The sequence below is a fragment of the Platichthys flesus genome, chromosome 1 (genome assembly GCF_949316205.1).
Source record: "Platichthys flesus chromosome 1, fPlaFle2.1, whole genome shotgun sequence".
Lineage (NCBI taxonomy): Eukaryota > Metazoa > Chordata > Actinopteri > Pleuronectiformes > Pleuronectidae > Platichthys > Platichthys flesus.
In genome coordinates, this window is record NC_084945.1 from 29,908,730 (window position 1) to 30,152,310 (window position 243,581).

General features: G+C 41.5%; 6 protein-coding genes and 1 long non-coding RNA gene across 10 annotated transcripts; 5 read left to right on the plus strand and 2 right to left on the minus strand.

Moving 5' to 3' along the window:
* Positions 1-100,612: 100,612 nt before the first annotated feature.
* On the plus strand, positions 100,613-116,091 carry hdgfl3 (HDGF like 3). 2 transcript variants are annotated; one of them, XM_062390912.1, is made up of 6 exons: positions 100,613-100,796; positions 107,632-107,708; positions 108,318-108,456; positions 108,728-108,889; positions 110,979-111,113; positions 111,557-116,091. In XM_062390912.1, exons 1-6 carry the CDS (start codon positions 100,713-100,715, stop codon positions 111,581-111,583), a joined length of 624 nt encoding a protein of 207 aa, XP_062246896.1. In that variant the 5' UTR covers positions 100,613-100,712; the 3' UTR covers positions 111,584-116,091. The 2 variants fall into 2 exon arrangements, with proteins under 2 accessions (XP_062246896.1, XP_062246894.1); XM_062390910.1 differs by having other exon boundaries at positions 110,979-111,108.
* Positions 116,092-124,590: 8,499 nt separating this feature from the next.
* LOC133956028 (histone-binding protein RBBP7) lies at positions 124,591-140,739 on the plus strand. Of its 2 annotated transcripts, none has more exons than XM_062390913.1 (12): positions 124,591-124,730; positions 125,947-126,091; positions 127,511-127,656; positions 136,054-136,230; positions 136,333-136,448; positions 136,759-136,919; positions 137,910-138,036; positions 138,134-138,211; positions 138,717-138,793; positions 138,936-138,993; positions 139,294-139,404; positions 139,842-140,739. In XM_062390913.1, exons 1-12 carry the CDS (start codon positions 124,715-124,717, stop codon positions 139,911-139,913), a joined length of 1,284 nt encoding a protein of 427 aa, XP_062246897.1. In that variant the 5' UTR covers positions 124,591-124,714; the 3' UTR covers positions 139,914-140,739. The 2 variants fall into 2 exon arrangements, with proteins under 2 accessions (XP_062246897.1, XP_062246898.1); XM_062390914.1 differs by having other exon boundaries at positions 136,057-136,230.
* On the minus strand, positions 140,628-161,400 carry txlng (taxilin gamma). The gene is given in 11 exon segments (XM_062390915.1): positions 140,628-143,102; positions 143,932-144,027; positions 144,112-144,204; positions 144,650-144,724; positions 147,838-147,944; positions 148,236-148,446; positions 149,348-149,518; positions 152,684-152,775; positions 153,675-153,822; positions 159,726-159,834; positions 161,334-161,400. Coding segments are annotated over 10 exon segments (1,443 nt in total). The 5' UTR covers positions 159,819-159,834; positions 161,334-161,400; the 3' UTR covers positions 140,628-142,745.
* Positions 161,401-166,096: 4,696 nt separating this feature from the next.
* Positions 166,097-227,298, plus strand: ccdc102a (coiled-coil domain containing 102A). 2 transcript variants are annotated; one of them, XM_062390917.1, is made up of 10 exons: positions 166,097-166,217; positions 191,241-191,699; positions 192,946-193,335; positions 200,458-200,714; positions 202,129-202,237; positions 205,452-205,568; positions 207,206-207,415; positions 213,528-213,698; positions 214,074-214,177; positions 223,243-227,298. In XM_062390917.1, exons 2-10 carry the CDS (start codon positions 191,337-191,339, stop codon positions 223,370-223,372), a joined length of 1,851 nt encoding a protein of 616 aa, XP_062246901.1. In that variant the 5' UTR covers positions 166,097-166,217; positions 191,241-191,336; the 3' UTR covers positions 223,373-227,298. The 2 variants fall into 2 exon arrangements, with proteins under 2 accessions (XP_062246901.1, XP_062246909.1); XM_062390925.1 differs by lacking the exon at positions 166,097-166,217 and adding an exon at positions 169,179-169,284.
* LOC133956100 (zinc finger protein 862-like) lies at positions 169,274-175,609 on the plus strand. The gene is made up of 10 exons (XM_062390938.1): positions 169,274-172,721; positions 172,842-173,017; positions 173,126-173,301; positions 173,393-173,562; positions 173,660-173,898; positions 173,987-174,244; positions 174,351-174,539; positions 174,624-174,854; positions 174,937-175,089; positions 175,172-175,609. Exons 1-7 carry the CDS (start codon positions 172,553-172,555, stop codon positions 174,495-174,497), a joined length of 1,335 nt encoding a protein of 444 aa, XP_062246922.1. The 5' UTR covers positions 169,274-172,552; the 3' UTR covers positions 174,498-174,539; positions 174,624-174,854; positions 174,937-175,089; positions 175,172-175,609.
* On the minus strand, positions 188,309-190,013 carry LOC133956070 (uncharacterized). The gene is made up of 2 exons (XM_062390916.1): positions 189,012-190,013; positions 188,309-188,899 (listed from the first exon to the last, which is right to left on the minus strand). Exons 1-2 carry the CDS (start codon positions 189,862-189,864, stop codon positions 188,745-188,747), a joined length of 1,008 nt encoding a protein of 335 aa, XP_062246900.1. The 5' UTR covers positions 189,865-190,013; the 3' UTR covers positions 188,309-188,744.
* On the plus strand, positions 214,185-216,506 carry LOC133956110 (uncharacterized). The gene is made up of 3 exons (XR_009921096.1): positions 214,185-215,154; positions 215,543-215,630; positions 216,216-216,506. It is a non-coding gene; the product is annotated as an uncharacterized LOC133956110 (long non-coding RNA).
* Positions 227,299-243,581: the final 16,283 nt, after the last annotated feature.

Consider the following 243,581-nt stretch of genomic DNA (forward strand, 5'->3'; position numbering starts at 1 on the left):
GGTTGTGTTGGGACTTGTAGCAGTAGAGTATTGACACTGAGCCCAGCAGCACCCAAGGGCCCCTAAGCATGCTACGGTGGCCTGCGTCAGGGCTGACGCGATGAGATGACAGCGCCATTCATCACTTTGGTTGCATGGACTGAGAGTGACACTTGTTCTAAGGGCTTGTAAAAGATAGTTTGGTACAAAGGACACCACTGAGATACAAATGTAGGTGGTAAAAAAACAGATTCTGACAACCACTATTGAGATAGATATTTCTACCTCCACCCTGAGACATAGGAGTTGAGTCAAGCTGTGTTTGCAATACTCATAGTTTTCGTGGTGAATATTTCTTTCTTATTATAATATTATCGATCAAATTCACATTTTTGGCTGCAAGAATTTCAGTAATAGATTTGTCAAAACCTGGATAAAAACAACAGATAGGTCAACATAGTTACCTAGAAATGTCCCCACACTATGTTGATGGTTTGGTTTGGTCTTTTCATTTGATTTAATATTAAAAATGAACAACAACCATGTTGACAGAAGATAATAGATGACAAACAAACAGCAGTCTATTGTGTGTTAATGTCATGTTTTAACCCATCCATCCAGACGAATACGTCACTGTTCAGATCAAAACTACATATTCATACAAATATAAAAAAAAAAAAATTATGCTGTAGTCAGAATGCGCAGGAAGAAGCACAAGGGTTCACAGCATTGGTTCACAGGTGATTGCTTTTCTTCCAAAACAAGCTTGGATTGTGGAGGCTGTTTTAATAGTCTGGACTGATCGATGCTCACATGGCGCACTCATATAAAATCTTCTTTGAGGCATCATTTCAACAGAAGAGACAAGAGGTGCCTCATTAGGAGGGATGCCATTGCAGAACTAAAGACATCACATAAACTGATCAGTAAACAAGACCCATTTCAGGGGGTTAACGTAGGACTTAACACAGCCAATTTTGACTTTGTTTCAAATGTCAGGGCAAATGTGTTTCAGGCCCTCTTCATGAACAGACAAAGAGGTAATCCCAGGAGTGTGGGCTGGATGTTTACTACACTGCCATTCTCTCTACTTGACACTGACACTCAAAGGGTCCAGAAAGCAGGTCTGTACAGCACACACACACACACACACACACAAACACACACATACACCAGTCTCACCCCAGTATGCAACACTCTAATTGATTGTTCTTAAAAACATTCATTAGCACATGGACTACAGCATTTAAAATAGTAAAACAATGGTAAAATACCACATATAATAACACATACATTCACATGACTACACATGCATCAACCTCATGGACTAATATGAGTCCCACTTGATCTTTTTTCCCTTTTTCCTCAATTTCAATGTTGCTCACTTTCTCCATCTTTTTTGCTTCTTTTGTGAAATGTGACACTCCAGCATGCAGCATTCCTCTCTAAATATCCTAGGAGAGAGAGAAAGGGGGAGAGAGAGAGAGACAGAGAGAGAGAGGGGACTGTACATTTTCACTTATCCATTCTAGATCTCCAATTAGACACCTAGAAAACAGAAAGAATAAATGGTTGCCCACTTGATTAGCCTACAGTCTGACACTCATGCTTTGCAGCTGCAGCATGGCTCACCAGTTTCTAAACAGGAACACATTTATGTTAAACCTAAATCTGAACACACATATGTGTGGCCTCAGTGTGGTGTGTCAGCGGCATAGCTGACAAGTCCGCCGGGACTTCTGCCGTTAATCAGAGCAAGATGTTTATTTTCATCTCTTTAATGATCACGATAGACCCATTCCACACGGACACCAACATGTTTTCCACCAACATACATCTGTTTGTGTCATGATCAATCCACTCTGCCACATGCAACTCCCATCAGTCGACCCCCTCTCCTCCTCAGGCCAACACACACACACACACACACACACACACACACACACACACACACACACACACAGCTGGGCCTCCCTAACAGCCATTAGGCTAAGGGACATAATTACCCAGACTGCTTGTGACATTCCTGTTTAAGGGTTAGGGGGGTCCCTTCCACCCCTTATTCCCTCCTCTTTGCACACATGCATGTGCATGTGCACACACACATTCATGGCTACCTGAAACATGATTCCCATTCTCATACAGATTATCTTTGAAAGACATAAGGACTGCAATGTAAAAGTCTGACTTAACAGTAGGTTTTGTTTGGGTTTCTTGCCATCTTTAACAAATTTTTATTTAAGTTGCCATTCTCCCAGATCTCAGCAATCAATATATTGATCACTGTGTTCTTATTTCTTTCCTTAATACTCCACAAAATAAATTACAATTCATAATTTGACCTGCAATCCTGTCTGTACATATCTTCAGGGGTGTTGTCAATTTCGGTCATCTGTCTTTCTAAACCATGTCACCCGGAGTGCAGAGGTGGGGGTGATTGAGGCACAGCAGGGGTCAGTGAGTGGTCGGGGGCCGCAGAGGTGGTGGTGGGGGTGATGAAATTGGAAAAGCATGTGGAGATAGATGTGACTAGGAGACAGATTCAGACACTTCCAGATGCCCAGGCGCTGAGGGACTAAGGACCGCAGCAGAGCCACTCTCCCGGGGGATGTGACTCACCTGGAAGGAGGGCCAAGCGCTGCCAGATGTGGAGGAAGCTGCTTGAGTCCCTCACGCCAAGCCTGTCTAACACTGTCTCGATTGTGCTACAGCATATGCTTCCAGTCAAGAGTGAAAAATGCAGGCACCAGCACATGCCAGAAGTCTTTCAAGCATAGCCCAGCAGTCAGCCTTCAGCCTTACACCCACACTGATCCCCACAAGCATATGCATAGACACAGAGACACACACATCGTGTCTCTATTAGTTCAGAGGACATTACATTGACTTAACATATTAACATATGCCTAACCCTGTCCAAACATTAAAAGACATTTAAAATGTAATAATTCATGTCATGGGGCTTGCTTTTTGTCCCCAAAAGGAACATAAGTGCCCATAATGTGGCTGTGTTAACAGATTTAGGTCCCCACAACATGAGTAATACCTGGACCACACACACACACACACACACACACAAACATACACAAGGAGCAGATCCTCCCTGTCATCCCATCAGTGTAGTGCAGACATGTCACCACACAGCAAGTCAAGGCTGGTTAAACTGTAAAGCAGCTTCAAGGGACACAGTCCAGACACCCAACCCTGGAGATAGCACTAGACACCACTCAGACCAACACACACACACACACAAACACACACACACACAGAGCATATTCCACCTCATATTACCTCTAGAAATAAGTAGTAAGTAAGCACGTGCTATGTCTCATTATGTTAATACTAGGAAGCTGAAGAGTCAACCAGGAAGCAAACAAACACAGATGCCACTGAATGAGCTGCCTGAGTCAGACCAGATGACTTCATCACCGTAGTAACATCAATAATGTACTAATGGACCCCAGGGTCCAGCAGAACCAGCGAAGCCTTGACTGTATCTGAAACAAGAGTGACAAGGTCGGAGAAAACCCAGCCTGCCCCACTTAACCTGATGCCCACTCTCACACACACAAGACGCTGATTTTGCAACTCTGGAGAATCGTCAATGGGCCCATCTGTGTCTTTCTCTTGCTGTGTGTGTGTCTGAGCCTTGGAGGTGTTTCTGAGAGTGTGTAGGGACACGCATCTGGTGAGCACATCCCTTTCATAGAGCAAATCTCCTCCAAATCCCCCTCACCTGCAGCAACACACACACACACACACTTTTACACACCCACTCTCTCACACACACAGATGGCTACCTCCCGCCTGTAAAAGTCCGAGGGCCCTGTGCTGGAATGTGTGTGTTTCACAATGACCTCATTGTGCTGTGATATGGCTTGTCTGAGCCGTGCTCTGTGGCAGAGTCACACCTGTTCCACCTATGCCAAAGGGCTGACAAAGCCAGAGATACATCAATCAGCATTTAGGGCACATAGACACACACGTACACACACAGATGAGAGACGCAGGCACACACATGCAGAGACAAGCGCAGTGCTGATGTGGCAGTGTCTACGTCTGAAGTAGGGTGGCTCCCCAGGAGCATTATATTGAATGAGCTGGGATTTGATATAAGGCTTTAACATGTTTCTAAAGGCTTCATTTGCTTTGACTTGTTGGCTTTTTAAATAAGATCACGATGGACAACACAGCGGGCATGTCAGTCTAGTAATTTCCTTCTTAAAATGAACTTCCACGTTCAAATAACCATAGTTTGTTTTTTGCGGCAGTATCCAGGTTTCACTTTAGCTCAGAGTATGTGACAAAGGTTGGCATTTAAAACTTCTGCTATTGTGATTTTTCACTATTTCACAACTCAATTAGTTAATGACAATCAGATGAACCTATAATGACACAGAAAAGAAGCCACAACAACTAATAGAGGAAATGCAGTCCAGACACACCACAGCAGCTCGCAGCGCGCTAGCAGTACACATTGTTACATGTGCACTGCAGCAGCTGGGAACAGTTACCTGGGATGTTTTAGTCATACACAACATGTTTGAATAATTGAGTAACCCCTGTCATGTCATGCTACCCAACAATACCCAGTGACAACACTAAATACAACTACCTTGGCTCTTAGGAATTATATTTATCGATCATGTATATATTTAAAAACAAAATTCCCAACTACATGATGTTGACAAATGTTAGCGCTGGTTGGAATATGTTCACGGGCTACATATTAAGGGATATAGAAAAGGCGACATTAGATGCACCAGAGGGGTTTGAGGGGATTTTCACCAGTACATACTCCAGAGAGACACATATTAAGCAATAGCACTGAGGTTATGGTCAGTGAAAGATTTGGTTTGGGTTGGATGTATTTGAGGTCAGCAAATCTTTTTTTTTATTTAACTAGTCCACAATGTTTCACATATCACAACCAAGGGCTGTGAGAGTCATCCTACATCTTACCGACTGTAGGTCATCAGAGGTTTTGAGAGCGCTCAGAGCCCAATATGCAATAGCTACAGTTATGCTCATAAACAGAAAAAAAGAAAGCTTACTGTTATGCTTAAGGTGAGACTTAAGTGCAAGTCATTGCACAGCTTGTGTATGCACCTGCATTCATTAGAATAGGAGCTGTTCCATCAGGCAAGAGTGATACGGACCACAGAAAGAAATTGAAATGCCATCACTTTAGACAAGTCTCTCTGAAAGCTCATTGAAGCTTTGGTCAGACTTGACACGAAAAGCGTAAATGAAGCTTGAGAGCCTAAGAGTTTTAACCCTGTCTTTTATTATACTTTGAGACACCTTGTCAATTACTGCATAAAGTTACCATGCTTGTTCCAGAAAGTTATAAAAACAAAATCTCTTCTTGACAGTTCCACTGTTGAAAAGATACATTTTTTAGATTAGAAAACAATGTATTTGAAGCATAACAAGGCCCTTAAGTGGCTCTCAGGCTAGCTGAGCCATTTGGTCAGACTTGATTCACGATCTCTGATTCACGATCCACCATCATGAACCACGATGTAGCCACAACTGGATCAAATTCTATTCTAGAATTAACCGTAAGCCAGTGTGGTCTCTTTTCTTGGCCCTTGTCAGGACACGTGCTGCAGCATTTTGGACAAGCTGCAGAGCTTTTACGACTTACTTTTGGAGACTGATAATAATGAATTACAATAATCAAGTCTGGATGTAACAAAGGCGTGAACTAGTTTTTTCTGAATCTTTTTTAGATCGGATAGGTCTGATTTTTGAGATGTTACCCAAGTGAAAGAATGCGACCCTAGAAATTAGTTTTAAGTGAGAATTTAGCGGACAAATCAGGATCGAAGATCACTCCCAAATTTCTGATGGTTTCACTGGAAGCAAGGGCTCTGTCGTCTGGGTATATTATTAGATAATGCATCTCTGAGGTGTTTAAGGCCAAGTATTAGAAACTCTGTTTATCTGAGTTTTATAAGAGAAAATTGCTGCTCATCTGTAATACAATGTGATGGTCAATTGTGTTGAATGCTGTACTAAGATCTAACAGAACAAGGACAGAAATAAAACCCTTGATCTGAAGGTATCAAGGTATTAGAATGTCATTAGTGACTTTTGCCAAGGCTGTCTCTGTGCTGTGATTAGTTCTAAACACCTACTGAAAGTCTTCATATACATTACCTTCCTCGATAAACTCACACAGCTGATTGGCTACAACCCTCTCAGCGATTTTAGAGGGGAGTTTAGATATCGTCCTGTAGTTGGCTAAAGCCAGTGGGTCTAGGGTGTTTTTTTTGAGAAGGGGTTTGATTACAGATAGTTTCAATGACTGTGGTAAATATCCTGGTGATAATTATAAAAAAGGAGTAATTTTTAATCGCATTTAGTCTGACAATGAGAGGTTATGAAATTGGGTCTGATAGAAGGATTATGTGGAAGTACTATTATGTTCAATTATGACACCAAATGATCTAATGTCGAAATAAATGTGATACTAATGCTGTCATTTTTATTGTCAACATGAACATATGCAACAATACACCACAAAAGGCAGAAAAGAGGACTTCTTGCATGCAAACATGAAACAATGTAGCTTTTAAGTTTGTGTTTTCACAATGTAGACCGTTGTGCAAACACAAACTCAAGGAACCGGTGCATTTAGAATGTGGCGGAATCCACTTTTGTTAGTTTAACAGCATGAACAAATAGTTTGCTGCTCCAGTAGCATTGTTAAAAAAGGGTTGTGTATATAGTGTCTTGATAAATCATGGGTGTGATTGAATAAAACATGCAATTTACCAATCCTAATGTCATCTCCAATTCCCTCCCAGATGAGTTTACACCTAGGTGGATATATATAATATTATGTCAATATTTTATATTTTTTATAATATTGATATCAATATGATGGACTTGTTGTGTCTCTACAGTATTATTATTTGTGGCAGAATAGTGTATTTATATAAGGAGGTCTGTATAGTTTTGCTCCCTTGATTACTCAGCCATCATTAGCCAATCACGTTATGTAGTCACTCTATAAAATCTGGTGGTTGTCTTCTTAGCTCCCCCTTGGCACACCCTGTTTCCAGTCCATCTGATTACCAGAATTGTTACAAAGCTTGCTAACGTTGATCCCCCTCCGCGAAAGTGAACCCTTTCGCGGACCACTGTGGGTGATAGTAGCGAGCTGGGCACCATCAGCTCTCTCCTCCTCCCTCCCCTGAGCTATCAGACGCTGACTGATCTGGACTGTGGGCCTGAGATGTCTAACTGGTGTTTGGCAGCTTCACTGGGGTTGTTCTTTTATTTATTTCTCCATTCTTTTAACATTGAGCCTCTAGTAAATCTAATTGGTTATCAGGTGTTGGCCCCTCCCACCTGGTGCTGCTGTGTGTGGCGTTATTTCATTCATAAATTTGTTTATTGACACCCATGTGGCAACCCAGTTTGTTTGGTTTATCTTATTTTGTGTATATTGTTTAAATTGGCTTTCTATGTGGCTTTCTACTTCATGTACAGAAAATAATATAGTTTCTGTACCTATATTTTGTGTACTTTGCGTATGTCTGGTATATGGTCATCTACCGTATGTAAATAATATTGTTTTGTGTATATTAGTTAGTTTGTTTAAAAATTTAATTCTAAGATAAATTTTATAGTTTATTTTGTTTTTGGTTTCTAATTTCTAAATTAGTACCCTAACATCAAATACAAAATGATTCAGTTTTAGTTTTCTTTAGACCTATCAGAAAGTGTCCTCCTTGCCTTTCAGAAGCTGAGAGCCTAAAGTGGTGGCGGTATCTCCTTCCTATGTGTTGTCAGTGTGCATCTCTGAGATACCTCCTCTACTCTGTTAGCCTTCCTCTACGCTGGTAAGCCTCAGCTCTGAATAATTCCCCCTGTGCATGTCTTTTTGGTAATATTGTTAAATGAAGAATTATTTTTGGATGGAGCCATGACTTGTCCTCATAATTATAATGAACCTGAATGCCTTTCGTATTACTAGTACTGGCCTTTGATAAACATTGCTCCCTGGGTTAGACCCTGCAGGGTGGCATTGTTAGATTGTCATAACTTATACTGATTTATGCCCACCAAACCAAACACCACAACTTTGCCACATATTATATATATTACTACAATGAATATGTCTACTTAAAGTTTCTCCATCTCCTTCCACCGCCTAATGATAGCAATGCACCAACACAAAGCCTGACCGCAGTTCTTTCTAAGACCAACATGTCCAGGGGTCGGATTTATAAAGGATTGCGTAGGATTCCTACTAAAAGTGTGTGTACGCACAAAATCCGGAAATGGCATTGGCCAAAGCTAATTCCGATTTATAAAACCGTCTGACGCACACCTGAACGCAATGTTCACAGTCCACTTGGAAACATTCGTACTTGGATCTGCCTCCAAATCCGCCCTCCACACGCCCACCGTCAACCATGAATGGTCAATGCAAAGAATATGAACGTAATTTGCTGTAAGTTGTTTTATATATTTTTTAATTAAAAGGCTCGGGTGGAGCAGATATGTCGCGCGAGCAAAACTAAGATGTTGGTTTTAATGTAAATGATGAATTGGATAGATAATCTGGCTTCAGTTCACCACCTCATGTCTGCATCACCACTTTCCCGTCTCCAAAACGTTCGTACGCATGGGTCAGAGTTTGATTAGAAATACGTACATTTTCCCATCAATTTCTTTTTTATAAATCCCAACTTTGGCGTGAGCAGTGGCGTACGCACTTTTCACACCAAAGTTGGGATTTATAAAAACGAAATGACGGGAAAATGTGCGTATATCCCAGCGGCCCGTTTTGTGCGTACGCAACGGTTATAAATCCGACCCCAGGGATGTTCAGAAATAATCTTCTATTTAGACAGGAGGCTCTGTGAGCAAATGTTGTTGGTCTGAAACTAGCAGAGACATCATAGTTGATCATCTCTTTCTGTGGAACTGAAGGCCGAAAACAATCTAATGTGAATCTCAGTCTTCTGTACTGCTTGTTTCCTCTCTTTCTAATCCCTGACCATGCCACAGAGTCATTAAGGCAGTTGCCACAGTGTCATTTGATCCACTGGCTCAATGGTCTGACAGGTCCCCAGTGCCGGAAGAGAGCTTCCAGGAAGCCTCTGATACGCTTTGTGATAAAGGCTTCAGTAGTGGACCAAAGTGATGTTTCAGTGGAAATGACTGCTGTTTGTCACATTATCACCACCACTCTGAGAATAATCAATCAATACCCATCTTGTAAAGGTCCATCTGGGAGAGTTGCTGCTTCTGCTGATGATATTGATGATGCACACTAAAGCAGATGAGAGCACTCACTCATCCCACCTTCAAAATGAACACATTAAATAAGAGTAAAGATCAAATAATTTGAATAATAAGTACCTGACAACTAGGCAGTGACTCTTTTTATAATTCAACCAGTTGTTTGTTTCCATATTTATTAATCATTTTTATCGGAAAAGCTATAACAGATCCCGGAAGTGCTGAAACTGTTCACCTCATCACCAACACCTGACAAATGTGATTAGTCAACAACTGTTTCAACACTACAATTAACTAAATCTCTGAGAAATAAATAAGCTCCTTTGCATCACTGAAGCCTCCATTGCCCAACTTCCCCACATGAAGGGAATATTCACTCCTGCCCCGACTCTGAAAGATGCCAAGGGGGTATACACTGTGCTCTAACAACTCATTCAATAGTATTAAATACTGTGCTGACCAGTTTTCACGCACACACACTCACACACACACACTAACACACACACTGGTGGTTGGTCTCTCAGTCCAGTCATCATAATATTTTAATTTATTAGAAGACCCTCACTAAGCAGCCTGAACTCTTGACATTAAGGACAGTGAATTTTACAGTATTGGATGTTTTGCAGAAGCAAAATCGCAAAACTGATGATTTTTTCAAATGAAAATGTTCATTGATTTAAGAAGTAGAAACGGAATACCCTGTTTTCCCTTCTTTGTGCTGCAATGGGAGCAGAAAGCTTAGAGACAGAAAAATAAAACCCAAACTATCTGCATGCCAAGATACCACTAGGGGGAAATGAGAAAATATAACCGACCCTTTAATTACATTGGTGAGTCTTTGTGGACAGAGGTACTGTCACTGATTAATTGGATCTGGCAACCACGATATTTCAATATGGTGTAACTGTAAAACAACACACATGTCTAGGCTCCCTTCCACCAAAGTGCAGGACAGTTGAGTGAGCTGGAGCCTTATTGTAGACGCTGACAGCGGCCAGATTCTGAAACAGTGATCTGGGTGGGTATGAGAGCACAGTGGGTTAGCACTGGTGCTGTGGAGGCTGCAGCTGAGAGCTTAGAACTGTGGGATTGTGGGATTGTGTCAGGCTGAAAGGGGATCCAGCACAGGCCAGAGAAACACAGCAGCTCCTCCTCACTGCTGGAGCACTCGGTTGTCACACTGCCAAGTTCTCAGGGCTACAAACACACACAGACACACACACACACACACACACACACGCACACACCCAGTGCAAAAGTGCACTCACAACTGTAAAAAGTATATAGTCATGCAGTCACATGGCAGTCAGACATTCACAATATTTCACACACATCCATGGTCTTATACATTTGCATAGAAAAATGCATTAAAATATAGTATCCTCAAATACAGACAGATGCCTCCTCACACCCACATGAGAACAACTATAAACAAAAAAGAACAGACTCACACTTCAAACTGCAGCTTTGCTGAGTTACAAAAAGCACAAATAATATCCTTTATTACTACAGAGCGATGGGGAGGAAACATCACCACCTAAATGGATTTCCTTTGTTTCTGATCATCACCATACTGCATCACATGTTGCATCATGGTATTACTTCAGTATACTAACGAATTCTGATTTGAAAAGTAGTAGCAATTTTTATAAATATTAAAGAAACACAAATTGGTTTAACCAAGTTTCTTATGAGCTATGCCGATTTGAGGTTAGTCAAGATATTATATTGTGGGCAGCAATTGAATATATTTTGTAATAGGAAGTGTACTATTGAGCCCCATGGTGGAAGGAGACATGACTCAAAATCTTCACCTGGTGCTTTAATTGTATTGTTAGTACCAGTCAGATAAGCAAGAGTGCAGAGTTGAAACATGTTTTTGGGGGAAATACTAAGTAGATAAACCTGTCAAAGAAATATCACAATGCTATATTATGAGCACTTAAATGAGCATTTCTGTCATTGCTGTTAAACACCTCTCTGGTATGGCTTTCTTAAGGTACACTCCAGATTAGTAAAACTGTGTTTCAAAGTTTATTTCCAACTATTGGTTGTGGACTCTGTGTAAGTACAGTTTAGTAAGATTAAATGGTTTATGTGAGTTTATGTTAGTGGTAGCTTAACATGCTACCATGCTGGCTAATCCTACAGCCATGCTAATGCTACTGAGCTTCTGCAACCAATGTTGTATGTCCCTCGTTTGTGTATGTTAAGTGTTTGCCACCTTATATCTTACCTGGTATGGGGTAACCCCTGACAGGAAGTATACTTTCTCTTCCGAGCTCATAATAAGACTAGACAATCAGTAAACCCCACTACTCACTTCCATACAACAATAAATGCATCAACATTTCAGTTGTAAAACCCTCTATAAGTAATAATGCAGAAGTATTGTCAGCAGGTTTTTATCCTACGGGGTCAGACCCCTCCAAAATCTAAAACCTGACTTCCTCCTTTGCTCCCATCCTAATCATTATCGTCACTAGGTCACCTAACATTAAAACGTAACTCCAGGTCGGGTAAGCTGCTCGGCAAGAAAGTCTTTATTAAACCTTCATTGTTTTTTTTTACGTTTTCCTTTTGCATCTGACAGTTACATTTCAACTGAACTCCTTCAGAAGTAATTTATGTTCATTAACTCCAGTATACTCTATGAATGTCAGTAGTTAATGACCTCAGTCAGTTGAAAGGCATGACAGATTCAGTAAATATGAGCTTTTATGGCTTTGTTTGGACAAATTCAAGCACTTGGCTAAGTTAAGGAATTATCATGTTTTTTTTGGTGCATTTTTAATACAATTAAAGAGAGACATCAATCGTGCGGTCCACAGGGATGCCTGGTGTGCAGTGTTGTGATGGCCTACTCAGAAGGAGTGGGGGAGATTGATAGACAGACAGACAGAACACGCCTTTTGGTATGGTTCATTAGCCTTCTTGCTTTATATGGTTCTAAGAAGAACTTTCAGGGCTAATTCCAATTTTATCCTATGTACCTGATCCTAGGCAAATGGGGGCGATTGTGAAGAAGTGAAGAGTCAACGAGATTTTGAGGGAGCTGCAAGCCATAAACAGCTGTTTCTGCTGATTTTGAGTGAATAATATGAACGCTCTGATTATTAAATCAAATTAATAATTAGTGTAGATTTGTTTAGTTTTTAGTTATTGTCCAATGTCCTCCAGTCCCTGAATTCTTGAATTCTTTATTTCTCCCCTGACCTGCCAGAGCGACAACCTATGTGTTCCAAAACCACCAGATCTGCTGACAGACAAGACACAAATTCCACAGAGAGAGATGTTTGAGTGTATGTCAAGTTTTTAACTCAGGAGAAAACCACAGTTGCTCCTGAACCCTAACCACGTGTATATTCCTGTAACCTTGATGACAAAAGCCCCAAATCTTAATCTTAGAACTATTTTCAGGTCAAGCCATCTGTCCTTTCCTAACCGATGTGGGTTTGTGCCTAAACCATTCACTAATCATTTGTGGTAATCTTAATAATGAATCAACCATCGACCCCAACCTCTTACATTTACGTTTCCTGCATTAGAAATAACTATCCCAGTAAATTCTTTCCATACAATTACATTTCCTCCGACATCTATAAGGCAAACATATTTATGACATACACTAAATATTGTTTTCTCGGCACAAGTAGGGGTATAATTTTATTCTCATTATATATGCTTCCACTAGGAAACATTATCAGGACACACTCGGTAAATTTCCACTGCTATGCGGATGACACCCAGTTATATTTGTCAATAAAACCTGAACAAAGTAATCAATTAACTAAACTTCGAACATGTCTCAAGGACATAAAAACCTGGATGACCCACAATTTTCTCTTATTAAACTCAGACAAAACAGAGGTTATAATACTTGGCCCCAAACACCTTAGAGATGCATTATCTAATGATATAGCTGCGCTAGAGGACATTGCCCTTGCTTCCAATGAAACAGTCAGGAACTTGGGAGTGATCTTCGATCCTGATTTATCCTTTAATAGTCACTTAAAACAAATTTCTAGGACCGCTTTTTTCCACTTGCGTAATATTTCAAAAATTAGACATGTCCTTTCACAAAAAGATGCAGAAAAACTAGTCCACGCCTTTGTTACATCGAGACTGGACTATTGTAATTCATTATTATCAGGCTCCAGCAGGAAGTCGTTAAAGACTCTACAGCTTGTCCAAAATGCCGCAGCACGTGTCCTGACGAGAACAAAGAGAAGAGAGCACATTTCTCCAATATTAGCATCGCTACACTGGCTTCCAGTTAAATCTAGAATAGAATTTAAAATTCTCCTCCTCACCTTCAAGGCCCTTAATAATATAGTGCCTTTATACCTTAAAGAGCTGTTAATACCTTATAAACCCACTAGAGCACTCCGCTCCCAGAATTCAAGCCTACTTGTCGTCCCTAAATTCTCTAAGTAGAGTAGGAGCCAGAGCTTTTAGCCATCAAGCCCCTCGGCTGTGGAATAATCTACCACTTTCAGTTCGGGAGGCAGTCACCATCTGTTCGTTTAAAAGTAGGCTCAAAACCTTCCTTTTTGATAAAGCTTATAGTTAGAGCTAATTAGTGCGCCAGAACGTTACTTGTTCTATTTTATGACACATGACACACGGAGCTTCTCTTTCCAGCTTCTCCTTCCTCTTCTCCATCCCTATCCCCCTTCCCCGGAATCCCTTTGCTTTATCACCCACAGATCAAGGGCCTCTCTGGCCGCACCATGGATTACGGTTTGTGGATCGCGCACCGGGGGTTGCGGTGTTGGATCCAGTGTGGCGGATTCTGAGTCATGTGGGCTGATCGTGGTGCTGGTGGCGGACCCTGTGTCGCGTTGGCTTTGGGCACGGGCGGTGGACCAGGACCGCGGTGGTGGCTTGTGATGGGTCCTCCTGGTGGGTGGCGGTGGACGGTGACTGAGGACTGGAGTGGCGTCTGGTCTGGATGGTGGATCGTGGTCTAGATGGTTGCTGAGCATGGACTGTGCTTCATCAATGCTGCTAGAGACTTTGATTATTGATGATGTTCTCCTGCACGTGGCATCTATTGCACTTTTGTCCGTCCTGGGAGAGGGATCCCTCACATGTGGCTCTCTCTGAGGTTTCTACATATTTTTACCCTGTTAAAAGGTTTTTTGTAGTTTTTCCTTACTCTTGCTGAGGGTTAAGGACAGAGGATGTTAAACCCTGACAACTAGAGGATGTTAAACACCCTGTTAAAGCCCTATGAGATGAATTGTAATATGGGCTATACAAATAAAATTTGATTGATTGATTGAAGTAGGAACTCTTGGATGTGGATTTTAAATACACAAATGGCTAAATCTTCACAAGACTGAATTTGTTCAAAGATGAGAGGAGAAAAAATGTAGTGGGTTGGGTTTGAGTGTGACCTGTACGGGTGAACCATCGGTCGTCCAGTCAGTCCAGTTCACGTGATGAGTTCCAGACTGGGTTTTGCTCTTGTAAAGCCCCCCAACCACCCCCCAAAAAAAGCCTGCATCTCTGGAATGGACTTCTTCCCTCTCTTTACTGACTTGTGTCCCATCGCCGCACATCATCAATACCACTCAACTTCTCTGTCACACACACACACACACACACACACACACACACACACACACACACACACACACACACACACACACACACACACACAGGGACACACACACATGTCACCCCTTCAGCACCCCTCTGTAAACCCCTCACTTCAAAAGCCTGCCAGCTTAACATTGCATTGATTACAGCTGGAAGGGTCTGCAGTCTGGGGGTAGGGGGGCTTTTCTCCAAGCTATTTATCACTACTGGGTAATCACAGACACCATCAGACAATCAAAAAAGCACTCAGGTTTCAAACACATATCTATTATGGCCGGACTGTCTTCTCCAGTGTACAACATTCACAACATCCCACTTTTATTAAATTATCAGTCCCAGAAACAGATAGAATGCAAACACTGATAAAAGCTAAATTTGCAGTAAGTCATCACATTGTGCTGAGCATCATCTATCATTGGATAGTTTTTCAAGTGTAACTGGAAATGGTTGCTCCCCTCTGCCCATGTGTTGGTGTTAGTAGTGGGGTGGCTGAGGGAGTTTAAAGGGAGGAGGTTGTCGTGGTGAGTAACACCCTGGGGTGGTCCGCTAAACGTTAGTACACCTGCATACATATAGTCACGGTCATGGACAAAGGTATGCTCACACACACACACACACACACGCACACACATACACACACAAACACATGTGCCAAGTCACCCAGGGCTCCTGCTCCTCTTCTTTTAAGGCACATCTGGAAACTCCATTAACACAGCATAGGAGAGAGTTACTCCCTCTGTCTCTGCCAAATCTGTGCTTGCCCTCTCCATCTAGTCCACACTACCTCAACGAAGGGGATAATTGGCCAAATGAGATGTTTGCGAACAGCCCACAGTGTATGTCAACAACCTATTTAACAGCGATTATGCCTTGTTTTAGCACAGGTTTTCCCTCGCTGCACTCTTCTCTACCGCACTCTCTGTCATACACAGACACAGTCTCTTGGTTCTGTTTAGGCTCTGGATCAGTTTAGCTGTGTTCTAGAATACACATCAAGGAATGGAGGCTGTTGCTCCCAATCTCTGCTTTTTTAGACATGTAGATCTGTCTGTGGAGTGTGTATCATGTTCATCAGGCAAAGTATAAGCTACTTGAATGCGCCTACACACAGTCTGTTTATCATAAAACACTAGCAACCAGAAAAGTCCACAACACTTCCACTGAGTTATCTGTTTCAATCATTGTCACAATCCCATCTGTGAAGCTCAAACTGAATTTAAATCCAGGCGGCTCGTCTTGTAACAGTCTATTCTATGCTAGGCAAGAGGTGTTAAGTGAAAATATTTTCCCACAAACTGTTTGATCCTGATGACATTTAAAGTATGCTGACACGGTCTGTTTTGGTAAAATTTTCCATTTTTCTTTTCTTAAATAAGTAGTGCTAAAGGAAACACGGTCAAGACCTGGGCCGGTTGAGAGAACCAAAGGCAGAGTTGGTAACTCCTAATTGATTTAATCTCGGTAAGTACAGTCAAAATAAAAAGAGGATATTTTGAACCGCAGAAATATTAGTCTTCAAAAATACCCAAAACACTAAGCACAGAGTGATTTACGTTGCCAAAAGTACTGATTTCCTTCCCATAGTATAGTTAAAACTGATTTTAAGTTGTATCAAAGTCTGCTCATAGCAATGATATAATACATTAAAGCAGAAATCATATTTATCGAATCAACTAGCATCTACATTAGAGCCTACAGGTCCTGATCTTAAAGGTTCAGTGTGTAGAATTTAGTTACATCTAGTGGTGAAGTTGCATGTGGCAGCTAAATATCCCTTATCTCACCCTCCCCTTCCAAACATGAAAGAGAACATTTGGCAGCCTTCAGTTGTCATACAAACCCAAAAGGTGTTGAGTTTGTCTAGTTTGGGCTACAGTAAAAAACATTGGCGGCCTCCATAGAGAAGAACCCCTCCATATGTAGATATAAAGTTTTTTTACAATTTAGACAATTACAGACTAATGAAAACATCACTCAGGGTATTTTATGTTCAAGATTCCACATTCAAGATTCAAGATTTTATTGTCAAATGCACAACAATAACATTAAGCAGTCGCTGGCAGTGAAATGCTTGAGTCTCAGTTTCCTTTTAACCTTAATCTTACACACTGAACCTTTAAAGGTAGAATTTCTCGTGCATAAAGAAAATCTATTACTGACATTCCAGCCTTGAGGTTGTGAATGTAAAAAATGTAGCATAACCTCTACCTTTAGTTTTTATTATTGCCCAAAAATAAAATTTCCAACAGACATTTATACGTTACATATATTAATTGCTTTTGCTGTAATTTCTTCAGCAAACACCTGTCTATTTACACATCTGGCAGACTAATATTCACAGTCAGATAGCTCCATTTTGGTTTTCACCACCGTGTCTGTCTGCAACTGGATGCCTTAAATCCAAGGCATGTTACATAGTTTTATCATAGATTTTCCACTGAAACAGCTTCCTGGTTCTGGTAAAGCTGTGTGCAGTTAATTAAAAACAATGGGCTAAAATGGCAGTAAAGCGCCATACGTTAAAGGACCTGCAAAGTTGTTGATTCTCTCTGGGTCCATCAGTATGAAAGATTTCTGTCACATAACATGAGCGTTAAATCCATTGTTTATTAGAAAATATTGACCATTGCAATGTTAAGATTTCAAATTGTGATGGTCTACACTTTTTAAAAGCTGAAATTACTTGTAACTACATTACAAAAACTGTGATGTCAAAGGTTCACTATGCATGCATCGAAAATGGGTGCTATTTTAGGAAACACTCCTTTTGATTGGGAAAAATGATCTATATTGCTATTCCAGTCTGAAAACTTATTGTTTTAAACAACCCAACTTTTTATTTTTTCAAATTCCAATTTTTTTTTACTATTCTGATGACTTTTACATAAACCTGGCCAAAGCAATTTATGCTCAGTAAAGCTGTTGAGCCTGTAGTTACTTCTTAGTAAAGTTCCTCAGGATTCTAGTTTACATTCACAATGCACCTTATTTGCCAAGGAACTCCAGCCAAGTTCCCCTAAGAGCAGTGTGGAGCTAGAGGAGCGTATGGATAGAGCATGTCTCTGGGCTAAGCCATCAGAGATGTTCATCACTCCCTTCAGTGAAAGCGCTCCAGGTCAGTGAAACCAAAGGGGAGAGAGAGAGTCAAGCTGACCAGACCCTGAGCGACTTTCATCTCTGATTACACAGCTTCTCTCTCTGGAGTGTACACTTTTCCACCCCGGCATACTGATCAGCTCGATTCAGCCCTCCAAGATCACTGCAGCTCATAGACTGACTGACAAGTGAGGCCCCCACCCCCTCCCATCTCTATCATTCTTCCTCCAGCCCTCTCCTACAACACCTAGGGTTCTCGTCAGAAGTCTATAGCCCCTGCGAAGTCTCAGTAGAAATCAGCCAGCCTGGATCAGTGAGAGGGCCCGGGCCAGAGAAGGCCTAGGAGGGGAGAAGAGGTGCTCTGGCTCTTCAGAGACTCCCCTCCCGGCTTTTTGAAGGGGGAGGGCGAACGGAAGGAAAATCAATAGGCAAGGATCAGGAGGCCTGTGATGGGATGGCTAATCGGGTTTCTGCATTAATGTTTCAGATGCTTCGAAAACGCGTTGCCCGGCTTGCTGTACTCTGGGCCTCTGAGCCTTACACAATAAGCAGAAAACACATGCACAGAAAAGACAGCTGTGTAGCCTGTAGGGTCACACACATTCACTCAATAATGGTAAAGAAAAGGACGTAACAACAAGTACCCCCGCTTTGTGTTTCCTATAATATTTTTGACAGCAAGTACCTACAACTTTTCGCTGAATGCTGACTTTGAACCACTCCCATGAACCATGTCACAAAACACATAATTTGGGCGTTGTGACATCAGTTGGGTTTTGCATGATTCATGTAACATTTCACACAAAAAGCAGAACAACATGCTAGAGATCTGTAACCATTACCTGAACCAGACAGAAAGAGGCAAGAGAATAGTAAAAAAATATGCAAACTGTAGGTCCTCCCAGACACAAAATGATAATCTCTAAACTCTGCTGGTATTCAGTGTTTATGCCACAGTTTCCACATTGCTTTCCTCTGACATTAGCCGTGTATAAAACAGCCTGCGACAGCTCCCTTCTGGAGGCTGGTACGGAAAGGGGAGCTGCCACAGGCAACTTAAACAATGATCTTTCACAAATTAAACTAGTTTGGGTTCAATGTTGTGGCAGATTAGTGTACATTGATTTAGTCCAACATGGGGAGATTTATGGCCAACCTGCTATTAACAAGGTTGACTTGACTATGATACGGTCAAACGTGCTTAGGACTCCTCAAAAAAAGTTTGACTTAAAGGGGACATATTATGAAAAATCCACTTTTGTAGTGCTTCTACACGTTGTTGTAGAAACACTGTGGGTATCTGGCATGTCAACTGTCCCAAAAACTCTGGAAAAAAACAACTCCCGCGATTTGTTGTGGTTCCTCTATATAGCGTCCGTTTTCCTATAAAAGGCCGCTAAGAGGCTTAAGTGGGCTCCAGGCTTCTACGCGTCGTACAATGAATCCAAGTCCGTTGATGAATATAGTTTGAGAATTTTATTGCTGTAGACCGAATGACAATTGATGAATGCAAACATGGTTGTTTGACGATGACAACGACGACGACGACGACGGTAAACAGAAAATATAATCAGGTGCGCCACTAACCCCCTTTCTCCCCCTCCGCTGATCTGACTGCCCCGGTATATAGATTAAGCCACACCCATGTGTCAATAAAACGGAAGTGACATGATCCAAAACAGTGTGACTAACCTTTCAAAATAAACAATAAACAAACAGACCAAATATGCATTTTGGCCCCTACAATTCCGGCCCCTAATTATTATGTTTCAAATAATAATTACAAATTTGACATAACAATCAACATAGTATGTAAATATATTTTCTTTCTTCATTATTTGTAATCCGATATACGTTGTCCAAGGAAAGAGTGATTAATCAAAGTAAGTGTTCAGGAACAATGTCAAGGGGTCAAAAGTCAGTTTGCGTCAGTCAATGATCCGCTGCCTCCAGTAGTAGGCAGACTTTGGTGATGGGCCTGGTCAGAAATCCGGTCTTTGACTTGATCCGAAGCTGACGTACAAGTCCCTTTTTGTCCATAATGGTCTCCACAATCCTTCCAGTCAACCAGGAGTTGCGAGGCGCTGAATCATCCACAATGATGACGATGTCTCCTGGTGTGAAGTTGCGTCTTATGTTGGACCATTTCTGTCATTCCTGCAGTTGGGGAAGATACTCCTTAATCCACATTTTCCAAAATAAGTCAGACATATATTGAACTTGCCTCCACCTGCGGCGAGCATATAGGTCTTCCTTCTGAAACTGTCCTGGTGGCAGGGATGGCGTGCTTTTGAGAAGCAGAAGGTGATTTGGTGTGAGTGCTTCAAGGTCGTTGGGATCTGTAGAAGCCTTTGTGATTGGACGACTGTTGAGAATAGCTTCGGCTTCACATAAGACTGTGTGGAGTCCCTCCTCATCCAGACTTTGCACATTTAGTGTTGAGTTGAGAACCTTCCGCACTGATCTGATTAATCTTTCCCACACACCTCCATGGTGTGAGCCAGCAGGGGGATTGAATATCCAGTTTATTCCCTTTTGAAGCAGTATGTCATGGATCTGACCTTGATTCCCTCCTTCAATAGCTTCCTTCAACTCGCGCTGTGCTCCCACAAAATTGGTTCCATTGTCTGATCGTATTTCCTTTACTTGGCCTCGTCTGGCTATGAAGCGCCGAAGGGCATGGATGAAAGAGTCTGTGTCAAGCGATGAGGCCATTTCAAGGTGAATTGCTCTTGTAGCCAAACAGGTGAAAATAACACCATATCGCTTCACGACACTTCTGCCACGCTTCACTCCAAAGGGTCCAAAGTAATCGACTCCAACGTTTGTGAATGGTGGTTCATCTGGAAAGACTCTATCCAGGGGTAGATCAGCCATCTGCTGTTGTCCAGGAATAGCATTTATACGCCGACAGACAACACATTTAGACAGGATTTTCCTGATCAATACTGTGGCGCCAGGAATCCAATATTTCTGACGCAGTCTAGATAGCATATGGTTGCGACCACCATGTCCCGCCTCCCCATGAATATGTCGTAAAAGGAGGTCAGCAATGTGAAAGTCTTTGGCCAGAATGACAGGATGTTTCATTTCTTCTGTCATTGCTGCTCTGCTTAGGCGACCACCAACTCTTAACACATCTTTGTCCAGAATGGGGTTGAGTTTATGAATGTGGCTTGTCCTTTTAACATTCATTCCCTTTTTCAGATTTGAGATTTCATCTCCAAATCTCTTCTTTTGGCAGAAGCGGATTATCTCCATCTCTGCACTCTCCAATTCGCCGATTGTGAGACGGATTTCCTGAGTGTCAAGATTTCCTTGCAAAGAGAGAACACCGCTTGCTGTTTTCCTCTTCCTGATTCGTTACAGAAGCACTCCTTTGATTCTGAGCATCCATGCTACTGCCCTTTTCAACTGATTCCAGGATGAGAAGTAATGGATAAAGTTGGTTGTTGGATCCACTGCCTCAGGTCTTATTTGAGCAGCATTTACGGTTATGCTCTTGACTTCAGAGTCCTTCGGTGAAATTGCATCCAATCCATCAGGGTTCTGAGGCCACTCTTCCTGAGGACCATGAAGAAACGGAGGTCCGTACACCCACATTTTCTTCTTTAGGAAAGCTTTGACTTTCAGACCTCTGGAAGCCATGTCTGCTGGATTGTCATTTGTGTTGACGTACCTCCACTGATGTTCATCTGAGGCTTTGGCAATTTCAGTCACTCTGTTAGCCACGAATGTTCGAAATCGTGTGGTCCTGTTCTTTATGTACTTGAGCACAGAGGTGCTATCAGTCCAAAATGTAGATTCTGCTAGTTCCATCTGCAGCTCTTTCCTCAATATTGTGTCCATTCTGCTCGCCATGGTAGCAGCAGTCAACTCCATGCGAGGGATAGTGACTGGCTTCAAAGGAGCCACTCTGGCCTTTCCCATCACAAATGCACAATGCGTTTGGCCATGGTTGTTATGCATTAACAAATAACTCACAGTTCCATAACCATCCTGACATGCATCAGCAAAATGGTGTAGCTGGGCAGATGTTACCGCTCCGAAGTTTGTAGGTTTGAAGCATCTGTTGACTTTGAAGTCTTCCAGGTTATGGAGTTCCTGAATCCAGCTCATCCATTCTTTCACAATAGAGTCTGGTATCACATCATCCCAACCAGTCTTTTCCCGACACAATTCCTGTAGGATCCTTTTTGCAGTCAGGACTACTGGTGCCAACATTCCAAGGGGATCATATACAGAACTGACAGTCGACAAAATCCCCCGTCTTGTGAGTGGTCTGTCTTTGAGGATGATTTTGAACTTGAAGACGTCAGACTGAACACACCATTGTACACCTAACATCCTCTCAACAGGTAGTTTGTCATGGTCCAAATCCAGATCCTTCATTTCTTTTGCTCTTTCCGTTTCAGGTATGGCAGCCAATACATGACGACTATTGCTTATCCACTTGGTGAGTACAAAGCCTCCCTTGAAGCAAATGGCTCTTAACTCGTGATAAAGAGCTATTGCGTCCTCTTCTGAAGCTGCTGAAGCGAGCCAGTCATCCACATAAAAGTTGTTCAAGATGGTGTTGATAGCTTGTGGGCTGAACTGGCCAGTGTTGTCTTCAGCACATTTTCTCAGGGCAAAATTTGCACAACTTGGAGATGATGTTGCTCCAAATAAATGCACCGTCATTCTGTATTCCACCATGTTCTGACTGTAATCTCCATCAGGCCACCAGACGAACCGTAGCAGGTCCCGATCTTCATTTGGTACTTGTACTTGGAGGAACATTGCTTCGATATCCGCAGCGATGACAACAGGTTCTTTACTGAATCTAGCTATGACTCCAATCAAGGTGCTGGTGAGGTCTGGTCCCTGTAAGAGCTGAGAGTTCAGTGAAACTCCCTGATATGTTGCTCCACAGTCGAACACCACTCTAAGTTTTTTCTTTTGTGGATGCAAAACTCCATGGTGTGGTAGATACCATTTTCTGCCATCCCTACGTTCCAAGATTCCTTCTGGTACTTCCTCTGCATAGCCCTTGGATATCATGTCAGACATGAAGTTGGTGTACTCCAAGTGATAGCATGGATCTCTCTGGAAACGCCCTTTTAAGTTTAGTGTCCTCTGTTCAGCGCAGTTCTTATTGTCAGGCAAGCAGATTTCCCTGTCCTTCAATGGTAAACCAAAGCAGTAATGTCCATTAACTAGCTTTGCAGATGTTGATACCAAATCCAAGAACTGCTGATCTTCTTTTGAAGGTTCTTGGTCATCTTTGACACACTCAGGAAAGTCAATCTTGAACTGCTGCTCCCATTGCTCATCAAGTGTAACAACTGATATCCTGTTAACACTGATTTCTGACTGCTCCTGAGCATAATCACTTTTTCCTCCCAGAGGTCCGTTAACTGTCCAGCCGAGCATTGTTTTGACGGCATATGGTCCATCTCCCACACTCCTGATGATTTGAAGTGGTTCCAGAGCCTTTGGTACATCGGCGCCAATCAGCAACTCAATCTCACAGTCAAGTTCAGGTACGTGAATATTCTTTAAATGATGCCACTGATTGCTGTCATTTTGATGTGGGATGTTCCCTTTGTGCACAGGCATAGTCTTCTGAGTGTACACACATGGGAGATCACAGAAATCAGTGCCATGAAGTCCTGTAACCTCTAGGCCTGAAACAATGCTGGTTTCAACGACCTTCCTTTGACCCATTGTTCTAAGAAGAATATTTGATTTTCTTCCCTGGAGATTGAGCTTATTCATTAGCCCCAATGTGCAAAATGACGCAGTGCTTCCCGGGTCAAGGAATGCATATGTATGCACTGTTGTATTCCCCTTCTTGGCCTTTACTTTCACAGGCACTATGGAGAGTTTGCAATTGTCTTCACCGGCCCCAGTAAGACCACTTGTCTGTACCGAGGCTATGGCTCTGATGTCAGCTTCTTCCTTTGTTTGAGCTTGATGTTTGTCCATTTCAAATCTTCTTTGGTGGATATGCAGCATCTGAGGATGCTTCAAATTGCATATGTTGCAGCTGAGTCGCTTCCTGCAGTCCTTGCTCATGTGTCCTTTCTGCAGACAACCAAAGCAGGCTCCATTTTCTTTAAGGAAAGCGATTTTCTCATGATGTGCTTTCTTTTCCAATAGGAAACACACCTCCAAAGCATGTCCACCTCCACAGAACAAACACCTTTTTACAGCCGGCCAACTCTCCATTTTCCTAGGTCCATTTCCATTTTTCTCATGTGCAACTGTCACAGTGGTTGCAAATGTACTTCCTTTGATTTTTGGATGAGGTGGTTTTGACATAAAACCTCTTCCATCCTTGCTTGGTGTGGGAGTGTCTCTGATGTCTCCAAATACTGGATCAGTTGCAATCCTCACCTGTTTTTCAAGGTAATTTACCAGATCCCTGAAGGTAGCTCTTTGGTTGTACCTTTCCTGAAAATCACATGCCACAGATCTCCATTTATCCCTCAGTCGATATGGCAGCTTCTTAATTATAATTAGCAGGTTAGCAGACATGTTGAGCTCTTGCATGTTGTTGACATCTTCCATGGCATTGCAACATCCTCTTAGAAACAGAGTGTATGCTTGTAGTGTTTTTGTGTCATCTGGTTTAATTGACGACCATGAAAGAGCCTTCTCCATGTAGGCTGTAGCAATTTTATGCTCGTTGCCAAAGTGCTCCTGCAGTAAGGATTTTGCCTTCCTGAATCCTCTATCTGCGGCCATATGAAGGCAGCTCCTCACCATTTCTCTTGGTTGTGCTTCGGTATATTGTTCCAGATAATAAAGACAATCTGTGGGGTTTGGGTTCTTGCTTTCGATGTTGTGTTCAAAGGATTTTATGAATGTTTGAAATTGAAGTGGGTCACCATCAAAACGACGAATCTCCTTCTTGGGCATTAAAGAGAGAGACTGTTGTTGAACCATTAATGCAGTGATGTAATTTTGCTTTTCCATGATGTTAAGCATGTTGCTCTGTTCACCATTGCTTGGAGCAGGCAATGTTGTTGGTATTGTAACATGTGCATCCATAGTTAATGTATTTGACTGAATTGTCACTGGCACTGTGGGGAGAGATTGGGTTTGATTAATGTCTCCGTCAGCAGTGGCAATCATTTGTGTTTTCTTTTCACGTTGTTTTTTCTCCATATACGAGTTCATACCATCTGACACTCTTGATCTGTGGCTACGCACACCAGATCTACTTGAGGCTCCAAGAATCTTCATTTTTGCCATTGTAGCAGCAAGATTTCCATCCAGCTCCAGTTGCTCTTTTTTCCTCCTTAGCTCCTCCTCTTGTGCTTCTATGGCATGTTTATCTTTTAGCATTTGTTGTATTACAATAAGAGCAGCCATTTCAGCCTCAGCCTTGATGCATGCAGATGAGGTGGTGGAAAATCTTGAGCATGAAGAATGTGATTTGTGACTCCTGTTGGTAATATTTGACACACTGTCACTTGGCTTTATTTCATCCTGCATGTCAGATATTGCTTTATTCTGTTGGGAAGGAATGGCAGCTGGAACATCAGAGTGTGGTATATTTTCCTTTAATTCAACAGGTGCAACAGGTGCTCCCTCTTCAGGTGGAATGGGAGAGATGACTGATTGTGCAGCAAACACATCTTCAGTCACCTTTCTTGCTTGTTGAAAGTGTCTTTCAATCTCAGAGAGCCATGTCTTTACATCATCACTGAAGTCTGTGTTGTGTTTTATTATGCGTCCAAACCACTCCTTTTGTGTTACCTTTTCCTCTTTGGGAAGTAAAACAATCACTGACTCATGTGCTGCATTTGCATTTTCATACAGTTGTTTGAGTTCATTCAGTTTGAATTGCACTTTCTTTGCATTTTCATCATTTTTCATGAGCCCTTTAATTTCACGTGAGAGCTCTTTCATTTTTTTCACATTAAATTGACATTGCTTTTGAAGAGTTTCCATTTTGCAAGCCAGCGCTTTGGCTGTAAGCTTGACCGTTCTCTTCTCCATAATTTCCATTTCATTTGAGTCACTCATTATGTGAACTTTCAACGTGCACAATTCACCAAAGCACAGAGCAACACACACAATGCAATCCGCAATGACATTGATTCAGTCACAATGCGATTTTCAACACAACAGCACAGCACAGCAAACGGCGGCCACTGCTCATCACGCAGTCCTCCAATCAGCCCAAACAATTGCCGATCGCGACAAACCAAGCACGCGCAACACAAGCCCAAACAAACAGTCCCCAATGGAAAACTGCAGCCTTTCCAAACTGTGTTCAACTTCAAACAACTACACAGAAGGATTAACAAACATACCGATTCAGATGGCTGTGATGCGCTGCTGTCACTTCCGCGTTACACCGCTGCTGCAGTCAATTATGTGTCTCTGATCCCAGGCGTCCGCAGAAGAGTCCCCTGTTGCATAGTTCGTTCCGTCCAAAACATCGAGATCCAAACGATAAGAGCAACGTTGAATCCCGTGGTGTTTTGGGATTATTTCTGTTTACTAAATATAGCGTCCGTTTTCCTATAAAAGGCCGCTAAGAGGCTTAAGTGGGCTCCAGGCTGCTACGCGTCGTACAATGAATCCAAGTCCGTTGATGAATATAGTTTGAGAATTTTATTGCTGTAGACCGAATGACAATTGATGAATGCAAACATGGTTGTTTGACGATGACAACGACGACGACGACGACGGTAAACAGAAAATATAATCAGGTGCGCCACTAACCCCCTTTCTCCCCCTCCGCTGATCTGACTGCCCCGGTATATAGATTAAGCCACACCCATGTGTCAATCAAACGGAAGTGACATGATCCAAAACAGTGTGACTAACCTTTCAAAATAAACAATAAACAAACAGACCAAATATGCATTTTGGCCCCTACACTCTATGTAAGAAACTATACGATAGAGTGCGACGAATGGGAATACGACCAGAATTGACGTCATAGTCGATTCTGGTCATCCTGGAGGCGGAGATCTGGTGGAGGAGGAGACCGGGCTGTGTTACGAGCCATATCACGGGTGTTACCTGGAAAGCTAGCCGAGGGGGGATGCTAACCAGCCAGTGAGCAGGTTGAGAGGCGGAGATCTGGGCGAGAAGCATAGCCTGCGGTCGGGGTAAACCACGAGCCCAAGCCCCCTCACCCCGGGCTCGCTATGTGATGTCGGGTTACTGGCTCCATGTCAGCAGCTCGCTTCTGGTGGACCTGTCAGTGTTTGTTTACGGTTAGCAGCAGGGAGCTAACGCTAGCTTGTTGTTAGTTTGTGTTTATAGTTGCAGCACTATCTGGAATGGCTGCTTGTGCACGTTTTTACAGCAGTATTGCATGTGGCAGCCCACCCGGGAAGCAGCGGAGATCTGGCCGAGAAGCAGAGCCTGCGGTCGGGGTAAGTCACATGCCCAAGCCCCCTCAGCCCGGGCTCGCTATGTGATGTTGGGGGTTGCTGGCTCCATGTCGGCAGCTCGCTTCTGGTGGACCTGTCGGTGTTTGTTTACGGTTAGCAGCAGCCGCCTGACTGATCTCCCATCGGACAGGGGAGCGTTGACTGTGCGTGTCTCGTGTCTCAGTGAGTGTCTTCAACTAGAAAAGCTGTTGTTTTGTTTCGGTAGTTGACGGTGACATGTAAGCTAGCTGGCGTTAGCCTCATAGCAATCAGTGCCCGGCTTGCCTGCCAGCTTCAGCGGCAGCGGCAGCCGGCTGCTCGGTGGCGGGTTGGATCCTGGCTGTGCCCGGGCGGCTCACTGCGAGGCTGGCAATGCTCCCGCTGACTTCACACACCTGAGAGCCGGACACGTCTCACCAGCTCAGGGTCCCCCACGTCTGCAGGGTATGTCTCATTTTCATCATTGATCATTATCGCTAGCTTGCTGTTAGTTTGTGTTTTAAAGTTGCTCTTTCTGGAATGGCTGTTTGTGAACGTATTTACAGCAGTATTGCATGTGGAACCCCGGCTGGGAAGCATCGGACTGGGAGGTGGGGGGAGAGATCTGTTGCTTCTGTGTGTGTGTGTTTTTCGGCCCGGTAGACGCAGCACCTATTAATAGAAAACAATGCACTCGGAGGCTAACCCGAGTCGTTGCTTCTGTGTGTGTCGCCCGGTTGAAAAAGCAGGTATAACTTAAAACAGCTGTTTGTGGAGCTTTGTTAGAAAATAGCACCAGAACGTGTTTTTTTGCACGTCTACTTGTGGCTCTACGGTAAAACAGCATGGTTGGGTGAAACAGCTTTACCGCTTTAACGTATGAGGCACTAGTAGACGCGCAACAAAAACCCGAGTGGCGGCTGGCTTCCCAGATGACGGCTGACTTTACTGCGGTCCCGGTCTCCGGCTGCATTGTAGCCGTGCTTTGGCGCTCGCTCAGCGGACAACCTCTTCTGTGATGCCCGGGCGGCGAAGCAGAGGAGGAGGAGGGGGGGAGAGAGCCGAGCCTTATAACTTTTGTGGCCCGCACAGATTTGCTCCACTCACCCCGGGCTGCACGCACCGGTGCCGGTCACCATTAGCTCGTTGCCACCTCCGTTTCTCAATAAACTCATACCCGGGGTTTTAAGTGCATTTCTCCGCAAAAGTTGCAGCAATGTTAGCCTCCAGAGCTGTAGCCCCTCCACGATCCCTGTGTGTGTGTGTGTGTGCGCTCAGAATATATGCCCTCTATGAAGAAGTATCCACATACAATTATATAGTGTATACACACATATCTAATGCATGTATTTAAATAATGCACATCTTTATCAGAAGGTGTAGTAGTTTGAAAATTGTAGCTTCAATGAAGAAACACAACAAACAGATACAGAAATATATGTGTAGGACAGTGACTTAAAATCATTTTAACCACCTTAAATATGCTAAGGGTAGATTTAAGACGTGAAAATGGATGTGTTTGCGTGTGTGTGTGTGGGTGCGCTCAGAATATATGCCCTGTATGAAGAAATATACACATACAATTATAGTGTATACACACATATCTAATGCATGTATTTAAATAATGTACATCTTTATCAGAAGGTGTAGTATTTAGAAAATTGTAGCCTCAATGAAGAAACACAACAAACACATACAGAAATATATGTGTAGGACAGTGACTTAAAATGATTTTAACAACCTTAAATATGCTAAGGGGAGATTCAAGATGTGTGTGTGAGTGTGTGTTGGGGGCGGGACAGTGAGAAGGGGGATGGGTTGTTGGTGAGAGCGGGGGCGGGGGCGGTGGGGCACTCAAAACAGGTCAATCTGAGGAAGGCTGTTTTAGACAGGGTAAAAAGGGTGCTGTTTTAAATGATCCTTGTGTTTTTTTGACCAACATTTTTTACATACATTTCATTTAGACCCCAGGGAGCCATATCAACTGTGGTGAAATGGGCATAATATGTCCCCTTTAAACCACTTTCACAGGCTAAAGTATCTACGGCACCTCACTCCTTAAAATTAAATGCGTGTTAAAGATATAAAGAGAAACATGACATACATAACCCACAAAGTTTTTGCAGGGGGTAGCTCGGGTATTACGCAACTGCAGCTCAGGTGCTTGTATCCGTCGCTGGACAGATACAAGCTTTCTACTATCTTCGAAAATACTGTTCCAATGTAAACATATGACAACATTGTTGTTTAAAAATACATAACTGCTTAAAAAATGATGATCTTAGCAACTTAGCATTTATAGCATAATATCTATTATTATGCTTCATTAATTTTTCTGGCCTTCTTTTTTATCTCTTTTATCCTGAACACTGTATCCACCAAATAGTCTTTTATAAATTCATTTTTTTTTCTCTAGCTATGCCAGCAGCACTTGAAAGTCCACCACACTGATTCACATGAAATACACTATTCAACTTCTGAATGTACTGCTGTGAACACAGTTATTTTTTTGTTCCTATAATAGTAGTTTACCGTGTGGTATGTTGTTGTCCAGATGGGCAGTAAATGGGAGGTACAGACTATTAATTTAACAATTTTAATTTAAACCCTCTGCAACCAATGTTGAATTAGCATAATAAATGTACACCAATCAGCATTAAAAACACTGTTAGGTGAAGTCAGTCACAGTGATTACCTCATTAAGTGGCCTGTACCAAGGAGTGGGTTGGTATAGGTAGCAAGTTAACATTTGATTCTTGAAGTTATTGTGTTGGAAAAATGGCAAATGTTCAAGAGAAAAGATCTGAGTGACTTTGACTAGAGCCAAATTATGATGCTTATATGGTTAGAGCATCTCCAAAACGGAAGGTTAGTACCCCCTTGTGGGGCTTCAGTGCTGATGGTCCGGGGCTCAGAGACAAGCTTGCCCAGCCTCACGCGCTGCTTCCTGTCGGTCAGGAAGTTAGTGATCCACCTGCAGGTGGGCTCAGGCCCGCTCAGCTGTGTCAGCTTGTCCCGGAGAAGAGCTGGGGAGATGGTGTTGAATGCGGAGCTGAAGTCCACAAACAGGATCCTGGCGTAGGTGCTGGGGAAGTCAAGGTGCTGCAGGATGAAGTCGAGTCCCATGTTGACTGCGTCGTCTACGTCGGTTGTGGCCTTGAGGTGGGTCAGCACGAGGCGCTCAAAGGTCTTCATATCTCCACAGGTCAGGGCGACTGGTCTCTAGTCACTAAGGCCTGTGATCCTCTGCATCTTGGGAACGGGGATGATGGTGGATGTTTTGAGGCAGGTGGGTACAACACATTCAGCCAGTGAGGTGTTGAAGATGTCCGTGAACATTGGAGAAAGCTGATCTGCACAGTGCCTCAGTGTGGAGGGGGAGACAGCGTCTGGTCCAGCTACCTTGTGGGGGTTCAGTTTCTTCAGGAGCTTGTTGACATCTCTCTCCTGAATTGAGAAAGGTGTGATGGGGGGGATGGGGCTATTTTGTCCAGGCTGGAAAGAAGAGGTGAGATAGATGTGTGTGTGTGTGTACTGTCATTTGGCCTCCTTAATCTCCTTGCCAAACGAGTATTTAATCAGTCTGAAACTATTGCAGCAGGACTGCTTGACATATAGTATTGAAGTTATCTTTCAAACTGTTACCCTTATCATTGCTGCTAAAACCTTTATCCTGATGATGTTTTCCAATTGCACTTCTGCAGTCCTGGGAGAGGGATCCCTCACATGTGGCTCTCTCTGAGGTTTCTACGTATTTTTACCCTGTTAAAAGTTATTTTTTTTATAGTTTTTCCTTATTCTTGTTGAGGGTTAAGACAGAGAATGTCACACCATGTTAAAGCCCTATGAGACAAATTGTGATTTGTGAATATGGGCTATACAAATAAAATTTGGTTGATTGATTGATAGACTTTCTGCTGTGCTGATGTCATTGGGGAGCGGTGTTGTAGTAATGTTCGCAGTAAGGGATAGTCAACTGTCGAGTGTCACACCAAGGTTCCTAGCATTCTTGGTGGGGGCTAAAACAGTTGTCAAAAGTAATAATCAAGTCGTGGCTGGGAAAGCCTTTCCCTTGGAAGGAAAAGTAGTTCAGTCTTGTCAAGGTACATTTTCAGGTGGTGGGCAGACCTCCAGTGAGAGTTATCAGTCAGATATGCAGAGATTCGTGCTGCTAATACAGTTCGGGGAAAGAGAAGAATAGTTGGGTGTCATCGGCATAGCTATGGTAGAAAAAGCCATGTGAGTGAATGACAGAGCCGAGAGAGTTGGTGTACAGAGAGAAGAGGAGGGGACCCAAGACGATACCTTGGGGGACCCCAGTAGTGAGAGGACAAGGTTCAGACACAGATCCTCTCCAAGTAACCCGATAAGTGCAGTGAGGTAGGATGAGAGCAGGGCGAGATTGGAGCCTGGGACACCCAGGTCCTGAAGGGAGGAAATAAGGATTTGGGGGTTCACTGTGTCAAATGCAGCAGAAAGGTCTAGAAAGATAAGGACAGAGGAGAGAGAGGCTGCTCTAGCAGTGTGAAGTTGCTCAGATACATCAAGAAGGGCCGTCTCAATTGAGTGGCCTGACTGTAAACAGACTGGTTAGGGTCAAGAAGGTTATTATGGTGGAGATAGGAGGAGAGTTGATTAAATATAGTTTTGGAAAGAAAGGGAAGAAGAGAGATAGGTCTGTAGTTGTTTACTTCAGATGGGTTGATGGTTGGTTTCTTCAGGAGAGGATTTACTCTTGACTCCTTCAGAGAGTTAGGGAAACAGCCAGGTGACAGGGAAGTGTTGATAAGATGGGTGAGTAAAGGAAGAAGGTCAGGAGCGATATACTGGAGAATGTGAGATGGGATGGGGTCAAGGGGGCAGATGGTCGGGCGGACGGAGGTTACCAAGGTAAGAACTTGATTGGGAGATGGGGGGTGAAAGAGGAAAGTGAAGGGGATGAATATGAAGTTGAAGGAAAGGTAGCTATAGAAGGAAGATTAGAAAATGAGGAGCATATGTAATCGATATTCTTTGTAAAGTAGTTGACAAAGTGGCTTGGTAGAAATTACTAATCATGTTAATGACTCCACCACATATAAGCACGCACGCGCAGGGCAATAGACAAGTGAGCAGCCCTTGCAGATGTATTTGTTACCCCCACGGCACACCGTGTGAGTTTTACAGTCCTTTTCCTGGAGCATATCTGACACCTTTTACTCGCCACTATCAACCTCTGCATGCCATGTGCTCAGGAGCACCACGCTCCTGTTTTTCTTTTGAGTGTAGGACACAAGAGCGGTGGGCGTGAATGTGAGCTTGGATGAGAACACCTCTCTTCCCTTGACTGCGAGCAGCCTGGTCGGGAACTCGGGTTTGTTCTTTTGAACAGTGCCAACCTCGGTGATCTTAATTGTCGCATGTGACGTTGCGACTGTGCAGTACCACATCGAGCAGAACGCCTGGTTCCATTCTGGGCATCCGCTGCTCGGCTTTCTGGTGTAAACTTGCATCTTCCAAACGAGCTGGATTTTGAATTGCAGGCCACCCACGACTTGATCCCGTATTTCACCGGCTTGTTGGGCATGTACTGTCACCGGCCTAGGGAGAAGAAGAGTAGGAGAAGAGATGATAGGAGAAGTGTCAGATGAGTGTAATTATTCTAATTGTCAGATAGAGAACTAGGGGTGTTTCGAAATCTGACTAAGTGTTTAATATAGTCCCAGGGGCTTAAGGTTAGAAGGGAAAATATGACTGAGTGTTGAAGTAACAAAAAACAAGTTATCGAGAGGGTCGAGATAATAGTCATGCTGATTATTGCGATGTCCAGGTTTCACCTCCCTTGACACAAAACATTCCACACGATTTCAGAAACCTAGTTTGCTGCGAAACGGGAATGGGTGATTGTGAAACTGTAGTGTAAAGCGCTTTGAGTGGTCATAAAATATTGAGAAACGCTATATGAATACAAATACAAATCCATTTTGTTAGGCTTTCACAGAGCAAGGACCCAATCGCAGACCAGGATGCAAAAATACTTCTTTATTTCAAAAGCCAAGGATCCAAAAAAGGCAAAAACTTACAAGAGCAATAAACAGAAAATCCAATTCAATAATTTGGCAAAACAGAGTTCCAAAAAGGGAAAAACAAAGAGGCTCCAAAACCAGAGAGTAAAAAATCATACAGATAATAAAGCTTCAAAAGTTGCAGTATCCTTTGCATAGATTCTTCGCAGTGAAAAAATGATACAATCCGACAGGGGACAACAGAAAGACTGGGCTTAAATAGAAGGGCTAACAAAGACAAGACACAGGTGAACAAATCAGGCAAACACTCAGGGTGATGATAGGGAACAGGTGAGGGAGAAAAAGAGCGGGAAGCAGTAGAGGGTGGAGTCTCAGGACAATAACAAAACACACATGGCCTGACAACATAAACACAACAAGCACATGACATAAATAACACAAGCAGGAAGCACAAGGGGAAATGTCTTAAATCACGGGGTCTTAACACATTTACCATTTATCCAAGTGACTCGGCCGCTGTGGGTGGTGAGAGGGGCCCCCACTGGGGAGGGAGAGATCTTAAAATCCCACAAGGGTAGACAGAAGCTCCTGCTGGGGTCAAGAATCAAGAAAAGTCCATACAGAGAACCAAGAGGTGGTCCGGAGGGGGTCCTGGAGCTCACTGACTTAGGCAGTGGAGGTGTGCACTGGTCCTGGAGCTCACTGACTCAGGCCCGGGCTATAGGGCCTGAGTCAGTGTTATTGTGTTATGAGCTATAGCTACATAACACAATAACATAACATAATAATAATATTTAAAAAGAAACGAGAAAAAGAATAACCTCTGAACAGAACCAGTTACTCGTCCATGGTCATTTCGGGCCCCGGGTTGTAGAGCCGTGGCAGCCGCGCCAACCAAGCATCCCAGAACTCTCACACGGCCCCAAAACGGCTCAACTCACGCGTCTCATCTCACGTTCATCGAAGTGCAGCAGTCTGGAGTACGTGTGAAAGACTTTAAGGTGCATGGTGGCACGAAATATTGCCCGGCTGCTCCCAGCGTCCCACATGCTGGCGGGGCCTCGCTCCGGGACCTAAACACGCCCGCTAAAATCAGCAGCTCTACATAGGTGCGCATGTCGGTCTCGTCCATCCCTTTCCAGCCATCGCAGTATTTTCGATGACCCCCTTCCGATTCGTCATCTCCAGGATGATGTTCCCTACCGTCGGCGTAACGAACAGGTGGAATTTGAGGCCACCGGTGCGGGACGTTGCGTGCATCATGGGCCCCCCCCCCAATCATTTACTCAGAAAGACAATAACAACAAATGTCACAAAAAGTTGTTTGAAAAAGGCTTTTTATTTGCACATCAGAAATTCCTGAAAGCAATGTGAATTTAATGTTCATGTGTATTTTATGTTTATACACATGTTAAACTTGGCCCATTTGGAATAATTTTGTTGGAGCAGGGGAGCGGTTGGGGCAATAAAAATGTTCTAGCTCCAAAGTGGGGCATGACAGATCAAGTTGGAGAACCACTGGTCTAACGAATGGACCTGCAGTTTTTCAAGCCTTGGTCGCTTTCATGGTTACACTCACACTTACCCTCCCTAATGTGTTTCATCTGTGTTTAATTTAGCTGATGTCTGTCGGTAAAAGGACTGTGTCTTCCCCTTGTCTAGTGCTAGTGCGTCTCGTATTGCACGCAGCGTTCTAGCGATTTCACCTAGTCTCGTCTTGTGTTTTCTCGACCATGTTTTCCTGGATATTTTCACCTCGTTTTTGCCTTTGCTGTGGTGATTTTGACCCCCTGTGTACCGAACCCTGCCTGGTAATAAAGACACTTCTTTTTGAAAACTGTACTCTGTGTGCGAGTTTTACTATTGGGTCCAGTTCTAGTATGAAACCTTACACAAACGCTCCTGTGTCATATAAATTAGAGTTTGATGAAAACCAGTATAATTTGGTCTTAAATTGTGCCTGACTGATCAGGATACATAAATAGCATCATGAAATGTTTTACTTACAGCTATCGTCATCACTGTATAATTAACTTTGTGTCTGCTGATTTGTGGTAGTTTCTTTCATAAGAATTACTTCTAATCAAAAGCACAATCACATCGGTGAGATACTCAAGCAAATAAATTGATTTTGTGATGAGAGTTGACTCCTGTAGTAGAGTTTGCTGATGTTACCCTGGAAAGCTATTTTCAAACAATAAGTCTGGATAATATCCAGCTTTTGTCTTTCAACTATAAAGAAACACATCAACACATGAAAACATTTCTTACAATGTAGCATAAGAATGATCACATTTTGTGTGAAACTCCTGTGATGCATTATATAAAAAATGATTAAGATACATTTATTTGTCCCAAACAAAGGCACACTCATGCAATTGTAGGGAAATTGAACCTCTGCTTTTAACCCATCTGGTGCAGGACACACAGAGCATTGAGCAGCCATGTACGGCGCACAGGGAGCAGATGTTGGGGGAGTAAGGTGCCTTGCTCAGGGGCACTAGACAGGGTAGGGAAAATCCTCTTGGATTTTTGGACAGATCAATCCAGGTTCATCTTTTTGTTGTTTCTCCGTGGAGTCAAATCAGAGACCTTTTCTGCCCATAGTCCAAGTTTCTACCACTGGTCCACCGCCTCTCCCCGTTTAACTTACAAATAAAAAGATTAGCTGTAGAAATGGACCGGATACAGCATTTGGAGACAATGTTTTTTGCAGTAATGATTTGATAGTGGAGCCAGGGTATCTGAGTCCCGCTAATATACCTGACGACCAATTATGAGTCAGTCTCAGCTGGGAATCACATTGTCCCACCCTTGAAACACAAAATAAACTATGTAAAAACAAACTACCAACAATTTACAAATTATGGGAACTGTCATATTGTCCATCTTAATAACATTCCAACTACTAAATTGCCCTGAAATTATTGTATCCTCTTGAAAAAACTTGACCACTAAAGATGGTGAATTAGCTGTGGGTAATCATCATTTGGTGGTCCTCTTTAGTTGAGCCGAAGCCAAGGTCTTGATTGTTTATGGTAATTAGATTTAACAATAATAAATATAAATTAAATTGAATATATAGCCAGTAAAATATAAACACAGGCCTCTGACAAACAATTTTGAAGTTTAGAGCTCTGCCACAATTACATGAGCATTATGAACAGCACTTTCTTCCCTGTTAGAAAGCAAGGTAAGGTCCACGCTAAGCTTCAGGACCATTGTTCATGTATCAGTGTGTGCTGTAATATAGGTAGTTTTTTTGTCCCTCAGTCACTTCACAGACTTGAAAAAGCATATAGTGCATGTATGCACATGTTCATGCTTGAATATAAAATGCACATGAAACTCTGTCATACCATATGCAAACACTGGAGAGAATCCTTTCTCCAAGGGTGTTTTAGATCTTAGATAGAAAGATAGATAGATAGATAGATTACTTTATTCATCCCCGAAGGGAAATTAAGTCGTCATAGCAGCCGGTACATTTGAATACAATAAAATAGAATAGAATAGAATAGAATAGAATAAAACAAAATAAAATAAAATAAAATAAAATAAAATAAAATAAAATAAAATAAAATATAAAATATAAAATATTGTGGTAGAAACAATAAAAACAGAAACACAAGATAAATGGGTAGATAAGGTGCAGTAGCAGATGATGGTAAGTACTGATGATATGATAATATGCTAATGTTGTTGTTAGACATTATATAAAAATAGTACAGTATATATAGTATATAATATATATTTATATATGAAGGTAATTATACCAATATAATAATAGCAGTATATAGTACTAATAGCAGCAACAGTATATATAATAATAATAATAGTAAAATATAATAATAATAACAACAACATGTACACATGTATAAATATGTGTATATAGACTTATCTATACAAAGAATATATAAAGAGTATGATATAATATATGATATATAGTACAGGTATAAATATAAGTATTTGGCGATACAATAGATAATATAATATACTATGAGTGTAAGAATATGTAAACAGAGTGTGCAAAAGACAATATTATTGTATAAAGGGATGAATTGAGACAGGTATAGTTAGTGCAGTTCTGTGATGGTGGCTCTGACAGAGGTAGATGTGTTGTACAGTCTTATTGCGGTTGGGAGGAACGACTTCCTGTATCGTTCCTTAGAGCAGCGGGGTTGAATGAGTCTGTGGCTGAAGCTGCTCCTTAGCTTGTCCAGTGTTTTGTGGAGGGGGTGAGACGGATTGTCCATGATTGCCAGCAGTTTTGCCAGCATCCTGTCCTCCACCACCTCCTCCAGGGTGACAAGCTTAGAGCCAACCACAGACTCTGCCTTCCTAATCAGTTTTTTCAGTTTGTTGGCGTCCTTAGCCTTGATGCCCGCAACCCAGGACACCACAGCAAAGAAGATGTGGTGTCCATCGATGCAGACGGGCAGGGGAGGGCAGGGGCTTGTTCCTCCTGAAATCCACCACCATCTCCCTCGTCTTCGCCACGTTGAGCTGCAGGCGGTTCTCCCCACACCACTTCACAAAGCTGTCAACCAGGTCCCTGTACTCAGCCTCCCCTCCGCCCTCAACACACCCCACAATGGCCGTGTCATCAGAGAACTTCTGCAGATGACACGTCTCTGTGCAGTGCTTAAAGTCAGCAGTGTATGTTGTGAAGAGGAAGGGGGACAGCACAGTTCCCTGGGGGGCCCCAATGTTACTGATCAGACGATCAGACACACAGTTCTGTAATCTCACAAACTGCGGTCTGCCCGTCAGATAGTCATCGACCCAAGCGATGAGGGGAGCACTCACCTGCGTGCCCTCCAGTTTGGCCTTCAGCAGTCTGGGCTGGATGGTGTTGAAGGCACTGGAGAAGTCGAAAAACATGATCCGAACTGAGATGATTGCATCATCAACCCCAACATGGGGCTGATATGCAAACTGCAGGGGGTCTTGTGATGGGCACACCAGCGGTCTGAGGTGGATGTGAGAGGTCAGTGCCACCGGCCTGTAGTCCTCCAGTGCAGCAGGATGTCCTTTTTTGGGCACTGGGACCAGCTAGGATGTTTTCCAGAGCACTGGCACTCTCTGAAGGTGTAGGCTCAGGTTGAAAAGATGCTGGAGAACTCCACAGAGCTGGCTGGAACATGCCTTCAGCACACAAGGGCTGATGCGGTCCGGCCCCGCAGCTTTCCTCGGTTTGAGCCTCTCCAGCTCTCTCCTCACCTGGCTGGCTGTGATGTGGAGTCCAGACTGGGGGATGGGGGATGTCAGTGGTGGGTTTGAGGGTGGTGCAGAGATGTGTGTGCTGCAGGAGGTGGTGGGGGGCTGTGGGGGATGTGAGGATGTCCTAGGGGTGGGAGGTGTGAAAAGGTCTGTGGTAAAGGCCAGCGGGGGGGTGGGGGTAGATGGTGACGGGGGTGGAGGGGGGCAGGGGGTGATGGGGGAGGTGGGGGGTTGTTGCTCAGAGATGCAGTAGAGGCAGTCGTAGAGTCAGTGGAGACAGTGGAGGGTCCGCTGGGGGTGGGGGGGTTGGAGTTGAACCTATTGAAGAACGTGTTCAGCTCGTTCGCACGTCGTTCATCCCCAGTTGCTCCCCCATCTCTCCTCTTGAAACCAGTTATCTCCTTCATACCACTCCAGACATCCCTGGTGTTGTTTTCCTCCAGTTTGTGCTCCAGTTTTCGTCTGAAGTTGTCCTTGCTCTCCCTGATGCTGCGCTTGAGCTCCCTTTGAACCCGTTTGAGTTCTGCTCTGTCCCGTGATCTAAAGGCCCTCTTCTTCTCGTTGATAAGGGGCCTTCAGGTCGCTTGTAACCCACGGCTTGTTATTTGGGTAACAGCGGACCTCTTTAGTGGGGATGGTGTTATCGACGCAGAACCCAATGTACTCAGAGACACAGTCAGTCAGGCCATCAATGTCCTCACCATGTGGCTCATACAGAGCATCCCAGTCTGTGGCCTCCAGCGCCCCACGCAGAGTTTCCATGGCCTCATGAGACCATTTCCTCACTGTCCTCACTGTGACTGGGTGCTGCTGAATCACAGGCTTGTATGATGGTGAGAGCAGAACTAGGTTGTGGTCTGACCTGCCCAGTGGTGGCAGGGCAGTGGAGCTGTATGCATCCTTAACATTTGCATACAGCACGTCCAAAGTCTTATTTTCCCGGGTGGCATATTTGACAAACTGGAAGAAGGTTGGGAGTGTAGATGAGAGGGAAGCATGATTAAAGTCACCTGTGATGATGATGAAGGCCCCGGGGTGTTGTGTCTGTAATCCTGCAGTCACAGTGTGGATGACGTCACACGCTGCTTCTGCATTCCCAGATGGAGGAATGTAAACATTGATGGCGAAAAAACTGGTAAACTCCCTCTGCAAATAATTATGACGAAGTCCGACGGCGACAAGCTCGATGTCCGGGCTGCAGACACGCTGTTTAACGGTGACGTGCCCGGGGTGACACCACCTGTTGTTCACGAGCACGGCGAGTCCCCCTCCTTTCTTCTTGCCGGTCGCGATGGTGTCTCTGTCGGCTCGAACCGTCTGGAAGCCGGGAATGGTGACGTTGGAGTCCGGTATCTGCTCGTGCAGCCACGTTTCCGTGAGACACACAATACTGGACTCCCTGTACTCCCTCTGTGTGCTGATGAGCGCTTCCAGTTCGTCCACTTTATTTACCAGCGACCTCACGTTTCCAGTGATGACTGCAGGAATGAAGGGCTTAAACTTCCTCTTCTCCATTCTCCATTTAAGCCCCGCTCTGCAGCCCCGCCGTCTCCTCTTTAGTTCCTCCGGGATGGTGGGTCTCTCTCCGGCCAATAGGGTAGTGTGCCTCAGGGCGATCAGCTGGTCGCGGGTGTAAACAATGCCGGCGTGTGTTGCAGGCATTCTCCCAGTGATCCGAAGAGACCGAAGTGCGGTTAAAAGTTATAAAAAGTGTCCAATAAATTTCAAAAGCATCTTGTCATTGTGCAGAACGAAGATGCACAGAGCAATAAATATAAAAAACAAATAGCAAACGTTATAAAAACACAAAAAAACGACAGTAGTACCAGGAGCTGCTACGACAGGCACCCGTTAGTACGGCGCCATTAAAGCCATTAAAGCGGTACCATTTTTCAGTGACAGTATTGATGTTTCAGCTACAGGTACTCATTCCTTGTCGGCTTCTACTCCCAAAGCGGTCATTGTGGGAACTTGAGTCCCTTCAAATCCAGTCTTTGTACCTGTGCTGTACTCTGCTGGTTGCGTTCCTCTGGGGTCATGCCTTGAACAGAGGTGCACGTTATATCCATGTTCCTTATTCACATTGCTTCAATGTAGTCTTGCTCTGCAGCTCCATACAACAACTAGACCCCAGGCAGGAAAAGGTTGTCCTCACATACATAAAAGAGACTGTGGTATGGAGAATAGTAAATATTGACTAAAAATAGATATAAATTAGCTGTTCCTAATATCCTATTTTCTATGTCCATATCTTCCTTCAATATACATGTCTGATACCAATGGGAAGCTGCTTTGAATTGGGGTTTTGTGCAAAGTACAAAACTGACATCAGTGCATGAAGTTTGTGTTGCTAATGTGTGAGGAAATATTTAGAAATTCATGTCCAGAAGACGAGTAACAACAGTGGCATTTATGAAAAATATCAGATGTTTGAGAAACTTACCTCTGCCAAGAAGGTAATGTTTTCACCTCTGTCTAATTTTGGGTTTATTTGTTAGACCAATTATGCAAGCTGGTCTCATCACAATTTCGTAGGAAATGCTACTAAAAGTAATGCATTAGAATTCGTATAAATTCCACTAAATTGTGAGTCAGGAGGCTGGGGACACGTGACCTATGCACTTCTCTCTCTTCGTGAAAACAAAAAACTTGGCGGACATTCATCTAACCCTAACCCTAATATGAAAAATAAATATGAAGTCTCCACCACGGTGATTCAGCAGAGTGACAGCTGAAGGAATAAGCTATTCCTGAACCTGCTGGTATTGGAATGGAGGACCCTGTAGCGCCTCCCAGAGGGGAGGAGGGGAAACAGTCTCAGACTGGGTTGTGAGAAATTGGGTTGTTAATGAACAAAGATGTCTCTAACTTGGTCCAAAGTGAAACACATGGTTGTGTATAAAGCAAACATACATATTTTGACCATATCTGGCCATTAAATACCACTTAAAACAGATTTAACAGATTTGATCCAGCTTGGACCTCAATAGGGCCTGAGAAAGTAAACCCCAGTGTTTGGAGCAAGATGAAATGTAAACTTTGTCGCAGAACAAAAGCAAAGACATCATTGTAAAGGTCTTGACCTCGGGAGTAACATTATGTCAGTGGGAAAATTGTGGATGGCTCCTGCTCCTCAGGGATGACCTTTGAACCTTGCACTCGAGTCAGTTTTGATGGATTACAGGATGGAAACTAAATATGCAACAAACATGGTATGAACTGTTTTGGAAAGGTCTTGAACTCCACTACCATAGCCCAATGCAAAACTATGGGGGGCGCCACTGAGTAGGGCCAAAACCTTGAAAAAACTAGATTTTACCATTTTATTAGTAAGAAGAACTAAATCTGACTAAACAGGTTTAGTCAGATTTCTCACAACAAAAAAACATACAGAAGCATGCAAGGTTCCCGGTCGCAATCTCACATAATAATGAAAACACATTAGAACTACAAAAGATAGGAACAACACACACACACACAGGTACAGGAACGCCATTCAATTTGTAGTTCTCTGTATGGTTCTTCCTGGTTTAGATTAGGGTTGTGAAAATAGGGTTTAGAAAACATATTAGCGGTTTGTTTTTTTAACCATGAATATTAAAATATTGAATATTGAAACTGACTCACACATATCTCGACATAGATATCATCAAAACACATTTTTATTCAGAAACATTGGTAAAATATAGCGTTTTCCACAAGGAATACAAGAATCCCCACCATCTTGCTTTATCAGAGCGCTGCGGAGGTCTGCGCAGGCGCATTTCGTAGGATTATGTACGAAAATTTAGTGCTAAAAATTTGTGTGACTCTTTACGAATATTTGGACATAACTTTTAGCACGATATCTTAGGAACCGTTTCATTAGACCAAGTTGGATTATGTTAACACTACTCTACCAATTTTTGACAGACTTGCTGGAGCGATGGGGCCTGTGAGGTACTCTTCATATTTTAGTGTGATGTGAATTAAGAGGTAGATGCAAGTTTTTTTTTTCTTATATATTTCTACTGTAGAACTTGGTGGAGGTCTGTGCTCTGCTGAGCGTGTCATGCTGTGATCGTTAATATTTTGTATTAATGGCAATTTACAACACAGACAATATCTTTGTACAACATGAAAATATCTTATAATATTTTGCATATAATTCTCACTTCGTTGTTGATAAGTTATTATAAGGGGATTTAGAACAAAATTCTGATTGAAGCCAGAGAAAAAATAAAGTGTGCATTAGAACAAAATGGAGAGAGACACATTTCACAATGCATAGCTGAAGCCCAACAGCAAGAAATCGACAGACTAATATCTGTCTGCTGAAGCACAACTAGCCCATGACCTAGAATGGGCATATCTTCAGACAGGATAAAGTACACGCTGATGCCTAGTGTGAGTGTGGGCTAAATACGACTGCCTGTCTACTCTTAAAAGTGTGCTGTTTGAAAAATATGCTAATTGTATGTCTGAAGCTGTATCAGTATTTAATTAAACTCTTAAATAGTATTCCATGAATGTTGCAGTTCTTTAAAGGGGATGAGATGTTACTAAGATGTCTAGTAAAAATGAAATAAATCCAGTCTAAGGAGGACAGACTATGGGTCCAATCGCAAGAGAGCCTACAACAGAATGCCTATATGCTAAACAATAAATGCTTGAAAAAGTGTCTGTGATATATGTACTTTTGCTCATAAATCGAATAAGTTGTAAAAGTAGCTTCAAAAGGTTTAAGTGTTGTCGTTTTTGGTTTCATTTTAGCTTCATTCATTTAAGGATTTCTTCATGGCTAAGACACACAACTTTCACCTGAATGTTGCTGAGCAGAGTGTGACCTTATGCTGCTTGTTACAGGGTCATTGTCGGGGCGTAGCTCTAGCCCATCCCCATCCAGAGGCGGGGTGTGTTAATCCTCAGGCCCAGGAATGCCACCACTGGCCGTACCGTGGTTTTGCAGCCGGCAGCGGGGCCTCCGATGCTAATTGGAGGCTCTGAAGCATTGGGAGGCATGCAAATATCTCCGGCTTTACTCCGATACCCTTCTGTTCCACTTCCAGTCCTTCCGATCCCCTCATTCCACCTGACTGGAGGAGAGGAGAGGAGGGAGAGGAGGTGAGCAGCTGCTGGTTTCTTGCCTCCTTCCTGTGGGCACTGGCTGTGGAGAGGCAAGGGGGAGGGTGGGGGGTGTAGGACTGCAGCTGCTGTTGCCTTGATTAGGGGCTTCCAGGCCAATGTCATATACTGTACATCAGAGGAGATCAGCAAGCCAGCCTGAAAGTCAGATGACACCAAGCACATGCACAGCACTCCTTATCCCCCCCCCTCCTGCCCTCCGTCCCTCATCCCTTTATCCCTCACCTCCCCCATTATCTCTTACTATCATTTCTGCTCACTCTGCAGCCCCCTCCTCTTCTCTATACCCTGTCCACCCTCACTCCTAGTTCCATCTCACCCGTCTCTCTTACCCACTGGAACAGATCAGTAAAGGCAACCTTAAGCATGCTGGTAGTGATTAAGAGAGGATGAGAAAGAGAAAATCGTGAAAAAAGATTCACTTTGCTTTGGTGGGGGCTGTCTGGGTAAGGGACCAGAACACACCAGGCACGAGGAAGATGTTTAGACTTGGGCAGAGAGCTTGTCAAGACCATCAGGCTTTACTCTTTGATGAAGACCTTTTGGTTCAGGACTTGAGAGTCACTTGACATTCAGAGGGTGTTAGTAGAATGATTGTTAAGAATCTCTCTTCATTATTTATCTGCAGAAGTACATTCAGTCACAATTTTTTCACTGCCTCTCCTTTGATTGAAAGAGGTCTTCATTTGTATTTTCCACTCCTAGACTCAACCATTTGACCTCTTTCTTCGAACTGCCATGTGCTCCTTGGTCTGCCACCTTCACTCTAGCTGGACCAACTGTCCGGTGCATTAAATATGATTACATTTTACCATAATTAATTATATGGCATTGACAAAGCTTCAATGCAACTTGATGAATCCAGTCCATACTCCACATCAAGACTAAAGCAGTAACTTTGCACATTTGTAAAGAAAAACTAGACTGCAGTAACTTTTTATATTATTAGTATTTGGCTCTATTTTCCCACTAAGCAGATTTTGGTTTTTAGCATTCACAGTGTTTTAGGTCCCAAACCACATCTAAATGTGGTCTGAGTGATCGGCTGTTGGTAAATCTTTGGTGGGTAAATGCATCTATGTGTATTTTTTCGTCATTTAAGAAGAAAATATATATATATATATATATATATATATAATTGGACCTTAAATATAATAGTGTCAACAGCTATGATTGAAGTATGGATTTACAGGATTTCATTAAAGAACTGATTTTGAAATTACTGTTTAGATTTGATTGCATTTAATTAAAATTAGAGTTGAAATGTCTCAGGATTCTGTCATATTTTGACTTCATTTAAATACTGTTCTATATAATTCATGGTATTCGTGTAATGTGTGGTGTGGCTTGATTTATTGATATGTTGGGGCAGTCATGACATCCTCCTCTCATGCTCCTCCAAAAGGATCAATAGAAGCGAATCCTGACACAATCATGTACAAAACAAGTTAATGTCTTTGGACAGATAGTCTGTTTGCTCGCCTCTCTCAGTAAATTCAGTCAGATATATCAATGTACCACCTGTAGACAGCCCAGTCAATGCATGGAACTGACACAACCAACCTCTTTTCACTCCAGTGGCCAGTTTGCAATCATTATTGTGCTACAGGTGGTTTGGATTTTAAAGCTCATAAGGGTGAAGGGCACCCAAAATATATATATATTACAAGACTAAACAGAATATTTCTTCCTAGTGTTAAGCATACCCTAAAAATATTTATCTGTATAATAATATAACAATATCTGGGATGTACTGATGAAGCACAGATTAGTGAATCTGATTATCTTATTATTATATATTATCAATATTTAACGAAAACATACATTATTCGATTTATGAATAGTAAAGAGGGAGGAAAAACACTGGTCATGTACATTTTATCAACAATAGAAACTGTAACATATCTTGAATAAAGTGCAAGTGATATTCTTGTTTCACTTGAGGCAACACTTACTATCGACTATTTACCTTCTCCTTTGCTCCTAAAACAATTACAATGGTGACTAGAGGGTCTTTTCACTCGAACCTTTGAATTTGTCGTTTTCCCGTAACGACTAATTTCATTTTTAAAGGAAGAGAGTTTTGTAATGGCCTTTTGCAGGTTCATGAATAAAGTTTTGCAAAAACAAGTTTGTCTACATCAAAAACAGAAGGACCTGAGCACCAAAGTAACTCATTTTGGAGCCAAAAATCAAAATAATTGTAAAAAAAAAAATAAAAATGTCAGCATAGATCATTTCTATGAAGTGTCCAGAACAACATACTAAAAGTCCTAAGAAATCCGAGATGTGGGCCAATAAGGCCAGGCAACAATACACCCCATTGGGCTATTTTTGCCTTTACTCCTATCAAAATGAAACTTAACACAATGAAAGTACCCATGAAAAGTTTCTTTGAAAATTTTGCCATCAAAATTTGCCATCACCCATTGGCAGTAGGATGATTGGATGGAGATTGGGCCTATGTATTTGTCATACATATGAATGGTGCTTCTGCCTATACAAATTAGGACATAGTCAATAAATGTGGAACTCATGTGCATTTTCAAATGAATTTGAAAAGAAACTTGTCATATAGAAAAAGTTACTTTTCATGTATACTTTTACCATGTAAAGTTTTATTGTGGTAGGAGTAAAGGAAAAAATTGCCCCATTGGGGTGTATTGTTGCCTGGCCTTATTGGCACACATTGATGAGAATTAAACATATTTCCTCATCTAGCATTTCTAAGGACTTTTAGTATGTTGTTCTGGACACCTCATAGAAATGATATATGCTGAAAAAAATTATTTTACAATTAGTCGGACATAAAGCAATACTTTGCCTGGACAAGTGGGGAGGGGTATGTTTTAAGATGTTTTAACTAATTTGAACTAAATGGACATACAACTCTATAAAATCCCCTGTGGATAATCTTTTGGTGCAGCATATTGTAAGATGTCGGCAGATATGGGGTAAGAGCAGTAGTTACTCTGGTGATTCTCCGAATTTAGTGCCACATTTGATAAAGTGGATTATGGCATCCTCAACTCTCAGCTAGAGAATTGTGGCATAAAGGAACTGCACAATTGAAACATTTTCTATTCAGGTGTCAGCCAGTCTTAGGTTGAGATTTATATTTTTGTGGGTTTTATTATATAGCTTGTTTTTAAAGTTATTTTGTTGTCTTCATGGCTGTTTGTTGTTACTTTTTATCTATCTACCCTATTTACGCTGTACAACACGTCAATGTCTGTTCTTTCTAAACATGTGTTACCAATAAATTGATTTGAGCAATTAGACAAAAAGACGGCAACACCAGCTAGTTCATGAAAGGATTTGACAAACAACCTGGATGTGACTTAAATTGACTACATACGTAAAAATGCACTCAGGCAAGAAGAGATGTGTAGCTTCATAAACTGCGGTAGAAATTTGTTCCTCAATTTGCAGACTGCACAAAAAAGGAGTCTACTGTCGGATTCTGTAACATGAAGTAATCTGGTGAGCCTGAAGCTGCCAAGTGGTCTTTTTGGTATTCATTGGTAAATAGGCTGCAGTACAACTCGTACAGCAAGTGTTGAGCACAGCGAGTCTGTTCACGCAGCAGCCAAGTCGAGTTTAAAGGTCCTCAGTGGTGAACCAACTCAGCAGCATGAATAAACAACTACATTAAGCCCCAAAGGGAAAACAAGATTCAATTCAGCCTATACTGCGTAAAGCAAGCTACACTTCGTCACACATTAGTAACACTTTTGAAGATGGTATGATGTCAAGATTCAAGATTCAAGATTCAAGATTTTTATTTGTCAAATGCACAACAATAACATTAAGCAGTCGCTGGCAGTGAAATGCTTGAGTCTCAGGCTCTCTTCTAACAATGCTCAAGTAATTACACACTATACAATAAAATAAGAGAAATAGTATAAAATGGAATATCAAATAGGAAATAATGTATGTATATCTAAATATATAATATATATATAACAGCTGAGGAGAAAATAAAACAACAGAAGTGCAAATATGCAAATATGTCAGGGTGCTAGTTTGATGGAGTTATTGCAATTCAGAGGAGTTTAAAAGTCTTATGGCCTGGGGGATGAAACTGTCTCTGAGCCTGGTGGTGCAGGCCCGGATGCTGCGGTACCGTCGGCCAGATGGCAGCAGGCAAAAATGTTTATGGCTGGGGTGAAAGGGGTCTTTAATAATCCGGCTGCTCTTCTTCCTGCACTGCTGGGCATAGAGGTCCTCTATGGATGGTAGCGCTGTCCTGTTGATGTGCTGGGCAGACTTCACCACCCTCTGAAAAGCCTTATGATTCAGGGCAGTGCAGTTGCCATACTAGGCGGTGATGCAGCCAGTCAGGATGCTCTCTATGGTGCATCTGTAGAAGTTGCGTGCATCTGTAGAAGTATGTCGTTTATGTACCTGGCAGTTGGTTTGGTAAAACACAAAAGGCAGGTGAAAAAGTTTGTCAGCATCCAAAACAAACATCAACAGCAACAACTAAGAGGTTACAGCAGACTGTTGATTGTCTGCGTTTCCACCTTGGCCTGAAGGGGAAATTAGGAAATTTAACCGGCTGACATATGTACAAGTGAGAGCTAGAACAAGCCAACATTCTCCAGTCCACCTCAGGGTGGTAATGCAGAAGACTATACAGTAACAATAATATACAGTATATTTCGAGGAAACATGGATGTCATTAATTAGCTTGTCTCTGAAAAGGAGATCTGCAGTATACATTAAGCATTTTAAAACAACTGGCAGCCATTGTTGATTAAATCTTCAGTGCAATTTTGACAAATTCAGAGCCAGGGAGTGGATAGCCCTGAGCTGTTGTAAGTGTTGCGCTTACATAGAGGGGCACTAAAAGCCACAGAGCTCCACTGTACCCACGTTTGTTCTGTCAGAGCAGACTGAGTGTCCAAGGTCACTTTCTCCAGGCGTAGGAAGGAAAGACAGTTAAGAATCAGAGGAGTGAATCAGGAGGAGGAGGGATGGGCTGAAAAGGAGGAGAGCTGGAGGAAGGAAGAGGAGATAGGAGTGAAAATTAAAACAAAGGGGCTTGTCTGCTGTGGTAACCGGCGATAATGGCTGGGCCCTTTTTCATGTTTCAATGTTGAGAGTGGGAGCCTAGAGATTTACTTGGACATGGCCTGACAGGATGACCCCTGACCTCTCCTCTTGCTAGAGCTGCTTGGGGTCTCATGAAATACCGAAAGGGCCCCAAGCCTAGCCAGTGTGTGTCAGATCCCTCAGTGTTGTCAGATAGCTTAAGGTCCTTTTTAAATGTATTTTTCAAAAGGGGGAAATCAATAAGTTGGGTCAGAGAGAGGCGGCAGCAGAAACATGAGTCTGTGATATTTACTTTGCTGTAAGGCACGGCTTGTTCAGAGCACTTGTCAAGATGGGCCTCCAAGTGCATATTTAGTTGTAAGACAAAAATAAGTTGATGAATGGACATGAAATGGAACGCACTCTTTAAGTCATCATTATACAATAAACTGTATCATGCATTAAGAATAGTTAAAGAGTGCGATCATTTTACCTTATGAAATTCATACAGTGAGGAAATCCCTATATAGCCCCCAACCCTAGTGTTTTTTCAACAAATTAAATCTCCCCACTTATAGTCACATTGAAGATAGAAAAGCATTTAGAGTGGCTTGTGAAATTTCATCGACAGCCCTGTTATTCCTTCTCATCCACTGTTTCACCACCATGCATTTTGGATTGCACTCTGTCCCGAGACAAAGCGGGTAATTGGATTCACATTGTGTCTGTGAAGGGAGGACGAGAAGAAACTCCACCTCTCCGCAGTCTGGCCCATGGCGGCCAGTGTGATGGTGATATTGTACTGACCCTGCCTATCAGGGGTCACGATGGGGAATTACAGTGTCGGCTGTCAAGCTGAGACCCATATTCTGCCCAGAGGAAAGGCACACTGACAGCTTCGGAGGATGCAACCAGGCTCTCTGACACACACAGACAAACAGTAACACACACACACCTTATCTCTCTTTTTTGAGCGCTCACTGCACTACGCTGCTCTCATTGGGTTATGGGCCTATTGTTGCCCTCCAGGGGCAAGAGGGGGGAGAGAAATTAACAGCTACAGCAGAGCTTAGCAACTGAGTCAGAGTGACACACACTGAGGGCTGATGTTTGCTGGTTCATCAGTTCATATTCCATCAAATAAACACAACACAAAAAGGTAAAAAATGCACTAATTGGCATTTTGTCCAGACCACCATAACACAGTTACACATTATTGGTTTTGAGTTCTATATTTAAAAACGCTGTCACCTTTAACGAATTATTCCAAACTCCTTGACTAAGCTAAGTACAGATAGGCTGCTTTCAGACATGCACTCAACAATGTGAGTGAGAGCCTCCTTATATTTTCCAGAGTTTCTTTTGCCGCTTAGTAAAAACTCAGTAGAATGTCAAAATGAGCCAATGTGGGCACACAGCAGGAGTTCCTCCAATGGATTCACCACAAGCAAGTGGGTGTGTTAAAGAGTCTTCTAACATTGACAGGTGCAAAATGAAAAAAAAAAGGATCACAAACATCTCAGGTTGAGATGGTGGAACTTTACATGTAGAAGAAACCAACAATCTGCCTGCTGCTCCACCCCTCACCTGAACACTGTTTCTGTACTGCGGGTAAAGTGTCTGAGTGGAAAATCTCCTGCTGCATTTTTTATGTGTGACAGGAAAACTCTGGAGGTCATGTCTGAAAACAGCTTTATTGTGTTACATCATTATATATATATATTTTTTTTATATATACATATATATATTCTACTGATCAAAGAGATGATTAAACAGTGCAGCTTTAGCATGAGTACAAATTAGTTAATGTCATCAAACATAGCTGAATATCATAAATACAATAAGTATCTTAATATTACCTTGTACTACAGTAAGATTTAAGGCCCAATCCCATTTCCCTTAAGGTCGATATATGCTACTCCGTTTTGACGGACACGGACACATGGGAATGGCTTCACGGCGTGGATAGTTAGAACATTTTCTAACTATCCGTTGGCATTTCGGAGATTCTAGGGATAGCCCTTGGCTGTGATCGGTCCACTAACGACATCATTTCCGCACAACTTCATTTTCCAGAATCTCACATTTTCGGACCGAACACTTCCTGTTGCATTCCCTCCGTCTTCTGTTGTTGTTCTCGTCTCATAAAATATGTTCCAAGCAAGTCCTCTTCCCTGTCAAGCAACTCCAGCTCCACGTAAATAATCAATCGTGGACTTCTTCTACATACGTCAAGAGGTAGAATTCTCTAAGCTCTTCTTCCGTTGCACCACCTTCTGCTCTGGCGATGAATCGTTGTCAGCACCCACAGCCTTCGGAGAAGCATAAATGAAAAAGAGACCGTCGGATCCGTCCGTCCACCAGTCTGTAACGGATTCGGAGTAGCATACATCTGCTTTTAGCCCTTACCCTTCATATTGCGCATTCAAGTGTAGAGGTAGGCTTTTTCAGACCCTCACTTCGAACGGAGGGGTACCCAGAATGCCTTGTGAATCACCGGCAAGTCCTACAATATAATATTTTCTCCATTAATTAGGAATAAAAAATTACACCCTATGCTGGCGATCTTTTTGCATGATAATCCAGTATTTTTGGGGGTTTTCGCGATGACTACTGAAGATTTAACAGCTTCTTGAAGGGCTGTCCCAATTGGTAGGGGGAGATTTCCACCACTACTCCTTGTTACTCCGTTTCAAAGGGCAAGGTAACCCTCGAAAACAAAGGGAAGGGGGAGGGCCAAGGGGTGGAATTGGGATTGGGCTCTGTATTTTTTTCTTATAACTTTTGAATTACATTTACGATTTGTAAATAATTCAATTTTTTCATTAGAAATATATTAAACTTGATTTAAGTCATCCTCAAGGTTTTGTTTTCAGTTTGTGTGTTTATTGTTACAGAAATTACACCGATCCTCAGAGCAGCTGTTATTTAGACCTTTATGTACATTCTGTAGATTCTCTCCTTAGTGCATTGAAAAACATGCATATTCCCTGCTCTCTCCCCCTTCCTCTCTCTCAAACACACACACACATACTGCTGTGAATGGTTGACCTCTCCTAGCAGCCAGCCATGTGCTTAAGAAGAACCTGTCTCCTGTCCAGTTTTTCTATCAGCTCTCCCATCACATGCTGACACCACAGCAGCACTTCAAAGAGGCCCTCTTTTGATGCTAACCATCAATATGCATTTCATCCTGCACTGCTTTCTCCCCAGCATTCCTCCTCTGTGTCTTCTCTCTGCAGTAATTGCCTTCAAAGCCAGTTAGCACAAGTTATTTGCGACCATGCTGGTGGTAAAAACCCAGGGTTTGTCGGTGGAGGTGTCCTGGAGGTCAGATGTATTAGCTCAGTGGCTCTGTAAGCTCTTTCCGGTGTCTACTTGTACAAATATGCTATCAAGCATAACCCGTGTCAACCTCCCTACATTAATCTCCCAATGTCTTGCAGGGGGGGTTCTGTAAATGCATTATTAGAAGAGCAGCAGCTCACAGGCTCACAAGGCATGTTGCCCTAAACATGTGAGACTGGTAAAAATGTTTAGTTAATTTGTCGGGTTGCGTGTTGGCAGTTTGCATCCACAGCTTAAGTCTATGTTTAGCTAATACTGCCAAAGCCATTTCACTGTAGCGCCTGCCTGTATTCCCCCTCGGAAAATACATGTTTTACTCTGTGAGCCAGATCAAAGCAGAGACGCTGGGATCAAAGACCAGCATCATGCCGCTTTGGTCACATCTGTGTTGTTTACATGAACGCTAAAGGCACTTATATCAAATATTACCAACTTTGAAAGATATGTGTGTTGAATCAAAGTATTTTGATGTCACTTTTGAAGTACATCGGTGCATTTGGGGATAATTTTGAAAATCTCCCCACAATTTCACAACAATTTTGTAAGCCTTAAACAAGATGGGAGGACTGGGCCTGTAGAGTATGCATCTGTTTGCATCTCCCCCTACATTTACAAATTCCACCACATCCTCACTATCAACAGCAAGGGCCCCTGTAGGTATGTTTCTTAAGAGCTTAGCTGAGCTCTCAGTGAATACAATGGACTTAACTTAACGGGATCCAACACTTCCCATCGGTCCTTTGCCATATAAGATATACATATAATGAAAAAGAGAGGGGGTAGAGATGGACTGTACATCTTTCAGGCTGTTGTTTATCTGTTGACCTCAGATATTCTCTCCTCAGTAATCTCCCCCGACAGGAGGCTGAAGAGGAGGAAGTGAGGTAGCTGAGGGGGGAGTGGTGGGTGGAGGTGTGTGCGTGCATGTGTGTGTGTCTGTGTGTGTGTGTGTGTGGGGGGGGGGTATAAGGAACAAGGAGCAAGATGGAAGAGGAGAGGGGGGTTCAATGACCTGTGAGCCAGCCTGCTGTTGGGCTGGGGGCTAAACCCCTCCCCAGCCCCTTTACCTCTAACTGGATTGTAAACCTTGCTATTCCCTTCGCAGAGAAGCAGACCAGATCTGACACCCAACCAACACACACACACACAAAAACAAACACACACACACACATTAAGTCTTCATCTCTTAAACAACACTTACCCTTCTACTTTTGGAGTTTTCTTAAGTTTTTCTCTTAGCTCTCCTCTGTCCTCTCCAGGAAGGTGAGGAGGGAACCGGAGTAAAAAGGGACACAACACACCTACTCCCTTCAAACATAAAATCACAAAAAAATCCTTCTCCACATTTCAGGATTCATGTTGTTGTTGCTGTTAATCTTAAAGGTTCAGTGTTTAGTGATATCTAGTGGTGAAGTTGCATGTTGCAACTATACCCCTCACCTTCCCCTTCCAAACATGAGACAGAAAATGTGGTAGCCTTCAGTTGTCGTATGTATCCTTGTGTTTGTTTCATTTCCAATGTCTAAAATTTGAAAAGCCTATACATGTATCATCAGTGCATGAAACATCTTGGTCAACTTGGCTTGCCTGGAAGATAGAAAGGAATAGATCAATTCTGTACTATTTTGATTTCATCTTCTATTTTCAGACTTGGCACATAACATTGTTTGTTGCCTCCCACTGGTTAAATACAACATGATATTTGGATCTCTCAAAATTATTTATGCATGTATTTGCAAATAGAGTTGGAAACTGAGATCCCATCACAACTGGCCATTTGATATGCATTCTAATACCAGATGTGAATTGATGCAAGAGCTGTCCACTCGTGATCAGATCACCCAAGACACATGTTAATACCAGGTACGAACAGGGTCATATACTCTTCCTCTCAATCCCAGTGCAGGAGAGGTTTGAAGCGCAGCTCAGTTCAGCAAGCAGGTCAGCGCTTCAAGGTCCTACACTGGCTGACTGACAGTTTGCTCTCACAGGGCTCAGTGGCCTGAGCATTTCATGTGTAAACCAGTGCTAGTCTGGCTAGTTTCAGATTTCATGAAAAGGAGCTGGCAGGGAGAGAGCAGCCCCAGCAGATGCAGTCCGACACTCCCAATCCCCGGAGCAAATGCACCAACACAAATGCCTGCTCAGGCAAGCGGAAGAGGTGACAAAACACATCAGGTAACCTATGCCTACACGTCAGACATTAATGTTCATTGATAGTGACAGGAACCTTTCCGAGGTAGGACATGTGCATTGGAGGTGTTTAACTGGTTGTTAACTAGTGCGGCAGATGCCAACTGGTATCTACCAGCCAGAAAAAAAACAGAGCCATAAATATTACAACAAGACTCCCGTCATTATCAGAGGTCATTAAAGCAATTAAGTGCTCATGTGTAGAATGGACAGATGTCGGGAGAAAAACAGAGCATATTTAAGAAGGCAAAGCTCATTAGTGGCCCTGTTGATGCTAATATGACAACAGTTTAGGGTTTCTATTCTTTTCAACTGCATGTATTGAGCTGCAAGGTAATTAAACAGCACCAATGCCTGTTATCAGGGGATGCCAAGAGGATTTCAAATGTTCTCCTGTACTTTGTAGTTTGTTTTCTGGTTGTTTTGTGTGTGCGTGCGTGTGTCCAAGTAGCATTCCATACGTTTATTTTTGTGCTCATCATTAGTCTAACAATTGTATGGGTTCCAATGCTTAAATCAGTGGACTACTATAAATTCAGAGTCATTAACATCGTTAAAATTATCAATTGTTTAAATGTTTAGATAGATAGATAGTTAGATACATCATTTTGATAATTATTTATATTTTTCACCTTACGAGACTGACACAGATTCACAGCTCATGCGCTGATCTCTGTCACAACAACGTTTGTAGAACCCCTTTTATATTTGAATAGTCTAGTAAGCTGTGAAGGGGGGCCGACAGAGAGTGGGGGAAGACATGCAGCAAAGGGCCACGACCTGGGCCGCTACGGGTGATGTCTAGCCTCACTAACAGAGATTAACATCTTTCACTACTAGGTTATTCATGATTTTCTTAAATTTAGTTTAATACATTATATTTACTACAGCAGAATACAAGAGATCTTTATTTTCCAAACTGGAATTCCTGGCTGAAGAATCAAATCCCCTGAACAACAGTGAGAAAATAACGAAATGGAGAATATTAGGTGATGATTAGCAGCAGTTTTGATCTCTGAGTTTTATACAGGAGGTTCACATGCTGCATCAGGGTGGGGAGGTGCAGGGTAGCACACCAAGTCCACACATTAATTCTGTAAAATTCTCCAAATTTCATATCACAGCCTAGGCTGGGGCCATCAGAAAACCCCCTCCCCTGCTGCAATTGGTGACATTACATTGAAATATTAAACACCTCTGGCGCATCATGCTTTTTATGCACTGATGCATATTTTGTGTCGTGGTTTAGAATATTAAAGCATAATTTATATTTCAGCAATTTGACACCTTGACATTTTGACACCTCTGTTTTGAATTTCAGCATGCGGTTTGACATGTTTGTGTTAATAACATTGTGATCTCGGAGGGCCATGGCCGCAGGCTACTTGAACAAGACTACTAAAGAAAGGGATTTCAAAAGGAATTGTAGAGCAGCCTAGGGACTCGTCAAAATCAGCCCTGATACTGTTGCCCTGATAAAAATCCATTACCCGCAAACGTGAGGGGGGATGGTGGCTACAGTTGTGGGGGTGTGTATGTGTGTGTGGGTGTGTGTGTGTGTGTTTGTGTGAATGAGTTATACTGAATGAGAGAGAGAGAGAGAGAGAGAGAGAGAGAGAGAGAGAGAGAGAGAGAGAGAGAGAGAGAGAGAGAGAGAGAGAGAGAGAGAGAGACCGAGAGACCGAGAGACCATGTAATACAGTCAGTTCAAGGCAGGGATTTTGTCCCTTTATTCCACCTCGCTGTTAAAAAGGGACAAACATAAAATAGGAGGGGCACAGATGTTCTGCCTTTATGGTGACAGTGTAGACTAAAACATCAGGTACACATCAAACGTTTGTCTCAGATGGTTTCTGTCATTTTAGGCAGTTCCTAAGGCACAATTATTTTGCAAATACTTTTCCGATATATTTGGCATTCATTAGTTTTGATGCAATAAAAATTGGGTGAAATGTTATAATTGATAGCTGAGACCGATTTGACTGACAAGCATAGATGGTAGATTTTTGTATCAAGGATATTTTGATTTCATTTCTGGACAATGGGGGAAACAAGAGATGTGTTGTCAATCTATATAGTCAAGGAGAGGCGGTGGACTAGTGGCAGAAACTTGGACTATGGGCAGAGAAGGTCTCTGGTTCGTCTCCACGGAGAAACAACAAAAAGTTTAACCTGAATTGATCTGTCCAAAAATCCCTGAGGCACCTTACTCCCCCAACATCTGCTCCCCGGGCGCCATGCGTGGTTGCTCACTGCTCTGTGTGTCCTGCACCAGATGGGTCAAAAGCAGAGGTTAAATTTCCTACCTGCATGAATGTTCCTGTGCATGTGTTTGGGACAAATAAATGCATCTTAATCTTAATTGATACCTGCTGATGGCTTTGCTGATAGTGTATGAATGGCGCGTGATTGAAAAATCCCTACGTACAAAGTTAATGGTTAATTTGTGTTAATGGTTGAATGTCACAGTTTCATGAGCATTTTCTGATCTCCCAGTGCAAACATTTATATATTCATTTATTTTCACTCTAAAGTTGGGTTACCTAAAATGTAAGTAGCACAGACAAGTTAATCGCTTATTTTCTATCTCTTGGAAATACTAAGTTGTCTTTTTGTTGCGTTGTGAATATTTGTTTTGAATTATGATTGTGCTGAATACTCGTATGAAACAAGAAACATTCACTTATTATCTACTCACTATGCTGATGGAGGGGTGGGTGAAGTGTTTGAGTCCACAAAAAAATTTAGGATTCTCAGGGATAATCAGTGTAAATAGCGTGTGATTTGAACAAGGCTCCAGAGGAGGATCTCAGAGGACATTTAGGCTTAAATTATCCAGTTTTGAGTCGAATTTGAATGTCAGGTTCTAAGGATACTTAAGTGACACCACACAAGCAGTGTGGAGGAATGTTGTGTTTTTTTTCTGTTGTTTTATTAGGTCTTCTGCTTTATCCACTTACTGGCAGTGGGTAAACAGCACGGCTCCTGTATAGTGATTCAATCTGAAAGTTGAAAACTAGGAGTTAATATGCAGTTAGTACTTGACTAGTGTAACACAACACATGGGAGCAGAGGGGAGTTCCAGTCAAACTTTATTGAGTTATCGCCCTGTAGTTGTAGAGACATGCACTCTATTCGTCGAGTAAACATGATCAAGTAAACCTCTGTCAGACACCGCTGATTGACATTTATAACCAGAACATGTTATACTTAGTCCAATATTACACAGCTGTGTGTATGCAGTGTGATTGAATATAACTCACAGACTTTAAATCCTTATATATCGATTAATACTGCATAACATACAACATTAAAATGAGCTAATGTATGACTAACTAATCCACAAAACTGTGCATCTTGATATATATGATAAAAAGCGGTGTGAGTGCTTTACTAACAGCCAATATAAACGGAGTGGTAATTAATAAATCAATTATATTACCAAAAATAACTAGCCGATATGTTTAGTAAGTATTTAGTGTCATCATGATATATCTCCTTCCACTCTGTGTGGGTCGAGATTTTTTTGTAATAATTGTGTGTAGCCTGCTGACTACCGGCATGCCACCACTATATATTCAATGGTAGCCCACATCTAGCCTCTGTGATCTTCTCTTGACTAGCCTGGCGTACTTCACAGGTTAAATGCTCAGTAGATTCTTGTTTCTGTTCTGTATTGTTTTACAGATCCAGGGTCATCAGTGTTTGTCATCCTGCCTGTGACTTTATTGATATTTGAGTGCAATCTGTTGTCCTCTGTTGTCCTGTGGTTGCAGGGCCGGCCCTGGCAATGTTGGTGCCCTAGGCGAGATTTCAGTTTGGCGCCCCCAAACATACACACACAAATTGTCATTTATCCCCAAAACCCGAGAACGTCGGGGAGAACCTGAGGTGGAAGCGCCAATTCTTGTGCGAGCAGCCGCCTGACTGTTCACAGAGGAAGCGCATTTCTCCGCGCCGGTTCGGGGGTAAATGATGGTCGTTACAGGTTACTGATCTATACAAGCCTATAGCCGCCACCTCCCCACAAGCGAATGTAAGCTTGTGTGTGTCTGTTACTGACAAATGTGTGGATTGAGTACATAATTAAGATGGGGAAATTTCATCATGTGGTGGCAAAATCAGGGAAATTGAAACTCCAGGAGAACAGAGGGGAAACGAAATTATGGGATGCATATTTAATTATTTATATAGTATATAATATATCACTTATATCATTTAAAATTGATTGTCAGTGTGTTTTCCAGCCTGAGGTTTGTGAGCAACTTTGTCTTGTGCTGGCTCGCTCACCGGCTGTGTTAGCTGATTCCTCCAAATTCTGAATGCCCTAGTCACAAGCAGTGGTCTATCTACATCTACAAGCTTCTTCTTGCCTGGAAATGGAGACTTTGAGAGCTGAAATTCAACAGTTTAAAGCATTGGTGCAGGCACCACCTACCGACCTTCCCTTTAAGGGGTTGCCTGGGATTCAGTTGACAACAATACAATATCATTAAGGGCATCAAACTCGCCGTTTGAGGTTGGGGAAGGTGCGCTTAGCACCAGGTAGGATCCCTACCCTGAACTGGCAAACTTCTTAAGGGCAGATCTGTAAGCATGGAATCTAAGGATAGCTCGAAGACTTCCCATAGGACCTTTTGTAGAACAGAGCACAGAGGCGGTTGCAAGCAATGCTGCATGCAGCCCTGCCTAAGATCTTGCTAGATACCTGGCTTCTGACCTTGATGTCAATCCATTCTTTTGACAGACTCATTTGGACCCACCCTTTGAAGTCCCAACCTAACCTGGTGTTGTGTAGGAGCTGAAGCGCTGCTAGGTAGATCCAAGGTCATTTGCAGACAATAGAGGGATGCGTGGACCCTGGCCTTCATGTGCAACACAGGATAACATGGCTTTGTAGACCAATGTAGTGCCTCACTTCTGCTTTCATCAGATGAGGCACCGAAACACAAAGCCGAGGCCACAGTGCAAGGCACTTCTCTCGAGGGCCTACGAAGCCACTGGCCGAATGGCCCATATTGGTAACTCCCTTTCTGTGCTCCTCCTCGCACAGTCTCGCTTAACCCGCCTCATGTCCAACCTTGTTGTTACAAGCCATCAGGTGTGGCTCGAACAAGTACCAAGTATATGCCAAATGGTTGCAGAAAAACACTGTGAAAGCCTCCTCTTGTGCCAAGCCAGTTGTTCTGGCCAGAGGCGGAAAACGTGTTGGAGCACAGGGAGCAGTCAAGCCACGGTGCAGAGGCCTGGGGCACCAGGGTAGAGAAGTGGGACCTCCGTTTCAGCACTCCAGTCGGTTTCAGCTCAGGAAGGAGTTGCCTCTATTTTGCCACCCCCTTCTTGTACTGGGGCACAAACAATACCTCCAATATGTATTGTATGAATGGGTTTGTGAATTGGTAAATGGGTAAATAAGTGTGGTTTGTTTGTTCAGCAAGACTAGAAAAGCACAATATAAATACAGAAATTACCATTTAGTACATCCATAAACAATGAACATTATCTTTTAATCAACATATTTCAGAATAACAAAGAAAACTCTTTCAGGCCTTTTCTAAACCTAATGCTAAACAAAAGGCTGCTGACAGTCAATGTCCTACAGACAGTCTCCCAATGCCTCACCTCATGTTTGGGGGCAGTGTAGCATAAGAGGTCAGACCAAGGAGTTTGGAGTCCTGAGACATCCTAGAACTCTGGACTATTTACTTGTTCCTGAAGCCCTTCTTGTACTTTCTCAAGGGCAAGTATCTGCTTATTTGGACAGACAAGACTTCATCTGTGTTTCATGTCAACCATCAAGGGGGGACCAGTTCAAGGAGACACATCCACTTAGTTAACTGCCACTGGCAGTCATCCAGGCACTCACAGAACCATAGTTACCTTTGTAACTTCAATTATTAGGAACCTGAGGCTTTTAGAAACGATATGTTCCTTTGCCCTGATCTGTTTTTTTGCAGAGGCCTGGGTTTCAGTAAATTGTTTAAATGTATTATTTTTAGTATTTTAATACCATATTTTCACTTTATCATTTTTAGTTAATTAAATGTAGATAAAGTTGGAGTTTCACTGCTTTAAAATGTTATCTATATCACATTGAAGTTAACAAAGATTAAAAGAGTCCAGAAACAAGCGTCAAGAAAACTAGAAAGGAATTGGCGCTGCAACAACTGTTGAAAATCACCTGGCCTAGAAAGATAGTGCTCAACTTTATAAGAAGGCTCTCCACAAGAGCCTACCTACTACTCCACATTAATAGAAGAAAATAAAAACAACCCCAGGTTTCTCTTCAGAACTGTAGCCAGACTGACAGAAAATCACAAACTGGGCTCTATCGAACCCAGTTTGAAAAGTATTGCATCCCAGATTAACAATATATTCATGAAGTTCTTTAAAGGTAAAATTCTAACTATGAGAAATAAAATCAACCATCTCCGGCCCTTAGTTTGCACTAATACCCTATCAAGAACAGAAATCTCAGGAACAGTTGAGAATATACCAATTATTTAGACAGCTTCTCTCTGATCACCCTTGTAGCAATCTCATCTTCTAAACCAGGGGTCTTCAACATTTTCAGGCCAAGGACCCCCAAACTGCTGGAGCGATGGAGCAAGGACCCCATACTATATATATTCTATTAAATTGTGTTTTATATTAAACTGGGCCTAGTGCCATGTATAAACATAGCTATCCTGTTATTGTGCATTCAATACTAAACTATTCAAATATAACACGGGTTCATATGTTCATGTTTTTAATTAAAACATGTGCAAGGTACAGGGTGGCCATGCCACTGCCATTGATAAACATACATCTTGCATACAACACTGAGCTATTAAAGTAATTCACAGATTCATGTTTTTATTTTAAACATGTAGAAGAGACAGTGAATCCTCAAGCCATCTGTGGACGGCACACATGCTCCCACATTAGTGAGATGTCGGACCCTGATGGGTAGCACACAACTTATCTAACCTTGGACGGATAGAGGTTGTCAGGCATAGGGTCATATCAGCCTCATAATATGTTGGATGCGATTTAAAGTCATTTAAATTTGTGGTGAAAAAATTGGTTGGAAAAATTATAAAAAATATAAAAATTGTGTCAACCAAAAATGTCGCGACCCCCCTGCAGTAACTCCGCGGACCCCCTAGGGGTCCCGGACCCCCTGTTGAAGACCTCTGTTCTAAACGATCATTTAAACTAGCTGAAATTATGATGATGAGTCATCTGTGAGCACCAAAGAAAACCAAGGTGTTCCACAGGGCTCTGTGTTCAGCCCAATTTTATTCCCATAATATATATGCTTCCACTAGGAAACATTATCAGGACACACTCTGTGAATTTCCACTGCTATGCGGATGACACCCAGTTATACCTGTCAATAAAACCTGAACAATGTAATAATTAACCAAACTCCAAGCATGTCACAAGGACATAAAAACATGGATGACCAGCAATTGTTGGACTCAGATAAAACAGAGGTTATAATACTTGGCCCTAAACACCTTAGAGATACATTATCTAATGATATAGCTGCGCTAGACGACATTGCCCTTGCTTCCAATGACACAGTCAGGAACTTGGGAGTGATCTTCGATCTCGATTTGTGCTTTAATTCTCACTTAAAACGAATTCCTAGGACCGCCTTCTTCCACTTGCGTAATATCATATATTACGCAATATAGTAAAATCAGACGTTCTTCTCAAAAAGTTGGAGAAAAACTAGTTCATGCCTTTGTTACATACAGACTGGATTACTGTAATTTCTTATTATCAGGTTCCATGAAGTAAGCCATTAAAGACTCTGCAGCTTGTCCAAAATGCCGCAGCACGTGTACTGACAAGAACCAAGAAAAGAGAGCACATTTCTCCTTTATTAGCTTCACTACACTGGCTTCCGGTTAAATCTAGAATAGAAATTAAAATTCTCCTCCTCACCTTTAAGGCCCTTAATAATATGGCACCATTTTACCTTTAAGAGTTGTGGAATAATCTCTCACTTAAAGTTTGGGAGGCAGACACCATCTGTACGTTTAACAGTAGGCTTTAAACCTTCCTTTATGATAAAGCTCATAGTAAGAGCTGTTTCAGATTTGTCTTGGACCGGCTCTTAGTTATGCTGCTATAGGTCTAGAAGGTCGGGGGACACATGACACACAGAGCTTCTCTTTCCAGCTTCTCCTTCCTTTTCTCAATCCTTATTACATCAAAGAAATTCCTATCTCATCAATACATCTTTCTGACGGAGTCCCTTTGCCTTATTGTACGCAGATCCAGGGCAGCAGCTAAGGCCACATCATGGATAATGATGGTGGATTGCGAATCAGAGATCCTGTATCTTTATGGCTGATTGTGATAATAATTGCGGATCCTGTATCTTGTTGGCATCTGATAATGAGCGTGGATTATGATTGAAGTGGCAGCTGATGGTGGATCATGATTTTGGACTATGGTGGCATCCGATCACAATAGTAGACCCTGATCGTGCTGGCTGCTGATCATTGACTATGATTACAACAAGACTGCTTGATATAAAATATGTCTACTCAGATACTCGACCATCACTGACAACAATCCATCAATTAATTTATCTTCCATTATGCTACAAAGTGTTTATTCTAATCAATGCTGCAAATACTCTTATCTTTCTGATGTTCTCCATTACACGTGGCATCTATTGCACTTCTGTCCATCCTGGGAGAGGGATCCCTCACATGTGGCTCTCTCTGAGGTTTCTACATTCTTTATACCCTGTTAAAAGTTTTGTTTTTGTTTTTTAGTTACTCCTTACTATTGTTAAGGGTTAAGGGCAGAGGATGTCACACCTTTTTAAAGCCCTATGAGACAACCTGTGATTTGTGAATATCGGCTATACAAATCAAATTGATTGATTGATTGATACTTTCTAATGCCACTAGATGTCCCTCCTCTTGAACCTGTTTAGTTAATTAGTGAATGAAACCCATTTTGGGCCATGGGTAAAGAAACATGCAGATCAGCTTCATCCGTTTAACTTGGTCAGCCTTGTTTTGATGTCTGCTTCAATTGTAGGTCAGTAACCCTGTATCAAATAACTCTCTCAATCTTAACCTTCACCAAAGTACAAGCAGTGTGCACCATGTAATGTTCCTAATCTATACATAAACTGTAATGTAATGTTAGTGTTCATTCTGTAATGCTAACTGCATCAATAAACCTGAAAACAACTAATCTTGTCCAATAAATCTAATTTTACACTATCTTTTTAACTATTCTAACTGGTGTTCTGTTGGAGCACAAGGAATTAAACCTACCTCAATCACATTGGATGAACATTTTTATCTTGAATGCCTTGAGATGTCTTCCGTTTGCCTGCTGAAAAACCTCTGAATGTGAAAGCACCGCGGCCTCAAACACAACCATCTGCATTGTTCTCCATGGCTGCACACAGCGGCTAGCTCCACCTGAGTATCTTGTGGTTAACTCACACTCATCATTGCACAGACTGGTTGATGCTTTACAAATCTGCGTCATGAGAAAATGAATGGTTTGACTTTTTTAATATGTATTAACTGACTCCTGAATGGAATGTACCCTTCATTTCATTTCAAACATACAGCACTTACTCTAAAACCAAGTTTAAAAAAAAAGATGAACTTCCTCCTTTTCTGAGGTAACACCTTTTAGCCACATTTGAGCTATTGAGCCTTCTATAAAAGTAGAAATCTAGCCTTAAAGTCTGGACACAGGCGCTGGATATTGAGAACATAGACTGCTTTAATTGAATTTCCAGTATCCTCCATTCCAAGTTACCAGAGTAGAAATAATTCCCTTATCCACATCAATGCAGGCCCTCTGCTGGGCTCAGTGAAAAGGGCTGTGGACCTGCTGTTTGCTGGCAGGATCTGCCACAATCAATTACACAAGCCTTGTTAAATACCCCTGTGATTTCCTGACTCACCCCACACTGACACTGAACTAAGTTAAAGGAACCAAACAACAGCCGCTGAGACAAATAGCCCCAGATCACCTCACCTCAGTGCATTTTGGTGTCTTTAGATGTCTTAAGCTGGCTGAAGTAATACTACAAGATGATAGACTTGTGCTGCCTGATAGAGGCGGTCCTCGGTCTGGTGAGGAGGGCTGGTCATTGCCCCCATGGTGACCACTACATAGTTGTGTTGCCTCACCAACTGGGGAGTTCCTTTCATCCTGCTCACTCACCCAAGTGTCCATTCTGGGCCCAAGCTGACACCAAAACACATGCCCACAAAAAGACAAGCTTATATGTCCAAAACTGGATGTGTTGGGATAAAACCAATTCAACATTTCCTACCTTTGCTTTCTCTCTTACATGCAGTAACCTCTCCAGTGGGCACACTTATGCCAATGAATCACAAATGCAAAAAACACATACAGTTTGGCAGACACAAACAATACAATTGTTCAGTTTAAAGTGTTGAGCGTGTTGTTTTATCCTAAATATTAGAAGAGCCAGACTGATCCAATTCAAGTATTTATTGAGATGCAATGAACAACATGATCATGGACAATTATCACAGCCTAGGCTAAATAAGTTAGCAATAGGTAATTAATAATGGCCCCGAACAAAAGGGGTTTGATATAGTTATAACAGTAGATTTAATATGATTGGTTATGAAAGATTGAAGGGGAGTCACCGCAAATCAATTTGGTTCTCCCTTATTGGTCCACAGCTGTAGTTCCCCGCCTCTTGTCAAGGAATCCAGGAAGTGACAAGAATCCGCTCTCCGTGACGCTACTACTACTCTGATAGTTGCTAAGCAAAATGTTCTCTTCATGAAAGGCCTTGACACAGCTGATGCCATGTAGGCCATTGGCGAAAGGAATATGATGTTCCTGCTATATTCAAACAATGTCCACTTGGCGTAAACATTAGGATCCTTGAAACCAAAACAACGCGACAAAACAATGTCAACAAAGTCACCATGTCCGACCTCCCGAACTTTATCAGACAGGTGCTTGAAATAAATGTGATGTGAATGAGTCTAAGGGAATAATGGTTTAATACCAAAAGTTAGAATTCAGAACAATTATAAGATTCATTATTAACAATATGCAGCAAGGGTTATTTATAAATCATTTGTATAAAGGCCTTATATATGGCCCAACATGCGCAATGCCCCCCCCCCCCCGCCTTTATTGCAAATAGTACAGTCAGACCCACCCAGCTAGAATTTAAATTCCTAACAAAAGCTGGCAAACAAGTATTAATAAGGCATTGGTACTATTCCGTAGGGAGGATTAATAAATGTTTCATTTTGATATGCTATCCCATGAGAGCGAAATTAACACAGCTAAGCCAAAAAGCAAAACAAATGGAAAAAAGAAAAGCTGTAAAACAATATCTTTGACAACATCTCCAACTGATGGAAATACAATGATAATGTATGATAAATAATTCAATTTCAGCTTATGTTGTTTAAGTGGAGAGAGGATTTGTTTATTTCTTAAGTATTTGTCCAAAAACTCAAAATAGTTGTCTGAAAGGTTTATATCTTTTCTTCTTGTATTTCTACAGGGCCCATCTTCATTATTATAAAGGAAGATGTAAGATGTTTTAATTTGGACACTTAAATGGACTTTTGTTCAGTGGGATAGCATGAAACAATACTCATTAGTGAGATCAATTGTTTGTTCATGTCTTTTCAGTGGATTTGATTATAACAAATATAATGATAGGCTTTCCCACATTAAAAAATATATATTTTGAAAAAATATATTTTAGTCATTTCCATTTCTATTTACTCAGGAAATCTTCAATAACTTGATTGAAAATACATGTTCCCCTTGAAAGAAATTTGAATTCGTTGGTATTTATTTTATAAGTCAGCTAGTAGTTTTCTAAGCATTCATTCAATCTGTCTTTGCTTTTAACTTGTCTATAGACCTTTCGGAGTAAAACCAACACAACAAAAAGAAATGTCTGTAATCAAATTCTTTGAGCTGTGGCTGTCTGAAATTATATATGAAAGTTTTTAAAGTTTTCTAAGAGTTCACTGTTGAAAGCCCAGCTAAGGGTGGTTATTTTACTGTATGACAAAGTTCTTTCATGTAGACAAATGGATGCTCTTTGTGTGTCCCGCATTTTAACAAAGTTTCTATGAAGCAGTGTCTCTCATTGGATATACTATGGTCTGTGATGTGTAAGATGATTTTTCTCTTTTGTTGACTGCTGTATAGAGACAGGTTTAAGTGCCTTGGTGGAACTCATATTCACCTCCATGTTCAGCACTCTCCCATGGCCTTGTCTCCATTTCCAGCACCCAGAAAAAAACATGTCATTGTGAACCCTGACCCCACCCTGATCCGCATCCACTCTCCATCAGGAAGCCAAGCACATGCCTGAACAATTAACTCCTGCACTGCCATCAATTTAGCCCAGAGGGAAGAAAAGATTGAGTCACTCAGGTTCAGGCACAAAAAATGGGTAAAAACATATGGATAAAAGGGTTTTCTTGAGAAAGAGAGAGAAAAACATGTTTTTCAGTTCCTGCAAAGTAACTGTCACTGGAGTGACAAGGAGACGCTATTGAGAGCCTCCGTTCATTCAGCCGGTTTGTCTGAACTGTTCAACAAACAATTACAGGGAGTCATGAGGGTTATGTTTATCTTGAGACCAGGCCTGTGAGGAGCTGCCTTAAAAGCCATGGTGAGTTTAAGTGGCAAGTACATCTGCTTCATAAACTTGTGATGTTAGGTCTCAGTATTGATTCCTGTTCAATGTAGCAGCTGATGGTGAGCAGGAAACTGATGGCAGTGTGACCCACTGTCTGTTCAAGTTACTCTGAAGCAGCTCCAGCTCTTTATTGGGGTTTAACTCATACATTCAGCCCTTGCATTGAAAGATAAAACACAAGCAAGTCAGAAGTACTCATTTGGTGCAAACAATGTACATAATAATTCATTTGTTTTTTAATGTGGGGCTGGAGTAATTCAACACCATAGAAAGCACAGGAGGTGTATCTCCAAGTGTCAACCATACAATATGAAGGTGCCCAGACAAACCAGCAGGAGTCACCAGTGAACCAAGGAGGATGAGACCCTCATTAGGAATGAACCACATACTTTTGGCTGTGGAGGAAGAGCGGGTTCTCCACATCAGCAGTCCTTTCCCTGTTTCCTCTGTTGAACCCCAATTTTCCCCTTGACGGCTGTTTGTGAGGGATGTATGATAGAGAAAGTGCTTCACATTGATGCACTGTATGAATGGGTGTGTGAAAGGATGAATGGCCAAACTGTACTGCAAGGCGCTTTGAGTGCTCCTCTGGGCTGATGAATGCGACTGGCTAGCTCGTGTGATAAGCCTGCCAGCTATTATAGTGTACAAAACTGTACTGCAAGGGTTGGTCATTAATACTAGAAAAGTACTTATTAAAACAAACCATGTATCATTAAAATAATGATTCATGACCTCAATTTGAAAACAGATACAGGCAGATGGTCCTGGAGATCCCCCTGAACCTGGTTCTGCATTACAACCAATTATACATCTGTAATAACCTTGAGCATTGTTAGAAATATTGATACCACTGACTGAGATTGGTGTAATTTATGGTTCTCTCGAAAGGCAGGCTTTGCTCTCCACATACACATAGAATAGAAAACACAGCCAGGACTACAGAGTAGGGAATGAACCAAGATGAAGTTTAAGATTTTGATAATGAAGATATTTTTCAAATAACCTTAAAGGGCGCAATTGTATAAAATATTTTCTGGGCTTTTACTCTCCGTAATGACTTGAAGGGGGTCAGTAGGGACCCTCAAAGTATGAAAACAGTCACTCTGCTGACTTTCACTCAGTCCATACTAAGAAATATGTTATCGAAACGTCTTGTTTCGTACTTCCTCCTCCGTATGAGTCATATGGGTCCCTCTCGTCTCTCAGCCCCACCCAGCCGGCACAAGTCCAGCATCCAAACCTACCGTCACCTGCCACCCCTCCACACTGAATGCGACACCAAGCTAAGGTAGCAGCTTGTTAGATACCACAGGCTAACCTAGGGGTGACCAAACTACGGCCTGCGGGCCAACTGCGGCCCGCCATCAATTTTTAATTGGCCTGCATCAAAATCTAAAAATATAATTAAAAAAAAAAGAAATTTAAATTCTTTTTGAAGAAATTGTACTTTCTTGATTCTCATTTTTCTGGGTTTATACCCTCGGGGTTGAATGCACTTATCTTAAATCGCTTTGGATAAAAGCTACAAATTAAATGTGGTGTGGCATAGGGGGTAGAGTGGGCATTCTCCAACATGAAGGTTGCCGGTTCAATCCCCACTCTTCCTCATCTGCATGCCGAAGTGCCCTTGGCAAGATAGAGAGTTCCAAAGCTGCTTCCCCAAACTTTTTGTTGTTCATGTTTGAGATATCTAGAAATCCCTGCGGCAGTAGATCAATCAATCAATCAATCAAATGTTATTTGTATAGCCCATATTCACAATCGTCTCATAGGGATTTAACATGGTGTGACATCCTCTGTCTTTAAACCTCAGCAAGAGTAAGGAAAAACTACTAAAAACCCTTTTAACAGGGTAAAAATACGTAGAAACCTCAGAGAGAGCCACATGTGAGGTATCCCTCTCCCAGGACGGACAGAAGTGCAATAGATGTCAAGTGTAGGAAAACATCATCAAGATTAAAGTTTTTAGCAGCATTGATGAGGGTAAACGTTTTGAAGGATAACTTCAATACTATATGTCAAGCAGTCCTGCTGCAATCATAGTCTAGGGTCAGCAGCCAGCAAGATCATGATCCATCATCCAGATCGGATGCCACTATAGTCCACAGTCATTGTCCACTGCCCGTCAGCAGGGTTTTTTGCCTTGTAATCAAAATCTGATCTGAGTGAAAGGTTATACACATATTCAGATAAACAATCAGAATTATAAGAGGGTGCTGTACCATCAGGTAACTTAATGATCCTAACCACATTGCTTGTGTTGAATGTTACACTCCTCGACTTCTGCACCTTGTCTGTCTCTCTTTCAAATCTTCCTCTTTTTCTTTTGCTACCCCTCTAACTCCCCACCCTCTTTTGTCCCTTGACCCCTTCCCCCACAACCTGCCAATTAATGCCAATCAGACCAGCGGTGGGCTGATGTGGTGGGAGGGTGTGGGACTGGGACCACCTGGCTTTAACTCACAGCTGTCCTCTCCTCTCCACCTGTCAGGACCAGGCTTCTCACAACACCCTGCGTTCAGTACTTGGAGCTGGAAGACTGAAATGTCAATCCTGCGTTGACCGTTGTTTATTAATGACACACTCTTTACTTATTGTGTCTGATTTCGTTCTTCAATCCAACACTTTGAATGACTGGGAGGTAATTTGTGAAAAGAGGCAGATCATCTGCTCTAATTCTGATTACAATCAGGATTAGTTGTACATCAAGGAATTTCAGAAAATATACCACCATTGACGCAAACCAACTTGCAATCCAATCCATTTTATTGAGTTGCTTTTGACAATGCAGAACTCAACTTTCTGTTGTATTAATGATTTAATAGTTTATTCGACAAACTTCTCTCTGCATTGAAACAAAAAAACAGAATTGAAAATTATTTAACTATGAACTATTTACTGACCCATAATATGTGTTTGGCCTGCGGTTTGCAAAGAGTCATATTTATACTTGTTCCCTTTGCATAAATTAACACATGCTGCTTTTGAGTGCACTTTTATTGATAATAGTAAATATAAACCAATTAGTTCAGTTCTAAAGGTATAATTTGATCACATTTACTGTAGCCGTGTTGTTGCAGCTGTTAGGTCATATACCATAAATAACTATAAGCCGTCCAGTACCGACTTTCACAACAGTTTAAGTGAAGTCTGATTTTACTTTCTTTCTTTCTTTCTTTTCCCAGTGGAAACACAGTTTTGCTTTTAAGGGTAAACCTCGTGAAATATATGTTTCACATTTCCAACTACTCCCATGAAAGTCCAAACCTGTCCACTGGGCAAAAATACTTAAATTACATCAAGGAAACGCACTCCTGCACTCGGAGGTATAACCATGAATACACACACACACTCACACACACACTGTATTATATTTTGAGTCAATGCCTTATACACAGCAATGTAGATCAACTGTTTGTTGATCTACATTTAGCCTAGTATAGTGTCCCTTTTAGTCGCTCAATAAATAACATTTTATTTGTATAACCCATATTCACAAATAGCTTTTTGTCTCATAGGGCTTAACAAGGTGTGAAATCCTTTGTCCTTAATCCTCAACAAGAGTAAGGAAATAAAATCAGAACCACATGTGAGGGATCCCTCTTCCAGGACTGACAGAGTTCAAATGGATGCCGCATGTAACTGAGAACATCAGAGTATTTTCAAAATTGATAAGAATAAACTGTTGTTGCATAATGGGAAGTAAATGAATTGAGGAGTTATTGTCAGTACTTTAGTACTGATTGGACTTACATTTTAACGTAATTTTTGTGATCAAAATCAAATTGTCTGTATGTTTGCCTTGTACAAGCAACAGGCATCAGTCACCATCAACGTGCTACTGTCTATGTAAAGTGTAGAGGTTGACCAATGAACTGCAAATGTTGATCTAAGCTTTGGATCAATAGTATGACTTTAATTTATTGATCTGCATCATTCAATGGATTCCTTGAAAAGTAAAAGAACTAAATGTGTGTAAAGGGATTAAAAACGAAAAGGTGTATGTGTATGCACAGTAGTAAGGAGGTAGTCTTACTTTTATATACATTTTTTCTGGTGTGTGGCTCAGTCCAATCTATGGAACCACACTGCTCGCAGATAAACAAGGGTCAGCTCTCTCGTATGAATGCTTAGTAGACTCCCTGGAGCACGAGCAATAGAATGATAGTTCATTTAAACAAAAAGCAATGCAGAGATTACAACCTATGTGTAATGTTTTCTGTCACTGACACTAAGGCCGCTATTTTTCAACTAAAGGCGAGACAGGTTTGATAGTTTTAGACTGAAACTAGCACCCATGTTGTTTTATTGTCAAATGCACTTGCACTCAGCACCAATAAAAAAAAATTCTTATACTGACCTGTGGTCGGGTGCACTGTTATATCTATACACTCTCAACCTAATATACTCATATATATATATATATATATAAATATATATGGACGCATCTTAAATGCACTTGCTCCATGAGCTTTAGAACTGGAGATATTTAATATAAATGAAATAAGAAAAGAGATTATCAATTAGCATGGAACAATGGGAGTTGTTGTCTCTGCCATCATTGCTGTCAGCCTTTCCTGGTCAGGATTCCTGTTTACTAGGAATTGGATTCTCCCTGGATGTCTCCTCTCCGCCAAAACAAACTGACCAGCTGATAAAGTGCAGTACCAAACACTGCATCAAGCAGCTTCATGTTAAAAATCTCAGGGTTGGGTGAATGTTTTTAGAAGGAGAGACGGATGATGTCTCCATGTGTGTGTGGTTGTGTGTGTTTGTCGGATTAAGAAAGTAACTGAAGTCATCCTATCATAGCGCCTCAAATCTGCCTCACTATTACCCGACAGTCTTTACTGTCCATTTTAAAATTAAAGATCCTTCTAGAAATTGAGCCTGATCTCTGTGTTAAATAATTCAACAGCATTGTTTTTGTTATGTAAAAAAGCTGGCTTTTAGTAGCATTCGTGGGACAGTAATGCCACCTGACAATTGTTCCCCACAGTCTTGACTGTGGCCTGCAGGAGAAGAGTCAGACTCCTTGTGATTGACAAGGACAAAAAGAGGAGTAGTCCCACTTCTGTTTTTGAATTGTCAACCACAGCCATGGGATTTGAGAATGAAGGATGAAACCATGACTTTGACTACAAGAAATAAAGGACTTAAGCATGACAAGTGTGATTACATTATCCAGGAAAGTCATTTAGGGCATCAAGGTAAGAGGGAGTCTCAACAGGACACTCAAATATTTATAACACTGGAGAGAGCGGGGACTTTCAAGGCCAAAGAGCTCACTTCAAGGAGTGTGTATTTCAGATACTTTAGCAGCACCACACATTACAGTTCCAATAGAGCAGTTTGAAATGAATGGTATGCAACCCAACTTCACTCGATCAAACCACAGTTATCCGAAGTCAGCCTGACACTGACATGGACAGACCACAGATTGTCCTAAGGCTTTTCTCATAGAGGTAAGTAATCAGCTCTGCAGTCCTGATATGAGACCTGTGGAATCTGATCTATAGCAGGGAGAAAGTGTAAATAAATCTTCCAACACTGACCTTCCTAATGACATCACGTTATGTCATACTCTCTACGTGTAGACTAAGTCTTGTGGGATGATTACAGACTTAAAAGTACTCCACTTTTACTATATCACGACTGAAAGGTTTCAATTTATGCTAATTTAAATGTCTACTCCAGTTCATTTCAGATGGAAACACTGTACGTTATCTCCACCTGATTCAAAACCCACTTACTTAAATTTTATACTCAAAGTATCACTGAAATTTACACTGCAGTGGTTTAAACCTATTAAAGTTACAGTTCTGGCTCAAAAACTGCTAATTAACAGTTAAAAAAAAATATTGTCATTCAGGTAACAATTATTAATTAGAACATTTGTCGTGGAACTTCATGTTCATGGTGACATTAATAAATGATGTAAATCTAACAGAGTATTAAATGTCAACAACAACGATTGTGAGTAGAAAAATGTGTAAGCCCAACATGTTGTTGAGCCAACAATCCTCAATTGTCTGTGGGTGTTGTTACCTCACCTGACTTCCTCTTTGCTCCTGTCATAATTCCTGCATTCACTAGTTGGCTCTAGTTTATCTCTTCTACAAATACATATGTCATTGAGAGGCCACTTGCTGAGCTAATCTCATCTTTCTTCGGAGCACAGTTTTACAACGTTGATATTAAAGGTGCATAGCTGTCCAGATGTTTTCAGTTATTGTGTCTCCCTCAGGTTGGGGTAGGAGCAGTGCAAAGCTTTGCTGCGATTTACATTTGGCCTCTTTACTTGGTGTCATAACTAGAACTAAGGCTACGTTGTAGCACTGGCGGGCCTGAGCACCCACACGTTGAAGCCTGTTGCGGTCGGTGGAGAGAGCGATCGATGACTAAGCGCATGTCTCCGCGTTGCATCCATTTTGCGCTCTGCGGCAGTAGGTTTGCCAGTAGGTGGCGCCATCACTATTATTACGCACAGACATATATATCTGTTCATGTAGGCGCTCTGATGTAGCGTGAGAAATTTTGTGTCAATTGGACAATGTTAACACAACTTAATTTTCACACTGATCAGTAGGTGGCGCTATGACCCTGAACTAATATTCATATATGGAGCTGTTCTATTCAGGATTGTGATCATAGGTCAGTAGTTTGGAGCCGGTTGGATAATGCAGAGTGGATTAACAAAGTACTTCCTGTTTCCTGGCGAATCAGTAGGTGGCGCTATGACACTGAGGAAATATTGACACATAGAGCTGTTCAGGCTTGGACTCTGACCATGTGACAGAAGTTTTGTAGTGATAGGACAATGCACAGTGGAGTTATGATAACATCGTGTCCTTTGGCTATAATAATAATAATAATTTGCCGCACATCAATGTTTACACGGTTTGAGGAAACGTCACAATTCTGACCATGATCTAATGACTTGACTGATCTGATTTGAGCTGTATATTGTAAATCAGCCAGGAGCAGTTCATCAAAGTATAAAACATGTCACTTCCTGTAGCCACCAGGGGGCGCTGTAATTTCAAGTCATAATTTCTGTGTAGATGTCATCAGGATGGCACCCTTGTCTTACATGTCTAGTTTGGACTCGATTGGACAATGTATGTCCGAGATACAGAACCTTGTGTTTTGATGGCGTTTAATCAAACTCAAGACGCCACGCCACGGTCACACGGTGTGACGAAAGGTCAATCTCTTAATCACTTTTTATCTCCATCTTGTTGTGATGGCACTGATCTTAATTTGAAGTTAATCTGATGAAAGCCCTGGGACAAGTGCATCAAGTAAAAATGTGGAATATGGAAAAAAAATGGCCACTTAATCCAAAATGGCGGCCTCCCTGTTTGGTCAAGCATACCTATCCAAGATAATTTTTTGTTTGTTATGAAACGACACATGTCCCGATAGATTTGTATAAATGTCGGCCATCGTAGTGCCGGGGTTGCCCTATAGGGGGCGCTGGTCAGTTTTTTTGCCACGCCCATTTCTTAAAACCATATGAATATCTTCAGGGGGGGGCTGTTGTTACACACATGTAGTTTGAGAGAGATAGAATCATGAACACTGAAGTTACAGCAATTTCGTGTTTCACGGCGAGTTGATGAACTTTAATGCCACGCCATTCATATGGCGTTTGACGAAAAGTCACGGTAATCTTATGTCTTCATTGTCAATGTCTTGGGACCCATTTGATACAGTTTGACATGGTTGAGGTCAGTGGATGAGGAGAAATTCATCCAAGTGTAAGACAAGCAAAAAACAAGACATTTCCTGTTGCCACCAGGGGGCGCTGCGGTTTTAAGTCATCATTTATGCATAGATGTCATCAGGCGGGGACTATTGTCTTACATGTCTAGTTTGGACTTGATTGGAACATGTATGTCCGAGATACAGATGCCCGTGTTTTGATGGCGTGTAACCAATTTTTAACGCCATGCCACGGTCACACGGTGTGATAAAAAAAAAATCCCTCAATCATTTTTTATCTCCATCTTGTTGTGATGACACTCATCTGAATTTGAAGTTGATCTGATGAAAGCCCTGGGACAAGTACGTAAAAGTAAAAATGTGGGATATTGCCAAAATGGCCACTAAAAGCAAAATGGCGGACTTCCTGTTGCGTTTTTCATAATGCTCCATGAGACTTTTTTTCATGACTGGTCACGATACACCTATATCCAGATTTTGATGAAAATCCGTTATGTGGAAACCTAGGGGCTGGTTCCAGGGGGCGCTGTAGAGCCATTTTGCCACGCCCAATTCCAATTACTCCAGAATACTAAAATATCCGCAGACCTTGAATTTCCTGCAAAGTTTCATAACTTTTTGAGCATGTCTAGACCCTGAAAAAGCCCCCCAAAGGGAAATAATAATAACTAGGGCTACGTTGTAGCACTTGCGGGCCCGAGCACCCGCACGTTGAAGCCTGTTGCGGTCGGTGGAGAGAGCGATCGATGACCAAGCGCACATCATCGATCGAGCATGCACTTCTCCACGTTGCATGCGTTTTGCGCTCTGCGGCAGTAGGTTTGCCAGTAGGTGGCGCCATCACTATTATTACGCACAGACATATAGATCTGTTCAAGTAGGCGCTCTGATGTAGCGTGAGAAATTTTGTGTCAATTGGACAATGTTTCCGCAACTTAATTTTCACACTGATCAATAGGTGGCGCTATGATCCTGAACTAATATTCATATATGGAGCTGTTCTATTCAGGATTGTGATCATAGGTCAGTAGTTTGGAGCCGGTTGGATAATGCAGAGTGGATTAACAAAGCACTTCCTGTTTCCTGGCGAATCAGTAGGTGGCGCTATGACACTGAGGAAATATTGACACATAGAGCTGTTCAGGATTGGACTTTGACCATGTGACAGAAGTTTTGTAGTGATAGGACAATGCACAGTGGAGTTATGATAACATCGTGTCCTTTGGCGAAGGATGATCCTTCGCCAAACATCAATGTTTACATGGTTTGAGGAAATGTCACAATTCTGACCTTGATTCAATGACTTGACTGAGTTCATTTGAGCTGTATATCTTAAAGCAGCCAGGAGCAGTTCATCAAAGTATAAAACATGTCACTTCCTGTAGCCACCAGGGGGCGCTGTAATTTCAAGTCATAATTTCTGTGTAGATGTCATCAGGATGGCACCCTTGTCGTACATGTCTAGTTTGGACTCGATTGGACAATGTATGTCCGAGATACAGAACCTCGTGTTTTGATGGCGTTTAATCAAACTCAAGACGCCACGCCACGGTCACACGGTGTGACGAAAGGTCAATCTCTTAATCACTTTTTATCTCCATCTTGTTGTGATGGCACTGATCTTAATTTGAAGTTAATCTGATGAAAGCCCTGGGACAAGTGCATCAAGTAAAAATGTGGAATATGGAAAAAAAATGGCCACTTAATCCAAAATGGCGGCCTCCCTGTTTGGTCAAGCATACCTATCCAAGATATTTTTTTGTTTGTTATGAAACGACACATGTCCCGATAGATTTGTATAAATGGCGGCCATCGTAGTGCCGGGGTTGCCCTATAGGGGGCGCTGGTCAGTTTTTTTGCCACGCCCATTTCTTAAAACCATATGAATATCTTCAGGGGGGGGCTGTTGTTACACACATGTAGTTTGAGAGAGATAGAATCATGAACACTGAAGTTACAGCAATTTCGTGTTTCACGGCGAGTTGATGAACTTTAATGCCACGCCATTCATATGGCGTTTGACAAAAAGTCACGGTAATCTTATGTCTTCATTGTCAATGTCTTGGGACCCATTTGATACAGTTTGACATGGTTGAGGTCAGTGGATGAGGAGAAATTCATCCAAGTGTAAGACAAGCAAAAAACAAGACATTTCCTGTTGCCACCAGGGGGCGCTGCGGTTTTAAGTCATCATTTATGCATAGATGTCATCAGGCAGGGACTATTGTCTTACATATCTAGTTTGGACTTGATTGGAACATGTATGTCCGAGATACAGATGCCCGTGTTTAGATGGCGTGTAACCAATTTTTAACGCCATGCCACGGTCACACGGTGTGATAAAAAAAAAATCCCTCAATCATTTTTTATCTCCATCTTGTTGTGATGACACTCATCTGAATTTGAAGTTGATCTGATGAAAGCCCTGGGACAAGTACGTAAAAGTAAAAATGTGGGATATTGCCAAAATGGCCACTAAAAGCAAAATGGCGGACTTCCTGTTGCGTTTTTCATAATGCTCCATGAGACTTTTTTTCATGACTGGTCACGATACACCTATATCCAGATTTTGATGAAAATCCGTTATGTGGAAACCTAGGGGCTGGTTCCAGGGGGCGCTGTAGAGCCATTTTGCCACGCCCAATTCCAATTACTCCAGAATACTAAAATATCCGCAGACCTTGAATTTCCTGCAAAGTTTCATAACTTTTTGAGCATGTCTAGACCCTGAAAAAGCCCCCCAAAGGGAAATAATAATAATAATAATAATAATAATAATAATAATAATAAAAATCCTTACAGATTCAATAGGGCCTCTCACCGATTTCGGTGCTCGGGCCCTAATAACTAGGGCTACGTTGTAGCACTTGCGGGCCCGAGCACCCGCACGTTGAAGCCTGTTGCGGTCGGTGGAGAGAGCGATCGATGACCAAGCGCACATCATCGATCGAGCATGCACTTCTCCACGTTGCATGCGTTTTGCGCTCTGCGGCAGTAGGTTTGCCAGTAGGTGGTGCCATCACTATTATTACGCACAGACATATAGATCTGTTCATGTAGGCGCTCTGATGTAGCGTGAGCAATTTTGTGTCAATTGGACAATGTTAACACAACTTAATTTTCACACTGATCAGTAGGTGGCGCTATGACCCTGAACTAATATTCATATGTGGAGCTGTTCAGATCAGTATTGTGATCATAGGTCAGTAGTTTGGAGCCGGTTGGATAATGCAGAGTGGATTAACAAAGTACTTCCTGTTTCCTGGCGAATCAGTAGGTGGCGCTATGACACTGAGGAAATATTGACACATAGAGCTGTTCAGGCTTGGACTCTGACCATGTGACAGAAGTTTTGTAGTGATAGGACAATGCACAGTGGAGTTATGATAACATCGTGTCCTTTGGCGAAGGAAAATCCTTCGCCGCACATCAATGTTTACACGGTTTGAGGAAACGTCACAATTCTGACCATGATCTAATGACTTGACTGATCTGATTTGAGCTGTATATTGTAAATCAGCCAGGAGCAGTTCATCAAAGTATAAAACATGTCACTTCCTGTAGCCACCAGGGGGCGCTGTAATTTCAAGTCATAATTTCTGTGTAGATGTCATCAGGATGGCACCCTTGTCTTACATGTCTAGTTTGGACTCGATTGGACAATGTATGTCCGAGATACAGAACCTCGTGTTTTGATGGCGTTTAATCAAACTCAAGACGCCACGCCACGGTCACACGGTGTGACGAAAGGTCAATCTCTTAATCACTTTTTATCTCCATCTTGTTGTGATGGCACTGATCTTAATTTGAAGTTAATCTGATGAAAGCCCTGGGACAAGTGCATCAAGTAAAAATGTGGAATATGGAAAAAAAATGGCCACTTAATCCAAAATGGCGGCCTCCCTGTTTGGTCAAGCATACCTATCCAAGATATTTTTTTGTTTGTTATGAAACGACACATGTCCCGATAGATTTGTATAAATGTCGGCCATCGTAGTGCCGGGGTTGCCCTATAGGGGGCGCTGGTCAGTTTTTTTGCCACGCCCATTTCTTAAAACCATATGAATATCTTCAGGGGGGGGCTGTTGTTACACACATGTAGTTTGAGAGAGATAGAATCATGAACACTGAAGTTACAGCAATTTCGTGTTTCACGGCGAGTTGATGAACTTTAATGCCACGCCATTCATATGGCGTTTGACGAAAAGTCACGGTAATCTTATGTCTTCATTGTCAATGTCTTGGGACCCATTTGATACAGTTTGACATGGTTGAGGTCAGTGGATGAGGAGAAATTCATCCAAGTGTAAGACAAGCAAAAAACAAGACATTTCCTGTTGCCACCAGGGGGCGCTGCGGTTTTAAGTCATCATTTATGCATAGATGTCATCAGGCGGGGACTATTGTCTTACATGTCTAGTTTGGACTTGATTGGAACATGTATGTCCGAGATACAGATGCCCGTGTTTTGATGGCGTGTAACCAATTTTTAACGCCATGCCACGGTCACACGGTGTGATAAAAAAAAAATCCCTCAATCATTTTTTATCTCCATCTTGTTGTGATGACACTCATCTGAATTTGAAGTTGATCTGATGAAAGCCCTGGGACAAGTACGTAAAAGTAAAAATGTGGGATATTGCCAAAATGGCCACTAAAAGCAAAATGGCGGACTTCCTGTTGCGTTTTTCATAATGCTCCATGAGACTTTTTTTCATGACTGGTCACGATACACCTATATCCAGATTTTGATGAAAATCCGTTATGTGGAAACCTAGGGGCTGGTTCCAGGGGGCGCTGTAGAGCCATTTTGCCACGCCCAATTCCAATTACTCCAGAATACTAAAATATCCGCAGACCTTGAATTTCCTGCAAAGTTTCATAACTTTTTGAGCATGTCTAGACCCTGAAAAAGTCCCCCGAAGGGAAATAATAATAACTAGGGCTACGTTGTAGCACTTGCGGGCCCGAGCACCCGCACGTTGAAGCCTGTTGCGGTCGGTGGAGAGAGCGATCGATGACCAAGCGCACATCATCGATCGAGCATGCACTTCTCCACGTTGCATGCGTTTTGCGCTCTGCGGCAGTAGGTTTGCCAGTAGATGGCGCCATCACTAATATTACGCACAGACATATAGATCTGTTCAAGTAGGCGCTCTGATGTAGCGTGAGAAATTTTGTGTCAATTGGACAATGTTTCCGCAACTTAATTTTCACACTGATCAATAGGTGGCGCTATGATCCTGAACTAATATTCATATATGGAGCTGTTCTATTCAGGATTGTGATCATAGGTCAGTAGTTTGGAGCCGGTTGGATAATGCAGAGTGGATTAACAAAGTACTTCCTGTTTCCTGGCGAATCAGTAGGTGGCGATATGACACTGAGGAAATATTGACACATAGAGCTGTTCAGGCTTGTACTCTTATCATGTGACAGAAGTTTGGTAGTGATAGGACAATGCACAGTGTAATTATGAAAACATCGTGTCCTTTGGCGAAGGATGATCCTTCGCCAAACATCAATGTTTACACGGTTTGAGGAAACGTCACAATTCTGACCATGATCTAATGACTTGACTGATCTGATTTGAGCTGTATATTGTAAATCAGCCAGGAGCAGTTCATCAAAGTATAAAACATGTCACTTCCTGTAGCCACCAGGGGGCGCTGTAATTTCAAGTCATAATTTCTGTGTAGATGTCATCAGGATGGCACCCTTGTCTTACATGTCTAGTTTGGACTCGATTGGACAATGTATGTCCGAGATACAGAACCTCGTGTTTTGATGGCGTTTAATCAAACTCAAGACGCCACGCCACGGTCACACGGTGTGACGAAAGGTCAATCTCTTAATCACTTTTTATCTCCATCTTGTTGTGATGGCACTGATCTTAATTTGAAGTTAATCTGATGAAAGCCCTGGGACAAGTGCATCAAGTAAAAATGTGGAATATGGAAAAAAAATGGCCACTTAATCCAAAATGGCGGCCTCCCTGTTTGGTCAAGCATACCTATCCAAGATATTTTTTTGTTTGTTATGAAACGACACATGTCCCGATAGATTTGTATAAATGTCGGCCATCGTAGTGCCGGGGTTGCCCTATAGGGGGCGCTGGTCAGTTTTTTTGCCACGCCCATTTCTTAAAACCATATGAATATCTTCAGGGGGGGGCTGTTGTTACACACATGTAGTTTGAGAGAGATAGAATCATGAACACTGAAGTTACAGCAATGTCGTGTTTCACGGCGAGTTGATGAACTTTAATGCCACGCCATTCATATGGCGTTTGACGAAAAGTCACGGTAATCTTATGTCTTCATTGTCAATGTCTTGGGACCCATTTGATACAGTTTGACATGGTTGAGGTCAGTGGATGAGGAGAAATTCATCCAAGTGTAAGACAAGCAAAAAACAAGACATTTCCTGTTGTCACCAGGGGGCACTGCGGTTTTAAGTCATCATTTATGCATAGAAGTTATCAGGCGGGGACTATTGTCTTACATGTCTAGTTTGGACTTGATTGGAACATGTATGTCCGAGATACAGATGCCCGTGTTTTGATGGCGTGTAACCAATTTTTAACTCCATGCCACGGTCACACGGTGTGATAAAAAAAAAATCCCTCAATCATTTTTTATCTCCATCTTGTTGTGATGACACTCATCTGAATTTGAAGTTGATCTGATGAAAGCCCTGGGACAAGTACGTAAAAGTAAAAATGTGGGATATTGCCAAAATGGCCACTAAAAGCAAAATGGCGGACTTCCTGTTGCGTTTTTCATAATGCTCCATGAGACTTTTTTTCATGACTGGTCACGATACACCTATATCCAGATTTTGATGAAAATCCGTTATGTGGAAACCTAGGGGCTGGTTCCAGGGGGCGCTGTAGAGCCATTTTGCCACGCCCAATTCCAATTACTCCAGAATACTAAAATATCCGCAGACCCTGAATTTCCTGCAAAGTTTCATAACTTTTTGAGCATGTCTAGACCCTGAAAAAGCCCCCCAAAGGGAAATAATAATAATAATAAAAATCCTTACAGATTCAATAGGGCCTCTCACCATTCGGTGCTCGGGCCCTAACTAGGGCTACGTTGTAGCACTTGCGGGCCCGAGCACCCGCACGTTGAAGCCTGTTGCGGTCGGTGGAGAGAGCGATCGATGACCAAGCGCACATCATCGATCGAGCATGCACTTCTCCACGTTGCATGCGTTTTGCGCTCTGCGGCAGTAGGTTTGCCAGTAGGTGGCGCCATCACTATTATTACGCACAGACATATATGTCTGTTCATGTAGGCGCTCTGATGTAGCGTGAGCAATTTTGTGTCAATTGGACAATGTTAACACAACTTAATTTTCACACTGATCAGTAGGTGGCGCTATGACCCTGAACTAATATTTATATGTGGAGCTGTTCAGATCAGTATTGTGATCATAGGTCAGTAGTTTGGAGCCGGTTGGATAATTCAGAGTGGATTAACAAAGTACTTCCTGTTTCCTGGTGAATCAGTAGGTGGCGCTATGACACTGAGGAAATATTGACACATAGAGCTGTTCAGGCTTGGACTCTGACCATGTGACAGAAGTTTTGTCGTGATAGGACAATGCACAGTGGAGTTATGATAACATCGTGTCCTTTGGCGAAGGAAAATCCTTCGCCGCACATCAATGTTTACACGGTTTGAGGAAACGTCACAATTCTGACCATGATCTAATGACTTGACTGATCTGATTTGAGCTGTATATTGTAAATCAGCCAGGAGCAGTTCATCAAAGTATAAAACATGTCACTTCCTGTAGCCACCAGGGGGCGCTGTAATTTCAAGTCATAATTTCTGTGTAGATGTCATCAGGATGGCACCCTTGTCTTACATGTCTAGTTTGGACTCGATTGGACAATGTATGTCCGAGATACAGAACCTCGTGTTTTGATGGCGTTTAATCAAACTCAAGACGCCACGCCACGGTCACACGGTGTGACGAAAGGTCAATCTCTTAATCACTTTTTATCTCCATCTTGTTGTGATGGCACTGATCTTAATTTGAAGTTAATCTGATGAAAGCCCTGGGACAAGTGCATCAAGTAAAAATGTGGAATATGGAAAAAAAATGGCCACTTAATCCAAAATGGCGGCCTCCCTGTTTGGTCAAGCATACCTATCCAAGATATTTTTTTGTTTGTTATGAAACGACACATGTCCCGATAGATTTGTATAAATGTCGGCCATCGTAGTGCCGGGGTTGCCCTATAGGGGGCGCTGGTCAGTTTTTTTGCCACGCCCATTTCTTAAAACCATATGAATATCTTCAGGGGGGGGCTGTTGTTACACACATGTAGTTTGAGAGAGATAGAATCATGAACACTGAAGTTACAGCAATTTCGTGTTTCACGGCGAGTTGATGAACTTTAATGCCACGCCATTCATATGGCGTTTGACGAAAAGTCACTGTAATCTTATGTCTTCATTGTCAATGTCTTGGGACCCATTTGATACAGTTTGACATGGTTGAGGTCAGTGGATGAGGAGAAATTCATCCAAGTGTAAGACAAGCAAAAAACAAGACATTTCCTGTTGCCACCAGGGGGCGCTGCGGTTTTAAGTCATCATTTATGCATAGATGTCATCAGGCGGGGACTATTTTCTTACATGTCTAGTTTGGACTTGATTGGAACATGTATGTCCGAGATACAGATGCCCGTGTTTTGATGGCGTGTAACCAATTTTTAACGCCATGCCACGGTCACACGGTGTGATAAAAAAAAAATCCCTCAATCATTTTTTATCTCCATCTTGTTGTGATGACACTCATCTGAATTTGAAGTTGATCTGATGAAAGCCCTGTGACAAGTACGTAAAAGTAAAAATGTGGGATATTGCCAAAATGGCCACTAAAAGCAAAATGGCGGACTTCCTGTTGCGTTTTTCATTATGCTCCATGAGACTTTTTTTCATGACTGGTCACGATACACCTATATCCAGATTTTGATGAAAATCCGTTATGTGGAAACCTAGGGGCTGGTTCCAGGGGGCGCTGTATAGCCATTTTGCCACGCCCAATTCCAATTACTCCAGAATACTAAAATATCCGCAGACCTTGAATTTCCTGCAAAGTTTCATAACTTTTTGAGCATGTCTAGACCCTGAAAAAGCCCCCCAAAGGGAAATAATAATAACTAGGGCTACGTTGTAGCACTTGCGGGCCCGAGCACCCGCACGTTGAAGCCTGTTGCGGTCGGTGGAGAGAGCGATCGATGACCAAGCGCACATCATCGATCGAGCATGCACTTCTCCACGTTGCATGCGTTTTGCGCTCTGCGGCAGTAGGTTTGCCAGTAGGTGGCGCCATCACTATTATTACGCACAGACATATATATCTGTTCATGTAGGCGCTCTGATGTAGCGTGAGCAATTTTGTGTCAATTGGACAATGTTAACAGAGTGAATGTGAGTGAGTTAATCTGATGAAAGCCCTGGGACAAGTGCATCAAGTAAAAATGTGGAATATGGGAAAAAAATGGCCACTTAATCCAAAATGGCGGCCTCCCTGTTTGGTCAAGCATACCTATCCAAGATATTTTTTTGTTTGTTATGAAACGACACATGTCCCGATAGATTTGTATAAATGTCGGCCATCGTAGTGCCGGGGTTGCCCTATAGGGGGCGCTGGTCAGTTTTTTTGCCACGCCCATTTCTTAAAACCATATGAATATCTTCAGGGGGGGGCTGTTGTTACACACATGTAGTTTGAGAGAGATAGAATCATGAACACTGAAGTTACAGCAATTTCGTGTTTCACGGCGAGTTGATGAACTTTAATGCCACGCCATTCATATGGCGTTTGACGAAAAGTCACGGTAATCTTATGTCTTCATTGTCAATGTCTTGGGACCCATTTGATACAGTTTGACATGGTTGAGGTCAGTGGACGAGGAGAAATTCATCCAAGTGTAAGACAAGCAAAAAACAAGACATTTCCTGTTGCCACCAGGGGGCGCTGCGGTTTTAAGTCATCATTTATGCATAGATGTCATCAGGCGGGGACTATTGTCTTACATGTCTAGTTTGGACTTGATTGGAACATGTATGTCCGAGATACAGATGCCCGTGTTTTGATGGCGTGTAACCAATTTTTAACGCCATGCCACGGTCACACGGTGTGATAAAAAAAAAATCCCTCAATCATTTTTTATCTCCATCTTGTTGTGATGACACTCATCTGAATTTGAAGTTGATCTGATGAAAGCCCTGGGACAAGTACGTAAAAGTAAAAATGTGGGATATTGCCAAAATGGCCACTAAAAGCAAAATGGCGGACTTCCTGTTGCGTTTTTCATAATGCTCCATGAGACTTTTTTTCATGACTGGTCACGATACACCTATATCCAGATTTTGATGAAAATCCGTTATGTGGAAACCTAGGGGCTGGTTCCAGGGGGCGCTGTAGAGCCATTTTGCCACGCCCAATTCCAATTACTCCAGAATACTAAAATATCCGCAGACCTTGAATTTCCTGCAAAGTTTCATAACTTTTTGAGCATGTCTAGACCCTGAAAAAGCCCCCCAAAGGGAAATAATAATAATAATAATAATAATAATAATAATAATAATAATAATAAAAATCCTTACAGATTCAATAGGGCCTCTCACCATTCGGTGCTCGGGCCCTAATAATAATAATAAAAATCCTTACAGATTCAATAGGGCCTCTCACCATTCGGTGCTCGGGCCCTAATAATAATAATAATAATAATAATAAAAATCCTTACAGATTCAATAGGGCCTCTCACCATTCGGTGCTCGGGCCCTAACTAGGGCTACGTTGTAGCACTTGCGGGCCCGAGCACCCGCACGTTGAAGCCTGTTGCGGTCGGTGGAGAGAGCGATCGATGACCAAGCGCACATCATCGATCGAGCATGCACTTCTCCACGTTGCATGCGTTTTGCGCTCTGCGGCAGTAGGTTTGCCAGTAGGTGGCGCCATCACTATTATTACGCACAGACATATAGATCTGTTCAAGTAGGCGCTCTGATGTAGCGTGAGAAATTTTGTGTCAATTGGACAATGTTTCCGCAACTTAATTTTCACACTGATCAATAGGTGGCGCTATGATCCTGAACTAATATTCATATATGGAGCTGTTCTATTCAGGATTGTGATCATAGGTCAGTAGTTTGGAGCCGGTTGGATAATGCAGAGTGGATTAACAAAGTACTTCCTGTTTCCTGGCGAATCAGTAGGTGGCGCTATGACACTGAGGAAATATTGACACATAGAGCTGTTCAGGCTTGGACTCTGACCATGTGACAGAAGTTTTATAGTGATAGGACAATGCACAGTTGAGTTATGATAACATCGTGTCCTTTGGCGAAGGAAAATCCTTCGCCGCACATCAATGTTTACACGGTTTGAGGAAACGTCACAATTCTGACCATGATCTAATGACTTGACTGATCTGATTTGAGCTGTATATTGTAAATCAGCCAGGAGCAGTTCATCAAAGTATAAAACATGTCACTTCCTGTAGCCACCAGGGGGCGCTGTAATTTCAAGTCATAATTTCTGTGTAGATGTCATCAGGATGGCACCCTTGTCTTACATGTCTAGTTTGGACTCGATTGGACAATGTATGTCCGAGATACAGAACCTCGTGTTTTGATGGCGTTTAATCAAACTCAAGACGCCACGCCACGGTCACACGGTGTGACGAAAGGTCAATCTCTTAATCACTTTTTATCTCCATCTTGTTGTGATGGCACTGATCTTAATTTGAAGTTAATCTGATGAAAGCCCTGGGACAAGTGCATCAAGTAAAAATGTGGAATATGGAAAAAAAATGGCCACTTAATCCAAAATGGCGGCCTCCCTGTTTGGTCAAGCATACCTATCCAAGATATTTTTTTGTTTGTTATGAAACGACACATGTCCCTATAGATTTGTATAAATGTCGGCCATCGTAGTGCCGGGGTTGCCCTATAGGGGGCGCTGGTCAGTTTTTTTGCCACGCCCATTTCTTAAAACCATATGAATATCTTCAGGGGGGGGCTGTTGTTACACACATGTAGTTTGAGAGAGATAGAATCATGAACACTGAAGTTACAGCAATTTCGTGTTTCACGGCGAGTTGATGAACTTTAATGCCACGCCATTCATATGGCGTTTGACGAAAAGTCACGGTAATCTTATGTCTTCATTGTCAATGTCTTGGGACCCATTTGATACAGTTTGACATGGTTGAGGTCAGTGGATGAGGAGAAATTCATCCAAGTGTAAGACAAGCAAAAAACAAGACATTTCCTGTTGCCACCAGGGGGCGCTGCGGTTTTAAGTCATCATTTATGCATAGATGTCATCAGGCGGGGACTATTGTCTTACATGTCTAGTTTGGACTTGATTGGAACATGTATGTCCGAGATACAGATGCCCGTGTTTTGATGGCGTGTAACCAATTTTTAACGCCATGCCACGGTCACACGGTGTGATAAAAAAAAAATCCCTCAATCATTTTTTATCTCCATCTTGTTGTGATGACACTCATCTGAATTTGAAGTTGATCTGATGAAAGCCCTGGGACAAGTACGTAAAAGTAAAAATGTGGGATATTGCCAAAATGGCCACTAAAAGCAAAATGGCGGACTTCCTGTTGCGTTTTTCATAATGCTCCATGAGACTTTTTTTCATGACTGGTCACGATACACCTATATCCAGATTTTGATGAAAATCCGTTATGTGGAAACCTAGGGGCTGGTTCCAGGGGGCGCTGTAGAGCCATTTTGCCACGCCCAATTCCAATTACTCCAGAATACTAAAATATCCGCAGACCTTGAATTTCCTGCAAAGTTTCATAACTTTTTGAGCATGTCTAGACCCTGAAAAAGCCCCCCAAAGGGAAATAATAATAACTAGGGCTACGTTGTAGCACTTGCGGGCCCGAGCACCCGCACGTTGAAGCCTGTTGCGGTCGGTGGAGAGAGCGATCGATGACCAAGCGCACATCATCGATCGAGCATGCACTTCTCCACGTTGCATGCATTTTGCGCTCTGCGGCAGTAGGTTTGCCAGTAGGTGGCGCCATCACTATTATTACGCACAGACATATATATCTGTTCATGTAGGCGCTCTGATGTAGCGTGAGAAATTTTGTGTCAATTGGACAATGTTTCCGCAACTTAATTTTCACACTGATCAATAGGTGGCGCTATGATCCTGAACTAATATTCATATATGGAGCTGTTCTATTCAGGATTGTGATCATAGGTCAGTAGTTTGGAGCCGGTTGGATAATGCAGAGTGGATTAACAAAGTACTTCCTGTTTCCTGGCGAATCAGTAGGTGGCGCTATGATACTGAGGAAATATTGACACATAGAGCTGTTCAGGCTTGGACTCTGACCATGTGACAGAAGTTTTGTAGTGATAGGACAATGCACAGTGGAGTTATGATAACATCGTGTCCTTTGGCGAAGGAAAATCCTTCGCCGCACATCAATGTTTACACGGTTTGAGGAAACGTCACAATTCTGACCATGATCTAATGACTTGACTGATCTGATTTGAGCTGTATATTGTAAATCAGCCAGGAGCAGTTCATCAAAGTATAAAACATGTCACTTCCTGTAGCCACCAGGGGGCGCTGTAATTTCAAGTCAAAATTTCTGTGTAGATGTCATCAGGATGGCACCCTTGTCTTACATGTCTAGTTTGGACTCGATTGGACAATGTATGTCCGAGATACAGAACGTCGTGTTTTGATGGCGTTTAATCAAACTCAAGACGCCACGCCACGGTCACACGGTGTGACGAAAGGTCAATCTCTTAATCACTTTTTATCTCCATCTTGTTGTGATGGCACTGATCTTAATTTGAAGTTAATCTGATGAAAGCCCTGGGACAAGTGCATCAAGTAAAAATGTGGAATATGGAAAAAAAATGGCCACTTAATCCAAAATGGCGGCCTCCCTGTTTGGTCAAGCATACCTATCCAAGATATTTTTTTGTTTGTTATGAAACGACACATGTCCCGATAGATTTGTATAAATGTCGGCCATCGTAGTGCCGGGGTTGCCCTATAGGGGGCGCTGGTCAGTTTTTTTGCCACGCCCATTTCTTAAAACCATATGAATATCTTCGGGGGGGGGCTGTTGTTACACACATGTAGTTTGAGAGAGATAGAATCATGAACACTGAAGTTACAGCAATTTCGTGTTTCACGGCGAGTTGATGAACTTTAATGCCACGCCATTCATATGGCGTTTGACGAAAAGTCACGGTAATCTTATGTCTTCATTGTCAATGTCTTGGGACCCATTTGATACAGTTTGACATGGTTGAGGTCAGTGGATGAGGAGAAATTCATCCAAGTGTAAGACAAGCAAAAAACAAGACATTTCCTGTTGCCACCAGGGGGCGCTGCGGTTTTAAGTCATCATTTATGCATAGATGTCATCAGGCGGGGACTATTGTCTTACATGTCTAGTTTGGACTTGATTGGAACATGTATGTCCGAGATACAGATGCCCGTGTTTTGATGGCGTGTAACCAATTTTTAACGCCATGCCACGGTCACACGGTGTGATAAAAAAAAAATCCCTCAATCATTTTTTATCTCCATCTTGTTGTGATGACACTCATCTGAATTTGAAGTTGATCTGATGAAAGCCCTGGGACAAGTACGTAAAAGTAAAAATGTGGGATATTGCCAAAATGGCCACTAAAAGCAAAATGGCGGACTTCCTGTTGCGTTTTTCATAATGCTCCATGAGACTTTTTTTCATGACTGGTCACGATACACCTATATCCAGATTTTGATGAAAATCCGTTATGTGGAAACCTAGGGGCTGGTTCCAGGGGGCGCTGTAGAGCCATTTTGCCACGCCCAATTCCAATTACTCCAGAATACTAAAATATCCGCAGACCTTGAATTTCCTGCAAAGTTTCATAACTTTTTGAGCATGTCTAGACCCTGAAAAAGCCCCCCAAAGGGAAATAATAATAATAATAATAATAATAATAATAATAATAATAATAATAATAAAAATCCTTACAGATTCAATAGGGCCTCTCACCATTCGGTGCTCGGGCCCTAATAATCATTTCAATTTCAATAGGGCCTCCCACCGATTTCGGTGCTCGGGCCCTAATAATAATAATAATAATAATAATAAAAATCCTTACAGATTCAATAGGGCCTCTCACCATTCGGTGCTCTGGCCCTAATAATAATAATAATAATAATAACTAGGGCTACGTTGTAGCACTTGCGGGCCCGAGCACCCGCACGTTGAAGCCTGTTGCGGTCGGTGGAGAGAGCGATCGATGACCAAGCGCACATCATCGATCGAGCATGCACTTCTCCACGTTGCATGCGTTTTGCGCTCTGCGGCAGTAGGTTTGCCAGTAGGTGGCGCCATCACTATTATTACGCACAGACATATAGATCTGTTCAAGTAGGCGCTCTGATGTAGCGTGAGAAATTTTGTGTCAATTGGACAATGTTTCCGCAACTTAATTTTCACACTGATCAATAGGTGGCGCTATGATCCTGAACTAATATTCATATATGGAGCTGTTCTATTCAGGATTGTGATCATAGGTCAGTAGTTTGGAGCCGGTTGGATAATGCAGAGTGGATTAACAAAGTACTTCCTGTTTCCTGGCGAATCAGTAGGTGGCGCTATGACACTGAGAAAATATTGACACATAGAGCTGTTCAGGCTTGGACTCTGACCATGTGACAGACGTTTTGTAGTGATAGGACAATGCACAGTGGAGTTATGATAACATCGTGTCCTTTGGCGAAGGAAAATCATTCGCCGCACATCAATGTTTACACGGTTTGAGGAAACGTCACAATTCTGACCATGATCTAATGACTTGACTGATCTGATTTGAGCTGTATATTGTAAATCAGCCAGGAGCAGTTCATCAAAGTATAAAACATGTCACTTCCTGTAGCCACCAGGGGGCGCTGTAATTTCAAGTCATAATTTCTGTGTAGATGTCATCAGGATGGCACCCTTGTCTTACATGTCTAGTTTGGACTCGATTGGACAATGTATGTCCGAGATACAGAACCTCGTGTTTTGATGGCGTTTAATCAAACTCAAGACGCCACGCCACGGTCACACGGTGTGACGAAAGGTCAATCTCTTAATCACTTTTTATCTCCATCTTGTTGTGATGGCACTGATCTTAATTTGAAGTAAATCTGATGAAAGCCCTGGGACAAGTGCATCAAGTAAAAATGTGGAATATGGAAAAAAAATGGCCACTTAATCCAAAATGGCGGCCTCCCTGTTTGGTCAAGCATACCTATCCAAGATATTTTTTTGTTTGTTATGAAACGACACATGTCCCGATAGATTTGTATAAATGTCGGCCATCGTAGTGCCGGGGTTGCCCTATAGGGGGCGCTGGTCAGTTTTTTTGCCACGCCCATTTCTTAAAACCATATGAATATCTTCAGGGGGGGGCTGTTGTTACACACATGTAGTTTGAGAGAGATAGAATCATGAACACTGAAGTTACAGCAATTTCGTGTTTCACGGCGAGTTGATGAACTTTAATGCCACGCCATTCATATGGCGTTTGACGAAAAGTCACGGTAATCTTATGTCTTCATTGTCAATGTCTTGGGACCCATTTGATACAGTTTGACATGGTTGAGGTCAGTGGATGAGGAGAAATTCATCCAAGTGTAAGACAAGCAAAAAACAAGACATTTCCTGTTGCCACCAGGGGGCGCTGCGGTTTTAAGTCATCATTTATGCATAGATGTCATCAGGCGGGGACTATTGTCTTACATGTCTAGTTTGGACTTGATTGGAACATGTATGTCCGAGATACAGATGCCCGTGTTTTGATGGCGTGTAACCAATTTTTAACGCCATGCCACGGTCACACGGTGTGATAAAAAAAAAATCCCTCAATCATTTTTTATCTCCATCTTGTTGTGATGACACTCATCTGAATTTGAAGTTGATCTGATGAAAGCCCTGGGACAAGTACGTAAAAGTAAAAATGTGGGATATTGCCAAAATGGCCACTAAAAGCAAAATGGCAGACTTCCTGTTGCGTTTTTCATAATGCTCCATGAGACTTTTTTTCATGACTGGTCACGATACACCTATATCCAGATTTTGATGAAAATCCGTTATGTGGAAACCTAGGGGCTGGTTCCAGGGGGCGCTGTAGAGCCATTTTGCCACGCCCAATTCCAATTACTCCAGAATACTAAAATATCCGCAGACCTTGAATTTCCTGCAAAGTTTCATAACTTTTTGAGCATGTCTAGACCCTGAAAAAGCCCCCCAAAGGGAAATAATAATAATAATAATAATAATAATAATAATAATAATAATAATAAAAATCCTTACAGATTCAATAGGGCCTCTCACCATTCGGTGCTCGGGCCCTAATAAAAATCCTTACAGATTCAATAGGGCCTCTCACCATTCGGTGCTCGGGCCCTAATAAAAATCCTTACAGATTCAATAGGGCCTCTCACCATTCGGTGCTCGGGCCCTAATAATAATAATAATAATAATAATAATAATAATAATAAAAATCCTTACAGATTCAATAGGGCCTCTCACCATTCGGTGCTCGGGCCCTAATAATAATAATAATCATTTCAATTTCAATAGGGCCTCCCACCGATTTCGGTGCTCGGGCCCTAATAATCATTTCAATTTCAATAGGGCCTCCCACCGATTTCGGTGCTCGGGCCCTTATAATCATTTCAATTTCAATAGGGCCTCCCACCGATTTCGGTGCTCGGGCCCTAATAATCATTTCAATTTCAATAGGGCCTCCCACCGATTTCGGTGCTCGGGCCCTAATAATAATCATTTCAATTTCAATAGGGCCTCCCACCGATTTCGGTGCTCGGGCCCTAATAATAATCATTTCAATTTCAATAGGGCCTCCCACCGATTTCGGTGCTCGGGCCCTAATAATAATCATTTCAATAGGGCCTCCCACCGATTTCGGTGCTCGGGCCCTAATAATAATCATTTCAATTTCAATAGGGCCTCCCAACGATTTCGGTGCTCGGGCCCTAATAATAATCATTTCAATTTCAATAGGGCCTCCCACCGATTTCGGTGCTCGGGCCCTAATAATAATCATTTCAATAGGGCCTCCCACCGATTTCGGTGCTCGGGCCCTAATAATAATAAAAATCCTTAAGAATTCAATAGGGCCTCACACCGATTTCGGTGTGAGGCCCTATTGAATTCTTAAGGATTTTTAAGTCCGAAAATAATACACTTTTATCTTCATTCACAAGATGCCCATGTAACCAATTTTAGGAGTGTAAAAGTGAATTACAGTATAATATAAGTTGGACTAACAATAAGACCAGGACCACAATCAGAAGAGACAAAATTCGAGAGGAGCCACTATACTGAGCAACAATGAGGCAGACACAAGTGTAACAGTTTAGTAGCCACTCTTATATTTTACAGTGAACAAAGTAATTTGTCTGGTTCGTACAAAATGCAAAATATTATACCAAACAGTAAGAAAAATAAAACAAGTAGTGTGCACACTTAAAACAAAAATGTCTGTTGGGGCCCTTAAAATAAGAGGAGTTGTTGAAAGTTCACCTGATTCCAAGGTTCCTTGTAGTGTAATGTGAGTGTATTATTTGTGTGAATGAGTGTGTACGTGAATATCTCCTCGGTGCTAATCTTCAATCAGGGTAGTTGGCTCGCCATCTTTCACAGCAGGAAGTTGTCCTGAACCTCAGACTCTCAGTCCTCTAAAAAAACCTGACCTGTAGACAGGGTCACACAATACATTCAACACTATCCATTCTCAGATGCATCATTAGGGATATCAAATGTCAAAAGATGCACACAATTACATCTTATTCTGACAAATCTTCATCTCTATTCAATTCTCAAATCTCTATCTTTGTTGTACAACGTTCAATCTTTAGTGTATCATTCATGAGAACTAAATATTAAAGTGCTCACACATTTACCTGTTCATGTGAACAGTTTAAATAATACTTATGGCAAGTAACCATTAACATACAAAACCATTAATTATAAACATCTGAACCATGTGCAAATAACAAACAGTACACATTTTGAGGTAGACTCAGAGGTATTAAAGAATTGTGCTTAGTTCACTCTTACACTATAGGCCTATTCATGTCCGAGATCTGCACCAAAAACTACCCTCTAATAACTTTAAACTCAGTTGGAATAACATAAATGTCTTCAATAAATTGCACAATACAAAATAAAATATTGTTTTATATTCATTACTTTCACAACATATCAAATTACTCTTTTTTCCCAAATATCACCACTGCTTTCTTTCAGCACATGGAAAACAACAGGAAAATAGCACCAGAGCAGCTAAAGAGCAAATTTCTCACCGTTGCTCTGTGTATCAAGGTGGAGCATGCCGATGCCGAACCTCGTAGCAGCTCTCCGGAGGACAGGCAAGCAGTTAGCCTGCTAAGCACAGAGCTAGCATTAGCATGGACACCGACGGTAAGCGTCAAGCTATCTTTTCATCGGATAATTAACGTCTTGTCCAACGTAACTCTCCTTCGTTCAGCCACTTGGCTCCAGACCTCCACTGGGGTAAGTGCTCCGACTCTTTTTTTCCTTTTTCACAGGTTTCACTCTGGGTTTTTTTCTCTAGTTTTCCTCTCCTTAACACACAGCTGCCCTCGCTTCCCGGGCCGAGATCCGAAAAAAACGGAAGAGCAACGCGACTGCACTTCCTCTCCGAGCCGACAGGCTGAGCGTGGCCTGCGTAGCTTCTGATTGGCGGCTGAGAACTAGGTACCCCACGTGGGACCATGCGAGTTGAGCGGTGCATTCAAAACAAATAAGATAATCAAAGCAAACAGTCTCTCTTCTTTTACGGTACTAAATTAAAAGTGTTTCTTACACCTGGATACACTCACAAATAATCTATCACGAGCCCACACAAAACACTGAAAGAAGCCCTTCTGATGATGAGGGCTTTCACTTGTATTTAAGTTTGTATTTAGTTAGCAGCGGAATACCTTCATCACAGTTTCTAAAACATCCACTCAAAATGAGAAGCAAACTATGACACCTTTTTCTAAATACCGAGTGGACAGAACAATGTTGACTGTTTGTCAGAAGCACAGGAGGAACTGTACAATGACAAAGACAAGAAAACAATTGGACACCTTTGTCCACATATGCTCTTCTATTAGATGTCACTGCTATTTTCTTCTAATCCTGACTAAACATTAACACAGATATTCATTTAACCTAAAACAAGGCTATCTCTGTAATTGGTGTGTCTGTTGGAGTTGTTTTTGGGGCTTTACAAGCCAAACCTTAACAGGCACTGCTTTGCTGCCCTCACTAGCTGAAAGAGTCAAGCCTGTTTCTATTGAATCTCCTCCTGGACCCCCGACAGGTGGGTGTGTTTAAAAAGTGCGTCCTTCCACCTCTAGCAATCTCACAATGATGTTCCTGTGTCCTGGAGTCTGCAAAAGTAAAAACATTGGAAGATTTTCAAGGGGTTTAACATTGCAACAAAATATTTTCTTGTTTTAGTGTAGTGATTTTTAACAGTTGTGGAAGGTGCCAATTATCAAGGTCATCCTGTTGATATCAATGTGTCATTCTGAAGCGCCAACTACAAACAATGCATGATTTCACTGAGCCTATGTTGGGTGATTTAGGGTACTATCGGGTATTTAGAAAATACATCATGAATCTTATCTAATTTATTTTGGCTGAGCTAATCGTACAATTAGTTACATGTCACATTAGCATACATTAGTATCGGTATTGACTCAAATGAAAGAAAGAAAGAGTATAAAACCATATACAGGGCATACAACATTCTCTGACCCAAGAAGACAATGCGACAAGATTCATTCATAGTACTGATGTGACTGCCAAAACATCCATGAGAAAGAATTTATTCTAATCTACATATTTTCAGATGAAGGTCCTAATGCAAATGTCAATCAATAAATGTTGAAGAAACGACAAGGAAATAAAATGTTGGGTAAGTGTCTCACACACAGTGACAGTGGGATGATTTACTTTCTTGCATTTTTGTCCTAACCACTTCCTTTTATTTGTACGAGAGATGTTTTGTGTAACTGCTGGATTTATGATAATGGGACCCCTCTGTCCCTCGCACGCATATACACATGAACGCACACACATAAGACATGCACACAAGCCATGCTCAGTGGGCTGCAAATGCAGTATGAGCGGATGTGAAAAGTATCACTGGCATAGTCACACACTTTTACTGCAAGCAGCATCGTGGACGGACACCCATACCAGATGCCGTATGTGCCCTGAGCACAGAGGCATCACTGCGAGGGGAAAAGCCAGTACGGGGAAATAAGCACCTGTCATGTGCCAACTGAAGTGTTAAGTGCACAAATTGTGGAGGCGAGGGTGATGTTTCCGCAGGGGTGACAGCTCTGGGTCTGGGTGCCATGTCAGGCCCTGGCATATCATGCAGGCCTCCCCCTCCCCCATCTTCCCTCTAGACCACCCTGGGCCCCGTCGCTTGCTGAGGGGCACAATGGCAACTATTATTTACTGGATGTCTGCCTCATTTCCTCATATTCATCCTGGCTGGCCATCACAGTGCCAGTGGGGGTGTTGCCCCCCCCGTGTCATCGCTGAGGGGCAGCAGTGGCAAAACAATCTCTGGCAAACATTTAGATCATTTATTCAGAGCGCCGGGTGTCAGCCACAAACCAAATTGCCCACATTTGTGGGGCAGTGTCTTCCCCTCGTGCCTCTCCCTTCAGGTTGGGCACGAACGCGAGCTGTAGAAGGTGCATCAGGCTGGGTGTCAGAGGGCCTCTTCACAAACTAACACTAATGCCACATGAAGGTCTTCCTGTGAACAGTGTGAAAGTGCAAAATGTATGATAAATTGAGCATGCCAGGGGGGTTTATGGCTGTGAAGCACTGTGGCTGGTCGCAGGCATTGTTATGACTATGGCTATTTAGGATCATGGGAGTTGACAGTGTACTACTGGCAGCCATATCAGACAGATTTATCTGAGCTTTGTGCACCAATGAACAGCTGAAACAGTGTGAGAGGGGGAAAAATTGTTTCAGAATACTTCTGAATTTAACAGAACTTCAAGGACATGATAAACACCAGTGACCTAGGCTAATGCTGTTAGGTAAAAAGCCTGATCCAAAAAGATGACAGCACCTTCGAAATATCTTCTTTTCATTTGACCACCTGTTGTCAAGGTGTTAGTAGCTGAGAGGGTTGAATAAAGCAATAAGTGCATGTATTCAGAGACAAATACCTGCAGGGAAGGCAGGTAATGGTTTTGTGATAATGGCTTCATGATGTAGAAATAGCGGTAAATGACACCGGCTCCAGCAGTCCACAAACATCTACAGAAAACAGATGAAAACCCCATGAGCCAGGGCAGGACAAGCAGTCTGGCTCTTGTTCAAGCCTTTGCTGCCACCCACTGAACACACTATATGGGCTTAGAGCTGCCAGAGCACACATGGGTTCAACTTGAAAAAGCCTGATTTCTATAAATATATTAAAGATACAATTGATTTTAGTTTTTTATTTAAAATAATTTTTGGGTAAAAATTAAACAATGTTGAAACATAGAATATATTTGTAGTTCACATTGTATATCTCAATTCAAACTAAGAAGGTTGTGTCTGTCTGCCATCTGCTGGAGGACTTTGTGAAAGACAGTCATTTATGAAAGGACTGCCTCAGTTTGTTTGATTTACTGACGTGAAAACCCCCTGTAAAGCAGATATAATGTGCAGTTGTGGATGCAGTACTGTATTTAATCTTAACATGTCCCCAAAGACTGAATTTTGTTTCATCTAAACAATCATCCAGGCACTTGCTCTTTTGTGTCATAAGGTCACAGCTCCAGTGTTTGATGTGCCAAGAAGAGATCAATAAGACCAAACCTCTTTTACCAAGCCACAGTCCTGTTGAAGAAGTTAGTAAAGGCTTTTCAAGGACTGGCACAGAATGAAAGGTTCCACACTAAAATAACAAGCAATGATCAGGACCATTTTGATTCTATCAGAACAGTGCCTGTTCAAAATGTGCTTGTTCAGTACTTGACACTGACAACACACGTGCATTTTCATTTAAGTGATGGAAGACTATGACTTGAAAACCCCGCTTCAATCATTGCCCCTTACGAAACAATTGGTTCTGCTGAGAAGGGACCTGGAGAGTGTTCTGGTTCTTCCCCCTGTTTTTCTATTAGAATACTAATGAAACACAAAATAGTATTTGCAAATAAACGTATGTAAGTTAAACTCAAAATAATCCACTTCACTTTTGGAGAGAACTTGTTCATTAAAGTTAAAGGTTGCTATGAATAGGATCACAGACTGCATGTCACAGATCCAGCCACTGAGGTCGTCATTGATCTTGATCTTCTGCATTGAGCAAACCACCTATCTATCCATCCCGACCGGGCCAGGAGACGCTCCAGGAGTATTGTCTGTCTCTCCGCCTGCCTCTGGAGAGCCGCCAGCTGCCATCTGGTACATGAGCACGTACTCCTCTGCTGCTCAAATCAGCACGGTCTCTGTCGGTTGGTCGGTCTCTCTGGGTGTGTTGGGCCCCACATTGGATGCCACTGTGGCAAAGGAGGTTGCCACCGGGGAACCAGTTGCTTTTTCAGGATGTTTATTTATATCACCAGGTAAAGTCTAAAAATAAACTTACAATTTACTGGCATACAGTATTTTCTTGTAGACCAACTTACATTGTTGGGATTGAATCAATTACGAAAGAATATTGGGGGGATCATCCCAAAAATTAAATGTGTTAAAAAAAATCTCGGAAATTCTCGATACAACACCATATTAAATAGATTGTCATAATCTAACATCTGTGTGGATTGATATTTAATGAAATTGTTTTGAATGTTATTATAAATTTTGGGAATCAAGAGAATCAACTTCCTGAAATGTCAAGGTTGTGTAACGTCAATTCAAAGATGCCACTTTGCTAATTTCTGCAAGAAAACCATGTGACAGGAAATTATTTCAGAGAAAAGGAGATTATAACTGCTGCATGCAAGTAACTCTTTAAAAATTACAAAATGTGATATTTTTAGGCTATGGTGAAACGGTATGACCCCATGAAACCATAAATAGTTCTTCATATTTGTAAAATAGGAATTTATATTAATATATGCTTATGCTCTTTTACACAAGGCCATTTGCTTGTTAACCAATTAAACCAGTTTACTCCTATAACGTTAATGACTGATTTCTCTCTCTCTCTCTTTATGAGATGTTTTCATTGTTTCCTAATCATCTTCTTTCGTATTCTTAAAAATATCAATAATCACTTATATGGGTTTCAAATTTCAAATTTGGAATAACTGGGTGCTACCGCCATCTAGTGGTATGAAGCAAGGCCATAGTCATAAAGTAACACTACAATAATACGTCTACCCTAAATAACCTGTTTGTCTACCATATTTTACTTTCTTTTTCTGCAAAAATAAATTTAACTAATTATTTCAATTCTTGTTTTTCTCAGGGGTGGAATTGTCCAGCCTCCAGAAGCATGTAAACACACTCGCAGTCGCCAAGTTGACTTAAGTTCAGCTCATGGGCAGATGTTTTCAAATATGCTGAGACAGAAATACTTAAATCCTGAGATTCATTGACAATAATCTACTATGATATAATCTAAGATACTGCAACTGCCTGTATTTAGATAAATGTCTCTGAAGACCTCAACAGTCTCAGTGCTTGTGAGATCGAAACCGAACTGGAAGTTTGAGAGGCCACAATAATGTATGTTCATTATCATTGTTTATTTTCAACTGCAAATCATTAATGAAAAGTCTCACTTAATAGATTTTTTTCAGTTTCCAGAGCTTTGCATCTTCCACCTTTGCCTTTGTGGGTGCCACGGCATAAACATTTCTTATTTAGGAATTTAAATTGAGATAGTTTCCTTAAATTAAAAATTAACAGAGAGAACAACCTTAGAAATGTTCAAACCTTTGGAGACGATTCAGTCTAGAGTGTATCCTTTATTGTGTGAGTGCGTCGTCACATGTTGAGTCTGTCTATATTTATTGAGGAACATAAGACATTTCTTCAGTGTCTCTGTACTGAGGATCAACATGGGTGATAAAATCACCAGCAGTCAAATCAATCAAAGTCAGGCAGTTCAGTAAAGTCAGCAGCTATTTTTCAGTATCAGTGCATTTCAGTGTGCAGGTGGATTGTGTATATATTAATGAAAATCTGGAAGAATTCAACCTGACAAATCCTTGTATTCAAAGGAAGAAATCTCAATAACTACTTGAAATCTCAATAACTTAGGTTATAAAAATGGTGGAAAGAAGGATCTGCGAGTTGTCTGCTACAACAGCTGATCAGTTTGCTGAAACGAGATGCTTCCACAAAGTGGGAGCCAGCTGTGATTTAACTGCAGGGAGAAGCAGACCTTAATACTTGAGTAGTCTGAAAGACGAATGTGTTGTTGAAAGAGATTTTGTATTACAGATGCTGTTCACATGTGTTTTAATGAAGACCAGTTAAAGATTCAGACCATTTGCACCATGTACTATTAACTCTATAAGGTTATGTTTTTCACACATTATCTCTTTTCCCGGGGTGTTTTTATTTAAACAGACAACACTTGCTCATATGTACATGGTTGAGTTAAAGAACACATTCATTCCATCTATTTTAAATGCAGACCAGATGCAGGGACTTTAGCGTTGCTTTTATTTCTTATTTCTAAGACCGGAAGTTTGAATGTTCCTCCTGTGACAGACTTTGCGCTTCTTACAGGTACTGGCCAACTGAGGCCATTCACGAACGTGTTTACACCTGAATTTGTGCGTAAGGGGATAGCCCTCACAGGCCCCGTTTTCCGCGTTTTTCTTTATTTATTTATTTCCGTGTAAACGGCAGTCTTGATATAAAAACATTGATGGTGGATAATTTAGCCCAGCGTTGAGAGTTCCGGGGAGAATAAAGGATTTTAAAGTCTTCTCGCACTTCAGTGTGAATCCAGAGGCATGGCTCGACCACGGCCGCGGGAATACAAGGCAGGAGATGTGGTTTTCGCTAAGATGAAGGGATACCCGCACTGGCCAGCGAGGGTGAGTCTGAGCTGCGGCCGGGCTGGGAGAGCAGGGAGGCGGGGTTGATACACTGCAGAGGTGCACTGTACAGCCGCACCTCTGCTGGGGGAACCGGAGGGATGCGACGGTGCCCGGAGCTCCACGTCTGCTCTGCGTGCTTCTCATGTCCCCGCTATATTGTTGTCCACCAAGCGGAGGGGAAATGTAGACATTTTTAAATTAAGGATACAAGTCATATTTATTCGGAGCGATTTCTTCAGAACGTACCCTGCCGCATTTATCTCGTTCTCGAGTTGTAACGTAATTCACCTTACACCTATTTGCTGTCAAGCAGCTCGACGTGTTTTTCTTTTCCACATGTTTGCTTTTCAGTTTCACGCGTGGAGTAAAGGAGCCAATAGTTTACCCTGAGTAACCCGCGTCTGTTTCAGCAGCACTATACACCAGCCCAGGGCCGGCCCAAGCCTTTCGGGGGCCCTAAGCAGAATTTGATATTGGGGCCCCCCCTCCCACCTAGCGGAGTCATTTGCGCTCGACGATTATTGACAAAAATGTCACACTACAATGATTTGACAATGAATTAATTGACATTATCAATTGTATTAATACTGAATTACGTAGATGTGATTTCCTGTATTTTTTATATGGCCAGCTGGAGAAGGGAAATACCTAAATTTATGCATATTCATAGCATTTTGCTTTTTGACTTATTGAGATGGTGACTTAGGCTTGGGCTTCAGTGCCCCTTGACCTCTTGGGCCTGGAAGGCTCATTCAGTTGCTCTCATGCCAATAATATTCTAGACTTTTGTCCCTTGATAGACCCCTGTATTATTATAGTCGTTATTTACACCAAAACAGTCACCTTTTAACCTTAGAGGGCACTTAGATCACAGATTTATTTTAAACTTTCATATTCAAAGTAAAGCATCAAGTGTGGTTTACTGAAGTTAAATTGTAAAATAATTAAATACAACAGCATTTGTATTTTTTTTAAAGTATTAGTTTAATAAACAGATCTTTCAACAGATTTGTAAATGTGCAATCTTAAACTGAAATCAAAATACACAAACATTAGTATTATCAAAAATAACATTAAAAAATAAAAAATAAATAATGATAGTGCCTCTGTATTCCAAACAAACGATCACAAACATATTAAATAAATAATTTGCAACTGTGCAAATGCGTATTAAGTTAGCAATTTCCAATTACAAAATAAAACCAAAATAGACAAGCATGAATATAATAAAAAATAGAACGTTACATAGATACATAGATTAAATAATGAAAGTCAATTAACCTTTTAAACCCCATTAACTAATTGTCTACACGTATAATGGTAATGAAAGCTTCGACCATTAGATTTTTTGGGGAAGGTGAAGGTGTCACTAATTTGCACTGGCCCTCTTCTTACCAGATCAGTCCTTTCTGAGTCAGACAGGAATGCTGACCATTCAGCTGGGTCAATTGGAGGAGCTGTTGATCCACCTTGATAGCTGGTGCTTGTTGAGGGAGTGGATGGGACATCCATAGCAGTTAATGCTGTAGAAGGACCTGTAGGGACATTAGATACAAAAATAGAATCATAACATAACACAAGATATTTCACAGTTAAGTAAGGCAACATAAAACAAAAACTGTTAGATTAACTGACCTGTTATGCCGGCAGAGGTTGAAGTCGGTGTATCAGTGACTGTCAATGCTGGTAACTGTTCTTCAATGGGTAAAAGTTCTTCCTCACTTTCAGGTGACTGTAAGTCTGCTGGGGGTGAACCTGCAAAGATAAAATAAATAAATCAACAAATAAAAAAAATGTAATTATTTTTTTTTAAATGTGTCATGTCATATTAAAAGACTATGTAGCCATTTGCCATCAAGAAAAACCTCACCTGCTGTATCATCAGCTGTGGAGGCACTGACACTTGATGACACATCGGGGGCAGGTACAGTTGGTTGTGCTCCAAAATACTTCAACAGTGTTCCTGAAAAAATAACATTGCAAAAGTGCATAGTTGATAGTGAGTTTATGAAAAATGAGTTTATTTTGACATCATTACTTACACTCATCAACAAACAATTCCACACCTAACCATTCCTATTCTAGTGAGGCAAAATAAGGCACAGCCTAATTGCAGTGTGGTGAACACTTCTCATCTCATCTCTCATTTTCATCCGCTTATCCGGGGTCGGGTCGCGGGGGGAGCAGCTCAAGCAGGGGGCCCCAGACTTCCCTTTCCCGGGCCACATTGACCAACTCTGACGGGGGGATCCCGAGGCGTTCCCAGGCCAGTGTTGAGATATAATCTCTCCACCTAGTCCTGGGTCTTCCCCGAGGTCTCCTCCCCACTGGACGTGCCTGAAACACCTCCCAAGGAAGGCGCCCAGTGGGCATCCTTACCAGATGCCCGAACCACCTCAGCTGACTCCTTTCTAAGTGAAGGAGCAGCGGCTCTAATTCGAGTTCCTCACGGATGGCTGAGCTTCTCACCCTATCCCTAAGGGAGACGCCAGCCACCCTTCTGAGAAAACTCATCTCGGCCGCTTGTACCCGTGATCTCGTCCTTTCGGTCATCACCCAGCCCTCATGACCATAGGTGAGGATAGGAACGAAGATCGACCGGTAGATCGAGAGCTTTGCCTTGCGGCTCAGCTCTCTTTTCGTTACAACGGTGCGGTAAAGCGAACGCAATACCGCCCCCGCTGCTCCGATTCTCCGGCCAATCTCACGCTCCATAGTACCCTCACTCGCGAACAAGACCCCAAGGTACTTGAACTCCTTCACTTGGGCTAAGGACTCATTTCCTACCCGGAGTAAGCAATCCATCGGTTTCCTGCTAAGAGTCATGGCCTCAGATTTAGAGGTGCTGATCCTCATCCCAGCCGCTTCACACTCGGCCACCAACCGATCCAGTGAGTGCTGAAGGTCACAGGCCGATGATCCAATGAGGACCACGTCATCTGCAAAAAGCAGTGACGAGATCCTCAGACCACCGAACTGCAACCCCTCCCCACCCCGACTACGCCTCGATATCCTGTCCATGTATATCACAAACAGGATTGGTGACAAGGCGCAGCCCTGGCGGAGACCAGCATCCACTGAGAACGAAACTGACTGGCTGCCGAGGACGCGAACACAGCTCTCGCTTTGGGAGTACAGGGATTGGATGGCCCTGAGGATAGACCCCCTTACCCCATACTCCCGCAGCACCTCCCACAGTTTCTCCCGGGGGACCCGGTCATACGCCTTCTCCAGATCCACAAAACACATGTAGACCGGATGGGCATACTCCCAGGCCCCCTCCAGGATCCTTGCGAGAGTGAAGAGCTGGTCTGTAGTTCCACGTCCGGGGCGAAAACCGCATTGTTCCTCTTCAATCTGAGGTTCGACGATCGGCCGAACCCTCCTTTCCAGCACCTTGGAGTAGACTTTACCAGGGAGGCTGAGAAGTGTGATGCCCCGGTAATTGGCACACACTCTCTGGTCCCCCTTTTTGAACAGGGGAACCACCACCCCAGTTTGCCACTCCTTTGGCACTGTACCCGACTCCCACGCGAAGTTGAATAGGCGTGTCAACCATGACAGCCCCTCAACACCCAGAGCCTTTAGCATTTCTGGCCGGATCTCATCAATCCCTGGGGCCTTGCCACTGCGGAGATGTTTGACCCCCTCAGTGACCTCCACCAGGGAAATTGACGATGAAACACCATCAACCTCGAGCTCTGCCTCCAACATAGAGGGCGTGTTATTCGGATTCAGGAGTTCCTCAAAGTGTTCCTTCCAACGTCCGACAACCTCCTCAGTTGAGGTCAACAGAGTCCCATCCTTACTGTACACAGCTTGGATGGTTCCCCGTTTCCCCCTCCTGAGGTGCCGGATAGTCTTCCAGAAACACTTTGGTGCCGACCGAAAGTCCTTCTCCATGACCTCTCCGAACTTCTCCCACACCCGCTGCTTAGCCTCCGACACGGCAGCAGCTGCAGCCATTCGGGCCTGTCGGTACCCTGCAACCGAGTCAGGAGTCCTCCAGGATATCATATCCCGGAAGGCCTCCTTCTTCAATCGGACGGCTTCCCTGACCACCGGTGTCCACCACGGTGTCCGAGGGTTACCGCCCCTTGAGGAGCCTAAGACCCTGAGGCCACAGCTAGCCGCCGCAGCTTCAGCAATGGAGGCTTTGAACACCGCCCACTCCGGCTCAATGCCCCCAACCTCCACAGGAATGCCAGAAAAACTCCGCCGGAGGTGTGAGTTGAAGATACCTAGGACGGGGGCCTCCTCCAGACGTTCCCAGTTCACCCGCACTACTCGTTTAAGCTTACCAGGTCTATCCGGAAATTTCCCCCACTCCCTGATCCAACTCACAACCAGATGGTGGTCGGTTGACAGTTACGCCCCTCTCTTTACCCGAGTGTCCAAAACATGCGGCCTCAGATCAGATGACACGATCACAAAATCGATCATTGATCTTCGGCCTAGGGTACTCTGGTACCAGGTACACTTATGAGCACCCTTATGTTCGAACATGGTGTTTGTTATGGACAATCCATGGCTAGCACAGAAGTCCAATAACAAACGACCGCTCGGGTTCAGATCAGGGAGGCCGTTCCTCCCCACCACGCCTCTCCAGGTGTCTCCATCGTTGCCCACGTGGGCGTTGAAGTCACCCAGCAGAACTACGGAGTCCCCTACTGGAGCCCCATACAGGACTCCATTCAGGGTCTCCAAGAAGGCCGAGTACTCTGAACTGCTGTTTGGTGCATACGCACAAACAACAGTCAGAGTTTTACCCCCTACAAGCCTTAGGCGCAGGGAGGCGACCCTCTCGTCTACCGGGGTAAACTCCAACACCGCGGCGCTCAGCCGGGGATTTATGAGTATCCCCACACCCGCCCGACGCCTCACGCCCTTGGCAACTCCGGAGAAGAATAAAGTCCAACCCTTATCCAGGAGTACGGTACCAGAGCTGAGACTGTGCGTGGAGGTAAGCCCCACCAGATCTAACTGATAGCGCTCCACCTCCCTCACAAGCTCCGGTTCCTTTCCCCACAGCGAGGTGACGTTCCACGTCCCCAGAGCCAGCTTCTGCCGCCCGGGTCTGGTCCGTCGAGACCCCCTACCTTCGCTGCCACCCATGTGGCTGCGCACCCGACCCCAACGGGTCTTCCCACAGGTGGTGGGCCCATGAGATGAAGAGAGGGGGGGTGCCACGTAGTTTGTTCGGGCTATGCCCGACCGGGCTCCGTGGCAAACCCGGCCACCAGACGCTCGCCATCGAGCCCTCCGTCTGGGCCTAGCTCCAGACGGGGGCCCCGGGCTTCCTCCGGGCTGGGTCCCATCTCCTCTTTTGTCGATATTCATTGAGGGTTTTGAACCATTCTTAGTCTGGCCCCTCACCTGAGACCACTCTGCCATGGGAGACCCTACCAGGAGCACAAGGCTCCCGACAACACAGCCCTCAGGTTCACGGGGACACGCAAACCTCTCCACCACGATAAGGTGACGGTTCAAGGAACACTTAACATCCTAAATATAATATTAATACAATATAAGTATATTTTTATCACAGACGTCTCCTCACTTCAACATGGTGTTTTCTCATAAAGACCAATAGGCCATCTCTCAACAAAGATCTTAGAGCAGAGCGCACATTGTGCTCCATCTTTGGCTGAGATGTCACTTTTACTAACGTTCACAGGCACAGCAATGCTAGCTTGCATCCCTTACACCTAGAAGGTTAAGTTCACCTTTGGCTGTTTCCTCCAATATAAACCGATATCTCACGGACTAAGACTCTGCACTTAGTCGCTGTCAGACTCACCACTATGTCACATTTATAAAACAGTACTGTTTTCATGTAGCTAGCTACTAGTGCTAATGTCCACCTCAGTCAGCGAGCTAACGTTAGATTAAGCCTGGCAAGAGCTAGCAGTACATGTTTGATTGAACATCCTAAACACTGCCAATATCGTTGACATATACACCTAGATAAATGTATATTAATGAGATACATACACTGTTGATGAATATAGCTCATGTGATGTCAAATATAAGATGACATTAACTCGCTAGCTAGCTAGCTAACTCCTATGATAGCTTGAGCTGCTCCTCCCTCAAATGAGTTCAAAACATATTTTAAATAATCATGCAATCATACCGTTATCTTGCTCTTTTTTCTCATCTTCTGTCCTTTCTTTTTCCGTTTTTGGGCACCAGAGAGATATGTCCTTTTAGATGACATGCTTATATATGTCCCTTCCAACTTAACCTTGAGTATTATGCAGTGTCTGTCTATGACCGCGAATTATCTGTCAGCAGATTGAGCACGCAGTTGATATGCATGACTTGAACGCTGGCAGATATATTGATCGTAAAATCAGAATTTTCTTGTATAGATGTATTTTTTATTTCATTCAATCAGGTCAGTTGTTTAAGTTATTTAATATTATTATTATTTTAAATTATTTTTAATTATAATTTTTTTTTTCCGATAGGGGGCCCCCTGGCGGTCAGGAGGCCCCAAGCGCCCGCTTGTATCGCTTATGCCTCGGGCCGGGCCTGCACCAGCCTCTCAGTATATCAATACCACTACCAGCAGACGGTATGAACTCAACCGGAGTCATTGGGCATGTCCACAGTGCAGTGGGCTTGTCGGGCTCCATTTGTGACCTCTCACAACTTCCTTACGCGTTGTTGTTTATGTGTGACTGGGCAGCATCCCATAGCAGCCTGTATCATTTAGGGTAATGGAGTAGAAATCAGCAGATGAGTGGCGATCTCAGAAAATCAAAGTGATCAGTGTAATGTGGAGGGAGTAGAATAAATATTAAATTTGTCTCCCCCTGTCCTTCAGATTGATGAGCTTCCAGAGGGAGCTGTCAAACCACCTGCCAACAAGTATCCCATCTTCTTCTTTGGGACCCATGAAACGTAGGCACCTATTGTTGTCCAGGATGTGATGTGCCATTTACTCTTACATTGTCTAACAGGGAAGCAGCTGCCATGCACTATTATAACTCAGCTCTGCTTATACACTTATATACTTAGCTATGAAAGTATATCCTTGCTTTGAACCGATACACACTGTGGACACTTAAACACACTGAAACATGTTTTTACCTCAAGGATTAAAGTTCAGTCTTCACCATGGAAATAGTTTGACAAAATATTTCAACTCAAGGTCCAGTATCATTTTCTGGAGCTTTCAACCATATCATTAACACTGTTTTCACATGACCTCAAATATGGAACTTTGTTCATGTGATCAGGATAACACACCAGCATCTTTCACCATGGAGCTTTTATCCATATTTTTTATTTTGTTATTTAATACAAGATAACAAACCATTTAAAGCACCAGGGTAACTTAAATGAGTAACTCTGCATTGATACAAGAGGCTAGTCCAGACTTAATAATAATTAATAAAACTCTAAATTTGAAAACTGTGTTGTCTAATCTTCCACTTTCTTTGTATCAGTATGTTGTATTCCAAACTGTTTGATTTACAGTTAAAGTAAATGTTTCTTATCCCTCTACAGTGCATTTTTAGGCACCAAGGATCTTCTGCCGTACAAGGAGTATAAGGACAAATTTGGCAAGTCCAACAAGAGGAAAGGCTTCAATGAGGGCCTGTGGGAGATCGAGAACAACCCCAGAGTCAAGTTCACAGGCTATCAGGTCAAAAGATATTATGTATGTGATTAAGAGAAAGAACAGCAGAAATGCCAAACAGGCTTGATGCTCAACAAAAGCTCATTGTTTCCTGGCCAAACCATAAGACACAAATAACTGTTATAAAAACAAAAGTGCTGGAATAAGAAAACTGGAGGAATGTGTCTTAACTTGCACTCTCACGCGTTTAAATCTGGGGTGTCAGACATTCTAGAATCAGCCATTTCTTCTTTAAGATTCAGCAAAGCTAATGGTGTATATCTTTTTCTATCCACAGGCCATCCAGCAACAGAATTCATCTGAGACAGAAGAGGGGGGGAACACTGCTGATGGCAGCAGTGAGGGCGAGGAGGGTGACTCTGTTGAGGAGGAAGATGACAAGGAAAAGCTGCAGGAAGATAAGACAGGATCCAAACAGAAAAAAACAGCCCCCTCCCAGGTACTTTACTTCAGCTGGGGAACATGCTAACACAGAAGTGAGCAGCACTGAAGGTAACATGACCATGACAAATTATTTCAGAGGATTTTATGACTCTAGAATTAGTCTTTGCTCACCTCTCATCTCATGTTTGTCTTTTTGAGATTTGGGCTGAACAATAGAGGTTAGGGCTCTGTATCATTTTTGGCACTGAAAAATCTGGTCTTTGGTTACTGTTGTTATCCATCTGTGAAGCTGAAGGCATACATGCAGTACTCTAGGATTTTTAATCTTATAATTTGCTCTGAAAAAGCCTGCATGAACTGGGTGCTTTGAAGTAAATGTTGCTGCGTGATCATGTACAAATGGTAGGTTGACAATGGTACCAGCAGTGTCACTCACACAGTGTGATGGTAAATGGACTGCATTTTATATAGTGCTTTTCTAGTCTTAAATGCACAGTTGTCTGGAGCAATTTGGGGGTTCAGTGTTTTGCCCTAGGACATTGGACAGATGACTTGCAGACTGAAGGAACTAGGCTTGGTGGTAAGTGGATCACCTGCTCTACCTGCAGAACCACAGCTGCCCATTTCAACATACTAGCTTGTACAACTTGACATTTTAATGCAAATCCTAAAAGTATCATATTCCTCTGTTGACACAGCCCTGCATTAAAAACACATGAGTGAGACACACTTGGGGCTACTGTGGCTGAGGGGTAGAGTGGTCGACAGTTCGATCCCCAGTCTGACCCATCTGCATGCCGAAGTGTCCTTGGGCAAGATGCTGAACCCTGAATGGTCCCCCATAGAATAACTAAAGTGCTGAGATTAGATGCACTGTATAAATGTGTGTGTGAATGTACAACTGTACTACTGTAAAGCGCTTTGAGTGGTCATCAAGACTAGAAAAGCACTTTATAAAACCATTTAACCATTTACCATTTACACACTGTTGTACTGTTCAATCATTACCAGGAACATACACACTGTAGTTGTTTATGACTTAATCCTCCAACATGTGTCTGCTGCAAGGAAATGGAAAACTTATGGGTCAGATACTTTGCTGTTTATGGACACAGTATTGGCTGTAAAGTGGTCTTCCACTACAAATATGCAATATAAAAAATATACAAATATTTTTTAATAGGCAAACCAGGCTGCTCTCCTTTATTAATAAAATCAGTCACATTATTATTCCCTGATCATCTGTATTCATTATGATGTTCAGCTTTTAGGGTTGAAGGGATGGAGTGCTGCAGAGCTGAGCACTGCCAGAGTGTGTTACTGTATTAGTGCTCATGCCATCGCTGCTGTAAATGGGTGCAGGTTGAAAAAGTCAAACGCATCCTGCTCATCACTTAGCAACCACTGTTGCTTGGCAACTGGGCTCCATTACGCACAGCACATGTGGTGCGTCCAGAGGAATGTGACGCTGCTGGGGGGTCTTGTGCTGGTGTATGTAAAAGGGATACACCGTAGAACTGGAATCTCCTCAGATAACAAAAGATGAAATGTGATCTGTAATCTGCAGTGTGTCTCGCACAGGTAGAAAAAATCACTCAAGTAAATTTAACATTAAGATTAGATTTCACTCATTGCAGCAAACCCATTTTAGGCCTCTCACCAGGCTGATGTGTGTGTGCTTCAGTAAGTGAGTGGGGATTGGAGGCTTCTTAGCTGGTATTGAACAATAGCCATATGTAAGACGTTTAAAGAATATTCTTATATTGTCTCTGCATGCACATTGCCCCATCACCCACCACCACAAGTCACGTCTCAACAGAGTTTGCTAATACAAATATATTCTATACATATTCTGTATATGTAATGATAGCTTAGGTTGAGGGTTTGGATTTGGTTTGAGTTTTATTTTTCTGTTGTAACATAGTTCCTGAGTTGCTTTTGAACTGCCAATCAGGAGACAGCAGTTCTTGGAGTGCAATGCTAAATCTGTGGAATCCTCTTAAGTATGTGTAACTGTTAACTAATTTTAAAATGGCAACAGGTTCTTATCATGTCTGTTAACAGTAATTGTCCTCTACTGTGTTTTGGTTTATTAGTTGCTAATGACACTGAGTAAGTGACACTGATCTGCACGTCTTTGGCAGAAGTCCTCCAAGCTGTCAAGGATCTCATCTGCAGAGGATGACCTGCAGAAGGACAGGAAAGATGAAGACCAGAAGAGCGGCTCAGAGGGAGAAGACCCTGACAACGACATCATCCAAAATACCACCGACAGTAAGGTGGGATTTATAAATGCTTTCATACTCATCACCCTAATTGTAAAAATAAACTGATTATTTCAGTCAAGATTTGATTTAGTTATTGGGTCTATTGTATTATATGGAGTTTTCACTGAATATTTTCCTGGAAGTCCTGCTCTTCTTTAGAATGGGAGAAGCTGACTTGACAAAAAACAAATCACTTTTGACTAAAGTGTAACTGCTGTTTGTGAGTGCAGTCTTTTTCTTTAAGTAGTTTGTTATAAACACCATACAAACACCATACCAATACTATATAAGCAACCTCAGTTTTCTAATAATAACACATTATTATTTGTCTATTTCTTTTATTATTTAGTATTATTTAAATATCTTTGCAAAGCTCGTTGATCAACATTTTACTTAACTTATAGTGTCTAATACTACTACCAATAACGCTTTCTCTTAATATTGTGTCTCCCCAGAATGTGCTGCTCATAGAAGAACATTAAGAAGGAAAGCATGAAAGGGAAATCATTCTTTGTAGCTGTAATGTTGGAAAGGTGAACCAACAACATGATTTCTCATCAGCACCATCTACTGACTGCCATTGCCACCTCCTCTTCTTTGTTGGATTTAGTATGTGTTTATATGAAAGATAATCCCTGATACTGGTACCAGTTGTCACACAGATACCAGTCAAACTGGGAAGTCATTGAAGTAACTGGGGACAACTTCTTCTAACGTAAAATTCAACAGAATAAAAACAGAAAATGCCTCCATACTGCTCCTGTGATGTCCATAGGCCCACATTCAAATTTTAATGTAGGTGGTTCACAAGGACTTGGACCACAGGAGCAGTATGGCAGCTTTTTCTGTTTTTGTTTTATGTTTGAAGAAGTAGTCAGTAGTTACTTCAATGGTATTGGAAATGGCTGCAACGCTGTTTACCACTGAAAATCCCAAAGTGTTTTGTGGACTTGAACACTTCACCCACCCCTCCATTCGCAAAGTGGTGAGAAGATAATGATTGAATTTTCATTTTTCGGTGAACGATCCCTTTTAGGGCCATTTACATTATCATAACATCCAATGCTAAACTATTTAGCTTTTTTGGTGAAACATTAAATAATTGTGATGATGATGATACACAGCATCAACAAGGCTCATTCACAATTTCTTCTTTTGTATAGGGTTTCAACTTCTAAGCGATTAGATCTCTCACCACAAAATATGCCTGTATAAGTGCTAGCTGCTTTTTCGTTATTAATTTTTCATTACATTACATTACATTACATGTCATTTAGCTGACGCTTTTATCCAAAGCGACTTACATTTTTTAGAACACTCATCATTTTATGAGGGGCCATCTAGGGGTTCAGTATCTTGCCAAGGACACTTAGGCATGCAGATGGGATAGAGTGGGATTCGAACCGGCAACCTTCTTGTTGCAGAGCACCCGCTCTATCCCTTAGGCCACGCTCTCCCCTTGAACACTTCATAACAGCATTATAGCTAAAATCATCCGGAAGTTGTTCATACAGTCATGATGCACCACCCTAAAGGACAGGTCAGTCTACTGTTTTATATAATTTTTTTTAATCACAGAAACAAATCATTCCTATAATTAAAAAATGTTTCCCACCCCTATGGCTCAGTGTGTATAATTTAGTGACATCTAGTGGTGAAGTTGCATGTTGCAGCTGAATACCCCTCACCTCACCCTCCCCTTCCAAACATGAGAAAGAACCTGTGGGAGCCTTCAAACTCAAAAGGCGTTTATTTAGTCTAATTTGGGCTACTGTAAAAAACATGGTGGCCTCCATAGAGAGGACCAATCCAATGTAAATATTAATAAGTTAAATATAAAGGGCCTATTCTAGTGTAAAGAGAACAAAAATTTGTACAATTTAGATTAAACAAACTAGTGAAAACAACACTAGGATTATTTATTTTCAATTTCTGCCAATGGATCCTTTTCAACAAAAACATACACACTGAACCTAGGATTACTTGAAATGTGTATTAGCAAAAATTGGATGGTATGCTAACCTATGTCAATAAATACTGACGGTTACACAGCTCTGATAGCTTAAGACTAATACAATGTTTGTTGATTTAGAAAAATCTCCTTATTAACCTTAATTTAAAATTATAACATTGTGGTAATGCAGTTATTTTTCTTGCTTAATTAAAGTCAATAAATCTCCAACATTCACTAACTAGATGTGAGCTATTTTAACCTAATTTCTTTCACAGCTCTGTCAGTCCTTACCTGATTTAGTTCTATGGAAACGGAAAAAAAGATAACTTGATTATTTATTACTGTGATTCATATAGAAAATTGACTTATATCTAAACAGAAGGTCAACTTGAAAGTAGTTTGTGAGGTCTGTGTCACAGAAAACAACACATTAATTGCGCATATTAATTCTGTATATGAGATATTATAATAGCATAATGAATCTGCATGTCATATGTAGGTCTGATATAAGGAGGTTGAGGTTGTTCATCTTCTTTCCATTACTCCATTAAATCACACAATGTAGATAGCCATCAGTCAATATTTATACTGGTGCATACCTGTCTGTATTGTATCCCTAATGGTCAGCTGTCACTGTCTACAAAAGCATTTGGTAAGACTTCCATATATAAATATATGGAAATATATGCATCTACTGTCTATGATATATGTTGGGAATTGCGGTTTACTGATCAATCTAGATGTAGCTGGAAATAGATTTTTTACATCAGTGTCATGGGATAGACTTCTGAAATAGTAAATAATGGTTAAACATTATCTATCACACTATGCTACTCTTTTATGTACCCAGGAAAATATGAATGGAAATACATGGATAGATGTATGAATTGTTGTGCACAACTGGGTTACACATTGTAACTCAATATTAACTATATATGTATATTTAACTTTTGTTGTAGAATATAGGCCCACTATTCTCCTGGGACTGCGCTTGGTAACAGCTCATCTTTTTAAGGAGAAGTGACACATCTGTTCTTCTGTGTATCTGTGGAATAGATTACTGTATATTTCAAAGCTTTTGTAGTGGCATGCTCTGCTGTTGTACTCCACATCATTCTTTTATGAACGTGTCTAAATCTGATATTTGTTAGTATGTGATCTGTTGCCTTGTCTCAGTTTTTAAAGCTGACAGCTGACAACTGAACCACAGTTGTGAAAATGATTTTTCTATCCCAAACATTGTGAACAACATGCTGTGTGATACTGCATTGTGTAGTTGCCAAGCCTCTTAGATTGATGACACCAGTCTACTTTGACTTTCACCCTGTGCCAGTGGCCTTTATTTTACTCCAACTATTTCGATGAGATATAGATTTATTTATTTTTGATGACTGTTGAATGAGAAAACTTCTGTATGTAAACTCATGTTTTTTATTCCCTTTAAACCTTTGTTATGCCTCTTTTTAGGAACATGTTTTACATTTTCAACGTTTGTAATTTGCAGTAAACTGGTTTGCTGTTTATGGAGGAGACTTTTTACAAAATAAACTAATTGGAATGCCAAGAAAGGCTGTAATGCTCATCACACACTATACAACTAAATTGTTGCATGGATTCAAATGGAAATATAATGCCACTTTGGCAACAAATGTACTAAGATTTCCCTATGGGTGGTGCCAAAGAGAAAAACTGTAGACCCTTAACATTACCATGCTAATTGCTACCATGTTCCCAATTAACATGGTAACATTAGCATGCTAGCTGATATCTTTCATGACAACCCACCACATTACATCACATGTCATTTAGCTGATGGTTTATCCAAAGCGACAAGTAGCATCCATTAGGGCCATTTTTGGGGGGGGTTCAGCATCTTGCCCAAGGACACTTTGGCATGGGCTGGGATTCAAGATGCCAACCTTCAGGTTGGAGAACAACCGCTCTACCCCCTCAGCCACAGCCTCCACATAACAGCACTATAGGTATTAACCCTCCTCATAACCATTACTATGGACTACAGCTTGTTTTTGAAGATGGATGGAATATGTCACATGTTGTATATCACATTTAGCACATTACTGATATTACACAATGTATATTAGTCAGGATAACATCATTCATAAAGTATGATATACTGTCCACTCACTATATTAAGAACACCATACTTGAAGTGGGTAGTTCCTCCCTTTACTTTGGAATTCACTGAGCGCTGGAAACTCGCCTCTGAGATTGTGCTCCATTTTGACATTGTTGTGTAACCCTCTGGGTAAACCAGTTGTTACCAAAACACTTATTTATAGTATTATTTATATTTCCTCCTTACTGAGAATTCCTTTCATTTAATTAACAATTCTGTTTCATTTCTTCTGTATTTAATTTATTATTATAAAGTAATTTCCTTTTTGCTCAGGAAGTGTTTTACCTGTCAAGAAACTTGACAACAAGTGAGCCTATTGGTTCAAAGTGAAATAACTGCATGTTATTGGTGAAAGACGGTCTAAGTCCCGCCTCCTCACTCGAGTCAGAGAGGTGCAGTCGAGTGTGGAGACAGACGGAGCCTGATGAGAAGTGGAGAAGTTGGAATAACGGAGCGATATTACTGCTACTGGTACTCGATATAATAGTTTGAGGGAATAGTTTGAGCCCATAAGAAGTTTATCAACTACTGAGAGGACCTGGAGAGCAGCTTAGAGCACCGTTTATTCTTTTCTTTTCCCGGCTGGGTTTTCTGGATACCCTTGAACTTTGAGTTGGATTGGAATCTCTCCCTGACGAGGGAGATGGCGAGCCACCCGTGTTGAGCACCTGGATTGAGGAGCGCTTCTAGCATTCATCTACCTTGCTGTCAGTGTGGTAGGACTGTGGGGAAGAACCTCAAAGGACAGTTGAATCTAGCAGAACATCCTATTTTTTGAGGATTACTTTTATTTTCTGGGTGCACCCATTTCAAAAGACATTTCTAATTTTACTAAACTGAATGCCGGCAATGTTGTAAATATTTTGTGTGTTAATACAATTGTTTTGATTTAAACTTAACTCTGTGTTATGGTTGCTCATTCTGGTGTCTGATTCCTGTTAATTACTCCTCCCTACGAATCTAGGTTATACTGGTCCAGTGTGCACCTACCCTCCATGTGGGTTACACAGTAAAACTTGGCGAGCCAGCCAGGAGGAGTATTGGTTTCTAGATAACCATTTATAAACAGATTAATCGGACACCTTTTGAGTAACTGGAGTGTATTTTGAATATAGGGGCCATTGAGATTTCATGTTTTGTATTGCTTTTTCTCACCCCTGATTGTGATAAGGAAAATGGATATCGTTGTAACAGAGAACGTGAAAATTCCAAATGCTGTTTTAGTTAGTGGGTTAACTAAAACTGAGGTAGACAATGACATTTTTGATTTCCTCAAGCAATATGGGTCAATTTCTAGGTTAATCAACATACCTACTACAGACTCTGAGCCTCAGGTTATTGTCGAGTTTGAATATGGTACCGCTGTGAAAGCACTTGAAACAGGTCTCTTACCTTTGCAAAGACCATGTACCGCCAATCCTTATGTTATTCACCACGTTCAGAGTCTTGCCAGTGTTTACACTGTGGATGCAGGCACCACTGCAACAAATACTTACCTTTCTGGGTTAAGAGATTTAGCTAAGCTAAGTGGCAGGCAATTTGAAGATATCCTCCATGAGGAGCTAGCTAGGATCAGTGAGTCTGTTGACTCTCAGACTTCACATGTCAGTGCTTCTGTTGAGGTGATTCAGACCTCTCACGAACCCAAGACTGGCATTGAAATCAGAGACTTTTCCTCTCCAAGGAAAGAGAGAACAAGTGTTTTCCACTTGTCCTCAGAGCAACTCAGCACTCCTGAAGTACAGCGTGTTGTAGTTGAGCACATTGTTAAGAGTGGTGAAATTGCTTCACAGATGCACTCTTTTTGCAAACTGAAATCATTCTCTGATCGATTTCCCCAGCCAAACTTCGAAGTCGATTATGACACGTGGCGCAACAGTGTCCAATTCTGCTTGAATGACCCATCCATCAGTGATTGCCAACTGGTGAAGAGAATTGTTGAAAGCCTTTCATCACCAGCTGCAAACATAGTCAAGTCATTAGGTCCTCAAGCCTCACCTAGTGAATACCTGAACTTACTTGATTCTGCTTATGCCACTGTTGAGGATGGGGATGAGCTTTTCGCTCGATTCCTGAACAACAATCAAAATGTTGGAGAAAGAGCCTCTGATTACTTGCAGCGACTACATACAGCATTAAGCTGCGTGGTCAGTAGAGGAGGAATTGTTGCCTGTGACTCTGACAAACAACTTCTCAAGCAATTCTGCCGTGGATGTTGGAACAGCACCCTGATTACCAGTCTTCAACTTGAACAGCGCAAGGATAAACCACCATCATTTGCAGAGCTTCTTCTTTCACTGCGAACTGAGGAAGATAAACAGGCTAACAAGGCCAACAGAATGAAGCAACACTTAGGGTTTGTAAAGCCAAAGGCAATGTCGAACATGCAAGCTGCATACATGCCCTATACTGAAGATATTGACATGGTGCAGAAAGCAGAAAAAGCTTTCTTAACTGTAACCAATGACATTAAGAAGCAAATTGCTGAACTCCAGGTTCAGGTAGCAAAACTCAGTGCATGCGGTTCAGAGAAGCCTGTGAAAAAGAAAGCAACAGAAAGTACAAAACAGAAGACCAAAACTGCTCAGTCAGAAATACAAATTCAACAAATCACTGCAACAGTGAGACCGAAGCCATGTAATTGCTTCAGATGTGGTGAGGATGGTCACATTGCATCCACCTGCAGTAACATGCCCAATCCCACCCTAGTGCAGGCCTAGAAAATGGAGCTCAGAGAGAAGCAGCGTGCTTGGGAGACCCAGAACAGCTCTTTCTGTACTCCTTTGAAATAGAACAGGCTTCTGTTGAGGGACAAATAGAAGCCAAGAAAACACCATGTTCCCCATCTACAGGCAGACAGAAAACTGTGATTCAAACCCACAGAGTCACACAAGAAAAAGAACTGCCAAAACGGTTGGTAGGTAGCAAGTGCACAGCCACTGTTAATGTGGGTGGGGTTGACTGCGGTTGTTTACTCGACACCGGATCACAGGTTACCACCATGGCCAAATCCTTCTATCAAACCCATTTATCTGAGCATTCTATTAAGCCAATCAGTGATATACTTGAAGTAGAAGGAGCAAATGGGTAACCTGTGCCTTACCTGGGTTATGTAGAGATCAACCTTAAGTTTCCTAAAGCCCTTCTTGAGTCCGGGCCTGAAATTGCAACTTTGGCTTTAATCGTTCCTGATCTCCGGTCAAACAGTGATGTCCCATTGTTAATCGGCATCAACACTTTGGACCCCCTATATGATCACTGCTGTGAAAGATCCTCACTTCCCCAAACATCATCTTGCTATGGCTACAAACAGATCCTTCACACACTCAAAATGAGGCAAAAACAGGCCACAAGTGGGAAACTTGGCTTTGTGAAGCTTAGAGGGAGGAAACAAGAAGTCCTTCCAGCAAAACAGAAAGTGTTGCTTGAAGGCTGTATGTGTGTCAACTCAGTTAACACAGAGGAATGTGCCCTAGTAGAGCAACCATCCACATCAAACTTGCCAGGTGGCGTGTTTGTGGACTGTTGCCTCATTTCCCTACCAAAGCATGGCTCTAACCAGCTGCCTATCTTCCTTAGGAACGAAACTGAACATGACATAATTCTGCCTACCAACTGTGTCATTGCAGAGCTAGTTGTTGCAGATGCTGTCATTGAGAACCATCATTCAGTTGATGGTCGTGGTCAGAAGACTGTTGTTGACTGCTCTAGTCACCGAACAAGGGAAAGGTATCCTGTTAAGAACTTTGACTTTGGCACTCATCTTCCTGAGGAGTGGAAAGAAAGAGTCACTCAGAAGCTTTGTACTTTTTCTGATGTCTTTGCTCAGCATGATCTTGACTTTGGTCATGCAACGAAAATCCAACACCACATCAAACTGAAAGATGAGACGCCATTCAAACAGAGAAGCCGCCCAATTCATCCTCATGATTATGAAGCAGTCAAAAAGCACCTCAAAACTCTTCTTGATGCAGGTATAATCCGAGAATCAGAGTCACCATTCTCATCACCAATAGTAGTAGTAAGAAAGAAAAATGGTGATATACGCTTATTTGTTGACTACAGAAAACTTAACTTGCAAACGATAAAAGATGCTTATGCATTGCCAAACCTGGAGGAGTCATTTTCTGCCCTCGCTGGATCCAAATGGTTTTCTGTGATGGATTTGAAGGCTGGATATTACCAAATTGAGATGAATGAAAGTGACAAGCCAAAAACTGCCTTCATGTGTCCCTTTGGATTTTGGGAATTCAATCGAATGCCCCAGGGAATCACTAATGCTCCGAGCACGTTTCAACGGCTCATGGAGAAGTGCATGAGTGACATCAATCTAAAGGAGGTCTTGGTTTTCCTTGACGATCTGATAGTGTTTTCGGACACTCTTGAAGAGCATGAGACTAGGCTCATTCATGTGCTCAACCGTCTTAGGGAATATGGCTTGAAGCTTTCACCCGATAAATGCAAGTTCTTCCAGACTTCAGTTCGCTACTTGGGACATATTGTGTCCACAGAAGGTGTGAAGACTGATCCTGAAAAGATCCAAGCCTTAAAAACCTGGCCGAGACCCCAGAATTTAAAGGAGCTCCAATCTTTCCTAGGCTTTTCCGGCTACTACCGAAGGTTTATAAAAGATTATTCAAAGACAGTTAAACCCTTGACCAACCTTACTGCTGGTTACCCACCTAGGCGTAAGGGAGTCAAAGTCACTTTTGGTGATGGTAAATACCTCCATCCAAAGGAACCCTTTGGTGAACGCTGGAGTGTCGAGTGTCAGAAAGCTTTTGTTGAGACGATACACAAATTGACATCGTCACCTGTTCTTGGTTATGCAGATACAAAACTTCCTTATGTGCTCCATACTGATGCCAGCACAACAGGATTAGGAGCTGCTTTGTATCAGGAACAAAACGGAGAAACCCGTGTAATTGCTTATGCAAGTAGAGGACTCTCCCGCAGTGAAGCGAGATACCCATAGCACAAACTTGAATTCTTAGCCCTTAAATGGGCAATCACAGAAAAGTTTCATGACTATTTGTATGGGAACTCCTTCACTGTTGTCACAGACAACAATCCCTTGACATACCTACTTACCACTGCCAAGCTCGACGCTGCGAGCTACCGTTGGCTAGCTGCGCTATCGACATTCACTTTTGACATCAAGTACCGAGCTGGTAAACAGAATATGGATGCGGATGGTCTGTCAAGGAGACCTCATGCTGCATTGGAAAATGATGCCATATCAGAAGAGGAGATCCAAAGAATTGCCCGGTTCACTTCCCACCTATTGGCATCTGAAAAGGAGGTTGAACTGGTGGGCCCAGATGTTGTCAAAGCTGCTTGTCAAACACATACTGTGAGGCAAGTTCAAGAACTCTCACCTTTCCATGGATATGTTGAATCACTTGCCATTCATGCAGATGCAATACCTGCTGAATTTGAGGAGGATGAGTCACAGGATGGAGCCTTAACTGTGCCTAAATACAGTGAGTCTGAACTCATAAAACTACAAAGAGAGGATCCTGCCATCAGCAAAGTTATCAGCTTGATGGAATGTGGCAGCGACTTACCTGCAGATCACTCAGCAGATTCTCCTGAAATACGATTAATCCTGAGGGAGTGGAAACGGCTTCAAATGAAGTCGGGCCTGGTATATCGAACAAGGGAGTGTGAGGGAGAAACCACATTTCAGTTATTACTTCCAGACATCCTGCGACCTATTGTACTCAGGAACCTCCATGATGACATGGGACATTTGGGGATCGAACGTACTCTTGAACTTATCCGATCACGATTCTACTGGCCGAAGATGGCTGCAGATGTAGAGAGAAAAGTGAAAACATGTGAGCGATGTGTTCGAAGGAAGACCCCGCCAGACAAAGCTGCCCCACTAGTGAACATCCAGACTACTAGGCCAATGGAGTTGGTCTGTATGGATTTCCTTTCACTAGAGCCAGACAGCCGGAACACCAAGGATGTTCTTGTCATTACGGATCATTTTACCAAATATGCCGTAGCTATTCCTACCAGAGACCAGAAGGCCAACACTGTTGCTAAAACCTTATGGGAACACTTCCTAGTCCACTATGGGTTCCCTGAGCGCCTTCATAGTGACCAGGGTAGAGACTTTGAGTCTAATACCATCAAAGAGCTATGTGCATTGGCAGGCATCCGTAAGGTGAGAACAAGCCCTTACCACCCCAGGGGTAACCCTGTTGAACGGTACAATCGAACACTCCTCAGCATGTTAGGCACTCTAAAACATAAAGAAAAGTCACAGTGGCGAGACCACGTCAAACCTCTTACTCATGCTTATAATTGCACGAGGAATGATGTTACTGGTTTCTCTCCGTACGAATTAATGTTTGGGAGACAACCAAGGTTACCCATAGACATAGCCTTTGGATTGCCAGTGAAAGGAAGAGAGTCCAGCTCACATTCTCAGTATGTGAGGAATCTGAAATCTCACTTGGAAGAAAGTTATCAGACTGCCATTGGAAACTCTCGCAAGGTTGGAGAAAAAAACAAAAAGCGATTTGACAGAGTTGTCAGAGAGTCTGTGCTAGATGTCGGGGATCGCGTACTGGTGCGTAACCTCCGTCTTCGGAACAAACATAAACTGGCAGATCGTTGGGAGTCCATGATTTATGTGGTTACCAAGCGCATGGGAGATTTGCCTGTTTATTCTGTGAAACCTGAAAAAGAGGATGGACCATCTCGGACATTACACAGAGACCTTTTACTTCCTTGTGGATTTCTTCCCACAGCTGACCGTGAGGAACAAAGGATGAAAAGTAGTCCAAAGAGACCTAGAACAAGGCAGCAAAGTGTCATCCAACAAGTTGAAGAACCCTTTGCTTCAGATGATGACAACTATGAAAGCTGGTATATAACTGCCACCTTACCAGATGTCACCGACAGTTTTGTCAGAGAGTATCATATACCAAAACAGACACCAGCACGTGTGCCGTGCAAGGATAATGAGAGCCCTGTTGATGTAGGTTTGGTTCCGGAAGTTTCAAGACCAAATGATATCCCTCAGCCTGAAAGAAAGATGGGCCTGGATGCTTATGACTCATCTGTAATAAAAGCTGGAGGGGATACCCTGTCTGATGCAACATCTGTTAGAAGAGCAGTTGAATCTGCTAAGACACTAACACCTTATGAAGCTGAAAACTCACCTAAAATGGAGTCTCAAAAGGTACCTGAAGTTGAGGTTGAAAACTCACCTGAAAGGGAGTCTAACAGGTTAACTGAAACAGAAAATCAGAACTTAACTGTAGACCTGCCGTATGCATCTCCAGTCTGTGCCAGTCCAGAGCCTGTAGAGAGAAATCTTATGGAACTGGAGGCTGGAGATTCATCCGTCAGCAAACAATTGATTGGTACAGAAAAGACAGCTGATCAAACCGAAACTGAGACAGTAAGACAAGCGAAAACAATAGTTCAAACAGAAGCAAACATTCCTGTCAGGAGGTCATTCAGACAACGTGAGCCATCTCGTCGGTTGCATTATCCTGAGTTAGGGAATCCTCTAGTTTCTGTCGTTACTTCCTTGTTTCAAGGTTTAAGTACCGCCCTTGCTAATTCTCTAAATGATTCTGACAGTAGAGACTGGCTATCAGACAGTCTCTTTGAAGTAACACAGCCAGTTATCCAGCAGCCCTTTAAGCATGCCACGGGACGGGCACACATTTAAGGGGGGAGGGTGTAACCCTCTGGGTAAACCAGTTGTTACCAAAACACTTATTTATAGTATTATTTATATTTCCTCCTTACTGAGAATTCCTTTCATTTAATTAACAATTCTGTTTCATTTCTTCTGTATTTAATTTATTATTATAAAGTAATTTCCTTTTTGCTCAGGAAGTGTTTTACCTGTCAAGAAACTTGACAACAAGTGAGCCTATTGGTTCAAAGTGAAATAACTGCATGTTATTGGTGAAAGACGGTCTAAGTCCCGCCTCCTCACTCGAGTCAGAGAGGTGCAGTCGAGTGTGGAGACAGACGGAGCCTGATGAGAAGTGGAGAAGTTGGAATAACGGAGCGATATTACTGCTACTGGTACTCGATATAATAGTTTGGGGGAATAGTTTGAGCCCATAAGAAGTTTATCAACTACTGAGAGGACCTGGAGAGCAGCTTAGAGCACCGTTTATTCTTTTCTTTTCCCGGCTGGTTTTCTGGATAGCCTTGAACTTTGAGTTGGATTGGAATCTCTCCCTGACGAGGGAGATGGCGAGCCACCCGTGTTGAGCACCTGGATTGAGGAGCGCTTCTAGCATTCATCTACCTTGCTGTCAGTGTGGTAGGACTGTGGGGAAGAACCTCAAAGGACAGTTGAATCTAGCAGAACATCCTATTTTTTGAGGATTACTTTTATTTTCTGGGTGCACCCATTTCAAAAGACATTTCTAATTTTACTAAACTGAATGCCGGCAATGTTGTAAATATTTTGTGTGTTAATACAATTGTTTTGATTTAAACTTAACTCTGTGTTATGGTTGCTCATTCTGGTGTCTGATTCCTGTTAATTACTCCTCCCTACGAATCTAGGTTATACTGGTCCAGTGTGCACCTACCCTCCATGTGGGTTACAGTTGCATCGCATCATTTCTGCAGATTTGACAGCTGCCAATCTCCTCTTCTAGCACAGCCTTAAGATTGCGCTGGGTTCAGATCTGGTGACTGTGGAGGTCAAGTAAGTTCACCAAACTCACTGTCATGTTCATGAAACCAGTCTGACAGTTTGTGACATGGAGCATTATCCATTAGAGGACGGGAAACTGTGGCTATACATGGTCAGCAACTCCAGTCAGATAAACTGTGAGGGCTACGAAAACGGCTAAGTGTTTTAGCCTTCAACTGTCCAGTGTTGGTGAGTCTGTGTCACTGCAGCCTCGATCTTCTGTTATTGGCTGAGAGGAGAGGAGCATGGTGTGGTCTCTGCTGCTGGAGAACCATCCACCTCCAGGTTCGACATGTTGTGAATTCTGGCATGCTTCTCCACCCGGCGCAGTTGTAAAGAGTATTTATATGTGAGAGTTACAGATGGGCTACGCTAACTTAGATAACCACTCGGACTCTTCTGACCTCTCATCAACCGTTGAGAGGACCGTTTGGTTTTAGGCTTTAATCTGAATAAAGACTGAAAACAGAAAAACTCACTGAGAGTGAGACCACACACAAACACACAAACACACACACGTACATATGTATGCAAACGTGTGTTTTCATAACAGTGGGTTTATGTGAAGGAGGTTGTATACGCGTAACAACGCACACGAAGAATATATTTATATATATTTGTGTGCGTGTGTGCGTATGCGTGTAGTTGGTTTGTACGCGCGCAGCATTGTCCCATTTGGTGTGTGCGCGCAATGGCGCATGCGCGGTTTGTGCATAGTGATTCGGCGGTGAAAAGGAACAAGCAAAGCACTGCCAGTCAGCGCATCAGCAGCAACAACCGAATCAACGTTCACCCATTTCCTTTGCTTTCGAGCGTCGTGACACAGAGTTCGGAACATGGCGGATAAAGAGGGTAGGTCCCCAGAACTACTGAGCTCATTAAGCGGTGGCCCGTTTTCCCCGTGTGTTGCTTAGCCCAGGCATGGCTGCTAGCATGACATGCTAAGTCCTGTCAGTAGGCTCACTGGTCATAGTCTGCCTGTGTGTCGCTTCAGGTTTTAAACTTACTGGAGAATGTCATATCTGACACTGGTAGATACACTTCAGTTTGTTTCCAAATGGCCAATCCATCAAACTAAACTTATTTCAACTTCAGACATTGTTCTGTGGCTGTTACGCTGCCACAACCTCCTATACCTAATCACACCGTAGAATGCTCCCAGTCCTCTGGCAGGGGAATAACAGCATCCAGCTGCAGTGGGTTGCCAGTCTGTGATCAGTGTTAATGGAACGGTGCAGCATTTTGCTGTTAAACTAGTTTAGTTTGACGCATGTCAGCCGTCATGTCTCTTCCTGAGAGAATCACTCTGGCAGATTCCACACTGTTACACAAACTGCCTCACTTACCGTAAATAACTTCCTGATAAGTATGTATAACCAACTAAGAAAGAATGCACAGTAGCTTCTATTGTAGGACTGCACGATTATTGCCAAAATCATAATCACGATTATTTTGATCAATATTGAGATCATGATTATTTATCACGATTATTCATTAATTTTAGGGACAACTTCTTTTTATTGCACTTTCACGTTTAAATGAACAAGAACACTGCTTCCACTTCCATTGTTGTGCTACACTCCAGCTAATGTACACGTCTTTGCATCAAAATAAAACGTATACCTTTCTGAATTCACCTGAAGCAAAATGTAAATAAAAAAAATTCCCAAAATAAAGGGCTAACAAAAAATAAATATGCCATCACAGAATGCAACCAAATGAAAACAATTCAGGTCCATGCAGACAAGGCAATAACAAGGTGTTACCCTTAAACTGAAGCAGCATAATCTCACCTCAAGGCTTCATTTTAAAATAAAGCTACAGTTATTGTTACTTGGCAAATTATTTATTCGACACGTCTTTGGCAAAATGAAATGTGATTGCATCCATTATTTCAGTGTGTCTTTGGTAGGTGGGTGGATACGCTGTCGCGCTATGCATGGTCGCTGTTATGGTTTTCTGGGTTGCAGTGGACATGGACAGAGATTCAGTTTAAAATTCGATCAACTGTGCAGCCCTATGGTTTCCAGTTATACGTTTAACCTAAAATATGTTTTTTTGTTGTTAGTTTATGATGATGCAGTGGAAGAAAGGGTCATCAATGAAGAGTACAAGATCTGGAAGAAAAACACGCCTTTCTTGTACGACCTGGTGATGACTCATGCACTTGAGTGGCCCAGCCTCACTGTCCAGTGGCTCCCAGATGTCCGCAGGTATTTCCATTACCTCCATGTTACTTGTCTTATAACATAGTTAAAATCTAAACAGGTCTGCTGCCTGGTTTCGTCAAAGTGCCTTTTATTGGCAGTGAGCACCAGACATAGCTTAAAGGGGACATATTATGCCCATTTTACCACAGTTGATATGGTTCCTTGGGGTCTTAATGAAATGTCTCTAACATATTTTGGTCAAAATACCACAAGGATAATTTAAAACAGCACCCTTTTTACCCTGTCTAAAACAGCCCTCCTCAGATTTACCTGTTTTGAGTGCCCCGCCCCCCTCATCCACGGTGAGCCTGGCTGCGAGAGCCCACGCTCCCCAGCGCAGCCCCACAGTGGGAGCAGTGGGAGCTTGAGCTGGTGCAGCAACAGCATCCTTCCACACTGTTGAGACAACGTTTAGAGGTATCCCGGGGGTCCCTTGTTTATGCGGCCACTTAAATGTCTGATGGGTAGCAGCAGCGAGCTAACACTAGCCGGGCTCCACGGCCCGGTTAGCTCACGAGCTAACGCTAGCCGGGCTCCCCTAGCCGTGGGGAGCCCTTAGGGAGCCGGGCTCGTGAGCTAGCGTTAGCTCGCAGACCAACCGGGCCGGGGGAGCCCGACTAGCGTTAGATCACTCGTCCAAGGCCATGAAGCGAGACTCCCTTACATGGGCATGGTGTTACTATGATGTTTATTTCGGTCGTAATGTCATTCGATGCACTCTAGCGTATCGTTTCTGACATAAAGGAACCACAACAAATCGCAGGAGCTGTTTTTTTCCAGAGTTTTTGGGACGGTAGACATGCCAGATACCCAAATTAACGTGTAGAAACACTACAAAAGCGGAATTTTCTTAATATGTCCCCTTTAACCCAGCTCCTTCACAGGAGTCTTGGAGACAAACCACTGCCATTCCAGATACACTTCGTGCCTGAGTCAAACAACATCAAAAATAGCATTAAAGGGGACACATTATGAAACTTTTTCATGCAGTGGAAGGTTCTCAGGTTCATCAGAATTATCCATGTTGTTTGTTTGTTTGAATAGCAGCTGCCGTCTGCCTGCTTTAGAGTGGCGACTAGTGCACATTGGGCGGAATTGTGGGTATATTGGAAGGTCCTTCTGCGCATCCGTTAAATGCATAAAAAAAAATTTAATTAATCCTGTATTTGAATCTTAACGCGTTCTTTTTCACAGCTCTAATTATTATACCTTGTTTTTTATCCTTGTTTTTTTTTTAATTGATTAACCAACTTTTATTTATTCACTATTATTTTCTAAATCAGTCAATAGAGTATTTTCTGCATGGCGTCTTCCTAAGACAAAGAGACACACAATCTCCCATGGGTTAGATTAGGTTATATAACTTTGTTTGCTGCTGCTTAGTACAGATGAACCGTTGTTTCGTTTTCTGGATCTCTGCAGGCCAGAAGGGAAGGACTACGCTGTCCACAGGCTGGTTTTAGGGACCCATACATCAGATGAGCAGAACCACCTTGTGATTGCCAGTGTCCAAGTGCCGAATGATGATGCCCAGCTTGATGCTTCACACTATGACAGCGAGAAAGGAGGTAAATACACCAGGACTCATTCTGCAGTGGAATGCTTTTCACTTACATCTTAGTGCTTGATTCCTCTGTGATTAATATCTTTGTAAGAACAGGGTAGTAGGTGTAGACATGGCATTCTCACAAGTGGATGATGTCATATTTTTTTCGTCACCAAATGGGTCATAGCTGTTGAGTGCCCACCCTAATTTTTAAGATGGTTATTTTCATATTTTTATAGCCACATAAAAGTGACCATGTCTGATTATCTCATCTAATGTTTCTGAAAAATACGATGCCCATGACTTTGTGTTTTTTTTTCTTTCTCTCTTACTATAAGAGCATGGTCTTTCAGTTTGAGACCAGGACTTACTGATGTCACATCCAAATTTTCCTCCACTAAAGCTTAATTTCTTCTCCTGAAGCAGTCTGTTCTCAGATTTTATTTTTGTGCCACAACTTTGTCAAAATACCCAAACCAATAGAATGCCAGGTGTAGTGTTACATTACATGACAAATCATTTAGCTGAAGCTTTTATTTCAACCATGAGGATACAAACCCAGAAACACAAGAATCAAGTTAGTACATTAGCTTCAAAAATCCAAACTACATTGTGATACATGTAAGTGCCATATAAGTGCAACTAGCTTTATTTTTTTTTTAATTATATAAACAACACGGTTGAAGATAGTTATTAGACCTTTATCGTCTTAATCAAGGTGTAACTGGGAGAGATGTCTCTTTAGTCTGCGGCAGAAGATGGGTAGACTCCCTGCTCTCCTGGCTCCCAAATGGTGGAACGAGCTCCCCATTGCCATCAGGACAACAGTTGTGATTTTGTTGAGTGGCTAGCTGTCCCTCGCAGTAAGGGAGCAGCAGGCCGATTGGGAGATAACTGGCTGGGGTGTGAGGTTTAACCATGTCCTGGATATAGACAGGGCCCGATCCGTTCGCAGCACTGTACGCGAGTACTTATGTCTTGAAGCAGCGACGAGCAGCCACTGGTTTCCAGTGAAGGGAGTGGAGGAACGGTGTGTTGTCAGTCAACTTAGGTAGGTTGAAGACCAGTCGAGCTGCTGAGGGAGTTACAGTAGTCTAGGCTTGAGATGACCAGAGCCTGGAACAGCACCTGCGCTGCCTTCTGAGTGAGAAGGGGAAGTATTCTCCTGATGTTGAGCAGAATGTATCTACAGGAGCGGGTTGTTGCATCAATGTTGGCGGTAAGGGAGAGTTCACTGTCGAGTGTCACACTCAACTTCCTTGCAGTCTGGGAGGGTGCTATCACAGAGTTGCCAATTGTGAAAGTAAGGTCAGGGTAAGGGTGGGAGAGCCCTTCCCTGGAAAAATAAGTAGCTTGGTCTGTACAAGTGAAATTGTCTCGCCTAATTGTGTGTGTGTGTTAGCGTTATGTCTATTACTTAATCCAGGTTCATGCACCTATGCCCTCCGCAACTTGTGGTGTGCGTTAAGAAAAAAATAATGTCACTTTCATCTGGCTGGAGTTCCGCATGTTAATAGATGGTCATCATGAAGGAGCAAATTTCAAAATCAAATCGCAAATCTCAGATTTTGTAAACAGCGGTAACAGATAAAGGAACCACTGTAAAGGTGGGACAATTTCATTCATCATCACTACACTATTGGTTGGGGAATTTTGAAAGGCTTTTCTGCAAAAAAATCCAAGACCAGTAGAAAAAAAACTAAGATCGACTTTTCACACTCACAGACAAGAAGCGTGAGTGTGAAAAGAGGCACTGAAGTTGAAGTGCAGGCAATCTAAGCACCAGCAGGGTATTTTTGAGTGTGAGAGCAGGGTTTTTGGTGAAAGTCCTGCTTGCAAACTAAAAGACCATGCTCTTGAATAAAGATCAGAATAAAACACAAACGATCTTTTTTTGCCATTTTGTTAATGCAGTAGAGAGATATGTCTCTTTGGAGAATTGCAAAGTTTTTAACTGTCTAACTTAATTAATGAGGCTGCACTCAAGCCATTTTTCATTTAGGCTGTATACTGAAATTGTGATATTCTCTCTTCCAGCAGGTATGTTGATTGGCACCTAGCTGTGTGTGTGTGATGAAGACTCTCTGTTCCTTTGGTGTGTTGCCATATGTATGTATAAGTTTGTTTATGTGGCCACAACAATTTTAAGGTAAATACAAAATCTTGATGCTAAATACACCTAGTCATCATCCATATCAGAACAAAGAAGGCAAAGAAGTAGGTTCCATCCAAACAGGTACTTTTTAGTTTTAAAGTGCATCAGTGCATGGTATACTGATACCAGAAAGGCATTGTGATACCTAGCCATTAAAAACGACAGATGCCTACTTTTATGACTATAGATACTTTTGTGAATGATTCCCGGCGCACATTGGCTGCGGAATGGCTGAGGGTTATGTTATTAAACTTAACAAGTTATGATCTTTATCTTTAAAATAATCCAAATTATATATAACCTACATGCATGAATACAAACAAACAAAAAAACACTTAACAGATTAACTTGAATTTTAATAAGCATGGAAATAATGATCTTAAATTACATTGTAAATGTGGCATTTGATGGCTCAATCCCAGGATTAGCCTGCACACTACTGATAGCCTCACAAACTAATTAAACCCACTGCTATGACAAATTTATCACCTTCATTTTTCTAACCCATTATTTGACTACAGATGTCTGGTGCAGATCATAATTTTGGCAGCTATTTTTGATTTAGTCTTAGTCTTTTGACGAAAATGCATATTAGTTTTAGTCACATTTAGTCATTTTTATCCTTCTTAGTTTTAGTCTAGTTTTCGTCGACGAAATCTGATTCCATTTTAGTCTAGTTTTAGTCACATTTTGTAGCCACATTAAACTCCTTTTCTATAAAACCATATAGCTGCAGCCTAATAGCTTAAAAATATATATTTAATTTTAAATGTGAAAACAAAAAGGGAGAGCAGGTCAGACTGGAGGCGAACACAGAAACTGCAGCTCAGTAGAAACCAACTGCAGCTGCTGCCAAGATCTCTGATCAGCTGAGACCAGAGAAACTCTGTGTTTTCACTGTTTCCATAGTTAAGAAGCAGTCAGTCACAGAGCGGCTGCTCCACGTGAACGAGCTCTGATCTGACTGTGTCTCTCTGAGCGAGTGCGCAGGGCGGGGGGCGGAGCTACGGACCGGAGCGCTATCTGGGAGGACACACAAACACACACACACACAAACACACAGACTCGGTTGCCCGCTCCTGATACTTCATGACGGCCTGATACGATGATGTTTTAAAAATTATTGGGACTTAGTCAACCACCAACATTTTCGTCTCGTCAACGAAAGTTAAAATAGATTTAGTCATAGTTTTTATTTTCAAATAAGCAAATAATCGAATAATTGTTCAATAACGTTATGAATATTCGAACATGAAGACTCCTGTAAAGTCCCATCCCTAGTATAAAACTATACTAAACACACTACCTTTTAAGCCCTCAAAGTAGTTTAGGAAAGGCTGCTGGTCTTGTTTTAATTTGAAATCCATGGTTCCTGTCACAAGGCCTACCGGAGCAAAAGTAAATCACCGAACATCTAACAAATTCAAAGAAAAGATCCCAGCAGCAGTTCTTCACAGAGACGTAAGGCGACTAGTGGTCTTGCTTCCCACCGAAGAACAGAACTAAACATCTGACCCAAGTTGCACCTGTAACATGCGACCTCCCAGGTGTCTCCACTGGAAGGTCGAGTGGGAGGTGTGAAGTCAACTTGGAAAATCCCCGCTGGATATGAAGGGGTTAATATGCAGCGCCGACTGACAGCTGGGGGAATCCCTCCTCAGAGCGTTACCTGGGAAATCCGCGTCATTGCGTCACCGGACCGGAAAGGACAGAAAGGGGAAGAGAGACTCTTTCAGGAAACGCCAGGGGCAAACAAATCAGACAGCGTTTTGTCCAGCAGCAGCAAAGCTGTGCTAGAAAACGTGGAAAAAGCAGCGCTGGTACAGCCATAAAAAGTCTGGAGAAACGGCCGGTAAGAGAGAGATTTTGTTAGCGTAAGGATTGTAAAGTTGCGCAATCGCTTGTAGCGCACGTTAAAACGTGCGTTTAAGCGTGGACAATTGTTTGGTGTTTGATGCCACATGATTGTTTGACTGCAAATTGTTTGAAAACAAATGGGGTTTATATTTTGATCTGTAGATGGATAGAAATGATCTGAATACTGCTAAAGTTATTTCTATTTGACTTTATTGATCTATTTATATTTACATTTCAAATGAGTGATTATATATATATATATATAAAAAACCCAGTTAAGATGAATTTGTGCATTTAAAAATGATTTGATATTTAAAGCAGTTAAAAATGGTTTCATATATTTAGAACAGAATTCATGAAAATATGCTCAGACATTGAAAAGTATTAATAATATTTATATTTATATATTTATATTTATAAGTATTTAAATGCATATATGAAAAACATGTTTGTATTGACTATTTCATTCTGCACTGCATTTACTGTAGTTATTTTTGGTTTCTTTAAAGGTTTTTAACCTTGCAGTATACCTAGCAGTTTACCACTTGCAACCCACTTACAACTGTACCCACAATACCTACCTGCTGCAACTTACCTGTACCTTTGAAAATACAAAAAGAAAAGTAAAGAGGAGTTAAAGAAGGAAAACGGTGTGGTCATTGCATGAGTGGAACCCAGTTAAACCTCCTACGGTCTGTACCAATCCCTTTCAAGCAGGGAAGCTGCACAAACACTAGATAGCTTGACAGTGTTTGAGTCTGGATGGGCAAAAACAGGCACAACATATATCAACATATATCAGCTTAGACTACCAATAGTCATTGTTAGCTGGATAACTAATTACAAGCATTGCTGACCTTTTTGTCTTGGCTAGCAGTTAGATTCTGTATTTTATACAGTTACAACATGCCAATGCCTGTGTACAGGAACTGTTACGTGATATGTATTTTAAAGGAGACATTTTCTGCTCGTATTCAGATACATAATTTAAATTATGCTTGAAAAGGTGTTCATGATCTAGTGTTTGGAAAACGCAACACTTGCCAGACTAGCCATGACATATTCAGAGTCACATCTCATCTCAGAATGAGGCACACTGGGTCCATCTCAGCACAAAATCCAGTCTTTTTTTATTTCAGATAAAACATCAGACCAATACCTTTTGTAGTTTACAGCATGACCAAAGACAGTGAGTTAATGGATTAAAATAATGTTTATGATTGGGAGAAATGTGCAATCTATATTATCCTAAATGCCATTGCTTTGGTGCGATAACACTTTGAAATTGATCTTCCCAGTTTTCAAAGTAAATTGTGACAGAAAGTTCCTTCTCCCAGGTGCCTTTAAGTCCCCCAGATACTTCAATGATGCAATACTCAAAGCCTTATAAAATAAAATGGCAGACATCCTTCCAGCTGCTTCAAATAACAATTTCTCGATAGGGGATACTTTAGGTTTGTCAATTATGGTTGTGTTGTGTTATATATATATAGTGGTGCATCTGCTGATAGCTGTAATTGTTTTGTCTAGGGATTCCAAATTTAGTATCTTTATCAGATCATCATTTTTGTTTATTTTTTTTTTAATATATTAATAATCGCATATCTGCATACTGACAAACGTTACAAGTGCTATTTGTTTATGATGCACGTATGCATGCATCGATTGCCTGCATTGTCTCCCTTATCAGGGGATTTGGTTGTACGTTTGGATCGCTAGTAACGTTGTTGAGTAAAATGGAGGCAGACAGCGATTGTGAAAGGATTAGAGGCAGAAATCTACATTCAGAACTGGAGTGTGTTTTCTCTGCCAAGGCTCTGTGTCCTCACACAGCAGCTATTGGCTGATATTGTTGCAGCAATAACAACAGTTCTCATCAGCCAGTAATCTATATCATCATCATCATGTTGCACAATCAAAGAAAATGTAAAAGACTAAAGGCCTATGTATGCCACTCCAAATCAGTTACGGACGGACGGAGGGACACTTTTTGATTTATAGTTCTCCGGTGCTGAAAAGAATTCTGCGCCAGAACAGTATGTGGCGCAGCGGAAGATAAACTTAGAGAAGCCTACCTCATGAGTTCTCAGAAGAAGTCCACGTTGTTTATTTACCTGCTCCCGGCTTCCCTCACACACAGTGTACGATGGCAACTCAATAAAATAAAGTGACACCCAGTGAGTCAAAATGCTTATGTTATCGTTTCTTAGCGCAGCGGTTCCCCAGTCTTGTTTCCGAACTGAGTTCAAGCTACACGGAAGCAGCTAGCTTCCCCCCCAGCTTCCACACACAGTCAGCAGGGACTCCCGATACTAACTATTACCAAGTGTTTGCTTCCAACCCAGACATGGGCAAAGTACGGCCCGTTGGGCTCTTTAATCCGGCCCGCCGAACTTTTCCAAACTTTTTAAAACTTTTTTAAACTTTTTTAAACTTTAAACTAACAATTTAGTAGTTTTGCTTTATTTTTTAAGAAAATGTACTTTCTTGCTTCTTGTGGTTCTGGGTTTGTACCCTCTGGGTTGAATGCACTTATTGTAAGACGCTTTGCTTAAAAGCGTCCACTAACTTAAATTTGACCGGGAGTGTGGTGTATAGGGCTGGAAAGGGCACTTCATCTCCCTTCACTTTTTTGCTTGGCCCTGTGAGCCCTTCTGTAAAATGAGCGGATCAAGGAAGGGAAAAGTCGACAATAAGTGCAGAGTGTTTAAGTGCACAGTGGACAACAAAAATACTTTGTCACTGAAATCCAATCGAAAGCTGTATGCCTGATATGCCAGGAGTACAACATCAGCCGTCACTTTGCTACGAAGCATGCTATCTACGCTAGCAAGCAGTCAGTGCAAGAACGTGCGGCTACAGCTCAGAGGTTGGCTGAGTATTTGTTAAATTGCCTTGCAAATAAATGCTTTGCTACTTGTTAAAGGCCAAATCCTTGTATGTAATGATTTTTCCATGTAATTTATATTAGTTCACAAAAATACTCCATCCATCTGGTCCTGGCTCGGCCCCTCTGTCAAATTTTAGAACCCATTGTGGCCTGCGAGTCAAAAAGTTTGCCCACCCCTGTTCTAACCTGACAGTGTTTGAGAAACAGTGTCATGATAGCTGTGGAATTAAAGTCGTGATAGCGGGTTTTTGCGCTGTTATCGCCGCAGTTAGCATGGTGGCTAGCACAGTAGCGCCGTTATGAAAGTTCGTTATAACGGTTTGTGACCGTACACACATGCTGTCAGGGCTCTAACTAGCCACATACTTGTCATATTAATCGTAGAATCGTTTGGGTTTATTGTGATTATAGGGAATGAAACAGGAAGTTGGAGGTCCGGAAATGCTGTCGTTCAGAAATGCTGTCGTTAGCACACCAATCACAGCCAAGGGCTATCCCTAGGCTCTCCGACATGCAGTTAGAAAAATCAGAAGAGCTCTCCGAGGTGCCCGGAGAGGGCGTTCCACGGCGAAGAGGGCGGTCCTATCTTTCTGTGTCCGTAAAAAACGGAGTAGCATATATCGGCCTTAAATTAGCAAGGGGCCTAATCCGTGTTCACCCCTTCTCTCTTCCCCTTAGCCCTTCTCCTCTGTTTTGCGTGTCCATGTGTAGGAGTAGGGTGTCCCGATTGTTGTTGGGATGGAGGGGTAGTGGCAAGTATTAAGGCCGCAGAGCCCTAGAAACTCAGATTTTTCATTATTCTGTCAGGGTTGTCTACAGAACCCTGCTAGCAACCTGAAGCTGTAAGCTTTTGATTTATATGTGTAATAATGCAGAGCATCAAAGATTTTTCATTTCCATCAGATGAATGACATATGTCATTGATTAATCTGCATTAGAATAGATGTTAGGATATTATAGGATTGTCACCTCAGTAACTGCAAACAATAGCATTGGTTTATTTCAGATCACAACAATGTTATTAAAAGTCATCACCGGCAAAAAATGTTGTCGTCTCTGTTTACATCGACAACTACTGATGATGTAACAGCTTCTTGAAGGGCTGTCCCAATTCGTAGGGGAAGATTTCAACTACTACCCCTCGTACCTCTTTTTCAAGGGACAAGTTAACCCTCGAAAACAAGGGGAAGGTGGAAGGGGCTGAAATGGGATTGAGCTTAACCTGCAGTTTTCCAATGTCTGACTGTGGCTCTTAGTGCTGGAACAAATCTCTCAACAAAACTATCTCCTCTAGATCACTGTAAAAATGTGAAATTTGGATATGGCTAAGCTAGCGGACGTTAGCTTTTCCGATGGTCCCTGAATGCATTATAATATGTGATATAAAGTGAATGAATGAATGAACGTGATTTGTAGTTTAAAGTGCTTTAAATGTTCATTAAGACTAGAAAAACAGCTATATAAATGCATTACATTTCTAACAATTGATGTATTACCATATCATTCTGTTCTTTTGTCAGAGTTTGGTGGATTTGGTTCAGTAAGTGGAAAAATAGAGATCGAGATCAAAATCAACCACGAAGGAGAGGTGAACCGAGCCCGCTACATGCCCCAGAACCCCTTCATCATTGCCACCAAGACTCCATCGTGTGATGTTTTGGTCTTTGACTACACGAAGCACCCGCCTAAGCCAGGTTTGAGCTATGCTGGGATGATGTTCTTATGACCATTGCTTCAGAGTGTTTTAGTCAATTGCATATCATTAGGTGAAGGCTGAATGTATTTCTGCCTTTCAGATCCCAGTGGAGAATGTAATCCAGACATGAGACTGAAAGGCCACCAGAAAGAAGGGTATGGTCTTTCTTGGAATCCCAACCTCAGCGGCAACCTTCTCAGTGCCTCCGATGACCATGTAAGTGAAGAGAACTAACACCTACCAGTTTATTAGTTTTAGTTAGTTATCCAGAGTAGGTAGCAACATGAGCAGTTCCAGTTCCACTGAGGCCAAGGTGATGTCTTGTTAAGTCTTCATAAGCTGCGATTCTGGGTTTTTGCCCTTTTTACACTCAACAGATAGAAATAGCTAAATCAACCAAAGTTCAAGTTGCAAAATTGGTTGTGATGATAAATTGTGGCATTGACCAGTTTATAACAGATCAATGCAAGCAAGAGGATGTACAAAACATAAACTTACACTGTGCTCTCCTTTCATTCTTCACCAGACCATCTGTCTATGGGACATCGGTGCTGGCCCCAAGGAAGGGAAGGTTGTCGATGCCAAAACCATCTTCACAGGCCACACAGCAGTGGTGGAAGATGTTTCCTGGCATTTGCTCCATGAATCCCTGTTTGGCTCAGTGGCCGACGACCAGAAGCTCATGATGTAAGAGGTTAATGTTAATGGTCTGGTTATGTATTATTTCCTACGAAATACAATCACTGAGCACTTTATTAGGTAATTCCTCCCTTTGCTCTCAAAACAACTTAGGTTCCTTGTCAAATGGATCAGTATCCACAAGATGCAAGAAACTTTCCTCTGACATTCATGTTGACGTGACATCATATAATTTTGTAGAGTTGTCAAGTGCACATTCATGCTGCTGATCGTTTGTTCTACCACATCACAACGATTATACTGATTTCACATCTGGTGGCTGTGGAGGTTCATGAAACCACTTTGACACATTTACGTTGTGTCATAGAGCATTATCAGCTAAAGGAAACCATTGGAGGATGAAAACCTGTGCCTATGAGGGGTTGAATATACATGGTCAGCAACAATATCCAGATAGTGTGACATTCAAACCATGATTGATTTATTGATATTAGACCCAAAGTGAGTCAAACAATGAACACCACCAGTAGCCTGGACTGGTGACAAAAGGTAAGTTGTCTGGATTCATGCTGTTGACTCCAGATTGTGACTCTACCATCTGAAATCCAGTCTCATCAGACCAGGCTAGGTTTTTTAGTTTTCAACTGTCCAGTGTTGATGAGTGTGTGTCACTGCAGCCTCACTCTTCTGTTGTTGGCTGACAGGAGAGGAACCTGCTGTTGTTAGAAACATCCACCACAAAGTGTTTGAATGGCTATCTGAGTGACTTTAGCCTTTCTGACAGGTCAAATAAGGTGGACCATTCTCCTCTGACATCTCTCATCAACCCAGAACTGCTGCTCAATGGAGTTATGTTTTTCGCTCCATGCTGAGTAAATAATACTAATACTAATTGTTCTGTCTGAAGATCTCAGGAGATCAGTTTCTCACTGGTCTCAACTTTATGAATAAGCAGGTGTGCAGCTGATTGTATTAAAATGCTCATTGAGTGTATGCTATGCCCTTGCCTCCTCCTTACCCTTCTTTATCCTCCACCAGATGGGACACACGGTCCAATAACACATCCAAAGCCAGCCACGCGGTAGATGCGCACACTGCTGAAGTCAACTGTCTGAGCTTCAACCCGTACAGCGAGTTCATTCTTGCCACTGGTTCTGCTGATAAGGTACAGAAAAAGCAAAAACCCATTTGGATTGTGCCAGGTTCAGGCTGACATCAATGACTTAGGAGAAATGTAAGGCAAATCTTCCTTTGTTTTTCAGACTGTTGCACTGTGGGATCTCAGGAACCTCAAACTGAAGCTACACTCCTTTGAGTCCCACAAAGATGAAATCTTCCAGGTAACCTCAACTGCTTTCTTTTGCAAACACAATCTAAGTTAAATTGTATCATTCATAGTCCACACTGTATGACTTATCACAGTTTCACTTAGTGCAGCTCTTCTTTTCAACAGTTTCTTGAACAAAAAATAACCAAGGAATCAAACTAAAACATGTCTTTATAAACAGCACTTATCATAGAAGCTTAGTGCAGCACAGCAGAGGTACAACTAGAACGTCACTAAGGATTCATATTTACTAAATAGAAAATTAAACAAGGCTCTCAGAGTAAAGACCTCCATCAATTAGGTGTATATGAGACGCTTGTGTTTAGTCTGCTTTAGTGCTGTATCATGGTGTGCAGGCTGATGATCCTCACTTTGAGATGCATCACTTGTTTAAAACTGTAGTGTTGTGAAGTATTTTTTCCATATATGGGATGAAATGCAAATGAAAAGATTGATAATGTATTATTGTAGCTGAGTATTACATTAACCTGCTGTCAATTAACTATCCCACTCATTAGGTACAATGGTCTCCTCACAATGAGACCATCTTGGCCTCCAGTGGCACCGACCGGCGTCTCAACGTCTGGGATCTCAGGTAAAAACCTCAATGTGTGTCTGTGTATATATAAAAATTAATCTTGACATAGACACTGATCACACAATGTGTTGAATATTAGCTTTATTAAATTAGAAATATGGCACTAAGAGTTAATTAAAGAGAAACTGTTGTTTTCTAGTAAAATTGGGGAGGAGCAGTCGGCAGAAGATGCAGAGGATGGCCCGCCAGAACTGCTGGTAAGTAATGTCCCAACAAGCAAGATAACTGGGATTTCCATCTCTCACTCATCGTCAGGTCCTTTTTCTAACAGGGACCAAAGAATTGTCCACTTGCACAGATATCTGTGCAAGTAATGTAAATATGGTGTTTGTCAGGCTGCCCCTGCACAGTAATGAAACAACACATCACTGATTGTTTGTAAATAGTATGAGGTTAAATAGCTCCACAGATGTTATTGGTCTGTGGGTTCCCTCTCAAGTGAACCAATTTACCTCTAGGTTATTAACGTGTCTGTCATTTAATCTTTTATCCACCAGTTCATCCACGGAGGCCACACCGCCAAGATCTCCGACTTCTCCTGGAACCCCAACGAACCCTGGGTTATTTGCTCTGTGTCCGAAGACAACATCATGCAAGTCTGGCAGATGGTGAGTGCTGCTGCTCTCACATGAGCCTCACACACAGTCTCGTTCTGAGATTTCCTCAACACTTCTTGATGTTTTCACCTTTAAAAGACTAAAGGTCTTGCAATAACAAGGCAGGGAGGAGGAGCCAGGAGGCTCAACACTTTAGATGTGAATTGTTGATTTTCATTCATGATTGCCTTTTAATACATCATTCAGCAGCTCTACATGAATTGGACTAGTTAGAAATAAATACTTGTTTTTACCTGCAGCTCTGAGAACTGTTTTCTTAGACATTAAAATTGTTTTAGGATTGTTTGGAAAGAAACTTATCCACCAAGTGTTGTTGCAGAACCATCACTGTGAGCCACATTATTGATGTTGTTAATAGCCTGTAAATATATAGAGCTTTTCTAGTCTTGATGACCACTCAAATTGTATTGTACATTTCAATTTTCCAGGCAGAGAACATCTACAATGATGAGGAACCAGACAACACCCCTGCATCAGAGCTGGAGGCTCAGGGATCTTAACCCAGTGATATATATATATCTCTCTCTCTCTCTCTCTCTCTCTCTCGCTCTCGCTCTCTCGCTCTCGCTCTCTCGCTCTCTCGCTCTCCAAAAGCAGATTCAGAGACATTGTGGACTTGTTAACAGACAGATGGATTCAGTCGGTCTTCTTTACTCTGCACCATGGCTCAGATGCTCTGAAGCAGGCCAACATCCGACCATTTCAGTACCATCTCCAGTGTCTGGGTATCTGGTGGTGAAGGTGCTTCGAGCATAAAACTGTCATGTGCCAGTCACTGTTAGTCATTGAGAGCCGCTAATCTGTTCATGTCCGAGGGCTTTATCCTTCTGAAGTGTGAGTGTTCAGCAGCTTTTCTTAATGTTCCACCTGAGTTATTGTTGGCTGTTATTTTTCTTGCATTTAGCTGACGCATCACTGTCTTGTGAAGAAACATTCCCTGTTTTTCTCCTATAGGTTCATAAACTGCTATGTTGTAGTCTCGAGTGAAAGGTGTGGGACTTGACAAGTGCACTGTTCTTTCCTCTACTCTTGTTACATGATAAATGACCCTGTTTTGAGTCCTGAAGCTGAGATCACAATTAGACATTTGTAACTTTTTTAAAGCAAGTTCCTCATTAATTTACAGTTGTCCTCACTTCCAATTTGACTAAGGCATAACAATCTTCACTCCTGATTCCTTAGTTAAAGGAAATAAATCCACAGTGAAGAGAGTGCAAATTCTACAAAAAGTTTATTGAAAAGAAAGACAGGACTACAAGAACATTGTACAATCAAAGAGGGTGTGGGCTTTTTCAGTAAAAATAAAGCCCTCTGAAGCTGTGGTGACTCGTGCCTCTTCTATCACAATTTCTACAGAGGTAGATTCTGACATTACCTGAGTGTCAGTCTGGGCAAAGAGGAAACAGGCGGCTCAGGGGTGTGACAACTGTCCACCACTTGATACCAGAGATGTACGCACACGTCAACCGAGCCTTTGAGTTGACATGTCCACACAATGTGAAGGTAAATGTGTAAGGTGAACTTCCGTAAGAAACTTAGCTGAACAGTAAGGCAATGTCTTCAAGGACATTTCATTGAGATGTTAAACAGGCCAACTGTTCATTACATAATGAAGGAAAACTATTTGAAACAACCAAACCTGACTCTCGCTGACCTTACTCAGACGCTGAAGCAGACTTCAGAAAGGACATTACTCTATGACAAGTCAAAAATCATTGGACTTTAGTTTCTCGGATTCATGATTTCTACAAACTGGAACTTTTCTTAGGGCTTAACAAGATGCTGTGCATCAGGAATGATGTTTTTTAGGGTTATCAGAGCTGCTGAGGAACAGCAGCTGCAATGAGGCAGTGTTGACCCAGACTGAGTATAATAAAATAAAATTAAGTGTGAAAACCAGAGATCATGTATGTTACAAACATCTGATCGGCCAATGATCCCTTTCCTACACATCAGGACTCCACTCGACTCGACTCCACTACACTATTTACCTTGCCATCAAGCAGGGCCTACTCAACTTGTTACTGCTGTAAGTATAAAATGAAGCCCTTTGGCGACAGATGTTTTAATGAGGAAAACTGAAGAACTCAAAATTGTCTTGTTTTAGCTTAGACAAAAATATATTTTCTATCACATCTGATCCTAACACTAAGTAATTCTATGACTTTATGCGCATATTGCATAAACCACAGACTGTTGTCGTTAGGAAAAAACACCTCAAGTATCAACAAAAAGGGATTTGATCAAAATTAATCATGACTGCAGCTGCCAGGTTACATCTACCGTCCTTAGACTCTGGTGACATACGCTCATTTAATTTTAGTAATCTGCAGTTGCAGGGGGGGGTGATAAAAAGGAACCAGGGTTTCCACTTCTGTTTTCATTTGTTACACAACTAATTCAATTTCTTTCACACCAACAACTGAGTGCAATGAAATAACTGTCTTCTGAGAGATATGTGCAGAGCTCTCTAGTCATCACCATGTAGTTAGCAAAGCAACATTAGCCTGGTATAATGACAGGGTGGGTCGGTCATAGTGACGCTTGTTCAGCTTGTGCACTTTAGAATTTTGCTTTCAGACTCATTACTAAACAGAAAATATTGGAAAATCTGTAACAAAATTGATGGGTAGCATGCTAACTAGTTATTAGCAAACAGGTGGGTCAAGGTAGCCTTTTTATATGGATTCACAGATTAATTTTGTTAAGATACTTCTGGTTCCAAAAGACCACCTTATCTTAACACACAAAAAAAAGATGTCAACAATGAAGATGTCAAACGAGCCATCTCTGCATTGTGCTTGCTCTACACTAGGTATGCTTCCTCCTCAGATTGAATTCTCACTGTGGGCTTCATTAACACACTAACCTATGAAAAAAAGCATGTGACGGACCCACTTCTGACTGAATCACTGGAGAACTTCTGATGAGATGCGACACCACAGGGATGGACCATTTGCCCAAAGAAATTAAAGATGGACTGCTTCAATTAGACTGCATTGAAATTTCTTATGAAAATACACTTATGGTAGAAAATGGAGTACAAAGTGCTCGCCATAAAGCCAATTATTACAACCAACCTAAACGTGGGCTAGCTCTTAGAATAGAATCTTTGATAAAGTCACTTTATCCTTCTTAAACGATTACACAAAAAGATATAGGCTCAGTTTCTGTGTAGAAACATGCAGAGGCAAGTGTAGACTTAAAAAACAGAGGAAATCTATATCTCCATTGAAGATGGTTTGTCTGGCTAGTTCTTGAACTAGGCTGGAGGCGTGTGGAACCCTAGTATCACAACCTTTTCCTCTATACTCACACACATGTAGGTTGGCTCAGTACTGTGTGTCTGCAGGAGGGGTGCTTTTGACAGTAGCCGCCGGAGAGGAGTCAAGTCCAGGTCGTCTGGTGCCTTGGTGAATGCCCTCTGTCTCCTGTCTTACGCCCTGTGTTGAGCCCACTTCCCCATCCTTTTCCTCCCCATCCCCTTCCTCCCCCTCCTGCTGCTCTTCTGCTAAAGGCTCCTGTCGCTGGTCTTCAGGAGCTGCTGTGGTCCCTTCGTCTCCCTGCTCCTGCAGGAGGCTGAGCCGATTGTTCAGGTCGTTCCTCTCCTTCTGCAGCGCTCTGCATAGCCTCTCCAGCAGCTCCAGCTTCCCCTGCATGGCCTTGAAGTGGCCATCGCGCAGAGTTTTCTACAACGAATGTTTCAATAGCGTTATTTTTCTCACACTGGACAGGGCAGTTTGGAGGAAAGTATTGAATGACAAATTGTTTAGTCAGAACTTTCAACCATATATCTTGGCTATGGAGCTCTGGAAAAAGCAAGTGGACTAGTGAGCAAAACTTGAAAAAATTTGATTGTGTGTATTCTTTTGTATGTATGGAATTATTACTTTCTTTTATTCTCTGCTGGCTGTAACACAAATTGCCCATCTGGGATAAAAAAAAGTTTACCTTGACCTAACAATTATCCTATCAAATTGCTTCAAATGAAAGGACATAAAAGTTTATTAAATTAAACAGAATCCCCTTTTAGTTAACAATGGAATATTAATTCATCCTAATTTGTTTACGTTATTTTTTTATTTTACCCTCAGGTGTGCATAAACTACAGGCCATGAGTCCATTGATCACTGACATATCTCTGCAAAAAAAAAAGAAAACATTCTCCCTGGAGGATTAAAGGGATAGTCCACAGAAAAATTACAACTGTACATTTGAAATATTGATCCCTAGTTACTTCATTGTATTCGATTTAAGCTACTTTACAGGTAATACTGAGCATATTTACCCTCTTAGTTTAGCCTGGTAAAATCGACTAAACACTGAAAACTGCAGCTATTTGGTAAAGCCCTGTTAGATGAGAAGTCCGAGGGAGGAATGCTGGCTGTTTCATTCCAGTCTTTGCGCTAAGCTTGAATAAGTATTCTTTGATTTCAGATCAGTATTTAACATCCCCACACGGAGACTGATATACCGCTTGACATTCACCCTCAGAAAGACAGTGTGTTTAAAAGTCACCTCCTCAGCCATCTGCAGCAGGGCCTGGTTGTTACTCTCCCATTTGTTCTTCCACTGTGTTGTCTCCTTCTCCAACTTCTTGATCTTCTTTGTCATCTGGAGGTTAAAACACAGTTACTCATGACGGATGAAGGCAAACAACAGGAAGTCAGACTGTCATGACAGGTTATCGATTCTTACCTTTTCCATCTCTTGTCTAAAAGTGGTGAAGACCTCATTGCTTTTAGCCAAAGTACTCTGAAACTCCTCAAACTTGTCCATGTACAAGGAGAGCTAAGAGGGACAAGAAGAGAGCTGTGAGAACTGATGTGCACAAAGGTGAACACAGGTGGTAGTGGGCATCTTCCCGACAGCATTTGTTGGTTTGTAAACGTAGCCTGGATCAATGTCAGAGCAGACTACATGCAAACGTCTCTACATTTTGCCTGGAAAGTACATGGACCAGTCAGAGCCCCTGGACACCAAGCATGTATGTTCCCAGAGGAAAACAGTCTTGTTGCATTGAATGTGTTCCCGATCCTGCACTTGTGTGTGTATGTGTAAATGGTTTTGTATTTATATAGTGCTTTTCTAGTCTTGATGACCACTCAAAGCGCTTTACAGTACAGTTTTACATTCCCACAGACATTCATTTGGAGGACGACCACTGTACCCCTCAGCCACAGCCACCCCCTGTACGTGTGTGTGTGTGTGTGTGTGTGTGTGTGCTTGTGCTTACCTGTTGTTTGAGTTGTGTTTCCTGCTCCTTCATTAGGTCACACTTGCGTCTGGATTCTGTGGCATCTTTCAGCAGCTGAAGCATAACAGCAGTCAGTTCTAATGCTCTCACAGACTGCACAATTTGAAAATGTTTTGCACAATTTTTTAAGTCAAATTTAATGCATTATTTTTAAAGGTCATGTATGGTCCTCCATACTTTAAGACAGTGATTCTCAAACTGTGTGAGCTTTATCATCTTTGTAACAAAGTGATTATAATTGAATAAATGTTTTCTCTATTATTGAAAAAGTACAGACTGATGGAGGAATGTAGTGATAAATGTCCACAAAAGTACTTCAATTAAGTTGAATTTAAGCAAAGTTATTGCACTATTCTTTGAAAAAAGCGACAGGTTACAGAAGTATGTTAGAAAAAAAAAAAAATATTTGCACATCAGAAATTCCTGAAAGTAATGTGGATTTAATGTTCATGTGTATGTTATGTAAATACACATTAAACTTGGTCCATTTTGGTGGGGCTGAGGAGAGGGTGGGGCATGAAAAATCCAAAGTAGATCCAAAGTGGGGGCATGACAGAAAAAGTTAGGGTTAGAACCACTACCTCAATAAATTATATTTAAGACCCCAAAAATGTCAATCTTTTCTTTTATAGAAGAGAATTTCTTAAAACTTATTAATAATCTTCATGCAATATCATAATAATTAAATTTAGTCAGGGTAGCTGTTGGAGCTGTTTACTGTTGGCTTTAGAGTTTAATAGTGAAACTTTTTTTTCAGTTTATTATTACATAAATAGTTAGATTGCCTTTAGAATAAGAGGAAAAGAGTCATATTGTTTTTGTTATTTATAGTTAGTTCATGCTTTTCTTTTTTATAAAAGGTACTTAACACAAGGTGAAATCAAATATAAGGTTAGGTGGGCATAGGCATCCAGGCAACAGGAAGGGGTCATGGTTTTTTAACAGGGCAAGAGAGGCTATTGCCTTTTCTTTTGTTTGTCCTTGACAATGGAGTTATTCCCCTGCGCAAAGTGTACTTCTTAGGTGCCTCAGTGGGTTACTGATTTTGAGTTTTAAGTCTTTTGCTTTTTCTAGTAAAATTTGAAGACAAGGCGCCATTATAGTAACACTTCCTGACAGAGTAACCAGAAAAAGCATTCTTTGAAAAATAAATTTGCTTTTACATTACACATATGTTGGGACATGGTTTTTGTGCAAACCACAGGCCTCCTTTCAGTCAAACTTGTAACAAACATGCCGCATGTGCTGGAGTGGACTCAATCCCCCAAGATGCCACAGGTTCCATTGATCTCAGAAACTCAAGGAACTCAGTCTCCCAGAGGATGTAACAGGATGCTGCATGTCCTGGGGTCTGGGCAATGTCACACAAAGGCGTCAAGAGCCACCAGGGTCAACTCCTATTGGTCACTCTGGTCCAAGACCTGTGAGGTCACTATGGCCAATATAAGGAGAGGTCTCCCCATGCTCTCTTTTTCTACAATCCTTCGAAGGCCAGCAGGCTGTCCAGCCTCTCTTCTCCTACATCGCCAAGGGGGGGGCCTGGCTGATCCAGCTTTCTTCTCTATCCAACCCACAACTGGAGGTCAGAGGTGCAGCTCCCCTGCCCACACTCTTCAAGGAAATCTCCTCGCCCTTCAAGCTCTACCAAACTCCTCGTAGCGACGCGATGTCCTGCAGGAAAACTTCAACCAGCATCTTAGCACACGGCTCGACAGAATCGCGAATGCAGAAATCTACGACCACAAAGCCAGGAGACGTCACAGAACTTCAAACTGAACAGCAACTTCTTTTCCTCTTTCCCTCGGACTGGTAACATAATCTGGGCTTAATAATTATACATGCTAAGCAAGACTGTTTACTCAATTCTGTGTGTTTACAAGTTTGATATATGCTGTGATGTTGTAGGTATAAGTTAAATGAAGGTTAATGGCAGTTAGGCTCGCCACAGGCTTTGTCCCTGACTATCATTATCTGATTAACATACACACAGACACGCATAGTCTCCACCTAGTTGAACCCTCCCCTGTGAAGCAACCTCAGAAGAAAGGGGGGGGGGCTCTTACCTTAGGGACCATTCTTTAAAGCATGCTAATTTACATTCACACACACACCCACACACCTCCTAGTTAGTTAGTTTGATTGTTTAGTAATTTGTGTTTTTATACTTTATTATGTTCACAATAAATGTTCTTCTTTCCCAAATGTTCTGTCGTTAATATTGCATAAGTGAATCTTGCCAACCGTTACACTGCTAAGAACTCCATAACCTTCATTGTTCATTATATAATCTTTAATGGTAAAATTGAGATTTCTAATTGAAGTAGATCTAAATGAGACTGATCTTAATCAATAAATTGGCTATCTTTTCATTTCTATGAAGGGTGGTGCCCCCGCGAGAACTTTAACCAGTTAAAGTTATGATTTAATATTAATATTTTAAATATTAATGTTTTATATTTTATTTTGATAACCAAATTTATTGAGTGCCTAAAGGCACACCATTCTATGGTAACACTTTGTACGTACTATTGCACAACACATACATATAATATATATACACAATATATATATATTGTAAATGAACAGGATATTAACTACAATATATATATATATATATTTATATATTGTAGTTAATATCCTGTTCATTTACAATTATCATTTTTACCATTGTTGTTATTGATACTATTATTATTAGGCTATTATTGGTCTGTTTGTATATTAGAAATTAACTCCCATCTGGGTTCTGTGATTAGAAACATAAAACTGGCAGAGTCTCATGCAGACCGCAAGGCTGTGATTGGTCTGCTAACTACATCCTTTCCGGATTCGCATTTCCGGTTTCATGCCCCATAATACCAGCAGAAACCACAGAAGATTTAGAAGGCGTCTCTAAGGCTGTCTTCAACAAAAAACGTTCCTCCGCCTAGTGTTCTGCAGGTGAATTGCGTTGCAACACGCGCAACCGGGTAGAGAAGCATAAATGAAAACGAGTCCTTCGACACAGCTGCGTGTAAAGCCACAGACGCAGCTGCAGAAGCATACGCCGGCCTTACGACTTTGCAGCCAATTTATGGTCAATTTAAGATCTTAATTTCATAGATTTTTTAAGGACTACCACAATTAATGTATTGTGCTTACACAGCTGATATAATGAACACAGTACTCACAAAGTCCCTCTCTCTCTGCTGCTTCTCTTCCACTTCTTTCATCATCTCTGTGATTGTCTGAAGCTTGGCGTCCATCAGCTGCTGCTGCAGATCACATCTTTAACAGACTGTACAACTTGCGATAAAATAAGCATTATCCAGACGTTTTAATGAACAGTGACTGTTCAACTGGTAGAAAATATTCTCTATCAGTTGATTTAAACCTACATTCTCACCTGACCACTGTAACCTACCAGTTTAGTTAGTTTTCTATCACAGCAGTGATACACTGCCCATATGTTAGTTATCAATACCAAAATGAGACAATTGTTGATACCTGACATGATGAAGTGCCAGGTTTGTACCTTATACCATAGACACAACAGACTACAGTTGTGCAACAGTGTAAGGAAAAGTACTTTTGAGACATCTTACCTCCTCTCTGAGCTCATACTGCTCAATGAGCTTTTTCAGCTTCTCTGCCAGCTCCATGTTCTCCTGCCTCAGCTTGGTGTTGTGGGAGCTGTGCTGCTCCATCTGCACCTCAATGTCACTCAAGGTCATCTGGAAGTGTAGCATGGCCTCCTTCCGCTGCTCCTCGTACTCCCTGGACCGCTGAGCATTCTCATCCTATCAGGTGACAGGTGTGGACATTGAGGGGATATCAAGGAGACAAGAGGAGAAAAGAGAAGAGTGAGACACAGAGGTACATTTGAAAAGAATTGTTACAATCTGAGGGCTTATTTGACCAAGAGAGACAATATCAAAGTTGACAGTGCCAATAATTTAAATAGTATCCTTTGTGTGTTCATCTTCCTGATGCTTTAGCAATAATGTGTCCGCTGTTTGTCGAAACAAGATAAAAAGATTATAGTGACACAGATGAGTGTGGCTGCAGTGGGTTGAGTTCAGTGATGCCGATAACGCGTTACTTAGTAATGCGTTACTCTAATCTGACCACTTTTTTCAGTAACGAATAATCTAACGCGTTACTATTTCCAAACCAGTAATCAGATTAAAGTTACTTGTCCAAGTCACCATGCGTTACTATTTCGATATTTGTGGTTAAACCGCTGGACAAGTCCTGCGGCTGGGGGAGCAGTCGCCCCGTCGCCCTCCTCTCCACGCCGCCGGAGGCTCGGTGTGCGGCACGCCTCGACGTGTTTTGGGGGGGGAGGTGCTCGTCCGCGGTGCGGGGGCTTTCCTTCTAGTATGCCGCAGGGCGGTATCCGTCGGCGCTGCGGAAGGCGGGGACCGGTTGGAGGGGACCAGGTACGGCGGTCGGTGGCAGCGACTCTGGACGTGTGTCAGGCCCTTCTCGCGGATCACCTCAGCTAGAGCGCCCGTTGGGGGAACCCTCCGTTCGCGCGTGGGGGGGGTTACAAGTTACTAATAAAGTAACTTGTAATCTTAGTTACTTTTAAAATCAAGTAACTTTTAATCTAACTTAGTTACTCTTAAAATCAAGTAACTTGTAAAGTAACTAAGTTACTTTTTCAAAGTAACTATGGCAACACTGGTTGAGTTGTACCTTCAGAGTTTTGTTGTGTCTCTGCAGCTCCCTGCACAAGCTCTCCAGCTTGCTGCGGGCCAGGATGGCCTTGCTGTGCTCCCCTTGCAGGTGAATCTTCTCCTTCACAATCTGAGACTGCTTCTTCTGCACGGCTTTCAGTCGCTTCTGCATGCAGCGGCTCTCCTCAAGCTGAACACACAGAGAAAATGAAAGATTCACATCATGGAGAAATATGTAGGGATGGGCATTCGATTTAAATTGTCTTATTCTATCGATTAATCATATTTATAGGCGATTGTGATGGTCGCACCAGCAACCACACACTGACATTCCAAAACATGATGGTAACTTCTTGATTTCTATTTTGCTTAGTTGTTTGTTTTTGCACACGCACCCACAAATAACTTGACACATTTTGATTTCATACAACATACTTTTATTTGTTAAATATTTTCTTTCTGTGATAATTAATCAAGTTTTCTTTGAGTTACCAGTTCCTGGGGCCTTGTTTCTGGAGTCATCTGGCTGTTCAGCAAAAGGAGGCCCAGCTGCAGCAGACCACCTTAAATGGCTGTGAGTCCTAATTGGACTGCACCATGTCTGTTGCCATCATGGGAGGGGACATGGTTGCCTTATTTCTATTTGTAATTGTTAAATCTTTAATTATTGCTTTCTATTTCTATTTAATTCATTTTCCCTAGTTAATATAGTATGGTTTAATACGGGGATGTTATGTTGTGGCGGTAGTTTGTTTTCAGCGTTAGCCTGTCTATGTGTATCCCCCTCTTTGTTTTGAGTGGCTTGACCAGCCACCATATACAGTGCCTTGCATAAGTATTCACCCCCTTTGGACTTTTCTAAATTTTGTCATGGTATAACCACAGATTAAAATGTATTTCATCGTGAGTTTATGTAATGGACCAACACAAAATAGTGCATCATTTGGAAGTGGGGGGAAATATTACATGGATTTCGTAATTATTTACAAATAAAAATCTGAAAAGTGTTGAGTGCATATGTATTCACCCCCTTTACTGTGAAACCCCTAACAAAGATCTGGTGCGACCAATTGCATTCACAAGTCACATTTGCAAGTCACATAATTAGTAAATAGGGTCCACCTGTCTGCAATTTAATCTCAGTATAAATACACCTGTTCTGTGACGGACTCAGAGTTTGTTGGAGATCATTACTGAACAAACAGCATCATGAAGACCAAGGAGCTCACCAAACAGGTCAGGGATAAAGTTGTGGAGAAATATGAAGCAGGGTAAGGTTATAAAAAAATATCCAGAGCTTTGAACAGCTCTCTGAGCACCATAAAATCCATCATAAGAAAATGGAAAGAATATATGGCACAACCGCAAACCTACCAAGAGGAGGCCGTCCACCCAAACTGAAGAGTCGGACAAGGAGAAAAGGAGAAAACCCTCCTGGTTGAGAAGCAACCAGGAGGCCCATGGTTACTCTGGAGGAGTTGCAGAGATCCACAGCTGAGGTGGGAGAATCTGTCCACAGGACAACTATTAGTCATCTACTCCACAAATCTGGCCTTTATGGAAGAGTGGCAAGAAGAAAGCCATTGTTGAAAGGGATCCATAAAAAATCCCGTTTGGAGTTTGCCAGAAGCCATGTGGGAGACACAGCAAACATGTGGAAGAAGGTGCTCTGGTCAGATGAGACCAAAATTGAACTTTTTGACCTCAATGCAAAATGCTATGTGTGGCGAAAACCCAACACTGCCCATCACCCTGAGCACACCATCCCAACAGTGAAACATGGTGGTGGTAGCATCATGCTGTGGGGATGCTTCTCTTCAGCAGGTACAGGGAAACTGGTCAGAATAGAGGGAAAGATGGATGGAGCCAAATACAGGGAAATCCTTGAAGAAAATCTGATGCAGTCTGCAAAAGACTTGAGACTGGGTCGGAGGTTCATCTTCCAACAGGACAATGACCCTAAACATACAGCCAGAGCTATAAAGGAATGGTTTGGATTAAAGAATGTTAATGTCTTAACAGACGGTATCCATCCAATCTGACTGAGCTTCATCGTTTTTGCCAAGAAGAATGGACAAACCTTTCCATCTCTAGATGTGCAAAGCTGGTAGAGACATATCCCAAAAGACTTGCAGCTGTAATTGCAGCGAAAGGGGGTTCTACCAAGTATTGACACAGAGGGGTGAATACTTATGCACCCAACAGATGTCAACTTTTTTGTTCTCATTATTGTTTGTGTCACAATAAAATGTATTTTGCACCTCCAAAGTACTATGCATGTTTTGTTGATCAAACGGGAAAAAGTTTATTTGTCTAGTAAAGTCTATTTGAATTCCAGTTAGTAACAGTACATAATGGGAAAAAGTCCAAGGGGGGTGAATACTTATGCAAGGCACTGTATGTTCCCATCTCTCAGTCGAGGGGGCTGGTATTTTGTGGTGATGATGTCAACTGGTCGCCAGCGGCTGCTGGAGGATAATTTGCCTTTTACCGGTTGTGAGATTTTCTTTTTACTTTTTGGTAATGGGAACTGAATTAAAAACACACTTTTCGTTCAAAGAAACTCTGTGTCTCTCTGGTCTTCCTGTTCGGTCCCTCACAGCGATATTAAAATGCAGTGAAAATAGAAAAAAAAAACGTGCGTTTCCTCGTCCAGGTCTTAATTACAAGATGAACTACTATTGTGGCAGTTAAACTGCAAGCTAGCTGCCTCTGTGTAGTTTCAAGCTGTTGCAACGCAGTTCGGAAAAAAGAACGGGGAACCGCTGCGCTAAGAAACTATAACATAAGCATTATGACCCGCTAGGTGTCACTTTATTTTATTGAGTTGCCATCGTACACTGTGTGTGTGAAAAGCCGATAGCAGGAAAAAATGAACGTGTACTTCTTCTGGGAACTCATGAGGTAGGCTTCTCTAAGCTGGTCTTCCGTTGCGCCACCTACTCTTCTGGCGCCCAATTGTTTTCAGCAAACGGATGACTATAAATCAAAAAGTGTCCATCCGATCCTCCCGGATGGACACTTACAAGCATACATTGGCCTTAACATCTTGGCTGTGCTGCGTTCAGGGAAACTCGCATATTCCGACCTCCTGCCACATAGCGAACATGCAATAGTTTTATCGATGAAAAAATAATGTCATTGACGAAATTCTTATTGATCAATTAATCGATCGTCGATAAATTATGCCCACCCCTAGAAATATGGTCATTTTTTTTTAAAGTTTAAAGTTAATTTTGTTCTGTCCGGCAAGTTAATTTATTAATCAGTAAATTAAATTTAAAACCATAGCGAAGGGACTACTTCTGAAACAGAACTGAAAAGAAAGTAATTTGTTTTAAAATCAGATGCTCACCAGGTCGGCATATTTCTTGCACAAAGCAGCCAGTTTCTCTTCAGGTGTGGCCAGAGAATTCAGAGCCTGCATCAACAGAGCGACCTCCTTCCCTGGAATAAAAATCATAACAGAAAACATTCAGGAGAATTCTTTCAAGTAGATATCCGATGAGAAGATAACCACCTAAGAACCTACAACCTGAGACTAAAGTGGTGACAGGTAAACCAATATGCCTGTCTGACTCGGATGTTATTGCGACACCTAAAAAAAAATATGATGTCAAAGCTCACAATGATGTGAGAAAGATTGCTCGTTTTTTTGGAATAATTCTATTGAATTGCTCCACCTTCGAAAAAACCTTGCAAAGCTAATATGGAGCTAAATTATTATAATCAGTTTAAATTGATTTATAATTTCATGTCAATACAAGCTCTGTTAAAAGTAATGTGATGTCAGTGGAAAGAGCAATAAAAAAAAAAAAGGACTGGGACAGATAAGTAATTTGGACAACCTTCATAAAAAGATCCAAAGCATTATCCTGAACAAAAGGCGGATTCTGGTCACCTATTTATCACTCAGATAGAAAAAAGACTGAGGATATCAGACAACTACTGTTTTAGCAATGTTATATTGGTATGATACGAGTTGTCTGAGTGAAGAAAAAAATGTTTAAATTGAATGTACACAAAATATTTTGGAATGATGTTTTAATTATTTTCTAGGGAAACTAAAACTGTTGATGTACACAGTAAGTACATAGAATGTGTTTTTCAGAAAGAATCAGAAAGCCCTAGAGACCCGCCCAATCGAGAACAACTGGACCCAGCTCTCCTCTGCAACTCTTTTCACAAACAGTGTATGTTACACTTGTGCTTGGTCTGTTCGGGCAATGACACGTACATATTACATTTACAATAAATTTAACAGGGATGTAACTCGGGTGTTAACAAAGACATAAGAACAAATGTGACATCACACATACAGTATGTAATGACGAGAGTGTTTGTACCAAAGGCCTTGTCTTCTCCACTCTTGGGGTCTCCTCCAGGATCAAGCTCTGCCTCCCCAAGATCACTGGGACTATCCTCTCTGCCTGGAGTTTCCCCTCTCTCCTCCTCAGCAAAGCACAAGCCCAAATCAAATGCTGCAACCACTTCCTGTTAACACACACATACACAGCAGGTATGAGTTCTTACCCACCCAAAGTTTTCAGGTCTAAGGCTTCTAACAGGTTGATTTTCACGCAAGGCCGGCTGGCTCCATCTGTCTGTGAGGTGATGCCATCATGCTACGAAAGCAGAACACTAAGATGTTTATTTTCCTGATATCTTTTTCCACAAATGACATTTGTATTAGGGCTGATGATAAATAAAAGATAATTGGATCATTGTTTTTTGTCAATGATTCATTTTCATTCATTTGCAAATGATAGGGACACAGAGAGGAGCAGTAAACAGAGCTGCTAAAATTGTTTTAAGAAAAAAATAACTTTTGCACAATGTATGAAAAGACACCAAATAAACACTGTAGGTGGACTTAGTGGAGCTTTGCATGACTTCCTGGGTGTCTGCCCCGAATCCCTGGCCTTCTCCCGGTTGTGAAGCGGTCCGTGATCAGGGTTCCCACGCTTGCCTTGAAAAAAAATTCCATGCAACCTCCTGATTTTCCAGGTACCATATTAAGTCATGATCTATAGGCCCCTGAAGCTTTCCGCCCCCATCCCCTCACACACACAACCCCCTAGAACACCTGACTACTTACTTGATTTAAAAGATGTGCCAGTCAAGTCTACATTTTAAATGCTTAGAGATTATGTCTTATTGATATATCAATGCATGAAATATTGCAACAAGCTGTAGATGAACAACAATTTATTGAACGGGAACTTTGAGACACATGAGCACTGGGATTGATATATGATCTCTCTTCCACTCCTCTCCTATCTCATCCTGTCATCTTCTCTCCACACCCCCCCTCTCGTGTCCGCTCCTGTCTTCTCTTCCTACTCTTCTCAACTCCTCTCCACTCTTCTCCCTTTTCCTCTGTCATCCTCTACTCTCGTATCCTCCTCTGTTCTTCTCCTCTTTCATCTTCTCCCCTCTTCTCTTCCTCATCGTGAATCTGCAGCGTGTCATTGTCACTCATTCCTGTAATTTATCACACATTTGAGATTATGAGTCTTACGTATGCCTACTCTTACTCAGTAAAAATCACAAAATAGCTAAAAGTAGATATAAGAATGAATGTTACAAAATTGATCAAGACTAGACTGGTCATGTCAACTAGTATAGAAGTAATGTCACAGCCTAATGTGAACATGTATTGGTAGTTATCAAGCAATGCAAGCTAGCCAACACTAGCTAGTTAGTTAGCAAGCTGAATGTTGGCTAGCAGGATTGCACTGCATTTGCTTGCTAATAATTAATGAATCCAAATTCAAAACAAACTCCCCTAAATGTGGTGAATAACACGGTTTTAGGAAAAGTCAATGAGTGAAATACATATGGGGATCAAACATAATTCTAGTATTTTAAAAGCAAGTTAAAAATTACCTCAACAATTCTAGTGTAAGCTAGCCTGACGTTGTCAGACTCACAATTCTAGTCAGAATGTGAGTCTGAGACCGCTCCATTGGGCTGTGATTATGGGGCGTGTTTCAACTGACTAGGAAATAAAATTCCTCTTCGCTCAATTGGATAGAGCTACAACCAATCAGAGCAACGTAGTATGTGACGTATGTTAAGCAATGCATTGTGAGTTATTTACTAACGCCGGGTTCACACCGGACGCTTCAGCGCAGCGCCAAGCCTTAAATTACAGCTGGCTCCCATCCACTCCCATGTTAAAACTGCGATCGTTTCAGCGTTGAGTCTATTTGAAAAACGATTTTAAACTATATTGATGACATATTTTAGATGATATAAATGATCAAATATGCATCCCATACTTTGAAGTCTCCTTCTGTTGTCCTGGAGTTTTAATTTGACCAATGACATTATTAAATGTCCCCCTCTGCCCATCCACTACAAGCAGTGATACAGATAAAAAGAGAGAGAGAGGGGGCTACGTATTCTCCACATAGCATTGAGTAATTTACGTAATTTACCCCGACACCCGACATTTAACGGAGAAAACAGCGAAGTTCTTCAACATGGATGACATTAAATTAATAATTGAAGTGGAGAAGTACAGTGAGTTGTATGATCCTCGGAACATGTTGTATAAAGACAACACCAAGGAGGACACATGTTGGGACGCTGTTGCTTAATGTTGGAGCAACAAGTAAGTATATGCTTTTAATCTACTGGATCGACGGGTGATATTATTAGCACTGCCCGGCGGTTCAGCGTCGCTTCAGTGTCCAGTATGAACAGCCAAGCGCCGGCAAAATAGGGATTAGCGCGGTGCTTTGACGTCGCCGCCACGTTCTCTGTTCCTCTTTCAAAATGAATGCGCTGTCGATGTCTTCTAAAACAGATTCAATGGCAGCATCTACACATCTCAGCTCTCCAGCGGCAGGCATGTTTGTTGAAAACGAATTCAACCCAAGGGCACTATGATGACGTGGTTGATTACGGTACCGTTGATCATCTGTCCATCAACATATAAAGCCCGCCCTGGCAATCTGATTGGCCCGGTCGGGCATAATTTCTCCTCAACGGAGCGACTCCAGACCGAACTTCCCGACCTAAAATGTTGTGGGCGGGGCTAAATTCGTCTGGCATCCAGGCTAAGTGTAAGCTGCTAGCTAGCAAGACTGCACTGCTAACTAACTAACGTTGATAAACCCAGGTTTATCACACAGTTGAAACACAGCTACTTACATTTGAGGATAAACTTGCATAAGAAGTTTCACTGTAGATGTCAAGGCTCCCGTGTTGGCTGGGAAATGCATGTACTTGACCCTTCTATTGAGATCGCGAGTAACGTTTCTCGGTTATTATTCCCGAAGTCCACCAATCCGAAACTATACTTTTAAAGTTTATATCACCAGGTTGCCTGATCAAATTCCAAAATCCAATACACCAGATAGGATGCCAAGAGCATGTTCTACAACATGGGATCATCAATTTCTATCTACAGTAAAAGCTGTTCACATGTAAAGGGTTTTTATAAACTCATCTTAATTCTGTGCTCAATAGTTTCATTTTATTACTATTTTACACATCATCCAATACAATTTTCCAGGACAACTGTTTCAATTTCCATGTAAGTGTTCACTTTTGCTCAGTTTCCATGACTTTTCCAAACCTGGAAAATGAAAAAATAAATTCCATGTTTTCCATGGTTTCCAGGTACCGTGGGAACCCTGGTGATCTCTACATACGTAGCCAGGTTTGTTTATTTAACTTGAGTCATATAGACCTATTATGCCCATTTTAACACAGTTGATATGGTTCCTTGGGGTCTTAATGAAATGTCTCTAACATATTTTGGTCAATATACCACAAGGATAATTTAAAACAGCACTTTTTTTACCCTGTTTAAAACAGCCCTCCTCAGATTGACCTGTTTTGAGCGCCCCGCCCCCCCTCAACGTTAGCTCGCGAGCTAACACTAGCAGGGCTCTTCCGGCCCTGTTAGCTCGCAAGCTAAGGCTCCCCGGCTAGCGTTAGCTCGCAAGCTAATCGGGCCGGTGGAGCCTGGCTAGCGTTAGCTCGCTTCTCCAAGGCCATGTGCGAGACTCCCTACATGGGCATGGTGTGACTATGACGTTTATTTCGGTCGTAATCTCATTCAACGCACTCCAGCATATTGTTTCTGACATAGAGGAACCACAAAAAATCGCGGGAGTTGTTTTTTTCCCCTGAGTCTTTGGGACGGTAGAAATGCCAGATACCCAAATTAACGTGTAGAAGCACTACAAAAGTGGAATTTTCATTAATATGAAAATATGATGATATTTAATATGTCCCCTTTAAACAACCTTATCGCATATCGCAGTTTTTTATATTATCCTGCAGCCCTAATTTGTATGGGTAAATAAATTGTTAAAAAGTGAAGTGTTGTCTGTCCCCTTACATGCTGCATGACCGATGATTCTGAAGCCTTTTATTTCTATTAACTGGTCTTTGACGACAATTGTGACTGAAACGGAAGCGCAGAAACTTTCACCTATAAAATATAGCAATGTACGATATGGAAGTTTGATAGCCTGTAGTTTACGCACACTTAGGGTTGCAAAATTTCGTGAATATTCAAAGTTGGAAACTTTCCATGGGAATTAACGGGAATATACAGGAATTAACTGGAAATTGTGTGGGTAATTTATACTAACTGTATTTACCTTGTCATATACAGACATTAATATAAACATTTGTTTTGTCATAGGCTGATTTGAGCCCTGGGGAAACTTTGGGCACTTGACTATATGCTTTTGGATCTGTGTCATTCTTAACATTGGTCTTTGCATCGTATTTGCAAATGTACACAGCCTGTCCTTCTACATTGGCTGGGGTGAAATGTCTCCACACATGAGTGCACGTGGCATTGTTCTCTAGAATAAGATGAGAAAAAAGCTTGTAAAAAAAACACTAATGCAATCCCAGAGATATAAATAGTTGGCCAAACAATTTGAATCATCAATATTTTACAATGGATGGATAAATGAATAAAGAGGCTTGTGGGCAGATGAACAATCCTCAATCAGCATGTTAATATATTTTCCCCAGTAATATCATCGAAACTTACCTGACTAGTCCTCCACACTACAGCATGCCTCAATAGCCCTGCTGTAGTGTGCAGGATGCTGGGAATTATCTATGCATGTGATGGAAGAATACACAGTGTAGGGTTGACATTCAATAGGCAGCGTGTGCTGCAGTCCATATATCTTTAAAATAGAGTTTTGAATGATGTTTTTATTGCTCAGCTTTTAATATCCGTATATATATTTTTTTCAAAATTCCCCAAATTCCCAAGCTGAATATTCCCATGGAAAGTTTTCCGAAAATTTTCCGGAAATGTTATTTAATGTGTGTGTATGTGTGTGTGTGTGTGTGTGTCTGTTAACTCCAACTCACTCTGAGCACATACACAACGTCAGTCACGTTCATCATTTGTAAACTGATTCCTTCGGTTCACAAAGAATATGAACAAACTGTCAATAGACGTCTCTGAGCTCTCATCAACGCGCTGGGGCTCTTCGCTTTCTTTCGCTCTCTCCACGCTCTCTTCCCTCCTCTCCTGATACAAAAAAATGTACATCCAGGTAGGAGAGTTTTCTGCATGGGCAGGGGAGTGAGCTGTCTGCTGTTAGAGGGTCATGAGAAGAGAGCGAGAGAAGCGAAACTCCAAATTGAATTTTATGCTGAAGGCTTAAAGCATTCACGTGACCATTTGGACTTGATGGTCGCGATACAGTCCTTTTGTACATCTCAAGTGGAACAAGCCGCGATACATTGAATATATTTGATGTGTCGCCCACCTCTAGTCTCAAGTCTGGTATTTTTTGATCGGACAGTTCTTGATTTAAACCTAATTTTGCCAGCTTTGGCTGTTAATGCGACAGGAGTCTAGTTGTCAGCAGGCATGCAGAACTCTGTAAACACCTGTCACGAGAGCTCACACATTCACTGTGTCCAACAGAAAGAAGTTGCACTCCTTAATGGCATAATACTGACTGCTGATATAAAATTATTTTGATGGTGCAACAGCCGGTGAAAAAAGTGAGAGCCTCTGAAGTTTCTGTGGACTTTATCCACCTGGTCCCCCAGTATACTGTAAGGTCTGTAGACACAGAGAAGCCGGTGCTGTTGTGAACGAAGCTGAGCAGAGAACCTCTCACTACGTTCCTCCAGAGGTCCTGTCTGAAAATGGCTTCAGTGAGGCCGAAATGGACAATTATGTTTGTCGTGCTGGTCCTGATGTTGTGGTTTAGCCAAAAGCATTTTGTGAAAAAGTGTCACTTTGTTTTTGGCACAAAAACATTTTTGTAATCCTGCTACTCTTGCTATTTGCAAGACATTAAAAAACAGGAAGACTGACAGTAGCATAGTAGTAGCAGGACAAATAACAAAACATAATACATCACACATAACAATGCATGTTGAGTGTTTACCTGACAAGAGCTGTCCAGGTCGGTAGGAGAATCACTGCCTCCCACTATTCTCCTGGTCGCCACATCAATGTCACACACTGCTGTTGTCTCCATTTGTCCTGATCACAATCTACACATTCACAGAAAAACAGAATTTGTAGAAAATCTCCATGAGATGACAGCCTGACCATCCACTTACATCCAGTAATGAGCAGTGATTGCCTAATACTGTCTGGATGAGAGGAAGACAAATTCAACAGCAGACAGCAGGAGTCCACCACCACCACGTGTGTGGAGAGCTGCAGGAGCAGCCTGGCCTGAACATGCCGCCAGAGTGAAACATGTCAGCGCAGCACAGAGCAAGTCTGCTCATGGGTACAGTCACACACACTGCAACTATGTGAGGGACTCTCTGAATAAAGTAACACAATTCGCGTAACCAGTCAAAATGACGACGATCCCAACTACCTCACCATGTCATTTTTCTGGGGCCTACAAACACTTTACTTCCCTCTCTACAATAACAAGCTAGCTTTAGCCTCACACCAGCATTGATGTGCAATGACAACAGGTTGAAGAACGTGCCGTTCAGTTAGTGGAATGCCACACATGACAGGTAACCAACAACAGTTAGTGACAATCTAACTAATCTTGTAGGCTAATCAGAGTAAAGCTAACCTAAAGGAGCACCGTTTGTATCGATGCTGAATGACAATCGTCTACTAAACAATAGCATGACCGTTGGGCCAAAGTTGCAGTTAAGAGTACTAGCATGTTATTGTAATGGATTTTGAGCAGATCAGTAATGTTACATTTGAGAAAACCGCGTCAGTCCTCTGCAGAGCTTACTGCCCCACCTGATGCAGAGGAACACGAAGGACATGTAGTTCGCTGCATTACTACGTGTTGTTCCCTCGTTTCACTCACTCTGTCTCCTTCAGAGCAAAAACAGCAGCTCTCCCATGAAATTTGTCCCACTGGGCACAAACCCACAACGTGCCATGTTATTTAACGTCGAGCGTTTATAAGCCCTGGTACTACAACCGCTGGCTGCGTTTATACAACTTCACAAAGTGGGAAAATTCCCTTAAACTCAAGTATAATACTTGAGCCGAATTCAAGAGTGTCTTCTCATACTGTTAAAAGTGTATTTACTCAAATGATAACAGTAAAGTGGCTTTGCAGATGAACTAGGTAACCGTAACCGGTCGAAGCTGTAAATGGAGTCTGGTATGAAGTTCCTTCGACTCAGGTCATGTTAGCTCCAGAGCTAAACGCACAGCACGCACTTCACTTTTTGTCCCTTTAAACAAAGGAACGTAACCATTTACAGTGTCGGTGTATCTATTCAGCAACATGGTGGATATCAAAGAGCGCGGGTGCTAAACCCACAGTTATTAGCCGTAGAAGTGATTTGCTATTGTTAGAAGGGCTAATCCTGTGCTATGTGCTAAGCTAGCTTATGGCTAGCCCAATTGGCTCATACTAGAAGTAAACTTTGGCAAATGAGAAATGTGCGAGAGTAAATAAAAGGCTAAACAGAGAGTTATCGTGCTGATACTGGTTTTGTATCAGCACGATACAATACCAGTGAACGAAATGTGCTGATGAAGCAGGCAGAGCGTTTACCTGTGTTTTCACTGTGGATAGAACCAGGAGACAGTTAACAAGCTAGCATCAAAGTCACACATATAAAGTCTAACGTCCGGTTGAACCTTTTCAAAATTAAATATATACGTGTGTATGTGAAGGGTGTCCAGAAGTGAACATTCTTATTCAATTGTTTATAAAAGGCTAGTACAGAAACGTTTGTTGAACACTGTCATTGAAATTATTATGTATCCGTTTCCTGCTGCGAAGCCTACAAAATGAGATATGATTCCCCACTGTTTGTAACATAAATAAGTGCATTTAGCAGCATACTACTGTTAATCAAAGTATAAGAGGTACTTATATTTTACAGGAGTGGTATCCTCTTGTGCTTCTTATACTTAACTTATACTCTACTTTGATTATCAGACAGCTGTAATATAGCTCCTGGTTACTTTACAAGTTAAACTTGTCACAACATTTGCATTAAATGTCACAATGCACCTTTGAATTTTTCGAGTTTTAGTATTGTCTTGTGTTTACTTTTTTCTATAGAACCACTTTCTACCTTGATTTTACTTAATTTAACTATTGCACTGCTGAGCTGATCGGTTTCTCCTTGTCCAACACATATCATTGTACTGTTGTCCCTGTGGTAATTTGCATATTAAAAATAAATCTATAAACTTAGCATAAAAGTCATTAGAGGAGCTTGGTCACAGACGATACTAATTATCAGTATATACAATTAGAGAAGAATATGATTACACTTTTCTTTAAGTAAGATTTTCAATGGGTGAATTTCACTTGTGAAGGAGTACTACTTTGCGGTATTCATAGTTTTACATTTAATAACCTAACATTCATACCCATCATATGCTACGGTAACCTTCCTTTGCACACGTTGCTAACCTTACATTTTTGTTTTTAACGTGAAGGCTCATTTCCTGTCAGAATTGATCGAGTTTGATGAAGGTAAAACCAAAAGCACGAGAGCTCAGTATATACAATTAGAGAAGAATATGATTACACTCAATTAGAGAAGAATATGATTACACTTTTCTTTAAGTAAGATTTTCAATGGGTGAATTTCACTTGTGAAGGAGTACTACTTTGCGGTATTCATAGTTTTACATTTAATAACCTAACATTCATACCCATCATATGCTACGGTAACCTTCCTTTGCACACGTTGCTAACCTTACATTTTTGTTTTTAACGTGAAGGCTCATTTCCTGTCAGAATTGATCGAGTTTGATGAAGGTAAAACCAAAAGCACGAGAGCTCTGTTTGTTCCGGGACGTCAGAGAGGAGGAAAATAACAGCCACTTGATTTCATGTGTCAACAACCACTTAATCTATGTGATTACAGTATCTCAGCTTTTTCACTCAGTTTACGTCTTTCTCTTCTTGTTATAACAACAGCAACCTCTCATCTGGACATCATCATCTATTTGAACCAAAAACGTATAAACAAACTTTGCAGATGACAAACAAGCTTATGACAAGTTTTGATTTCAGTTGTTGAGTTTTTGAATAAAATTTCTCCCACATGAACATAATTGAGTCAGTTTACAATTCCTCACTTCCAACCCTGTGCTGGCACAGTACCATAAGCAATCCATACAGTGTCCATATAACGTGTACATTTGTGATAAGCAGGGATGGGCAAAAATACATCAAAATGTATTTTGATACAAAATACAAATTACCGCTCAAATAAATGTATTAAAATAAAATACAAAATACTGGTGCCAGAAAATGTAACAAACTACAATACATGTATTTTGTATTTTGGAATATAGGAAATACTTTTTTCTGGATTTTCCGTTTTCTCACAATTTGGTATAGCAGAGCATTCAGGTTTGGGCTATAATGTATACAAAGCTCTGGTGAACCCCACAAAAATGAAGAACAGTCACAGAATGTCAGTGTAACAACAGTTTGATAGATTATGTATATATACAGTACTGTGCAAAGGTTTTAGGCAGGTGTGAAAAAAAGGCTGTAAACTAAGAGAGCTTTGAAAAATATAAATTATAATTGTTTATTTTTATCAATTTACAAAATGCAAAGTGAGCGAACAAAAGAAAAATCTAAATCAAATCAATATTTGGTGTTTCTAACCTTTGCCTTCAAACCAGCATCAATTCTTATAGGTAGACCTGCACAAAGTCAGGTATTTTGTAGGATTATAGTCAGGTGTATGATCACCCAGTTATATCTAAACAGGTGCTAATGATCATCAATTTCACATGTAGGTTGAAACATTGTCATTAACTGAAACAGAAACAGCTGTGTAGGAGGCTTCAAACTGGGTGAGGAAGAGCCAAACTCTGCTTCCAATGTGAGGTTGTGAAAGACAGTTTGATGTCACAGGTCATACACCATTGCAAGACTGAGCACAGCAACAAGACACATGGTAGTTCTCCTTATAGGGACAACAAAGAATTTCAGCGTAAAAGATTTGATATTTCACAAAGTTGTCATTATGCAAGGTTTTTTCGCTTTTATTATGAACATCAAACTTGACATGGACCATGAGCCATATCTAGATTTTGGAATGCATGCATAAAATCCAGTATGAACAATTCTTGGAGTCGACCACTGTCCTTGGTTTGCCATCAGGGGGCACCAGTGTTGTGTTTTGTAATGCATTTGAGTTAATTGAATCTCACAAGACTCTGTTGTCAGCAACAGCTGGTCGACTTAAATCAGTGGTTCTCAAAGTGGGGGGCACGGACACTCTCCAGGGGGGGCGCAATGTCACAGACAAAAAAAACGACCGTTAGTGAAAGCTCCCTCAATGGCGAAAATGCAAGGGGCTTGACTGACACAAACAAATCAAATACTGTTTCGTTCCTGATGCACCAATCAAAAGAGGAGTGTTATCATTTGAACGCGAGTTGCACGTACGCTTCAGAGTATAAAAGTAACTGCAGGCATGGTCAGCGCTCACCCTCACTGAGACGACACCCTGCAGAGTTTGTTCGATTGCTCTTGTTTCCTCTATAATTCAGATATTCATTGCTTTATAAACAGTCTAATTAAAGACTCACTCCTTCCTTAGTAATACCTTCCTGCACTTGCAGTAGGCCTATTCGTAGCCTAATCTAAGGAGTAATTTGCTCCACAGTCTTTTTAGAAAGCTCGTAGCCCCAAGAGCTAGCCATTTAGCTAGCTAACGTCTTCCAACCACAGCTAGCCTGTTTCTCCTCAACATCTACAACTACCCCTAACCAACTTTTGGGGGGGCCCAGCTTGCAAAAGTTTGAGAACCCCTGACTTAGATGTTTAGTGTTGACTTATTAAATGTTAGAGTGGTACTTGATTACAGACAAAAATAACTAAAGATTTGGTTAGAAAATTATAATTTGAATAAAATTATATTAATGTGTACTAAAAGCAGATAATCAATATTCAAACTTCTGGAGGATCAAAAGCATGATTGGGACAACCTATTTGTGTAGATTCCCAGTCATCCAGGTCATGGTTTGTTCAGAAGTTGTATCGGTTAACATCCGCAAATGGACTGTTCAGTGTTTCTTGAAGATGTTTTCCTCACTCATCCAAAAGGCTTTTCAGTACAGCACTGAGAGGTCTTTTGGATGAGAGATGAAACATCCTTAAGGAACACAAGAAAGACCTTTACTTGTGCACCTTATGAAGATTAGGACAATCCTCATTCAAATTCAACAAGGCCAGTATGTGTGCGGAGTATGCTCTTAGTCAGTCTATTTTTTTTGACAACACTGGCATCCTGTTTAGGATGTACTGTGGCTTTCACCCACTGTCAGCTGGGATTGGCTCCAGCTCCCCATGTGACCCCTCAAAGGATAAGCGGTGAAGATAATGGATTAATTGATGTTTAAAGCAATGAGGATATTATTACCATGATTGATAATGTGGGACAGCATGATTTAAGTAAACTGGGACAATAATTTCAGTTCTCTAAATGGGGAAATCTGCACGTATTCATTTTCTTAGTCATTTTTAGTACTATGATAATACAATTTTCATGGTAATATTGAGCTTTGCGTGCACAAAGTAAGGTCCTTCTATAAAGCCTAAATCAAGTTTCCCAGATTAGCAAGTGACCTTTCCCAGAATATCAAATTCAGGCAGAATTTCATTTTTTGGCACAAGGAACACTCAAAGCTGTGTCATTTCTCAGAAGTATGCAATCTCCATTTTTCTCCTGGTGAAGTCAGAAAACGTTTTAAGGATTACAGAAAGGTATAACATGTTGATACAATGTTTGAAACAGATATCAGAAATAATTCACAGAAGTCAAAATTGCACTCCCAGACTACCAAAGTTCTCATAATACTGAAGAGTTAAGAAGTTGTTTTAAGTTAAGTCTGCTTTAGTTGTAAGATCTTTGAATCTGTTTGTTTGAATAAAAAAGGATAATAACTTCAGTAGGAATGACATTTAATGTTAATTCCGGCATAATATAATTAACTTTAACTTTAATTTAATTCTGTAAATAAAAAAAGAGCATCTGCTAATGGAGTTTATTGGCTATTATCTATGTATGATTATATATTTAAATATATATCACGTTACACTCATTCTCGTCCTCTCTTGTAGTAATTTCATCAGGGCGGTCCTTGCTCAACCAGCCAATTATCGCAGCGCGGTGAGTTGGGAGCTGAACCTGATTGGTTGAAAGCAGTAGACTGTTGCCGTACAGTTAGACTATTGGTCAGACGGCTTACCCTAACGCTTGAGACCCGCCTGTTTTCTCCCTTCGGTGAGGACGTCGTCTCCATCCAGAGCAGAGGGGGAACCAGCAGAAAACAAGAAGCCTGGTGAACTGTTTGGAGGAAGAAAAGAGGGGAATCCTGAGCTGCTTCCCCGGGATTAATACTCATGTTCCATCGGGAGATCACAGCAGTCATTGCCGCTACTTCACTTACGGTACGTCGTCCGCTACTTGTGTTCCAGTGGCTGATAGTTTGACTGAGCACTCTGCTCCTATGCTCACTGGTGTCAGATGACACGTAAAGCCCCATGGTTCCCTCTTTCCATACATGCAACATTCATATATATTTGAGTGATAGTTCACAAATACTAGACTTTATTGTAGCGATAACTGTCATAGTGCTTTTGTGGTGCTGAAGGAAGGAGCCTTTTCTTGATTTTTGAAGACACTGTGAAGTTTACACATTGGGGCTCCTGTCTTTATGAATGATTTAAGTCATTCTTAAAGATTTAAATGGACCTGCAATGTAAGGAACATGATCAGGGAGTTCCAGGGAGTGGCCTGTAGTAGTTGTTAAAGTGGGGGAGCCCAGTGGATCCTGAAAGGGCACAGTTAGCTTGTAACAGCTGCCTTATTCTGAAGAAGAGACAATCTAAAAAATCCATTGCCTGAAGGTAGTTGTAGATCAATCATTAGCTAGTTGCATAAACCCTCATGGCTAAGAGTGTAAGAATGTTGACAGCAATGAATGAGGGATTTCCCCGGAGCTGATTGAATTAATTACACTAATAATCCATAAAACAGAAGGTCTAAAAACTGTGGAATGTGAAATGTTACCTGACCACGGGCTCCCAGCTCCTTTACAAAATCAGAGCAAACCACCTGCAATGATTGGAAATATGCTGAGATGCCATCTTTTCAGTTGTGGTGGTCCTGGATCAGCTGTCTGTGAAGGGGGGTAGGACAGGGTTTGCCAGGAATGTTTTGCCTATCATGCACATTCAAGATCAGTCTCTGAAAATGCAAAGCTGCAATTCCACGTTTGAGATGGGGCTTGTAGCACTGAAGAAGTATTATTGGTCAAGTACTCAAGTGTTTTATTTTAGCTCCTCAATATCCATGATTTTCTCTCCACAATTTAGAGAGCAGACTTAAGACATTTGTATGTTGAAGGTACTAATATAGGACTTCATCATCTACCTACATTTGGCATTGAGTGGTTTGTTGATGGTAAAAAGTAGTCTTCCCATTTAAATGGAGAAAATGAATGAGGAGGTTGTTGTGAATGTATCCGAGCGAAGAATCTCCTGCTGCATTCTTCATATGTGAAAGGCAGCATCTGTAGGAAGTCCAGACACAAGCAATCCTGCGAGACACTTTGCTTCCACTTGTTCTCTTTTTACGTTGTTTAATACTGTCTCAACTTCCTGCAATTGGTCCAAAATTCCAAACTATCCCAAAAAGTTTTTTCACACTGTATATGATCCAAATGATGGTTTGTTTGATCTCGACAAAGACCACCTTTTTCGGTTAGACAAAGTTTTAGTGTGTAGATCTGGACCATGGTCAAAGGGAAATTAGGTGAGAAAGTCCCATAAAAGTTCAAGGCAATCTTGGACTTTTGATCAATGTGGTGAAATATTTTGAGTAAATGTATCCTGGTGAGTTAACAGATTAAGATGAATCCAGCTCTTTTTTTTGGTGTCGACGAAACTGCTACATTTAATTAAACTACAAGTTACTTCCCCTTGACGGGCCACCAATTTCGGACTTTCAAAAAGTCCTTACATCATCTCCAAACCACAAAGGAATTAAAGAATTGGAAAAGATGCATCAAGACGCACAACAGAAACAGAATGTAACTTTAGACTTGTTTTAAACCTGAATATTAGATGTTAAGATGTGAGATGGATCATGACTGGGGGTTTTCCTCATGGTATATCCTGCTGCAGTGTCCTGAGGTTTCACGCAGCAGACAGCACCATCTGTTCTGCTTCCTGTAGCTACCTGCTGTGTTTGTGTGACTACGAGGACAGGCTGCACTACTCTGTCTTTGATTTCATCCTCCATCGTTACCTCTCTCACGATTGTCCTCCACTTCATTCAGTTTCATCTCCCTTATTTATCTGTCTCTTTTTTTAAGCACACATACACTAACGCACGCGCGCGAGAGTCAGACTGTTGTGTGAGTTATGGTTGTCATGGAAACAGTTTCGGAAGGCAAAAGACACGTGCTCACTCTTCAGACACCATGTCTGATCTATATCTCTCTCTTTGTGTATACTATTATAGACTGGTCCCCTGCAGAATAGACTGTTTAACGTGGGCTCAACGATAATTATTTTTAAGAACTATAATACTATTTCCTTCTTCTGTCAAAAAAACAATGTGATGAAGAAGAAGAAGTTTTACCTGTTTTCTGATGTGTTTTGTTCTTCGAATTAAAATACCATTATAATATTAGGAATTACATTGTGGCTTTTGCACATAGATACATACATTTTAATAAGGCAGACTTAAGTATCTCAACAGCTATTGGATTGATTTCCAAGAATCTTGGTTCAGATTTTCATTGATGGAAGAAGAGTAGTGCAAGAAAGGGTAGTTGGCATTGTCAAATTCAGGGGCTGTCCTGTTTGATGTACAGTGGTCTATCTCTGCTAGGAGATCTGCTCTGTACCTGTATTATTCCTGCAACTCAAGACTCTGTATGCTGGGCACCTGCGCTACCAGATGTCTCTCTTCCGACAATACCTTGAATAAAGTTTTAAAACTAACAATTTAGTGGCACTTAAACTTTCTTGAGTCTTGTTGTTCTGGGTTTGTACCCTCATGGTTGAATGCACTTATTGTAAGTCGCTTTGGATAAAAGCATCAGCTAAATGAAATGTAATGTGAATGTGATAATGCTTATTTTTCTTAAAATAGCTTTATGTGTGGGACAGAATGTCATTACTGACTGAGAGATGTTTCCACCATGAAAACTACACAGTTCTGGGTATGAGCACTGCTAGTCATCGTGTCTGGCCTTTGTGTAGCCTTTGTATATCCTTTTGCTTGTCTGTCTTCCTGTGTGGAATATCAACATCCTCTTATGCTTCACCCCACCCAGTGAAACCAAAGTAGCCACATCTCTCTACTACCTCTGTCTGCTGCAACAACCTCTCTTTCTCATTACTAATCTCTGTCCTCTCAAACTGTGTCTTTTATGTCTGTGGAAGACAGTATGTGCATTTCTCTTACTGTGAAGCAGATTAGCCTCCTCAGGACTGAAGCACCATGGTAAGAATGCAGTCTTATTTGTTCTGATGTGGTTTGTATGTAGCTGAGAGCTTATATGCCATGTTGATGCTGTACCCTCAGTCACTGTGCCTGGTTAAATACATTCCAATCCTCTCAAATTGTTTAGATTACTTTCTTCATCTCTTTTCTCTCAAGCTCTCCTCCAACCCTCCAATTTCTCAATCTGTCTCTCATTGGTTGCTCTGCGCCCTCTGCCTATCTCTGTCTGTTTTATCTCCAGCTCAGTGACTGTCAGGCTCTTGACAGTCTTGGGATTCAAGTTTTTGTCAGCATAGGTTCTGTAACTGACTGTTACTTGCAGTCCATCCTGGCCTACACTAATTCACTATGTCAGCTTCACCATTAACTCTAAAAGATGCATCCAGTACATGACATCACTTCTAGTTTTATTTGGGGTAAACTTTATTACATTTACTCTTGTTGCTCTAATTGAACAACTCCCCTGAGGTCCATCATCATCTAAAAACATTAATATAAGGATATTATTCTAACAAAGTAAATGGTTTTGTATTTATATAGCGCTTTTCTAGTCTTGATGAGCACTCCAAGCTCTTTACAGTACAGTTTTACATTCACCCATTCACACACATATTCATACAGTTTATCTATAAGCAGCACTTTATTGATCTATGAGGGGCAATTCGGGGTTCAGCATCTTGCCCAAGGACACTTCAGTATGCAGATGGGGAAGACTGGGGATCGAACTACCGACATTCAGGAGGGAGAACGACCGCTCTACCCCTCAGCCACATTCAGGGTTCAAGTCATTTACATACACAAACCTTCAGTTCTGAGCCATAGTTATTGTTTTAGTTATTATAATTCGTTGTGCTATTTCCCAAGGTGGTTTATTAAGAAATGTCTCTCTTTAGCTTTCTGGCTGTGCTAGTAGGCTGTATTTATTTGTCTTGTGCTGTGAGTAGATACACAATACCCAGCGGTTGGAGGGAACATTGGCCCTGTGAGCTAATGATCGACAATAGATGAAATAAAGCAATGACATACCTATGAGTCTTGGGCTCAGTTCAGTGGTCGATTTCATTTCAACAGAGTCTTAAAGATGCTGGTACATGTGACATGCAGGGTTTCCCCCAGCACTATCTTGTTAAGGCGGCCGCCTTAACAAGACTAGGGCCCCGCCTTGACTACCAATGCATTGAAAAAAAAAAAAAAAAAAAAAAAAAAGTTGAAAAAAAAAATAAAAAAAATGGCATTGATAATACTCAGGTAATACTGTTTACAACATTAGTCGTGCCAATAAAGTTTTTTGAGTGTAATTGAGACGGCGACATCTGGTGGTTGAATATATTGTTGCATAGTCTATCATAGTCACCTGTCAATCTACCGCCAGTGACGTGCGGTGAGGTCAGTGAGTGGGTATGCATCTGAGTTCTGAAAGCCAGATTTCTCTAAACCTATATATTGTTAAATCAAAAACAATAAACAACAAACAGGCACGCACGGCCGATTTCAAATAAGTTCCTCCCTTTCTTTCTTTCTTTCTCTCTCACTCACTCACTCACTCACACACACAGACGGGACGTATATGAAATGTCACGACGGTGACTTCAGGTTTGCCCGTAGCCTACTGTAGTTTGGTCTAAATGATTAAACATCGCATCCATCGACTTAACGGACCCGTCCCTCACACCGAGGGCAGAATAAACGTAAGGCAACAAGTCAAACCTTCGCCGATTCAAACTACCGGTACTACTTCTATTCAACTTAAAAATAAAAGGCAGCATTCATCATTATGTAGGACTACAGCATAACTGATGGCAACTCCACTCCAGTGTTAATTTCGTTGACGAAGACGATGACGAAATATATTCGTTAACGACCTTTTTTCCATGACGAAGACGAGACGAAGACGTAACGAAAACGAATCTTTGAAAATAAAAACTATGACGAAATCTATTTTAATTTTCGTTGACGAGACGAGACGAGACGAAAATGTTGGTGGTTGACTAAGTCACAATAATTTTTAAAACATCATCGTATCAGGCTGTCATGAAGTATCAGGAGCGGGCGAGTGAATCTGTGTGTGTGTGTGTGTGTGTGCCTGTGCGCTCCCAGATAGCGCTCCGGTCCGTAGCTCCGCCCCCCGCCTCGCGCACTCGCTCAGAGAGACACAGTGAAAGCAGAGCGCGTTCTCGTGGAGCAGCCTCTCAGTGACCGACTGCTTCTTAACTATGGAAACAGTGAAAACCCAGAGTTTCTCTGGTCTCAGCTGGTCAGAGATCAGCGCCGCATCTTCTTCATCAGAGCAGAAGCTGCAGTTGGTTTGTACCGATGTTCAGTTTCTGTGTCCGGCTCCAGTCTGACCTGCTCTCCCTTTTTGTTCAGGCCTTTCTCTTGCTATTCATTCTGTTCCTTTTTAAATTATAATCCAATTTGTTAAAATTCCTCCAGTCTGAAATATCTGCGGGCACGGACACGGCAGCTGCAATGTTGACTTAAAAATCCGCGGGGGTAACGCGACGTGAATGAGCATAGCCAACGTAATGACGTTGGCCTAAGCTGCGTAAATGTCTAGTAATATCTCGATTTTAATTGGTCCATGAATGATATGTAACGTAAAGGCTTATGTGGCATACCATTTACGTAAAAAAGGCACAAAGAATGATGCTTATTTGCGTACATGTTAAATCATACAGAATCAGGTGCGCATGCGCGAAAACTTTTTTTTTCTTGCCGTCCACAATGAATAGGCGGTTAATTTGAACGGAATCCGACATCACAAACTGTCATCTTCTGAGGCAGCTTGATTTTTCTTAAAAACCTGCTTAAAGCAACAAGGTAAGATCATTATTAACCTTAACTACATAAAATTCAAGAATAAACTTAACTTAAGTTCGAATTTAAAAAAAGTTGAAAACATAGGCTACAGTTATTGAAACCGTACCTGTGCACATGGTTTTATCTTGCAATAGGCCAATATAGCCTAGCTTAATGGATGGCAAAAGACAGCCCAAAATTTTGGGCTTCTTTATGCAAAGAAGCAGGCCAACTTCGCCGTCGTCGGCACCACCTCGTCCGCCTCCCCCCCCACCCCCGGATCCACAGCAATCCTCTAAACACAGAGTTAGTGGATGGAACACGGAGTGGGCTATGGACCAAAAATACGCCAGTTGGCTGTATCATACCGAACACGGTGAGTTTTATTTATTTATTATTAATTAATTAATATTTTGATTATAACATTGTAGGGCTTATTAAATCACGAGTCAATGCGTCATTCGTAGGGATGTTCTGCAGAATATGTAGATCTAACCGTCAATCAGCAACACGCGGCCCTACTCAAAGGCCATTCATAGAAATCCCATGCACGAACTATAGACGTGATGCCTTGGATCAGCACATGACGTCCAAGAACCACTCTGCATGTGTGGCCATCACAGCCCAAACCAGCAAAAGTAAGTGTTTCTAAATGATAAATGAATTAACAAACTAAGAATATTTTATTTCTTTTATAATAATAATAATTATTATTATTAATAATTTATTATACAACTTATTGAATATTTCTTAATTAGGTCTGTCAATCAGTGAGGTATTTCAACCGATTGTCAACATGGAGCATGAGGCCATAATTGGTGGTTTTAAATGCCTTTACTGGCTTGTCAAGCACGAGATTGCACACCACACCAACTACCCTGCATTGCTTGATCTGGCAGACCTTCTAGGTTGCGAATATTTTTCCAAATTGAGGGTAAGATTTTTCATTATGAATGTATTATGACTGATGACTGAGTATGAATGTCGTTATGACATACTTTTGGTAAAATTAACTGTTAAGGCACAATTTTTTTTCCCCTAGATTGATCAAAGAACCAACTACAGGTCCCACAAAATTGTGGACGACATGCTGCAGATTTTGGCCGAAGTGGTGGACGAGCCCATTTCAGCAGCAATCAAAACCTCAAAGGCTGTAGGCCTGGAAATAGATGAGTCCACAGACATTTCAGTCTTAAAACAACTGGACATTCATGTCAGGTAGAGTAGTTGTCACCTCTTAAGCGCCTTGTGATGTCCTCTCTGTGTAATAAAAACAGGATCACATTTAATGATGTTATACACATTTCAGGTATACTGACAAAGAAGGGCAGCTCTTCTGCCAGTTCCTGGATCTGGTATCCATACCAGATGGCATGGCAAGAACCATTGCCGAGGCAGTGAAGGAAGTCATTATAGAAAAGGGAATTCCTCAGGATCGGATTTATGGCCTTGGCACGGACGGAGCAGCAGTCATGACCGGTAGAGTGAATGAATGAAGAAAATTTACTTTGAATTTAATGTTGACTATAATGAACAAGTTTGCCTTAATCTATAACTTTTAATGTTTTTAATTTAGGAAAACATAATGGCACAGCCAAATTACTGGCCGACACCTGGCCAGGATTAGTGACAGTGCATTGTGCTGCTCATCGCCTCGCCCTCGCTTGCAAGGATGCTGCAGATGGAGTGCCCTACATGAAGACCTTCAGAAAGCACCTGCAAGATCTTCATCTTTATTTTAGGAATAGTGCAAACCGCACTAGTGCCCTCAAAGCAGCTGCCAGTGTTCTCCAAGTAGCCGCCCTCAAAGTGACAGTAAGAGAAACAACTTAACATCGAGTTCCTTAAAGCAATGTGCATTTAAATGATTCTTCCATTAATCACCTCACATTGCCATCCCCAGGAGGTTAAGGACACTAGGTGGCTGTCTCAAGAAAAGGCCATTTCCAATCTGCAACGGAATCTGCCTGCAGTGCTTGCAACACTTGCGGAGGAGGCAGATCTAAAGAAGGACCCGGTGGCAAGAGGGTTATACACATACTGTGCAACGTACAGATTTGTTGCAGCTGTACATCTCCAGGCTGACATCCTGCCCCACCTGGCCCGGCTCTCCAAATTATTCCAAAAAGAAAATGTGAACTTCATGGCAATTAAGAACCATGTAAGTTGTCATGTTTTTTCAACTGATGTTTATTTCAATTTCTTAATAATTGCATGTCAGTTATAGTCATTAAAAATAAAATTGTTTGATTTGCATGTGTATTTAGGTTCCTGTCACAATTGAGACACTGAGGCAAATAAAGGCAGCAGGTGACAAGCAACCTGAGGGCTCCTTTTTGGCTCAGGTCAATGAAAAGGTCAACAACCTTAACATTGACGCAGAGGAAGAGAGGGTGAGACGTGACAGAGGTTAGCCCACATCTACCGGGAGGTTTTGGACAAAGTTTCAGAACGAGGTAAGCTCAACGATGAATATATAGAATAATTTTTTAAATATATCTATCATTAATGATTATTTTCTCACGTCCACTGTTTAATAGGTCATGGACCCCTACATCGACCGTCTCGTGGAACACCTGGAGCTGAGGTTCCAGCAAGTGAGCATTCTGGGTGCCTTCAACGCTCTGGGACCACCAGGTCCACAAGCTGACGAGGGTCAGGCCATCTCGGACCTTAAGATGTTGGCGAAGCAGTTTCAGGTCATTCAAGAGATGCCACTGCTCCATGAGTGGCAAAGCTTCAAAGTGCTTGTGACTACTGGAATATTAAAAGTGAGTATTTAAAACCTATTAAGTTGTTTGTATATGTTAATGCATATCAGTCAGACACTGACCAATTGTTTTCATCCATCAGGACAAATCCCAACTGGAAATAATGAAGGCAATGACATCTCAGTATGATGAGCTACATCAGCTGTATCCAAACCTGTCCCTCCTGTCAGCGATCGCGCTCACGATACCAGTGGCAAGTGTCAATTGTGAGCGAGATTTTTCTGCCATGAATAGGGTAAGCCCATCATCTTCTCACTATCTTAGTTCAAAATTTAAAATATTAAATACAACATTGACTTCATTCACTCTATGTGTAGATAAAGACAGACCTGCGAAACAGGCTGCAGGGCAAGAGTCTTACAGCCTGCATGAAGATCAGCATCAATGGCCCACCAGTGTCTAAGTTTAATTTCAGCAGGGCGCTGGAACTGTTCTTTGCACAGCCACGCAGAATAGCATGCACTGATGCCTCTTGTCAGCTGTGCCGCAAATAAGAAGATCCAGAAAGGAACTGTAAATAGTTGAATTTGCCCTTTTATGTGCATACAAAAGTTAAGTGTATTGTCCATTATTTGTATTTAATTTGCACTGTTCTTTAATTTTATTTTGTAGTGTCTGCATGTTTTCCACAACATTTGTACCTACTGTTGTTTATTTATATTGAAATAAACAGTTGTTTATTTCATTCATGCGTACTGGCATCTTTGAGCAAAATACCCCCAAAAATTTTCGCCGCGCCGCTACGCGCCGCGCCAACAGCACCGCCACCTGCTTACCACCTTGACTGAGACATTTACTGGGGGAAACACTGCATGTGGGTTTTAGGCATCAGGTGTAGCCCTAATATCAATCTGTCTATTTGATTATTAAAACTATCACTCTTTAAGATAGATAATGATATTCTAACTAGGTCTTGTAAGTAAGGTTGGGTTACAACCATATGTAGGTTAATGGTAAGTCAGGCATTACAATGCTTGTGGTTAACATTAGTGGCAATATGTTACAATAATCTTTTCCTATAACATTTGCTCTTCTGTTATATAATTTGTACGCTTATAAACTCCCCTGGCTTTAGAGTTAAAGGATGATGATATTACATGCCCTATCCAATCCCTTTTCAATTTTCTATGCTCCAGGGGCGTCAGATGGGTTTCCTGTATAAAGGCAATGTCTATTTTCAATTTTTCCGTCTGTCCGTTTAACCCATTCACATTGAAGCTCACAAATTTAACCACCCTGTTCATCAATAGCAAATGATTCTACAGAGATATTGCCCCTTCCATAAGACAAATGTGTCCCCTACGACCAAATAGTGTAAAGTAAAGCACTGACCAAATGAAAAATGGTAAAAGACAAAAAAAAAAAGAGAACGGTAACATCCCTCCCCTCCCACCCCGCCTTATGCCTCCCCGAACCTGGCACATAGCATCCCGTGTTCATCTCAAAGGGAGCTACAGGGCAAGTATCTAGAATATGTTACCACTAGCCCCCTCCCCGCGACAATATAGTAACATTAATTATATTAATAATTAATATGATACCGCGATATAAAGCAATTAAAGCAGTGAAAGTATAAACAGTATCAGCACCTCAAGTTGTGCGAACATGGCTGCAGTTCAAGCTGGACCGTTGTAATATAGTGTATATAAGACAATATGCAAAAAGTCCCAATGCTGTGAGCAGCTGGTCAGCTGCTTTGAACAAATAGTTGCCTCACCTCTGCGCAACCGTGAATTAAATGAAGAATGTCAGTGTGTGGATCTACTCCCCTTCTCGTACATTATTCCTTTCCAGGGACTTCGCCGCCTCCTTCAGGTCCGCGAAGATCTTGGGCGCTCCGCCATCCAAGGGGTAAACATAAAGCTTGGCCGGGTATCGCAGAGTGTGTTTTATTCCATCGTTGCGCAGAGCCTGTTGCATTTCTCTGAAGACGCGGCGCTGAGTTATGACCTGGTTGAGAGTGACTGAAACTTAGCCTCAAAGGCATCGACACGTTCATTAATGCAGCGCAGGACTGACTCTTATACCTCTTTGCACAGCTCCTTACACATTTCATAGGTTTTATCTGGAGGCATGTCCGACCTGGTGGGAGAATCGCCAGCAAGACTGCAGCTATCGGCGGTATGGTCCGGCAGCTTGACTGTAGGTGGATTTGGCTTTGCTGGAGACGTTTGGCTTCGGCATTTTGGATTTTCAGTTTGATAGAGTTCTTAGGGAAGTATACCCACACACACTTGTGGTCTATGGGCAAAAAAAAAGCGGTATACAGATGATTTTGTAAGTCACGGAGACGAGCGCAGACCAAACACGTCTACATCCTTTGCATGCGCACTAGCGCCCCCCGGGTCTTCCCTCTTGACCCAGATCCATTGGCCATTAGATGAATAATGGCGCACCACCAGAGATCCAGTCCACTCCGATCCTATCCAGCATGCCAAAGTGCTGCTGTAAACTTATGGGCCCCAGTGACATAAGCACCACGAAAGGACTTGGTCAGTGTCACAGTGATGTCGCTCGATTCATTTGTCCTTTTTTTTGCCTATCCAAATTAGGGATTTTCACCATTAACAAATTGAATATTAACTAGCAATACAAATTTTGAATGATTAATATTATCAACTAAATAAAGAATAACTTCTGAACATGTGTTTCCTCCTTTGGGTCTCCCAGTGAACATACTCTCATCAGAATAACCCTACTACATGTGTTTCCATTTCTGAGTGAAAGTTTGTGTGTGTCTGTCTATGTTTAGCTGTGTTTGTTTAGTACTTGATAATTATGGCTGGAAGCAGTGTTCTAGTTATGGCAAGCAGAGGAATGTCTTTAGTCTGCTCCTGCCACTGAGACTTAACTATGTGCTTTATAAATACTAGATTGTGTGGATGTGTTTAATGACGTATATTTTTTGGTATGGGCACACAGCTGTCTTGTTTGGGTGGAACCACCAGATGATGTCAGTGGTTGCCTCTGGTGGCCTCAAGGTGATCTGTCTTCCAGATGTGGTAAATGGAAGCAGCAGATTGCTGTGGTGGGTGGAGTCAGTGGAATGCTCTGATTCCTCTCACTGACAGTTGTGGGTCATGGTCATCCTGTTTTAGGCCTAGTTTTGGTCTTAACTAAAAGGGACAGATTTGTATATCCCAAGGGCTTCTGTTAATGTTGAGTTTTATTTCTCTGTTTTTTGATATTTCGTGTTGTTAGTATTTAGTGTTTCAAAAAATCACAGTCACAGTTTGAGCTGAAATAAAATGTGAATTCAACTTTTTCTGTGAACTATCCCTTTAAAAGTATTATGACAGTACTATGTTGAACTATTTACACAGTAAAATGGGCTTGGGTCTACACTTTATTATGCAAGTTTGGCACAACGTCGGGATGGCAGAAGATGGAATAGCGTTATATCATCATATGAGGTGGCAACCTGCAGTCTAATGCAGGCAACCAGTTATTTTTATGAAGCTTTCTCGACTCTGTGCCTTGTTTGATAGTTTCGAGTTACATTTGGCAAAACCTGTCAGAAGTATTATATATTTGTGGTTAAGATATTGTTTAACATGATAAAAAAACAAAAAAAACAAAAACGAGGATCAGCCACCTCTACATACCCTTATCACCGATCTCCGGCCAGGTCAGGCGACTTTGAGACCGGAGACCGAACAGGCGGTGTTGAGACCGGACCAGGCAGGGTGGAGATCGGACCAGGCGGTGAGGAGACCGGACCAGGCCTGCTATCTAAAATCCCATCCAGGGCCATCATTTTGCTGTTTTTTTTTATTCCATTTCAACAAGTGAAGTGAGTGGTAAAAAACTATCCTTGCCGTCCATGGTGGCAGTGTTTCCCCCCTGTTTTGAAGATCTTGAACGGAACCCATGTGCTCCTATGTGTATGTGTGTTGCAGTATAAGTCTGTTTGGCTGATTTGCTTGCATTAATAATTGGTTGATCCTCATTAGAACAAGTTAGTGTCCAGCTGCCCACTGAGCTTTGCATCACACAGACTGTGAAAGATTAAAAAGAAAGATTACAACCATGCTAATTCCTGGTAATCTCAGGACATTCAGACAATTCAACAAATTTTATACTGAGGAATTATATTGGTGTTGCTGTGTCAGTTTGACTGTCAGTCTTATTCCCAGACATTAAATGTTGTGCTTCATAAAATGTTCTAATTGGTAATCTGCAACATCCCGTCCACATTGGTGCTGTTCATAACTCACATTAGTTTCAAGGCAAAAAGTTGAAAAAAGCCTTTTAAAGTGCATTTTCTTTCAGAGCTCCAGCTAGCACAGAATGCTGAGGTCTTTGGGATTGTAATGAGTCATGAGCTTAAAAGCATCGTCAAATTTGAAAGCTATATCACTTTTAAGCCAATTTACTAAAACTATAATGAACCTAATGAATGAGTATTTTGGAAACCATGCAGAGGTGAACATTCTTTTAAGGGGAAGTTTTAATGCTTTTCTTTCAATTTTACTGTTTACAATGTCAAATGTCCTCATTAAATACAGTATAATCAGTTAAATATATGTTAAACTAATCCTTTATGAGACAAAAGCTCTGTCTTCTGTTTATTTAAGGTCAGTTAATTGTTCTACTCTACCACTGATGTCAAGTCATCACAGGCTTGTGTGCAGCCAATCAGAAGAAAGTAAATGGTAAATGGTTTTGTATTTATATAGCGCTTTTCTAGTCTTGATGACCACTCAAAGCGCTTTACAGTACAGTTTTACATTCACCCATTCACAAACACATTTATACAGTGCATCTTCTCGCAGCTCTTTGATATTCTATGGGGGTTCATTCGGGGGTTCAGCATCTTGCCCAAGGACACTTCGTCATTCAGATGGGTCAGACTGGGGATCAAACTGCCGACCTTCAGGTTGGAGGATGACCGCTCTACCCCCCAGCCACAGCTGCCCTGGACTTATCATAGATGTTTATGTGCTATGAAAACCAACAGACTGACACAGTGAACATCAGTAAGGTTGATATAAGAGCTGTGAGACTCATTCAAGTCAGGAGTTGCAATCTGTAAATTAAACACCAAGCTAAGAGATGGTAAAACAGTCTGAGGCTGAGCAGAGCTTTACATCCGGTCACTGGTAATGTCATGCTAACACAAATATATAGTGAGTATTGTTTGATGAAAATCACAGACTTGCTAGTTATCATTTTGAGGTGTGTAGGCAATGACTATGGAGGATGGGAAGTTTTATTATGAGGATGTGAGCTCCTCTATCTTTCATTTCTTTCTATACACTGCTTCACTTTCCGTTTCTCTCTTGGAATTTCATCATCTCCTTCACCTCAGAAACTTCTGTATAGAAAAAGAAGATGCTCTAAATCCTCCACCTCTTTACCTAATAGTCTGCATTATGCAAATCTCTCTCTGCTCTTCTCGAAGTAAGAGAAGCTTTGAAGCTACTGTGCCCTGCAGAAATAAACCATTTTTAGTTGGCCTTCTCAACAGTTGAGGCAAGTCTTAGTCCTAGTGTTCATCAAAAGCCATTATCAAAGGCTTGGAGAACAGCTAGAGAGTCAAATGTTTCGTCTTACCTCTATCAATTATTGGTATTATTCTTTTATGTAAACTTTGGATAATAAAAGTTTCCTCTGTCAAATCAGGGTTTTCCTGGCCTAAAATAAGGCGTGGGGGGGTCACAGGGCCCATGGCAGACACCCAGGGAGCCATGCACAGCTCCACTATGTTAGCTTACATGTTTGACAATAAACAATGTGTGTTTTACATTTTTTTGTAATTTTTTGCTCCTCTCTGTGTCTATATCATTTGTGCTACATGGTACCAACCAAATCAAGTCAAACCGAATGCTTCCCCGCACTCGTCTGGCTCTCCATATTTGTCTAAGTTAACAAATTCAGCTGTTTTTAAACACTGAGTTTACATATGTGTCCGATCACACTGTTTGTGTGTGTTTAAGTGTGTCTGGCGGTCTGCGTGTCAGAAAGAGAGAAGTAAGCAACCGAGTCTGTGTGTATGTGTGTATGCCGTTACCTTTCTCAAAAAAATGGGACTATCATAGAAGCAAATGCAGCTAGACCCTGAAAAAGCCCCCCAAAGGGAAATCTTAATAATAATAAAAATCCTTACAATTTCAATAGGGCCTCTCACCATTCGGTTCTCGGGCCCTAATTATTTTATAGCAATAGTGATGAATTTAGTCTGGGACAAACATCACGATAATTAATGATGTGTAAGAGATTTTAAAGTATCAAGAAATGATTTGTATTTCCCAATACAGCCTAAAAACATTGCAATATTATTTTTGGAATGCTATATTAATTAACCTTAAACCTCACGATCAGATGTTATCTGCTACGTCTGTTCCTTAAGCCTCATAAACCAAAATGTAGCAAGAGAAGAAAAGTGGCTTCATTTCCTAGAACCTCACTTACTCACATATATAACAAAAATGTCAACTCTTGAAGTCACACACACTGTCCTTTTAATGTAGTAGATTCGCTTTGTTGCATTACTAAGTTGAACCTGTGTGTGAAACTGTTAGCTAGTTGCATGGTCTGTGTGTTCAGCGCATGTTTGATTTGAGCTTGTGCACAAAGGGCGTATGCTGTGTGGAGCCACGGGAGAGAGTGTGTATTACAGGGGTAGAGGCAGAGAGAGATGGGGGAAGAGTCATCGTTCAGGAATGTACTGTATGAATTGTTATGTGGCGCCGCCTGCTTCAATAACACCTTTGCCCACCATGTTCATATACATGGTATATCAAGTTCAAAGTTCAGTTCATCATCTCATAAGACTAAAATGATCAATCCTTTCCCATTATCGGCACCGTGGATTGAAACTGTTCTGATCTGTTGTTCATCAGTTCATCTGCAGTCATTAAATGGTTCAAACTTTTCCATTGATTGAGCCTATGGCTCCAAAGAGCAACATCTCTCATAAGATTCCTCAAAAATTACTTGACTTGCTTACTAGCAGACTTTCCTCTTTCTTATGGTAGTTGGTATGGAATGGGTCAATAGCAGCCGTGATTGATGGCTGTAATAAAACTTTTGTCCAGGACTCCATACTCTCCATTGTGTTGCTGCTTTGTGTGGTTTCCATTGCTTGGCTGCCCTGCTGCCAGGGGTAATAATGAGCAGGAGAGAGAGCAATCAAAAAATAAAAGAAGACGGTCGCCATCTTTGAGCTACTCTATTTTGTTTGTTTGCTTTTTCAAAGGGAAAAGCCTGTTGCTACGTATATGAATTTCTGATTAGAAAGCAAATATTTAGCCTTGTGAGCTTCTATCCTGTGTTTAGGCTCACGGTTTCAAGCTGCCTATAGCTGAAAAGCTCTGTGTGATTATTATTCCGGCCGTACTTCTTTGCGTTGTATGTGGAATGTCAATTGAGTTACATTTACACTTGTGTTGAATGTGGTCACAATCAGATCATCATCTGTTCTCAATGCTTGTTGGTACTTTATACCTGCATTTTAATGTAGGAGGAAATGTACCTGTTGCTAACCACAATCAAGACCCGGGCTCAGCAATCCATTTCTCCCTTGCTGCAATGTGACCCCTTTGTAGTGGCCGCCGGACTTTGTAAAAAATATGTAGCCTTTAGCTTACTTTGAATGAGAAATAAAAATAAAATATATCACTCAAAAACCCAAAGAAGAAACCTCTCAGGGGTAAACTTAAGTTAATAGTGCATGGACAGAGTGGTTTGCTTTCATCGCCACCTTACTATCCTACTGCTGGGAAAAGTTGACAATCAACAATAAATGTCATCTTGATAGACATTTGATGAACATCCCACTCCATTTGTTAACAGTGTTGTTTAAAAAATAACCTTTTATTCTACTTATAGAGATGATAAACCTTGCATCACAACAGTTGAGGCCTTGGGACATTAAGGAGTAGTCCTTTGTGGGTTAAGTATGGTATGTTTTTTTTCACCACATTGTTGTAGCTCAAAAATCTCAGATCTTTTGCTTTGATATTGTAATTAAGGAAATTATGCCTGAATAGTCATCTCCCTGAATAGACTGTGTACAAGCCTGGACATATTGAGTTACTCCTGTGGAAACCTTTTTATTCTGGGGGGGGGGGGAATATCCAGCTCTACTTTGATGTTTGGAAATCTCCCACTGGCTCTGTTTCAAGAACTCTAAGTGAGAAAAGGAAGAGGTTTGAAGTAGAAGTTTGGAGCTAAAACTGATATGATTAGGCTTACATTAGAACTGGAGGCTTGCACTGTGAGCTATTTTTTTAATAATTGGAGGGCTTCCAGAGAATTTGTCTCATCAAAAGAAATATCAGTTATATAATACTGTTGGTGAAAATGTCAGTTCATCTCTGTATTTTCTAATCTACTCTGATGTACTTGTGACTTGATTGAATGAGTTAGGACTTTCTGACCAGACCACAACTATATGAGTCACCTATTTCAGTCATTTTGTGGACTGCCTGGAACCCATGTCAGTCAGATAATTGTACGTTTCATACAGTGTTTCTGACTGAATTAGTTTCTTTTTGTAATAGGACATTGTTTTATTAAGGATCTAAGCCTGTAGTTGGCAGGGTGCCAAGCATGCTAAGCAGTGTGATCAATTGGAAACACTTGCATACCAAGTCCAGTTCATGAATGTCTTTCTTGAGGGCCATCTCACATATGCTATGCATATTTCTTCAGTGCTTCATGTTAGTGTTGACAGGTCCAAAATTCAGTGGGACAAGACATGAAGTTGTGACAGACTGGACGTCTGCTGAAAGGCCATCTTGTAACTACAGAATGTTGGGATAATGAAGTTGCAAGATCAGTGTAACTGTGTGGAGTTCAAGCTGCTCAATAGTGGATTTCTCATGTGTAGAACAACTACCACCTCAGGGACCAATTGATGTACTTGAATGTTAAATGCAATTTTTTTTTTTAATGGCACTTTTCTTCAGATATGGCACAAATGTTCAATTGAACACAAACATGGCCTGGTTAGATTTTGGTGGTCGAATGATCTGCCATGATCTGGCATGTCTACCGCCCCAAACCTCTGGAGAAAAACAACTCCCCCGATTTGTTGTGGTACCTCTATGTCAGAAACGATACGCTAGAGTGCGTCGAATGGGATTATGAACAATGTGCACGTCATTTTCCAACCATGCTTATGTAGGGAGTCTCGCTACATGGCCTTGGACCATCCCCCACCATCATCTCACCGGCTCCGGGGAGCCGTCTTCCCCGGAACTACTGTTAGCTCGAGCGAACGCTAGCTCCGGGGGGAAAGCCGTCTCCTAAATCTGGGGGCTCCGGGAGCAAGCTCAGAACAGGTCAATCTGAGGAGGGCTGTTTAAGACAGGGTAAAAAGGTGTTTTAAATGATCCTTTTGGTATTTTGACCAAAATATGTTACAGACATTTCATTAAGACCACGAGGAACCATATCAACTGTGGTAAAATGGGCATACGATGGGTCCTTTAATGTTATTGATTTTGATATATTTCATTCAAAAGCTTTTTTCAGATATGACCTGTGAAGGAACTCCGGAGAATTGGTTCCGGACATTCTCTGCAGTTTGTCTTTCACATCTGCACAACACAGAAGGTGGTTCTCTCTTAAGACTCATTCTCAACAGCAGACAAATCTTCTCAGGATTGAGATGAGGGATGGTGCAAAAGGCAGAGGCAGGATGTAACGTTTAAGTGCATATCTGAAAAGCAGCTATTATCACAAATATCAACATCATGCACACAAACTGGCCATGTTGAGCTTCAGGGTCAACCAAAGTGAAAACAGTTTTTCACAAGTTACTCATTTTACCCGCTTAAGTTGTTGAGATATTCCAGCCCATGCAAACCTTCTCGTCTCACTCTATCACTTACACTCTTGCACTCATCCCGCTGTCCCCAGAGAGATGAATTCCCCTCTTCTTGTATCATCTGCACTGATGAACACAGATTCATGTTTTACACATGCTCCACATGGAATTCATGTTGCTGCAGTAAAATAAAAACCTTTCATCTGCATGAAATGAGCTGAAATGCAGAGCCATGTTGACAATGAGACAGCCATTTAGTTAGGGTCATGGCAGTACATACCAAGCTTCTGGTAAATAGAGAAAAGATGGACAGGGAAAGGTTCACATATTTCACATAATTCTCTGTTTACTGGAAGGGGGTTTGTCACAACATAAGATCCAATATAGACTGACAATTGACGGAAGTCTGCAAGTCAGCTAGAGTGTGATTCCCTTCCAGAGATAATTTTTTCTCATTTAGAGAAAAGACTCACTCACCACACACACACACACACACACACACACACACACACACACACCCACACACAAATCCTCTGTAGCAGCATGCTGTTTCCCTTGATGGTCCCATTGACATAAATCGGTGAAGTGAACACACAAACAGTCTGTCGCTTATGGTGCATCAGTGTGTTTTGTGTTGGCCATGGCCACTCTGCTCAGACATGACTGCTGCTCTTTCCAACAACAGACGACAAAGAAGCCATTTCCATTGCAAGTGAAATAAATTGTGTGTGATTGTTGTTGGCCGCAATGCCTTTTTCCAATACAGGGTCAACTATGATCTGATGATTTGTTTGTAATGTAGAATAGTGAGTTGAAGTTGAACATTAATCAATGTTTGGACTGTAGAACATATGGTCAGTGATGGCAGATGTTCTGTCAAAGAGTTTATTACCCCAGAGCCTGATTCACTGGTTGGCTGTGCATTTATTAGGCCCATGTGAGGGTGGGGTTCAAATGAAGGTTGGGCAAATAAAGGAGAGAAAGGGCAAAGTGTGAGACAGAGGAACAGTGACAGAGTTAAAGTATAGTTGATGAAAAATTCTGTTTGGATGAACAGCAAAAGCTCTGTTTTGTGATTCATCTCAAGCTGTGACAACTGAAGTCACAGTGGCCTTAAGGTAAGAATAACTGAAAATAATTTGAGTCTCCATTCAGCTCTCATATGGTAAGAGTTTTACCCCTAGTCTGGTTGATTTAAATTTTAGTTGTCTTTAACAGAAGCTACAAAAAATAAGTTGTTTTGTAAATATGTTGCATTTAAATGTCCCGAGAAATAGTACGGAGTTACAAAACAGAGTTTCAGTCTTGAGTAACATCTTAGCTACTCCGTACTGAGCACAGCGACACGGCACATCAGAAGAAATATAGCATAACCGCTGGTCTCGAACAGTAACGTTCTCAGAAGGAAAGTGCATGGACACAGATTCTTCCTTGCATCCCTCCACACTGCAGTGTTTCTTCAGTGTTGTTTGTTGTGGTTAGCCTGTGGTAGTTAACAAGCTGTTAGCTCAGCAGCATGTCTGCTTGGTGTCGCGTTCAATGTGGAGGGGTGGTGGTGGTGGTGGGGATCGGCGTGGTGGGTTAGGAGGCTGGACTAATACCGGCTGGGTGGGGCTGAGAGATGAGTGCGAAAACAAATGACTCATACAGGTGAGGAACTACGAAAATAAACGTTTTGAAAACCTATTTCTTAGAATGGACTGAGTGAAAAAGTTAGCGGAGTGACATACTTTGAGGGTCCCTACTGACCCCCTTCAAGTCATTATGGAGAGTAAAAGCCCAGAAAATGTATTTTACACGATATGGGCCCTTTAGTTTTTTACAGTTATTTCTGTCAAAAAGCCGGGGTGTGTCTCTATATAATGGCAGTGTTTTGTACTGAAACCTCCTTTGGCTGAACTCTGGAATGCATTTTTGCACAGAGCAAGGACTGTGGATATTGTCCCCCATCTCCTGCATTAGAGTGGCTTTAGGAAAGGAGCTCTGCAGGGTCAGCAACCAATAACTCTTTCAACTCACTTATGGTCATGTGAATACCATTATAATTTGGGAGGGGTCTGTGATTTAGATTTAAATATCTTTGGCATTTGAATCTTAAAAGAAAAGCTATGATAATGGTAGAAAAATAGTAGTAAATGAAAAAAATGTAAGCAAAGCACTGGGTCATTACCAAAAACGGTGCAGATGTTAATCAGTGCTTACTGAGACACAGCTGGATAAAAGTTAAAGTTGTTAATTTGCAAAACTTAAACAAATATGCTAATGCTACCATATGGATGAGCGTTTCAACATACTGTAATTAATGGTGGTGTTAAGGTAAAAAAACAAATTAACCACTTAAACTGCACCGTTATTGTATGTTTATCATTATTATATACTTTATATATGTATTTTATTTTCTTGCTTTTTTTTTTTTTTTTAAATTGACTTGTCCACATTGCTTGCAGAGTGTTTTAATGCCCTGCTGGAGCAACAATGTTTCCCACTGTGGAGAACACTCACTCTAGGGACAGAGGTTTATGAAGGGCCGATCTGACTTTCTAGATGAAATGTGGACAAGAGGGAACTTTGTAATGGGGCCTGATTACTTTCAGAGTGTGTTTGAACCCTGAGTTCTCAACAACAGTACAGTTGTATGTCCGCTGCTGTAAAAACACTGATGTTGGTTATTGCTTTGACACAATTCTAAATGATTTGCAAGCAGCAATTTTATGCCATGGTGAGCTGTTTCCTATAACACTAGTGGACATCACTCTGGTGATGTCGTTTCAAACTAATAGCCAGAAATTTGCGTTTTGGTACCGTTATGCCCCTAGTGATTAATAGAGTAGTTTAACTGAATTATTATGGGAGATATTTTTAGGAAAGGAACAGATCTCTCAAAATACATATTGTTTACCTGGGAATAAAAACAGGCTATTCACACTATAGCCAGTATGTCATAAATCAGCTCTGTCCTGTAAGCACAATACAGACACTCCTTCTGGTTCCCTGTGAGTTCCCACACTTCCAGAGCTCCCCTGCCTCCTCTGGAGGGGAGGGAGGAGGCCACAGGAGGAGGGGAACAGGAAGAACGAAAGCTTTTCTTGGCCCAGAGAGTTTGAGGCCGAACTTCACCACAGCCAGAAATGGGATATCTTTCTAGTAATCCTCAACCAGAAGCTCTTGTGTATGTCGACATATAAACCAAGTCCACTAAAAGTGAATGCAAACCGAAACAGTTTTTTTTTAGTACTGGGAAAATAAAAATAAATATGTGAAAGAAAAGTGAAAAATAACATTGGTGGGTTCGAATAAGATAAAAGGAAAATAACGGATGTAAAATCTGTACAATTTCTAATAAATACATCGAACCAATATGAAAAATACTTTTATGATATTAAATATTCAGTACCTCAGTGTTTTGTTCAAGTATACAAACTCATTCACTGTATTCATCTTAGGAAAATTACTGTGTACTACAAATTTTATTTTTTGTGAAATAAGATGCATGATTCATAAAGATGCATTCATCGATTTTTGGCAGCTTGGGGGCAGCACAACAACCTGCTAATGCGTTAGAAGTTTGTCTACCTACACTTCCAGGAGACAAAAAGTAACATTGGTATTCAGAGTCTAATAAAATTTTGTTCCTTTTATCAATCAAATTCAATCAAATTTTATTTGTATAGCCCATATTCACAAATTACAATTCATCTCATAGGGCTTTAACAGGGTGTGACATCCTCTGTCCTTAACCCTCAGCAAGAGTAAGGAAAAACTACAAAAAACCCTTTTAACAGGGTAAAAATATGTAGAAACCTCAGAGAGAGCCACATGTGAGGGATCCCTCTCCCAGGACGGACAGAAGTGCAATAGATGCCACGTGCAGGAGAACATCAGCAATAATCAAAGTCTCTAGCAGCATTGATGAAGCACAGTCCATGCTCAGCAACCATCTAGACCACGATCCACCATCCAGACCAGACGCCACTTCAGTCCTCAGTCACCGTCCACCGCCGCCCACCAGGAGGACCCATCACAAGCCACCACTGCGGTCCTGGTCCACCGCCCGTGCCCAATGCCAACGCGACACAGGGTCCGCCACCAGCACCACGATCAGCCCACATGACTCAGAATCCGCCACACTGGATCCAACACCGCGACCCCCGGTGCGCGATCCACAAACCGTAATCCATGGTGCGGCCACAGAGGCCCTGGATCTGCGGGTGATAAAGCAAAGGGATTCCGGGGAAGGGGGATAGGGATGGAGAAGAGGAAGGAGAAGCTGGAAAGAGAAGCTCCATGTGTCATGTGTCATAAAATAGAACAAGTAACGTTCTGGCGCACTAATTAGCTCTAACTATAAGCTTTATCAAAAAGAAAGGTTTTGAGCCTACTTTTAAACGAACAGATGGTGACTGCCTCCCGAACTGAAAGTGGTAGATTATTCCACAGCCGAGGGGCTTGATGGCTAAAAGCTCTGGCTCCTACTCTACTTTTAGAGAATTTAGGGACGACAAGTAGGCTTGAATTCTGGGAGCGGAGTGCTCTAGTGGGTTTATAAGGTATTAACAGCTCTTTAAGGTATAAAGGCGCTATATTATTAAGGGCCTTGAAGGTGAGGAGGAGAATTTTAAATTCTATTCTAGATTTAACTGGAAGCCAGTGTAGCGATGCTAATATTGGAGAAATGTGCTCTCTTCTCTTTGTTCTCGTCAGGACACGTGCTGCAGCATTTTGGACAAGCTGTAGAGTCTTTAACGACTTCCTGCTGGAGCCTGATAATAATGAATTACAATAGTCCAGTCTCGATGTAACAAAGGCGTGGACTAGTTTTTCTGCATCTTTTTGTGAAAGGACATGTCTAATTTTTGAAATATTACGCAAGTGGAAAAAAGCGGTCCTAGAAATTTGTTTTAAGTGACTATTAAAGGATAAATCAGGATCGAAGATCACTCCCAAGTTCCTGACTGTTTCATTGGAAGCAAGGGCAATGTCGTCTAGCGCAGCTATATCATTAGATAATGCATCTCTAAGGTGTTTGGGGCCAAGTATTATAACCTCTGTTTTGTCTGAGTTTAATAAGAGAAAATTGCGGGTCATCCAGGTTTTTATGTCCTTGAGACATGTTCGAAGTTTAGTTAATTGATTACTTTGTTCAGGTTTTATTGACAAATATAACTGGGTGTCATCCGCATAGCAGTGGAAATTTACCGAGTGTGTCCTGATAATGTTTCCTAGTGGAAGCATATATAATGAGAATAAAATTGGGCCGAGCACAGAGCCCTGTGGAACACCATGATTAACTTTGGTGCGCACAGATGACTCATCATTAATTTGCACAAATTGGGAGCGATCAGAAAAATACGATTTAAACCAGTTAAGGGCGGTTCCATTAATGTTAATTAAATGTTTTATTGCCTCTTCCACATACTGCCTCTTAAAAACGAAATCTTTGTGATGGATTGATGACATTTTTATTTGGGTTTTCAAACACATTTGGAAATTTTATAGTGAAAATGTGTGTGTGCTTTATGCTGGTTTTTATGGTAAATGGAGCTGATAAGCATCCAGCAACAGAAGTAGTTTGAGCCACCTGTGAAGCATCTGTCCAGCCTTTCTTTGTATTTACAGTATCAGGGTTGGAGAGCAGAACAGGGGTCTCATTTATAACCATTGGGTACACACAGGGTCTGAAAGATACGTATGCCATTTCTCGCGCAAACGTTGGGATTTATAAAAACAAACGTGACACCTTCTCCCAAGAATGTGCCCACTTACCCCCTAACTCTGACCCATGCGTACGGACATTTTGGAGACAGGAAAAGTACGCTGCAGATGTGAGGCTGTGAACTGAAGCAGATTATTGATCCACTTCATCATTAACTTTATAATGAGCTGCGTTATTTTTGTTCATGTAACATAACTGTTCCATAAGAAACTTCAATTGAAAAAGATGATAAGCGACCTACAGCATTTAATGTCCATTACTGTCATTAATAGTTTTTAATAATATCTTCTAACACTGTGCGTGCATCATCCAGGACGAGTGTGTGTAAAATCGCTGCAGTGAACCTGATTGTGATCTTGTCTTTATTATTAAAATCACTGCTGTCCAATAAAAAAATCGCTCTTCACCCCCACCTCACTAACAAACATGTCAGTGTCAGAAAGTTCCGCTTCCTCCTCTCATCACTTGATGTCGTGAATTATGGTGGAAACCCATTGATCAGCAGGATAATTCTATATTCATGAGGTGCTTTGCATTGACCGTTGGACCGGGGTTTGATGCAGATCCAAGCACAAACGTTTCCAGGTGGACTGTGATTTATAAACTGAACATCGCCTGTAGGTGTGCGTACACTTTTAGCATGAATCCTATGCAGTGTATTATAAGTGATGCCCCAGGACTGTTTCTGCCCAAAAGCAGCTCAGTGTGTCGGTCAGTGATTTTACCCGGTGTCTTTCTGTGTTTTAAAAGTAGTCTATATTTGTACTGATCATGTTTGAATTGTTCAATGCTCGAACTTGGCTTATCTCCAAGGCACATGAGGGTTACATATGTACATGCAAGTGTTACTATTTTGTTCTGATTGCATTTCTTCCTGATTTTTTTTTTTCCCTAGATTGACTGAAGAGAATGAAGATGTTCTGCTGAACCCACCCAAGACTTACAACCCTTCATTCTCCTCACCGCCCTCATTGTAACCACTGCCTTCATCATGAACCACACTCCCAGCCCCCACCTCTCAGAAGGTGGTAGGTCAGTTGGAGGCGGGCTGCTATGTAGCCTGGGTCTGGGATCCGACAGGGGGATCCGCTCCCCGGACAGCCTAACCCACACCCCCAGCCCCACAGGGGAAACCCCTAGCTCCAGTCCCCCGCTGCTGCTGTCACCCGGGTATGGAGGCCTTGGGCTGGGATCCCTCTGCGCAATGGGTGAAGGAGCTGGGGCCGACTGGGAGAGCAGGGAGGAGCTGCGGCTCAGGGAGTTGGAGGAAGCTCGGGCCCGTGCGGCACAGATGGAGAAGACCATGAGATGGTGGTCGGACTGCACTGCCAACTGGAGAGAGAAGTGGAGCAAGGTGGGCTGCTGGTTACTGAACAAAAGTTGTGCATGTATTTTTCAAGGGATATATACATTCAAGTCAAAGCTTTTATCTTATTCGTTTTTGTGATTTATTTAAGAAAATAGATGGAATACATTTAACTTAATAACGTTATGATTCCATTCATAGGTAAACCCACCGCTCCAGCTTATCAGTCAGTAAATGATACAATACACTTATTGACAACTCTTTAACCATCATGCTGTTCCTGAGTCTTCCTTAGTAACTAAATATATTGTCACTGTATTAAAAATATTACCATTCACATCCATTTCATTTGCATTAGCAAATATATTTTTTTCAGTGTAAAGAAACTCTCCAGTGATTTATAATTTAAAATGATTGATTTTAAGGCACATCAAAGGAAACAAATATACTGGACATATCTGCAATCTCAAAATGTTAGTTGTGGAACATATATACATATATGGTTATATTCTGTTAGTCTTTCTCCACAATCATATACGTTCACTGTGTCTACTGACAACTGAAACATAATCACTTTATCTTTGAGTCCAAGTGACAACTGATCAAAAGATGAAGAAATTCCCTCAAACCATATTGAGATATCACATATAAGAGGCCAACAACTTTTTTTTTTGAGCTTACCATGACCTTGACCTTTGACCACCAAAATCAAATCAGTTAATCTTGCTGATTAACTTCACTTGGACTTGCTTTCCAAGTGAATCGTAACAGATGTAATGACATTTTTTACGGGTAGACTAATTTCACATTAACAAGGTCGAGGTCACCATGTCAAAATCTGTGCCATACCTCTAGAGGACACCAAGAGTAATGTCAAGGGAGGTTTTGATGTGCTGTAAACACATGACCTCAAAGTAAAGTCATGCCTCTGCCAACTGCACCATCCCTCACATGAAAGCTCTGAAATCCATGTTCTTGTGAATGAGTCTGAGCTTCTTTGTTCATGTGTGAAGGACAAACTTCAGAACCAATTCGACGGACATCCTCCCGTGGTCATGTCGGAAAATGGCTGTTGTGTACTGTGCCCCGCTGCAGAGCACAAAATGTGAAAATAGTCCATGCCAAATGCAGTTTCTCAGGTTCCAGCTTTATTTAGTAATATACAGTATAATAATGTTCAGATGAGAATGGAGAACCTTCAATAACAATAAGTTACATATTTATGTCTTCACGGAAAGCAGCAGAGTCTGGGACTGATTATTGTATCCTGTATCAATTGCTGTCTGTTTGGCAGGTTCGTGCAGAGCGTAACCGAGCACGTGACGAGGTTCGTCAGCTGAGACAGCGGCTTGACACACTCACCAAAGAGTTGACCAGTGTTCGGCGGGAGAGGCAGGACCTGACCTCTGAGAATGAAGCGTTACGGCAGCAGACACTGCATCTCCGTGGCAACCAGACGGCTCCTCCTCCAACCGCCACCTCGCCTTCTTGCTCACCTGCACACCCCTGTGGTGCTTCCTCCTCCTCATCTCCATCCATTCCTCCCTCCTCCCCTGCTTCCTCGTCCTCTCAGGTTCACGATGACAGCAAGCTGGACAGGATGGGGGAAGCCCCCCCAGGGTATCCAGAGCCAGAACCAGTAAGGGATGTGGACTTGGACATAGATAAGCTTGATCAGCAACAGGTAAGTCTGCAATGTACATTTAGATGATCATTTATCATTTAATTTGATCAACTAATATCAGTGTGAGGATTTTTTTTGGTCCGCACAGACCACAGATACAGAAGTAAATTAAATGATATGCAGCAGACTGATTGTAATGGGATGGAAGATGTATTTACCTTATATATTGTTGGTTGTGTTAAAGGTGCCCTGTGGGACTGACTTTTGAATGGACTGTCTTTAAATGTGAATCCTAATGAGTTTGGAAATTCCTTGACCTTTCCTCTTACTTTACAACAAGGTTTGATTTTTCAGAAAAGTACCTACAACCATTGGATCAATTACCATTCAAATACACACTCCTTTCACTCTCTGGGAAGATCTCTTGCCATTGAGAAGATCCAGACATGCTAAACTAAGATGGTGAACATGCTAAATATCAGCAAATTCAGAGGACAGTTCATGGACAGTAGTAATGACTGCAGTGTTGGTACAGCTTTACAGAAGACATTGTTGCAGACGGGTGTGAAAAGGTAACAAAGCAGCTCTTAAACCATGTTAGAAATAACTTACAGCAATAGGATCTGCAGTGCTGAAAATGCCTGATTGGTTGGGTACTGCAGCGATTCATTTTAGCTTGTAAATAGTGCTCTTTTTTTCAGCAACACAAATTGAGTCTTAATTTGTGGAGCGTGACCTGGAGCCTGACCTGAGTCTCAGTGAATGAAGGCCAGCCATGTTGCTATGTCTTCCCATTTGAGGACACTCATGAAGAATATGTATGAGTTTGGGGCTGTCCTATTTAAGAGACAATATGGCCACCCAGACACACACACACACACACAGACAAACACATTCATCATGCTGGAATATCCCTGAGGCCTCAGTGATACTGCAGTACTTCTTCGCTGGGAGCCTGCTATGTGCATGCCACACTAAACCTAGAGCAGATATGATCTGTCAAGAAAACACGGAAACGCTGGAGCGGAATGGTTCAAATTGCCCCATGGAGCATGCGCATGAAGTGAAAAAAGACAAAAGTCGAGATCCTACTACATCTTCCCATTGCTGAACGACTTCTCTACTATCTGAAATCACTGTCACCACAGCAATCAAACAGGACTAGTTAAAATCAAGCACTTCGCCATAACCCTCGTTTGTGTTAAGTTACCGTTTTGAAACTTCCATCTATAGTTAAACTTTTTTACGTCAGATTTGCTGGTTTTGAACAATGGTCCGATGAAAATAGATTAAACAGTGATAGATTAAAGTGTTGCTTGGAAATGTCATCCCTTTCCTAACCAGCAGGGTTAATAATATCACATTCTTTTGCTGTTATCAGCCTGCAGTAAAAAAGGCATTTAATAATTTTTTTCAAGCATATACTTACTTGTTGCTCCAAAATTAACTGCAACAGCGTCCCAACATGTGTCTTTTTTAGTGTAGTCTTTATACAACATGTGCCGAGGATCATACAACTCACTGCACTTCTCCACTTCAATTATTAATTTAATGTCATCCATCTTCTCCGCAGAACTTCTCTGCTGTTTGCTCCGTTAAATGTCGGGTGTCGAGGGTAAATTACGTATTCTCCACTCAAACCTATGTGGAGAATACCTAGTCCCCCCTCTCTCTCTCTTTTTATCTTTATGACTGCTTGTGTGGCTGTAGTGGATGGGCAGAGGGGGACATTTAATAATGTGGTTGGTAAAAGTGGTAAAATTAAAACTTCTGGACAACAGAAGGTGAATACAAAGTATGGGATGCATATTTGACAATTTATATCATATAAAATATGTCGTCAATATCGTTTAATATCATTTTTCAGTGTGTTCCCTGTCGCGATACGCTCGCGTCAAGTGGACAAAATAGACTTGACGCCGAAACGATCGCTGCACGGCGCTAGGCTGCCGCGGCGCAATGCGGCGCTTCAGTGTCCGGTGTGTTCAGCACAACGATTTAGCATGGGAGTGGATGGGAGCCAGAGGCTTGGCGCTGCGCTTAAGCCACGCTTTGGCGTCGCTTACGCGTCCGGTGTGAACCCGGCGAATACTTTCCAAGATCAGTCTTGTACTGCCAGGGGGAGTATTTCCCACAGAAAGCATTGCCCGTAGATGGTGTCCTGAAGAAAAAGCTACTGGGCCGCACAGCTTCCGTCCCACTGAAACTGCATGTAGACCGACACTTCTTAGTCTTCGGAACAAATCTTGCATGGTAAAACATGGGTGGGAGATTTGCTGCTGTTTAAATGCCAAAGGCTGGGTCCCATGCACTCAAAACAGGTCAATCTGAGGAGGGCTGTTTTGGACAGGGTAAAAACTGTGACGTTTTAAATGATCCTTTTGGTATTTTGACCAAAATATGTTACAGACATTTCATTAAGACCCCAAGGCACCATATCAACTGTGGTAAAATGGGCATAATATGTCCCCTTTAACTCAGAGGGAGTGCAGTTGCTGAGGCCATTCAGAAAAATGATCTGTAGACCCGCTCAGAGTCATAAAGTCCGAAAGACTTCAACAGGTGAGCATTTAGCTCACTATATTTAACATGCTCATCTCTCTGCCTGCTGTTGAGCTACTGAGGGCTGCGACAACATTATAATACCTTGTGTATTATTCTATATTTCAGATGTGTATTTATCTCTCAGCGCAAACTGCGCCTCTGTCTGAGCAAACCAGGCCAAAGCGTGCGTTACCCAAAACCCAAGGAGCTTAAGTAAGTTTGTGTTTGTCACCATGTCCGACTCTTTAAAGGTCTTGAGTAAAACCAAGGTCACCACACTAGGGGTCGATGAAATAAACTGGAACTTTCTTGTGTGTTTTTATTCTCATGAATTTTATCAGCAACAGAACGTCCTAGTGTCATCAAAACAACCTCTTCTTAAACCTCCCAGTGACCCTGTTACCATGGTAACCCTGCATCTCCTTACAGGAGTGGATAACGTAACATGACAAACCACATAAAACAGGCTTTGGTAAATTCCATCCATCAGGTGTGTCCACCACATTTATATGTATATTTAATGAGCTTTGGTAGAGTTACCCATGGTCATACCAATAGTAGGACTTGTTCCTATGATGATACTGCCATACCCTTCTGTGTTTTTCAGTTACTCTGGATGACACTGAGCTCTCAATGGGTTTGTTAGCACTTGTTGGACCCTTTGTTCTTTGGCTGTTGCATATTGTCTCTCACAGACAGAAATACACTACATGCATGTGTACATGAGCTCTGACCTCATAATGGTAATGGTGTCTGTGTTAAAAAATGGCAGAGAATAAAGATTCCCATCATTGCCTGTCAGACTTGACCTTCAGCTACCTCCGGCAATGTTACCATGGTAACACATGCACAAACATACCAATGCACTAGCTGAGTTATACACATTTAGGCTGTGGTGCTCCAAATGAGCGATGATTATATGTGTTAGTGGCAGCAAAGGTGGTCTTAGAGCAGAAGCTGACTGTTGCTCACACACAGCACAGCCTTGTTTCCGGTCTCCCTCGATTGTTCTTGTTCCCACACACACACTGAGTACTTCCACATGTGGCATATTGTGATTTGTTACCAGCATCTGTTACACACTGGGTCCCTCTGTTGGGGGTTACCTGTAACGACAGCTGAAGCATTACATGTCGGATATTAGTTTGTAAGAAATGCAAATGAAAAACATAGGTTGTAATAAAGGTTGTCAAATGCTGTTCATTGGTCATATATATGTACTAAATGTTTTCTTCTTAGAAACTGAAAAAACAGGAACTTTGTAGACTGACCAAATATATTACTCAAACATACCATGATCTTACTCTGGCTGTCCACTGACCCATGACCTTTGACCACTTCCAGCTTGAGGTCTGTGTGATTTTGGTTTGGTGTTCATAGGCAGCTGATATTGGGTCATTGCTGTTTAATTTAACTTATTGGTACTGCAATATTTTAAATTCACCACACAACAAATCCTAATGACTTTGATGATCCTCTGACATTTACCCCTGTGCCACCAGCCCATCAAAAATATATATGGAGGACTTTATCCCTGTTAATGTTTTGTAAGAAGCTATAAAGGTGTGTTAGATAACAATGGTAAATGTAACCCTAACCCTAAAGGATGATGATGAATAGCAATGAGAAGTTTACTTCATACACCCAAAAATGCTTTAAAAAGTTTAATGAAACTTTGGAATGGTAATGCAAATAAATCAATCAATCAAATTGTATTTGGATAGCCCATATTCACAAATCACAATTTGTCTCATATAGCTTTAACATGGTGTGACATCCTCTGTCCTTAACCCTCAGCAAGAATAAGGAAAAACTACTACAAACTCTTTTAACAGGGTAAAAATATGTAGAAACCTCAGAGAGAGCCACATGTGGTACAGGCCGAACTTGGGGGTACACTGAGGCTCAAGGTAAATCTGACTGGCTACTGGTTTGTATGGTAGTAAGATGAAAACCATGTGGCCCACTCAGTAGATCAGCCATCAATACCTCTATGTCTTTTTAAACTAAACGCTTCCTATTTTAGAACATAGGAAAAGTAACATTCTGCAGCACTAATTACCTCTAACAATAAGCTTTATCAAAAAGGAAGGTTTTGAGCCTACTCTTAAACAAACAGACGGTGCCTGCCTCCCGAACTGAAAGTGGTAGATTATTCCACAGCAGAGGAGCTTGATGGCTGAAAGCTCTGGCTCCTACTCTACTTTTAGAGACTTTAGGGACGACAAGTAGGCCTGAATTCTGGGAGCAGAGTGCTCTAGTGGGTTGATAGGGTACTAACAGCTCTTTAAGGTAAAATGGTGCTATATTATAATAATTTACTGAGTGTGTCCTGATTATGTTTCCTAGTGGAAGCATATATAATGAGAATAAATTGGGCCGAGGACAGAGCCCTGTGGAACACAATGGTTAACTTTGGTGCATAACCAGTTTATAAGCTAATATATCACTGTTTCTCTTTATTCTCTGTTTGGCTTAAAGGATGATTTGGGTTTATTAAAACCTTGGCTCTCTGCCTTATCATTCGTTTCGATGTCTCACTGTGGGATATGTATTCACAAAAACCTTATGTATTCACAAAAGCTCTTTTAACAATTCTCCAGCCCTGAGTGGCTGGCAGTCGTGACGTCTGTTTCAGGGTCCCACACCTTAAATGCGCCTGCAAGCTAGTCAGATCCGTGTCGATGCTAACTAGTAACTGTCCATAGATCGGAGCGGACCACCTCCATAGGTACAGTTTTATTCAAACTAGCTTGCGCATTAACCTCCTAACAAGCTGACTGCACCAGGAGCCTGGGGTCAACACACTGCCTGCCACTGGAGCTAGCTAACCGAGTTATCATTCCAGATAATGTCCATTTGGTACAATCTTGTCCTTCCTGCAGAACTTGATTGATGAAAGGTTTTGATTGGCAGCTATTTCCAATTGCCATTTTGGATTGGATGGAAAAGAAGAGAGGCGGTGGTCTAGTGGCAGAAACTTGGACTATGGGCAGAGAAGGTCTCTGGTTCGTCTCCAGTTCGACTCCACGGAGAGACAACAAAAGACAAACCTGGATTGATCTGTCCAAAAATCCAAGAGTCTCCCTACCCTGTCTAGTGCCCCTGAGCAAGGCACCTTACTCCCCCAACATCTGCTCCCCGAGCGCCGTACATGGTTGCTCACTGCTCTGTGTGTCCTGCACCAGATGGGTCAAAAGCAGAGATTAAATTTCCCTACCTGCATGAGTATGCCTTTGCATGTCTGTGCATGTGTTTGGGACTAATAAATGCATATTAATCTTAACCAGCGGCCCAACACCCCCTGGTTTGTCGTTTTATAAAAGGTGCACAGAGATTGCTGTCCATCTCCAAGCCTATGTCACCCTATTGGGATCTAGCAGTGGTGCTGGGAGCCCTCACTAGTCATCCCTTTGAACCATTGCATGACGTACACATGATAACGTAATCCTTGAAGGGGGCACTGTTATTGGCTTTGGCTACAGCCAAACATGTGAGATATAGTCACTCTATATCTGTACATTTGGCGTGTATACGGTTCACTCCAGGGAACCTTGGTGTGATGCTGAGGCCGAATCATGCTCCCCAGAGGAATTGCCAGCTTTCCAGCCACTGCCCTATAGCTCTGCAGAACAGCAGCGGTTACACATGCTTTACCCTGTCCATGCTTTACATACGTATATGGAGAGAAAAGGAGTTTTAGAAATGGGGATACTTTTTTTGTGTCCTGGGTTAAGCCCTACTGGTCCAAACATATAACATGAACATACAAAGACTTTATCAATGGATATAGGACGCCATAACATTGGCTTACCTCAGCTCGGGCTTCCAGGTTCTGACTGGTTTACTGACTGGTTTACGGGCACCTGTCTTCACCCCTCACATTTGCGAGGTTCTGCGGGTTGGTTATTACTTTCCCTGGCCTGACCCACGCTGTCCTGAGTGTGGGCTCCTCTGTGGATCTGCCTTATCCACTCACTTCCACATGAAGAGGGGCTGGGAGCTTGTCTGGCATACTTCTAGCCATAGTGAGACATCGATACTAATGCTAAGAAAGATTACCTTTAAGTTACTGTCGTAACCCCGGTTCTCTAAGAAGCATGAGTGAGATGTCTCACCAGACTACCTTCCTGGGGTAAAGCGAGAAGAGGTGGGCTTGTTTTGAATGACGTCGAACGCTGCATCAGCTGTATGTTAGGTGTGGGACCCTGACACAGACGTCACAACTGTCAGCCACTCAGGGCTGGCAAATTGGTATAAGTGCTTCTGTGAATAAGCGAGTTGGCGCATCCCATAGTGAGACATCTCCCTCATGCTACTCAGAGAACCGGGGTTACGACAGTAACCTAAAGTTATGGTTACTCCCCATTCCCAAAACTTCACACAGAACTCTAGATTCTCACTGATGACTGTCAGCAGTGTGTGACTGGAATGTGTAATAGAGAAATTCTTAAAGTTAGAAGCATATTAATGTGTATAAGAATGGGTGAATGTGACCTGTAATGTAAAGCACTTTGATTATTCATTAACACTAGAAAATCAAGCCGTATTTAATACGGCGCAGTGTATAGTATGCACCTCATATCAGCAAACGAATATTTTCATCCCATTTTTATTCTCTGTCTTTGTCTCTATCAGGATTTGGAGCTGCTAGATTCTTTTCTGCATTCCAGGACCCCGGGCACTGACAGTCAGGAGGCCTGGGTCAGTCGTGGTGGTGGTGGCAGCGACAGTGTTAATCCCGCTAGCTCACGTTTATCCTGTGGTATGAGCCGGCAGGAGCGCAGCAGGCAGCTGTGGGAGGACATGAGCTCGGTGGAGGAAGACTCCAGCAAACTCAACGCACTTCAGCTTCGCCTTGATGAGTCCCAGAAAGTCCTGCTGAAAGAAAGAGAGTAAGAGAGAACTCTGAGAGATAATTGAAAATTTGGATATTTGGATAATTAAAATATCTCCACTACTTGATTCGAATTTTATGTAATGCGACAGTGAAAGAGGCTAATCTTTGCAATGAGTGGTTTTATTTTGAGGGACATTTTACTCATCAAGGTCATGGTTACTCATTGTTGAGAGTAAGGAATTCCAATTTCCGATTTCTTTCCCACTGATAGCCAACACCCAGTGGATTACATAGGCAAAAAGGTCTTTATTATCCCTGACTACAGGCCTGAGGTAATGTGGCAGCGACATGAATTCAGTAAGATCTTGAGCGCTCTCCGGGAGCTCAAGGTGGAGCACAGATAAAACACAAGGGGCATTTCAACCTTTTCAATAAACCAGGGGAAGCAATGTCATTTCTGAAAACTGATTTAGAAAAGGCCTCCTAAAAACTTTGATGCCACTCTTTGTAAACTTTGTTCTCAGTTAACTAACCATAAGATACAATTTTTTTTATTTTGTTATTGAAATTAATTATTTTAACTTTAGAGAGACTGTAAATTTGTTCAACAATTTTCTCCAATCACCCATGTTTGGCACTGTATGCTGAGCTAGCTTGGTTTATTGCTTGTCTGCGAGCTACTCATCGGATTTGTTTAAGTTCTCCAGGGCTGAGAGGAATATTTGTGCTCCATTTTGGGATTCTCCCTGGATGGGTAGGGAATATGGTGTGGATTTGTTTGAGACAAGGCTGTTGCCTCAGTGTCAGCAACAGCCATTGGCCAGAAGCAGTGAAGTGTGGACGACTCTGCATCGATAGTGAGAGGACATAATTCAAGATTTCCACTATGTTCATTTTGTGGCACTGAAAAGTGATTACCCCCACTGCTTGAGGATCAGGGCAGTCGCTCATTAAAGTTTTCAGCGTCTTTCATCATGCTGAAGTCTCTTGTATGGGTTTCCACTCTCCACACTCCCCTGCTGACCTGCACTCACTTTTCACTTTAACAATATACACCAGCAGTAGTCAGAATTTATTAGGACCTGAACAGTACTTCGACATTTATTTTGTGTTTGATTTGCTCTCTTAAAATGTTTAAGGCACTTATTTAAACACGTTGAAATAAAGTCAGTTGGGCACTAATTCCACCTGTCACACACAACACAAATCAGTTATTCCTCAGTTTAAGGGTTAGGTTCAGCACACAAGGGTTGGAGAGCACTGACCACTACTGTAGACAAAATTGAATTGAAAACCTTATTTAGTAAATTACCTCACTCTTGTAGTAACAGTAACACTCTATAATTCCATGTGAGTTCAGATTTATCTGACTGATCATATAAGTTGATGAATAGGCAGCCATTTGCAGTAATATGGAAAATTGAGAATTTGGATAACTCAGATATACTAATGTATTTTGTCTTCCCCAGAGACAAACTTGCCCTGAGTAAGAGCATTGAGAGGCTGGAGGCTGAACTCAGTCAGTGGAAACTTAAATATGAGGAGCTCAGCAAGAACAAGCAGGAGGCCCTCAAACAGGTAAGCCCTCTGCGTCTTCAGGCTGTCACCCTGCCTGTTACAATAGATTTCTGTGGATTGCTGAAAATAAACAGAAGACATTCACTCACTCTTGTTTCATATACTTTAGTTTTTACTTTCTGTTTAGGCAGAGGGTCACCGACTGTGGATGGTGGTTACACAAACAAATGAGTTGGTTGATTTTGATCAAACCAAGCAACTTATTCAAGGTTCTGTGCTTTTATGTTACCACTAACTGCAGGATCAATATTTTAGTTTCTTGCATTGAAATTTGTCCAATGCTTATGGCCAGGAAATCTAATGACGTCCCCATTAGCCTAATAGTAGTTGTACTTGTGTTTTTTAATTGTAACTGCGTTTTTTGTTAAAATCAAAATGGTGACTTTGTTCCAACATGACATTTCAGATTAAACAAACGCTTCTAACTTCAGATAACTGTATGACCTGTGTGAACATGATGAACGCCAAGCTGCAAAATAAGAGCAAAATTGGCATAAATAATGCCACAATAATATATTATATGGCTATGTGGCCTGCCTAATGTCAATGACAGTTACAACTTATTGAGTTCAGAAGTCCTGGTTTCAGAGATGCATAGAGGAAATTCTAGACTTTTTGTCAGCAAAGAATTGAGAGTCTAACTAATGTAGGACTGTTAATGCTGTATAACCCGCAGGTCCCACTCTCAGTGAAATAAAGAAAAAATGGTTAAATATTAAAATGGACTAAAAATGTCTTGGCACAGCAAGGAGATTGATGAATGCAACAGGAGGAAGTAAAGGTAAAGTCTATGTTACCGATATGAATGAGAAAATTGCATGCCATAACATGTGATGTTTCTGCTGGTGATGGATCAGTACACCTTGGTTCAATGTAATGTACATTATGCAGCAAGCCAAAATACTCTGTACTCTGTCGAGCAGTTTGCCACCAGTGGTGTCAAGGCACTTTCACCTGACCTTAACAACAGCAACAGTTTGCTCCAACATGGTGCATTTGATGCTCATTAACTAAATGTTATGATGCGGAATGTTAAATCATGACATCAACCACTTGGAGAAAATAGTAAATTTTAGGGAAATTATCTGAGAATACCTTCATGGTGTAGATCACTCCAGACAGTCATCTTTGTGTGCCCCTTATGAAAGAAACATGCTGCACTATATTGCAGCACAAAGACGTTATGTGCTCCACTGGACATCGCAACATTTAGCAGGTAGGTTAATACATTTAGGATTATTACACGATCATTTGAATTGCACATTCAAACAGAATAATGTCCACATAATTACGATGTGTTATTTATTATTTAGTAAAATTGATCCAAACTATGGTATATAAAATTCAATAATGGAAAACTTTTTTATTGTCTTGGAATCTTAGATTCTGTGTAGATTGGGCATTTATTTATGCATTGTATAAAACAAACATTTCTTCTTATTAACAAATATGAACCAGACCTAAAACTTTAGTTTTATCTGGCAGTAGGGATGAATAAAGGTGCATCTTATGCTGATGGCAGCTCTTTCAGTCAAAAGTAAATTTTTATTCTAGAGTTATCAGAAAATCAAATCTTCTATGAAGGATTTGGACTTCCCAAAAGAAAGATGATACAAATTGTCTCAGTCATCCTTGAATCTAGACCAATCGTATGAACCAGTTCAGGATCCGATTCATGGCAATCAGTTGCTGCTTACAGCATTTTCGAGTTTCAAGTTTTCAGCTTGTTTCAATTGTTAGTTAGGACTTGTGTCCCACTTTACCCCAGCTACGGGGTAAAGTGGTCCACTTACTATATCCACTTCAAAACTACAATAACAACACGTGTTGTAACACAGCATTTGTCCCACTTTACCCCACAGCCACTGTTTTAGAAAAAACAACATCTCTTAGTAATTCAGGCTAATCTTCAGCTAGCATCAATCACATGGTTTTATATGTTGGAAGTTCACCAACATGTATGATATACGTTTTTCTACCTGAATCAATTTGTTTTGAAACAACAGTTGATTAATTTCAAAGCAAGAAAATTTACTTTAACATGTCAAACATTTTTTGGGGTGAAAAAACATACCTTCCACAGCACCAGCACCAACTTATCCTTCATGGCAAGGGGGGAATGGGAGGGGCTTGAAAACATAATGGTCAAATGACCACAAATGTTTTCCGTTGCCTAGAGACAGGGGGTGTCTCACATTACCCGATGTCCCACATTACCCCGCTCTCCCCTATGTTGGCAACGTTATGAGGGACCCATCTGCTGGATTTGTAATTATGTGGATCAAGACATGAATAAATTGACTGGTATTTGTTTTATAACCCTATATTCATGTCTTTGATTGTATCATACCAGCTCATACCATCTCAGTTTGTCATGGTCAGAGTGCCCTAAACAAATATACAACATCCAGGATTTTTTATTTAATATATCCTCGATGACTGCAGTCAGAGCAGCTTTGAGTGAAATGAAATACACTTCAGCAGGGGCAACTTCCATCAAAGCACTGTTAGGAAGCCGGTAAGGGAATTTTTTGTAATTCCTGCTTTCTGGATGAGGCTCCTACACAGATTGGTTGCTATCTTGCAGACTTGCGAGAATCATTCTAGTGGCTAGTGATGTCATAAACATCAGTCATAAGACCATTTACTCTCCAACAACCCCCCACTAACAAGAAGCTGGTGACCGACAGAGTGACTGTTCAGTTCAGCCAAGACTGGAATTACATGTTAATGATTGTCAGGAGTGAAAGCTTTACGGTAACATAAGAAGCAGACCAGAGTTAGGTGGTACAACAAACACTAAATGACAGTTTCAGTCTGATGAAACCAGGCATATAATGGAATGGAGTAGGTCAGAGGATTTTAGAGATGTGTGGACAGTGATGATGGGTGTTTTGAAGATAAGCAGCAAAGAGAAGATAAAGATGAACGCAGGATAGGGTGAAATGCCAAAGGTGCAGACGAGGCAGTTGCAGAGATGCAGTGATCAGAAGGAGGGATGAAAAATTATGGGAGAGGAGATTGGCTAAAACTTATCTACACTCTGGTCCAAGATATTCAAGATCACGGTGAATATTTTGTTCTAGAAGTGACCAGATATATCTGTTTACTGATCAAAAGATAAAGCTGTCAAGCAATTACAAAGTTTTGTTTGCTGTCATGCATCCCAATTTAATAAGATTTAATATTTCCACCTCTCCTTAACACCATCTAGTTGAATCTGCTGAAGGAAATACATGAGGATGAACTTGGCCGCATATCTGAAGATCTGGAGGACGAGCTGGGCGCTAGGACGAGTATGGACAAGAAACTAGCTGACCTACGAGCTGAGGTGAGGAGCCAGGAGAGCAGAGTCGCAACATAAGAAAGAATGTGGTGGGTGGGTGGGTAGAGGCAAAATATCAGCCCCTCACAAATGAAAACCCCCTGTTTTCCTACATTAACATCGTCGTCTTTAACTTAATTTAGAGCCATTTGATGCAATTCATTTGTCAAATCACTTCACATAATTTCCATCATCTGGTTTATTTACTCTTATTTGAAGAAACTATATTGCATCTCCTGCTTTACATTGCATAGACATTTCTACACTCATTCTTAATTGCTTAGGTAGTCATCCAATATTTATTTTATGATCCATCCTCTTCCTGGGCAGTGAAGCTCTATTGTAAAATCGTAAAACAGACGTCTAGTTTTTAGTGGTTGCACCTGAACAGTGTATATTAACTGCATGTCACCTGAGTTCTATCAATCTATGTTGTTCTTTGTGATCCTTATCATTATTATATATTATACACTTTCTTTGGGGAAAGCAACTACAAATGTAGATTTACGGAGAAAGAAGTCAAATGTTTGTGAGTTAGCGTTGCTATAGCGTTATTTCCTCCGGGTGTTTCATAATGGTCTGGCCTCCTCTGCTTTGATATTAAAATGTATTTCTTGTGGAAGACCCAGAGGAAATTAAGACAGGAATTGTTTTGTTAGTATCCCAAAGAGCTTTACAGATAAGATGCAGTTATTTCAACAAATGAATGGAGCAGGACAGTACAAGGACATTGTCAGGGCACAACTACTGTAAATATATACAGTTAAATATGGTCTTAGTCTTTCATATCATAACTAATATAGATCCATGAATATTCCACTATTGTCCACAGAAAATACTATTAGTTTTCATGGTCAGTCAGGTCAGGTGAATAGTTGAGAGTAGTTGGAGGAAAACACCTGCATTAAAATGGGTTTTTGGTGATCAGACTACAATCAGGTAGAAGAGTCAAGTGCGAATAACATTGAGGACAGATTGTGATGTGATCAGCCATCCACCTCTGGAGATGGTCAGTGACACATTTTGACCATGTTGAACACTAGTTTAAATTATATTGTGTTGCCAGCCCACACACAACAACTGCATGGATGAAGACAATAATCACACACAACTATTCTAGCGCTTGGCCAGTAAACACAGGATCCACTCCTCTCTTCAGCCAGGATGTCTGTGGATGGAGTAAAGATCAGACCGATTGAAAAGCAGAAAAACACAACGCTACATCACGGATGGCTACCATCTTATGCTATTCTTCTTCTTCTTTCCTCTGCTTGTTGTTGTTTATTTATGCCTGCGCAATTAGAGGAGAATGTTACATGGACAGAGTGATCATTTCTCAATCCGATCTAAAACCGTATCTCAGTTCGGACAGTGGGGACTTATATTCACACCAGTGGTAAATGTAATCTTGATACTATCAGGGTGTGATGTTGGATGTCGGGCAAACACACAATGACCTTAGACTTAGTATAATTTCAAACATTCACACCAGGAGTTGCGCTGTATAGCTACATTGCTGAAGTAGTTATCACTGAGCAGCTCCACTGGAGATGATGCTTGAGGTAACACAACCCCCCTGTAACATTTAGTCTACAACCAGAAAACATTTCATCAAGTCAGCCTCTTCCTCTCACTGTGTTTAGATGGAGAGGCTGCAGGTGGAGAACGCTGCAGAGTGGGGACGCAGGGAGTGTTTGGAAACCGAGAAACTGGCCTTGGAGAGGGACAACAAGAAGCTGCGTGCTCAAGCTGAAGACCTAGAGGAGCAACTGGCCAAGAAACGCAGACAGGCCGCATCCGCTCTCGACACAGACCTGAAGGCCATCCAGAGCGAGCTGTTCGAAAGAAACAAGGTGGGCAGGACTTCTGTTACACATCCGTGTGCTTTCACCATGCTAAGAAAACTTTTCAAGCAGCTGCCCTCTGGTCATGTTTCCTTCAATCCAGTTTTACCAACTATTAATAGAAAATGTCATTGTATCACAACTTTAGTCTTATTCTGGTATTTTTGTACATCATTTCTATTTCAACAAAATTGTCTACACCAAAGTAACCAGGACTGTAAACACAACTGAGTAATTCTTTAGATTCCATGCAGCAACAAAACCGAAATGGACTTCAGTTTGTACAATCATTTTATTACCGCACCGGTACATAGATGCTGATGAAATCTCTTTGTGTGTGTGTGCTTGTGTGTGTGTTTGAGAAAATACAGAGAGAGATTGATTGTATTATATATAATGTTGAAACCATGTTATTGATCCGGACAGAGAATGAGACAAGCGATTAAGACACTGAATGCACATTTGGTTGATTGACACCCACTGATTTGGCCATCGCTGCATCTGAACAGATTAATGCTTACTGTCACAATGCAATACACAGTCAGTGTAAATCAGTGTGAAACTAGCATCCAATTTCCTCACTATAGCTCTTTCTATGTATCTGTCTGTCTGCACATCTCACCAACAATTACAGTAGGACCATTTGTTTTTGCAATTTATTTTTCTTTTATTCTCCATTTTTACTGTTCCAAAAGCCAAGACTGAATAACGTTGAATATTTCAAATTGGATATTGTTTTTGTGGCAGTGGTTATTATCATGTTTTAAACACAGATCATTTAAATGAGTTGGAGCAAGTGAAGCGTGAGTGAAGTCTAGTGTTTGCTTTTACAAGACAGGAGCAATTTTGATTAAATTTATGGTTTAAAGCAGGCAAAGAAATACACAATAACAATGTGTAAAATTGGAAATAAAGGAATAGAATTTATATAATTATAATATACGTAATTCAAATATATCTTAGAACAATGTCTTGTTATGATACCTATAGTCACCAGGTGGGGTTGTTTATCCAAAATGCAGAATATGTTAATTGTAGTCATATTTCATGCTGTGTGTGTGTTAGTGCGTGTGTGCGTGCGTGCGTGCGGGAGATGATCTCTTATTTCTTTAAATGGCCCTATTACCCAACCCCAGGGTGGGTGGCACATTCATACACTCGCAACTATAATGTGTGTACGTTTTTGGCTATGTAAATGGGCCCATTACCAACTGCCCCATGGGGTTATTTATGAAGCAATCAGGTTTATTTAATGCTACTTAATGCTTAGCAGTGCACACACACTAGAATGAATCAAAGAGAGAGGGGCAGTGATTACTCTGTACATTATGTTGAGAGAAGAGTGCTCTAAGTTCATGATTAAATATATCTGAGAAAAATATTGATATTCCAGCAGTCTCATTTCCCCCTCTCATCATGTCTTTGCATTTACTGCATTGTGTTACTGGTCTGCTGAGGATGAAAACAATTACAGAAAAATAACTTTCAATGTTTACATAATTAAAATAGAGCTCATACTTTGACCATTGAAAGTGCAGTGCCGGAAGAGAATGGGCAGGACCAGATCATTGCCAGATGAACTAGAATTTAATTAATTGCTAACTCTTTTTTTTTATTCATCTAAGTTCATGTCTTTGATTTAATTGTAAAACACTTTGAGCTGAATCTTGTGTACGAAATAAAGATCTCATACCACATTTGAATTCACTAGATCAAGATTTTATTTCAATCTTTACCAAATCAGACACACTCTCACAATCACTAACACACAGTTCCATAGGTTTACACTGACACATTGCTCACAGATCATTCACGTTTAATAGAGTCCGGTACCTCCAGCTTCTCCCCCATATCCTCCGCTCCCCTCCTGTCTCTTCCTTCTCAATCTGCCCTCTTCATTACAGTGTTTCAAGTGATGAAACTGCTGAGAATACAGAGGTTTCTGGCATACAGTAGAAAGTTGCTCTATTTATCACACCTTCTGACTGACAGATTACACACCATACACAGGAGTCAGGACTTTGAACAAAAAAAAAAGCTGGCAGGCTGACAGGCAGATAGACAGACACATCTGACTAGCAGGTAGGCATAAGCCATCTTCTTATATGACTTGCGGGTAAGACCTGGAGAATTGGCTACAGAGTTTACCTGCAGTCTAACTTTCACACATGCACAACGCATCCAGAGCAACAAATTCTTTATAAAGGCTAGGTGTGGAGCAGCCGGGTGCAGCAGACAGAGGCAGGAAGTCACGTATGTACTCTGCTGTGTAGATCACATGAGTTTCTTGAAAACACACAGATACTGAAATCAGCTCATTTCACCATAAACTCTCTTGATATCTTTTCTGGTTTCTTTAGGTGTCTGTCACCACTTTCACCTGTTGTGTGTTAGAAGTGTTCTAAAATTGTAAAAGTATAAGTAGCCACGGCTCTGGCTGAGGGGTAGAGCGGTTGTCCTCCAACCTGAAGGTCGGCAGTTCGATCCCCAGTCTTCCCCATCTGCGTGCCGAAGTGTCCTTGGGCAAGATGCTGAACCCCCTATGCTGCTAATAGATGCACTGTATGAATATGTGTGTGACTGGGTGAATGTAAAACTGTGCTGTAATTGAGTGTTCATCAAGACTAGAAAAGCACTATATAAATACAAAACCAAAACCATTAAGTTAACGGTTTGCTACATTGTTTTAGCGCACACATTTAGCAGAAAGTGTATGTTTTGGGATGTCCATGTCGTAATCTTGCGATATAGGGTATTCAATACCATTTTATGTTTCATGAAGATGTTAAATCAAAGAGAATCCACCAGCAGATGTTAGGGACAAGTGAGTTGTGCACCTTAGCACCATTAAGAGTTTGGGGCTTTTAATCAACGATACAGAACTTGAGAGTACGCTGAGGCAGGTACATCTGAGTGGCTACTGGCTTGTTTGGCAGCACTATTGAAGCCATGTGGTTGCTCAGTAGATCAGACATCATAACCTCTATGCCTTTTGAACTAAATACTTTCACATTTGTAACATAGGACAAGATGGAGATTACGCTATGTACTTTCTGCTGCACTAATTAATGCTTACTGCCAGTTGATGTAATCAGATGTTAGTGACCAACCACGGATGTTTGGGACATGTGCCTTAGGGTAGCTGGAGTTGAGATTAGGGGCCATGATGGATCTTGGTTCAGCCACTGCTGTAGGTTTTAATGTGAGGGTAGGACATCATATGTTGCTCTAAGCAGGAAACTAATCCTGCTTGCTTCCATTTCCCCCATGTCCTTCCAGCTGATCTTTCTTTTCTCTATGCTTTCCCATGTCTTCCACTGCCCCCGTCTGGCTTGAGTGACAGACGCACATCTTGCTGCCTCGTCAAGACGCCGGATTTCCAGGACTACCAATTTCCGCTGCTCTGAAGGAGTTGCTTTGTTCCACAGGGGTCTACTCTGACCTAGGCCAAAACCTCCTCTTCCCTGTTGAACGTGGCCCACAATGTCAGCGTGCTCAAGTGCTTAATTTGCTTGAGTTGCATCTTTTGGTGTCCATTTCAGTCCTGTTGTCAATGATGTCCAACAGCCCATATAGATTTCTTCAGACCTCATTTGACATCCTGCTTCAGTTGCTGGACCTGCTCGCAGTCTTTGAGGCTTGCATAATTACATCAACCAAGGCTTTTTATTGGTTTATCAGACACTGTTGGAATGGGTTATCCATTAATATAGAATCTATGGTCTGATTTCTTACATTTGCTTGCTGAGATGCTTCTTGATTTTTATGGATTGATCCTCATTCTGGCCCATGTAGTGTTGTATTCACGTTTCCTAAGCAACCATCTGGTGCATGGTGCTGTTGTGGTCAGGGTGGTCATGTTGTCCATGTAAATGGTTTTGTATTTATATAGCGCTTTTCTAGTCTTGATGACCACTCAAAGCGCTTTACAGTACAGTTTTACATTCACCCATCCACACATACATTCATACTGTGCATCTAATTGCAGAACTGTGTTATTCTATGGGGGACCATTCAGGGTTCAGCATCTTGCCCAAGGACACTTCGACATGCAGATGGGTCAGACTGGGGATCGAACTGCCGACCTTCAGGTTGGAGGACGACCACTCTACCCCTCAGCCCTAAGGGGTAGAGTGTAGGCCCCGATAGTTGGTAATCGGACCGTGACTTTTGTTGCTCACCACCTACTACCCATTTTGAAGCTCTAATAATCACCTCCATTGCCATAGTGAACGCTAGTGGGGAGATGGTGCAGCCAGTCATGATGCCCACTTCGAGATGCTGCCATATTGTGGTAAAATCTGCTGTTTTGAAGCAGAATTTCAGAATTGCCAAAAGTATCTTAAAAGAAAAGGTGGTTGATATCCCAGATATGTGCAACTTTCTTCTATCAGTAGAGCCAATGAGCTTGAATTTGAGAGATAGGCAGGGTAGGTTATTCCGAAAAATCTGAGAAACAGACAAATGTATTGCTAGATTTTCTTTTGTCACAGAATTTCCTGACAGTAAAACAAACACAGAATAACATCAAACTCTCCCTGCATAGCACATCTTTCTGCCTTTACTACTGAGCCGTCATAACCAACATTTAATGTCAGCCAGGCTGGAGTTCTGAATTTCTTCCTGGATTCCCTGTCTCATACTCATATGAAGGCTGCATTTTGTCAATTTCGTATTCGTATCTATTTATATTTGTATTTTCTCATCTTTGTTATGTATTAGATAATGCATTATTTTTAATTTGCTCTTATTCATGGAAATATGTGATGGGGGGTGGATGCGTTTTTGTTCATTCGTAAAGCAAAAATAATACATAATACACGGGTTTGGCTTTTATTGTTCCTGTAGATATGCCGCTATTGGTGTATGAATTCAGAAGAGCTTCATGGAAGCTGCTCTGCCTGGGCAGACATTAAGTGTGAGGTAGCCTAGAGGGAGGCTGAATCTATGCCATCAAAGTACTGTACATGAAAGTGCAATGAGTGACTGGTGCATTATTGATAATGCCATTAGCTCCAAGTGCAACCTTTCTATAGTTATCCCAAGGCAAACCTGTGGAAAATATATTTTTGTTGTTTCAAACATGACCAGCAACACAATTACCTATAATGACAGATTTGAATAAAACCTTGTTCAAATAGTTTGGAAGACAACCAAATGTTTCCATTAAGACATGTCCATCCAGAGACCATTAGTCACTTTTTAGTGTTATTTTACTTTGAGTGCTTCCTTCCTTATTGACAGCCTCACCATTTCCTCTGGATACTTGAAGCATTTCTCATAGCTTTTCATCCAGTCTGAACCATTAGAAAACACACACACATACATAAATATATATGTGTGTGTATGTGTGTGTGTGTGTATATATAAGAACAATGTGTCAATCAGCCCAGGGGCCTCTACAAAAAGTTCCTCTTACATAACCTGGGACAATGATTGGCCTTCCATTGTAAATTACCTTGTAACTGTGTTTTGAAAGGTACTCTATGATTAATATCATTATTTATTGTATTTATTTTATATCATTATATTGTTATTGTTATTATGAAAGATGTATCACAACAATTGGCATGCAATCACCTCATCTGAATATATCAGACAGGAAAATTAGCCCGAGTCAATCCCCAGACACTGATACCAACAGGCAACAACAAATGCTAATGAGGCACTACAAATTGTTATATATATTGTATGTAATTATCTCACTCATCATTGTTAGTGTACCTACAGGTGTCTTTTGAATTAGGTTTTTTTTTGGGGGGGTAGGGGTTGAGGAGACATACAAATCTGTCACTTCATTATTTTGTCAACACCCTAAACATTCTGATTTGCCCTGTAAAACATGGTCTTTGTGCTTTTATTAAAGTTTTGTGTCCGCCTTATCAGTGTCAGTATCAGTCGGCCTCTATTTCACATATTACAGTTTCTATCATTTGACATGTATTTGTATCCATGGAAAAGTTCTGTGTGTGGTACATGATGTTAATAACATATTAATACTAACTACATAATTGATGGATGAACTGATTAATCAACTGATATTAATCATAATAATAGGATGTGATTATGGAGCTCATATAAGCCTGCTTCTGTCCTCTCTATCTGTTTGCTTTGTCCTCAGGAGCTGGCGGACCTTCGCCACATTCATGCTAAGCTGAAGAAACAATTCCAAGAGAAGACGGCGGAGCTCGTTCATGCCAACCGGAGAGTTGAGAGTCATGAGACAGAAGTGAAAAAGCTACGTCTGAGGGTGGAGGAGCTTAAGAAAGAGTTAGGACAAGCTGAGGATGAGGTAGGAAACATGTGTTTGTGTCTGATTGAAGTGTTTAACGGTCAGACCTTCAGGCTGTTGTTCTGTCCTTGTGTTTGACTGCCCCCCTAATGCAAAAACTCCACTTACCAACTGTTATATAACATAATTCTACTCCCATGGTAGTTACATACACAATAGAAAACACCCTAAAATTGTTTGATTGCTTTGTAGAGCTGAATATAACTGTTGCTTACTGTGTAAAGTTTCCCGTCTGCAACAGACTGGACACATCGAGTAGTTTTACACAACAAACCCTAGACTCTCTTATCTTGTGATCAAATAGGAAGTTTAATTTCTACAAGATCAACATGCATCAACACTCTGATGCTTGTCTGTGTGTGTGTTTGTGTGCAGTTGGATGAGTCTCATAACCAGACCAGGAAGCTGCAGAGGTCTCTGGATGAGCAGGTGGAGCAGACTGAGAACCTGCAGGTACAATTGGAACACTTACAGTCAAGGTAAGACTCTCACACACACACACACACACACACACACACACACTCAAGTACACTTTAATTACGGCCCGAGCACTGACAGTGGGAGGCCCTATTGAAATTGTAATGATTATTATTATTATTATTCAGGCAAATGAATTGGCTTTTTGAGGGCTTTAACATGCTCAAATTCTTACCAAAATTAGCAGAAAGTTAGAAAGTGGTGAAAATGTATGTATTCTGGAGGAATTTCCATTTGGGGTCCAAAATTTCTCAATGGTGCCCCCGAGACCCCCGGAACGTGTTCACATTGACCGATCTTCACAAAAACAAATTGAACTAGGACTACGTTGTAGCACTAACGGGCCCGAGCACAGGCAATTTCAAGTCTGTTGCGGTCGGGGAAGAGAGAACGTTCGATGACCAAGCGCTCATCTCCACATTGCCTGCGTTTGCCCTGTGCGGCAAGGATGATCGCTCCACTTCTTCTGGCCAGCCGCTGGTGCTGAACTAGAGGTAAGTAACCTTCAAACTATCCAACATAATCTATTGCTTTATCTATCATCATATGCTTACATGCCTCAAGTTTTTTGTAATATGTAATTGTTATAAAAGTTACCGTTTATTTATCACGTCTAATGAACAGATTGAAGCAAGAAACTCCACAGTCTTGTTTTGGTTGTGACATTATTTTTTTAATAAGTTACTATCAATACGCTACACGTGTACGTTTCATGTGATAGTAACTGTTTCACCAATATTCTGATACAGGATGGTATATCCGCCATTACTATTTTCACATCGTTTATTTAGTCTGTCTTGGAGTTGTAGAGTGAATTAGACAGTAGTGATAAGATTATAATGTCCACACATCAGTGTTGTAAACACTTCTCCAATTAATTATATAATTATGTTTTCACACTGAGGGAAGTGGAGAGACTTGATGTGGACTGTTATCAACAGCTCTGTGGGAGATCATCACCTTGAATATTACAGATGAGGTAGAAAGACATTTTATCTATGTGTACAATGTTGTATTTCTTTGTCACGTTTTATCAAAAGTGATTTAAAGTATGTGCATTTAACCATTAGGATACAAACCCAGACCCTAGTACATCGGTTCTAGCTGAAATATGTAGTGCTTCATAAACAACACAAAACATTCATAACAGTACTCTTCTGCTCCTCATTAATGCTGCTCCTGATGTCCCCAGCAGCAACATGGTGGAGATCTGCAGCTTCATGCTGGTCAACTGGAAGACAACTGATTAAGATTAAAAGATTAAGATTAAGATCCATTTATTCATCCCAAACACATGCACAGACATGCAAAGGCACACTCATGCAGGTAGGGAAATTTAATCTCTGCTTTTTACCCATCTGGTGCAGGACACACAGAGCAGTGAGCGACCATGTACGGCGCTCGGGTAGCAGATGTTGGGGGAGTGAGGTGCCTTGCTCATGGGCACTAGAGAGGGTAGGGAGACTCTTGGATTTTTGGACAGATCAATCCAGGTTCGACTTTTGTTGTCTCTCCATGGAGTCGAACCAAAGACGAACCAGAGACCTTCTCTGCCCATAGTCCAAGTTTCTGCCACTAGACCACCGCCTCTCTTCCTTTTCCTCTTCTTTTCCTACACATCACTCCATGCGTTGCTCCCTTAACTACAGATGGCCTGCGAATGTCATGGAGTTTTACAGTGAATTAGACAGTTTAGGTATGATTTTAATCTCCACACATCAGTGTTGTAAACAGTTCTCAAAATTAATTATAGAATTATGTTTTCACACTGAGAGAAGTGGAAAGACTTGATTTGGACTGTTATCAATAGGTCTGTGGGAGATTATCACCTTGAATAGTACTGATCAGGTAGAAAGACATTTTATGTATTTGTACAATGTTGTATTTCTTTCAGCATTTTTATCAGAAGGGACTTAAAATATGTACATTTAACCATGAGGATATAAACCAAGACCACAGTACAACGGTTCTATCTGAAATCTGTTGTGCTTTATACACAACACAAAACATTCTTTAACAGTGCGTTTTTTCTCTTCATAGATGAAGAACCGCAGCACCTGATGTCCTCAGCAGCAACATGGTGGAGATCTGATTTGATACACTTTAGATAAGAACCCAGTGTTTTATATTTCTGCTTTGCCATAAGAGACAGAACATGGTCATCACAGCTGTGTCCTTCAGGCTCGTCTGTCCCTAATAAAATGATAGGAAACATGAAAGTGATCGTCATTATTGTAGAGGAAGAGTTACATATGAACAAAGTGTGTAATCTTATTTTCTGTGGATATTCAACTGTGTATTTGAATATGCTTTTGGATTAAAACGTGCACTACCATGACAATGAATGTTTTTAATGGAGCTATTTCAAATTAAAAGTATTGCATTATAATTTAATACATTATGTATTATGTGCAATACTTTGATTGTTTTTAAGTAATGAAATCAGGTCTGTACCTTGAGTCAGTGTTCAGTCTGGTTGGATTCAAGTTGTGTGTCAAGTTGGACCTTCTAGAGGAACATGAAACCAATACACAGATATGTAAAGTCATACATGGGCCAGGTAAAGTAATTAACAGACTTTTACAAAAAATAAAAAAATAAAATATTAATTCAAAGTTAATCAGATCATAATCATTTCAGATTAGGAAATAGGTAGTGCATATAAGCCTACAACTCTGTATGACACTGTCTGTTCTAGTAAAGTTACAAGGCTATGACTTACTCATATTTAACAAAAGAATTCAGTGAAGTCTGTCTGAGATTAACGATTTAAATACTGAAGGTGGGAGACACGGTTATTTTTCACTGTAAAACGTGACAGGACATCAACACCGTGACTCTGAATAAAGAGCCTTAAAAGACGTAGTGCTCCTTTGAACAGCTGCTCTTACAATGTGTAGCAAGTGCTAAATCTCCATTAGTATAATAGTAACAAAAATCACCCTTTACATAATTGAACATATATTTTCCATGTGAACCCCTTTAACACAGTTCAATTCAGGAGCAAAATATAATTTATACAGTATTTATTAGAGCTAGTATTAGTAAACAGATCAAACAAATGCAGTACAACACATCACACGTGCACCAGCATGCAGTCTCAATGTCGCTACGGAATTGACTCTGCAAAGTCAGTCCACAGTGTCTCTTTTGCTTATCATCACAGTCAGTCAGTCAGTCAGAAGTGTCCGTTTAACTTACGTAGCAGTTGAGAGATGCTTCGTTGGAGCTAGCAGGAGCTAGCTCATAGCCAGTGCTGCTGTTGAGAGCGGCAGAGTTCACACAGGAAAAGACACGACGGGAGAGGGGAAAAAAGCTTTGAGAGCGTCCCACACTCTAACCTGCTGAGCGAACAACGTCCACAGTGACTCCGCCGCCGTCCTCTCATCCAGACTCGCCAACCGTTCTCCGGTTCTTCGTGATACACAGCTCCGCAGCTTGTGACATTGTAACTTTTTTGAGTCTCATGAGGCATTCACTTGCAGCTGTGTTAAATGCAGCTTCGTTTGTCATGGCGAGTTGAAGAAGTCTGCTGCAAAGCTATGAATAATCCGCATGATGAAAACTCAGCAATGTTATGCCTACATTATCAATATATTGAGACCCATGTGACACAGTTTGACATGGTTTAGCAAAGTGAATGAGGAGAAATACATCCAAGTGTGAGACGTAACAAACCGAAAGCGGTCTCATGCTGCGTTCATGGTAACTCTGTTAAAATGGGTTTCATTGGTCATGGTGAGCTGATGAACTTTGATGCCACGCCATTAACAATCCGCATGATGAAAAGTCACAGTAATGTTATGCCTACATTATCAATATCTTGAGACCAATTTGACACAGTTTGACATGGTTTAGCAAAGTGGCTGGGGGGAAATACATCAATGAGTAAGATGACCAAAACAAGACATTTCCTGATGCCACCAGGGGGCGCTTTCCTTTTAAGTCATGATTTCTAGGTAGATGTCTTCCGGTCGCGACTCTTGTCTTATATGTGTAGTTTGGAGTCGATTGGACAAAATATGTCTAAGTTACAGAAGCTCGCTTATATTGGCGTTTAGTCGAACTTTGAGACCTCACCATGGTCACACGGTATGATGAAAAGTTTAAATATTGATAACTTTAGATCTTCATCTTGTTTTGTAGAGTCTCATCTAATTTTTTAAGTTGATCTGATGAAAGCTGTCTGAGTAGTACATAAAAACATAACACGTACCAAAAACAAGACATTTCCTGTTCCCACCAGGGGGCGCTGTGATTGTAAGTCACAATTTCTGCACCGATGTCATCTGGTGGCGAATCTTGTCGTATGTGTCTAGTTTGGACTCAATTGGACAAAATATGTCTGAAATATGGAAGCTTGTGTTTTGATGGCGTTTCATCAAACTTTAACGCCACACCACGGTCAGACAGTTTTGCTAAAACGTAATCCTTCAATAACTTTAGATCTCCAATTTGTTGTGATGACGATCGTCTAAATTTGAAGTTGATCTGATGAAAGCTGTACGACAAGTACATCAAAGAAAAAATATGGAATATGACCAAAATGGCCACTAAAGTCTGCGGGCTTCCTGTTGCGTTATTCATAATGCACTGATGGACTTTTTTGTGCATCTAGTAATGATACACAATAGTCTATGTTTTTTTTGAGGATCGGTGAATGCTAAATGAGAGGCTTTTCCGTAGGTGGCGCTCTTGAGCCATTTTGCCACGCCCTTTTCAAAATACTCCAGAATACGTAATTTTACGCCGCCTTCGAATTTGCTGCAAACTCCTACAACTTTTTGAGCACATTAAAGCCCTCAAAAAGCCAATGAGTTTAAACAGAGAAAAATAATAATAATAATAATAATAATAATAATAATCATTTCAATTTCAATAGGGCCTCCCACCAATTTCGGTGCTCGGGCCCTAAAAAACGCAACAGGAAGCCTGCTTTTTGCATTTAGTGGCCACTTTGGCCATATTCCACATTTTTACTTTGGTATACTTGTACCAGGGCTTTCATTATGATTTAAGTTTCCCCCCTGAATATAAGAAATAGTCACATTTTAAGATTTTCTTTTTATTTTGTATGAAATTATTTTAAAGCTGAAAGTTATATAATGTTAAGCTATTATTAAGTCAGATAATTTCATACCAAAGTCACTAGAGTGTTTCAAATATGCAGTCTATGATCCTTGAATCCCAGAAAGTTATGAGGGCCATTTATGTTCAATACCATTATTGAGAAAAAATTTAAGTGAGGACATTTTGGCTGACTTGGTTTTAGGGTAAGGGTTTTGGTAAGGGGCTAGGGAATGTATTATGTCAATGTCCTCACAACTATTGTTGGGACATGGTTTTTGTGCAAACCACAGGCCTCCTCTAAGTCAAACTTGCCGCATGTGCTCTAGTGGACTCAATCCCCCAAGATGCAACAGGTTCCATTGATCTTTGAAAGTCAAGGAACTCAGTCTCCCAGAGGATGTAACAGGATGCTGCATGTCCTGGGGTCAGGGCAATATCACACAAAGGTGTCAAGAGCCACCAGGGTCAACTCCTATTGGTCACTCTGGTCCAAGACCTGTGAGGTCACCGGGGCCAATATAAGGAGAGGTCTCCCCAAGATCTCTCTCTTTCTACAACCCTTCGAAGGCCAGCAGGCTGTCCAGCCTCTCTTCTCCTACATCGCCAAGGGGGGGGGGCCTGGCTGATCCAGCTTCCTTCTCTATCCAACCCACAACTGGAGGTCAGAGGTGCAGCTCCCCTGCCCACACTCTTCAAGGAAATCTCCTCGCCCTTCAAGCTCTACCAAACTCCTCGTAGCGACGCGATGTCCTGCAGGAAAACTTCAACCAGCATCTTAGCACACGGCTCGACAGAATCGCGAATGCAGAAATCTACGACCACAAAGCCAGGAGACGTCACAGAACTGCAAACTGAACAGCAACTTCTTTTCCTCTTTCCCTCGGACTGGTAACATAATCTGGGCTTAATAATTATACTACGCTAAGCAAGACTGTTTATTTGATCGGTGTGTGCTTATAAGTTTGATATATGCTCTGACGTTGTAGGCATAAGTTAAAGGAAGGTAAATAGTTAGGCTCGCCACAGGCTTTGTCCCTGACAATCATTATCTGATTAACATCTTCACAGACACACGCATAGTCTCCACCAAGTTAAACCTTCCCCCATGAAGCAACCTCAGAAGAAGGGGGGGGGGGGGCTCTTATCTTAGGGAGCATTCTTTAAAGCATGCTAATTTACATTCACACACACACTCACACACCTCCTAGTTAGTTAGTTTGATTGTTTAGTAACTTGTGTTTTTATAGTTTATTATGTTAATAATAAATGTTCTTCTTTCACAAATGCTCTGTCATTAATATTGCATAAGTGAATCTTGCCAACCGTTACACTGCTAAGAACTCCATAACCTTCATTGTTCATTATATAATCTTTAATGGTCAAATATTGAGATTTCTAATTGAACTAGATCTAAATGAGACTGATCTTAATCAATAAATTGGCTATCTTTTCCCTTCTATGAAGGGTGGTGCCCCGCGAGAACTTTAACCAATTAAAGTTATTATTTAATATTAATATTTTAAATATTAATGTTTTACATTTTATTTTGATAACCACATTTATTGAGTGCCTAAAGGCACACCATTCTATGGTAACTCTTTTCAAGCACTATTGCACAACACTATAGAGAGACATACATTTGTGTGTGTGTCTGTGTGTTTCTGTGTGTGTGTGTGTGTCTGTGTCTGTGTTAGTTATGTGATGTGAAGCTGACAGCCTGCTTGTTGCAGACAGGCTTGCTGTGAGCCTCAGTACTTACTTGTCCTACTATTTAGAGAGTAGCTTCTTCTGCTCTGTGTGTGTGTATCGCTTGTCACTCACTTTAGCTCTAACACTCTATCAGCTTTGCACAGTCCTCAGCTCGTTGCTCTCTGACCCTCCCTTTGCTTTCTCTCCATACTCTCCATGTTGCTGCTCATGACAGCCTATTGCTGAGCACCCACTTGCAGGTCACCATAGTAACAGGGAGCGCTGTTGGTGCTTGGCTATGTGGAGGAGTGACAGGCGTTTCGGCATAGTAACAGCTTCAGAGACTGACACAAATCTGTGTGTGTAGTTGTAGAAGTTGTAGCTTAAGCTTTTCAAGTAGATGGTGCAACATTTGTTCAAAGCCTTTCTACATTTTGGACTTTGCAGCAACCTGGTCCATTGCAGACCAACACTGTCAAGACGGTATAATACAGGTCAACACTGCATACTCACATGTCAAAGTTCACCAACGTAACATGTATATTCAAGTGATCGGCACCTACTAATTCAACAAACATGAATCTATGTCTGTCTGTATGTGGAATGCATATATTGGAAACCATTCACCCATGTGGTTTCACACTTGGCATGTGTATTGTAAATTGCAGTGCTGTGTTGCTGTGATTTGGACACAAGATAGGTTCAATCTCAATAAAAAGGAAACAAGCAGGCAGTGTTCCTTCAGCCTGTGAACTGATTTGAACATCTACTTCTATGTCCTCCGATACACTACAGCAGTGGTCAGCAAATGTGTCAAACCTTGGGTCAAAATGAGAAAAGCTTAAGCAGACATTCTCAGGTATGTCTGCTTAAGCTTTGACATAATTATGTCAGCTTTTTTGGTGCATCGTGGCTGCACTGTTGCAGGGGTTTTCGATAAAGCCATTAATTGTCCTCATTGCTCATTGAAAAAATAACAACAACACAGTTGGATGGCAGCATCTCTGTCTCTACATTCTCCCACTGGACTCACTCTCTTCCTGCGCAGTTGAAAAGCTTTTAGGAAGTGAGCTTGTTTTGTGGGCTAAATGTTATGATGGTTAATATCAGTTGTTGGCTCTGACCTTGACTGATGATTTCTAAGGATAGAAAAGGTGAAAAGATCCGAAGGAGCAGTGTTTTGGGAAATGTTGCTAGGAGGAAAGCCAAAGACCCAGGTTGATGATGTGGATATGGTTTGCAGAGATGATAATGGCATAGTAGTGACTTAGAACATGGTATTAAGTGATAACATGTCAATCAATCACATCGAACCTGGTCCTCTACCACTATCCACAATCAGCTGCCAACACGATCATGATCCACCAATACGATTAAGATCTCTGATTTGCGATCCACCATCATGAACAAACGATGTTGCCGCAGCAGTGACCCTGGATCTGATAACGATAAATCACAAGGACTCCGGGGAAGAAGTCAAGTCAGTTACATGTATTGATGAGACATTAATGTGATAAAAAGGGTGGACGAGGAGGTGGTCAGTAACATAGACTGACATGTAAATTATTGATGGGACAGTTTTGGCATCTGTTAATCCGCATCATCAGTTAGCAGGGGGATTTAACTTTAGTTAGCCTTTTAGTTGATGAAATCATTTATCTGATAAAAGAGCTATCTAATAGTGCAAAATGTAAGTTGAAGTGGAAAAATTATTTTTATTACTCAGGTTCAAACTATGTTTATTATTATCAATGCTTGTCTCTGTTGAAACATTTTGTGATTTAATTTACCTCTTCAGGTCTTATTCGGGAAAAATCACTGCTGCTGTCACAAACCAGAAAGTTTGGGAGCCTTCTTCCTATTGTCACTGAACTGACTTATTCATTTGTCAGTTAATGTGATCGTCATCCTGCATCATGGAGTTCCTATTGAACTCCAAGTCTCCAGACTCCAGTCCTAACTACTCAACAGTGGTTTGCTGGTTTTATCCTTTATTGATATAGTGTCAGTCATCACTGTAGAGGCAGATTCACACAAACCAAATGTTTAAAAAAAGTTGTCCCTTGAAAAAAGAGCAGTTCAGAATTATACTGATGAAGCAACTGAAGATTTGTTTGCGGCAGTGAGGTTTTATCTCCACTTCTTCATCAAACTGTGAATGTTATACATTAATTGCCCCCATAAGAAACTAAGAGGCGGAGCTTCATTTGCACTGATGGTACACCTATGGTTAAATATATGCTGTTAGATAAGTTAATTACAACACTTAATATGTTTCTATGTTTTGCCCCCCCCTTCTGATCCCTAGACTGCGGAGGCAGCAGCAAAGTCCTGGACTCTTTGGGAAGATGCGATCGGCTCGGTTCACTCCTGAAAACCCAGACAGTCCCACCAGCGATATGGATGAGGAGGAGGAGGAACAGCTCCAGATCCCATGACACAGACAAACACACACATACACACACATACACACACACATACACACACACACACACACACACACACACACACACACACACAGTCTGTGAACCATCATATACTGTTGAGGTGTTGTTACTCCGGAGGAAAAACTTTGTATACAAAAATAATGGTTTTACAACTAGAAGGAGCTCAGTCTGTGAGTGTTTTAAGGACCAATCCAATATTTTTAAACATTTCACTCAGTGTCAGGTCAACTGGTTACTGGACAGGATAATGATCACAAATCTGTGAGTTATTAAAAGACCAAACAAAAAAACAATGAAGCTTTAAACATGAATAAGTTTCCACACAGTAGCAGTAAAACATACCTTACCCTTACAAATAACTAATACTAAGACACATGCTTGGACAACTATGGGTTGATTCTTTTATTAAAGCTATTTACAGCTATGAAATTGGAGTATTCTAATCTATATCTAACTGTATAACTATCTCAATCAATGTATGTGTAATCAGATTTCTTTCCACATTTACAAATGTGATTACGCTCTTGTTTTCTGAATATACATTTCAAGATTCCTGTACAAATTCACAGATGTCAATAGATTCCTTTACATGTTTACATATCTGATTAGACACATGTTTTATGAATGTGTACAGGATTCTGCAGACATATTCAGAATAAAGTGTCCGTGAAATCCGTGATGTGGAAATGTGGAAGGAAACAAAACTGTAAATAAATCTAATTTTACACATATTGAGATATAGTAACACTACACTCCACTCACATGGCTGTAAATAGTTTTACTGCTAAAAATGTCCCATATACATTATTAGACAAACACAAGGAGAAAACCCACCAGGATTGCGACAGAGATTATGGGGACGTCTGAACAGTTACATTCAATGAAGGATTTTTCTTTAAGTGACTTGACAAATGTCCAACAAACCCATACATCATAGAGTTAACAGTCCTTCTTACTCCATATACCACAAACATTACTGCTGTCTAATCTGAACTTGGCTCCTGTAGCCAAACAGGCCCCACATCTCCATCACCAATGTAAACGCTTTTAACAAAGCAGCTCTATATATATATGTCACCTGATATGTCAAATTATATGTCATTTTATATTGATCTTACTAAATCGGTTCCCATTTTTAACCACTATTTGTAAATGTGAGGATTCTTCTTTTTCTGATGTATTTTAAGTTCCCAGGCGAGCACTAGGAACTTTAAGCCTCATTTCAGCTGCGACTTGGATGGAATTTCAACCTCAGGATGTGTTGAGCAGGAGCTTCCTGTATACCCAGGTTTTTTGATTTATCAGTTAGACAGCAGTCACTTCTACACAGTTCCAGGCTGCTGCTCTGCTCTGATGAAATCCGGATTTAATAACCACAATCTCATCTGAACAAAATCGCAGAGGGATAAATTAAAGACCACAGCTTCATCTATATTACTTACAAAATAAACCATCCGAGAGGAGGTTAGACGCTCATTTATGTCGATTTCAGCTGCCATGTGGTCCGTAGAAAGAGATGCATAGAGAAGTTAAGGCATTCCTCAAGCTTGTGGGTCAGTACTGATGGCTTAGTCCAGTCACTACATTTTTTATTCAGTTCTTTAAAAAAATGTCACCTGAGGAGTTTGAAAAGTTGGACAATCTTGTGACAAAGGTGCTAAGTTGACAAAAGTGCCTGTAAAGTCCTGATAATGTAATATAAATTGTTATGCACATATTCATTTAAAAAGAGCAGGGAAACTCCGACTAGCCAACCAATTGTGTAACTTCAACACCGAGGCAGTCAGTCACAGACACCCGCCTTTCCGAGACTGTCCTCACTGTTGTGATCCAAATCCTGATCTACACTTTACACACCAGTATTCCAGATGGCAAGACTAGTTATACATCCAGAGTTCAGTTGTTCTTCTTCTGAATTTGGGATGTGCAGGGATGATGCTTTATAAACTGTTTAAATGCTGATATTTAGTATTTTACAATATTTAAATTTTCCTGGAGAAAAAAAACCTTACATCCCAAATATTTGTGTCCATTTAATCCCTCAGGATCAGTCTGGGTGTGAAAGCCTCCTGGGTAGCATTTAGAGCATTATGGGATAATGAAACTCACTAAAGCCCAGGCTCTCTCATGATGAGCCACTTATTCAACAGTAGGAGGATTTTTGGATTCACTGGGTGCTGGACTGAGGTGGTAATGATGCTGGGGTAAATCTCCTGTGAGAAAGACCTCCAGTGGATGGATGCAGTTGTAAAATCAACAGAACATTCATAAATCCTCCACCACCACCATTCAACAGCCACTCTGTGACTCTGGAGAGAGACCAAGATTTTCTGTAGGATTCTGAACTATTTATGTTGTTATGGTTTAGTTTTATAAATGATCTATACCACGGTGATTTTGTTTTAGCTCTACAAATGTCAACTGTAAATACAAAGAAAATTCTTCAAGAGTCTTTTCTCCATGCTTTATCAATGTGTATGTGTGTGTGTGTGTGTGTGTTTGTCTGTTTGCCTGTCAGCTTGTCCACCTCTCTGTCCTTTATTTGTTGGGCCCATTCTTCTCTATACAAATCAAGCAGTGCCATGTTGTGCTCCATGTTCACAGACAGTCTCAACAGTCAAAGGCGTCTTCCACTGAAAACAGCTGAGAGGAGAGTTGAAAGATGCTAAATCAAAAAAATAAGTCAGTGTTGTGTGATTCAATGTTAGTATAAAGAAATTGCTGGTCCAGGAGCAGTAATGAGAAATGTTTTTAAGATTCCATTTAAATAAATACAGGTAACTTCTGTGGTAAAATAGAAGACGGAATGATTACAGTAATTATGGCGAGGGTAAAACAATAGAGGGAACATTCTAGAAAAAGGGTTGGAACAAGTGTGAGCGATAAACCCACGCACTCTTGTGGTGTGCTTGGCAATGCATACTGGTGTACTGTAGGACCAACACAGTAATGAGACTGAAGCTCAGCTTAACTCCCCACATAGGATTGGGGAGCAGCTCACATCTCCTTCTGAGATCATATTAATTAAACTGTGTCTGAGAAAGAGGCCAAGACCTATAATAAAGGTTTTACCCTTGTGAGACTTGTCTTTTAGGAGCATGATCATAGATTAGGGTCAGCTGAGATGCTTAAGGTTAGGTTAATTTCATATGGCAATGAGTGTCCTAATGAAGATACAATTGCAAAGTAAAGTGTGCTGGCTTTTCATAAAGCAAATAGTTGTGTATTGACACTTCATACATAAAAACTTGTGCAAGTATCTTATAGTGCCCTTGGGATAAGAGCAGACAGAAAACACACCAACATACTCAAGCTGCTAGCTGTGGATAATGGTGTGTGTGTGTTAATGTTAAGCTTGATCCCATGAGTACAGTAGAGAAGATAATTCTGAATAATGATGGCTAAGCACACACTGTAATGTGCTGAGGCTGTGTGGTGTTCATTGTATGTGCTGGAAGTGGTGTTTTTTTCGACTTTGATTTCCACAGATGTGTGTGTATATCAAGCCTGGGGCCTAGTTAATTATGTTAATTTCCACAGTGTCTTTCTCATTAGGCCAGTAATGGTTGATAGCAGGAAGGCAGAACATTACATTGATCCTTCTATAATTATTCTGCAGCTACCAGGATGGCCTTGTGTGCTTGTACTGTATGTATGTGTGTGTCTGTCTGTGCGTACACAAGTATCACTACAATATACAACCAATGTGAAATTAGTCCTTGTTTTGTTAATAGTAATTGAATCATGGCCTGTATGGAGTGTAACTGTAATGATAGGCTCCCTCTTCCTTTCCATTCATTTTTATTACACTAAATTGCTCTCTGCCTCTTTTTTAATAAATCCATTTGAGCTTAGCTGCATATGAACAAGGCCAATAAATGTTACTTGTTGCCTGTTTGCCAGCTCAGAAACACAAAGGACAAGATTCATCAGCCTCATTTTTCTGATCATCATTGGCTGCATATTTTTGCATTTTCAATGTGAAGGTTCCTTTTTGAAATGTATAATGTAAATGTATAATTATATATTATAAATAGGTATTTACGCAATCTAGTTGTAATCATAGTCTATGATCAGGATCTATGATCAACAATGTGAACATAGCTATGATTATGGATCTATAATGTTAAAGCATAAGGACTCAAATCACAATTTGTCTCAAAGGGCTTTAACATGGTATGACATCATCTGTCCTTAACCCTCAACAAGAGTAAGGAAAAACTACTAAAAAACATTTTAACAGGGTAAAAATATGTAGACACCATGTGAGGGATCCCTCTCCCAGGACGGACAGAAGTGCAATAGATGTAAAATGTAGGAAAACATCATCAAGATTAAAGTTGTTAGCAGCATTGAACTAGCTCTAACTATGAGCTTCATCAAAACAAGAAGGTTTTAAGCCTACTCTTAAACATACAGATGATGTCTGCCTCCTGAACTGAAAGTGGGAGATGATTCCACAGGAGAGGGGCTTGATAGCTGAAAGCTCTGGCTCCTACTCTACTTTTAGAGACTTTAGGGATGACAAGTAGGCCTGAATTCTGGGAACGCAGTGCTCTAGTGGGTTGATAACGTACTAACAGCTCTTTGAGGTATAACAGTGACATATTATTAAAGGCCTTGAAGGTGAGGAGGAGAATTCTTTATTATATTCTAGATTTAACCGGAAGCCAGTGTAGCGATGCTAATACTGGAGAAATGTGGTCTCTTTTCTTGGATCTCATCAGGACACGTGCTGCAGCATTTTGGCCGAGCTGCAGAGTCTTTAGGACTTACTGCTGGAGCCAGATAATAATGAATTACAATAATCAATTCAGGATGTAACAAACGTGAACTAGTTTTTCTGCAACTTTTTGAGACAGGATGCTCCTGATTTTTGAGATGTTATAAGGTTAAAAAAGGGCAGTCTTTGAATAAAAAAAAAGAGAGAATCAAAGGACGAATCCATATTGAAGATAACTCCCTGAATCCTGACGGCTGGATGCAAAGGTGATGCTATCCAGAGTATAGGTATATAATCAGATAATGCATCTCTGGGCTGTTTAGGGCCAAGTATTACAACTTCTGTTTTGTCTTGAGTCTAGTAAGAGGAAACATATGGTCTTCCAGGTATATATGTTTTCAAAACATGCTCAGGATTTAGTAAGGCGATGGCTTCATCGAACTAGATTAACGTCCCCATAAAAATGAAAAGTGTGTGTGTGTATGTGCAAGAGAGGTGAGTGAGGCGGAGTAAATCTAGTTGTTGTGAGCAGCTCAAATATACAATAAGATGGTCAGTGTTGATATTGTGGCAGTGGACACAAATAAATCAATGTATAGACACTGTGAAGCGCAGCTGGTTGTCTTCAAGCTTTTACTGTATGTGTAGAGACACCCTCCATTGTTGTAAGCTGCATTTGCCAAGAACTTGGTGCCTCCAATAGGGCTGGAGGCTCAGCTATTCACCTGTTCCCCAAGCTGTTTGTACATGATTCTTTAATACTTTGCAAATAAAGTGGGGATACACAGGATGTTGCAGGGTGGAACAGTATTCAGTCAAGGCTTGTAGGCACAGACATGATCAATTCATGTCTGCCTACAAATTTGATCATAAAGCATCTTTAGAGAAGGGGCTTTAGCTGAGTAATGAGTCGAGACAATACACTGAGGTATAAGAACCTCATTTCTGAGGCTCCTATTTCTTGACGGAAGGAGAAGATAGGTCTGCTGGGATGCCGACACAGATACTGAGAAACTATGAAGACTAGAGAGCAGGCAATACAAACAAAGTCCCTTTCATTGCTGTCAGAGTAGAGAGGACAAGGTGTCGATGTTAACTGTGTGGTGGGGAGACACACCCATAGATCTGTTTAACAAAGTACTTCGAATCTCTTTATGGCCCCTTCCCAACATAAATTTACAGTCACTTCAAAGAGCTTCATGGAGAAATACAGCTCTCAGAGGTGACTGTATATTTATGAGTAAAGGACATTTTTAAAACTCTTTGTCGTCATGATAACAGCAATACAACCAATGAGGAGTGTACTGCGGCAGGTAGATCGAGAGGGACCTGGCTGCAGACAACATGGCGGATGTATGTGCAATAGCCACCACAGTAGGCTCTTGCGTAGCAAACATCTCCGCCCAGGAAATTATGCGATTAACAGCCGATGTGGTTGTTTTTTTTGTGTTTGTTTTTTACATTGGAAAATAAAAGACATTTCAATTATATTGAAAATGCAAAAATATGGAAACTTTACCTTCAACAGAATAATGGGTATAGATACTATGCAAGCAGGAACACTGACAGCAAATTACTCAACAAACATTTCACAATAAAGATCAGTGGCAAGTACTGAACTCGGAATTCACCACATGTTAATAAAACAGAAGAGTACGATTGTCATAAATTCTCATATAAATTACATATTGAGAAAATCAAACGGAAGAAATAATAAATAATTAAAAAAATTCTTCAATAAATACAATTGTGGTTTTTGTCAAGGTGAATTTACATTTGTTGATGTGGAACTTGACAAGAAATAATAACAAATTAATGATAAATAAATTAAAAAAGTTGTCAGTTATGAAATAATAAATATCCCTTCATAGTTTATGCATACACTTAAAAGACCAAAACAGATACTGTAGTAGCAGGTTTCAGGATACAGTTTAATTTCTATCCAATTTTATTTGTATAGCACTAAATCATAATAAACATTATCTCAAGGCACTTAGTAAGATGATACCTTAACAATTATGACCTCATCTTCATAACATGGACGTTTTTGTATATATACAGTTGCAAGCTAAATCGTTCAACCCCCTTGCACATTAGGTTTATTGGCTGTTTGCAATAAAACAATTACACAAGAACTGTTTAAGTAGTTCGATGAAACTAATATTACAAGCATTTTTAACAAAATTCAACTCCAAAAAAACTTTTGATGACAAAAAATTATTCAACCCCTTAATGACAAGCAACTTCATTACTTAATAGAGCACCCTTTTGCTGTTATGACCTGAATCCATCTTGACCTCCACACGCTTCAGGTTTCCAGTGCCAGAGGAAGAAAAGCAGTCCCAGAGCATCACTGAGCCACCGCCATGCTTCACTCTAGGCAGGGTGTTCTTTTTAGCAAACGCTTCATTCTTCTTCCTCCAGACATACCGCTGATCCATAGGCCCGAAAAGTTCCAGTTTTGTTTCATCCCTCCACAGAATAGAATTCCAAAAGGTCAGTAGTGGTGTACGTCTTGGAGTCCGGGCGTTTAGTATGTGCCTTACTGCGCAAACTGAAACCTCAGTGCCTGCTGCCACCAAGTCTTGCTGCAGGTGTTTTGCAGTCAGTCATGGGTGTTTGATCACTTGCCTCCTCAGGAATCTGGTGGCAGCTGCTGGTAGCTTCCTCTTCTGCCATGTCCAGGTAGTGTAGCCACCGTTCCTTCAACTTTGAACCTGCGACCTATGCTTCCAACTCTATCTCCAGGGACATTCAGTGCTTTTGCTATCTTTTTGTATCCTTTTCCTTGTTTGTGCAAGGCAATGATCTCTTCTCTGAACTTTTCGGAAATTTCCGTCAACAGTTTCTTGTAGTTTTACAAGCCTGTGAATGTTGGGAGCTGACCCCCCCCTGTTCCTAAGCCTAGGAGCGGCTTTCACATGCAAATGACAATGCTCTGCGCTTTACAAATACAAATCAGGATAGTTTCCCTCAGAGCAGATAACATATTTTTCTAAAAGGTACCAACTAGACCAGGGATCGGCAACCTTTACTATCAAAAGAGCCATTTTGCCCCCTCTTCCCCCAAATAAAATGTGTCTGGAGCCACAAAACATATTTGATAACAAAGCTAATAAAGTTTTATATACACTTCAAAGTTACACTATACTAAACTTTAGTTTGTTACATTTATGAAATTATAGAACGACAATAAAGAAAACTGTTGACATTTTATTGCTATTTTTACCAGTTCCAACAAAGGAAAACACCAAACGCTTATGAAGAGGAGAGGAAAATACACAGGCAAGTATCGGCCTACTTTGAAATAAATTAAACACAGAACTATGTAGGGCTATTTGAGTCCTCCCCATATTTGAAATGTATGAAATAAGAGGTACCCTATTTTGAAATAAATAAAAACAACATCGTATGTATTTCTTTTGGGGAATGTGAAAACAAAAAGTGAGAGCAGGTCAGACTTCCTTTGAATCCCTTTGACTTTAGTGTTGTTGGGACCTTGACTTCAATGCCACAAGCAGGTACAAATATTTAGTTATCCTATAAATCACCTGAACAGATTTGATTTTCTTCATTTTCTTAAACAACATTCTTGTTTTCAAATGTTTAATTTTGTCCCTGTGGCTATATCAGCATACTTGCATTAGCATTTACTTGAAAGCACTGAACCAAACTGTGTTTAAACTGTTTCAGTCTAAGAATTGTGGATGTGGAAAAAATAAAATGGAAATCTTGAGCGCCAAATTTACCATCATCTGCAGCATTGTTGATTATTTAAATATGAGAGGAAGAGAGTGTAGAGAAAGCTAAAAAAGGTTAAACAAAGCTGTAGTGTTACAGAAAGTTTGGCTATTTAGTCTTGAGCAATGCTGACTCTGGAGGTTAATTACAACTCTAACCTTTCCACCATCCTCCTCCGCCTCTCCTTATTTCTCCCTCATCTTCCCTCTGCTCACTTCATTTAATTTTGCTGACTCAGAAGCTACTCAGGAACAGCAGGACTCCAGCTAGATAGCATAAACAACCCTCCTCTTCACATCCTCAATCAAAAGACTCTCTTTGTCCCAACTTCCTCTGATTTTCAGTTTCTGTCCCCTCACCATCCCCATCTCCCCCTCCTGTTCTGCGTCCTCCATCCCAGTTGTTTGCAATCCCCACATCTCGATTTGTTTACCTTATCTCTTTTCTCTCCTTGCCAGACTGACTCATTCTCCAAGAGAGCAATATTCTGTGTATACGTGTGCATGATAGTATTAGTCACAGTGCTCTTTATAACTCCATCTCAGTGCAGCTCTTAAGTGCTGCAATTACTGCACTCTCCAGTAGGAATTTCCCCCTCATCTACCTCCCTCCTTTTGTTCTTTGTTACATAAAGTAGCCTATTGCCAATGTTGAAGAATAAAGTCCTTTATTTATCTTTTATTTTCTGGATGTCGTCCACCAACTGGAAGTTTGTATCCATTTGAAACAAACACCTTAAAGTCTGAGCCAAAGCTAATGTTGATTGAAACTGATTCATAGGTTCACAGGAATGGATAGAAAACTGTGTATGTCAAAACAGGCACTTTTAGTTGACACACCTTGAAGTAGAATATTACCCCACTTTACATGACAGCAACAGATTGCATATTTTTGCCATTCAAATGTTCAGAGTGTTATTTTACAACACTGATAAAATTATGGACAAAATTCCTAAAAAGCTTGGCTTTATAGTTAAAGATGGATTTTGTTTAATGTTATATCATCAGAGACACCATCTGCATTGACAACAACTGCAATTTCACCCTGCAGGACACAGCACTACAGACAACAGAGCAGCAAGTAAGTGCTTGTGCTGCAGAGATAACATTTACCTACCAGAACGACAGAGTACACTGACTGACCAGTCACACTAGAAGCTTGACTAAGAGCGGCTGAGATGCGATGGTCTCATCTGACAGGACCTTGAAAGAAATTTCCTGATATGATTTGATAAAGTGGGGACATATTGTTCATATAAATGGCTCTTGATTGAACATCTCTGTGTGCCTGCTATCCAGCCCAACCACCTCCTGGCCCCCTGCTCCTGTTACGAAATGAAGCACATCCATTAAAGATGTTGCCTCTGAACAAAATCCAGTAAATAAATACTTTGACAGCAACACCTTGTTTGTTGTTTTGGCCCTTTGCTCTCTTTACTTTTGATGGGTAAATTAGGCGTCTCGGCATGTGCACAAGTGGCTTTATTTTTTGTCAAGTCTTTTGGCGCCACAGAATTGTTTTTTGGACATATTAAACAAATTATTATTCATTGTTGAGCCAATATTGTTGAAGTGCTCCCAAATTTAAAACAAATGCACAAAGCTGTGTAAAGCTTTAAATAAACTGGTGGCTGTGGCTGAGGCTTAGATTGGTTCTCCTCCAACTTGAAGGTCAGCAGTTTGATCCCCAGTCTGACCCATCTGCATGCCGAAGTGTCCTTGGGCAAGATGCAGAACCCTGAATGCCCCCCCATAGAATAACAAAGTGCTGCGAATAGATGCACTGCATGAATGTGTTTGTGAATGGGTGAATGTAAAACTGAACTCTAATTCGCCTTGAGTGGTCATCAAGACTAGAAAAGCGCTATATAAATACAAAACCATTTACCAATATATCACACAGTAAATTGCAATGGACAAGTGTGATCGAAGTAATAGGAAAGTAAGAACATGTGAAATATTGCTGTGATGAAGATAGTTTTCTGGAAGTCATAGATAGGGGAGAGTGGGTTATTGTGAGACATCGGGTAATGTGAGACACCCCCTGTATCTAGGCAATGGTACACATTTGTGGTAATGTGACCATTATGTTTCGAAGCCCCTCCCATTCCCCCCTTGCCATGAAGGAGAAGTTGGTGCTGGTGCTGTGGAAAGTATGTTTTTTCACAAAAATGTGTTTTTTGAATGTAAAAGTAAATTTTCTTGCTTTGAACTTAATAAACTGTTGTGTCAAAACAAATTTAATCAGGTAGAAAAACTTATATCATACATGTTGGTGAACTTCCAACATATAAATCCATGTGATTGATGCTAGCTGAGGATTAGCCTGAATTACTAAGAGATGTTGTTTTTTCTAAAACGGTGGCTGTGGGGTAAAGTGAGACAAATGCTGCATCTCACAATTTAATTTTAATGTGCAGGTAATGTGCAGGTAAGCTAAGGTGTGCAAGAGATCAAATGAATCATAATAATCATATATGTGCTTAATTGACCAATCCCCATGATTCTGTTACTAGTCCGATATTAGTTTTGGAATGTGTGGTTGTCAATCGAGCTGTCAGGATTTTAACTATGACAACATGTGTTGTAAAAAATGACTCACATTTCCCCGCTCTCCCCTATCCAGCTGCATACTAATGCGGTCTGTGACAGAAAAATGTTGGCCTCAAAACCAGAAAAGGATACATCTCACACGTCTTGTGTTAAGGTCAAGTGGTTTCATAATTTTCAGATAACATCAAACTTGTGTTATCATTCTGTGTGGGTTGTCAACAATACTTTGGTTTGTACATTTGTGACATACACATTCAGAACACATTCTCAATTATCCCCTTAATGTTTTCATTCTGTTTGCACAGATATCAATGAGATGTCTCATTCATATATATCACAGATTTCCCAGGAGCTGTTGTAGTAATAGATGACATGCACATATGACTGCCTTGAGATCGAATGGTCCTTTAGCTTTATCAAATGCATAATCATGGCACTCGTGGTTATGGATGGGAACTACATGATCCTTGATGTTGTTGCCAAATGTCATGGATCCAGACATGACTCAAATCCTCAGTGAGAGGATGCTCAACGATTTATATGGACATCACATCACATATCCTCTGTATGCCACATGATTGGTGATACAGCAAAAGTTACAATATTGTTATTAAAGTGATTTACTCATAGCAAGATTGTGGGTACACAATCATAGTGTTATAGGCTATGGTACATTTCTTCAGACTGACTCAAATCAATGAGGCAACCAATTTGAATCCCCCACATTTGCAGGACACATAAAATAACAAGAGTAGTGACTGAAAGAAGATCTACACTACACTTAAAAGATAATTGTAAGATTATTGTTGCATTTGTCTCACTGCCAAAAGTGCTGCATTTATGTTTCCAAATTTCCTTTTAGGTATGAGCACATTGAGTTCAATCAAGTGTGTGGATGACAACCCATAAAATACAACAGGTCAAATTTCACCATCATCCGGCATTATTTCCTTAATCAGGTCTTCAGTTATATGTAGTATTCTCCACATATCTCACACTGGCATGTTCATTGTTTATCTTTAGTATAGTTGTTTAGACACATCTGTTCATTTCCCATCTGCTGCAGTTGCCATAGCAACCATGGTTGAAATACAGCCGTAACTAGCAGCCAGTGTCTCCTAGTCCCAAAGTAAGCTACACTAGTAAGACTAATGCAGGCACTTGCACAGACATTTTGGGGGGCAGGAGCTCAAAGCAAAAAAAAGGGCACCCATCGCCAAAATTATTTATGAAATTAAATACAATAATAATAATAAATAAATAAAAACAGTGGGATATTTTCAACTTATATATATATATATATATTAACAAACTAATTCAAATTACCACAATTTACCTCACCAGACTGTCATGTAGCTCAACTTAAGACCTACCTTTTATTTAAATAATTAAGATTTTAAATGAAACAAAACTAGTGAACTGCCTCTCTGTCTGTCCATCTGTCTGTCTGCCTGCCTGTCTGTCTGTCTGCCTGCCTGCCTGTCTGTCTGTCTGCCTGTCTGTCTGTCTGTCTGTCTGTCTGTCTGCCTGCCTGCCTGCCTGACTGTCTGTCTGTCTGCCTGTGAGCAAGGAACTGCACCTATAGGGTTTGTGTATGAGTAAGTACAGTATTAAAGGAGCGGCAAATGGAGGGTGGGTTCCACTTGCATGACTGTTAAGGCTGCCAGTGGCCAAGATGGGTGGGTTTTGAGGGCCAGAAACTTCACGTCTGATAGTGAAGTTTCTTCTCCACGGTGTAAATCCGCCTGTTGACTTGGCAGACATAAAGTGCATAATGACACAGAAAATATTTGGATTTAATGCATGTTGGGATTGCAATCACAGTTGAACTTGAAGCAGTTAGCTCTCAAGCCACTGGGAATAATTGATTAAACTACACATAAAATTCAAAGTATCGCCGGCTGCTCCTTTTAACAATGATGGCAGTATACATTCCTCAAAAGCTAAGGCTCATGTAGCACTTGAAAAGCTGCATGTTATCACCAAACAGCTGATGGCTCACCCAGAGGGCATTTGCAGTGGAGTTGTTGCTGTTGTGAACACGACTGAGTAGATAAACTCCCGCTGCTTTGTGCATGTGTGAAGGGAAAACTGACACAATCTTGTAGCGTTCCTTCAGAGGTCATGCCTGAAAACCGTTTATGAGCGGTTGTTAAGACCAGAGAAGCAGCTTTATAACTGTTTACCATTTTATTATACATTTTCTCAAAGATCATATAATAAATGTCTCTTGTGACACAAACATCACAATTTCAAATACAACTAAACTGTTTGCTCACTTTTTCACATTTTCCTAAGAGTCAGACATAAACGTTCAAATCTTTTTTTAATTAATGAGCCGGACATTTTCTGATACAGTTCTCAATTGTTCGTGTTTAAATGTCAATCTGAGCCTCGCCAGTAGTCCAGTAGTGAATGCAGAAATAGGACTTTGTACTTTCTTTGGATGATCACAATGATTTTTCCACAAGCCTATTATGTTGCTCTGAGGGAGAGCGTGGCCTAGGGGATAGAGTGGGTGCTCTGCAACAAGAAGGTTGCTGGTTCGAATCCCGCTCTTTCCCATCTGCATGCCTAAGTGTCCTTGGCAAGATACTGAACCCCTAAAGTGGCCCCTCATAGATGTTGAGTGTACTAAAAATGTAAGTCGCTTTGGACGAAAGCGTCAGCTAAATGACATGTAATGTAATGTTGGGCCAAGTGTGGTTGAATGATGAGGAACAATTATTTGCCTTTGCTTGCAACCCTGAACCTGCAGCATTTATTCAGGTCAACAGAGCACAGGCAGCACAACCAAAGATTTTCAACAACCAGACATTTAACCATATTTGTTGGTGAGTGAATAGGTGGAGAGAAGAATGGATTGTACAAACAAATGTTTTGCAAGCAACAGTTGGCATGACTGGTGATATAAATTGGACCGACATCCAGCACTGCTTCTGGAATCTATATTTATCTCCTTTCCATTTGCAGGAGCCAAAGATACATAATATTGCCCTAAATTAGGCAACATGTAGATAAAAAATGAAAGTGATAGAATGTGTATAGATCTTTTTTACTCTCTCTAGTCTAACTGGTTTGCAGAGACTTGTTGTGTGCATGCTTTCCTGCATGTTAGTCAATAATGGTCCTGTGGTGTTGTGCGTAGGACTCCCACTCTGCCAAAGTGAGGAGGAGTTTGATTGAGTGATGAAACTTTTTCAAGAATCAAACAGCAGATTAATGGGAGTAATGTCTGAATGTAAAATCATCAGAAAAAATAGTAGAGTAGGTATCGTAGGAGATACAGCACAATCTTGCAGAGAACAAGCAAATTCCATTCTGAGAGGATGCAGAGGGTTACATTCACAGTATATTCCTGTCAGGGTGTGAAAACAAAAGATCCTGTTGTGAAGCTGAATTTCCACTATTGCAGTATATCTGTATATTTATATATTTAACTTATACAATCATTAGTTTTCAGATAGGACTGACTGAGATACAGCTGTTGTGTGTGTCAGTGAGTGAGTAATTGTGTGTGAGATAGAGTTCTGTTTTTATGTTATGTTTAAGTTCCTTCATTCTCTGCTGACCTCCTGCTCATCGCCCACTTCCTGTCACCTGTACCTCTGGTTCCACCATACTGATTTAGCTGGGAGTGGTGAAACAACAGAAAAAAATGCACATTCAGCTTTCCTCACAACTTAAGTATTGGTTGCAGGGACCAGACAATAGGAGGGGCATTAATATCAGGCAACCCAAAGCATCAGATCGCTTATTCTGTAAAATAACCCTATTTGTTTATGTAACAGGTACCAGGCTATCAGGTTATAATTAGGCCGTTATGTACACCTTGACGGAAAATCATCCAGATTATAAAATATAATCTATATAAATATCTCATACACAGGGGAAGTATAAGCCGCACTTGATCACCAAACTCATTTGTATCGCTGGTTGAGTTGACAGTTCAGACCAAATAACCCTGAAACCTCCAGGAAAGGCCCTTGTGCTAGTGACAGGCTGTGTGTCAATGATCAGCTGCTTTCTGGTTAAAGGTCCCTGGAGCCTTGTTTCACACTGGAGTAAATCGTTTTGAAATGATCAATTTTTTTCCACCTACACAAATGAGGTTATGTTTTTGGTCTGTGTAAGTTCAAGGGTACAGTATATTATTTTCCAGACAGAATTAATTCAAAGTAATTCAAGGGCATGAAGGTTTCTCTCATGCAAAATAGATTCTGAGTGACAGGTACACAGACTAAAGAGTGTAAGTGAAGTAAGTGAAGTATATATATATACTGTATATATAGAGATAAATAGATAGATAGATAGATAGATAGATACAAAATAAAAGGCTAATGGTTGGATTTATTCTAGGTGATGTATTCCTATGATCAGTCGAAGAAACACACGCCTGCTTTAAGACACTTACGCTGCATCCGGAAATCTGGAATCATCCGCAGTTTGTGGAGGTGTGTGAAGTGTCTGCAGAAAGTCCAGTGGGGTGTGAAAGGTGGAGACAGGTGATATTTCTCCCAGACACACTCTCTGGTTTGCCATATGTAGCCCATTACATCCACCTATGAACATATTACACTAGCCACACACACACACACACACACACACGCACACACACACACACTTGTAGGACTGATACTCATGAACAAAAACAGAATCATGCACAGAGGTAACATATGCCATGTAATAAATAAGAGTGTCCACATTAAGCCCTGAGGGGCCTATGTCCATATGTGCTTGAGTATGTGATTGGATTTATGTGCATGTGCATATGTTGTAGAGGCCAAGTGCAAGTCTTTATATTTGTGTTTTGGTCCATGTACCTCAGTGTCTGCACTATCACATTAGTTCTCTGGCACAGAACCGCTCAGGGTGACTGTGGGGGGAGGGTATTGGGTCCTAGTGTTTTTTTTTTACTGTTTCCTCTGTGTACCTCCAATCCCAAGCTGCTCTGTTGCATTTAAATTGATACATATATTGTGAGAGAGAGAGAGATTGATTTTTTAAGTCACTTTTATTTTTTCAGTTTAGTTCCAACAATCAAAGTTACTATAACATATCAAAAAATGTTACGAAAATAAAAAAACAATAATACAATATTCAAACCAAAAAACAATGACCAAAAACCAGCTGCTCTTTTTTGACTTCAACAAAGAATCTCCACATTTAAACTCAGGAACAAAGGTTTTCATCGGGAAGAGGATCACTGGAGTCCGGCTGAATGAGTCCATCAGTGATCAACTGGAGGTCAGGGTGAGTCAGCTGCTGGTTCCAGCCTCTCAGCAGGAGGCCGACCACCTGACTGACCTGATCCCCAAACGTGAGGGTATGGCACGGGCTACTGGTCTCCAGACCAGGTTCCCAGGACCAGTCAGGAGTCTTTGGACGAGCTGGAGCTTTATGAAAGCACACTCTATGGGAACCAGTGCAGACGGTCCCAAAAGAAAGTCCACCATCACAGCCAGTATCCTGGCCAGCAGACGTATTGAGGATGAGGGTTTCTTTAGACCAAAAACATAAAGGGTCAAAACAGACAGAGTAACACAGACAGGGTTTAAACATCATGTGGCCAATTGGGCTCGGATCTTTGCCATTATTTTTTTCAGGCGGTAAAACTCCTGTTTTGTGAACCACGGGTCATCCTCATCCTTCAACATGGAGTGTCTCACTGAGTGGAGGAAAAGTTTTAAATCAGGAAAGAAGTCCTCTACTTTAACCAGTCTTGAGCCCTTAGTCTGTATTAAAAAGGTCCGGATGCTGGCGAAGGTGTAAAAACCTTCTTCATCCACCTGCCTGTTCTCCTGTGGTTCTGTTAAACATTCCTCTGACTGAGAGGAAGAGCATGGTGGGTTTTTCTTTGAAACTTTTGTAGCTTGATCACTATTTGTCTTGTTTTCTGGGTTTTTTCTTTTGGCTGACAGTTTTTTAAACTCTTCCTCCATCAAAAAATCCTCCTCATCAGAGAGCTCTGCCTCTGCTCCTCTAGTGTCTGCTTGAGTGCTTATGACCTTGTTCTCCTGGTGGACGTCCTCGCTGTCCTCCCCCCGTGAACCTGGTGTGTCGCCCCGCGGCTCCATCAGGACAGAGGCCCCAGCACCCCCCAAGGCCGCCGGGGGCCCCGATGCAGGACCAGAGGAACCACCACCCGCCAAATCAGGCGGGGGCCCCGATGCAGGAGCACCGGAAACACCACCAGCCAGGGCAGGCGGGGGCCCTGGTGCAGGAGCAGCAGAACCATCAACGGCCAAGGCAGGAGGGGGCCCCAGTGCAGGAGCAGTGGAACCACCCCCGGCCAAGGCAGGCGGAGGCCCCGATGCAGGAGCAGAGGAACCACCACCGGCCAAGGCAGGCGGAGGCCCCGATGCAGGAGCAGAGGAACCACCCCCGGCCGAGGCAGGCGGAGGCCCCGGTGCAGAGGCAGCCGACTGGCCCCCACCGGCTCTGTCCGGGCACAAGCGGATCAGGTGTCCCTCCTTCCCACAGCCAAAACATTTCATGTTCCCTGATGTTACATGCACCGTGTAGTTGAACTCCTCAACTTTAAAACTAAAAACCAGGTTCAACTCTTCCTCACTTTTCTTGAGCACCATAAACACGTGTCGCCTAAAAGACACGACATGTTTTAGATTTGGAGATCTACTGTAAATGGGGATCATTTTTATGGGGGACATTAATTGTCCATGTCTGGCCAGTTCCTTCTCCAATAGCTCATTTTTCAGGAATAGGGGGACATTAGAAATGAGGACCTTCCTGACCGGATTTGACAGGGACAGCACAGGTGTGAAGGAGCCCTGAATCACCACTCCCCTCTCCAGTAGCTGGTTAGCTTTTTCAATGTTATCCACAAACACCACCACAGCACTGTTCATACGTGAGGCAGACTTCACACTGTCATACCCCACAACCTCACCCACAGCCAGACTGACCTTCTCCACCGAGCAGTCCAAAGCTGGACACAGTTTGATGCCGTGTCGGCCGGTTAGCTTGTGGAGGCCGAAGCCTCCACCTGCAGCAGCCATGCTGCACAAACACAAACACACAACTAACAACTAAAAACTGCTGCTCATGAAACCGTCACTCACACAGAAACAAAAAACACCTCTAATACAAGTGCAGAGGGAAAAAGACCTAAGAAAACAGGTAGAAATATATAGTTTGAAACAAACTTTCTCCAGCTCACTCACCAGACTCACTCCCAACATGCACTCAAAGAGAGAGAGAGAGAGAGAGAGAGAGAGAGAGAAATGCTTCCGCTGTGTCATCACTATGCCGACACCTGGGGACACACAGAATGGCTTGCACTAGATTATGCCACAGATAATCAGTTGAACTGTTGAGATGAGTGTTTGTTGTTTACTCTGCCGTAACCCCTGTAACAGAGCACCCCTACATTTTCAGCAGGACTGATTTAAAACCAGCACATTATTGGGATATGAAAATACAAAGATTTTAATGAATATCTGTTGTTTTAATTATTGCATTTTAATAGAACTGTCTCAACCTTTTTAAAAGATAGGTTAAAGTGAACTACTCGTTACTGTTATCCTTCATTTCCATGTCAGAGATGTTGAATGGAGTCAAAAGTCATAACTCTGATTACTTTTGAATTGACAAAATCTGAATTGACTTCAGTGCAAATGACCTGACTGATATGAAACTCTCCCCAACAAGTGAACAATGAATCAACTCCAGATTTTTCTAACAATGGATGTTCTTCAAACTAGTCTTTCTGTGAGCAAGAGGAAGTAAGAGTGTGTTAGTTTAGACAGACAGATAGGCATCTATCTATCTATCTCTTTTAGGACAGTGGAAGTTGCACCTTGTTTAGCCCTTTTTGATACTACCCAATTCTGACTAATCTGATAAGTTTTAGAACTTTTAAATATTATAACAAATGTTGTATGGATTATCAATATTGCAAAGGCTGATTTGAATATACTTGACAAATATTTAAAAGCATGTTTCATTATCTTTTAAACACAGAAGTGGAAAAGACATTGTGAATACAGTTGCTGTTGCTCATCAAAACTTTCATAATGTCAGTTTAAGCTTGGGTGAAGGCCATAATGATATTTTCAATGACAATGATTTTAGACATTTTTTAAATACTGTAATATAACTAGTTATATAACTGATGGAATATAATGCCGACACTTTCCAAAAAAGAACTCTAAATAACTTCACCTACAACGTAGTGTTTGGTCACGTACCAGTTGGCAGTATTTGTCAGCTACGAGGTGTCCTGTAGGGAACGAGAAGTTGATGTATGAGTTTTGAAAGAGACAACTAGCACAAATCCACCGGGTCCGAAGCGTCTATGGCTGATCTGCAGGTCCATCAATCAACAAAACTGCAAAACTGTCAAGGTGAGCGGTCTGAAAAAAATGAAGCCTATTCTCCGGGAACATTCCTGTTATTTTGTCTACCTGAAGTCGATCAACTCTTAGACCAACAAATCACTGAGAACACTTCCCAATTGGACCGTTGTAAAGGATGAAACCTTGGTAGTGACAGACCTGGTGTTCAGCACACAGCAGGTCGGTACTCACTCAGCACCACCTGGTATCATGCCGCTGACCTACATTTTTCACTTATACGCTCACCTGATTGGCTGGCTAATTGATTGGCTGTCAGGCTGACTGATGGAGGCTGCCCTGTTAGCCAGCATATCCAAGGTAACGCGCTGATGCAAAACCTAGAAGCTCTCCAATCAGCATTTTTCAGTGAACCCAGTGAGCAGGAGAGCGGCGTGTTCATCTATCATTCTGATATTAACTGGTACTGCTCCCCAGAGTCTCACAGTTGAACCCGTTCAAACTGTCTTTCAATGAAACTGTACTGTCCCCACACGATAGATGTGTGAGCTTCTCTGACCTTTTTATGTAGGCTAATGGAACTATGTAATAACCTGACTGACTATAACATGGTTGATTCACTATGGTTGAACCGAATTATATTTGATGTGCACCATCGTACACCACCCTATTTCAGCATCCTGGCTTCATGCATGTATGACGCTTCTTTCTCTATCAACTTTTTTAATATTGCAGCGAAAACTTTAAAATTAAAGTGAACTGGGTAGATTTAGAGTACAATTATCAGAGACCACAGTGTTTTTTTTGGAAAAACTACAAAAACCTTTGTAAAAAGGAAAAACGTAGAAACCTCAGGACGAGCCACATGC

What these genes read in the sequence shown, in the direction of transcription:
- hdgfl3 (XM_062390910.1), top strand. Translation starts at nt 100,713, where the DNA reads ATGGCTCGACCACGGCCGCGGGAATACAAGGCAGGAGATGTGGTTTTC. An exon ending in TTCTTTGGGACCCATGAAAC is followed by an intron (nt 107,709 to 108,317) that starts GTAGGCACCTAT and finishes ATCCCTCTACAG; the next exon opens with TGCATTTTTAGGCACCAAGG. An exon ending in AAAAAACAGCCCCCTCCCAG is followed by an intron (nt 108,890 to 110,978) that starts GTACTTTACTTC and finishes CGTCTTTGGCAG; the next exon opens with AAGTCCTCCAAGCTGTCAAG.
- LOC133956028 (XM_062390913.1), top strand. An exon ending in TCAGTGCCTCCGATGACCAT is followed by an intron (nt 136,449 to 136,758) that starts GTAAGTGAAGAG and finishes ATTCTTCACCAG; the next exon opens with ACCATCTGTCTATGGGACAT. An exon ending in CCACTGGTTCTGCTGATAAG is followed by an intron (nt 138,037 to 138,133) that starts GTACAGAAAAAG and finishes TTTGTTTTTCAG; the next exon opens with ACTGTTGCACTGTGGGATCT.
- LOC133956100 (XM_062390938.1), top strand. Translation starts at nt 172,553, where the DNA reads ATGTTCTGCAGAATATGTAGATCTAACCGTCAATCAGCAACACGCGGC. An exon ending in AATATTTTTCCAAATTGAGG is followed by an intron (nt 173,018 to 173,125) that starts GTAAGATTTTTC and finishes TTTTTCCCCTAG; the next exon opens with ATTGATCAAAGAACCAACTA. An exon ending in CAACTGGACATTCATGTCAG is followed by an intron (nt 173,302 to 173,392) that starts GTAGAGTAGTTG and finishes TACACATTTCAG; the next exon opens with GTATACTGACAAAGAAGGGC.
- LOC133956070 (XM_062390916.1), bottom strand. Translation starts at nt 189,864, where the DNA reads ATGCTTCCACTAGGAAACATTATCAGGACACACTCGGTAAATTTCCAC. An exon ending in CACCATCTGTTCGTTTAAAA is followed by an intron (nt 188,900 to 189,011) that starts GTAGGCTCAAAA and finishes TTCTCTTTCCAG; the next exon opens with CTTCTCCTTCCTCTTCTCCA.
- ccdc102a (XM_062390917.1), top strand. Translation starts at nt 191,337, where the DNA reads ATGAACCACACTCCCAGCCCCCACCTCTCAGAAGGTGGTAGGTCAGTT. An exon ending in AGCTGTTCGAAAGAAACAAG is followed by an intron (nt 207,416 to 213,527) that starts GTGGGCAGGACT and finishes CTTTGTCCTCAG; the next exon opens with GAGCTGGCGGACCTTCGCCA. An exon ending in TAGGACAAGCTGAGGATGAG is followed by an intron (nt 213,699 to 214,073) that starts GTAGGAAACATG and finishes GTTTGTGTGCAG; the next exon opens with TTGGATGAGTCTCATAACCA.